Raw genomic sequence first — 221493 nt, forward strand, 5'->3', positions numbered from 1 at the left:
ATCAATGTCTGCATATTGCATAATGTACATTACGATTGTTTGTAATTCGAGGAAGCAGCAATGGCCCGGCGCAATATCTGGTCTCGTATTTTACGGTTTGACAGTTGACATTTGAAAAGACAGTTGGCATGCAAAATTAATGAATTTCGACTTCGATGATTGCAATAATTATTCCGAACAAATAAATATAAAAAAGAAGCGATACAATTCATTTCCTGTAAAAAAAATGCATATAATTAGCAGCTATTATTATTATAAGGATGTTTGCATGTATAATCCCAGCAAAAAGTAGCTGAAAATCAATATTGACAAATATATCCACTTTTGGTGTATTTTGAGTAAGAAATTGTGTGGAATATTACAACTTGATCTTAGTTACAGTGTAGAGATGTATTTTTTAATATTTATTGCGTTTTTACTGAAATATTCCGAATTTTGTTAATCGAAATGATTAACTTTTGGCAGAGAATTTCGTCTTGTGACAGATACATGGCTAACTTCATTGAATTATATTTAATATCTTTTTAACCAGTTAGTACTTGTATAATAAATTATTTGACCAAATATTTCCTCTGTATCTAAACTTTTGCAAATTTTAAACAAATTTTGAATATTATTTCCATGTGTTTTTGTCATTTGAATCGATGTGGTTATAAGTTTCCCATAAGAACACATTTTAATTCGGTACAAATTAAAATCCTTATAACTTGTGAACGCTTTAGTGAATCGATTTAAAAATTGTACTGAAGATTCTAAACATATGTAAGGACATTCTGTACAATTTTCATTAAATTCTCAATATTTTGAAAATAAGTACAAAACATCCTTAACAACATATTTATTATTAACAGCATATAACATATTTGTCTAGATTTGACTGCGATTTCAACGTAATAAATGTTGAAAAACGAATAAGTAATTATATAAAATGGAATATCTCTGATTTCGTATAAAGTTATAAATGTCTCGTTCCTCTTTCGAGAAATCGCAGATTAAAAAGACTTAAAAGTCAAGACTCGTGTATATAAATCGAAGCGCCCGACGGTCACATCTATGTAAGAGTAAGCGTATATCCCGCTCGTAAAATTCAAGCGAGCGTGCATGAAGAATTCCGCACCACCTGTGGAAAATAATCCCATCGAGGATGTTTCTCTCCGGCATGTGCAAACACGCGACTCCGGAAAAATCCCCGTCATGAAGACACGTATAAGTGCACAGGAACACTCTCGGCGGGGATCTCGGAGAGATCCCCGTTAATCTCGTCGTTACTCGGACGGTCTCGCGATATCCGCGCATGAAAGTTTTATCGCCGTAATGTATTCGCGACGTTCACGAAGGGAGGATCCGAAGTCAAGGTCGCGATTTCCGTTCCATCTTGGGCGAGGGAGCGACACGACGTCGACAAATCGTCGCCGCGCGGCCGGGTAATGAGAGAATATACACCAGCCCGGGGATATTGTGATGTAAATTTCGCGTACGTTGAAAGGGAACGAATCGGACACGACGTGCTGGCTAATTAAAACCGCGATTTGGATCCGCGAGATTTCTTTGAATAAACGTGCGCTCGATTATATGGCCCGTGAGGTCACAGGAAGTTCGCTTGTTAGATAGAGCCGGACAGTTCAATTTAAATTCTCGCACGAAAATTGACGCTATCGAACGTTCGAACGAAGGGAATTCGATTAAACTAGACTTAAATGTTTATAAGTTTTTGTGGAAAGAGGGTAATAATTTTTTGAAAGAGGGTATAAGTTTTTGTGTGAAAGAGGGTAATAATTTATACGCACGAGATGGACGCTTTTCATGAATCGATATGAATCATGTCGAATAATTTAATACGAGAATGTTAGAAATGCTTGTATTACATTGGAAATGACACAGCGAGAACGAACAATAATAATGACGATGATGCAGCGAGCTACTACGAGCAACCTAGACATCGATCGATCGTTCGTAGAACTCTCGCTGAAGACGCCTTAGCCTAATATTTTGAGCACGATGCAAGTAATTGATCCGCTAAAACTATTTTAAACCCTCAAAGAGCTTAACTTTTATGATCGATAAAAAGTTTTACGATGAAATATCTCCTTCAACGTATAATATTATACAATATTAATTTAAACAGCCGCGAAAAAGATAATACAAATTATAATTATTTGGAGAAAACTTTTATAGAATTTTTAGAAATTTATCTCGAATCCATCTTGTAAAAGAGAGTCAAACTAACAAAATTATATTGCTTATGAATGAAAGACAGGAGGATCTGATGGATCGAGTCAATCAGGTTCAAAAGTATCGTGAGAATAAATGAGGTGCCCGAAGTAAATCCTGACATCCTTATTTCGTCAGCTCGATTTTTTCGTTAGAATGTATCTGACTACGATATTGAGAAGATTGAGCAAGGGGAGTCGCCAAGATTGGCCAGGCAGCGATCGGTTGGACATAGGGAGTCGCCAGGTACACGGTAGGTCCGCTCACGATCGGCACAGCTACTTCGAGCTTGGCGTCGCGATGAATCTGGGTCTTGCTCTGGCTGGAGTAGGCGGTGACCGGTGCTTCTTCCTTGATGACAGTCGGAATCGCTGGCACCGGGGTCTTGACAATCGCCAATGGCACCGCGTCGAGCTTCACGGCGTTCTTGGGATTCGGACCCTCCAGCCCGAGACTCTTGTGAAGCTGGATTCGATTCTCGTTGTAATCGGGAAGAGTGGGCAGAACTGGAAGTGGTCCGAGATTGATCGCGGTTATCGTCGATGTTTCTGCTTGGATCGCGTCTTTAGCGAGCTTCTCCGACGTCTCGGCGCGAAGATCGTCGTGCACTTGAACTCGACTTTGATGGGAGACCGCCAGAGGCACTTGACTTGGAAGGACCACCGTCTCGTAAGCTGGTGCCGACAGAACTCCGATGGTCTCGACGGGTTGGACGGCCTTCAAGCGAACGTTATCGTGAATATCGACGCGGTTCTGAGAGGAAGTCGCCGCCCCGATCAATCTCGGGAGTAGAACCGAGTCCGAGAGTCCGATGACAGGCGCGATGACGGATGCCGCGGCGCCGTGATTAGCCTGATCGGCGTCCGCCTTTTTCTCCTGCGCTGGAAGCTCGTGAGAACTCTTGGGTGAGGCGTTCGCCGAGTCTTGGGAACTTGAATTTTCTACCTGATCTTGATTATCGGTCGCTGCCTCGACGCTGCGCTTCCTGCGACTCGTGTGCTCCGCCTCCTCTCCAGCGGTTCTAGTCTTCGCGTCTTCCTGTAGGACGTTTTTGCTTAACAGGACCGGCTCGTCTGTCGGCAGATTCGTCGCCGCGACGCGGAAGCCACCCTCGTCGGCGACGTAGAAGACGGATTGCAGGATACCGTGTGCATCTATGTAGCTGTAGGAGCCACGCGTGACCCCGTCGAGACCCCGGACTTCCTCCTTCGCGGACGGGCCGCCGGCGTAACTGTATGCGTGCACCCCAGTGCGCGTGTCCTGCGACTGATGGTACACCGGAAGCGGATTCGCCAGATAGGCATAGGGCAGCAGGGTCAGCTGCGCGCTTGTCGCCACGCTGAGGATCGCGAAAACTGGAATCTACGAGGGAAGAGATTCTTATTCTCGCGGCAAATACGCGGAAATCGTCGACATTGAAATAAAAGTACTAGTGACTTTCAATATACCGTTTTCCTAGTTTAATCTGTTTTATTACCCTTTAATCGCGATATTAATTCGACTTCATCTTGTCTAATTGTTTAATCAAAAGATCTTGTATATTAAAGAAAAATTCAAATATTTAAATTTTATAATCCATCTAATTCTATCTACAAACTTTATCGACTTGAATTTTTGTCTTTCAAAATTTAATTTCGTTGCTAAAATTTTATAATCTATTTAATTCTGTTTATAAATATTCTTCGACTTGAATTTTCCTGCTTCTCAAAATTTAATTTCTTTGTCAATCATATTATTTTCTTTCTCATTTATTCTTTAATAAATAAATAAATAATCTAATCAGGATTTAAGTTCTCTTCAGAAAGAACGCAGTCTCCTTCCGAGTAAAATTGTAGAGTGATATTTTTTACTTGTTCTTTCTGTATTAATGAGTTTATTACGTTTACCATTAACAATCCGACGTCCTCACAATCATTTCAGGATTAAAGAATGATCTCGGCTTCGCTTCTCGCGAGCGATGTCCCGTTAATCGAGGTCCGACAGCCGCGAAGAGACAACAATACGCAACAGAACAGTATGATATTCGTTGCACGCACGTTTGTACGCTTCGCGTGGCAGAAAGTTCGGTTGGATGCGCTTTATCTAGAGCGCACGCGAGAACAATGCGCTCGTCCTCGGGACTCATCTCAAATGCGATCGTCGCGATAGTGGATTTATTTGCGCAACTACCGACTACCGTCGTGCATTTTTTCGGATTTGCCTTTTCAAGAGCCGCATCGGGAATTTTAGAGTATCTCCTCCGGGAGATAGATGAGAGCAGACGCTTCTCGCGGCGAAATGTTCAACGACGAATTTTATTCTCGATATCAGTAAACGCAGGGACAGCACGTGTGAAATCGGAAGGGAAGAGGGAATGAGCTTATATATTTGCATGAGCCTCTCAAGCCAGCCTCTCTTTACGATCCAATAAGGTCTGAAGAAGTGACGACAGACACCAGAGAAAAGAGCGCGATCGGCCCTTTATGCGTCAAGTGGCAAGTCGAAAAAAAGTCAACGACTCTGATCTACATTTTCATTTTAAACCAGTCGATGTGACGAGTCTCATGGCTGACAATCGGATCAGAAGACAAATTCTTCTGTCTGCAAATTTCTAAGCGCAATTTGTTAAAAAAATTGGGACGGAAGAAACAAATACGATAAAATAAACTGACAAAATGTAATAACTAAATCTCTCCTACTGTACAAAAAAAATAACAATAATTGAAAAATTTATTTTAATTAAATTAAATAAAATTAAAAAATTATTCTAACATGTTATTTTCAAAAAATAACATGTTACGTTAATATTATTCATAAATATCACTGTTAAGTGAATAATTAAACAAAATTATGAAACAAGATGAAAACATCGAAACGTGGAATTAAAAAAAATTTTATACAAATTAATAATAAAAAATTTGAAATCGCTACATTGCATATATTAGTTTACATGCTTGAAAAACAAAATGACTGTTGGTGTCTGTGTTCACATTTAAATAAGCAACATTAAAATTGAATTCTTCGAAAGTGTTATGCTATGTGTAAAGTATAATGTTTACAGTACCCAATGATTTAAATCACTATAAACGTTAAATAAACAGCCGTAAAACAGTTGTAGCATGCTGGCTCCTGCAAAGCTGACTAGAAAAAATTCGTGTAGCGAAAAACAGACGAGTTCTATCCGAGGTGTTGGATAAGAGTGCCATTTAGCGAGAAGGCTTGGTCGCCATAAAACGTGCAGTGATCGCACTCTTGCGAACCGTGAATTTTACACGCGCGCGCGTGCATTTTTCAACGCTTTTATATCTCGACAAAAAGTAAGTAGCCCGGCAAGCGTAGCGCAACCCTTGCAAATAAATTGTAAGGCCCACTCGTATATATCACTCTCGTGGACGTTCACTTCCCACCGTTTAATAACATCAATTGTAATAAAAACCTCTTTCCGCTTCTAACATCCCACATAATAGTTAAAAATAATTTTATAATTTATCGTGACTTTACGTAGGACTTGAAGTATAAGAATTTAAATATTAATTTAATAATTAATTTATTATTATTAATCAACAAAGAGAGAAAGAATTAGTTTCTATAACTAATTAAATTCGATTTAATTAAGTAAAACTTAATTCGCGTTACGTTAAGTAAAACTTAATTCGTGTTAAGAATTAATTTTTTAATCCACACAATATATATGAAACATATATGGTTTATCATAATTAATTGTTTACTTGACCGACTTTCATTTTTCGAAAACTTAAAAAGTAGAAATCATGAAAGACGAAATTATATATGAGATGAGAAAATTGAGTAGAGAAGATTTTGGCTTAAGATTTGACTTAAAAAGACTTTAGGGATTGAAGAAAAAGCTGGACAAATTGAGCTTACCAATGTCTGCATCATGCTTGATGTGTTTCGGCCGACCTCCTTACTGGCTGAAGGACTGTCCAAGCTATGCACCTTGCGATCTGGTTTTGACTTATATATGCGTCGCGAGCCGCACGAGATGTCTTTGAACCAGGAACCTGAAGAAATGTCGAAGGACAAGGCGGATCCGCTCGCCATGGAGACAGGATACGTCGATCCCGGATTGCATCGGTTGATCCTCAGGTTCTCGTGGTCACCTCGTCGCCCACCATGCCGTCGTCATTTCATTCGAGCGACTCGTAAAGGCGTCAGAGAAGTCATCGTACCGGATTCAATGTTTATTTTTCTTCATAGAATATATACATTTTAATATAAATTTGCATTTTCTCAACATCTCTAAAAAAATTCAAGCATTATTTAAAAAAATTACTATTAAAAATTCAAATTTCTGAAATTAAAAATATATATTATATTAAAATTATTTTTAAATTAATGATAAGAGATAACACTTCAATATAAATGTGAAAATAATTATTGAACTGAAAATATTTATAAATACAAAAGTTATCATTAAAGAAAAATTTATTAAATATGTAAATAGTAAGTATTCTAAGTATTAAAAAACCTATTATTCCATACTCGATTAAAAATTTTAAAGCTCACTCTTTCTTAAAAAAAATTATCAATATTACAAAAACTCTGAAATTAATTCAAATTCCTTTTTAATAAGATCCATTTACCTAATTCAGCCAAAATTCTAATCAAACATATAAAATATAATAAACACAATTCTATAATGTCATATATCTATTATTAGAAGAAATATAATTTTTATTTTCATTATATGTACTACATTTTTATATTTTAATCTCTTAATTTATCACAGTTTGCGTGTGTGCTCATTCTTTCATTTATTTATTTCTAAAAGAAGCACTTTGTAATCAGTCAAAAAAGCCGATAATTTGTTTGGTCTCAAAAACAAAAAAACCGTTAACAATAGTAAACATTTAATTCTTCGCAATCCTCGATAGACTAATTATCGTAATTAACGTAAGAAGTGAAAGTTGAATGAAGAGAGAACATTGAGAAAATATTCGATTTATTCGAGGTCGTTCAATGATCCCAATCGCGTAGAATTTCTCGGTCGTAACACGAGCCCTTTTCTCTGGCTTCGTACACCAGAGGCTACATTCGATCTCGGATCGTTTAATTCGCAACATTGTAATGCATTTTAATGAGATTCCTATTCCAAGACTCTTGTTCCGGTTATAGTAAATTCTACAGCTCATAATAATTAAAACAATGTAAAGATGCGAGAGAAAAATGATTCAAAAGATGGTTCACCGCGCCGTTTCTCTCTTAAAAGTTTGTATCGCCTGGGGAGATACTTTTGCGATGAAATCTTTTGAAAAGTGGTTTCATTATTTTACGGACGAGTAAATTCACATTCATATTATTAATATAACGTTACCATTATAAGACAAAAAATTGCTACGATGGTTGGACGACATCAAGGCCGTCCGCTCTCGCCCGCAGTGTAACATCGTTTCGTTTTTACGTTTTATAAATACGTACCGACATGTACTCGTTTTGTGTGAAATGAAGCTTGTTCTTTAAGTTTAATAAAGCGTGTTTAATAAAGCGTACATTATTGAACCAAAATTCATTCATATCATAAGTTTGCAGGAACAGGATCAAGTAACATGCATTTAATTGTCTTCAAGATGCGCCAGGAGGAGGAGACTAAAATCTGATCTACTACTTATTGCTTCTTTATTTCTACCGAAAAATTCCGTAATTAATCAATTATGTATGCGCCAAATATGTTTACAATTTATCGATTAAAAAAATTAATTTTTATCTTTCTGATGCTTGCACAATTATTCTATTAATAAATTATTATATATATATATATATATATATATATATATATATATATATATATAATAACTAGAGTTTTAGTTATCTTATTATTTATTATTTGTATAACTATATATAATTTATTTAATTATGTAATTGTATTATACAGTTTAAAATTAAATACATTATTTACAATTATATACAATTATTAATTAAATTAATAAAGTATTAATTAATAAGTATTAATTATTAATTAATAAAGTACACACAAATATTAATATTAATTAATTACTTAATTAATATTTTTTCATTAAAAAGATCAATTTATGCAAACATCAGATAAAGAAACAAAAATATAAAAAAATTTAAAACACAAAATGTCTTGTTATATACATTATTTTCTTTTATAAGTGATTATTAATTCCTCGACATAATTACGATTTATAAATAGAAGATCGTTGAAATCTAATAATCGCAAGACAATCATCTACTATTTTTCTCTCGCGAGTAATTCGATTGGCCTTGATCAGGATCGCGACACGTTCATGTTCAAGTTCACAGCGAAATTGTTCGCCTGTCACGGTTTTTTTATCCCTTTTTCCCGGGCCGCAGACCGCAGACGTCCAGGAATTCTTCCCCTGGCACAATAACATCACCTGACCCTCGTCCTTGGCGATGCTGGCAATTGCGATGACCCGGACTCGCGAGCATACCTCTAACGAGTATTATAATGACATAAAGGGTTGGCGCGAGGGATCAACCTGTTCACCGCGCGACGCGTAAACCCGAGATCGCGCGAACATTTGCATATCCGGTTTCTCTGAAAGCAACACGGGCACGGAATTTTAAATGCGATCGATAAATTGCATCGTAATGGATTACGCGAAATATATGCGAATTGCAACGCTTATTATGAGCAATAATTGGGCAAAATTATCCGTGATGTCATCAATTAGTTATATCATCGATTTTTATCAGATACATTGATATCATTATTAATCCGTATTGTACAATACAAATGATTGCTTTCAGGAAGAAATGTTAATTAAACTCTTAAATCTAATATATATCATATTAAAAATACATTAATCTAAAAATTTAATACATATGTATATAAAATTATAAATCACGTACACCGTATGTAAAATATTTGTACCTAATCTCAATATCATGAAAGATAAAAATTTTTCAACAAGAATATATCAGAATTTTTAATTTAATAAGAGTTCTATTTTTTATCTGTAATTCAGTCTTAAAAATCACATAAAGATAAAAAAAATATATTCTCTATAAAAATTTGACAAGTCACTTTTAAGATTTCAAAAATGTGCTAAAATCTTCGAATTAGATCTTTTATAATTTAATCACGTTAATTCTGTTTTCATATTCAGTCTCTCTTTAAAGAAAATCGTTCCGATGAGAATAATCTTTCGCGAATCTAGCATTTAATTTCGAACTTTGCGGAAATTTCTCGTTCTTCTGATCCCATCGGCGGTATCACAATGAAAATATCGGAATAGAAGAAAACGTAGGCGGATATAATAGCATCCACAGAATATCGCGTTCGATCTCGGCTTGGTACTCGAGGGTTTTTTGTTATGCCACCCTAGTGCACAAACGCGATATAAATAGGAACGTTACGATAAGCAGGAAATACAACTTCCATAATACGATGCGCGGTCAGTTACCTTCACCGGTGTTATTCTGAATTTTATAAACAGCACGTGCAACGGCCTTTAATTCACGCCACGTTTGTTCCACGCGTCAATTTAGAGTGAATTTTTAATCTTAAATTCCTTTAAGGAGAGCGCGATCATACTCGAGAAGCTCTAACGACCCGGATGTAGCCTTTAGAACTCTCACGGGACGCATTTATTGCCAATTTCTAAGGATCTCGCGTTTCCTCATTCCACCCACAACGTGGGGTACCGTTTCGCGGGACAGATCCGACGACCAGGACACGCCTCCTTTTCGAGCGCTAGGTAGGTAACGGCGGCCCGTGACCTTTCAGGTGATTCTGTCCGCTTCCGGTCATCGTCCGCACCGCGGTCGCGAGGTGACTGTCGGCTGGAACGTGGGCGCGATATCTTAGAATATCTCGTCCGCACTCGCCGGTGATCTCGTGTTCGCAGGATCCGTCGTCTATTTGCTTCTTCATCATTATACGCTACCAGCGGCATTAGCAGCAGCAGCAGCAACAGCAACAGCAGCAGCATCAGCAACACGTGGGAGAGAGGGACGTCATCGGTACCTGTAGGCGAGAAGAGCCGCGAAAGCGTGGATAATCAGAGAATAGGCTCCCGCGTGTCGATGTGAGCGGCGAAGGCCGGGAAGAGCGCGATGATGAGAAGAAAAATGAGAGAGGTTGAGGGGAAGAGATCGCGCAGGGAGAGGAGGACGGAATACGGGAGAGACGATAATGGCCGGACCGTGAACACGGTCGGCAGAAACATTCGATTATACTCGCGCTCGCTCACGCTGCTCTCCTCGCGTATCGTAGGTCAAGGCACCTCTTATTTCCTTAACCTTTTGCGGCTCGGTGTGACTTCAAAGTAACGCACCGGCCGACGCTTTTTCCTTTTCTCTCCCTCTCGTTGATCTTTTTCCATCGCAACAATATACGGGACCTCATCTCATCTCATCTCGCGATTACAAAATTATGATGATCTCCGCAACGTTATTACATGTGTATTTGTCGAGATAGAATTGATATCAGAAGGATGAATTATTTGTACAATTGATTTTTTGTTTTATATAAACAATGTTTGTTTATTTAAAATTCTATAAAATAGAATATTCCTCATCAAAAACATGGAATTAATTTTTTCTGTCGATTTTCTTTCAATGCCATTTTCTTCACAAGTTATGACAAAGATAAAACTCCTCAGGAAGTTATTCCAAAAGTTAGTTATGTAATAACTTAAAAAGGAGGTTTAATTACCTATTCATATCTTTGAAGCCTAAAATGATTCTTTTATAATGACGAAAAGTTAAGGCGTTATATATATATAGTCTCGTAATTTTATCAGTTTTAACATATTATTTCAAGTTTTGACAAGGAATACTCTAATGACCAAATTCGTCAAATATTTTGTCATCTCAATGTTAACTATTATAATTCTATCTTTATCATTCTGTCATCGATGCAAAGTTACTCATGATGATTTATCATTTATCGTACGCAACATCGGATATCAATGGTATCTCTTACATGCGCAAAGAGAGATCATCAAGTCGCCGCCATTATCACTTGTTCCTCCTCCTTTTATAGATCCTGGCGGATCGACGCGAACGTTTAGAGTTATATCTCGATGGAACGACTCTTTAGAATTCCAACAAGATACACGCGTCCGCGGACAGTAAAATCCTCTCGCCATCTCCTCTTCTCTGTCTCTTCCCGCGGAAAAATCGCCGTTGATGGAAGCCCCGTATGCGAAGGACCACCACCCACGCAACTCGCAGCATCCTCCGCCACGAGATCCAGTCACATATTTGCGCAGGTCGCTTTACGTCGTAAACAACATAAACATAATGCAGTCGAGCCACGAATGAGCCACACCCGGTGCGTATATACACACTAACATACGCGTTATATGGTGTGTATTCGCATATGTATACATATCGCAGGACTCGACGCAAGATTATCACGCGACATCGCTTTTCGCAGTGATCGAAAAATGCCGGCGGATAAAATAGATAAATAAACGCCTGATAAATTTCATAAGCCACTAAGTAGCCCTTTATCGTGTATATTTAAATTAAAACGATTGTACAACCAAAAGGCGTGTATACTGGAGGCTTGGTGTGACTGATGAACCGGTCCACCAATTGCAAGAGGCGCTAAACGATAAACGATGATTCTTGCTTTTTTCCGATTGTAGGCTTTTTTAATAACTAAACAACACTCGACATTGAAGGATAATATATGTACAGGCTGATCTTTAAGTACATTCCAAAAATTATAAAAGTATTAATTTCTTAGGTGATTTTCCGAAGAAAAATTTATATATACTTTTGTTCATAAAGACTTAGTAAAAAAAATTATATATTCTTACAATCTTGAAGACAATTCTAAATTCATTTTTTTGAAACTTATTGTGTATTAGTGATAGTTACTGGGTTAATGTCTTATAATTGAGAAATTCTGATATCATCAATGATATATAAGTAAGATTATTGAGATCGGATTTTTTGACAGAAAAAAAACTCGAAATATTAAAAATATTTTTTTTATTGAATACCTTGTATCTTTGGAACTAAATCATTTATAACACAAAAACGTATATAAATTTTTCTTCCTAAAATTATATCTAAGGAAATACTTTTTAATTTTTGGTACTTAAAAATAACTCTATATAATATATGTATCTAATGTAATAAGTGTATGTATGTGTGTACATTTATATATAGATATTATATACATATATAGAGTACACTTTTAAACAAATAGGCAACAAATGAATTTGTATATTATACATAATATACAAATAACGTATATATACCTTTCATATTATTTATTTCTCAATCAGAGCTATAAATCCTCGGGTTCAACTGTTATATATATAATTTCTCCTTTTCTTAAAATTTGGAATTTTATTGGTCCTGGTTGTTCTAAAATCTTATAAATATTACTTGAATTTGTCACAGGATTGCCATTGGCATGAGTCACTATATCTCCAGGCTGCAATCCAGCACTGTAAATAATAAGATAATTTTAAAAGTTTTCGATATTAACATATTTTTATATATATTTCACATTACAATATGTTGGTATAATTTTTTCAACATTAAATATTATTGTAATCAAATGTTTTTATTTTATTTTATTTATAATTTATTTTGTTATAATTTATTTATGTCTCAAAGTTTATTTGAATATTGTCATATTATCAATTTTTATATGTATTTTTTCATTTGTATGTTTTTTCTTGTTATCTATTTTATCTATGTATTTTGTTATCTATTATTTGGTTCTTAGTTTATAAAAAACTTGGTTCTTAGTTTATAAAAAAACAATTTTAGTAACTTGTTACTAAAATTTCATATTATTTTTTGATATATACGTATATTTTTAAAAACTCGATTTTTAAATTAATTAATAAATTCTCGTATGATAACTTAAAGTCATAATAGGGAAATTTTTTATACTTACTTATGAGCTGGAGATTTAAGCATTACTTTCCATACAAGAACTCCATGCCTGACATTCATATATTCTTTATATTGTTGCATTTCAAGTAAGGTGTCTGGCATCAAAGTTTGCATTGTAATGCCTACATATCTTCTCCTAGGTACTTGTTGAGACGTCACGCCTGCAAAAATAATCTCTTCCTTAAAAATAATATCTTCCTTACATTACATTGATGGAGTAAAAAAATATTTCACATTACCTTTGGTTTTCTTTCGTAATTCCACTTTTTTCAAGAATTCTTTTGCATAATCTATAGGTATGGCAAATGAAATTCCAGGTGTTACTTTCATTGCATTTATCCCTATTGCTTCCCCATTTAAATTTACTAACGGTCCACCCGAATTTCCAAACTAGAAAAAAGTTTAATTGTTAAAGATAAAAGATCTAGATAAAATATCTAGTATTTATAATAAAACGAACAATTATTGAAAACTAACAGTAATCGCTGCATCCGTTTGAATGTATTCCATACGTGGATTAGGTAGGCCAAGTTCTTCACTTTGTCTGTTTGCACTGCTTACTACTCCACTTGTTATAGTGTTGCTAAGAGCTAGTGGAGAACCAATAGCCACTACAAATTCTCCTGGCCTGATATTGGCCGAACAACCAAGCTTCATTACAGGCAGATTGGTCTATGCAATCAAGTAATACATAAATTAGTAATTGCAATAATATATAAAAGCAAACAATTGTAATAAAGTTAACAATTGTATAATAGATATTTCAATAAATAAAATTTATATATTCATTACATATACCTTATTTATTCGCACAGTGGCTAGATCGCTTTGCAAGTCAACATCTTCTATTACACCAGTGTATATACTACCGTCATGAAGCCGCACCTGCAAGAAAATAAGAGGCACACAATAATTTGAAACAGAATAACAAATCAACACTTATAATAAATAATATGAATTTTATCAAATCAAACTTTCAAATATAATAATTAAATAAAATTAAATACATAAATTTAAACACATAAGATTCAAAATACTTATAAGGTGTAAACAATTATTTGTTACTTGTGACAGGATATTTAGAAAGGATAATGGGACTCCCACAGGACTCACATTTACCTTGACTGTCGTATTGGGTTTATTTACTACAACATGAGCATTTGTTAGTATTAAACCATCCTGACTAACAATAAATCCTGATCCATTACTAGTGGTAGCTGGTTTCCCAGTAAAGAAGTCTATCCTAATGCATAAAAAAGAAAAAACATCAATTAGTATGTGTTTGTCATAGATATATTAGATATATAAATAAGTTTTTCACTATTTTTGATAAAATTGTATGTTTATTAACAAATTATATATATGTGTACAATAATCATTTATAAAAATAATCGCCATCATTTTTCAGTACCTTTTTCATCCTTAAATTATAGATTTTAAATTGATAGGAAGCCTGATCATTAAAATGCATATAATCTTTTTTATAAAGAATCTTTTTTTTTTTAATTTTTTACTCAAATGAAGTAACTGATGACAATAGCAATCTGCAATTCTGTTCCGTCAAGTTCAAATACTTCATAATAAATCACTCATTTATCTTGCTTGGCATCATATGATAAAATTGATCAAAGGTACACTAATGGAACTTAGGTGGCAATTCTTCTTCTTTCACTCTGACATATTCACATAGCATCTTCAAACTATTATTTATTCCAATCGATAAAGCACACCTTGTCTGACATAAAATTTAAAAATATTAAGAAAATAAGAAAATGGCTTGATGAATTGATTGCAAAATGTTCAAACTTCCTATCAACCTGGAAGCTATAGAAAAATGATGGGGATTACTTCCGTGATTAAATTACATAATGTGTAATCAGTATTCATATTTACATCCTGTTGTCCTTGATCTCGATGTAAACAACGGATGGCGCAGATATTTCCACCACGTCCGCTATAAAATTGTACTTATCCCTGTTCTGACCATGGGACGGTGGCAATGAAATGGCATGAATGACAGGACAATTAGGGACGGCCAGAGTTTCGATTCTCTGCCGTATGTCATCTTTCCACTTATACAAGACATAGCCGAGACCTACCGCCGAGATAAGCGCGGTACAGGTTAAGAACACCCTCGGTTTCCTGTCGAGCACCCTTCCACCCTGATGCTGATGCGAATGGAACACCCGGATCCTCGCTTCGCTTCGCTCGGCGAGCACGATCGTCGCGAGTCGCGATGACAATTTCGAGCTGTCTCTCGCCAAAAACGTCAAGCGCGACAAGGGGGAGGCCATCCTTCAAATCCCAGCACGAGCTGAACAGAAGTCGAAAATCTTGCTGGATTTCGAATGCGCGCGGACGCCCATCTTCATCAGGGATTTTCCAAGGGAAAGTATTCTCGATGATTTGCATAAACTTGAACTTGGAGCGATTTTGAATCCTTGTGCCCGATCGTTGGAGTTGGAGAAGCAGGGGCTGCCTTTTGGCAAATTTCGCGCGATTCCTTCGCATCTTCAAGCCGATTGGCTAAAATTCAAATCTTCGATAGCTGGCTGCGCTGATTCGATAAACTTGTTAGAATACATAAAAGTAGACTTTTTTAAACAAGAAACATTTCTTTTCAATATGCTATGAATAATTAATAAATAAAAAAATTGATACAAAGATTAATATAAAACTAGTTCATATACAATTAGAAACAAGCAAATCACTAATTATAGATAAAGACATTCTGAAATTTAGATTAAAATATTTATATACATTTATGAACATTTTTTTAATGAAATTTTTGTTAAATATTTCATAGAACTTTATGTTTCCAAAAATTCTGTTTTTCATATCTTTGAATCTTTATATTCGAAATTTCTATTAAATATTTAGATTTCCATTCATGATACAATATTCTACTAAATACGAAAATTCTATAATTGTGCAAATAATAGTAAATGATATTTAATAAGAAACTGTTTATATTATTGCAAAGCTATAATTTCCAGCTTTCTTGATCGGATAAGATTGAATAACAAATATGGAATGGAAATTTAATACTTATTATACATAAACACATAATATAAATTTGCATTTCTTTTCTTCATTTTATTTATCATTTTTTTATTCTTGAGAATTTCTTTTTAGTCTGTTTTAATTTTAAAACTTTCTTTCTATTAATGGGAACATTTTGTTTAATAACTTCTTTTGAATGTTCGATTTTACTCTTTTTAGCTAAAGATTTCTTAAATTCATTTTCTGCTTTGCGTTTCTCAACTCTTTTATCTTTCTTTACATCTGTCTTAGTTATGCTCTCACTAGAGAGTAAATTGAGACATTCTTTTTCAGTATGACCTATAAATAATTTAATAAAGTATTTAAATTACTTAGCAGGAGTAACAATTAGAAATATTAGAAATATATATTGATACGTGATATATATGAAATACACATTGAAATATATATTGATACATACCTAATTCATTACATTTAAAACATTTTCCTATAATATTTGGAATTTGGCCACATGTATGTTTCTCTAACATACATCTTTTACATGTTTTACAATGCCTCCAAGTAGGCTTTACACATCGTTTACATATTTTACAGTGTTTATATGTATGACCATTTTTAGAAGTACATTCCTTGCATTTCTTACAATGCTTATTTTCACTAGACACCCATTTTTCACAATCTTTGCAAAATTTATATCCATCAGATATAGGAAGCTCCAGTAACTTTAATGGGATATTCGTGAAGATTCTTACTGGGGAACCAAGTTTTTTACCTTGTTTATCTGACACAAACAAAGGATGATTATCATAATCCACTTTATAATCAGACATTGTCAAATTTTTCAAGCCACCATCTATCGATGGTGGATTACTCTTTTCTCTCATTATATTTTCCATAAAATATGGAGAGATAAACATAATCTTCAAAGAATAATTATTATTATTTAATTCTTTATGCAGGTCAAATATTGTTTTTATTGTATAAGATATGGGTTCCAAACGACCTCCAAATGGAGGATCACATATTAAATAAGTATCCTTTCCTTCATTTTGAGTGAGAAAATCTTTGAACACATTAATAGCATCTTTGTTAAAAAAGTGATGATTGAAAAGATTGTACCAACAATAATCCAGTGGTCCAAAAAAATTATGCTACAATTGTATATAAAAATTATATTAAAATATATGTATTAAAATTATTACTTACTAAAATGAATTATGAATTAATATAACAATTTACTTGTTATACTTACAAATCTTCCATCAAAGTCTAAGAGAAGAGAAGACATTTTGTCTATATAATGTTCAGTTACATATTCATGTATTCTTGGCGTTCCAATACAAAGAATCTGCTTAGCTCCAAGCTTTAAAAGCATCTTTGTTATGTCCTCTGTAGATTTCTTAGAAAATAAATATTGCGCTTCTTTCTTTGCATTATCTAGAGGTTTTAGAAGCTCTGTAGGATGATGCAATTGATGATCTGTTAAATTCTCTGCAATATCATGCTCAACATGCTTATCTTTTTCAGAACTGAAAATTAATCTCTCGCAATTATGGCAATAACATCTCATTATCACGGATTTTGCTTTGATCTCGTTAAAACGAATATACAATTTTTGATGAGGATAATGCTGAGTAAACTTTTTCTTTTCCTGTTCCCATATATTTTTGCGAGATTTGGACAGTTCTTGCCCATACTCTAAATAGAATCTGCATAATTTCCTGTCACGACAAGCAGAGCATGCATAAAATTTCTTTAATTCACCATCAACATATGTACCAAATAGCAATGTTGGTCCTATAAAAGATAATTTTTTTGAAAGAAATATAATTTCTGATATAAAAATTTCTCAATATTCACACAAATATGGGATAGTTACCATGAGGGCATTGTGGATGATTCTTGAGATCTCCCCATAAACACACTACACCACGTGTATCATCCATTTTATCATCATATATCAATAATTTATTATACTATTGTATGATTGTATTGTATTGTATGTATTGTAAAAGTTTAAATCCATATACCGGCTTCTTTACACATGCTATTTTTACCTGTTCTGTTTTTATTTCGCATCAAATGCGTTATATACGAGTTCCCAATTTTACTACCAGATGGCAAAAACAATTCTTATCTTTCGTGTAAAACAATTTGGCGCTAAATACAACTGCTTGATTTTGATAAAGTTGAATTAGTGATTTTAAATATTCATATTGAAATTAATTACGTTATAAACAAAATAAAAAATTTTATTATATCTTGAAGAATAAAATTTTTTATTAATTTCTTACTTCTCTAAAATTGAGTTTATCTTAGTATTTACCAAAAGAATTTATCTTTATAAATTTACAAAAGATTGGTCTACTTGAGAAATTTGAATAGAATTTAATTACACGCACAAGCCAAATGTGTTTTATTGTGATTATTTAGTCTACAAGTGCTATCAATGTTTACTGATGCAAATTTTCTTATTATAATTTCCTGGAAACAGCAGAATATGTGTAAGGCATATAGAGTCTCTACAAGCTCCACACAGGATTTTTCTAATTCGAGTTCTTATTTCACAAGAAATAGATGAACTTAAAAATTAATTGTAATATTTACGTACATATCTTAATTTTTATTTGTTATAAAAAGGAGAAAGATTTTAAAAATTATTTTGCTTTATAAGAATAAAAATAAAATATTTTTTTTAAATTGTCAATTTCGATAATTATTTCAATAATTCAAGATATCAGAACGTAAGTTCTTATCCATTCATCTATTTTTTACAAATTATTTATAATATCATAATTAAGTGTGCAACACACAGATTCGATAAAGTTGCATAAGGACCTCACATTGCAATAATCATTTAACTTAAATGATTATATAAAATTCAAATTTAAGATTTTTCTAAAACTTTTAAATTAATAATATTAATGTGAAACAAATTTTAAAATCTTTTAAGAGCGCATGTTAAAACAGTCTAGTTTCTTATCCTAAAGCATTGCTAAATGTTTTTCAGAATGTACATTTCTTAAACTCTGTTCATGAGTCCGACCTGTCTGCATTCTATAAGATTGTATCACAGACTATTGTTCACAGTCAAAAAGAATATTCGCTAAAAATACGAGTTTAGGATCACTATATAATGTTGATGCTTTTCCATAAATGAGTCGGACATCGGAATGAGATAATTATTTACATCAATGGGCAATGTAGTCATGTTACAACTCTTCTAAATAATAAATATAAGGTTTGCTTTATGTTTATTCTTTATAGAAGATTAGGTAAACTAATCTTCTTATATAATTGATTTTTACGTAAACGCAAAGGAAAACGTTTTTCGCATTGTTTTATAAGCATATCGCACTCGATTTAATACTGTATGTTTGTTATAGTTCTTAAAATAGTTCGTAACAATTATTGAAGCATCAAATAAAAATATTAATACACAAACGTGATTATAAATACATGAACTTGCTATATATTCAGTTCTCTTGTTATTATATGTTTAAATTATATCAAAATTATTTTGCACCACATTTACGAATTTCTTTTATAATTTAATCCTTTTAATAATGGACTTTTATTCAATAAAAACTTTTAATTTTTCTCTTTGTTATTTATCTTCTTCATTGTAAAACATATTTATATATTATTTAAAAAAATTCTAACATACATTTCTCAAAAAACTAACAGGAACAATAATTATATCTGTTTTTCTTTTTAATAACCAATGTCTTAAACACATTTTTTATCATTGTCATTATATATGTATTTTTTACTATAAACTATATTTAAATAATTCTCTTTATTTACATAATTGACTATAAAATCTTTCTTCAACTTTCTGTACAAATAAATCGTCTCATCTGCATTTTAAATTATTGATCTGTTTAGTATAAAATTATTTATACACAGATTTATCAATTAAATAAAATATTTCTATTAAAAAAAGAAATCTTAATGCTGAAATAAAAGAAAATTTAGTTATAAAGTAAGAATAAGGCCCTTTTTTAATTTTTAAATCCCTTAAAAAATGTTTGCATACTTTTTTAATCCAAATTGGTCGCGTTAGATTTATTTCAGAAAATTGCTATATTAAAAGTGTTGTAAATATATATTCAAAAAATGTATGCAAGTATGTAGCAAAATTCATATAGAATGATTCACGATCAAGAAAATAATGTTAAAAGGTGGCACAATTTTCTAACAATACAGAAATTACATATATATAGTCAGTATTAATCTATAAAATCAATTAACTATGAATAAATATTGACCATGTTGTACTTTGTGTTTTTAATTTGTCTTCATATAGAAATTTTCTTTTCTATAGTGAATAATCTTGTTTCACAGCTATATCTGTGACATGTGAAATAGGTGCAGTGAGATCGATTTATATTTCCTATAAAATGTGGTCGAAATTATTCATTACCTTCTACGTGATATTTTTTTTCTCGCGTTACTCAACTCTCTCTATGCAATCTATATAGCAAAATTGTCTATAGTACAATCTAATAATACTTTATTCTCCTTTTCGCTTTCTTTTTTAAAGTGCATAATAGCATCTGCATCACTAATATATGTACTAAAAATTCCTAAAATTATATATTCATAAATATTATCTATAATATTTATGAATAAACAATATCAATAAGCCTTAAATTGATATTCAATGACGAATTGTATTCGGAAAGCTGATCATTCAAGTAGTAAAGATTTATAAAGCAATAAGTCTAGATTGACAGGAGGCCCATTTTTCTTGAAGTTTTTGGCGCTCTTCCATCTGATGTTCCGACAAATTTCGCGTTACGTGGCCTGTCTTCAGCTTTCTAGGATCTAAATTAGCTCCTAATGTTTGAACACCTTTAGCAAATTTTGAGAATGGTAATAAGATATCCTTGGCCGTGGATGTTACTGGACTAGTAACATTCGCGATATTCCCTTTTATGGATTTTAAGGCAGATTCACTTTGGGATGACGTAATATTCAATGTCAAATCTTGTTCAGAAGCTGATCTTTTCTTCTCGTCTAATCTATTGTCCGTTTGAAGAGTAGCGCTTTTGACACTGGATGATAATGTTTTATTTTCAACATCCCCCGTCGAATGACTGATATTCTTGGAAAGTGTCAAAGTTGACAGTGGAATCATCCGTTCTTTTCCCCCTTGTATGCTGTCCCCTACGTCGTATATCGTTATCTCCGGCGTGGTTGCTGTAGTTTTCTGTGGCGAAGCACTGAGAGTGCTGGTACCAGAACCATGTTGTGGTATTAAGTGCAGTGCATCGATGGCTATGTCGGGTTTCAAATCTGAATTCATGATATGCCTGGTAGGTAATCCCGCGTTCACGCTGGTCTCGCAAATGTCACCGTCCATAACGTTAGAATTTTTCACACCCATAATAATACCAATTACTGGAGTGTAAGCTTCCATTAAATGCTTGTCGTGGCTAAAGTTCACTGGCTTTTTGACATGTATATGTGCCATTTCAATATTTTCATCGCTGCTACTGCTACTACTGCAAGTTTTTTCTTTCACATTGCCTGAAATATCTCTGTTACCGACTGTAAAAATCGGTTTTGATAACTCTTCTGTCTTTTTGTTACCTATATTTTTTGCCAAATCAATTGGCTTCTTTGTGCTAAAACTCTGACTCAGTTTGTTCAATTTGCTAAATTGTTCTGACATATTGTTTAAAGCTTTTGTACCTAAACAAATATTTATAAAATTTTATTCATCAAATACAATATACACAAATAATTTCAAAATAATTTAACAAACCTGCTGTCTTTAAAGCAAGTAATTGTGTCTCGGATAGATTTCTTGTCAATTCTGGAAATGATGAAATGTCCAGCAATCCAATAGAGCCTTTAACATTCACTAATTTACTCTTTCTTTTATCTAATGTAACATTCATAGCTATTGGGACCTTTGGTAAGCCTGTAATTTCCATAGCTACAGAAATAGCTTCACAAATTGCTTTTAAAGATTCTGAAAATTTAATGAAAATATCATGAAAGTTATTTATTATAAGGAAATAAATACATACATATATATGTCCTACCTATGCTTTCTTCCTCAGTTTTAATCACAACTGCCATATTATTGAAAAATCTTAAATTTGTACTACGGAACATGTGAAAGTAACCATATTCGCCGTTCATCTTGTAATTGATTCTAATACAGTGATAATGCTTATTTTTGAAGAACGAAACCGTATTTTCGGGCTGACCAAATTCAATTAAGACGATATCATTTAGCGGAATTCTTTGGTAATTTGTAACTTTATCGATTTGATCGTCATAGTCTGCTATATAATAACTATCTCGAGTTAATATTAGAATAGTATCCATTTCTGTTTCAGTAGGGTCACCGGTACTAAAATAAAAATAAGAAATTTTTGATTGAGATATAAATTACATATAAGAAATATATCATAGCAAACATTTGCTACATACACAGGATCGGCATCAATAACACCCCAACTGCCTAAGATAATTTCGGGATCAGGTATTAGTAACTTTTTGCAGTCTTCAATTAGCAGTTTCACATGAATCGCAGTCGCCGCATTGTCTTCTTCATCTGTACGCTCTAAAAATACTTCTTCGCTTACCGAATTTCCCAACATCATATCAATTGTTGCTTGCCTGTAGACATCTTTGAAGCGATTCAAGTAGTATCTGCAAAGATATTTTGATTCTTATTATATGGCTGTACTAAAAATTAAGAAATGATTTTTAGAAAGAAAATGTGAAGAAAAAATATCATTTAGAAGAAGTAATAGAAGTATATATTTAATAGATCGTAGAGATATTCTCTCTATATATACAATATATACAGAAAGAGAAAGCAACTTTTTTATGTTTAATTTAAGTGATAATGCATTTTTATAAATATGATTGACTATTTGATTAAAAATCATCTTCATATTCTTTCATAAAGTAGAGGGACAGTATAGAGCCAAGGTTAGACATGCAAAAGAAATTTTGTAGCAAAAGAACTTTTCATGCTGACATTAACACAGAACATATCTTTTTATATATGAATTAGCTTACAATAGACTAAAATTTAATCATAAATTAAGCTTTGAAAGCTTTGTAAGATACTGTCATACATTTGCCAAAAGTGAAGTTACAAGCAAGCACAACGAACCTTGCTAAATTATATAGGGCAGTGGCATAAAGAAAGTCAGGATGAGTAGCAAGTTGAAGTTGTATATTTGGTGGTTTCATAGGTATAAGTTCGAGACAGCAATTATCAAAGATATCTAAATAGTGTAACCAATCGTTGTTCAGTTGATCAACGTCGATTGGGTTCCCTAGCAGCGTATCTATCGCTGCTTGACGTAAGTCGTCCATAAAGTGTTGCTGATAATATCTATCGGAAAATGAAAGGACAATGTCAGGGTCCTGGTAAAACACAACGTGGTTTATTGAGGACCCGGATTTTTTTTTAAAGGGGCATGATAACTGTGAGGTTCTGTGTCATGTTGGAAATAAAGATGGGAAATAAAGGGGAAATAAAAAATGAAAAATGAAGGAGAATTAAGCGAATACAGAGTGATAAGAGATTGATATATATTATACCTGTTTGCAGAATTCATGCCATCTTTCATCAACCCAGTAAATTTTCTTTCGCCGGTACGCGTATAGTCTCCCTATAATAAACAACAAAAAATCATATGTCAGAAATTATTTGTAAAAATTAAATTGTTTTTATTCAACACATGAAACTTGACACAAGCAGTTTGAAATGCACAGACCTTTAAAGCGTTTGTTCCTGCATATTGCTTGCTAATAATATCCCCATTATTGGCCCAAAGTGATTGAAAAGTCTGTCTTATGTTTGTAGGTAAAGTTCCATCAGGTGGTATTAGTCCCAGTTTTGAAAATTGGATTTCCATAACGGCTTTACCCAGAGCAGTTTGCACCACATTTGTTCTATCTAAGCAATCTATGCAATTCATACGAAATGTGCCCTTTTGCATGCAAATCATACCTTGTTTATCGCGCCAGCAATAACCCATATCTGCTAGCAATGTGGCCAATGCATTAACCAAAACAGATACATTTTCGAAATGCATTCCTCGACTGCATTAGAGACAAAATTTTCGAGATATAACATAATTCATAATGAAAACAATAAGCATAAGGATTTAGTATTATGAATATGCTTGAGAATATTTACCAATATTCGTGAAAATCGAAGGTAGTGTATGTAATATCTGAATGATTATAGTTAAACACATGATTACTATAAGCTTCCCAGATTATCTTTTCTTTGCCAGACTGTTCAACCAGGTTAACAATACAAATAGGCCCATATAATGCAAGTTCTTCACCAAAATGTTTTTCGAATGCTATTTGTGTTTCAGCCTCATCTATGACATTATTATTGGAATATATTCTGCGAATGATCTAATATGCAAAAAATACATCTTTTCCTTACTTACATACCTTTATCAATTCGCGGTGGAGGCTTATATTTATATCCAGGCTGTGACCAATATACTGGCACACTACCTCGTACTTGCACAAAGGATACTTGATGATCATGGTACCAAACTAATTGTTCAGTTTCAACATAATTTGCACATTTTCCATCATCGTCCACTCCGCGTCTCTTATATCTATAATGCATTTAGAATTATTCATAATAATTAATATAATTAATAAATTGATCAAGAATACGGCTCTATGTATTTAACAACATGATAATTATGAAACGAGCGATAAGAGCCTAAAAACGCGGATGGTATTGCGTTTTTTTTTTTTTTTTTTTTTTTTTCAAATATTAATTGTTCGCGAAAATTTTTTTTTTTTCGCGAGCAATTAATGTTTGAAAAAAAAAAAAAATTTACGCAATACCATCCGCGTTTTTAGGCTCTTATCGCTCGTTTATATTATAATTCTTTTTCTTATATTTTTCCTTATATTTCTAATTCTCTATAGAAACAATTTGTCTTTAAATGTTATATAAAATAAAATTTAATTTAATATATGAGATTATATATATATATATATATATATATATATATATATATATATATAAAAGTTATGAGCATCAATTATCTAAGCAATCTATATAACAATAGTTACCTGGTCCCAGCACGGAATCTACTTCTTCTTGATATTATTGCTAAGTTAAATATCTCCTGTTGCGGTTGCCCATCAAAACCCACTTCAACTATACATTTTTCTATTTGAACATATCCTTGAATGATTGGTAATATCCAACAGTTTGCTTTATCTCTCTGCAAAATAGATATATTTGGATAAGTAAACATGCTACATAAATTGCAAGTGATCTTTGATGATTGTACAACTGATTTTGGATAATTCACTTACTTGCTTATTGAACAAATTATTGAACAAATAAAAATAAATTGATTTTATATGCAACAAATTTATCATCACATGCAATTAATAGAATTACTAAAATATTTAAGCAAATATGTCTAATTTTTATAATTTTATTGTGTAGAATCTCAGTTGTGATAGTATAATAAAATTTTATAGAAATACTAACATCTAAATTAATAATATCGTGTAACATATGTTTGTTCCAGAAGAACCTGTCATCCACTCGTTGCCATAGTGGTTTATCCTGATTGCATTGCTGAGATTCTGCTATACATTGTCGTTGCAAGCTATTAGTGATATCACCAGTCTGACAAAAAAAGAAGGAATCAGTTTCAGTAAATATCTTATTTAATTCTTCCAATATTCTCTTCTCAAATCTTTCTTTGTCCTTCACTATGCTCCGTTTTGTTACTGTAGATTTCACCTATAGAAATATTATATAAGTTTTATATATGAAATATCAAATAAATTACACAATGTTAACAACTTAGATCCCTTACTTGAGATGTAGCTAGCGCAGCAGCCTGCTGTGTGGTATTTTTTATAGTATTTGTGGCATTCTTAATTGTACCCCAGGTTTTTGCCAAGGCTGCCTTTTGTGGCACATCAAACAATCCACTACCTTTTTTCTTCAATGAATATTGATGTTTCTTACAAGGTAACAATCCAATATCCCCATTATCTGTACCAAGATGTAAAAACGCGATAGATTTGATTTTGTAAACAACATGATCACCGTGTAGTTCTCCCACTGGTATGATATCCTTTATAAGCATCAAGCGAGGTTCTAATACTGATGTTTGTTCAATTTTTCCTACTATTCCATAAAACATTCCCAGACATTCTAAATCTTTTGGCGTAGCCCACTCCCAATCTGCAAAATTCGTCATTCTCAATAATAATAATAATTGATAAGCTATCATAATTAAATCTTAAATATACATAAATACACACATGTAGCATTTTTTTATTAAATATGTATGAATCAGGAAATGTCATATGTATCTTTGCATAGTAATGTACCCTTGGAAGAAATGAAATTAATTCGCGTCTCGAAAATTCAGACAATGTCTACATGTCGATCTCTTGACGAGTGACGCTCACTTATCTGTCAAATGCAATTGTACGCATTACTCACCCGATTTCGCAGCAAATTCGCCAGTATACTTGTCACACCAGAGGCTATATTTCTCCTTTACAAAGATAAAATGAGTGTCAGTGCGAAACAACTCCATTTTTTGCTTCTCTCAAAATTTGACAGCTATCCGACAGCATGTGTGACGTTTCCGCGTCAAGCAAAATATCCGCCTACAACTGAACGTTCGCCATATTGTTCGTGACGTTCGTTGCTGACACTTTAGCGAAGTTTACTTTTCGATGTAGAATGTAAAAAACGACAGCGACGAGCGATCGTTCGAGTGTGAGAAATAATACAATTCTGTTATTTTTCACGTGGGCACGACAACACAAAGTCAATCGCTCGATATTTCGACAAGCCTCTCAATCGTATGATTACAGAGTCATTCTTGACCCGATTGGTGATATATGAATAATTGAAGCGGGAGCTTTCCTTTTTCATATGTTTACGAGCGAATATTTTTTTCTAATGTAATCCTTTTAGACATATTAATAAAAATAAATGTTTTAAATGAATTTTATGTGTGGAAATTTTATCCTAATATTGCTAATAAGATAATAGATGTGTATAAAAGATTTTGCTATATATATATATATATATGTATATATATATATATATATGTGTGTGTGTGTGTGTGTGTGTGTGTGTATTTTGTATAATGTAGATACAAAAATGTAACTACAAATATAAAATAGTATCAAAAATAAATTAGTATCTTACATAGTGTTATTAGAGACAACTATTCTTGATATCTTTTTTATAACAGTATTTTTTTAATTTTACATTTGTATAGAAATACATAAAATATATATAAAAGATATTATAATTAATAAGTACATATAAAAGAATTTGAAAAAAGGGTTTATAAAGAACACAAATTTATACTTATACTTATATAAATAGTCTCTCGTGTTTTTATCGCAAATATATTCAGAACATATGTTTATCATATAAATTTGACAATTCTAGAAAAATTACAAAGAGATGCCACAAGATTAAAAATCTAATTTTCGGATAAATAAGCTTTATTACATCTTCATGTACATTTCTTGTATTTTATACACCCCTTTTTATAACGTTCTAAATTTTTATGGAGAAATGGAAACAATATTTTATTAAATAGTTTAAATGTTTATAAACTTGGCATATAAAAATTTTTTAATTGTTTAAATATAGAGTCTGCTAAACTCTAATCTAATTGTAAGATAGAAATTGCAATTTGCAGCGCGAAATATTACGTATTAATGAGATAAGTAGAATACGCGTATAATACGATTACGTAAAGAATCAAACGTTTTGCGTCGCGTCTCAAAATTTGCCGATACTTATACTTGCGAGACACATGTACATGGAGAATATTTTTTCAAAATTTTGCATACATAACATGCCCATTTAAACATATATTATTTCATTCTTGTACTGAGCATTCGTGCGCTTTATTTAAATGGCTCCTATATATACGTACAATAAATTGATAAATATATCATAAATATACAGAACATGTGAAAATACGTGTATTTTCAAAAAGTTTAATATATCACACCTTATAAATTCTCTTGCAAAAAAAGTGCTCATCAATGTATAGAGAACAGTCTTGTAGCCTGGCTTCTTAGTCATGATTTTAAAATAACTGACAAATTCAAATTCTTTTGTGTCTTTCTTTTATTATGTACAGTCATCAGAAACTTTGTATTCCTTCTTTGTAGTCATCAATTCTTATATCGTTCATTGGGTTTTATTAGAAAAAAAAATATATAAAAATTATTCACCCTTATTAGTTTCAGCAATATTTAACTTTTCTCATCGCTGCTGGTTTGTTCATTCGTTTGGTCGCTCTTCTTCTTGGGTTTGTATTCTTCCCATTTTCTATGATTAAGAGTTTGAAAGTCATCGATCTCTGCTATTAATTCCAAATATCTAGACAGTTTCAACAATTCAAAGTCTTTCACTCTACTGGTGTGAGCATGCTTAAAAGGTTTTATTCTCAATCCTGATTGCGGATTCATTATGAAATTTCGTCTGATATCGTCAAACATTATTGTATTTTTTGCAGAGAACTGTTTGTACTTTCCCCAGATAATGCCTAGTGGTTTTACTCCGACGACACCATATTTCGGTGTGTGGACGGTAATCATAGCAAGAACATCTAGATGGAAAGCTATTTTATAGTTTGGATGATTTGAAACTCCCAACAATTTCATCTTTTCATTAATCCATCTCATGCTAGTCGCCGACCAGATGACTATGTCATAATTTTTATAAGCACGCGTCAAGAATTCATGGAGATACGGACGCATTAATTGTGATCCGCTTTCTGCCACTGATCTATGATCAAACAAAGTATAGTCTATGTCAAGAACAAGGAGCTTTTTACCCTCCCTCAGAGGATTCAGTTCTGTAATCACATAGCGATCAATACGTATTTGAATTTTACGAAGATTTATTTCAGCCTTTTCGATTTCTACTTCCTCTTCCTCTATATCTAAATCATTAATCACTTCAGGTACATTCTCTGGTGCTTGACTGGCTTCTGCAATATCTTCTTCACGCGAGCCCATCAACATTAGTTTGAAACCAGGCTTCAAATTTAACTTGCCAATTATATCCTCATCTTGTACTGCTTTGCCTGAGGAAAAAAAATTTTCTACAGGCATTTTTGAAAATTGTATATTTAAATTATACTGTGTTAGATAACGAATTTTCACTAGTCTTTCTTCGATCATCAACAATAACGATTAATATGAAAATTTTAAAAAAATAATTATATCAAGAGAAACCAGATGTAATTATAAACTTGATATATCGTACAATAAAAGAGAAAAGCTTTTTTAAAGTTATACAAATAAATAACACACAGTGTCACATTTTAAATAACAATGATACAAAATGTAATTAAAATTTAACGATTAATAGCAGGATATTTGACATTTAAACATGAAAAAAATTGAGAAATATGTTATTAAAAATGTGCGACAGCGATTATTTATCGGATGAAAAATCAGAAAACAATTCTCAAAACATAACCTTTAAATTTGAGATTTAAAAGCTTTTGACGTTCAGGACGAACACCCGTTTCTCGATGTATACGCTCTTTCAAAGTAAGAACAGTATCGTCCTCTTGAATATCGAGAATATCGTATTCTTTTCCGCTCCATTTCACCACAATTCTTAATTCACCCTCCATTCTCGCTTTTCTAACCGTATAAATGAAACAGACACATCGTAAACCCAGAGAGAAGAATGAGAGGTGTCATGGCCCCCTCTAGGGTCCCTGAAAACGATACACCCTCTGTGGACATGAAATAGAACTACAATGCCACATCCATTTTACGATGCCATGATAAAACAGTCAGTTGGTTCATGTCCGTGCTACATCCACAATTTAGACGACAGAAATACGTTTCGCATATAGACATAATTAACAGAGAGAAGAATGAGAGATGTCATGGCCTGCTTTTAGGTGAGCCCTGAAAGCGATACTCCCTCTATGGACATTGAAAATGTGGACATAACTACAAAGCCAAAGTCCATGAATGTTCTCAGATGGTATAATGTGCACAATTTCTGGTTTCGTTCCGTGCTATGTGCACGAAATGCCGGTAGCACCAGAGTATAACAAGACACTCATGTATATAAAATGATAAAATATTCAATCGCGAAAGATACTGTAATCTTCCAATGTAATGTTCAAAGATGAAATAAATATTTTTCTATATTCATTGTCATATTTATATATTTTATTTACAAAACAAAATGCCTGCTGTGAAATAAAAACATTTTTAACTGTTATTATTCGAGATTTGAGGAACCTATCTCTAATCATCACCTCACCTAATTATGTATATATTATGTACTAATTATATATATTTTAGTCACGATACCTAATCGCGTGCCCTAACCGCGTGCCCTAACCGCGTGCCCTAATCGCATATGTCTTAATCGTACTCTTCAGGCTAGTTGAATATACCTTTCATTGATCCTTTTTTTTTCTCGATCTCTAATCAGAGATCGAAAAAGGAGATAAACACTCCTTCTTTTGCCGATTAATTACCGGCAAATGAGCGTAAATATTTCACGCTCATCGTAACGATCGCTCGATTTTACGATCGTTTCTTAAATATTTGAATATAACTTTATTTTAACTCAAATAAAGCCAAATTACTACAAATTTCTATATACTATATTTTCTAATAAAATATAAAATTCATGTATGTGTATAACTTTTATGATATTACAAAGTATTTAATTAATTAATCGTTTAGCTTTATTTTAAGTTAAAGTAAAATTTAAAAACAATATCTACAAACAAATTCTACAATGGATGAGCTATGATATAAGAAATTAGAATAAAATAAGTGCGCGTTATAAGAATAAAGTAGTATCAAAAATTGATAAAATTGTTAAAATTATTAATGCGTGCTCCTGATTTAATAAACTAGTCAAGTCTTTACAAAAAAAATTTTCTTTTCTTGATTCTCTCTTTTTTAAATTAATACTTCAATATATTTTCGCAATAGATGCAAAGCATTTCGAAAGAATTTATTAAAAGTTATTTAATTTAATCTATCCTAGCTCATCCATTTTAAGGCAACGGACTTACTCTACAATTCACAATCTACAATCTACAATCTACAATCTACAATCTACAATCTACAATCTACAATCTACATCTACAATCTCTACGAATCCGTTACCTTAAAGTTAAATAAAAGTTTTTCTCACTCACCGACACTGATGCGCAACAGCGGAGTTATAATTATCGAAGCTACGTTGTCTGTAACATACAAATATAAAATTCATTTATATTAATGCTCACAAAATACAATCAATATTTCAAAAAATTTTTATCGCGCGGAATTTTATATCCGATGTGTAAAATAATAAGCAGAGATAAACACGTGTGTGGAAAAATTTTATAAAATTTTAAAACTGTTTTTTAAGAAAGTTTTTCAAAAAGTTTTATATAACTTTTATAAAAATCTTTCTCTCTAATTTTCTCTTTAATTCATTTAAATAATAAGATCGAATTATTATGTGTACGATTTATAACAATTGATATACAAATAATAAATATTCACCATCAGGTTGCTCCGCCGATGCAAGATGCCTCTCCCAGGCCTCCTCCTCCTCTCATGTTGTTGACGCGCGATATTTTCAACGGCACTCCCGCACTCACGAGCGATATTTTTATATCGCTATTTTCGTTATTTTACGCGCGATACTAAACGGCACTCCCGCACTACTTCGGTATTCGGATTAAAAATTTGGTCGCGCGATGTATATATTTAATATATATATACTTTCAACGACACTCCCGGTTTCGGTACGAGCGAAAATCTCATTTCATTTACGAGACTTAACTTTGAGCCAACAGGTCGGGAGTGCAACGATACAACGAGCAAAGATTAGGCCCGAACCGGAAAGAAGACGAAACGATTGAGGAATAGAGGAAAATAAAGTTCACCAGCTCTTTTTCGCGCATAATTATCCTATCTCGTATCGAACCTGGACCCGCTAAGCATGATTTCAGGTGCTTCGCCCGGAACACGAAGTTTCCCGCAATGCAGGATATGGCTACACCAGGCTGGTAGACGGCAAAAGAAGAAGATACCCACATTTTTTAAATGCTAACATTCAGCAATTTAAAAAATGGGGAGGCAACCCCTTTTACCGAGCGAAAATCATGCTTAGGGGAATCCACTCGACTCCTCGACAGGGTTAACACACGCAGTGCGTGTGGCTGTAGGGTAGACGAGCAAAGAGAAGGGACCCATTGACGACCATTCCGAGCAATCGATCGAGTTCTAACTAATTCGGGCCGAATCATTTGACGAAGTACGAAGCACGAAGCGCGAGTGTACGTTGCATAACAACGTGTGCAAACTCGAAACATCCCAGTTAGTTGGCATCGGAAGTAGAGACTCGTGACAATAAATGAAATTGGGATTTTATATGAAAAAGTCCAAAATTTCCGCGAAAACGCGACGACGCGAGAATACTACAACGCGAAAACGCGGTAACGAAGCGCAGCCGTCCGCGGCACGTTGACGGTACCGACGACGCGAAAGGGTACTTCGCTTCCCTTTCAGGCACCATAAGATTTATCGTAAATTGAAAAATTTAAAACAAATCTCAAGGCACCATCCAAGTACTAAGCCCTCCCACCACGACAAGGTGTACCCCATGGGAGGGTTATATTATATATAACTTCTTTTATATATAATATAATATATATAATTTAATATATATTTTGTGATATGGTATATAAATTTAAATTTGCATAATAAGACCATAAAACAAAATCATTAAGGCGGCACTGTTGATATCGGATACTATATTGTTGTTAATTCAATGTTGAAATATTTTAACATATTAATGTATTTCATATATCAAACGTATTAATGTATCGTAAGATTAAAAGATTAAAATAATTACATGTTGTGATACATAACTTGTTTAATTAATAAGGATTTAATTAACAAGGAGAATTTTTAAAGTATTGGTCGAAATATAGTTAATTCTAATATTGTTAAAGAAATATTATAAGCATCAGTGATGGATATCATAACATAATTAATTATTTTATCCTGATTTATGTATTCCCTGTTTCAATTCTTAATCGCAATAATGAATGATTACGATTCGATAAAGATTTATTGTTGCGATACAGTTTCATGTCGTTAATTAATTTTTAATTAATTAATTTTGTTAATATTTATAGCAAATTATGTTCCGATATTAATCGTAATCGTGTAGTAAAAAAATCGTTTAGTAAAAAAATTACATTATACGAAGCGTTTCTTACCACTACTTTATTACTCGAGAGTCACCGTGCGAATAATTACAAAGCGGCAATGTATAACGCGCTACTGTTTATATTTTATATTGCCAAAGTCGAACGACGTGTTAACGATAATTTGTGCCGAAATATTTTAAAATATAAAATATAACTATATTATAAAATATACATTAACGCGGAATATTAAATTATGAAAGTATTTTAATTTATTGATTAAAATTGATTATTTATTAAACAATTCACGGAGCCTTTCGTTATGCTAATTATTTGCATCTATAATTCGATCCCTTTACTTCGTGTTTTCTCATAATTCCTCCTTGCCCAAATTATATTTAGATTGTCAGATAATATGGATAAAATAAAAAGATCATTGGAAATAATGTAATCAACCAAAATTAGCCAGAATTTTTGTTTATTAGTTTCGACCATATGATTGTGGTCCTTTTCAAGTATAAACTCGAAACGTTGTAATTAATAAACAAAAAAATTCTGGCTAGTTTTGGTCGATTACATTATTTCCAATAATCCTTTGATTAATTGATTAGCGACATTAAAAAAATTTACAGATAAAATATATCTGTGATTCCAAGTATTAAAATAATAATTGTTATCTGTGAAGATCGCAACGATCAAACGATTTAATATTTTGGATGATTATTCATTCGATTCTCGATTAGATTGTATATTGTTTAATTAATAAAAATTGAGAAAATTTAAAGCATTAGTCGAAATATAGTTAATTCTAGCATTGTTAAAGAAATATTATAAGCATCAATGATGAATATCATAACATAATTAATTCTTTTATAACAATTCTTTTATCCTCTTTTATGTATTCCCTGTTTCAATTCTTAATCGCAATAATGAATGATTTCGATATTCGATAGAGATTTATTGTTGCCATACAGTTTCATGTCGTTAATTAAGTTTTAATTAATTAATATTTATTAATATTCATAGCAAATTATGTTTCAAGACTAATCATAATCGTGTTTAACAAAAAAATTACAATAAACGAAGCGTTTCTCACCACAACTTTATTACTCGAGAGTCACTGTGCGAATGATGACAAAGCGGTAACGTATAGAGCGCTACTGTTTATAATTTATATTGCTAAAGTCGAACGCCGTGTTCGATAATTCGCTGCTGAATATTTTATATATTATAAAATATACATTAACGTGGAATATTAAATTATACAAATATTTTAATTTATTCATTAAAATTCGTGATTGATTAAACAATTTATCACGGAGCTTTTCGTTATGCTAATTATTTGCATGTATAATTCGATTGTTTTACTTCGTGTTCTCTCAACAATCCAAATTATATTTAGATTGTCAAGAACGATAAAATGACACGGATGAAATATATTTGTGACTCTAAGTATTAAAATAATAATTATTGTCCGTAAAGATCGCAATTATCGAAGTGATTATTTAATATCTTGGATTCCTATCATTTAATCGATTCTCGATTAAATTGTATATTGTTTAGTTAATAAGGATTGAGAAAATTTAAAGCATTGATCGAAATATAATTAATTCTAGTATTGTTAAAGAAATATTATAAGCATCAGTGATGGATATCATAACATAATTAATTCTTTTATCCTGTTTCATGTATTCCCTGTTTCAATTCTTAATCGCAGTAATGAATGATTACGATTCGATAAAGATTTATTGTTGCGATACAGTTTCATGTCGTTAATTAATTTTTAATTAATTAATTTAGTTAATATTTATAGCAAATTATGTTCCGATACTAATCGTAATCGTGTTTAGTAAAAAAATTACAATAAACGGAGCGTTTCTCACCACAACTTTATTACTCGAGAGTCACTGTGCGAATGATGACAAAGCGGTAACGTATAGAGCGCTACTGTTTATAATTTATATTGCTAAAGTCGAACGCCGTGTTCAATAATTCGCTGCTGAATATTTTATATATTATAAAATATACATTAACGTGGAATATTAAATTATACAAATATTTTAATTTATTCATTAAAATTCGTGATTGATTAAACAATTTATCACGGAGCTTTTCGTTATGCTAATTATTTGCATGTATAATTCGATTGTTTTACTTCGTGTTCTCTCAACAATCCAAATTATATTTAGATTGTCAAGAACGATAAAGTGACACGGATGAAATATATTTGTGACTCTAAGCATTAAAATAATAATTATTAAAATAATAATTATTGTCCGTAAAAATCGCAATTATCGAAGTGATTATTTAATATCTTGGATTCTTATCATTTAATCGATTCTCGATTAAATTGTATATTGTTTAGTTAATAAGGATTGAGAAAATTTAAAGCATTGATCGAAATATAATTAATTCTAGTATTGTTAAAGAAATATTATAAGCATCAGTGATGGATATCATAACATAATTAATTCTTTTATCCTGTTTCATGTATTCCCTGTTTCAATTCTTAATCGCAGTAATGAATGATTACGATTCGATAAAGATTTATTGTTGCGATACAGTTTCATGTCGTTAATTAATTTTTAATTAATTAATTTAGTTAATATTTATAGCAAATTATGTTCCGATACTAATCGTAATCGTGTTTAGTAAAAAAATTAAAATATACGGAACGTTTCTCACCACTACTTTATTACTCCAGAGGCACCGTGCGAATGATGACAAAGCGGTAACGTATAGAGCGCTACTGTTTATAATTTATATTGCTAAAGTCGAACGCCGTGTTCGATAATTCGCTGCTGAATATTTTATATATTATAAAATATACATTAACGTGGAATATTAAATTATACAAATATTTTAATTTATTCATTAAAATTCGTGATTGATTAAACAATTTATCACGGAGCTTTTCGTTATGCTAATTATTTGCATGTATAATTCGATTGTTTTACTTCGTGTTCTCTCAACAATCCAAATTATATTTAGATTGTCAAGAACGATAAAGTGACACGGATGAAATATATTTGTGACTCTAAGTATTAAAATAATAATTATTGTCCGTAAAGATCGCAATTATCGAAGTGATTATTTAATATCTTGGATTCCTATCATTTAATCGATTCTCGATTAAATTGTATATTGTTTAGTTAATAAGGATTGAGAAAATTTAAAGCATTGGTCGAAATATAATTAATTCTAGTATTGTTAAAGAAATATTATAAGCATCAGTGATGGATATCATAACATAATTAATTCTTTTATCCTGTTTCATGTATTCCCTGTTTCAATTCTTAATCGCAGTAATGAATGATTACGATTCGATAGAGATTTATTGTTGCGATACAGTTTCATGTCGTTAATTAATTTTTATTTAATTAATTTTGTTAATATTTATAGCAAATTATGTTCCGATACTAATCGTAATCGTGTTTAGTAAAAACATTAAAGTATACGAAACGTTTCTCACCACTACTTTATTACTCCAGAGTCACCGTGCGAATGATGACAAAGCGGTAACGTATAGAGCGCTACTGTTTATAATTTATATTGCCAAAGTCGAACGCCGTGTTATCGATAATTTGTTGTCGAAATATTTTTATATTTTATATATTATAAAATATACATTAACGTGGAATATTAAATTATACAAATATTTTAATTTATTGATTAAAATTCGTTATTGATTAAATTACAATTTATCACGGAGCTTTTCGTTATGCTAATTATTTGCATCTATAATTCGAATTGTTTTATCTCGTGTTCTCTCAACAATCCAAATTATATTTAGATTTTTAAGAACGATAAAATAACACGGATATATATTTGTGACTCTAAGTATTGATATAATAATTATTATCCGTAAAGATCGCAATCATCGGAATGATTATTTAATATCTTGGATTCTTATCATTTAATCGATTCTCAATTAAATTATATTGTTTAATTAACAAGGATTGAGAAAATTTTTTGATTGAAATATATTTAAGTTTAATATTATTAAAGAAATAATATAATGAGCATCGATGATCGAAAGATTATGTTTAATTCTCCTATCCCTTTTTATGTATTTTCTGTTTCAATTTTTAATCGCGGTAATGAATGATTACGATTCGATAAAGATTTAACTGTATCGTTGTGATACAGTTTCATGTCGTTAATTAATCTTTAATTAATTAATTGTTGTCAATATTTATAGCAAATTATGTTTCGATACTAACCGTAATCGTGTTTAGTAAAAAAATTACAGTATACGAAGCGTTTCTTACCACTACTTTACTCGAGAGTCACCGTTCGAATAATGACAAAGCCATAATATAGCGCGCTACTGATTATATTTTACATTGCCAAAATCGAACATCGTGTTATCGATAATTCGTTACTAAAATATTTTATAATAACTTAAATATTATAAAATATACATTAACGTGAAATATTGAATTATAGAAGCATTCTAAATTATGGATTAAAATTGATTATTTATTAAACAATTTGTCACGGGGCCTTTCGTTATGCTAATTATTTGCATATATTATTCGATTGTTTTACTTCATGTTACTTCATTTTACTACGTTCCAAACTTCCTTTCTTCTCTTTCGTTAATTCTTTTTGTGGCATTCACTCACTCACGAAAACACGATTTAATTATAATTAATCAAATACGTGGCGCACTTTGCACGAGATTCTCAATAATCATACAAAATAATCATACGAAACTTATATACGCATTTAAATGATAAAAGAGCAACATGACCTTTACACGAGATTAAAATCATTCGCTACTTGCTACAGCAATGTGTATGCTACTGATACGCATATTATATGCTGTATAATATACGAATTATAAGAATGAAAATATTAAAATAATAAATAAAGTTGTGATAGTAGTCATTTAATTAATAATTAATTTATGTTCACATTTTAGAAAAATTTGAAGTTTGGTTGTTTAATTGTAACGCAAAATATTAAATTGTAGAAATTTTTATATTTATAGATTAATTAAATGATTATTTATTATTTAAACAATTAATTAATATACGAAACGTTTCGTATCATTATTTATTGCTTGAATATCACCGAGCAAATGATAACAAAACTGTAATATGTAAGCAACGCATTACTGTTCCCAAAGTCATGATTTTATTGATAATTCGTTGTCGAAATATTTTATGTACTATAAAATACACACGCGTAGAATATTGAATTATAGAAGTGTTTTAATTGATTGATTAAAATTGATTATTTATTAAACAATTTATTCATTGTGGAATCCTTTATGCATAAAATATTTAAATATATTATTGTGAAGCAGTTTATGAAATATTACTATCTATGTAAAAGTGTTAAATAATATAAGGATATTTTATTATAGATATTTTAGTATATTAAAATATATTAAAGTGTTATTATGTTAAAGTGTCTAAAAGTTTTAGATTACATGGATTAATTAAATAATATTTGTTAATTTCATGTATTGCAAAGCTTTTTATTATGTTAATTATTTTGATTCGATTATTTTGCTGTATTTAGTATATTATAGATATTTAGTATATTAAAATAAGATAATCCAGAATATTTTATATATATATTATACTAATATAATTTAAAAACTTAAATAATTTAGATAATTTACAATGAGAGAGAGAGAGAGAGAGAGAGAGAGAGAGAGAGAGAGAGAGAGAGAGAGAGAGAGAGAGGGAGAGGAAAAGAGAGAGAATCGTTATTGAGAAAACATGCAATATATAATATGATCTGAATATAAATGACATATATATATATATATATATATATATATATATATATAATCTGAATATAAATGATAAATATAAATGATAAATAATTTATAAACTATTTACCGGATAATGTTGCTTAGTACGTGGCCCAGTGCTTTTTAGACTTGCTTTTCCTCTCTTTCGCTATTTTTTCGTTGCACTCACTTTCACTCCTGAAAACAAGATTAATTAAGATTAGTTAATTAAAATTAGTATACACAAAAATCGCGAGACATTTTGCACGGCATTCCCGATCGCGTAGTAATTACAATTAAAAGTTTAGCAAGTACTAATTATAATTATCATAGCGAATTGTTTTAATACTAGTCATAATTGTGTTTTATCATTAGAGAAAAAATTTAATATACGAAGTATTTCGCACCTTACTCTTCGAATGTTGCCGTGTGAATGATATCAAGACCGTACATGTAAACACAACGCGTCATACGCCGCCAAGGCCGATCGTGTTATTATCCATTCACTGCTGATATATTTTACGTACTTTAACATATACACGAAATGTTAAAGTGTCTAAAAGTTTTAGATTACATGGATTAATTAAATAATATTTGTTAATCTCATGTATCGCAAAGCTTTTTATTATGTTAATTATTTCGATTTATGATTCGATTATTTTGCTGTGCGTTTTGATTCTAAATTAAAAAATTAAATTTTAAATAATTGAAAAATAGAACGAGATAAAGCGTCGCGGGAATTATATTTTATTCTATAAATATCATTAAAATAATAATTTCTTCTTGTAAAAATCAATCTTAGATAAACTATAATTTATTATTTTAGATTTCTGTTTCTATGATTCTTACTTGATTAAATGAATAAATTACATGAAATATGTGCTTCAAGAACTTTCTGCGATATTTTGCGATATTTATAGGCGCAGTGTAATATTAATTATCTAGGGATAGTATAGGTTCAATTACAATGCGATATTTTGCGATATTTTGCGATATCTTGGAACAAAGATTATTATTCTGTATTTAGAGTCCCTTATTAAATTCTATTATCGCATATTGATTATTTATGATAAATGTTGCATAATTAATCATCGCTAATCGGGTTTGTCTGGACTATATAAAAATTTTTAGTAAATTTTATATTATACGTATATTTCAGAGACATTTTCGTGTATTAAATTATTCCATGTAATAAATAAAAATTATTTTGTATTAAGTTTCAAATTATATTTTACATTCACTTTTATATTAAACCCTGTATTGAAAGAAAATAAAAATAAAATTTAAAAAAATTTTTTTCCTTTATCTCCACCTTACAGAGGCATTTGCCGGATGAGGTTTGAGTACTCTAATGAACCTAAGAGCTATGCCGGCAGTAACGTATAATATGCCGATATTCATATATATAGACTATTTTTATATTTAAAATAATCTTAAGTATGATCTTAGATTGCGTCTTGAGATTCCAATCAGTTAGTAAAAGTAATAGTTATATTTTCCAACTTACTTAAGACGATCTTAAATATAAGAATGAATTATGAATGCCGGCCTTAGATAGGGTTACCTATGCCAGACAAGTCGAAGAGTCAGACTAAGAAAGATATCAAAAAATTATATATATATATGTTATTTTTAATTATATTAATATTTTTGAATAAAAAGAAAAAAAAGAGACAGTAATTGAGAAAATAGAAAAAAGACAACTACAGTGATTTTGAATATCTCAAACCCTTTCTCCTCCTCTTTCTCTCTTTCTCTTTCTCTGAGTGATTTGAATATCTATACTCGAGAGAACCAATGTCCATAGAAAATATTTCGATGGACTCCATAGGAAGGAATAAGATGACAAATGATGATAATCCTTATGATTTTAACACCAAGGGATATACAATAAACCATAATAATCCAAGAACTCAAAGAAGAAAATAATAGATAATAGATAATAGATAATAGAAATAGATAATAGAAATGCATAATGATTGGAAATGATTAGAAATTAAAAGACAGTATGAATACAACCTATTTATTAATAGCAATACTATTTTGTAATTATATTAAATTTTATAATTTAGTACATTGTATTATATAAAATATTAAGCATAAAAATATTATGCTCTGGTAAGAAAATTATAATAAAAGTATATAAATAATGTTGACTATATTAGAATGGAACATATGAATTCTTTATATTTTATATGAAGGAAGAGATATTTAAAATATTTTGCAACTATATTTTTCGAATCTTAATTATAAAAACTTTAGAACAATCAGTGATTAATTTGACAAATTCTATACATGTATTAATAATTAAATAAGTAATAAATAAATAAGTAAATAATTAATAATATAATAACTTTTTTAAATAATTAAAAAAATGATTAATAAATATCAAAGATCAGTTTATTGCTAATTAAGATTTATAGAAATAACGGTTAAAAATGTTTTTATTCCACAGCAGACATTTTGTGTTTTGTAAATAAAAATATATAAACATGGCAATGAATATAGAAAAATATTTATTTCTCTTTATTCTAATTTTCTATATAATCTTTATTCTAATATTTATTCATCTTTGAACATTACATTGGAAGATTACAGTATCATTCACGATTGCATAATTTATTTACTATCAATTTATATACATGAGTGTCTTGTTATACTCTGGTGTTACCGGCATTTCGTGCACATAGCACGGAACGAAATCAGAAATTGTGCACATGATACTCTCTGAGAACATTCATGGATATTGGCTTTGTAGTTCATGTCCACGTTTTCAATGTCCATAGAGGGAATATCGCTTTCAGGGATCACCTAAAAGCAGGCCATGACATCTCTCAATTTTCTCTCTGATGATACTAAGACTGTAGGATGTAAACACTAGCGCGCTACTGTTTACGCCACCATGGCCACATACCATGTTATTGATAATATTCCATGTTATTCGTTATATATTGTATCATTTCGCCATATATCATGTTATTCGTTCATATATTGTATCATTTCTCTTTTTTTGTATTTATTAATTTATTATTAATTTAAAATCAAATCAAAATAATATACATATGAAGAATTTAACGCATATATCTCTTTGCGGATATTACAGTTAGAATAAAAAACTATAAGCCGAATCAATTATCAATAATAATTAATAGTAAACAATAGGAAAAATGTAAATCAATAATAAATAAATAGTAGAAGAATATAATTTTAAAAAGTATATTTCCAAACAGTAGATGTTTTAGTAAAATCAATACGTTTCTTTCTAGAAAGTAACGTAAACTTTCGTTATTCTCGCAAAATAGAAATAAAATATATCGTTTATCTTTTTTATTCCCATTGAAATAAAAAATTTATTATTAAAAATTGTTTGTGAGAATGATTTTTTAGTCTCGCAAAAGTTATTTATTCAATGTTCTACATATACATAATATTATAATAAATTTTTAAAGTTTTTGGTTAAAGATAAAAACATTTGCACCTGTGTTGCAAAGTGCCAACAAAATGATTTTTCTTCATGTATCATTTTTCTAATAAAATTATTTCAAAGACAGATTATTTGTTAATTAAACGATCCAAGTTTCCATAACAGCATGTGGAATGTAACATCTATTGTAATTTTTGTTGTTGTATGAGTTACGACTTAAAACTAAGGCGATATAAATCTAACGTCTTTCTTAAAATTTTCAAAATTGGACACATCAGAATAATTTATATAATTTATATATATATATATATATATATATATATATATATATATTAATAAAAATATATATAAATTTCTTAAGATAGATAAATACATTTGAGATACATTTTAGTATATATACTTTTTCGTTAATATTGATATTATTTTATTGAAATTTCACATAATTGTTCCGATCGATTTTTATATGTAACTTATTTTATCAATTATTTATTTAGATATTTGAATAATGTTTGGATATCTAATGAATCGAAAATTCAATGAAATCGATGTTGCATTTAATATTAATATTTAAAAAATTGTATTGTAAATAGTTACAATGATTTTCTTTCATGCTAAATGATATTAAAAATATTCAAAAAGATTTTTTAACTTATGCAAAAATTTATTATTTTCAAATTTACTTAAAATTGAAAAACAAAGATATTAAATACATATATATAGGCAAATTATTATTCGTAAGAATTAATAATAGTACGATCACAACAAAAATTATGTATCCCATTTGCTTCCATTTTTATTCACAGTAATGAATGATTGCACTTCGATAAAGATTTATGATTGCGATACAATTTTGTCATTTATTAAAAGTTAATTACGATTTAACGTAATTTCTTTATTAAAATATTCATTTTTGTTGATGTTGCTGTAAAAAATAAAAAACATATTTAAAAATTTTTCTAAAAATGTTATACTCAATAAAATTAAATATAAAATACAAGCATAGACTATTTTATTACTCGTAATCTGTTTGATCTGTTCAAAACCAAATTTTTGCTATAAAATTTAAAATTGTTACAAAATTATTTTTTAACTACGTGTCTATCTTGAAAAAAGACTCACGATCTAAAAGTATGTTGAATTGCATAGCAAAAAGTTTTAAGTGTATAAAGTGTAAAATTAAAATATATAAAAAGTATATAAAGCTTTAAACATCTGTCTATTCCTAAATGTAATTATTTTCATTAGTTAATTGTAATTTGCAAGTTATGAATCAATAAAATTCATATGTTGTTATATTTATTTTATTCAATATTTCTTATATTCAATTCTTATATTCAATATTTCAATTCTTGTTCTTGTGAGATTTATAAAGATTGCATAAATAGAAAATAGAAATAATAATAAAAAAATAATTTTCAAATTTAGGAATGTACAGAAAATGCTTATATTATATAAAAATAATTCTTATGTAAAATTTATTTGAAGAGCGCTTTAGATAAAATAGAATATGTCCAATTTTCTTAGACTTTTTATACAACATGATATCGCCTAATAATCGTTACAAATAATGTCATCAACTTTTTTGAGGATTAATGTTAAAATCAAAGTGAAGATTATCTAAACTGTGAAGATTATCTAAACGTTAAAATAATCCTCCGAATTTTAAACATATGTTATATTTATAAAATTTTGATCTGTTTAAATTTTTTATCTGTTGGTGTTAAATTAGAAGTGAGATTCTCTTTCCATAATATAAAGGAAGGTCCTTGTATATTTTCGCAAGGTACCATAGGATTATTAGATCCAACAGAACGCATTAATTCTACCTGAGCGTGCGTAATCTCGTCGGAATTATCGCATATTATTTTAGCCAGTGAACTCTTGCGTAGCTCCACGAGTTGTTCTGAAATTTTTGCAAATATGTACATTTGAGTTATTCTTGTTCAATTTAACTAAATATATTTGGTCATAATAAATTTCTATAAATTTCTATAAATATTTATAGCGAAAATTTATGGCAAATATTTGTTATCTTAAAAATTTATATTACTTAATATTCGCTATTTTTAACATGTTTTTCCCATAAATAATTGAAATTATGCTAATTGCACATCATAGTAGAAACAAACCTTATCAACGAAATTTACCTCCTGTGAAGGGATATGGTTGCTCGGCGTACTCATACCAGAAACGATCTCCCTTTTGTAGGCGTATAAACTGATCAATGATCAAACATGTAAACGTAGGCCCGACCAAGCTATCCGATTCCGGTATTTCCGACAATGCGCCGGTATACAGATCAATATCATCGACTGACTCGTAAAGCATTGACATTTGCTCCAAATCCTGATGATTCAAATATCCTTCAAGGTCGTTAAACGTTTCCGCTTTTCCTAGACCGCAATATTCCCGCCACACAGTGTATCCCGGTAATCCATGATCTCGGCCACGTTGAATGTTTAACGACACCAGATCGAGGCCACAAGGTGTTGTAAAATTGGCTACGGGATCTTCGAAGAGATTACTAGTCAATTGCGAGGTGACATGCGTAGAATATTTTTGGATGACGTTGGTCGTGGCCGAGCTGATCGAACGCCTGACGCCGTCCTCGGCATAGAGGCTGTACGGATTGAAAAGCATCCTGTGCAGTTCCACATATGACGACGTACCCTTCTCTGCGTCTGTCATTCTCATCAATCCTGGTAGTAAGGTGTGTGCGAAACGAAAAGCCGCGGCCGCAAAGTGATTGGCTATCGTAGGATCATTTTCCAGGTCATTTGGATCATACGTTTGTTTCCTGTAGCCTAAATTAAGAGGTTTTAAGTCGTATTTTTTCATCTTCTCATCGCCTACAATGATGGGTAGAAACTCGCGATAGGTGATGTGTTGCAGTTGAGCGCCGACGATGCGTCTCGTTTCCTGAAAGAGCACTTCGTCGCTCCAAGAGGGATTGATTTTCGACAATTCATCCGCGATCCTGTTATGTTGTCGTGCCCAGAGAAGATGCATTGTGGTTAAATGTAGGTTCTCGTTCGCTCTGGCATCACCCGCGGCAAAGCAATAACGGCCGCGACGTCGCTCGGCTTCTCTATTACAGCCATCGTCAGGATTCATGCTTGCCGGTAATAAAGTCCTATTGTTGGGAGTGAGCTGCATCCTCAAACGACCGCCGGTGAATTCGCGAAGATCAGAAGTGGTCTCATTGTTGGAGCCATAAATAGCTGAACCGTCGATGAAGGCGCTGACCTATACGCAACATTATTTGCTAAATCTTTCCATAATCTTATTCATTGGCAATTTGAATTATTTTTACGTTTAAGAAGTGTGTTACGTGTTTGAAAAAATCAGTTTCTTGAATTTTATATACAGGGTGTCAGAAGCTATCTGTCTCCAAAAAAAAGTCTTGTAGCTTACCTCGAGAGCTTATGTGAAAAAAATTGATTTGGAAAGTGTTCCGTGATTTTTGGCTTTTTTAGAATTGCAAGTTGAAAGAATGCGATCTGAATTACTTGATTAAGCTGTTCCCTAGGGCCGAGTTCACATCGCGGAGCTGGTGCCGATCTTACAAAGTCCATGCAGGTTCTGTTAGTCAGATCATGCATGGGATCGCCGGTTCCAATTCGAATGGGAAAGCACTCGGGATGTTGTTCTCTCGAAGATGAGCAGCACGCTATCGATCTCCCATTAATACCCTGACTAAGCGCGGTAGCAGTAACATCATGATCCAGAAACTGACCGAATACAGCCAGCATCACCGTGAAAGATGGATTACTGCTGGCTGAAGGATTATGTACTTTTAGACTGACTTCTCTAGCAGAAGGCAACTCCTTTCCGGATCGCGCCTTCCGAGGAGACTCGATTCCATCGGCATAATCTGGAGGCAAAACTCTCCTGAAAGGTGTCATGCTAGAGCCCCATCCTCTAGGCCGATTGCAGCTACCGTTGATAGTCCTGTATTTGCCGATTTTGCAGGAGCGATCGAAATATTGTTTGCACACGCTCTTCGACACCCAACCACTGTCGAAGAAAGTACCGATCGCCGAAGATTCATCATGGGTGGATCTCGAACAGAAAAATATTTGTAAAATTTATTAATGGTCTGAAATATTATAAAAACTAACTGCTTATCATTTGAATCGCTAATACAAATAATTATTTTATTAATTATGTGGAAAAATTAAAATTTTAATTTCTAACTAGCCTATAATAAACAAAATAAAATATGTAATGCAGAACTATGTTTATTCTCAACATTTTCTTTAAAGAGAAAAAATTAGAAGGCAATATAACATTTTATATAAAGGACGAGTCCTAATCACCGCTCACCTCATATTCTCAATAGTTCTTGTTGCTGCAATTTCACCTATTGCTGCTAAAGCAAGAGCACTAACATTTGGATACGTGCTGACTGCGTAGCGGTGTCTAGATTCTGGAGATGGGGAAGGCAACGGTGACTTTGCGGCAATCATATCCGCGAACAGACGATCCTTAATCGCCCGTTCACTGGCTCGTAGTCCTTGCATATATTCGTGTCCATTGAGACTCTTCGAGGTATTGACATTTGCATTTCGTATTAGAATGTAGTTGGGTTCGACTGTGGCACTAACGGTACTGCTGAAGGATGCGTGTGAGGTTGCTCCAGGTGCGAATCCTAAGGATTCTCTCAAGATAACACTTAAATTTCCGGGCGATGTTGCGTTATCAATCGCAGTGGAATTACTGATAGAATAGCTGATGGATATCACCAGAGCCATCGTGAAGACCACTCTGCGAGATTGCAAATATAAGTTGAATTGCAAAATATAATTTCCTATTATTTATAACTAGTCAAATATTAGAAGTCATTTTTAAAAAATTATTCTAAAATCTTCTCCTTTTTTTCGCGAGTTTGATATTAAAATTCTATACAGATGTTGTATAAAATATGTATAACATTCTAAAGTAATATAAAAATATAAAATAAAATTTTACTCAATTTTTTAAAATCTCATATAAAAAATAGACGCGGACTTACATCAGGATGCCGCAAATACAGCATTGGAACTGCCGTATTCGCGTTCTTCGAGTCCTCAAAAGGCTGGCGAATTCGACGTAGTCAGGTGAATCCATATGCCTTCTTAAAGGCGTTCTTTCCGTAATACCGCGCATTTTCGTTGCACAAAAATGCAGATGCGGAAGAAGACTTGTAATAATACACAGATATCGATTTCTACTTCTAGCGATTGATAGGTGAGGCTCTTTAAAGATTTTTCCCACCTGGTAGATCGTATATAAGTCACTTTATATTTTATATTTAATTAACACAAATTATAGAAATTTTAACAAATTGCCTTGCAAAGTTCCAAAAGTACGCACTTAATTATAATAATAATAAAATTCTTTCGATACGATAATATGCATAGAACGTATGTAACCTTTTGTCCGCGTATAAAAAAAAAGGATTTAATAAAGACTTGAACTCTTGAAGATTGCTCGCACATTCGCACGGACAAGCAGACTGGTTATATAAAGTGGTGAATCGAGAATCGACAGTCCGGAATGAAACATGAGTAGCCTTGTTGTAGCCTAGTATTCTTATTTTGCGGTGTGACAACTCCAGCAACAAGCTACACTTCTGTATGACTTATGCAAGCGATCACAGATCATATACTTTAGATTGATAAAAATGATACATTATTCTGCACGTATAAATGATAAAATACGATGTAAACTATAGAATAATCGTACAATTGATTCCGTAATCATTTGTTGTAATTTAATGGGCATCACTTTTCATTACGCAGCTTTCAAAAATAACAATAAGCTGATTAAAATGTCTTTTTTTTATATTCCTGTATATAATAATAACAGACACTTTCTTGTCTTCACGTCTTTATCTTTACTTTGCATGAGAAACTCTATTTTATTTAAGTTTTTCGTAAAAAAATTAAGATTAATTATTATAGCACATTACGTGACGTTGACAACGAACGACCAATATTTGACTGCCAAGAACGGCAGTCGTGCAAATTTGTTACGTTGATTTTCTTAGCCGCATCCCGTACCTATACGTAACACAATACATGTCTCAGATCACGGAAAGGCTTCCGTCCTGTCGGGCTTCTCGAGAATAAAATATAAAGAATAAAATAGAGAGAATAAATTTATATTATCAACGATTGGTCAATTTTCTATTAAAAACCGATGCATAAGATATTGCATAAATTTGTTTTCTTTAAAAGTATTATTTTTAATATATATTATATATAGAATATATATTATAAATTATATATTATGATTATATAGATATATAGTTATATATATATCTATGAAAAATAAATATACATAGAATTTATTATATATTGTAATTTATTATATAAAATATTTGCACCTTTTTGTTTCTTTTTTCAAATAAATCTTGTTTGGAAATATCAATTTACTTTCAATAATTAATAGTGACAATAATACTAAATAATAATTAATAGTAATAAAGATAATAATAATTTCTTCGAATTATGTATATTAATAACTTTAAAATTTTTTCAAATATTCCACAGAATCCAAACTAACACTGAAAAATATTTTTAATACAGCAATTTCTGTGCATTCAAGTAATTTAAACATAATTTTGAGAAAAATATGTAATAGTTAGAGCATGGACAATTATTATTTATTATTTATTTTTATTTATTCCATACAGCAAAAATTGTATCGCTTAGGAGCGCGCAATTCAAGCCATTGTTCTTGATTCGGGACGTACATTTCGGCTGGCATACGTTCTAGACCTGGAGATTCTGGTGATCCGCGCTCGTTCGTTCTTCGAGCTGTGAAAAGTAAAAAAATTTAATTCAATTTTCTTCGAAAAAAAATAACAAATTTAAATTATCATTAATCAGAAAATGTTTTAAATAATCACGAATGAGACGTGAAAGAAATACTCAAAATAAATTTTAATATTTGGATATATTATATTTAGAATAGAATCCCTTTTGTCGAAAATTAAAAATATGTGAAAAAAGTAAGTAGATATGTTAAATAAGTTTTATATACACTCACGCAATCGTTTGCGCATAGCGATAGCTTCTCCTGGGTGTCTCAAAAGAAGTCGTCCAACACCTTCGCAACGACGCAAAACCTCGTTCTTTAATAAGTGATTTCTAACATTTTGCGAAATGATCGAACACTTTGTAACCCATGTTGATACGTGTGCGAAATCCGTCAACAATTGATACGCCCCATATTCGCTGGAAATTAATTTATTATTTTCATACATTAGTAAAATATATAACACAAAGAAGGAACATGTATAAGTTAAATATTATATTAATCTTAATAAGTGGAGAACATGCGGATATTATTTCTGCATAATCTTTTTATATTATTTTATAAATAATTTATATATAAATCGAGATGATCAAGTAAATTTACCTAAACTTGATACGATGCAGATAGATATAATCGAGCCATGCCTCGCACATTATTCGCAGAATCATGTTTGATGTTTCGGGATCCTCTATTACTTCCAACACTGGTAGCAATACCTTTTCTACAAAATATATAATTTTGATAAATAATTTGCATATCTCTAAAACTATTTGATAATATACAATAATAATAATAATAATAATAATATTAATTATATTATATTATAATAATAATTATAATATCCATATATTATTGTTAACATTTTTTATACAAATATTTCAATGTATAATATAAAATAAGAAAAAATGTTTATACATATATGTATATACCAAAATAAGTTTCTACGTAAAGACTGGCTGTCACCGGAGGTACGCTGCTACTCGTTCTCCAATAATTCGATCGCGGAAAGCACATGTGCAAATTGGCGAGGCTGATTACACGACAAATTTTGGCAAGCGTGTCGGTACACTTAACGGGGCAAATCTGTAAAAATAAAGGAATCTAAAATCATCTACAGTTTTTTAGATAGCAAATTTGAACTAAAAATTCTATCTCTCGCAGAGAAATTATTTCTCTTTCTCAAATTTTAATAAATCCGATTTATTTTATAATATAATATTAATCTTTATATAGTATACTTTGCATACAATATAAGTATTTAAAAATTTGAAGATAATCTCTTCTTCACGAAGCGAGAGTTATTAATAAATAAAATTGATCTTTTCTATATTTCTTCGTATTAGAAATTGAAATATGTATTGGACCTGAAGCAATTCAATATTCGCCTTGACTTCGGAGACGATCTTTGCTCTCATCTTCGTACACACATATACTTGAACGCTAATAGAATCTGTGGATAATGCGGTTGTGTGATCGGCGAGCTAAAATCGGCCATCAAAAACATATGATACATTTTTTTGATACAAATTATTAAAAAATAATAGCAAAGAGAAGAATACTTTGAGATAAGATAATTCTTCAAGGCAATTCACTATGTCACCCTTAACCAGCAGAAAGAATACGTCAAGGTCCCAGGTGTGGGCTATAATCTTGGCTTCCTGAATGGCCCACAATCTCGCTGTGTGCACCGAATGATCCATTCTATGTAACACAACAATCTGTTCTGACAATGGTAACTCTATCAAGGGTGCCCCTATCACCCATTCACCGCCAATCTCGCATTCATTGCTGAGGGTAACTAGCAAATGGAATAGTTCGACAAACATTTGGCCCGTGGTGGTTCCCTACAAAAATTTCAATTATATATTGTCATGTTTTTTTTTATCTGATGTAGAATTTTTTTCCTTTTTTTCTATTCATATATTTATAAGCAATTTAAACTTTTAATTTAATTTGTTAGTTGTATCAAATAAACAATTATTTTTCTGAAATTCAATATAAAAATTTCTAAAATAAGATATCAACCTCCGTGGACGATGGTTTCGAACGGCATTCGAAAGCCGAGGTGTAAGCTAATCTAAATATTTGATCCCAGGCAGTGATAGTCGTGTGATAACCGAGTGCGTCGCATAAATTCTGCAACGCTGATCTGACTGTAGGTGGGACTGAAATTTTTTTGAAATAAATATATAATACAAAATATATCTCCTTTTCGCGAAGCGAATTAGATAAACGCGAAGAGAAAATGTTTTCAAATGTAAGAAAAGAAATTTTCTCTTTTACTTTCGTTCCTTTGAATGAACTGTCGCAACCAATCCTTGAGGTGCTGAGCACCATGACTGTGGTGAGTCGCAAGGGCTTCTCGGGACCACCATAATATTACATGATCCAAAATACTAGACAGTGCACCCCATGCAACTTCCTGATAATAGCTCTTTACTTTCTTTATCGCGTTGCTTCTTAATTTTGTTTCACCTAATAAATAATATATATCAGTGTCTGCTATATAAATCAATATCTGATGGTCATCAAAGATTTATCAAAGATTTTATCGATATATTGTAATATTTTAGTTGCACATAACATAAGGCTGTAAAATGGTCTTTGAAATCATTAAAACTATACCATTGCAGGTTTTTAAAGCGTCCGTGCCAAGCAGTCGCGGTGAGATCTCTTGCACAACATTTAAAAGTCTAAGGACTTGCTCGTTCTGCGTGTTTACAACTGTCTGCACGCTTTCGATATTGGATGTTTCTATTTCAGATGTCGATGTGGCACTTGCGATCGGTGGTGTCAAATGCCTCGTAAGAGCACTATAGTTTGAGAAATATCATGAAAATATATATATCTAATAATGTAAGATTATAAACTACAATTATACATTGCTTATAAATTTTATTTATCTGTCTAATGATTATTAGATATATTATAGAGATCTGATTATAATAATATCGACTATGTATTTAATTATGATCGCGAACCGGTAAATTTCGATGCTAGAGTTTTCTGAAACATCTACATCATTCGTTGTAGATATTGGCTCCAGTTTTTCATGAGGCTCGTAATTTGCCAGAAGACAATCGATAAGTTCGTGACAGGATTCTTCCGCTCTATTTTTCGCTAATATCTAAAATTAGAGTTTGAAATTTTCCTTTATTCAATATTCCATACTATTTCGAAAAGGAATGTATTTAATGTAGCAGTCTATGAAAAGAAAATGTAATTTCCTTGCATGTTAAAAAATATTAGAATGAAAAATAAAATGTATTAAACTACTCGCTTGCAATATTCTGGTCACAGAGATTTTCTTTAACGGCTCCAACATGGACGGACAATCGTTGTAAAAGACATTGACGGAAGAGTCTGATACGTTTCGATCCATATTGAGCATGCTGTTGTAAGCATTTACTAATCTGCAATTTGCTAATTATGTCATCATCTGGCTATATCACAGAATTTTTAAATATCTAAACAAGAACTCCACTTTCTTAGTTCGATTGATTTTATTATTTTGCATTTTAATATCAGAATTAATTTCTTGTAATAAAAATTGTAAGAAATTAATTCTGATTAAGGTGGAAAATAATAAAATTAATCGAATTAAAGAAAGAGTGTGATATATTGGTATGATAGAAAAATTATTTTCGAAGTTTACCTAAACACTATTCTTATATTCTCTTCACTTTTGCAATCGGTAATACCAGTAATTAAATCTTGGATAAATTTTGCAACCACATTGAGCTTGCGCTTCAATATTATCGACAGGTGATCTATTTTATATTTATATATCAGATGGGTGCTTAATTCCCCCGGTTTGCACGTCGAATCATAATTCTTTATCAATTCTTCCAAGTTATCTAGCATTTCTTCGAATACCTGAAGCGTACCAAGCAACCGATTATAAGCGTTTTAATAGATATTCCATTTTAAGATGTTTATTAATGATGATAAAATCTCTCTGTTTTAAAAACTTTTTAATTTCGGACCTCCAGATCGCAAGTCCGAGCCTCTGCCAAATCCTCGATGATTAAAGCTATGCATCCTGCCAAGTTTCCCATTCTTTCGTCCAAAAGAGAAGCGTCCACGAGCCATTGGTCGAGAAGGCCATCGGAAAGCGGCAACCATTTTGCGATATTTGCTCTGTAATTAGTATCCATGCGTCGCTGATTGAATCTTAATTATATTTTTTCTTCTCAATCGACACTTATTCAAAAGTTTCCCTTGATCGCCCTTGAAATTACATTGAGATAATGCATTAATCAATCCCACTTTGTGCACGAAACTGCGTTTTCAACATTTATTTAAGTCAACTATTCACATCTCTTACTTCGCAAAATTTCTTTTCTGTCTGAGATCTTGATCGGTGAATTGATTACACGTCACTTGTACGAAAATACACTGGGCAGTGAAAATTAATGCTATTGATCGTGTAAAAAAGTTATAAGTAGTACAATTGGTCATAAGAAAATAATTTCTAAAAGAAACTGTACAATACAATCGTATACGTAATCATATAGAGAAGGAGAAGGCAGAATAATATTGTCATGCAATCGTTGCTTCGAAAAAATATTTCTCACAGCCACATTGTTTATTCGACATTTTGTTCTATTTTAAAAATAATATTAACTACTGTCATTTTCTGGTTGCAGATAGCAAGTGTTGTACCATGCGTTCTTAGTTGCCACGGATACGTCTTTGTGACGCATGGCAATCCGAATATATGGATATAGCATGCTTTGAGAGAGAGAGCGGCTTCTTCAATTATTCAGATATCTAAATTTGCCAGCTTTCGTAAAAACCAGCAAAATTTTATAATTTTACATTTAGCGAAATTTCACAATGTACGCTGAATTTAACTCTAGTAACTTTCGATTGAAAATATCGAAGTGCAAAATAAAACGGTATTGAAATATCGCGTAAGGCTCTACATAATATTACATAACAATATGTATGCTTGCATACTATATTGAATATCTGAAAAACATTCTGAATTTATTTAAATTATTTTACAACATTTTTTGAAATGTATTTGCATCGAATATTGAAAATCTCTTTCTATTTCTCTTAAATGCTTTTTTTTAAACATATAATGTCAAGCATTTGTACGAAACATTCAAAACGTCTAAAATTTTAGACGCAACTTCACATTCTAAAGAAAAAATATTAAATTTTGATTCCTTTAAAACTTAATCACAATGGTTACCAGGGCAATCAAAATATAAATTGCCACAGTGTTTTTTTCTAGAGCAATTCATGGCCGGCTTCCAAATTTGTCGTGTTTAAATTGAAGATTTAATTAAATTTCGATTTGACGATCCATCTAAATTTTTACTGTGTAACATCAAGAGAAATTCATTTGAAAACGTATCAAAATGGTATGAGAAGATAAAATTGCGCTCTCTGAATAATTCTAAGTAGCAAAAAATAAAAAATGTATCTTGCGCCGTACATTGTCAAGCTTGCATAGCTAATAAAAATTCATTTTTCTTCTTATTAGCGCGAGTGTATATCGATGCACGTGGGTCAAGCGGGCGTCCAGATGGGCAATTCCTGCTGGGAATTGTATTGTCTGGAACACGGAATCCAGCCAGACGGAACTATGCCATCTGACAAAGTCTCCGGTACGAATGATTGCTTCAACACCTTCTTCAACGAGACGAGTTCCGGCAAGATGGTACCGCGGGCCGTGATGGTCGATCTTGAGCCAACTGTTGTCGGTCAGTGTTTGATAAGTATTGGAGTAAACGTTCCCTCTATTTATGTTATAATATACATCCATTTCAAACCATATTCACCATATTAGTTTTTACATGTTGAAAATTGCTATGATTTTAGATGAAATTCGAATGGGAACTTATAAACAACTGTATCATCCGGAACAATTAATTACTGGTAAAGAGGACGCCGCGAATAATTACGCTCGCGGTCACTATTCCATCGGGAGCGAGGTGATCGAATCGGTGATGGACAGGGTGCGTAGATTGACCGATCAGTGTACCGGTCTGCAAGGCTTCTTCGTTTTCCATTCATTCGGAGGAGGTACAGGATCGGGTTTTACATCCTTGCTCATGGAGAGGCTGTCCGACGACTATGGCAAGAAGAGCAAGTTGGAATTTGTCATATATCCGGCGCCGCAGGTGAGTTCAAAAAAGTTAATTATTCATTTTAAGTAAAAGAATTTTGTTAATTTTATGATCTCTGTCATCTGAGACATAAATTAAAATTATTAAAATTGATTCTAAAAATTTATCATTCTTTTCTTTCTAATTTCTAAGTATTTCTATTACAAAAGAATTAAAATTAATAATAATAGAGATAAAATGTGGAAAATATAGATAGGAATCGCAATTTAAAGCCAAAATCTCTAATTTTGAGATACATCAAAAATACATAATTTTACAAATAGAGATTTATTATATATATTTGAGAATATTATAATTACTTTCAAAAATACTGTCCTATTTTTTCAGGTATCTACGGCCGTGGTGGAACCTTATAATGCAATATTAACGACGCACACGACGATCGGTCATTCCGATTGCGCCTTCATGGTGGACAATGAGGCGATCTATGACATTTGTCGGCGTAAACTTGGCATCGAGCGACCCTTGTACGCAAATCTAAACCGGCTAATCAGTCAAGTTGTATCGTCCATCACCGCATCCTTGAGATTCGATGGCGCCCTGAACGTCGACTTGACCGAGTTCCAGACAAATCTGGTGCCCTATCCTCGCATACACTTTCCCCTAACAACCTATGCTCCGGTGGTGTCAGCTGAAAAGGCATATCATGAAGGTATGTCGGTTGCGGAGATCACCTCCGAGTGCTTCGAGGCCAACAATCAGATGGTCAAGTGCGATCCACGCGAGGGCAAGTATATGGCCTGTTGCCTCCTATACCGTGGTGATGTCGTGCCTAAGGACGTCAACGCGGCAATCGCCGCTATGAAGGGCAAGAGTTGCATCCGCTTTGTCGACTGGTGTCCCACGGGTTTCAAAGTCGGGATCAATTATCAACCACCCACGGCCGTGCCAGGCGGTGATCTCGCGAAGGTATCACTGTCAATTGTAAATATTCTCAGGAAGAGAATTTAAATATTAATTTACACACAAAATTTTTTCAAAATATATATTAAATTATATATAACATATATTAAATTATATATATTAAAATATATATTAAATTCTTAGATATAATTAAATAGTTTCTTAAAAATCTCTAGACTATATATTCAAAGTTATAATTATAGAATTTTAAATTGATAATTCATCAATTGTTAATAATTATTTCCATGACATATTGAAATTGTACACGTGCAGGTTCAACGAGCTGTCTCTATGTTGTCCAATACGACTGCTATAGAGGAAGCATGGGCCAAGCTTAATCACAAATTCGATTTAATGTACAATAAGCGGGCGTTCGTTCACTGGTACGTAGGAGAAGGTATGGAGGAACTCGAATTCGCGGAGGCGCGCGAGGATCTCGCAGCACTCGAAAGAGATTACGAGGAAGTCGCCCTCGAGTCGCCATCCACGCCAGACGCACCGTCAGAGTATTAATATACGTATTTTTGGAGAATCTTTCAATAAGCCGGCATGTGTATTTTTTCGCTGCCCGACAACTAAGTAAAAATTATCACACGTGTCATTTAACGTGTCATTTTACGTTAAATTTTTTGTGTGAAAAGGAAGATTTTATTTTCGTATATATATTTATATAATTGTCACCACATGTTTTTATTTTTATAGACAGACATTTTTTTGTAAAAGTTCTTTATAGTACAAAAATTATATATATATAAATAATAATCACTGCACTATAAGTCAATGTCTCATGTACTGTGGAAAAAGTACATAAAAAACGAACGTATAAATAATCATGTTTTGTACTGAAAAATTCTTTTACTGAATCAAAATAATATATATCTGTGTAACATACACAACTTTCATTCTTTTATTAACACTTCTTTTTTGGTACTCACATATTTATAAAAGTATGTCAACGAAATTCCTTTCTTTATACCTATTTACATCAAATTCATTGCACTTGAAGCAATAATAGTAAACAGAAAATTATGCTGCAATTTGTTGCACAGATGCAATATATTACATAACGATAATGTTATTATTGAATAATTATTAAAACAAAATGGCTTATTAATTATCCAAGAATGACGACAATGCTAAAGCTAAGTATAACATATTTTCATGATCATATTTCAATAACAAAAATATTTAATGAAGTAAATACTAAGTAATTTTATTTTTATTGCTATCGCATTAAAAGTAAATAAAATAAAGTGTATACTAATTGAGTATACTAACTTAACTCGTACAACTTAAATATGGAGCCCAATATTTTACCGCTAATTGAACTGCTCTAAAGTTATAATTATCATATGACAACTTTAGAGTGCTCACTGAACATTGTCGTCAGTTTTAATCAACTGCATCCACTGTAATATGATTATTACTCTCTACACTTTCAAATTACTATTACAAATTCATGTTCTTTAAATCAAGTATACATTTTTTACACATTTGCCTTAATGATTTGCTCTTAAATGATATTTGCCATAAAATCTTTAAATATAATCAGCTAAAGTAAAATAATAAAATACCTTATTAAATATTATAATAAAGTTAGTCTCTTTAATATTTTACATAATTCGCGATATAAGATGTTATCACTGAAAATATAACAAACTTGATAGAAAAATCGCGAATTGACAATGTATGAACAATTCTTGGAAGATTAACAGTTCTCTCAGAAAATCGATGATAGAATTATAATTATACGAACCGTAATTTTTTCTATTATACAAGAAGCGTTGGTATCGGTTTTTTCCCAGGCCATGCCTCTTTGGCGTACTTCTTCTTCTTCGGTTCCATCGTCCGTGGCTCCGTCGTACTTGGCAAATGTTCCTGCACATGCGGCACTTCTGTCTGCACTTGATTCGGAGTCATTTCCACTTCGGGCGCCGGATTAGGTAGTGCGATACCCAATCGCGATGTCAGCGACGTGAGAGCCGTGGAGAACGGATTGATCGACATCGAGGACGGCGTAAACTGCTCGGGAGGTAGATCGTGATAGAGCTGAGGAGTGGTGGACGTAGGCTGCATGTGTTTTAGAGGATTGTGATCTTCGAACAATGATATGAGACCCCCTTCCATACGCATTCTCTGCAACGAAAAAAGCGCATTTTCTCATAAAGATTACAAATTCCTCTTGCAATTATATATGATGCCTTATTTCCTTTCTTGTAATAATCATGCGAGATCATTAGGCATACCTTGCTAGGAACAACTGTCGTTTGTATAAGATTACGAAACCTTCCGACTGACGGATCAACGTCTTCCGGATTAATCACCTCTTCGTCGTCATTGAAGGTAATGCCCTTTTTCTTTCGCTTGCGTGTCGGTTTGTGCATTTCGTCGTCCGTTATACCGAGCATAGAGATTCGTCGATTGTGAGCTGTATTAAATTCTGTCAAATTCTAAAAAAAAAAGAAAATTAAAATGAAATTGGATCACATATGTTTTAATAAGAGTTTAAAAAATTTGCTATATGTGTGCCAAATTTTTCACACATACATCAAGTTCTGTTTCAGTTTCTGGTAGACCCAACAAACCACCAGCATCAATATCCTCGGATAATTTCTCTAGTTCTTCGATGATAGGTCTGGCACCAGTTTGAGGTCTTTCTCTAATTATATAATATCGAGTGGATGCTCCAAAGTGAAATGTACTATCAATTGGTAATTGAGTTGGTTTTTGGGCTTCCAAACGTAAGTTTCCAATAAAGGTACCATGTGCTAAAGTTATTAAAAAATCTTCATGAAATAAATTTGAAATATTCTTTGGAAGAAAATAACAGACTTATAAAAAGAGTTATTGATAGATGTAATAAAGTTATAGTATGATAACAATATCTTTTTCTTTAAATATTAGCTGTTAATATTGTTGATGAAAAAGAAAGCATTTGTGTTTCAATTTTATGAAGATACTTACAAAAAATTACATATTAACAATGACATGAATTATGTACTCACTGCTTCCCAGATCAACTAGAAATGCCCGATTGAGATGTTTGTGATAAACGAGAGCTGCATGAACCCGAGAGCAAGATGCATGATCGATGCAAAAATCATTCAGCTGTTGATTGCGACCAAATAAATAACACTTCTTCTCATCCACCATAAGCTTCTACAAAGATACATTTATGTGATGTTTGATGTGTGTACACATTTAAGATATGACAGAACATGATTTTAAAATGACATGCTATTCGATTTGTTTACAATTAATACAACATGTTTTACCTGTATCAACTTGTCATTCTTTAGTACGTCCAGATGCAGTCCTACTGGTGGCTTCCCGGCCCTGGAAAGGAATACAACGTATATACAACGTCATGTTGGACGTCCCTACCTTCTTGCACAGGGACAAAAATCGGGACGCGCGATTGCGTAAATGGCACATCGACGATTAGTTCGTCGAGAAATTATCGGCCAGTAAACGTACCAATTTGGAACCTCGTAGTGATTAGCCATTGTCGTCCAATTGCGCAACAATTTGTTTTCTCCTCGATTTTCTCGACCATCCGAATAGAGAGCGACAGACAACACTTATTAATCAAAACACACATATACGTGCGCGCGCGGATAAAAACAGGGGATACTAGAGTTTCCCCTTCTTCTAAAAGAGCGGGGGGGAAGGAGGGACGATTTTCAGCGCCGTCTGTCTCCCCGAAAGTGGTTCCTCTCGTAGAATAAGATAGATTATGGTGGAATATCATCAGCCACTTCGCACAGGGTATCGTTGAATTTTGTCGACTTGCACTCGTATTCTTTTTATTTACTTTTTTTCAATCTAAATATGCATTTATTTTTCTCATCTGATGACATATCAAATGATTCCTCTTCAGCTGTATATTTTCTCACAATTTGTTTTCTCCTCCTGTCAAAAAAGTCTCAAATATTTGCTTCATTTTAAAGTAATTTTACACAAGTGTATAAAAAGAGTTAATTAATGGTGTTTTAATCAACCGTTTTTTCCTCTCTACTCTTGCTGTCAAATCGGAGAGACTCAATTCATACTTTTGTAACCCTTTTGTTAACCTGTTCAAGCAGAAGAGCAACAATTGTCGGTGAGACATCAATGACATCACGATATAAACATCGCGTCTTATCTTTCTAAAGGATCTCGTCGATACTTTCTGTCCGCGTGAAACGGAAGAACCAGAATAAACTCGCGCGCGAAGGTTAGCGCGAACAGCTGATGTGTCCGTCTGGGGCGAGTCGCGGTTGACGGAGATGTCATTCAGAGTCGGTCAACGTGTCGAGGTGCCCGTGAAGGAGTGTCAAGGCGTGATAGCCTACATCGGCCACCCGGCTTTCGCATCGGGCAAATGGATCGGCGTGATACTCGACGAGCCGAAAGGGAAAAACAACGGGACTGTCAAGGGCCAGACGTACTTCAAGGTGAGATCGGCAGCGAATATTTAATCCCTGATGAATATTTATTCGTCCAACGAAAGTATTGATCCTTCAAGAAATTCCTTATTAAATAAGTCTAAATATATATATTCAAATTTATACATGAGAGTACACAAAGTGCATATAGTTTGTTATAAGTCTCATTGAATTTCTTCTACACAAACAATGCAATAAAATAAATAGAGAAATTAGAGTCACATATATGTGGCAAATTTATTTATATTATTTAAAACAGCAATTTGCTAATGAAGGAGATGTATTAATTGTTTATTTTTATTGTTGCAGTGCGCAGAAAATCATGGCATGTTTGCACGCCAAACTCAACTTATTCTGCTGGATGAGGCTGGTAATAGGACGGAACCTCTCAGTCCATCATCAGCTGGTAGCAATGCCACAACACCTGATGACAGTGCTGCTAGAGCGAGGAGTCGTCTAAATAGGTGAGCTTTTCTAAAATCCAGAAAAGATACAATTGTATTAAAAAATCCTGATTATACATTTCAAATACATATGTTAAAAAAAATAAATCTTTATACAAAATATCATAATTTTTCTGCAACAAATGTAACAATGAATTATAAATATTGCTAGCATATACATATAGTTCTATAATTAAATATAAATGCCATAAAAGTACTGTAGTGTATTTTTGGAGTAAAATTAGCTTTTAATTAAGCAATACTTAATTTATTTGCATTATAAAAGTAGTGACATCATTGTTGAGCTAATTGAATACAATTTATGGAATCTTTATTCCATAATTTTCATGCTAGCATTAGCATGCGTCGAAGGAATGAGCCTACAGCGTAAGTTTTATACTATATAATAATGTCAAGAGTTAAAAGGAGCAGTTATTTTCTTCTTTTATGCACTTAAAAATTTTTAGTTTTCCTTAATATAATAAATTAATAAATATAGGCAAGTATATAATTAATAAATTATTAAAATGTATATGCTGCTCATAAAAGTGTGCGGAGAAAAACATCTCCTGCGAATGTTACTCGTCAGCAATCTGACAAGCTTTCTGGGTAAGATTGTTAGTCAAAATTTTGCCAAATGTCAGCAGTGTGCATTTTTTATCGCTACTGGTCGTGCTTATATGGATATCTTGAAAATCGCAATTGTTTTATATATAATGGTATACTTTAAAATGTCAATTACATTCTATCATTGAATATTTAAAATATTTTGCAGCTTTAAAGCACAAGCACTTGCTAATATGCCTCTTTTAAAGCTTTTACACATTTGTAATTATTTTCAGCTAATAATTATAAAGCTTACATAATTATTTTTTAATTATTCAGCTTAAATAATTATTTTTGTTGCATTTTTATTATTATAATACAAAAGTTACATTGCTAAATATTAAATTTATTTGCCAATTTTTTGCATTTTCATATTCTTTCATAAGATATATTCTTAGATATGATTTCTATGGTTTCAACATTTTTTATAAACATTTGTATGAAAATTATAAAATATTACAATTTTATATTAAATAGAAATATATATTTTTATTTTATTATTTTTTTTGCCTTTTTATTTAAAGATTAGTAATGTAAAATTTGATTTTCTTTAACAATTTGCAATCAGTCTCTTAGCCTATATTTTCAAAAAATATTATATAATATGTTATATATATATTTTTTTTTTGTTAAATATTTTATATATTATTTTTTTACAGTTCTCGATTATCCTTGGCTGGAAGTAGAACATTATTAAGTGCTCCAAGCACAGAAAGTCTAACTGGATCACAGCATGAACGTAGAGATGGCGGCGAGTCATCAATTCCAGCACCAACCTCAGCTTCAAAACGTGCCTCATTTATTGAGGTAAGACACTATAGCTTTGTAAGCTATGATAACAAATAAGATTCTACTTATAATAGATTACTTTTATGTTGAATTGTAACAGAAAAGATCTATTCATTAAAAGGAATATTATCCAAAAAGATTCAAAGCATGATATACATACAATAAATAGTGTAATATATATATTTTTATGAACAAATTATCTGTTATATTTTTGTGATATACTTTTATTGTTTTTAACTAACAAACAGATTCTGACATTTTAAAATCTCTAGGTTTTTCGATTATTTGTATGTTTCTTATATTCATGTGCAAAGAATCCTATTCTGTGACCCAGTGATATATCAGTCAAACGCAATTGTGCACGTATACGTTTCATCATGACCAAAAAGTGTGCTTGGAAATATATGTGAGGTAGAATTATAGGTGACAAATTTTAAAAAAAGAAAAGAAAAAAAAAGACTGTGAAAAATTTGTGCGAAAGCAAGTCAGAAGACTCTGTTGGCACAGAATGATTCATATGGGAATGCACGTACGTGTTTCAGAAGTCCCCTAGCACGAGCTCGCCTCCCGGCAAAAAGCCAAAGGCCCAAGATGATCACAATAATGTAATTAATATTCATTAATTGTAATACCTCAATTTTTTAATATATATATCACCTCTCTAATATCTTGTTCTTTCTCATATTAGCTGTTTATCCATCATAAAGCATCGTTTGTAACAAATTTTTTTGTAACAAATTAACGTCATTGCACTTTTGCAACGGATAAACCCTTCTTAGTGGATTACAGACTTGATTTCGTATTATTCTTTGCCACATCTTTCTAGCATTATTGTGTTTAACATCAGCTTCATTAACTGAGTTCTACGATACTTGGATAGTTTATAATGGGAAGGGACATTCAGAGCATCATGTCGTGTGTTACCCTCCCTTGTGCAGTTAGGAATTGAATATCCTCTATATTATATATATATGTTGTCAAAGTAATAGTACTAACACTTAGAGTATGGACAAATTTTTTTAACAGTATAGTTCAGAGGTGTAACTTTGCCTGACCGATAACTCTCTCGGAATTATTGTATCTGTTAAAAATTAATTTTCGTGGAACGGGAATGCAAGTGATATATGTGCCAATCGTTAGGACATAATACATGAAATAGTCGATGAAATGAATGAGAAATAGCTCTGACTTTAGTACATCCTGTGTAAATGTTTCTCATACAACACACGATTTAATTCATCAGCTGTGGGTCTTCCTATATATTTGTTAGTACTAATAGAGTATTCGGTGTAGCTTGTTGGTGTTTGCTGTCACAACTAATCTTTCACCATTAATCACCATAAGACTCAACTACTCAGATGTAAATACAAAAACAATATCGTATTACATCGTATAAAACCACATATGTTTCTTACGTAGGAAATGTGGGGTGTTTTTTTCATTGCCGCATTTTGAGAATAATTATCTCTTTTTTTTTTATTATCTTTTTTTTTGCGCCATCCATATGCCGCATTTACGTTATTACCGTGTATGTATATGCGTTTCAAGTTAGCACAGGTACGCAGGTTGAGAGGACCTTGAAGAAAACTCTTTGGCGATATATACAATTCTTTCATGCGATAATAAAAAGAACACCCAACGGTACAAAATTTGACATATATATGTATCTTATTTTCTTTTTTCTGTAATTTAGACAGGTTTTGTAGAAACGTTGAAACCACAATTCGTACCCGGTCAGGTGATGGCGGGTTCAGCAGCAGCTGCGACTCTGGTGGAGGAGAAATTATCGCACTTGCAACTTGTACAAGAAAATGATAACTTGAAATCACAGGTAAATTAAAGTTTCTTTTATAATATTCCAAGGATTTTCATTATTATATTTTTGTAAATTGCCATATATCTCGTATAGAATTATGACATATGTATATAGATGTATAACAATATATAATAATATTATATAGGTACGCGATCTTACTGAGAAAGTAGAAACACTACGTGTAAAACGAATGCAAGACAAGGAAAAAATGAAAGATTTCGAAAAAACGAAACTTCAAGTCGAGCAGCTTCTTGAATTCAAAGCTAAAGTCATGGAAAGTCAAGTGAGTATACATTCAATAACAGGATACATATTTACTGAATATGTATTTATATATATAAATACAATTATATTTATTAATATAAAAAATTATATTCCTTTCAAAATTTCATTTAATAAATTTATCTTTTAATTTTTGAAAATACATGTTCTCATTTTTTCATTTTTATATTTATATGATCAAAGGCAAGTCTTCAGAGAGAACTTCAACGAGCTCGACAAGAAACCAGAGAAGCTCATGCGGCGAGGGAACAATATCAGGAAGAAATGTCAGATCTTGCAGAGACAGTGGAAATGGCTACGTTAGATAAGGAAATGGCGGAAGAAAAGGCCGAAACCCTTCAAATCGAATTAGAGCAGCTCAAGGAAAAGTTGGAAGAACAAACTTTGGATCTGGAAATATTACGCACAGAAATGTCCGAACGGGTATAACATCTTATCTTCGTTAAAGATGCCTAGTTTTCATGCGATATTAATATAACATCTTTTTTTTATATTTTTGGCATGTATTTAAATGGTATTATTATTTCCTTACACAAACAAGGCAGCCGGTGGCGGATCAGGTACGGGAGTTTCTAGCTACGAGGTGAAGCAATTGGAACAGCAGAACAATAGGCTGCGTGAAACGTTGGTGAAAATGCGTGATTTGTCGGCACATGAAAAGCACGAATTCCAGAAACTGCAAAAAGATATGGATCAGAAGAAGTCTGAGATTTTGGAATTAGGTCGCACAAAGGAGAAGCTATCAGCGCGGGTCGAAGAGATGGAACATCAGATAGCGGATCTACAAGAACAAGTATATATGACGTTTGTGTAATTTGTAATAATATTTTATTCAATATATTCGCATATTCTGATGTTCTTCGTAGGTCGACGCGGCATTAGGAGCCGAAGAGATGGTCGAGATGCTAGGCGAGAAGAAAATGGCGTTGGAGGAGAAAGTGGTTGAGCTGGAAGAAGCTGTCGCGGATCTAGAAGCTCTACAAGTATGCAGTTTTCGTACATTTCGCGTTAAGAAATATACAGTATAAACAATCCACGATGAATAATGCAATGAATAATAACTTGACTTAGGATATGTCTGATCAACTGGCCGAATCGTCTAAAGAATTAGAGTTGGAGCTTCGTGAAGAATTGGATCTCGCTCTTGGAGCAACGCGTGACGCTCAACGGCACCGAGACGCTGCGCTGGAGACGCTCGCGGATCGCGAATTAACCATCACAAAATTCCGCGAACTCACGCATCAATTGCAAGAGCAATGTTTGCAGTTGCAGCAACGAGTTCAGTCAACAGAATCCATCAAGACTAACGTTCGAGGTGGGCAGAAAAAGTCACGTAATATGAAAAATCTTAATTATTTTTCATCTTTCTCAAATTCTTCTACTTTAAACTTATTGTTTAGGTGCTGATCAACAACTCGCGGAGATATTAGACTTCCAGAAAACATTCGCCGAAACTCGAGCGCAAACCAAGGCGGTCGATCTAGAGTTGCGTCGACTAGATGCCGATGAGGCGCGGCATCACGTTCGCTATTTGTTGTCTTTTATGCCCCCGGCATTTTTGGCCCGTGGTGGAGATCACGACGCGATATTGACACTTTTATTGATCCCAAGAATGACGCAGAAAACAGAAATATTGATTTCGCAAGTTCGAGAGAAATATAGATCTATCGAGAAAATAGATAGGTAATAATTTCACTTCGTGCAACTTGTATACACAAATCTCTTGTATAATCCTTTGTATATTTTGTATAATACTTTGTATCTACTTTTTTATATCTCTCTTACAGGGCTTCGGTAGTGAGGGGTCATTCGGTGGCGCAATATTCGTTCAGATCTCATTTATGTTCGCATATGTACGCCTTACAAACGACTCTAAGCTGCTTCGAATCGGCTTTGAACTCGTGCAACCCGGAAATGTTACTTAAAGTGGGCGCGGCTTACCCGGAAATGGCTGCGCAAGAAAAGTCCTTGGATTCGTTAATCGAATTGGCGAAGAGAGATCAGCTGGACGAGAATTTACCGATGGACGCGATTGAAAAATGTTGCACCTACTTTGCCACTATGTTCTCCGTACTCTTTGGCGAAAGTACGACTATCAATCAAGCACGCCTAATAGTCAATGGCACGAGAACATTGAGCAACACGTGCGACGCCATCGCCACTGACGCTACGGCAATCAAAGCACTAATACAAGGAGAGGGTGGTGATATAGGTCCGTTGACATTTGAGTTAGATTTGATTAGCGTAGATGTTGCGCTTTAACGTGTATTGTTATTGCTCAAGGTCTGCTTTGTCAACACGTCGAAACGACATGCGAGGTAATCCAGCAACACTTAAAGTCGGCTAGAAGACGAGTACCGCGGGATCAGACTGGTCCAGCGTTTTCTGTAGGCGCCAATTTAGGATTAGATAAAGATTGCAGTGAGCAATTTTCGACATGTTATCAGCATGGCGTGAAAATAATAAAGACTCTTCAGTATCTATTGAAAAGTGCTCTGCAAGCTATTACCGAAAACGGTGGTAAGTATATCCAGTGGGTTTCTCTTGGAAATATATCTTTGCGATATTTTTATGATATTGATGAATTCAATTGCCTTCAGATTTGGACACAGGACTCGCTGCTGACAGATTGAAGGAGATGGCCGCGACATCCAGCGAAAAGGTATACGATACGGAAGATTTGGGACCTGTGGCCACTATCAAAGCTAGCTTGACGGTAATACAGCAATTGGCGGCAAATCTTGCGCAAAAAATGGCCGAATGTGAAAACGAACTGGCCATAAGTGGACAAACACAGAGTCAGCAACAATCTAAGGACAATGAGCAAATAATGCCAATTGTATCTAGAGCGCATGCAGTGAGGAAAGAGTCGGAAGAAACGAAAATACTCAGCAGGTATTTGTATCTCTTCCTCTGAATGCGTTTGTTTATTATCAAAAGGATATAATTTATGATATTGTTTATGTTCTAATTTTTTTACATTAGAAAACTCGAAGCAAGGGATAGTGACATACGTGAAGCGAGATTAGCTTTGCGAGAGAAACAAGAGGAATTATCCGAGATGACGCTACGGAAGGAATTGGCGGAGAAACGTTTCGCGACACAACAACACGAACACGAGATGAACGTCGAAAAGTTGAAGAGAAAATTAGAAGAGGCGCAAAATCAATTGAAACGCAAGGTATTTCACACTGTAAAAAAAGTATGTAAAATTATACATATAATGAATGTAACAATTACGCTATTTATAAGGGAAATATATAAATTCATGTATTTTTACAAAAATTAGTTTTTTTACTCTTTATTGTAAATATTCGTTTATATTTGAGAACTTTTTACAAGGTTAAAAGTGTAATTTTTGGATTTTATGTACAATTTTTTGTAACATTTATATAAAATTTAAAAATTACACTTAATAAACGAATATTTACACAATAAAGAGTAAAATAATTAATTTTTGTAAAAGTACATGAATTTATATATTTTCGTTATAAATAGCGTAATTATTACACTAATTATGTATATAATTATAAATTGAATTTAATATGTGAAATTGTATATACATATACAAAATGTATTATTACATAAACATTTCTAGAAATCTACTTCTAACATGTAAATTTATTAGTACAAGATGCTTACTTATCATTTAAGATAATAATTTTATCTATAAAATGTAAATTTACTAATGTATGTAAATGTACACCTTTATAGTTGGTCTCAATATTACCTACTATAATAGTTGTAAATTTATACAAAAATTTTTTAGTGCATCTTTCACTATGACAAATTGTAATGTCATGTGTACTTTTAACATAATTTTCCCAACTATCATATTTTCTTGATAATAGGAAAAAGAATTCGAAGAGACAATGGATCATCTTCAAACTGACATCGACAGCTTGGAAACGGAGAAAGGGCAATTGAAGGAGAAATTAAAGTCAATTGGCAAGAAAACGATATCGGTATCTGGTGGAGCTGATAGCATGACAGGAAACACCTCGATAACGAGCGCTTTAGACAATAAATATTATGTACAAGAGATACATGCTCTAAAGGAAGCCTTGAATAATGAACACCAGCAGAAAAAGAAGATACTGTGCGATGTTTTGCGTCAAAAGTTAGATAATTTAGAGCCATTGCCGTCACCAACAAATTTGAAATCTCTGGATTCAACAATTCAAGAATTGCGACAGAAGACTACCAGTCTCGTTAAGGTAATTATTAAATATTGATCGACTCTATCTATAATTATTAATTATTATTTGGGCCTGGAAATATTTTTTCTTATATATTTTATTCATACGTTTCAGGATGTCGAGAAAACTCTAGTTTACCCGACAGTTCCCGATCTGCGGCGTAAAGTACCCGAGATGTCTTATCATTACTTATTGGAACGGCGAAGAAGCATCATGCAGTTAAAGGCACGAGCTGACGAGTTAACTGTAAGTATAAATGATAAACAAGAGACTGAAAATTGATACAATATCGAATATTCCCAAAATTACACTTTTTTCAGGCCCAAGTACGTCGCGAGGCTATTAAACGTACACCGGGTGGAAGAGCAGAAGCCAATTTCGCCGTGTATCCGAATCGTGAAATGGCAGCGGCAATGCAGGAACGCAAATTACTCGCCGCCGAAATAAAGATCCCTTACAATGGCCCGGAAAAATCTTTCTCTGTCAATGTAGGACCGGAAGAACTTAGGAGAATTCACACTCTACTGTACTATTAAATGCTCGCGCTTCGTTATTTATTTCTTGGCGACAAAGTATATGCGATCATGAAAGTCTTAAGACATATTGTGTACAAGGGACTATCTTTTTCTAATTATGTTTCCATATTACCAATATTTTTTTATTGTATATCGCACCCTGCCTCATAAAAGAGCTAATTATACATGTCATGAAGAACTCTACATTAATTGGACTTTTGTACGGAGAATTCGTGTTTGTATTCTCTTGCATTGATGTGAAACGGGTACAAAAGGCAAATCTAGTAATTCGTACTTTGCACTTGTGCAATGTTTATTTATTTTTGATGGGCTACAGCGCGATGACCGGTGCATCGCGACTGGGAGGCTCTCTCTCCAGTGTTCATTCACGTTTATAAACGCAATGTTATATTAGTATTAACAATTCAAGAGGAGAAATCATGTGCCTCCGTGGCTTCTTTTTTTCGTATTATATATATATAATATATGTCTTTAAGAATTGTCAAATATATGGTCTAAAAATATTTACATAAGTGTGTTCTTTGTAAATATACACCCTAAATGGTGATGGTATCACAACAATAGAAAGTAGCGTGGTCTTTATAGAGCATACCCACGCTATTTACCTTGACCAAACATCATATACACTTTCACTGTTGCTATATATATCATACGCAACAGGCAATCATAAATTATTACTAAGATTAACACACACATTTTTTGATGAAACAGAAATATTTATAGTACAATATTCCAGTTTTTTTTTATTTATAGAGATAAAAGGAGCAGTAAACCGTTGATGTATTCCTCAAATATTTATGAAATAAGGTATGCCTTAATTATACTGTCACAATTTTATTATATATACAGACATGTATATGTGTGTATTATGTATATACATATATACATTTTGTGATATATCTTATATATGTATATGCATACACACATACACACAGCGGATAGTATTTAATTAAGTGCATATATCGTTAGTTATTTCGTTAACTTATTCGCCCATTCATTCACAGCATGATGATGCACACTTTTACACTTTCATTTATTCTCTTTAATAATAATTAAACCACGCATTCTCATAAATCGAGAGGATGGTTATTGATTACATCTTTTCATGTTTTCGAAAGAAAAAAAAAAAGAACTGTCCAGGCGCAGCATGTAATCCGCTTCTTTAAATTATGATAAGATTTACAATTTTAATTCATCTTCGCAGTTCGTACTTAAGGCTGACCGGACGACTGGTAGTACCTTCCACGACGGGGACATGTGTGATACATGCTAATATTATTACTTATTAAAGTATATGATCGTAAACAGCTTGTTTGGAACTAACGTTCGCATAATATGGACGTGAGGAGTTTAGCAGCTAATTAATGCAATTAAGATCTTAAATAAGATAGAAATGATAGAGCTCCCTAATAATCGTCGATATCGAGATTTTGACTGTTTGTGATGGCGTTTCTTTAAGTATGTAATATGTTTACGAAGAACGCTTGTTGGTCATGAAGTATAATGAAGTCCTTTAATGTGTGTATACAAAATATCAAACTTAATCTTGAAGCAACAGCACGTGAAACAGCTACTGCACAGTCTCAGCTATTAAAACTATATATATAACTATATATATACGGAAGAATTATCCAGCTAGAGAGCCTCAGTTACAGGAATACTTTTTCGAACGAGAAATAAACCTTTATATATTATCTAGATAAAAGTGAGCCTGTAACTATTTCTCACTATTCACAAAGTTTCCTTTTCTCTTCGGCGGTAATTTTATGCTTCATGATAAACATATTCACAATTCACAGACAGAAAGAGAGTGAATTCGAGGGATATTTCTATGACAGAATCGTTAGTCGTTTGTTCGTTTCTCGATGGAGTAAAATTCGTTACTCGATATAGTATTCAGTACATACTTAAAAGTTAGATTGTTGCCTTAACATTAAGGTATCTTTATCATTATCTGTCAATATTATATGAGGGAGGGGAGAGGGAGACATCATTGTGTGTTTATTCATATAAAAAAAAGTTATTTCAATTAAACGCATCAAAGATACTCCCTGACATCTTTGATACTATTGACACACCATCTTTGATAAGAAAAATATTAACACTTTCTCAACATTCTACGTACGCTAGTATGCTCGCGCTATGTATTGAAGACAAAATGAAATTTAGGAAGCAAGATGTCAGTTCGCCCAACAGTGCAGTGCAACTCATACTCAAAAATAAAAAAATGAAAAACAAAAAAATTCTTACATTTCTTCTTTTTAGATGTAAAAGTTTTCACGAGACACGTTCCGCAGATTCCGAGAATCGTTTGGATGTGTTCTCTCTTTCTCTCCATGAAAATTATGATAATGATTTTATGATAAAAACCATTCGCTATACCTCCGATATTATACTATCACGTGCACTTTTTTAGAAAGATCCTTCCTTTTCAGGGCATCTCAAAATTTTTATTTTTTAATGATTACCAACGGTAAATTAAATACGTAATAACAAAATAAGAACAAGCCACTCTCTGGCTGACTGGTCTCTCACTCGCATTTCCAAATCCAAAGAGTCCAATCAACCGAAACTCTAAGTTGCAGATATTACGCAACAAACATCTCATGTGTAGCCTAAGTAATTACGTTTATCTTCTTATCGCGTATACGCAAATGTTGCATTTCTAATCACATAATTGCGTTCTCTCATTGCGAAATTAGAGTATTGACTGATATGACTCCCTGAATGAGAATTTTTGTAAGAAGTTCGGTACCTCGTTTGAAACACTTTAGTGATCGCGATCAAGACTGTTGCTACAATGAGGAGTTATAGTCTTAGCGCGCTCCTGAAACAAATAGAAGCGAAAATTTTTTTAAATTACGACAAATAATCATTATACTCTATTGAATTTTATCTATAATACAATGCTCATATAGATATAGCAAATGTAACTTTTTCTTTACAACAATGTGACTTTACTTTCTTTAGCATCCTTTATAGACATTTTTTATGCTTAATAATATTAGCATTACATGCACACAAAATTAGGAATAATAATGATACTGATCTAAAGTTTTGTACATGACATTCATTCTGATACTATCTATCAAATGAAGCTAATGATAGCTGAAAAAGTTGACACGTTTTTTAAGCTTTTAAAAGTCTTAATTATGAAAAGTCTTAACTATGAAAAGAAAGCTTAATGTAATAGGTCTGAATGCATATTTCAAATTATTGAACAATGTATTCTTGAGGAAAACAAAATAAATTCGAGATTGATCTATAATTATTAAAACAATATATAACTATGCATTATTATTCTATTAAAATAACATGTAGAAACGTTAAATAAATTATATATAAAACAACGTATGAAAAGTATTATATCTATCAATATACAAATTAATACTCCAAAATAGATTCTCAATAAAAATATTGATTAAAAATTTTTGGTATAATAGACAATATTTGGTATAAGTTTATATATACATCACGGATTGTGGAATTAATTGTTAATTAGCGTATAAGCATACTTTATATCCATTAGTTTCAGTTATTATATAAGTTGTAAATAAAATCTTTTTTCCACGAAATTTTATGACGCGTTCTTTCATCAGAAAATATGGAAAAAGAATTTAAGGAGTCCCTGGATTATTGCTTCTTGGAAGAATGATTTGTCCCATTCGAGACGTTGTTGATTTTTGTGGAAGGTTCCAACCATCTTTTAAGCTTGAAATTTGCTGTTAAAAATGATAATTTACATAACTAAAAGAGACAAATTTTGCATTAAATAGATAATAAAAAAAAAAGCATTAAGGTTAAAAAAAGCATTAAGTTTCAATAATTCAATTAATCCCATGATTGTTATGACTGAGAAATGAGATGCACATAAATTTCTAATAGAAGCTAGAAATTGCATACAAACATGCTACAAAACATTAGTTTTAAAATTAGTTTTGAAATTTTTAACCTGATTGAGCATTGGCCTGAGTAGGTGCTTGACCTTGACCTTGTCCTTGCCCTTGAGCACCTTGAGCACCTTGAGAGAGACCTGGAGCTGCTGATACTCCGCTACCAACAGTACCACTCGCTACTTTTTGCTTCAACATTGTCCAATCGAATGTAAAATCGTATTGATGATTCAATGTACGGAAAAGTATGCGGAATAGTTGGCGTAGATACATATAATCAGGACTTTCTTCGAAACGTAAGCCCCGCGTATAATTCAAATACATTGCAAATTCGGCGGGAAATCCCTGAGAAACGCATAAGTTTCATTGTAATGAATATACATGTAATAGGAACATGAAAAAACTATGAATAGATTCTTCGATATACCTTGCATAAGACTTCTACTGGCGTAGACATTTTTTTCTCACTAATTTTTTCATATTTTTGCTTCTTTGTTGCAGCTTTGAGACCTTGCCAAGGTAATGATCCGCGATTAAAATACATAAGAACGTAGCCGAGTGACTCCATGTCATCGCGACGACTTTGTTCAATTCCAAGGTGTGCATTAATAGATGCATACCTTGCAGTACCCGTTAAATTTTTATCTTCGCGGTATATTATATGCAATCTTGTGCGACTGTCCCTGTACTTTTTAGCCAATCCGAAATCGATGAGGAACAGCTGAAACAATCATTTTATAATTCAGAGGATTATATGGGAAATTTAATTTTTAATATGTACAAAACGTAATACTCTTAGATTAAGGAGTATACCTTATTACAATGTCGCCCAATCCCCATTAAAAAATTATCTGGTTTTATATCTCTGTGGATAAAGTGTTTGCAGTGAACATATTCAATCCTACCAATCATTTGATCTGCCAACATTAGAACTGTTTTAATCGTAAACCTTCTTGAACAAAAAGTGAAAAGGTCTTCCAAAGATGGTCCAAGAAGATCCATGACAAGAACGTTATATTCACGTTCTTGTCCATACCTGAGATAAGAAAAATTTTGTCAGTTGTCTAATTCTCATAAAGCTTGATTAATAACTCAATAATGATTTATTAAATTTTTATTATTACGTGACGTCATAAAAATTTCTTATCTGGGTAAGATATCTTAAATGTAAAATACACGAAATATAGAAGGAAAAATACATTAAATGCGATAGTTACCAACGTATATGCGGTATTCCTATGCCACCATGTAATATTTTGTATAGCTTTGACTCATATAAAAGCTGCGGATGCCGGGCTCGCATATTTTCCAACTTAACTGCGACTTCCTGAAATGAAAATATACAGCTTATGTTATTAAACTGTGCTTCAAAGCTTTGTCTAGTACAAAGATTACAAATCAAATGCAAATGAAAGTTGTATAATGATATAATCATATTATGGTTTCTTTCTTCTTATTATTACGAATTTCCTTTGTTGTATGAAAAGAATTTGCTTGTACATTATGGAAATAACTATAGATAGATTATAAATGTATGTGTGAAGAGAGATAATGAAAAAACAAAATAATGAACTCTCTAAGTGTAACAATTGTGATGTAGTGCACTGAGTTAATTTAAATTCTCGAATATAACTTTATTATTTAAATTCTATTTCCTCTCTATTATTCTATCTCTACTATCATTATATCCTAAAAAAATATAACTATTAATACTGCATTTTTTACATTGTAATTGATACACATGAACTGCATAATAGCGGATGCTGCTTAAAATAAAATGCATCGGAGCATATTAACAATAATTATCTCTCAAGTTACTTCAAAAAGGGGAAGAAATCTGCAAAACAAATAAAGTAAGGGTCGATCTTGTCATCATTAGTCATCGTGCTCCAGGGTTGATCTAATTTTCATTATCTGTAAATTGCAACTTATAACCTAGTGAGACATTAGGACGCAGGATTAGTTATAACTCGGTCCAGCGGGAATCTAATCCAAGCGAGGGACGTCGACGTCCACATCGCTGGCCGATTCGCGCGATTGCACAAAATTACGCGCACTTGAATCCCGATAATCGTCATTATTATGACAAGCGTCAGCTTATATTTATCTCGACGGCGTCGCGACGACGTACGTACGTCATTCGCGATACGCATGACAATCCGAACCTCCTCGCGGGATTATCGTCGACGTTTATTCACGACACGCACGCATGCACGCGCGATTCCTCGCGACGCGTGTCCCCTGGAATCGCGATTTTGACAAGGAGGACGCCGTCCGAGAGGTCCTTCTGTCGCGTCGAAAATCGCCTCACCAACGGTTGCTTCGTCCCGAGACTCGTTGCTTCGGGACGAGCTCGACGATGTCGAGAGGGGCGATGATTATCGGACGAGTATCCGCGACAAAAGGAGACCAGACGAACGGGAAACGCGAATAGGGGGAGCCGAGCTGGCAGTCCAGCAGTAGGTCGGTGCTCGAGAGGCGTTCCGTTTTCCTTACCTCGCCATTGGAGATGTTGATGCCGAGGTAGATGTCTCCGAAGGAGCCCGAGCCGATCTTCCTCATCAATCTGTACTTGCCACCCACGATGAACTCATTCTTTGCTATCGATACCGCCAACGACGCCATGTCACTATTCTCCGTATGCCTTCTCTCTCTCCTCCACTCTGTCTGGCTCTTCCCTTGCGCGGGGACCTCTACACGACGATGGTAGTCTTGCACCTGCTCTACGTCCCTCTCTCTTTCTCTCTCTCTCCCTCTCTCAGCCGATCTCTCTTGTTCTCGCTCTCTCTCTCTCTTTCTCTCTCGAGTCAAATCGAGGTACGCACCGACCGGGGCGTATCAGCACGCTTTGCAGGCCAAATTTTGACAGTTAAGGTCGCCGAGGGTCGCGATCGTTGTTACGTGTCACACTGGGAGCAGTCACTGACGGCACGGCAAGCCCCATCGACAGCGCGCCGACATTTTCCCTTTCGCCGTTGGCACGAGAGCAGCGACTGACGTCCCGGAAGCGATACGTCACGACGGTGACGGGCGGGCGGGAGAGGGAGAGGGTCACTACCGCTCAATGGAGCCACCCGAGCGCGATCAGCTGACGATCGCGCTTGACGTTTCGCGCGCGCGATAATCGCCGTATTTTTCAGGCCGCGATCGCGTCGAACGAAGGACGGCCTCCTTTTTCCCCAGCTCCGAATTCGATTCTCCCTTGAAGTCGCTCACTTGAGGTGAGCAGCGATTTAAAGCGCCAGCAGCGACATCTCGGGGAGCTTGTCAAGTTTCAAGATGGCGGCGGAGCGTCCGTGCGTTTCTCTCGATTGAGCTTCAAGATTTTTCCTGCGATATTATACGATTGATATCAATGGCAAGTGTCTTACTAAGAAACGTGGCGCGTGTAAGATTAGGCGGACGCTTGAAGGACACCCGGATAGCGAGAACGAGCGACGAGAGCTACATCAGGTATATCATGACGAGCCGGGCGAGACTCGAAAAGGTCCTGGAGGAGCTGCAGAAGAATCCCTATTACGATAAATATGCCGGGAAAATCGCCAAGCTGCAGCAGACCAGTCCTGACGAATTTCTGCAACGCGTCGAGCGACAGGAAAAAGCTCGTGATAAGAAAGGTATGAATTTTGTAAGATTGCAATGTCGTTTCTTCATCATTCGAAATCTCCTCCTCTTCTCTATTTTGTTTTTTCCTGTTTTCACTTGACAATCTTGCACAGTGGACCTCTCTGTGAATGTATTTTTCATCTAGACATCTGTAATACAATCTTTACAACTGATGTTACAGTTGCGATAAATTACCAGTGATAAGAATATTAATTCTAAGAGTTGCGTGGCATTGTTTTATTATGATAAATGATGCTTGAATGTTATTGTTAAAGAGAAGCGAGCTGCAAAGTTGTATCAAACTGAGGCGAAACCAATTTTGGAGCCTGGGGTGCAGGCACAAGAGGCACGATTAGATAATATTATGAAGGTTGACATGATAAAAGATAAGACAAAGGAAGAGATTATAGAAATATGGAAAGAATATCATAAACAAAAGGATTGTATTTGCGGAACTATGACACCTGAGCAATACGATATGATGTTTACACGTGGGAAAGAATATTCTACCTTTCTGTTACCATTACCTAGAGAACAGGGCTATGAATTTATTATGTGTCAATTCTATGGTTCAGAAGTACACATGACGCCACTTTTGTGGTATCAGACGCATAAAGAGAATGCACCCGAGTGTTTAACTATGATACATTACACTGAATTGAGAGATGATAAAGGCATTATACTTATGCGGGGAGAATTTGATACAAAATTACTACAAGTACAGGAAGCACAATGTCTAGCTAATGAGCTGCAATTATATTATTGTAATGACAACAAACACAGATTGCAGCTGCTTGAAACATTTACCCAAAAACCTAACGAGTTTAAACACATGGATCTTATAGCTCAATTAGAAACAATATCTCTAGAAGCACCTAATAATATTGAGAAGAAATGAAAAAATATTGTAAAATATTTCTTTATTGCTTCTTATTGTAGTATAACTATATGTATACAAAGAAATAAATATTTTTAAGATTAACAGCTCCTGTATTTTATTTTCTATGTAATAATTTTTTTAACGTACTGTTTCAAACAGTAATAATAATTTTAAAAATTATTTTATTACTTTATGCTGTTTTATTAGTATTTCTTTAATATATGATAAAAAATATATTTTTTTTGGTATAAAATCTGATATATCGCTTTTCTCTTGTACTTAGAAATTTCTTGAATAAATTTTAATTAATAATAATAATTGTTCATTTAAATTTCAGTCATACGTATAACGAAAAATTATGAGCTTTCAAAATTGGCAATATTTTCATTCCTGTTCAAAAACGTACGATCATCATGGAGTCAAACAATAAAGAGGCAATATGTAACAGATACATCTCAAAATAAATATATTACCACACCCATTTTTTATGTGAATGCTGGTATGCACAATTTTCAAACTAAAAATTCTTATCAAATTATAATCTACAAAAGTATAACAGGAAAGTGTTATATAAGTATATTTATATATTTTATATATTAGGTCCTCATATTGGCCACTTGTACAGTGCTGTTCTGGCTGATGCAGTTGCTCGATACAATACCATGTTGGGACACAAAACATTTTTCACTACAGGCACTGATGAGCATGGCAATAAAATTAAAGTTGCGGCGGTCGCGGCGGGTCTGCCGAACCTCGAATATTGTACAAATATCTCGCAGCAATTCAAGGAAATGTGTGATAGGTTTGAAGTGGATTATTCGCGTTTTATTAGAACCACAGAAAAGCAACATTACGATGCAGTGCATCATTTTTGGGTTCTTAAAACAAATTTAGACATCAATCTCTGTAATGTATGTTTGATATCTTGATTTACATTGTATTTTTTCAGAAACGACTGGAGGAAAGAGGACATATCTATCTGGGAAAGTATTCGGGATGGTATTGTGTATCGGACGAAGCGTTTCTATCTGATACGGAGTTGGTGGAGCAGAGAGATCCTACTGGTAAAATAATCAAAGTCTCCGCGCAATCAGGAAATACGGTGGAATGGACGGAAGAAGAGAATTACAAGTTTCGACTTAGCGCATTTCAAGATGATCTCAAGCATTGGCTCAAAGATGGTATAAACATTATTGTTTCCCACTTATAATTTAATACTTTCTTATAATGCTTATAAATTGAATTTTGAATCTTTTGTAGAAAACACAATTAAACCAGCATTGTACCATAAAATGTTGTCCGAGTGGATAGAAGAAGGTTCATGTTTGCAAGATTTAAGCATCACCAGAATCAGGAGTAAAGTGCCATGGGCCATGCCTTCTCCATGCGATGAGTCTCACTCAATATACGTGTGGATGGACGCTTTGATAAATTATTTAACAGCGTTAGGATATCCAGATGAATCATTCAAAGAATTTTGGCCACCTACTATTCAAGTATGATTATAAGTCCTAATTGTTTCTGATTATTAAAAGATATAATATGAAATATATTGAAAGAAAATATTGATGCAGGTAATAGGAAAAGACATTTTGAAGTTCCATGGTGTTTATTGGCCAGCATTCTTGATAGCAGCGGGTCTCGAGCCTCCAAAAACGTTGCTGTGTCATGCTCATTGGACCGTCGATCATCAAAAAATGTCGAAATCAAAAGGAAACGTAATCTCCCCGTTTGAGGCTGCAAATGATTATTCAGAAGATGGATTACGATATTTTATTCTCAGAGAAGCAGTGCCGCAGAATGACGCAAGTAAGATGATTCCTGTTCATTTAATTATTACATATCATTTTGCACTCATGTATATTTTTTATCTCTATACATACAAGAGACTTTGTGCTATAGATTACAGTTCAAAAAAGATTGTCAATGTATTGAATTCCGAATTGGCGGATACATTGGGCAATTTGGTCAATCGTTGTGCGGGTAAAACGATTAATCCGTCCAAAGAATTTCCCGATCCGGCAAAATACTGGAATGTGCTGCAATCTCAGGTGGCCGACGAAACTAGAAAAGCGTTAGAATCCGTAGGCAGGAAAGCGCGCGAGAGTTACGAAGAATACAATTTGCATCATGTCGTAGATGCGGTTATGAATATGCTTCATTGTGCGAATAGGATGATAGATTATCACGAGCCTTGGCAGTTGAGAAAGCAGATTGACGATGCGAATTCAATTAGGGAACTTAAAGCCGTGATATCGCTCGCTCTGGAAAGTAGCAGAATAGCTGCTTTAATATTATATCCAATCACACCAAGATTAAGCAGCAATTTGCTCGATTTTCTGAACATTCCGAGAGAAAATCGCACATGGACGGATACCGTGCCTGAATTTTTCAATAACAGTAGCATGAAAGAAAGATATATTGAACGTAACAATGTAATATTATTTAAGAAAATAAGGAGTCAATAAATATTATTTGTTCAGAATCTCGATCGCTGAGGAAATGTGTCTCTGCCGTTTCCTATATTCTTTACAAAAATCTCAGAGTGATCCAATAAAATTAAGTAGCGAAAGTAGTTAAATATTTCAATTACATGTATGTATATTAATACATATCGAGAACGAGAGGATATTTTGTAAAAATTCTATTTGTTATAATTTTATACTTGCAGCTGAAATTTTCTGTAGATATTGTAAATAGAGAGTAAGAAGCATATATAAGTGCCTGTTTTTCGGTTTGTGTGTTCTATGCTTCGATGGGATACAGGAATCAGTAAGAAGTCGCAAATCAGATACTCTTGTCGAAGTCTTATAATCTAATATATTTACAGAGAACGGTCATTCGAATATATCAGTAATATACATCAACATTGCGCCGAGCCGGCTAGAGAGTTTGAAACGTCGTTCCTTCACAACCGTTCTTATACAATCTACAACAACGTATACACATGTGTACCATTTCCCTTTGTTTCCCCCTGCATCCCCTCTCGCGCCGGATCGCAATGCGCTTTGTATCGTAGATATAGATGTACCAAGGAAGCTCGACGGATCCTCGCGAACGCCAAATTGGCTCGTGACTACTTCCTTCCGCTCGGATATGTGATGCAGAATTGAGTTTTAGATTCGACGGGTGCTCGACGATTTTCGATTTCGCGATATATCTGATGTGCCGCGCTTCTGCGAGTTATATCTTTCTCTCTTTCTCTTTGTCTGCGTCCCTTTGCGCCCCGTCAAATAGAAAAATAATTAAATGGCTATTTACAAGATGGAAAATGAATTCTGTAGTTCACACGGCGCGCCGTTTGCGCTGACCTATTGCTCTATAAAGTTTTTTTTTTTCTTCACGATATTTCTCGACTGACGTTACTGTTCAGAAACGTATCGGTAACATCCAACTCTTAATATCGTAGATTGGCTATCGACTTTGCTCCATTAAAGAGTTACGATTGCTTGATGAAATTAGTATCCTAAGCGCTACTACACTTGGATTCTTCTATTAATCGACAAATCCCACTCTATGCCTTATAGTCGTACCGCTTAAAAAAAGGATAAATAAGTAAATAAAAAGTAAATAAGTAAAAAAAAAAATATATATATATATATACATATATATATAATAAAAGAAAACTACGATTTCAATGAATCAGGTTTTCTAGATATGTCACGAAATAAGTTTCAGTGATTGTCTTAATTACAATGATTGATTACGTCTTCGCGAATTGTCACGCTTACGCCTGCATCGAACATCACATCACACAGCCTTGTTCGTGATAAGAAGATGCTCCTCGATTGTTTGAAAAAAAAAATCTTCGTGTCACTCGTAATTTTTAATTTGTTTGAAAAAAAAACCTTCGTGTCACTCGTAATTTTTAATTTGTTTGAAAAAAAACCTTCGTGTCACTCGTAATTTTTAATTTGTTTGAAAAAAAACACCTTCGTGTCACTTGTAATTTTTAATTCGTTTCAAGTCGCGAGGGTGATGACGATGACAGAGTCGAAAGATACGAAGTATTCTTTTTATTATATCAATTATCTCGATATTATATTGCTCCTGCATTTACGATACCCGATGTCGAAGAGAGACGAACAACGGTTTTCTAAATTCTCGAGCCAAGTGCCGATAGCTAACTAGAACATTGATATTACGTGAGAAGAGATTTAATATGATCGAATATTATCCCAGCGGCCTCGGTTACATTTATATTAAATGAGCGATTGTATAGCGAGAAATGTTAACGTCGTAACTGCAGTTGCAAGTCCTTCCTCGAGCAGGTAGATTTAGCGTTTAATACTTGCCAGATAGTTAGCCGTCTATGAGGTTGCTGTCATGTCGCCAACGATTATATATCATCGTTGGCAACACGATAGCAATATGATTAATCATTAATCAACATGGCAACAACATGATTAATTAACATGATTAATTAATACGATTAATCACTTGATTATCTGGATTTGCGAGCGCAAATACTAAACTTTAGCACACACGAGAATGAAATCCGCTTGTTCTTCCATACAAGTAACATCGTGTGCAGATTTTATGTACATCGATGCAAGTTCACATGCGCGAAACGGGATAATTTACCGTCCCGTTGGGAGTCGTGCAATCGCGGCAATGGTTTTTCTCTCAGCATGCGTGGGGGACTCGAGACAAATTAAAATAAACAAATAAATTCGGAAAACAGAAATAAAATCGGGAAATTTTACACGTCGAAATGAAGCCGACTCATAATTGATATGTCTCTCCCGTGCGATTATAGAGGATCGATATGATGAAAAAGTGTCTTTGGACGTGGCATATGTAAATTCGCACGTCATATTACTTTCCGTCAGACGATGTCGATGTTTCTAAAGATCCTAGTGTCGCAGATTCCTCGACAAGATCGACTGAGTGAGAAAGGGGTGAGAAACGACCGCGACGACTCCGGAGGCAAGCGGCGAGTGAGATCCGGGAAAGAGATCGTTCGAGATGATCGAGAGCTGTTGACTCGCGGTTTATATAGCGCTGACGATGGTGTCGCGATGTCGTTGAGCCATGACGCCGACCTGGCAGCTGTCCGCGCTCGATCTTGGGCTGATGTTGCATTCGACCATGGATCCGTTGCGTTTCTGAACCACCACGGAACGAAACTCGCCGCACTCGCTGGTTGAAGGCTGGTTGCCCCGCGCGCGCGCTCCCTTCGTGAGGATCCTCTTGAACGCTTCCCGGAATTCAGTGTTGAAGATGCTGTAGATTATCGGGTTGAAGGCCGAGTTACTGTAGCCGAGCCACGTGAGAACCTGGAAGAAGAGATGATTTCCACGTTTCAGCGACAGGAAAATCCTCAGAGAATTCTTCTATAAGATGATCTAATAAAATAATTATCATAGTCAAAAATAAAAATATCCCTCTTAATTGATTGTTTTAAGGAAGGAAAAAGCTCGGTCTCAAACTGAAACAATTGTAATCGAGATAAAATCGATATCCTGATGTTCTCTAAGAAGATTAGAAGTCGGATCATCACCTGAAACGCTCGGAGAGGTATGCAGGTCTTGCAATAGGCTGCGACAATGTTGACGCAAAAGAAGGGCACCCAGCACACCAGGAATACGCCCATGATTACGCCGACGGTGATCGCGGCCTTGTGGTCGGATACATGGTAAGGACTGGTCGGCTTCGTCTTCGTCTGCGGCTTCGGTGGTTTGCAGCGACTGCTCTTCGAGCGAAAACTCTTGGCCATCGAGGTGTCCGGCAGCTTCGTCACCGCTCGGATGCTCTTCACGTGTTTCTGCGCGTAGCAATAGAGCCTAAAAAGAGGGACACATCGTGTATAGTCACGTCAAATAGCTCTTGAAAATTTTGCTTCATCAATATGATTTTAATGATAATTTATTAGCGACTCATTGTTTTGCTAAACGAATATAAGGAACGAAGAATATATAAAACGCACGCAAGAAGCTTATTGCGTATACGTGATTTATCTCCTATTCACTGCGAATTTTCAAACAAAGATCTCTTGTTCGAGACTGAATGCATTGTTTCGGTTTTGCTCGAAGCGGCTTGGATTATCGCGGTTGGTCATGCTTTGTAGAATTGCGTGCGAGCCGCATCACTCGTGAAGATTATAGCGATGATTAGCGACGAGAGTGGAGGTAAAAAGTTAAATTAATAGTTTTCGAGCGGCGATGAACGCGCGCGCGAGCATTCTTACCTGCAATAAATACCCAACATCACGATGCAGGGCACGTAGAAAGATATGCACGAAGACACCACCGCATAGGTGGGTGTAATGTCTAGGGAACACGTAGGGTGCTCCTGTAAGGGTAAAAGACGAGTAAAATTAACGGAGAATAAACGTGAGGATTGCGCAAACTACTTCGGACGTGACGGGGTAAAATGAAAAATGTCATCTATTTTTAATCCCTTAATTATTCGAAAGCACAAACTACAACGATTCACACACAAAAAAAAGAACATTCTTGTTTTGAAAATATATTTAGTTTTAACATGGAAATCTTGAAATGAGATTTTATTGCGTTAATTAAAGGAAAATATAATTGCTTGAATAATTGCTTACTTGAATGAAGCCATTTTATATAGTTTAATCAAGAAAAATATATATTCTTATATATTTTTCTTGATTAAACTATATAAAATGGCTTCATTCAAGTAAGCAATTATTCAAGCAATTATATTTTATTTTTAAGAAAAATATATATTCTTATATATTTTTCTTATAATATTAATATATAAATAATATATAATTAAATCTTAAATCATAATTTTCTTGAATGGAAAAGAAACAATGTTAGATAGAAAATAACATTTTTAAATCAAATATTATAATTTTCTTAAAGTAGAATTAAATAATTAAATATTTTTGAAGTAACAATTACAATATTAAAATAAGACTATAAAATTGTTGAAATTTAAAATTATTAAATTCTTCTAAGAAGATTATAAATTGTTGCATGTATACGAAACAATGAACGCGTTAGTTTAAGTATATAAGTTTTGATTTGACACTTATTTTTTTTCTGTGCATGTATCTTCTTTACAAAGTTCGACGCGAATTCAATTTTTTCCGCAATCGATTATCGTATGTTGCATCCGATTGATATTTATAATTGCAGATTTTTTTAAATATAATGTGCATTTGTTAATATAATGTGCACTTCAAATACTTAAACATTACTCGCGATAATTAAAAGCAATAGTTTGCTATCAGAAAAATTGAAAGAAGAAAAAAGGTGACTTTATCAAATTTTAATATTAATATTAATAAACTAAAATGATTAAATTATATAATTGTTATACCTCCACTGCATCGTTATAACTTTTCGGTGTATCTTCATTTCTGTGAAGATCTAGACTGATCGGTACGAAGGATATGAGTCCTGCAAGGAGCCACACAACAACGATACCGCCAATGGCAACTCTCCTGGTTACCCAACGGCCGTATCTAAAAAATAAAATACAATCCCTTAACTTAATTCTCCACAATATCCTCAGTTTATCGAAACTAATTAATTTATCAGAATTAAATTCTTTCACGTGTAATTATGATATCTTATAAAAATAACGAAATATAATATATAATTCTTATTTTTTCAATCTTAAAAATATTAAAATTTAGTGGGAAATGTTTGCATGCAAGTGTCAAGCAAAAAATAATTATAATTCTTTTTTAATTTACGATTGTTTAGTTGTTCTTCTCGAAAAATTATGATTTTATGGCCTCACCTGAGAGGATCCTTGATGTGTATGTAACGATCGAGCGATATGGCGCATAGATTCAAGATAGAGGCAGTGCTGCACATAACATCGAAGGCGATCCAGATGTCGCAGAACCACAGCCCGAAGACCCAGTAACCGAGGAGATCGTTGACTCCGGCAAAGGTCATCACCAGCCCACCGACGAAGAGGTCGGCGACGGCCAGAGAGGCCAGGAAGAGGTTGCCGATCCTCCGTAGCCCGCGGTCGGTGTAGATCGCGACGCACACCAGGACGTTGCCGGCGACGGAGAAGAATATCAGGATCACGAGGAGGAATCCTGCGGATATATCGGCAGAGATTCGTCTGACGGAGAATCTCCAGGACACGCTGCTATTTTCGCCCCTCGAAGCGCGTGCCTTAAGAAATCCGCTCGCCGATGAAATATGATTCATCGGATTGAACCGAGGAAAAAAAATGATCGACGTACGCGACTCGAACACTATTCAAATGGCCCGGAATCTTGGACGCAATCATAATAGAGATATATTTCGAGCAATATTTTTAACATTAAGATGTTTCATCTTGTGCCTGATCATCAATATAATATTCGTGAGGAAAAAATCTCAATTTTTATTTTAACGAAATAATCTCTGGCAGATTTGATATCAATATGATTCATGATTTGCTAGGGGAGCTTTGAGGTAGCCATAATTTCTTACAATTTATTTGACATTTATGTATTTTTTTATAATTAAATCATGAATAAGAATGCTTACGAGAGGTACAATCGAATGAAATTGAATAAAATTAATGAAGGGACGATAAATCCGTTCTGTTATACGCGCATATCACCTTTAAAGGATTAGTTCAGCAAGTATATAACTTGCTTCTCGCAAACCTTTATTTTATCGATAACGTAAGCGCGCGCACTCTATATATTACAATAATTGATGTTAAAACGTCGGTTATAAGAAAAATCTTATTATCCTTTAAAATTTCTCCGTATATCTTTCTCTTATATATAAAGTATTATCTACAGAGAATTTCATTTTCAATAAAAAAGCTAAGAGACGTTACAAATTTAAATAAATTTAAATAAATGATCATAACATATTTTCTGAGTATTTTAATTTCAAAATCTATTAAAATACAATTCTCGAAAGCATGAAATCAAAACTTTTAGATTGTTAAATTTAAAATTAAAAAAATGTTTACATATACCATTTCTATTACTATACTATTACTATGACGATATCTCGATGTAAAAGACACGTCAAGAATCACAAAATTATTGAACAGAGTTTGACAGTTGGTGGCGAGTGTGATACAAAAATTATGACACTCACCCTCGGGACCCACGTCCAATCATAATTTATTCGATTTTATCGGTTATATTAAGCGGCAAAAGGGGTCTCGGGAAGGTGGCAGAAAGCGGTATACGAGGTAAGGGTAGCAGAATGGTGTCGAGAGATGAGGGCTAAAGGGGAAAGGCACAGACTACTGCGGTATGATTGGACGGTAGGTCGGATCGGAGGTCTTCCGAGAAAAGGCACTCTCAGGAGGCTGTCTTCGAGGGGCGACTCGCGATCGATCAAATGGAAAGTTTAGCGAACCAACTAGGAGCACCGACAGCAGCGAGAAAGCGTCTTCAGGCAGATCTTCTTCTTCCCCGTCTGTCAGATTACTCTGCGGAAAGACAAAGAGAGAAATACGTGTGAATGCGGGTCTTATTTTTTGATTGTTATGATTGATGCGAGGCAGGAGAAGATGGAATTAGCTTGACTAATCGATCCCCGTGTCAGACAATACTACGTAACAATAGCGTGATACACTGCGATGATTGTCAAGACACTTTTACGACGAGACTACGCAGACAGAGCACAAAAAGCACCGTAAAGACGTCTAAAGGATGTGAAGAGACATCTAATAGCTGAAACTACCTGACGTCTTCTGGATTTTCAGAAACACAGCACTTGGACACATCCATGCATACATACGTATCTTATGGATTTACGATAAAATCGTGATAAAAGAACGCAATGTTTAATATTCTTCGTCGCGTAAAAAAAGTTGCCTTAGTCCAGTTAGCTCTTTACGGCGGTGTAGGCAGGTAGGCGCTAATTATCCGCGCCAGGCAAGTAATTACGACCTGCTGGCATTTTATCGTGGGATTTATCCGGCGACCGAGACCACCCGTGACGTATTTCATTGATAAAGCTCAGGTATTACTCGCGATGATTAGAGGATACGAGGCCGGTCGAGATGTATTCGCGGTGCTATTAATTTGAATCACATCTGTCTGCGTACGACGTGGGTGCGGTAATCGATATTCATACGTAATTTCGCGGTTAAATCTGCATAATGCGCGAGTCGAAAATAAATATCTCAATATCTTGTCGTATTTCGCGAAACGGATATACGCAACGTCCTCCGGAATCAATCAAACCGCGAGTTCGGCGCAATCATGATAATTTATGTAACGCGTCGCGTTGAGATCTCGCGGTGAACTTTCGAAAGTAGAGCGACGTTTATCGATTCATTAGATATGCAATGCAGCATACACTGTACTGAGCTACTTTATATTCTACATTCTAGCACGGTTTATATTATATATTACATTAAGTTGCAGCACACTCTTATATTACTCAGCTCAAGAAACACTCGGTTTCGCGAAATTTTGCACGTGGAATAATTATCGCCGATGCAAATTATGCGCCAGTACTTATGAATTTAAAGTAAGCACAGTCGCGATAAGCGACAGTGGGTATTTTCAAAAAATTCCAATTCAATCGGAATAGAATTTCAATTTCCATAAGTTGAAATTGCATCTCCTTCGCTCCAATTTTCCAGTTGATTTCCAACTAATTGCTCCGATTCGCGCCAATTCCTGTGACTCTTCGTAGACGCTTTATCTTAGATCTGGCTCAAGAGATTTCCTATTATTTGATGTCAAATTGGCATTCAATTCATATCGCATAAATTAGAAGTAATTTTCCCATCGGGCGCCTCGAAGATAAATTATTCTCATTTCGTCGTAAAAAATATTGAAAAAATTAGCATGGCAAAATAATCGAATGGCATATTGGTAATAAAATTTTATAAAATACAAATGTTTTTATATTTCGTATTTAAGATGGCTTTTATAAATCTTTCAAATAAATCAACATACACTGATTAAAAAAGTTATAAAGAATATTTTACAATAAGAATGTTTGAAAATACAATTAAAAAAATACGAATTTTTATAAATCGCAATTTTTATTTCGCTTGCGAAACTTTATTTATTTTTCTTTATTTATTCACAAAAGTGGATTGTATAAGCGTTTAAATGATATTTTGAAGACATTTTTTGTTTACATTTTAAGCTTGGATAGATTTACATTTAACTGTGTGTGTGTCTCACTTTTTGAAAAAATAAATATATCCTAAGAAAAATATTAAAATATTAAACAGTATAAATTTCAATAAACAATCTATAATTAAATAATCCATATTTAAATTATTTAAATTATTTTATTTTATATTTAAATTATTTTATAAACTATAATTATTAAGCTATATTTAAATAATCTATTTTGCATTTAAAAAATGTAAATTATTTTCATAAAGACTTTTAACGCAAGGTTTTATTTTATACGTCAATTTTCTCAACATCTTTTACGAGATACAAATACTTTGTCTTTGAAATAAAGCTTGATAGATCACGTTTTCTGGATTCAGTACAGCACATAATAGTGATTGAGATACATGTCCTTACAATATATCTCATCGCATTAAGCGAGTTCTAATGGTCTCTTCTATTTATATACATACCATTTCGATATAATGTACAGTAAGAGCGTGAATGAACTTGTAAAATAAAAATGCATTAACGTGAAAGAAACGTGCTTCAGAAAACGTGTAATGATTACACAGTAAAAAATTATGCGTCTATATGTTAAAATTTTCTTGTGTTACCACATTTTGATCAATACTTTAATGTAAAATTATTAAACATACAACTTATATGTTATTATTTTTATAACGTTTTCATGTGTTATATTTATGTCAATTTCATAACTTAACACTTTATATATGTCTCTTAAAAATGGAATAATATTTTGAGTATTTTTAACATAATCATTTTAAACAATCAACATGTTTCAAAGTCAGTTTAAAATTATAAGAAAAGTTAAAGTGAATCTTCAAATAATCTTGAACTTTGACATACAAAAATAATCAAATTTACTAAAATTAAATGTTTCTGTTACAAATAATTTAAGTTAAAATAATTACTATTATATGTTAAAGTCCTACAACAATTCTTACGAGTTATTGTAACTATTTTTCATGTAATTTTTGATTAATTTATATCTTATTTTTACATTACATTTAAAGTCACAATAACAAAAATAAATGTAAAGTATTGTGTCAATTATTTAACACTTTTAGTTTGTCAATAAGAGAGACATAACGATGAATGAGTTATTTTAACTTAAAATTTAGAGTGGACTTTTTGGAACATGTGAAAAATGTTAACATTTTATTTTTTATTGCGTAACGCGAGAGCACAATCGATCTTTAATGAATCTTTGTTATTGTACGACTTATTAGCATTATAGTTACACAGTTTGCAATTATCTTTTTACAATTTTACGAATATAAATTTTTCTAGATCCGTCAAAATTAGCAAATGACATGCGGCGATTTATAAAACGCGTCGATAACTTTCTTTCGATTAACATCTCGTCAGTGGGTCGCATCGTTTTCTATTTCGTGCGACTAATTCCGTCTGAAAGTTTATAGGTATAACGTGTGTGACATATATCTCGATCATCATTAATTTCCTTTCTCTCACGACTTTCGTTCAAGAAGACCGGTTTAGGTCAACGATCGATTCGTTCTGGGAACGACTATTTGTACCTGTATTTGGCAGTCACTGTGATTTGACCTGAGAGTCAGCTCAAGGAAATAAACGAAACGATAAATGTGGGAAACTTGCGCTTTCTTCGGAAATGTTTTGCGGCTATTCATTAATTCGCATCTCCGGAAACATAGGTGTATTCGCGCGGTGAAAGCGTTTTGTCATTTATCATGCACGTTCCCGTTTTGCTGTTGAGATTAATCAAATTACTGCACAAATATAAACATATGCCAAATTATTACTAAAATTCTTTCTGTTTAAATATTTTCTCATTCAAAAGTCCATATTTTCGTAAACCATTACTTGTGAAGACTGAGAAAAAGAGAAGATCAAGTTTTTAATTTGTTTTATGAAATAAGTTTCCCTTTTTCAATCTGATAAAACGAAAAATTATTTTCTTTAACAGTCGCCAATACCTGGAAATTTTAAAATTAAATTCTGTCAAAAATTATTACATTCAATATTATTAATTATCGTATTTAGTTTGATCGTTAAATCGCATCGTCTGTAACTTGTACATAGCTAGACCGTTCATATTTCTACGCATCGTGATATACGAGCTTACAGTTTCGAACTGTATTATTATATATTCAATAGTTTGCGAATAAATCTATTACAGCATCTATCGCAGATGCGTGTGTGAAGATAACAGGAACGGCGATGCAACACCGGCTGCAGTTTAAATCTCGAACAAGAAAAGTTATCGTGGTCCATATGCGATGAAAATAGTAGAAAAAGAAATGACGCGTGCGGAGTAGGATTTAATGAACGACGAAAACGGGGCACAAAAAAATTTAAAAAAAATAAAAAAAGCATATCGAACGCGTGAAAAAAGTGGAAATGCTCTCGTTTAGTTTTATGCGAAATTGCTTTTACGCCCCTTCAAAACGTTGCTGTCATAGACAATCGATCCATGCAAATTATGTTACAACTATTTTTATCCATTTCGATATACGTTGTTTTTCTCTCTCTCTCTCTCTCTTTCTTTTTTTTCTCCGGACATAAATCTACTGACAGTTGTAGTCAGAAAGGATGCCGCCAATTTTCACCAAATCGCTTTCTTCTCATTAGAGGCAAACCTACTTATAGTAGGTTGTCTTACATGTTTACGCGAACAGGTTCTCTATTAGATTCTCGTTTTTTATCGCTCTGAGATTTATGAATGTGCTCGATTTTGTGTTCCACGCGAATTGAACATCTACAGAAAATATTCATTATATTCTACGATTACACGTATGCTCGTTCTTATCTCAACATGCTCAAATAATGCGTTTTGCATCAAAGGCTATGATTCTTAGATCAGAATTAAAATTAACTGTATACCATCTGACGTATTATTCGCATGTTCTTACTCGCTATTTCCTGACGTCATAATCCAAAATGATAAAGTAGATCTTGATCTTGAGAATTCTTAATGGCTTGGGACATGGCATGGAACTTTCAGTTGCGGGATTGAAATTATTTCCGGAACTGAAACGGATTATACTGGGGTTGTTTGATTTATATATATATATATTTCATATTTCTCCATACGTTTTACATTATTTCGAGCATTGCGTGACTTGGCGAGAATACTCGAGATTCTCGATATGTTCCTAGAGCAAGTTCGTATCTTATCGCGCGCGACGCGGCGGAAAATCCTCCGAAGGATTTCATCGATTCTTCGGATATATCGCATCGCATGCATATGCAAAGGAAAGTATTTTATTGCATCAGCGGCAAAACGTCGTGCTGCTGATAATAAACGACTGCTCAATCAGCATAGGCTATCGATCGCCCCCGCAATCATCGTGTCGCACGAGTGGTCCCTCGTGTACGTATGACTCGAGGACGACGATTCGTGGTTTCGACAATTTACATTTCGTTAACAAAGCGACGAATGTTGGGGAAAAATTTTTCCATTAGCTGAATATTCGTGGACCGCGACTTTACCATGCGCGTCCAGTTTCTCAGTAATTGGCGCCAATTTTCGTGAAATCTCTGGGATTAAAGTTAGCCAATGTTATGGAAACGCGACGAGTTGAATAGTTTTTTCTTCAAAATGTGTACAATTCAATGTGTACAATTTTTATTAAAATGCTTTATAGCTATATTCATAATTTATTAATGGTCTAAGAAACAGTTCTTGAGAGAAATGTTTCCTCAAATAATTGTCAAAATTCAATTTTCACGAAATCTCTGGAAATAAAGTTAGCCAACGATGTTTCCCCCAAATAGTACGATGTGTACAATTTTTATCAAAATATATTTCCGGCTATTGTACATGTATTACATAGTACTTATAATTCTTATTAATGATCTAAGAAACTGCTCTTGAGAAAAATTTTCTCATCATTCAACATTTCCTCAAATAATTGCTGGAAATAAATATTCTTAAAATTAAATCAAGACAAACCAAATGTAAAACTTTTCTTTTCTATAAAAGAAAAGAAAAGAAGGGAAAAGATTCCAAATGTAATATTTTAGATGGAAATTACATCTGGTTTATTTTTCTGTAATTTTAAAAATAGTTTTACATTTGGTCTGTCTTGATTTAATTTTAAGAATATTTATTTCCAGCAATTATTTAAGGAAATGTTGAATGATGAGAAAATTTTTCTCAAGAGCAGTTTCTTTTCTATAAAAGAAAAGAAGAAAAAAAAATCAAGATAGGTGTAGTAGATGTGTCGTAATAATTATCGAAATTACCCGCGGTCTATCGTTTTGATAGATCAAAGGAAATGTTCAATGCATGTGTGATTGCCATGTGATCAACTAATACGCTTATTCTGTTGATGTTGATCGAGAGAGAAGGTAGCATCACATGCTCGTTACGCGCGCGATTACGGTTGCCGGCTTATTACTCGATGATTGCTCTGTTAATTTGTGCTTTAACGATAATCGCATTGTCTGCCGACGATTGCCGGTATCTTCGACGCGACAGGGCAATATTACATGCACCGACGATGTCGCACGCGATATATATATCGCAGCGTAGATATTTAGATGTGACGTACACGAGTTTAGACACATTGCCTGTTAATTATCGGTTCATGTCGTTCGTACCTTGATCACCTAATATTGATTTGCGCAGATTTGTCATCCACTTTCTTCTCATTTTTGGATACGACTTTCTCTGACGCCAATATTTTCAAAAAAAACTTTTAACTAGATCAAGAATGCAACGTATGAAGAAAAACAATATTTCGCAAAAGTATTAATTTCAATTTATAAATGTACATATCATCGTCCACACAAAAATATATATTTACTTTGGCGAGCCACTGCGTGTTTTAACAAATATGTATTTTTTTTTAACGTTGGCTTCTATCGATCGTGACCTGTATATTGTGATGGAAGATTAAATAGCTGCATCCATCATTTGTCGCGTACGAAGATTATTTCGGAGATATATTTGTTCTTCCTGAAAGATAAAATCCTGTCGAAGCTTCTCCATTATCTCAAAGCGCGTTCTTGGTCCTGAGATATTTTCTTCCGTCATCGATTGAAAAGGATTCAATACGCGTCCCTAAAGAAGGAATAAGGTAACCATAAATATCAATCTCGGTATTACGGTTTTTTCGATTTTACGTGGAACCATGTCTCTCCTGCTTTTTTTTCCCCTGAGGAGAGAAGGACGCGTATATATTGTACACTTTTCTTTCAGCACACGATCCAAAATAAAAGACCAATTTCTTTCCTCGAGGACGGTGATATATAAACTTCTGCGAGGAAGCAGGACAAGTATGGCTCTTCGAGCCATGTAACATTTTCTAGATAAATAAAAGATCTAAAAAAATTCAGTGAAACGGAAAAAATGAATGCATCCGGTTTCCGTGACGGAAAGATTTCACGTTATTCCTGTTCGTGACAGCATCGTGGCATGCTATTAATTCCATTTCCAGACTTGTACGCATAGCATCGGGATTATATAGTATGTATCTGTTTAACATTAATTAGTAAAAATTAATTAATTAAATTATGCATAATTATGGAATATTATAATTTATTCATAAATAAATGAAAAAATAGGTCAAAAATATTGTAGATACAAAAAATCTCTGAAAAGAGATCTGCCACTTATCAATATTAAAATAAAATTTTTAAAAATAGACCAAAGAATCTATAGATGAATGATAACTCGTTAAGGATTTAGGCCATTTTATATAGCAATTTTTATTAATCCGTTTGTGATAGCATTGTAAAATCTAACCCCACATAAGAACGGGAATTAAATCCATTTTCAGCTCGTTCTATTCGCGAATCTGAACAAACAGGACGAATCCTCGCCGACATGACACTGAATAAACATCTTCGTTGAAGGTAGAACCCTCCCTACTTCGCTTTAATTCAATTGCACGGAAATTACTGCCGCCGAATATAGTTACGATGAATAAACGTAAAATCAGAAATGTATAATTTCGTTTCACCCGGAGCAATCTTAATGAGTTGACGCTACCAAAACGTTCGTCTTTGATACCGGGAAACCGTAAAGTTATTAATATCGCATCGGAAAACAAATTCCGTGACATGCCAGAATCATGAGACGAGAGTCGAGACCCTTTTTTGCTGCGGCGATTAATCATTCAAAATATAGAAAATATATAAACGCCGAGCGTTTTTGTTGCTAAGGGTCGGATTTAAATTTACGATTTCTGCCCTTTCATTCTTCTCGCGTGGAATTGGAATCTTCGTCCTACTTACAACTACACCGGCAATCCTTGCTCTCGTGAAAAGCTTTGAGTTGAAAGACTCGTTCAAAGTTCAGTCGAAAGGATTCGAGCCCCTTTAAAGGTGGCCCTTTGATTATACAAGAAAAAGCTTTGAGATAATAAGAAAAATCGTTCTTCTTTTATTTATTTAACTATCATGTGGATATCATTGACAACAGTGTTAAAAAGTCATAATCGATATTAAACGTGCTGTGAGATTTTGATGAAAATTAAGAAGAAGAAACTAATTAATTCTCTCCGCGCGTGATATCATCTTTTTTTCAAAATTATCAATCGAAAAATATAACGACGGTCGAAGATGGAAAAGGAGAAAGTCTATTATGGATTAATTTCACATTTTATTTTAAAAAGAAAAGAGTCATTTATCTCCTCTAGAAACAGACCCGTGCGATCGATATGTTTTATTATCGGAACATCGGTGGCCATCCTCGATTCAAGGGCCGCAGTTGGATAACCTTGGCAAATAAATAGCAAAGTTCGCTCGTAAATTGTTCAAACTCGAAGGAAGTGCGTAAAATACTGCGACGAGCATGTTATCGAATGTACGAGATTTACGACGTGTCTCCCTCGGGGGCTGATCGACGCCCTTCACTTCGGCTCATTGCGGAAACTCGTACTAGCAGTCGACAGTTGCATCTGCCGTATCGAGAAGTGTGGTAAACGTTAACTGCATCTCCTTCACAGTATATTTGTCACCTTGTTGTCACTTTATTTTATTTTCGCACGTCGCTACAAGTGATCCATCGCGTTTGGCAAACTGTTACGAAAACTCGAGTACACAATCGAGTATACCAGAGATTCACCAGCCACCACCCTTGGATGTAATGTAACTTTGGGAAAATTAAATGACAATATATCTCTGTTTCTTATTTTTAATTTTCGCGGGATGTAAATTAAAAACTTTCTGAGACGGTTCTTTTCCTTAATGAAAATTCACTCATAATAAACGATCTCCTTTCTCTGTTTAGGACCATCTGTCATAATAAATATCGGAGCTTTTCTTAAAAGCATGATCATTTATTTAAATGTGTTGGATATTAATCTAGTTAATCGAGCGGCCTACATCAATTTGCATTACTGAGATCGTAAAACGACAACGTCGAGAATCATTATTATTATTGTTCCCGGCAATTTATAGATGTCTTATCAAGCTATTATATACGATGTAACGTTGTCAGAATTTGAAGGGAGGCTTTGTTAGAATTTGAAGGGAGGGCTTTATCGAGCCTACCAATACAATGAGCTCAAACATATTACTAAGCTTGATGATAAAATCACCACAGAGATCAAAGTTTATCACGCCGGTTGCCGTAATTTACAGCACAAGGTTCTGCTGTTCTCTATAATTACTTTCTAGTGAATATTTCACCGACGGACAAACCGAGGAAATATACTGCCCTTAAAAGGGAACCGAAACGCTTTTAGGAGGTCCGCGGTTAATTATACGAGCAGAATGAAATGCGCCGAAAAAGCAGAGAACTTTATTTTAATGGTGAGACGAAATTATTCCTTTTTTTTGCTTCTCTTCTCGTCTGAATACTGCGATATGTATTCTCTTGTTCTCGTGACTTTCAAAGATTGATCCATTATAAAATAGGATTGCGCGAGAAACTAATCTTGATATTATCTTGTCTTGCCACGAAATTCGAGATAAGATCGAAACAAGATTTTTATATAATTAGTTATCAAAAGAGTCAAAATTGTAAAAAGAGAGATTGCTGGTCTTGTCAAGATTATTGATTTTTAAAAAAAGTTAAAATGTGTATATATTTGTAAAAAAATTAGATGAGAAAAAATCATTATAATGTACGCAAGCTTCAAAAATGTTATTTAAGAAATAAAAATATTTATATTAACAAATTTAGGAACACTGCTCTTTTGTAAAAATAATATTATATTTTGGAAATTAAACAAATGACATAAATAATAATAATTATCTTAAATTAAGATTATGTTAAATATTATTTTTAAAAATTGCTTATATTAAATAAAAATTGTTGATAAAATCGAAACAAGATAGACGAGATTTTTGCTACAAAGACCAAGATAGATTTAAGTTTTTGAAAATTTTTAATTCCGATACAATATTTTTATGAATATTGCTTTGGCAACTCTGCTTGTGCAACCCTAGTGAAAAGGAATTTAAAGGGTAATCTATAAAGCGACTTTATGGCGCGCACTTTACATAATGCATATTGCACCACAAAATTGTTTTTCACTAGGCTATAAAATTATACATTTTTCACGAGATCGGATTAATTCCCACTCCGACGGTGACGACGGTGAGCTTTTGAGCGGTTTTAAACGCCCCAGCGTAATGTAATATTTAGGTTCCTAATTTAACGCTAAGTGCAGCTGTCAAGTTTCATTTCGAGCTCTATTAGCGATATAAAATCTGAATTTTTTAAATTCATTAAAATTTTTGTTTTTCGCGCTTACTTCTGTCCGGAAAATTGCGTATAAATATTATATTAATACATATACACTATATGTCAAATTATGTTTCTTATAACGAATCAATATAAATTTACGAATAATAGAAATAATAGAATTATTTGAATATTACAAAAATTTTGTACAAATTATTTAAATAAAAATTTCATCTATTTTTCATGTATATTTATAAATGCTTCCACATTATGGCAAATTATTTAATGTCGGTTAACTATAAGTTGCCATTTTTACTGACACTACTATTATAGTACAATCTTAATTCAAGATCTTTTGTATGTATGCATGCTTTATAATAACTACTTCCGCGGAACTTATCAGAAGTTGAGTCTTTATAAAAAGTTCTACTGTCATCGTCGAGCATTTTCTCGTTTTTTTTTTTTTTCGTGGCTTAAGAGCGCTCTTTTCCCCATTTACTTTTATCTCTGCAACCTTTATGATCGTGTTTTTCCTTCAATGCATAAATTCAGTTACAAACGAGTGTCAATGTGAGTTTATTTTTGGTTTTGATAACGAGTATTTTTGTGTCTTGAATTTGTTTCGATTTTAACTCATTGTGTTTATTGTGATATGACTCAGAAAATTATATGTCTTCGTAAATGATGATGTTTCTTAAAATGTCGTTAATAAGTCTTTGTGTTATTTATGAATATCAAGGCAGAATTATACAGAAGTTTCTGTGTAATAAATCTGTATATAAAGAGTACGCTTTTGCGAAATTTTGTTATGAGAAAAGTTCTTTCACAAGTGAAATTTTATTAAAAGTATTTAAAAAGCTGATGCGAATACACATTATACGGTTTATTTATTTAAAAAGTAATGTGAATTTTTAATTTCTTTCCAACGAGAACGTTGAGAAAATTTAAATAAGATATAAATAATGTACGCATAAAAATTATTATATATTTATCTTTTCTTTCAAAAATATTATTTTCAACGCGTATATTAATATAATATATAATTTTTCTTTTTTTTTATCAGAAAAAATTTAAAGTTTCATTTTATTTTAATTAGTGTACGTGTTTATAAGAAAAGAAAAACTTAACTGTTTTTTAAAAATATAAAATCTGGAAGAAATAAAAATATATTCGTCATCACTGACATATACGTTTATTCCAATTATATCATGTTAACCACGTCAGCAAGAGTTCTCGATTTTCTCGCGACTTTAATTTTTCACACTCTGTGCAATTCCACTTATACGACTGAAACGGTACTTGACACGATGATACAGTGGAAAATAGAAATACTGAAGAGTCATTCAGCATCAAACAGACCATTTTTTTTTTACAGTGGAATGAAAACTGAAATAAGCACATTCCCAAGTGGCGAGAACGTCTCTCAAATTATTCAAATGCGATATAAATTTTAAATTTTAAATTGAGATACTGACATCTCAATTTCAAGTTAGGAAAAATTAAGGTTGTAACTTTTCTTTCTTTCTCAATGTGAAATTAATCGTGCCAACTTTTATCGAATTAAATCGTAAGAAACTTATAAAATTTCATTTTAAATCTAAATAAAAATTCCCTTCTTTGTATATTTCATATAATGCTTATTAATAAATGTAATGCTTTAATCTTCTTCTTTCCATAAGTCTTCGGAAATTTTGAGTGGGATTCACAGAATCTATTATTAAGATTAAGACTTGTAGATTCCTCGATATGCTGTTTATATTATTTCGCGCGTGTTAATTCAAAGTTCGCAAAGTTCTTATCCATCGATAATCATACTTGTTGTCCTCGCTGCCGAACCGGAATCAATTTCCACGGGTTCTTGTCGATGAGTTTGCGCATCGCCATCGACAGACCACTCGCTGATATCTCTCATCATCCCAAACTGATTCCACGGGGCTAATAGGCTGAATCATTTCGTGCCTGATGGGAAATTCAATCAACGCTTATCAAAGCGAGTCTGACAAAAGGATGGTAACGTTTTAGTTTTTTTCCAAAGTATATATATATATTTTTTTTTGTGATGCGCTATTATTACTCTGATATAGGACGAAAGAAGAAAATTAATTTTTCTTTCGTGTTTCGATTAAAATATTACAGCAACTGCCAGTTGCATTCGATAAATGTTTGAAAAAGATTATCTTTAATAAAAAATTAAATTAATTAATTCTCTTTTCAACTTCAAAATTTCTCTTCACATAATTAACGATATTAATTAACGAAATTAATTTTGAAATTAACGAGATAATTGCAAAAATTATATAATTCTGATACATAGTAATAAAACATGCAAGCAGATGGTCCGACATGCATGATAATGAATCGCAATCATGATTTGCGGTCTCTTTTATCCTACAAAACTTATATGTAACGTATATTCTCTGTAGTGTATGTAGTCAATTTATTTTAACGATGTGATTTAGCTGCGGCATCATACAAAAATTGAAATTTAATTTTATGTTTACCTATATCTCGTGGGCGACCCGAAAAATTAGAATACGAGAGATTGTTTAAATGGAAAATTGAGATTTTCCACGATGCTCGCGTCATGCGCGGATACGCGTGAACGATCATTGTGTCATGGTAACGTGGGTGCGAATATACGACCGCATAATTCAAGCATCTCGTTACACATACTGCCAATGTATTATCCGATACGCGAATTGATTTTCAATATCCAGCGTGTGAAACCGTGGCTAAAGGTAAACCCGTGCGCGCCGGAATTATATGAATCTTAATATATTGGCTGCCATCGTATGTACATTATATTCTCTATATATATATGTAACTGCTTCTATATATTTTCTACTTTCTGTACTACTATATTTCCATGAATAACAGTTTGCATTCAGACTATTTTCATTTTAAACGTTTTCATTTTAAGAGGATCGCTGTGATTTCTGCAGGAATACGAAAGTTAACATAATCGAAATATTTTTCCTCGAATTCTTTGAAAAATCCTCTACAAACGAGCCTTAGAGAACTCTATTTCTATAAACTTTTAAAAAACTTAACAAGATATGATTCAGCTCATCAAATTTTTCAATAAAATAATTTTGAAAACGAATATTATATATTTTACGGATGATGTCATCAAACATACAATTGTGATGGACTCAATGATGGAATATTTCACCGAAATGTCCAAATGAAAGACTATTGTCTATTGACGATTTCAATCATCTTCTGTGGCTACCCACGGCAAAATAGTTTCCGTTGTACGTATATGTGCAGAAATATATATTTTTGTTTTCAGAAAAGTGTCATCGGAAGAGACAAAAGTGTAGCCATAAAAGATGTATGACAAGTTACGGTCAGCTGATGAAATAATGCAGCAGACTTGTCAATTATATATTCTCTACATATATCCTTTGTTTAAGCAATTTATTCTTAAGTTAAATTTGATCTCGCTTATATAATTAAATTTTCAGATTCGTCTACGATTGTAGTCGTTCTTTTTCTATTTTCTCGTTTTGCTTCTAATAGCACGATCATTTCTAATTATCCATTTAATCACATTAAAAAGGATTAGGAAAAAAAAACATAATTCTCGCTACAGATGAACTAAACATCTAAGAAAAGTGCAGGAAATAACGGAGCGCCTTGTTACGTACGCTATAAATAAGAATTATCGAAGAACATCGGAAAAAAAAATTTTATGTGACGCGTTTCCTTCTCGATCTGATCTCGAGAGACATTGTATTGAAAATCCACTGGTAAATCGCCTTAAGAGTTCTGTAAATGTCTTTTGTACGTGCCTTGTATTCTCCTCCAGAGTCGGTGCCATTAATTGCCAATTGTTCATAATTAAGACATCCATTATCTCCAGCAACGATGTTTGTTTTATAGATGATTACGAATAGAGCTAAATGGAACTTTCAAAAGAAAAAAAAGAGAGAAAGGCAAAGTCGGTTGAATGATGCTATTTGAAGCCCTCGAAGCCTTGCCTATCAAATGTGTAATCCTTTGAAAGTTCCTTTTCGTTTTATTTTCAATGCGGCACAATTGGACCGTTTGTTATTGAAAGTGTACACCAATCAATAACTTCATTGAAAGAGCGATTCGAGAGCGAAAAAGCGGCGTGGACGCTCATAAGTCTGACCTTCTCATTTTAATCAGTTCCTCTTTCGAAATATGAAAAATAATATGTGGATGAAATACCATTTATTATATATTCCTCTCATATTAATGAAAAACATAATACTCGATGTATTTAATAAAATATTAAATCATAATATTTAAAATATATAAAACAATATTAATTATATATGACATATAAAATATCTTTAAAAATATAGATACGAACTTATATTTTAAATATGTACTCGCAAATATTAAAACATATGAATAAAATTAATGGAAAAATATCTCAAATAAACGAAATATCTCATAAACGAAAAAATGTTTTTCACGCTGGAAATTCGTGGATTAAAATAGAAAGTCAATTATATATTAGTATATTCCATTTTGCCGGATTGCTTTACTTGTTTTTTTCGCTTCATTTGAATGCGGAATGATGTAATTTATTAAATTGGCGGTTAAATAGAAATAATCGCGCTATTAGGAAACGAAAACAGAGAAAAAAAGAGAGTAGGAGAAAGAGAACGATTGCAAATGAATCTGAAAATTTAATTTTAGTATGCCATTAAGCGAGATAACGGGGATAAGTGAAAAACATCGATGTCTGATCAGACAATGGGAACGAAATTGTCGGTGCTCGCGATAAAAAGATCCTTAATGGAAAAGAAACTCTCTCTTTTCTCAGCCCAAATACGTATTGTAACTGTGTTATCGATTTACCATGACATCGATTTGATAATTGAAAAAGCGAGAAGAAAGTAAGAAAAAGGTAACATTGTACATCACGTTAATGAAGATAAAATTGAGAGGGCTTTAATCATGATAGCCTCTTAAAGAGGATTTTAGATTTATTACGCTATTATCTGGCTATTGCAGTAAATTATCTGGATAAACATCTGTCTCTCTTAAAGACAAAAGAAAAAGAATCTAAAATTCGTGCTTAGTATTTCGATGATGATAAAAACACAGTGACACTTGCAAATTTGCGAGTTTATTTTTTATATGAAATCGACAATATACAATTAATATAATGTCAATGTGTAGAGACTTATAAATTAATAATTCACAAACAAAAATATGTGATTTTTTCATCTCTAATCATTTCGGCAGATTAAATTAATCAGGGAATTCCTTTTATTAGATCAATCAATTTTTTATTAATTGAACGCATATAGATATGTGTAATAACTGTGATAATATTATGATTTGTTTGATATCATAATTAAATATTTGCTGTTTGTGGATATCAAGCTGCGATGACATTCGAATATTAATTTGAAGCTGTCGCGCGGCAGATGCTTTAATTAAAATCAACGCTACAGTGTACAGAGCAAATTGTCTCATATGTTCTTACAACGCGGCTTTTATCGTCATAATTTCATAATTACATTCTCGAGACGGATCTCTTCTCTCGACGATTGATCAAACGCTTTTGCATTAAGCTCAAATCTATCATTTATCATTTGATATCCCGCGGAAAGATTAAAAACTATTTTATTTTTCTCGAGACGAATTAATGTGTGTCAAATATTTTTGGCAAATAAATTTTTATATTTCATATTATCTTGTCAATAATATAGAATAAAAATACGCTTGTAATAAAAGAAAGATATAGTTAGAGAATATCAATATATGGCTTGCTTTATATGTTTTACATGCAATATGTTTCGTAGCCATCATTTTCTTAGATTTTCTATGTTAGAATCTCTTACGCAAATATAATGTCAAGCGACAAAGTCTCGATAGAAAGGAAAACTGGATTGTGAATACTTTGTATAGTATGTGATTCTTTTTACTTGTCATTCTAGATAGAAGCGTGTAGAGCATGTGGAATCTTTTATCGATATATCTGATATAGTTGCATCGAGATTCTATCAAAATTCCACGCATACCATTCAGAGATATGTTCGAATTAGGTTCTATAAATTGGACTCGATAAATCTGATACGAAATATACATCGTATAATACATTGAAATCGTTTTGGAAGATTTATTGAAAAGCGTATGCTTCGTTGCAGACGAATTCACAAAAATATATATATTTGATATTTCTTATATATTTAAGAGTGTTTAGAAAAATCTCTCATATAATTCTTATATATTTAAGGTTCGAAAAAAAGAGGATAAAATCGTATAGAAAAATATAGACTAGAATTAAAATTTATTACAAGTAAAATCGTATAGAAAAATATAGAGACTAGAATTAATATTTATTACAAGTAAAATCATAATATCAGAATATTTAAAAAAATATTTCAGAGAAATACTAAAACTTAAATATTTTTTGAAATTTTATTTCATAAACTTGTCAGTACATTCAAAAATATTGAATAACGAAAAAAATGTATGAACAAATGTTGATTTTAATCAGCTCAGATTTTTTGCATTCAAAATTATACTAATACTAGCAGATTTTTTGATTTTTCATCCAAATGATAAAATCAGTAATAAAGAACTGTAACTACCGATAAAATATTAATCCAATGGTAGCTTCGAAATTTTTCGCGTGTTTTTTTCATCTTTCAAGCTTATATCGCATTGGCTCTCTGAATATTTGGAAATGCGAGAGGATGACGTGCAGCTGACATCGTATCTCCATTACAATCAATGCATATGAAGATCCTTTTGCATTTAAAAGATAGCAATACATATCAAGTATCATGAATATCTACGCTCTCAATGAATTTAAAAAAAATAATGAAAAACTACAGCTAATTCGCCAAACTCAGCATTGAGTTTTTTTCTCATTGAAATTCTCTCCCTTTCTCTCTTATATTTTAATTTTTCTAACTTCATTTTTACGTTCTTTAATTATATCAAGATTTGCAGTGTCGCATGTTAAAAGCTCGCGACAAACACAATTGTCTCCCATAAAATGTGAAAAGAATTCTAAAAAGTCTAAAAACGATAAAATTTAAGAGTTTTAGTGTATATAATTTTCATAACGACCGAAAAATCAGCTTTCGATCAATTGTCGCTCGTCGATTTATTTCCGGCAACTATTTGTTTTTTTTTCCAGCAATCACCGGAATGACATCTTGGCCTTATAAGAAATTGGATTCGCCGCGGCATCTTTTTTTCAGGCATTTATCTTGCGGATCTCTACTTCTCGCCTCAAAGTCAAATCCTTCCTTTCTTTTTTTGGTGAAAGGTGATGATTTACCGATGACAATACATTATTTATGAGAACGCGACAGGAATTTTCGGCGTGTTCGATTTCAGTTTCGCAATCTTCAAACAACCTATTTTATCGCTTTTAATTTCCGCTTCCTTTTTTTGCGGTTATTCTTATCGAAAGTAGTTTGTGTTAACTTGGGCAATATACTAACCGATATTACTAATCAAAGAAATATTAAGAAATATTATCAGCTAGTTCAATTTATTCTGGCCTCTGTTAAAAAAAATATGTCTTTAATTTCTCATTTTTTTGTGTTTCGTATAGAATTAAATATTGATTGTATTTTCAGAATTAAAAATAAACAAAGATAATATTTTTTAATAAAATAAATAGACATAAAATAGCATTTTGATCAGCAATTGGTTATTTACTGAAAGATTACTTTATTCTCTCGTGAATAAATGTTATAACACAATGAAAATATGTTTTAAATGCAAATGATAATATATATAAAATAAATTGTAATTTATATATACATCTCTTCGCAGAAAAGCGTTATAAATGCAATAATAAAAGTATTATGTATATTTATAGAAGTATTATACTTTATTTATATATATATATATAGTTACAATGATGTTATAATTCAACATTTTCATTTACAATTGTATCTTATTACTCGTATTTTTATATTTCCACTATATTTTAATTCAAGTGACAAAATCGGAAATCGATAATCGTTCATTTAAAAATTCAACATCTAAAGATAAATATATTTAAATACAAATAATAATAATGTTATATAAATATATCATTATTATTATAATGTAAATTATTTAACTGCAAATAATAATCTAACTCAAACATACATATATAATAGTTTCCACTAATCGTTTTTCCCCTGCTTCATTAATCGACGAAGGACATTATATTATTATCGTACTAATAACGAGACCAAAACGCATAATTCCATTTCGCATTCCCTCGATACGGTATATACGATACGTTAACTGCAACAGTGCACAGAGTGCGAATGTTCCCACACGGGATTTCGATCTATCGCATCTATCCATCTCCTAGATAGCTGCACGCAAAATTCCGTTTTCTGAACACATATGCCCTTTAATGATAAATGAGAATTGTCACGGACGCGAAGATCAAATTATCGCCCTATCTGGCCTCTACAGGGACATGCATTACTTTTGCAAAAAGCAAGTTTCTTACAAGAAAGTTATCAAAAACTTTCCGTTTATTTCCCGGTCTGACGGATTTTTAATGCTGCGAGTTGGAAAGTTTTTATGTTTTAGCGCCCAGAGCGAGATATCACACACATACACACACATTCTTGATTCCGAACATAAACTGCATTTGTGATTTTGTTTTCAACTTCTGCTTTCGAAACTGTGGTTTTAGCAAGAAGAACCGTCAGATTAACGTCGATAAAAGATTTACGTTCAGAAGAATATGAATATTTGATGCTTTTCTTTTTCGAAATCATATCAAGAGCATCCCTAACATATGAATTAATGTAATTAGTCAATCGTAATCGCGACGACGGTTTAGATTATACAAGATTGATATCATTTGCTCATATCACGACGGTCTAGATTATACAAGATTGATATCATTTGCTCTTATCATTCTTTAGCTAAATAGTTTGTAACAAGAAGAGAATTTATTTAACTAAACTTGGGCTGAAGCCACGTGTATAAAATAAATATAGAAAAAGCTTGATCTGTGGTATAGCTTACGGGATATTTAAATTTAATCCTTCATCAACGGATAGTATCCGCAGCAATAGGAATTCAGTTGGGGAATTTGGAGGGATTTGGGATCAAGATCGGAAGGGCGCATGTTTGCGCTAATTAGGCCATTTACGTGCTCGTTTGTCGCAGAGTATGGTGCACGTACCGTAACATCACACAGGAGCGATTGGCCACGACCGCGAACTACGTTGGCAGCTGAGGTCGGCTTTCCTAACAGGTTGACCTCTTATCCACGAGAATCTAATTACATAACGTGGCCGACTTCGTTGACGCTGGCGAAAGACAAAGAGGGCCAAAGAGCCGGGGAAAAATGCTTTCATAAAGGAAAAGCGATGACATGCATGAAAGAGAATGATCTTTTTTTCTTTTTTGAGACTTTGATTATTTATTTACAGGCAAACTATTGGCAAGCCATCCCGAAATAAAGATCGACAGTTCTTCTAAAAAGAATTCCTTCGCTTCCATTTCTCTCAAATTTAATTGCAAATAATAACTTGTTTCTTCTTCTTTTAAAAAACTACGTGTATCATACGAACATTATATAAGATGTGTAACTTTTGTGGCTCGACATAAATTTTAAATGATCTTCGATGCGAGAACTCAATGTTCGTTCAACGCGACTTCGAATATTATATCCTAAGTCGTAGGCTTTCCAAGTCGTACAATAACCGTTTAATAGTTTTCGCCTGTTAAACTTTTTATGACTTACGCGCGTCGTAAAAAGTTTGCTAACATATTTGCATACTTTTTAGAACACATACAGGATGTCCCAGACTTAACGAATCAGCCGTTAATGGTAGATTTCTAAGATCTTCTGAGACTTTGGAAACGAAAATCTTAATACCAAAATGTTGAGAAAGATGTAGTTTCGGCGCTGCAAGAGATTAAAGATTACTACTCGGCATTATGTTCTTCTGTGTTCAGGGACATACAGCGCGATAATATCGATATCGATAGAGGGATCAATATAAAATAAAAAATAGGATTCTGCAAAAATAGGATTCTGAGCGCGATTGTGTCCTCGATGCGACAGTAGTCGGTAGTTTGAACATTTTTATGAATTCTTCCTCAACATTTTAAATTAGATATTAGAATTTTCGTCGCCAAATGATCTCAGGAATCTGCTATTAATGGCTGATTCGTCAAGTCTGGAACACCCTGTATATATTAACTATTCATAATATTTCATCATCTTCTCTGAAAATTGCCCCAAATGTACAGCGTATCAGTGGATGTGTTTTCGATCGTTCGAGAATGCATCGTGAGAGGAATTCATTCCGTAACGTTGGACGAGAAATGGGAGTAAAAAATCGCGTTTCCATCGCAGCCGAAAATACTTTAAATAAATTAATAGCGCGCTCGCGAAGTGGATGGAGGTCGAGCTGCATTGGTCGATATGCCAACGTTTCCTTGCAGGCGTTGCACCTGAGGTCATACACCAGGCAGCGGGTTAACCTGGTGCCATGTGCGGCGGCATTTTGTTTCGCGGCGGTCGGATAGTTCACCCCCTATAGCGCCCTGTTTCGGAGTGCGCTCTAGCTTTTTATAACGCTAAGGCTGGTGGGCGGAAACATGAATCACTCCTTATTTCATGGTGTTTCTCCCGCGAGAGAGTACAAGAGGGAGATATACGGAATTTATTTCATTTCGCTCGCACGACCAGACCGCTGTAAAATCGCATCCGAAAGGCCAATACGTGACGTTGATTCGTCAGTTTGATCAGATAATATTAGCACAGTCAGTAGTTTTTATTTTCACGTGTGATATCGACGATACGTGACACATGTATATCTGCGTATGCGAAAAAAATTGCGTTTTCGCAGCGTCAATCAAACCCATTTTACGTTACACTTCAATATCAGTTTTATCGACCATTATATCTATGTATTATTTGATGAATCAATCTGTAGTGACAGCATGAAGTGCGATAAAAGTAAATTGAAAAGATGGGTCAGTTAAAGTATCGCATAAAGACACCTTATTTCTCTTTATTAAAGTAAGAGAAGGGAGAGAAAAAAATTAAAGATATTATTTTTGCCAGAGAAAATTGAGATTTCTATTTGTTTTTATTTCAAAAGTATACTATTTAATAGCAAAAAAATGATTAAAAAACATCGAAATTATTATTGAAAGGTTATTAGCTTCTTCATAATCGATTTTATTTATGAATATAAACTATAATTTTAAATTAATTTCAGGAATAATTTCTATTTTGTTTAGAACTGAATATGATAAACAAATAGTATTATATTTTGTAACAATTTTTATTGCGAAAATAGCATTGCTATCTTACTGTACAGGATGATTCATAAATGAAATATTTCAGTTTTCTCTTTATTAAATTAAGAGAAATGAGAAAAAAAATTAAAGATATTATTTTTGTCAGAGAAAATTGAGATTTCTATTTGCTTTTATTTCAAAAGTATACTATTTAATAGCAAAAAAATGATTAAAAAACATCGAAATTATTGAAAGGCCATTAATTTCTTCATAAATAATCGATTTTATTTACGAATATAAACTATAATTAAATTAATTTCAAGAATAATTTCTATTTTGTTCAGAATTAAATATGATAAACAAATAGTATCATATTTTGTAGTAATTTTTATTGCAAAAATAGTATTGCCATCTTGCTATACAGGATGATTCATAAATGCAATATTTCAGCGAATGAACATATTAAAAATAAGTAAAAATGTTAGATAAACATATCGTACATAGTCTCTAAATTGTCAAAAATGAAAGAAGATTTAATTTTACTGCTTTGTTAAGATTCGAACATTTTTAAACAAGTTCTTCCAAGCTCGATAAATAGAAAGGGAAGTGAACTTAGAGCTTTCCTAATTTTTTTAAATTTAAATATATATATTTAATATAAATATTAGACTTTTATTTTTAAAGTCACTTATTGTATGCGATACACAAAAGTACACGTTAAAGTTCACGACTTGCAAGAAAAGAGATACAAAACCCCGGATTCGAAATTATTTGAAGAATTTCAGCTATTTATTTTCCAACGAGTGAGAGAGTGTCGAAGCGGACATTCTTGAGTATTTTCCTTTAATTTTCCAACTCAAGAACTATGATATATACAATTCATGTTTAAATAACATTCTTTATTTATTTTAGCGTGTACATTCACCCTTTGCATTTGAATCATATCCTCCTACTTATAATCGAAATACTTCACCGTGCGTCATCGTAACAAACTTGTTTGGCAACGGGACTTTATGCGACAGATTCGTCCCGTCTCGAGGCGCGGGTTTGCATTCGCCTCCGTTGTGTTTGCATAATCGTAATGTAAACTTTACACTCGGAACTTCTGCCCTTATGAAGTCGGTAACTTCGGCAAGTGATGCGAAGAAGAGAAACCGTTCCCAGACGATCGCTCGCTCGTAAATATGATTATGAAACGCGCGCGTGGTACCTGTCGTCGACGACGAAAGGAACACGAGCGCCGACAAATTGCAAATTTCTCTGCATTTTGCAATTTGTATTTTACCACGAGGGGAGGATTAAAGTTTCTAAGCTATATGCATGGTCTTTTATTACCTCGAGGCGAATTCTCATCCATATGCAGACGTGCGGCGAGCGTGCGTAGTCTATTGATTAACTCGCAGCTGTGTATGCGTGCAAATGCAGGTTACAAATGCAGTGTAACGCAAGCGTATAATACCGTCTGAGAATGGGAGAGAGAGAGAGAGAGAGAGAGAGAGAGAGAGAGAGTTTCACAATTTAAATGTAATTTAAAAGTCGACGCACTAAAGGATTGCGATAATCAAATCAAATTTCTTCAGGGCAGATAATAATTAAAATTTGTAAAATAATAAAAAGAATCTTCCGTGTCTTCATCATATTCCCTTTTCTAAATAAATTAGTAGCAAGCGCTACGCATTTTTCTATTAGAAGTCGCGCGAGTACATTTTTCCCCCTCGTAATTCTCACCGCGCACAGTGCAATAATGTCCAAGAGCTTTATAATTCCTCTTAATCGTGAAAAACGTGGACTAACGGTTTATTTGCATTTTTTATGCCGTGTAAAAAATGTTGTTTATTTCTCCATTATCGCTCTAGCACGAGTGCTGGATTGGTGAAATACCGCCCGTTATTTGCACACATGCACTAGATTAAATTTCCAGTTGCGGACAAAGTAAGCAACGCGTGTTTATACTTGCAAAAATTTGCATGCTAGGAGCAAAACTCTGGCAAAGGCCATGGGTGAATCCCGCAAAATTTTTTGTAAAATTAATCACTTGAATTAGGGCTGATTAAATCTTCTCGCGCGATGATAGACGTTATCACGAGACAAGTTATGAAGAGAATAAACGACAAGTGTCTCGCAATTGCACTGTAATTTTAACGGGAGCTTTCGGAGAGCTTTTCGGCATGCCGTAAATGCGGCATTGAGGCTTGTTAATTCAGTTCACCGAACGGAGTTAAAGTGGCAAACTCTGGCCTTCGACGATACGAGAGAGAGAGCAGCTAATCTCGGCAGAAGCATAATTATAACTGCTCGGCGACGTGCTCCACTAGGCAGAGCAGAGCTCATTAATATTCTACCGGGGAGTAAGTATGTATAAGTAAGCGTAAGTAAGTAGATAAGGTAGGTTAAACATGCGTTACGAACTGACAGTTAATTGTTCAACTCCGCCATTCGTGTCGATGTCGCATATTTTTTTTTTTTTCGCTTCTAATTAGGAAACTTGGGCTCGTTAATTATCGATTCGAGAGTCAAAGAGTGTCGCAGGCAAAATAAATATCAAAAATGAATATTTCCGTAACACATCACGAAATTTCATTCATTCGGAATTAATTAGAGGTTTTAATCGATTTTAATAAACAAGAGTGTTGCAGATTCATATTCCAACTAAATGACAAACACGTGACACTTTAAACATCTAAATATATATATACATATATATATATATATATATATATATATATATATATATATGCTTGCAGAATAAATTCAATCAAAGCAGTTCAACGTTAAATTAATTTGTTTAATCTATTTTATACAAATCAGATGCGTACATATTATTCTGTAGTATCTCCATCATTAGATTAGAAAGTTTTCTCTATCTCTCTCATTTAAGTTTCAGCATAGCTAGTTCCATTTAACATTAATAATTATTAAATACTGGCTCATACTGACGTTTCTAAAATATTATAAGCAACCCTTATAATCTGGTATTCAAAATCTATTGTGGCTGAAGATATATGCATCGCGAGGAGTTTATAAAGATGATTAATATGTTAGCGTGGAGCATGTAACTAGTTAGTTTCGAGTACATATTGTGCCACGCTGAATAAATAGAATTGAAAGATGGAGTATTACAACTTCAAAGGAGTTTACACAAACAAATCGTGCTTGCTGTTTCAATATCATACTAACATATAACTAATGTAAATATCGATAGATCGCGATATTGTAATTCAAATAAATTGAACCAGCCACCAGTCTCTCTCTGTGGATTTCATTATCAATTTAATGAAAAGATAAATCCTCAGATTACTGTGATTGGATATCTTATATTCGCGCATTATATACAATATTATATGTATATATGTCGAATTTAATTTAATTTAATATTTAATTTAAGTTAATTTAATTTAATTTAATTTAATATTTCATTTAATTTAATTTAATATCGCATCACTTAATCAAATGTCTCAATTAATTAAATCACAATTTCGTTTAATTAACTCTTATCGATTTTCACGCATTGTTTAAATTATTGATTTATATTTTGCTTTTCGATTTTCATTCGTTTATATCTTTATTTTTTTTTCAGCTAATCATACGGTTGTCGAGGTTTTTCTAAACATTTGCCTTGCGATTCAACGTATGCAGAATCTGTCCATAATCGCGATCGTGAAGCATTCAGCATGTTAGACTCGAAGGAACTCGTTACTCGTATACATGCATACTTCGCATCGCAATCGTTGCCCTGCGATCTTTTGCCTCTGTGCGGATGCATATTGCAAATTCAAGCCTGTCATCCTTGCGTGCCGCGTATGCTGCATCTCAAATTCCTATAATACGTTTTCAGATAAAGCGAAATGGTCGATTCCCAATTAATTGTACGCGAAGGAAAAATAAATATCTTTTTCCTAATCGAAAAATTTAAAGCACTTTGCATAAATTTCTTTCGGAATCTACTTCTAATAAAGTTATCTCACGTCTCTTTATTTATTCATGAAGATATACCGACGAATTATTGATGAAACACGTCTTGGAAAGTTACTCTTACGCGAATAATTCGAAAAATATAAACACGAGAAAATTTTTACGTGTACATAATTCAAGTAATATGATTGTATAAAGATAAATATTTTAGACAAATAAGTAGAAATGTGCTATTAACACATGTATAATTCACTTTGAGGAAATGCTCGCCAATTGCAAGATAAAACTCAAAATATTAGCAATAAATGTGAAGAAACGTCTATAAAAAGATGTCAGATTTTCGAAAAAAAAAGTTTATTAACTGAAAGTTTATTAATGAAAATTCTCTTGGAGAATTTCTGCCCCCCCCCCCCTCCTAAAACTGATAAAACTTATTAATATCAAGAAAATGGCAATGTTCGTAAACGAACCTTAAGTCCCTTCGCTTTTCCAAGTTAGTTTCCAAGTTACTTCGGTAAAGTGCTTTAATATGTAAGTAATAATGTTGCAGAAGCGAATCTAAAATGCATGACTACTGACATAAAACGATAACGGGCTCTTAAGTTTTATCAAGAGTTCGATCGACGATAATACTATTTATTAACTATTCACCGAGAGATATCTTCGGGATTTCATTCGACCTGGCGCGCGGAATGCAATCCATTTTCTCATAATATCCGTCTAAATTTTCCCTATTGATCCGGCGGGCTCGCCGCCGAAAATAAATGGTTCGCCGACACTCGGATAACGAAATCCTATCAATTAACCATTCGCGCGAAATCTCGCGCGCGTCCGGACACGCGGGTTTATTGCCCGCAGCGCTAAATCGAGCACGCAGAATCCTCGAATGTTAATGAGACGAACTTGCGATGAAGTGACATCGTTTGCATAATTCAATGTTCGCCCGCGGAACGAAAGTTCAACTAGAAACGTTTCAGAACTCCTTTGCGTTTTCCGTCTTGTGACGACCGCGCTCTGGCTTTTAAAATCCCCTTTACTTTGTGTATAAGCGCGGAATTTAATGATCTTACTGAAATTTTCGCCAAAAGAGAGAGAAAAAGGGGACGCAAGAAAGCGTCGTAGAATTCGAGTTCCAATAAAACGAGACGCTCGTAAAACGCTTCCTACCCTCGGCAATAAATCCATCAGTATGAACTTTCCTCGTAATTCGAGGTTTCGAAGAGCTCGTCTAAAGACTCGCCGAAGAACAGATTATTAGAGTATTAAAGGTATAATATTGTTTTTTTATTATAATCTTGGCATAAGCGCGGAAAAAATAATGTCACGAGGGACGGAAATTTCTTTTATAATGAAGATACTTTCGAAAGATAATTTCCCAATTGCGTATCCATAATGAAAGTTCGTGCATGAGTTTATAAAAAAAAAATGGAAAAATATAATATAATAAAATACTGCTCGGAAATAATGACCATTACGAGAAAAAGCTAAAGAATAAAAAATAATAAAAGCGCGGAGATTTACCAGAAATAATTTACATATAATATAAAAGATTTGCACGTGCGTCACGAATGACATTCTTAATCTAATCCACGATATTGACTATATAATTTATGTGAAGAGTTCTCTCTTTTTTCTCGTTGAAAGAAGTATTGACGGAAGCTCTTCTTTCCATTCCATTTCGTTGAGTTTGATTACGCAAATGCTTATCCACGATTTAAGGGATGATGTATACGGTATTTGGATTCAAAAAATTCTAATTCCATCAACGTTTCAAGAAGTTATGAATTCAATCCTATGAAATATTGAAAAGTTTTCACTTCAAAAAATTTTATTTATCATTTTATTATTTTATTATCCTTGTTTCGCAATTTTTTATAAAGGAATCTTGATCGTTAAATGCTTATTGCATAAATCGTACTAACGCTGTAACAAGATATATTACTCGTTGCTAAGAAGAATCGCGACTACAATCGCTCGAAAGTTATGTATCTTAAGTATCTTTCCCTCAACCTTCAACCTTGGGCTCGAAATATAATACTTATCTACGATTTAGTGGATATATATGTATCTTCCTCCGACCTAAATAAAAAAGGTCTCCTGGGGAAAAAATCGTCCTCTTTTAAAAAGTAAACGGTTGGGGTGAATTTTTAAAATTGTGAGATACCCGAATATCATTAATTCGGTGAGCCGATAAAAGAAAGGATCGAGTAATTTCGATGTTGCTTAATATTCAAACGCAATCGAGATTGCATTCGAATGCATACATTGAGGGAAAAATTTTTTTAAATCAAATAAATTTGTTTTCTTGAAACTTTTGCTTTAAATGGAAGAAATTGTTTATTTCATTTAAGCAAAAGCATTTAATTTTAATTAAATATGCATGTTATATTAAGTACATTATTTTCAGTTATATATTTTTTATATTTAAATACTATTTTCGTAAAATATATACTATAATTTATTAAATTAAATATATTATTTTTTTAAATTTAAAAATTTAAAATTTTTGGAAATAAAAAATGCATTTTAATAAATATTTAATTAAAAATTATATTTTTTTAAGCGTATATATTTTTTTAAACATATGTAAATAAATACTTAACTTAAACAGACGTTTTGAATATACGAGTACAAGTAAATATGTGATTAGTACCCATCGAATAAATAGTTTTCTTGAGTTAATTAAAATTTTTTTATTTCAAGATAATTTTTCCCTCAGTGTAAGTATAGAACTAAGATAAATCATACGACATGGGCTGGAATTTTGTTCGTTAAATACATCAGTCTGAAAACTCTGGGAAATCTAAAATGGAGAGACGAGGGGAACATTAGTGAAAACGCGACGACTAATGTCACGTGAGAAGATCGAAACTAATGGCGACGTAGGAACTTTGTAACTTCGAACTTTGCCGGATTACAAACTCGGCGCGTCTACTTCGTCAGGGATGAAATTCGCGCCCTGTTTTTGTCACGAACGAACGCGGAGAACGTATTAGGAATCACGACCGCGCGTGTAGTGACAGTCGCTTAAAAGCCGTCTTGAGAACTTTTGATTTCAACTAAAAATTGCAATTTTATGAAATAATAGTGGCTAAGATTGTATAAGACTAATCTTGATATTGCTCGTCTTGTTTCGAAACTTGAGATAAACTCAAGACAAGATTTTTATACATAATTAATTGTCAAAATTAAGATTGTCAAGATTTTATTGGTCTTATTGGAAATTATTGATTTTTAATAAAACTCAAATACATATATTTGTAAATTAAGTGAGGAAAAAATCACTATATTTTACAAGTTTAGAAAATTCAATAAATAAATAAAAACATTTATATTAATAAACTTAGAAACAATTAAAACAATATAAAATTTTACACAATTATTTAGCTGCATAAAACTTTGTATACAGGACATGTACGCCTTTGACTGTATGCAAGTGAGCTGCATCTGCATTCTATATAATAAATGTATGCAACTGCCTTTTCGGGCATAAAGATATTATATTAAAAATTGTTAAATATTATTTAAACAATTAATCAATATTAGACAAAAATTATTAATAAAATCGAGATAAGACGATATAAGGAATTTTTGTTAGAAAGATTTATTCGAGAGCAAGACAAGATTTAAATTTTCTAAATTTTCAATACTGATACAATATTTTTATAAATATTGTCTAATCTTTTGTTTAACTTTAATCTTATAAATTATGTATCTACGCAAAATCACACAGAGATCCTTGTATCGATGAATCTCGAAAGAAACACGAATGTCTCGCATATTTCTAAATTTTTTACATGCGTAGATATTTATTTTCTCTTTCGGGAAAAAAAGCGAGATTACGATTCGATGTATTTATTGAACATCGATGTTTTCGAAGTTCAAATTATTTTTTGCTATGAATAAGCATCATCTCTGTCGCGCGACAGCGAAAAACAGAAACTCAGCGAGCGAAATACATATTTCGATATTGAAAATATATTCGCGAGAGATTCGCCCGGAAATTGCAAACCCGACGAGAGGGCCTAACGAACCGCGAAGCACCGAGTCAACAGCTGTTCCGAGGAAGTACATCCGCGATTTATCTCTTTTTCTGTCAATTCAATTACATCGGCCGTTCGTACGGGGCTGCTTTTATCGCGAACGCATGCTTCTGGCATGGATGTGACCAGCGTATATGCATACGTATATTTGCCAGTGGTAAGTAACACGCTCGATTAAACCGGGATATCGCGTGGGCGTGAACGTGTGCAAACATGGACCGATCGGGTCCGTTGTCGACAAGAGGCAACGGTACGGTAGATGCGATCCATCCGGTCGTATACGGAATTTCGTCTTAGCACGCACGTCATGCATCGGCCGCGAATATGTAGCAGGAGGACATTCGCGTTCAAGGCACTTGCGATGAGAGTCGATTCCGAGCTGGCCACTTCGCAATTCGGCCTACATTCTGTCGCAATCGATAATAAAGGCGATAAAATACGAATTCCGGATTCGAGACGGGCAGAAAAAAAACGCATTCCCTGATCTAACAATAACAAAATTGTACACACTTAATATTTAGATATGCTACTAATGTGTTTACACACGTGAGTTAATATTTAAATTTAATTTTCTGTCCTATTTATTTTTATAAAGTGTTCAATATTAAGATATTTTCATTTTTTTTTCTCTTCCACAGTTATGTGTCGGAAGCATGTTCATGTGTATTTACATGTAATATTCTCTTGACATCTTATTCCTGAAAATCAACAACTAATTTCTTCTTGTTTTCGTCTTTCTTCGCGTATTTCTTGATAAATTTTCTTTATTTCTTGTAAAGTTTTTTTTATTTTTTTTTATTTAAAACTTTTTACTCTTTTGATATTCCCATCCTTTTTATGAAATTAATGATCATTCTGGATTATTTATCCTCTTAACCGATAAGGGACATATCTATGAAGTTCAAAGACAATTTTTTTCAAATAAATTATTAAAGATCAAGACGCAGGATATATCTTTTTTTATTTTTATATGTATTTGAACCGTCATTTGTAATCTTCTCATTCTTCATTAATAATGTCAGTTTTCATTTGTCTTAGTTTTTTTTTTTTATCATTCTTCTTTTTATCATTTCTCATTCTTCATTAATTTTTTATCATTTCTCATTCTTCATTAATAATGTCAGTTTTCATTTGTATTAGTTTTTATTAAAGATGGTCTAAAAAAGGACCGAACCGTTTAACAATTAAAAAAGAATTTTAAAAAAACAATTAATTTGCATCTTAATTACTGCGCTTGACTTTTATTAGCCTTTTCTATTTGAATTTATTTATTTAGTATATTAGAACTTTTTTTGCTAATTTATTGATTTTAATTTTGTTTACAACTTTGTCTTTAATGTTAATAAAAAAGTAGAAAGAAAATGAAAGAGAGAAAGAGAGAGAGAGAGAGAGAAGGAAGGGTCGCATATAATATCTACGCTATTTGAGCAATATCTATTGGAGAAAAAAACAGTTGTATGAAACGCGACAATATTTACGATGCACTTGGCACGACCGCAACATCGCGGGGAGTTTGAACTATGAAACTGTTATTGTTCATTGTTTTTTTATCAGTAACGTTTTTTTTTATCAGTGTAAAAACAATGTGAAAAAACTTCACCGAGTTTTGCGTTTTCACCCCGGCGGGTATCTCATTTCGCCGGCTGCTCATATTTTGCGCCATTTTCATATCGTTCATATGTCGCGATGTCGAAAACATCGAGAGCTCCAAGATAAATGGAGATACGAGACGAGATAGATCGAGAAGAGAGATCGAGGAATTCTCGATCGAACGAGGGAAATTCGGCCTATATTTTTCCGGACGCCGCAGCATCTCGCATTCCCCTCTTCCATTCGAATCTATTATCGCATCTATTGTCTTCTTTTTTCATCGCGATGCATGCACGAAAGCCGCGAGTCCCCAGATATGAGGAGCGGATGCGGCAAACTGCACGCTAGATTAATATATCGACCAATGGCAGCCATTGATCGACGCCTAGGCCGAGGCACACGGCCTATTCGCTCGGCTAGATAAAGCTACATGCATTATGCATGCATACTGGATGCACATACAGCCCCCAAGAGACGATAACGATACGCTTAAATTGCGCAAAATTTCAAATGAGAACGTACGCGGCGCGAGGCTGAGATGGATATTCTAGGACTGCTTTGACATACAAAACTGATCGATGAGAGCTTTATGACGACCCCTTTTATGCGAAGCAATGACACTTTGTTTTCCTTAAATAAAGAAAAATTGTTACACTGAAAGTTTCGTCGTTTTTTATGTTAAAATCAATTCATTTTTAATAATCAAAAATCTTTTTACAAAGATAGAAGACGTCGAAGATTGATAACTGTCTTGATGATTAATAAAAATGATTCCAAAACTTTTATGAAGTGTTACGGGATAAGTCTTCGTATTAACGTATCATAATTAAAACAAAATTTTTTTCGATAGTTTTCTTAGTTTGAGTTAATATTTATTTTGATAAATATTTTTTTTACAATAACACGATACTAGTGTTTATTGAAAAAATTCCTTTCCGACGTGTCATATTCAATTTTCAACTCCATGTATATTGAAATGTAAAAAGCTATGAAATATCGTAAATTAAGCAATGCAATTTTACCAGATATAATGATTTTTTTTTGGAAGCCATTGTGCTTCTTTTCCAACGAGTGCAACGTATGTATTTCGCAAGTTCTCTCGCCTTGGTTTCAGTTTCCAATATTTTCCGCCCGTGTACTCTTGCCATTCTGGTAATCAATATACCGATAATCTGTCAACTTGAGTAAAAATGCAAGCCGATTTTATGTCGCTGCTGCAATGCACCATTTTTACTATACCTTTAAATACCGGAAAATTTTTTAAAGCGTTTAAATTTTTTAATATCCCTCTTCTTTGCAAACATTAATAATTTTAAAAATGAATAAGCAACAAAAAATACAAGAGATGAGAAAAATGAAATTTCGTACGCCTGAAGACTTATAAAAATATAATATATGTATGTACATATTTACATATATACATATTTTATTCCATTTAGAACAATTTTCTTTGATGTATAGTTAAAAAAAGTAGCGAGCCAATGGTTAATTGCGCAGATTCCGACTTGATTACCATGCAAATTTCAGAAACCTTCTCTCTCTTCTAGTTTAATCACAGGATTGTGTGTCACCACACACAATTGTATACGGGTTGTGTTGGCAACAATAAACGTTCTCGTTCGTTAAATGATCTAACCGATTGGACTCAGGTTGCAGTCGAACCGATTTTACTGATAGCCGAGTACGAAATTTCGATTGCGAAAACCGGGATGTTTGAATGCCAAGGACGTGAGGCAATCCCGTGATTAGTACTTGTTTGTTCGACAAACAATGCGTACGATGGACCAAGGATATCGTCGATAGCAATATGATATGGCGATGCACATCGCTTGCATATCGATACGATAATGTCTGGCTCATTCGATCGATCTGCAAAGCACCAATTGTGACTACTTAAGTACCTAGTTACTCGTGCGATTATTGAAAGATCTAATTATTAGCTATCGAGAAAATTAAAACAAGATTAACAAAGATCATGTTCTTATCGAGTTGGAAAAAATATTTCAATATCATATTTTTACAATTTCAATGTCATATATTTTTGTCCTAGATTATATAAAAAGAATTATTATCACAAAATTTAGGAGAAATTATTTTTTATAAAGATTTTATTTGCGCATGAATCTAAAATAAAAAAAACATTTAAAAAAATATGCATTATATATTGTAACTTGATATTTCTTTGTTAAATTATTACGATAAAAAATTAGAATAGGATAGTATCAATAGTAATCTGCTTGTAATAGTATTAATAGTATTAATAGTAATCTGCGATTTTAATATAACATTCGTTCCATCTGTAATTTGATAAAAAAATACAAAACGCAGTTGTTTATATTTTATCCCATTTCTATTTTTTCATTTTTATTTATAATTAATTCGTTATTTTTAAATATGATATATTCCATGAAAGAAATTTTTACGTAAAGATCGCACTGCAGAATTTTGTGTACGAGCATTTCAAGCAGAAAAACATTTTTTTCTAATTCCGCATAGATAGATATGATTGATAGAAATCTCGGTTAAAATAATATGGAAGGATTTGGAGCGTATTTTCATCTTCATTTTCATACTCATAATGAAATATGAAATTGTGGCCGACTACTTTTGTAATGAGAAAGAACAGAAAATGCACTAAAGATAAAAAAAGACGAGTAAAGTAAAAATATATACTTTAAATTTACAGTGAGAGAACATTTATGTATGTACATCAATATCTCATGTTTCTATTATAACAAAAATATACAAAAATATACATCTCTCTTCATAGAAAAATAAAAAATTATAGGTGCTATAATACTCTTATTTTAAAAGTGTGTTTTCTTCTATAATGATAGAATGATTACATAATGCACATATATTTCATTTATTTAATTGTGCTATTATATGACCATTTTGCAATGAGTTAATTTTGCCATAATTATTGTGATATAATAATTTTCATAAAAAGGATAGCGTAAACACTCGCCATCTTGCTTATAAATTATCGGAGCATTTATATGTATACGTGTTTCTCGTGCAATAATCATGTTCGTTAACCGTTTACCAACTATCGCGAATGCGTTTCCTGTCCGATTTTTAACGTGTACGTTGCCATGTTCTATTCGCGTGAAATGCAATTTAGAATAACGAGCAATCGGTTATACGCGAAGATATGCATAGATTTCTATACAAACGTAGATCACTGACTACGCTAGCCGGACGCGTGATTAATACGCGTTAGCGATTCATCATAGCGATGTTAATTTCTATGGCAGGTAAATGTAGTTCATGTTTCCACATCACGCACCTTGAATATGCCACTGCTAGGTTTAACAATAATTTCATACGTCAGCGTAGCGAGGCTTCATCGTTCCGATTTATAATTCAATTTGCGCGATATGTAAGTTATATTCATTCCAAATATTACATTTCAGTAAATTGTGAAATTCTCTGCCGATAAATTAATTTTTATAACGTGCAATAAAGTTAAATTAATCTTTATAGTCGCTATTTTATTCTCAATATTCAAACTGATTATATCGAAAAGCCTCAAACCCTTGTGCAATAAACATTGATTAAAATGCGCGAGAGAAATAGAGGGAGGGGACACTTAAATTAAATTCTAAATCCATTTAGCATTATCACGAGATCTAAACAATAGTACAATTGTATCGCACTCATTAATTAATCGTAACCGTGCCGCGAATGGAAATTGCAATTCGATGTATTAACTCGCGCTCCGTTTTGTACATTCATTACGTATGTATAAAATTTATTCGTGTCTCTCTACAAGTAGTCATAGTCATTGGACATCAATCTCTCACCAAGCATAATAAAATCTCTTCTCCCGTCGTCAGTTAACGCGTATAAAATCGGTCGACATTTTACATGAAAGAAAGATGCGTTAAATGTCATTACATAATAACGAGTTACGTCGCAAATTTTTTTCTCGAGTGGCGCCTCTTGCTTTTTACGAGCGTCGCGTCGAGGGCAATATCGAGCGTCCAAAGCTTGAATTTATGAAGCTACTTCTGCGTTATCATGACAATGAAGCGACGTAATGTTCTTGCGCGCTTTATTATACGGCATCTATTGTGCCGTAATTACGTCGATTCTCTATGCGCGTCGAGCTGCTTTCAAAGTTCTGCGGCATTCCGCATTTTGCGTTAAACATGCTCCCAACGTCATATTATACTGTGCGTAATTGCGCTGCTTTTACACAAAGATGACCAAGATGACCATTTGGAATTATTCTTGCATGTAACAAAAAAAGAATGCATTCTCTTTGTCTCGCGAACAAACAGCTAAAACGTTTCTCTTTTTCCTCTATATTTAACATGTAAATAAATTTAAATTTTAAGAAGGAAAATAAAAATGCATATTTTCACAATATTTTGCAAGAGTAGATGAGTAATAATCTATGTAATTTGAGTGCCTATTGTTTCTAATTTTATAATTTTTATTATTCTTTATATAATTTGCTTTAGATTAAAAGTTCATTATTTATTAGCAAAGAGAAAGACATATATTTCTTCCATATTTATATATATTTCTTCCAGAATTATATCAATTTCGAAATATTTACATAAATATCGATTTGATGCGAGATATTAGTGAATGAAAATCGAGAATTCGACAAACGTGGTGTTAAGATTGATTCTGGATGCACAATTTAATTAAAGATGGATAGGATGAGAAAGTTATACCGTGTAACGTGACTCTGTCTACGTCAAGGTATCATCTTGAGATCAATTTACGTACAAAAAAAAGAGATCTCTCTCTCTCTCTCAGCTTCCTTGGAAGCCCTGGCTTAACACTTATCCTCTCTCGTGGAAAGCGACGTGGAATGAAATATGCGTCTTACCGTCCTCTCCTTTATGTACAAAATTCAAGAGGTTTCGGAGAGTATTCTAAGTAAATTTAGTTAAGAGCTTTGCACATCGGCTGAATAATCTCTGAATATCACACACGCTTTTCTTCAATAAAATACGAGTCGTTTTTTTAGCTTCGATTGTTCAGTAAATGATCGGAATAAAGAACTTAAAAATTTGTATAATAGCATAAAAATATATAAAAAGTAACTTTTAATTTATTTAAAAAATCCACATAGATATTAATGATAATAATCTTATATAATTTATTTTGATTTAATCGTAATTAAAATAATAGCAATTAGAGGGAAAGATACAATGTATATTTTTTAAATATTTAATATGCAATTTAATAGCTTTACATATTTTATAGCATTATTTATCAGGAAAATTTCCGGTATTATCCGGATACAAGTGTGTGAAAATGAGCTAATATAGCTGACAAAATAGAACAATATAGTCGATGTGGTAGTATTGGCGAAATCATCATGCTGCCATTTGTTTTCGGATTATAATGATCCCATTTCAGTTTACGTTATTATGCGAAATAGAACATGATTTAGCGGCATTTTGAAGAAATTTTGTGCGCGGACGAAACATCACATTACTCGTGTATAATTAATACGTATCATGTATAATGTTTCATAGTCTTGCAAATTGCGGCAATCTGACTCTATAACAATTGTGACATAAAAAATTACTTTTATTTTAGGTTCTCGAATCTTTGAAAATAATAACGCAACTCAATTGTTATACTGTATATTAAAAAATTAAAAAAGAAAAATGAACTTTTTTACTTCTGATGTTTTGATTTCACGCGTTGAATTAAAATAAATATAATAAAAATTACTAATATAATATTATTATTATTTTTTCTTTTAATTTGTTTGTAGCACAACAGTTTTTCGATTAAATACGAATAAGTTTATTTAAGTATGAATATATATCTTCAAATTAAAATTAAAGGTAATTAATATTCATTGCAATATTCATAGATTCTGTAGACTATTTAACGATTACACATAAATCTCATAAAATACGTACTTTGATAAATTACAATGACGTATAAACAGCGATTTTTATAATATGCGTTAATTAAATAATTAACTGATTTAATTAAAGCTAATCGTAATTGATTATTTAAGTAAAGTTAATCGTAAAATAATTTCACCGTTAATTTTGCCATCTCTCGATATTTGTCACGATTTGTCGGCCTTTCGATAACACTACGAAGCGTGGTAACCTTGCCGCTTGTTTTTGTGCGGTGGCCTTGTCATTCCCGAGACTCAGGTGTTTTGTATGTCGCCGTATTATCAGTCGAAGCGCCGTCGCGACAAGTCGCAGGAAACGCTAAAAGTGATAGATTATTACAATTAGGATTATCATTACAATTAGCTATTGCCAACTCGCATGTTTAATTAATTGCTGACTCGTGTCGCAACGATGGGTATTTATCAAGCAAATTTGCTCGATTTACATACATATTTCAAGCACGAAATGTTAGGAAACATAAATTATAAATTATCATTTCATTATAATTTTCGCGATAATACTTTCTTTAATAATACTTAAGCGTTAATAATATCATTTTCAAAGTTTAATTATTGATGAAATGTCGTGAATATGTGACGAGTTAATTCTGGTAGAAATATCAATAGAGAAATATCAGTAAAGTAATTAGTAAATGCAATTGTTATTGATTTTTTAATGTTTGTCAATCGCACATAATAAAATTCAATATTTGTACATTGTTATAATTTGTCGAATTGTTGCGTATTTCGCGAAATTTATTCAGTTGTAATTGTTGATTAATATGAACCTAAGTATGTCTTGAAATATTACAATTCGTGAATAATTATTTTTAATTTTAATTTGTAAATTTATTCACTTACGTTATCATGCAAAATGAATTAATCTAATAATAATATAGTATAATATGATAGTATAATATTTGTCAACGAATAATATTATCGCGAAAAATAATGCATGATTTTGACTACAAGATTTTCGAATGTTAAGCGGGTCATAACTTTAGACATATTAATGTGTATTATTTCTGTTGCAATATAATAAAATCTGCGGCGCGATTATAATCGCGAGTGTCGAGTTCAAAGTGCGATTAACTGCGTTTTCGCAAGTGAATTTAGTGAGTGCCAAGAAACAGCAAAAGATGAATAAAGGAGACAGCCTGGAAGGCAGCGCGATCGTGAGGTGAGTAAATTATTATTTATTATTTGCAAATATATAACCGTTTATTCCCGCAATAATTTTTGTGTGAGATATTTTTGTTATACATTATTGTGTAATTACGTAATATATAAAATATTAGTTTCAGATTGAATATTCGAATTGATATTACAAATTTTAGAAATATTTTATTATACAGCCATTCATGTTAAGCTATTTCCAATGTTGGAAAATTTCAATTTTTTTCAAAAAACGCTGCAAATGAGGTTTAATTTTTTTCATTATTATTATTTGTAATCTTATTTGCGTGCTTTACACATTTTCATTCAATATTTAATTTATAAGAATGTATAGTGTTGAGTAACGTTCAACACAGCTGATACCTTAGTGGGATCGATAGCTGTTAAATACTGAAAGTGATGAAAAAAAGGAACAATTAGCAATATCAATTTTAACTTGTATTTTAGTCAAGGACTTGTTTTCGACTAAATTAATCATGTCGAAAAGAAAAAACAAACGAATCGATAACGCTGTTCCTGATAAAAAATTAGAATGAAAGAAAGGAGAAAAAGACGAAAATAGAAATAAATATGATTCGGCAGTGACCTGATAGAAAACGGAGAAAAGAAAAATGTGAAAGAAGGGACATATGGTCCACGATGGCAGGTGTTCGAAAGGATTTTCCGCGAATTTCTTCTGTTGGAAATTGAAGTGAACGGAGAATAGATATTCTGTAAATGGTGGAAAAATCTCCTTTTAATCTCGATGATTCGGATGTTGACGCTCAAAGAATTATCATTGATTGTGTACGACTATAAATTCCATTTATAAAGTTCAACGATGCTTTCAATATCTTTTGTCAAGTTTAGTCAATCTTTTGAAAGATATTTGGTGCGAAATAACTTTCTTAACTATTTATCACAACTGTGGATTAATTCAACGCTCATTGAATGAGAATTCTTAAATGTATTTTGAGATAAATTTTCAATTTACATTACATTAATAATTAAACATTATTAAATAATATAAAAATATTAAATAAGATTTAAAAATATATATAAATATTATATAATATTATATAAATATTATATTTAATAAAATATTATAATATATAATAATAAATATTGTATTATTTATAATATTATATATAATATATTTATTTATTTATAATATTATATATAATAATTATTATTCGATATAATACGTTATCCAATATATTAATGTAATAATCTGACTAATCTTTATTTACTAAATGGATTGATAAGTAAAAATAGTTTATCCTCTTAATAAAAACTAATAATCTAATTATGTTATTATCAATTAATATGGCTACAAAAGAATAATATTAATTCCTTGTCGTGGAAAATGTAAGAAATTGAATAATTTGCAGATTATGATGTTATTTACATAGTAAGAATTATATTGTTACATAATTCGTCAATAATACACTGCCGCTTCTTTAAATGCAGGTAATTATATTGCAAGCAAGAAACTCTATGTAGGATAATTATCGGTGTAGTAATAATTGATATAGTTTGCTGGCGACGCAGTGTCAAAGGGGAGCAAAGTGCCCTTTACGATCCCTTGCATGATAAGTGTGTACCGATATAATATATTACGTCACGGCGCGTTAAGCTAATTTGTGGTGTAGGAAGCTCTACAGATTTAACAGCATGCTCGATTGCGTTAAATCTCTTTCGTCACAGCAGCATCAATTACATTTTATTGTAATTGGACATCTATGTGATGAACGTATCAATTATTCAAAGACTGATTGTTCAATCGTGTATAATCGAATCTAAAATTCTTGACAGATCATTTTTTAATAACATACATTTTATGAGCAAGCGGTCTTTGCATATTTAAGAAAATTCTGCACATTCTCATGCTTAAGAAAAAGCATTCTTCCTTGATTTTTTACTGAAATCTTGTACTATAAAAGTATACATTTGAACGAACAAAGTTGTGTATTTAAAAAAAGACTCGTGTTAATAAATCATGCTTAATCTCTTAATTAAAACCCCTTCAAAAGCTAAGATATATTAATCAATTTATTGGATGGCAACTTTTAAGAGGGAACTGGATCAAAGTTAGAAGAAATTTAACATAATTAAAGTTTAATATAATTGAAATAATAAATCTAACATAGTTAAAATAATAAGTAAAATAATATTAAATAAATATCTTATATCGAACTAGCTTTATTATCATGATTGCATCATAAAAATTTCATATTGTATACAAAAATTCAATTAATTTTATATTTTAAAAGTGCTTTGTAAAATCAAAAATTCATGAACCACGAAATGTATTTATTAACTTGTGACGTAGTTAATCCGTGCAGTTCCTTCTTCAGTGCATTTCAAGCTATTAATGCATTCGCTAAAATTACGGCTATAAAATTTAACGCATATGTTATTTCCGCAGATAAGTATATATATTTTCGATAATAAAAATTATTGATCTCATAAGTTTCAGAAATATGGAACGCAGCGACTCTTATTCAAATATTTGCTATAAAGTATTAATCAAAATTCTCCAATTTCCGCGATTTGTACCAAACGATCCAGTTTCTCGTGAAAGATTGAGTAAAGCAGATATCTCAAACAATGGATAACAAATATTTGATAAAACGATTGAAAAATATATATCTTTACATTAAAATGAAGGATAAATATATTAAAACACGCCCACGAGAAAGATGAATTTATCTGCGATATCTGAGCAAGTGTAATAGATGACACACATATAATAATTATTATGCAAATATTCTTTGTTAATTAATCGCGTAAAAATAAAAAAAAATATAAATGCTATTATTAAATTATCTCCCGTCAATACCTTGTTGTTATATCTTACATGCGTTTTATTTATGCTAGATAAAGCTAAACGAAGCATTGCTAGATAAAGCTAAACGAAGCATTGCATAATTAATTACGTTGATTCATTTGAAAATGCGTTTTAAATCATTTCAGGAACGCATCGAAAAGATGTATTGCATTTTCCGTAGTAGTTTAGTTTATTGCAGGCTATCGCTGCTACAACGAGACTGTTTATTGCTGATGTTCCTTTGGGAGTTGCGTGGCTAGCATATGAATACGATTTCATTCGTGAGGTAGAAAGTCACATACGGTCACTCGTAAAAAAAAATGATAGCATGCATGAAATACGTAAGACGACTTTTACAATCTTTGATTTAAATTGAATAAAGTATATACTGATCACTTATAAACTGATAAATCATTGTGTGTTCGTTAAAATATATTCGTGCATTAATCATTTCTCTCCGAGATTTTTATAGAAAAAATCGCAGTAAGATATTCCAAAATATTTTATTATTTTGTTTCCCAATTTTACATAACTTAATTAATGTATATAATGCATTTTAATAATGCATTTTTTATTATTAAAAAAAGCAGACACTTTATATTTTCATATTTTGATAAAATTATTGTCTCTTTAATTACTCTGGCGAATCAAAGAGAAATGTATAATTTATATGTAATAATATTATTATTATAACAAACTTTAATAAGTGGTAAATACTTTAATACTTTAATACTAACAACAATAATTAACAACATACAATAATCGTCAATCAAATTTATAATATTCAATATTTGTAATAATCAGTACAGGCTATTAAGTCACTCATGGAACACAACGAGATGAATAATTAGTCTTTTGGAATACATATTATTCATGTGATTAAATAATAATTAAAATTTAATTACAAATTATTGCAGGTTATAAAATATGATTCATTCGATTGTGGTGAAGTAATTCATTAAAATGTCAAAAATATGCGCACGTGTCAAAGTTAAAAGCTGCAAGTGAAATAGATCAATGAAATTTGCGGCGATGATTTTAAATATGTCTTTACATATCATTTTATTAAATAAAAGAATAAAAACTTTCTAAAAAAATGATGCTATTTATATGAAAATTTGCAAGATTTTACAAATGTCGAAAAATGTTCCAAAAAAAACCATGTCGCTTTAATACGTAATAATCGATTATAATAAACTTTATAAAGCTACTCTGCAGAATTGAAGCTTTCGTAAACTGCCGTTTTATATATAACAATCTAATATTATCATGAGCAATACCAACTACGTGCTTTATCAGTTAGCTAAAATTTTCCCTTGTATTACAATTACAACGTGGAGAATCGAAAATCCACGGGATATTTTCGGTACAACCACGCGCGCGTGAACTCATCGTGATTACCGGAAATTTACGGCACATCCGACGGATTTACAGAAATATTCTGTGCGTCCGTGATGTAAATGATGTAAAACAAGCGTATCGCGCGCAAGCGATGACGCAATAAAACAATATGAATCGTGAGCGATATATATATATATATATATATATATATATATATATATATCTTCCGTAAATTGCCGAAAGGGTGAAAAATAATTTCATTTGCGAATATAAATCGCTCAAAGATACATTTTCCATTAATTTCTAACACGCTATTATTTATATTTATAAATAAAAACAGACAAAGAGAAAAAGGGGGAGAGAGAAATTGTGTGGAGATATAATGGATTAACATCTCCGAAAGCAGCATATTTGCAAGGATGAAGATGAGAGAACTGTTTAATAATAAATTTCCATGAATGACTTCCTCTTTAGTTAGAAATACGTTTATGGAAATATTTGAGATTGCAAATTAATGGTGCACGCTCGTGCAAATTTGAAACGCGAGTAATAAAACGAAGTAATAAAAGTAGATTTTGAGGCTACAAAATTTTCGATAACATAATGTAAACATATTTTGATATATAATGTAAATTTCACATTAAAGTCCCCATTAACATCGGGGTCATACGATGGAAACATTAATATCGGCCAATAAAACGACGCTCGTCCTGTTATGATAAAGTAATTTCAAAATGCAAACTGACACACATGAAATTTAAAAGTATGTCAATAGAAATGAAACATAATGCATCTTATTAATGCATGAAACGCATTCTAATTTTTCCTTGATGAAAAAAATTACTTTTTTATTAGTACAACGTTATCTCAGCTATTTGCTTTGTAAAGTACAAAATTATAAGATGCAAACTGTTATTTAATATTTACCAGAAAATCACGAAGAAGAATTTTTTTGATCATATTGAAGATGCATCAAAATATGTACGAAGAGTATATTAAGTGCAATTTTATTTCAAACACCGAGAGTTCTCATCGATCACTTCCCTAATAAAGTAAAAACTATCTCTCCATGGTTGCAAATACGTTTATTTTTATTTTAAGTGAAATCTTTCTTTCTCGACTTATTTAAACATGGAAAAATTTATAGTTTTATGCTAAATATTCCTCTTAATTAAATTAATTAAGGAAATATAAAGAGACTCTTTCTTAAACTTTCTTAAACCTTTTATTACAAAACAGAGATGACAGTAATTTAAGCGATAAAAAAAGTAGAAAATCAATTACATTCAAATTGACGTTAACGTTATAAATTTGAATAAATTAACAAAATATAAAATGGGGAAATATATTAAATATATTACATCATAACGTAATCCATCATTCACACAAATCATCTTAAATAAATTATCAAATAAGCAATACTATATCAGCATTTTTTTCTAAATAAAGTATCAATAAAAATACTGTCTCTCTCTTTCTCTCTGCAACAATTTTTAAATATAGAAATAGAAATAAAAAGAGGAATTTATATTTTATTTTTAGAAATACACACTCGTAGATTGATGAGGCAGCAATTATTCGTAAAATAATGATCGAGTACGCTTCTAAATATCGGAGCTCGTTTTCGTTAAGTTGCAGAGCAGACCCTCGACATTGTCGCGAGTCGTTACGACTCGTTCTTGCGCGACATTGTCGAGATCTCTCTCTACAAAATCAGGCGCGAGAAAATGGGCGTCGCGATGAATTTGCATAAACTGTCACGGACGCGATTAATCGCCCGTTACCCGAGCGCTGTCGCGAATAACGTCGCGATAACAGTCATGCGCGTATAAATCCGAAAATCCCCAGGACAATTTAATGCGTTGGCATTGTCACTCTGGGAAAATCCGACGAGATTTCCCGTCGTAGGATCGCGTATTCGCGCGCACGACGTCGTGAAATTGCGATTGGCATTAGCCGCCAATATAGGGGTTCTCGATTGGAGAGATGTAGGAAAGGGTGCCACCCACACTCTCTTTGACGTTTAAAATGTAATTTTACTCTAAGTCCAATTGCGCGGACCCGCTAGGAGAGGCTTCATTAAAAAGGACGCTCGCTCTTAATTAGGAACAAAATTAAATAATTAAAAGGAGAGAGATCTTGAGCTCTTCAATATGCAAGCACAATGTATAATCCAATATTTAAAAATATATTACAGATAAAAAACGGAAACCACTCTAGCACTTCGATATATAAATCGTCATTGAATCTATTAACGTGTGATTTCAGGAATACAAAGTGCCATCGTGATAATGCTAAGTAAATAAGCTTTTTACGCCTTTAGCTCTTTACTGTTTTAATCCCGTTTATTCAGTGGAGATTTATAAGAAGAAAATAATCGCTTTTGTGTGTTAATTATTCTCATGTATAAGAAAAACAAAAGCAAAATTTGCAGAAGGTTAAAAAGTTCTTTTCTGCTATTCTCTTACTTAAGTCTGCACTTAAAAAGCACTAAAATCAGACGAAAATTCGCAAAATCTATATTCACATAAAATTGGAAAATTTTAAAAAATATAATTCTAATGGATTATTTTCTTTTACTTTATCTCAGAGTTTAACTTCATTTAACTTTAAATAAATAATACGGCGCGCAGAATATATATGCGAGAGGAGAAAATTGGATGTGTAACATCCAACTAAGCTGCAACGCATCATAATTAAATCCCGGACATGTAATCTAAATTAACTCGCCTCTGCCTTAGCTACTTCGGCTTCGGACAAGTTTTTCCCCCCCGCGGCGGTGCAATTATTCTTTTTCTTCGTTACTCGAATTAATTTTTCGCACGCGCGCACACACCGACCAAGTCCTTCATCAGGACCAGTGTCCCGTACGCGGCTTGGAGATGCTGGTTAAATAATCGCATTCTCCGTCACGTCAACTTTCCACGAGCTTGCCGCAAGCGATAAAAAAAAAACGCGAACAATGCCAGGTGTTCTTCGCAGCAGATAATGGAAAGTTAAATTAAAAAGATGCCAGTAACGCTCCCCGAATGGAAGATCTACCTATTCTCCTAACTCTTACATGCCCTTTTTTCTGCTCGTGAGGGCGGTAAAAGAAAGACATCTTTTGAACTCGCGCGATATTATAATTTTATATCTGTATCATACATCATGTCGGTGATAAGAATGAAGAATTGGGTTACTTACTTTGTAACACAATAAATTTATGCGCGTTTATTATTTGTTTTGATTGCTAAATTTATCATTTTTCTGGTCAAATTATATCGATTTTTAAAAAAAATTGCTCTATTGGTTTATATCTAATTATTTTCATTTTTTTGAAATATTTGTCTAGTGAATCTATACCTCGTGAATCGAATATGCTGATCCTATCGCAGGACGGAACCGGTTATCGCAGATTATGCCAATATCGTCTAGTATTATAAGCGCGCTTCATAGTTAGCCAATCATCGACACTTATCTTTATTCATGTTTGCTTTGGCCCTCATCGCAGCGACTAGGCTGTTGATATAATGATGGTAGTTTCCGCGCGTGAAGTCGCTTCGAGAATTCTCGCGATCCCAGTTCCATTTCGAATCAAGGATAGATGAGAGGTTTGCTTCCCTAATAATGGAATTTCAAATGTCAATAAAACGTTCGTGGCAGATAGTGTTCTTTATCGAATTCGCTCGAGAGAGATCTTGGCGTCTGTTTTCGCGTATATAAATCGCACCGCGAGACTGTCAAGTAAAGATCTGGACAATTCCTCGGTGTCTTATTTTTTTGTTCAGAAAAGTACATATAAAAAAATTTTTTATTGTAAAAATAATTCTTATCGAGAATTTGGCTTCTAAATTAATATAACAGTACTATAGTTCTTGATTGATTTATTGAGTTATAACTTGCGCGTTTTAAATTTGCTCTCGTGAATTTAGAATAGACAGTAAAGCCAATCAAACGTTACGCTGGTTGGCTCCTAACTAGAGTATCTTTCTGATAAACACAATGGATGCGTAAAACAATACACTACGAGAGGCTAAAAAACGTCGATACGAAATGGATGAATCGAAAGAGCGGAAATGGAATAAACCAAGGTATATTCGACCGAAAATATGCGGGTTTTTGAATTGACAGAAAGTGGCAGTTTTGTCATGAATGCTTTATCAACGTAATGCATCAGAAAGTGATTGATTATATTGTTTTCTTTTCCCTTAATATTTTTACATTTGGATTTGTCATAAAACTATCCAAAAAACCAGCTAAAAATTTATTTTTAGTCCCTTTTTAGATTGTTCATATATATATATATATATATATATATATATATATATATATATATATATATATAATGTAGATTATTTTTTTTAGATTATTTAATTGTTTCAAGTCGAGATCCATAATGAACAAATTTTTATAAAAAATTTATTATTTTTTATTGTTCATATATATAATGTAGATTATTTTTTCTAAATTATTTAATTGTTTCAAGTCACACACACACACACAAGATCCATAATGATCCAAATTTTTATAAAAAATTTATTATTTTTTATTTATACATTATATTTTATATATAATAAACATAAGGACAAATTTACTAATAATTGTGTACTCTATTGTATTCTAAATATTAATAACACTCTTTTCACTTCCTTTCCACTTACTTTTTTCTCAAAAAACTGATGGAACACCGATGCCGTAAGTACCACGCGACCGCGATGGAGCTTTTTTCGACTTTTTTTTAATTAAACTCCACTGTTGCGTCGTCACTCTCCTTTCTCGCAAATAACATCCGTGAAGCGTGCAATTTTCACGGAGGTTTCAATCGCTCGCCATTAGCGTCACGCGGTCGCCATTTATACGTGCAATAATTCTTCTTTTACGAACGCGAAGTTCTAAGTCACGTAAAACGCATATAGTCGTCCGTTATACGTACACATGCACACAAACGTATATAGATATATCCGGAACAGAAAAGCGGAAATTTATCATATTCGCGACTCGTGAAAATTGCATGCGATTCGACAGCGCGAATTCCGCGTTGTAATTCCTGCGTTTTCACGAGCGAGAACAAATCTTGCAGAGCAATTTGTCGAGTCCGAAAATTCGCCACGTGTAAATAATACGCAGTAATCTCACGTAATCCAATTATTGCCACGGGTCTGCATCATATAGGTGGATAATACCTAAGAGAGAATATCGCGATTCCCAGACACATGACGAGTTCTTGCAAACGACGACGAAGTAGAAATTAGAAAACTTTTGCCGCAAATTCATGAAATTCAAATGTTGTTTTGCGTGTCTTGCGATACCCTCTGAGCGTGAAATTTCGCGTTGTCAAAGAAATACAAAGTTACCACAAATTGTGAGACTTGGGGCGAGATTTCCACAGTTTCAAGCAATTGCGAGAACATGAGTACTTAAATTTTCTTTTCATATATAAATGTTCAGTAAGCTTGATTGCACACACACATACACACACACACACACACACAAAATGTTCTGTAAGTTTAAAACTTATTATATTAATATTATATAAATAAATAATGCGGATGTATTTATCATTAAATTTATCATTAAATAAATTGATTTATCATTAAATAAAGGACTTGATATATTCACATACTATTATCATATATTGAAAACAAATAATAAACAATAAAATTAAATAAAATTTTATAAATTCTTTGCAATTGACAGTGTTTATCACATTTTATTGCATTTTATGTTTATTACAGTTCTTCACAATTTTGTCTCATGAAAGTTGGTCTGTTGAAAATAATCATTAAAAAAAACCAATTTTTACTTTCTTTTACTTTCATAATTTGATGATAATAATCTTACAGAAATGTGTGATTATGCAAGAAAGATACATGCTTGCTTTGATTATAAAAGGTGAATACGCAGTAAGTAAGATGCGGAGGTTTCTTGGAGGTATTTCTTGGTTTCAATAGAAATGCACATTTTTCGACAATAGTCTTTCCAACGAAATTGTAAGACGAGTGCTGCAAGAAAGCGACATGACGTAGAGAAGCCCGTCGCTTCGCAAAATTATCGTTCGCTTTTCTCCTTCACTTGGTGTGAAACTTTTCATCACCATCACGGAAAGTGACGAAACTTCGTAATACATGCGGTAAAATGGGACGCGAAGTCTCGCCACAAGGATAAGGAATTGTTTCGCCGTTGAATCTATCGGTTTCTCCTCTAGTTGAATTTAAATGTAAATTTATTTTTGCACTACAAAAGATTCTTTACAATTTATATAATCTTGCTAATATTCCTGAATTTTTATCAAACACAAACGAATAATTAAATCTTAATAGCAAGAGATAAATCATTTAAAATAAAATTTCATATTTGCATTAGACAAATTTTCCAATTTATACGCCCAGAATGTTTAAATATATATAAAATACGAATTTTTTTCGTTGATCCTAGTATTTTATGAACAAAAATATCCCTTTAATAATTATTAATCTTTTATTCTTTAGTCATTTTTTTTGCAATATTATTTTCCTTATATTACAAAAATAAAAAATATATCGAATATAAATAATATAACAAAATTTGATTGTTACCAAGCAATTATCAAAGAGAAATTAAATTTTATGCTTGTTTTTGGCATTTTTTTTAAAATCTTCCCCAAAAAAATAATTGAATAAAACTGAAAAGAATTTTCTACAATAAAATGCTATATGTAGTAAAAATATTAAAGCGATTACAATGTAATAATTCGGATCAAAAGTAATTTTCGCCATATTTTTATAAAACAATGTGTTCGAGATAAAAAGTTAAAAAATAGGAAAAAGTATATAAAGACGTTAATGGGTTGGCAGTTAAGTTGTATCGAGAAAAAGTTTTCCGGTTGGAGAAGATCTTCCTTCAGCGTCTCAGTAAAAATGTTGCAAAGAAAAAGTAAGATAAAATACCTACACAGAATGGTAAAACGGCGTCAAACTTTATATGTCTCTTAGTACTGCATAATAAATGTTTTCCTTTTGATACTCGCAGTGCTATTTTCACCTAAAAATTTCATCAAAATTTCGACGAAAAGGCAAGCAACTTCGTGATTACACATATGATATAAAATAATAATGATTTCAGCACTACCGTAGTAAGTTCGCAAAAATTAAAAAACATGCAACGGCACGATTCTTTGTGATAATAAATTGCAATTAACTTTGACGTTTTAGTTTCAGCCCAATCATAAAATTCCACGAATAAAGTCTAGATATCTGTCAAAAGAGTGATATCCTCGATATTTTCCTACGAAAGTCTGGTTCACCTCTCGCATTTGCACCGATCAAACATTCATACGGGCAGCTGCATTTCAGAAAAAGTAGAACACGAAAAAGCCGCAGCGCAGCGGAAGAAAATTATACGCACAAATACGAAGGTTTGAAGGTTCAATGTAACAAACAATTCAATATTTATCGATTTTTTTAAATAATGTGTGTGTGCATCTATATTTATCGCCTTGATCGCATATAAAATTAATACAGTATCATTCTAATATTTCTAAAAAGATGAGGCCATATCAGTTTTCGATTATTATATTGTTACAAGATTGAGAGTTGAATTTTTGAATAAAACAACGAGTGAATGTGCAAAAGCAAATTGAAATTTAAGATAACATGGAAGTATTCAAGAATTCTCTGTCAGAGCGAATGCACTTTACTGTGATGTCAAACGGAATTTTTTAAATTTGCAATTTGATCATAGATTGCACTCCCTCATACGAGCTTAATTCGATGTGATTAACTAATCGAGTTCGAAATAAATGAAACGTGGTTCGTCAAATCTGTCTGCAAACATCACGATATACAATTATTATATATTGGGTGTTTTATTATGAATCGCACTTTAATAATTCTAAAAATGATTACAAACGCCAATTTATCGTAAACATACGACGTTATCAACATTCATTATCGATCGCCGTTAATTTTAACTTTTTTCTTTAACTAGCGATGTGCGTGAGAGAACTTTGAAAATTTAATTTATATTATAAATATTCCTGTGTGCATGTCTGACGCAAGATACACTTACGCTCGATTATAATCGCAAATGATAAAAATAAATGATATTTTGCACGAAAAAAAATTCGCGCTGTGTATTTATGCGTGCGCTCAACGAAAATGCTTTTAGAATCAATATTATTACCGAGTTATATCAAAAGTTGAGTAATTTCGGAGAGTTTAATTCTCAACGTTAAACGGAAGAGAAGCTTAAAACGTCTATTATGTAGTTTACGATCTATAAAATAAGATCTCTATTTATCTTAAATAGGAATCCTTCTCGTATATCTATTTTCATCGAGTTCTGAACTCGACTAAATTTATTCTGGCATCATCTCCCTTGGATTATATGATCTATAAGACTAAGACGAGTTATCCCATTTAACTAAACCATTCCCTCCACCCTTATCCGATTATACATAAATAAAACGCGTGGCAGAGACGAATTCTGCATAACGTATAATTGCTGGAACGTACAAATGTGTTTTCGTGATGATGGACGACAACAAGCGTTATAGGTAATCGCGATGAGGAATCTCGGTCGCCATAAGCGATACGGAGAGCACGTACGGCAATTCGACCCAGCGAGATGCATCACGAAATTGCATTTCCGCTCGTGATGTCAGTGAGGAGCTAACAATAAAGTACCAGGTCCATACGCGAAGGAATGGAGGACGAATAAGCGTCATCGCGGTTAAGGGTAGGACGAAAAGCAGGAAGCAAATTGGTCGGATGGTGGAAGCCGGAGGTCCCGGCAAATCCCAGAATGTCGGAGATGAAAATGCGATACCCGATGCGATTATAACGCGCGCCCTCATCCACTCGAGACGCTCACTTCCGTATAAATATTTTCTCAGCGTGGATGTGTCGGCGATATCTTGTGTGCAGGGCTCCTGGTGGAAGGTGCGCATCGATTATCGGGTTTCAAATTATCCGTCGGCCCGTGTTATACGTCGGTGCTACTTGCGCGCGCGCCTCAGTTTCCTCAATGATACGAAAATAAAATTTCGAGACCGAATTGTGAAGTACATATCTCGACGTTTTTATTTGTATTTTTTTTTTCCTATCTCGCGAAAATCGGAATATCTCCCCATCGCGTTATTAATAACAGAATAATATTTGCGTCAGTGTGCAGTTATATAACGTATTTTTATTTTCAAGAACGTAGCATATTATAAAGATAAATATTTTTATAAATAAGTAATTTTTTTCACGTAAAAATTCAGATTTGCTAGAATTTTTAGCATATTTAGTATGAATACGAATGAAAAAAATAGGGACCTAGAAAAACGCATACATTTTTTTATTTTCAAAAATGTATATTAAAATCGGAAAATTTCTCATATACGTGCAGATTTAAATGAATTATCTGAAATCCTTCTCTTTTTTTTCTTTTTTAAATTTTATTTAAATAAAAATAGAAACACTAGTTTTTTCACGCAGAGTAAAATACAGAATATAAAATTTTTGACTTATTAAAGAGCTTAGAGAGGATATTCTTTTCATATCTCCCTTGCATGCATAAAAAGTTACTTTTTTTTTTTTAGAAAATAGAAATAGTCAGATTTAATTTCAAGCTAATTTTCAATTACAATTAAATCGATATTTAAATAGAAAAGGTTTATTAGAGTAAGAAGCAGAATCTTATTGGTCTCTAAAAAAATATAAGCCATAAATTGGATTAAAAAAAAATCGCAAATAGTATCCGAATCCGGTGCACGTGGCAAGTTTCGCTAACGCTGCTCATTTTCCTGCAATTTCATTTAAAGCACGGTAAAGGGAAGGAAGATGTTTCAGCCAAATAGGACCACTTTGTATCGTTCCGGTGAGACTAAGCGGATGTGATGAAACAGCCATGAAATCGGACGGAATTGGCTTTGGATCGTTTCTTGTCGAGGATGTTTCCCGTCCCGTTGAAGATTCTAGGACTCACCCTCCCCCCTAGGGGACAGGGTCGAACGTACGCGATAAGATACAGCGGAAATGATTTCGAGTAAATAATACAACCGTCAGTGATATTTCCGTAAGTGATGTGGCTCGCTTTATTATTAAAAATTTTAACTAGTCAAATTTTCTATAGATCGTTTTTCAATTTTTCGATTCTTGTTTAACGAAGATGTCAGAAGAGAAATGGCATTGTTTTACAAGTTTTATTTTTTTCGTGTAATAAATATAATATATTATTATATATACAATATAATATAATTAATTTATAATAAAATTTTTGTAATTATATTTAATATTTAATATTTAATATTTATTTAAAATAAAATACATATTATATATAAAATATTAAATAAATTGTAATTTATAAATATATAATATATAATATAATATATAATATAATATAAATATAAATATAATATAAATATAAATATAATATAAATATATAATATATATAATATATAAATATGTAAATTTATTGTTAATAGTCAAATTGCAAATTTGCTAGTGTTTAACTTGAAATTAAATGAACAAATCGGTCATAAATTTGTTGAGCCTAATGCGGCGTGCAAATAAGTTCAATATTAAGGAACAGCTTGTGCGGAAGAGCTGCGGAATCGCAGAGATGAATAAATAAGCAGGTAGTCGCGGAAATTACGTTTCAGGGTTCGTCGAAATTAAATTTATTGTGACGCGACGTTCGGTGAGATTTAAGTCTCCCGAGGGAGGCAAAGGGAATATGGTTGAATGTAGGATTACTTTCCACCGAAGTACGTCTTATGATTATTTCATTGTCGCGCGCTTTGTACGCGCTCGGCGTAAGCGCTATTGTGCCGTAAAATTGAATTCCATTCGTTCTATCCGATCGGATTCTCTGCGGCGAAATGCAGTTTCACGCGACTTGTCATTTTTTTCCACTCTAACAGACAGTTAGTTGCTGCCCTTTCCTAACCGTTTTCGGATTTCATGCTAATTTAAACCTATAAATCTAGGAGATTTTAACTTTTAACTTATTTCAAATACAAATATAAAGAGCGGAATCTACAGAGATTCAAATAAATTACTTAAATTATAAATAATTGAAAACAATATTTTCACAATTACCTGAATTTATAATTTAATCTAAAGCCTTTTTTTAATTACTTAAATGCATAACCACATAATATATCACGTAATATAAATTGAAAAGTTACTGCTAATTAAACAAAACTAATTTAATCAAACAAAACAAACAGAAACTTTTTTTTAATTAATTAAATGCACAATCACGTAATATATCACATAAGTTTGAAAAATTACTAATAATTTAAGTAATGGACAAAACGAGCAAAAATGTATATAAATGTTAAACAAATAGCTTTATGGATTTTCCCTACCATGTTTTCCCATTATATTTTCTTAAATCAATATATGCTATTTTACTATACATTTTTGTTACGAGCTACGTAATTATAGAGTATCAACGGAAATTAACATATTCATTTTCGATCAGTGTTTCATGCCCATATGTGTATATATTGTTCTCGTATCTCTTGCATGCAATATTTACATGCTCGATCGATAACGAATTAAGTGCGTGTGTGTATTTTTCAAAAATAAACAGCTGAAAAGTGAATGAAAAGAACAAGTTCATTAATGACAAAAAAAAACTTATTATTAAAATGTAATATCTGAAAGAATTAAATTAATAATTAAATATATAATATTCAAATCAATAAATAAATATTGTAAATCAACTCATATTTCAAATCTAAAAATGTATACGTTGGATATCGTTCGATTCTTGATTAAAATGTCACAAGTGTTTCTATAGCAATGTGGATTAAAAGATGAGATCATAAATCACATTTTACATTGGAATCACTGTTATCAAAGTATGTGTATTAATTAATATGAAAGGACTCCGCACTAAACCCCGTGACATATTAAATGAAAAAATATATAACTACACATAATGGAAATTATAAATTTCGATATTGCAAGCAAAAGAAACATTAATGCACGAAAATTTCTTAATTGATATTCGGTTATTGTAATTTTCTTTCGTTTCTTTTCTTGTTTTAACATTTTTCCTTCTTGCAAATGTCGGCGATAAATCAGAACTTCGGACTTGAAGTCCGATCTGTTTCTGATACATCTGCCTTTATTGTTTCAATTTATTTTTATGGACTGCAAAGTTGACTGAAAATCGTTGTACGACGGCATCTAGTTTTATAAATCTCTTTCACTGATTTTTTACGATCGATTGTACATTTTTTGACGTTGTACAATTTATATGCTTTTCATAAATACAAGAAATATAAAATCCATGTTCCATACATACATACATATAAAGAAACAGAAAAAACATAGAATGAATCGTATGCATTATGTATCAAAGTCATCCTTCATTTTCATTTCTTCAGAAAATGTATGTCCCGTTTTCCTACATTTTTACAATTTATGTTAGATAATTTAATTAAAAATATACTTCGCTCATATAAATATTTTTATATTTATAATACTTAACTAATTGAAAATTCAATAGATATTTATTATTAAGTGTAATAATACTGTAAAATAATTCTCAAAACGTAAATAAAACGGTGATCCATAAAGCTGTAAAATTGTTGTAGTTTTATATAATGAATGATCAACTGATTGCGTACGTATCGTGTAACTAATGATTTAATACGAAACTCATTCTTTATCATCGTTAGACGATAAAAAAATCACAGAGCGTTAAGTATCACCATCGTTTAAAAATAATAAAAATTATTAGAGAAAGAGTGTACAGCAAAAAATTGTATTAACGCGCAAGCTATCGAAATATTCAAATAATTATCGCATACATTACAGGATTATGTCAACGTATGTGATCCAATATGCAAATATCACGAGGCAATTTAATCGTTTTTCTTTTAATCCTTATGACAGCCGCGCACACGGAAGCTGGATCAATTTTGATTCATAGCAAAAATTTTTTTCCTGCGTATCTCAGATTAAAATTTTATTTTAATGGATTTTAATTATATATATAATATATATAATTCTTTTTTTAAATACTACTTATATTTGACAATTAAAAGAAAACAAGATATATTTTAAAAATAAAAATTATTGTTATTTTTATATAATGTACACTAATTGAAATTTTGCTTCGATTATTGAACGAATTTTATAAAACATTGTTAAGATATGAATCAGGAATGATCTGGCATCCACTGGCGGAGAGTTAATATTCTCAAATTCCGGATGAAAACAGCTATTGTCTCAGGCAAATTTATTTGATGATTCGCAGTTATCTAAAGTTTGTTCATTCAGATATTTTCACTATGCGAAGGAGCGTCATTAACTTTCCAAGGGTATTCTCATAAAGGAGCAAGATCTATATCCTAACGACATTATTACCAGTAGCGGTCCCGGGAGGTTTGATCCTTCCAGCGTCTCTTACTTAATTAGTGCACTTTGTAAGATGAACTATATGCCTTATCTGGAGGACGAAACCACGGACAATTCTTCAGTCTGTGAAATATTTTTATCGTGTGCTCGCGGACACTAAAGATAATTCTGTCATAAATTAAAATTAGGATCAAATATATCTTTAAGGCGTTCCTAATAATAATTTAGTATCATAATTAATGATGCTTCCCTTAATTAATATTATTTTCTGCAAAATTATAATTAAATAATTATTAATTTATAATAAACAATACTACACGTCTTTCTTTATAAAATTTTGAAATATGTTCATAAATATATTAATAATGTATCATTGAATGAAAAGAGGAAAAACAGTTTTGGAATTTTTCTTCGTGAATTCGCCAACGGCAAAGTGTAGCACTACATTTCCCAAAACCATGTTGCATGAAATTGATTCGATGTTCACTCGCTAACAACTGTGGTATTATCTGGTTTTTCCCTACGACATTCCCCACGACGGCGGAGTTTCTGCAATTTACAGGATTACTTTGTTTCGAAGCAGATTAATCCTCCTGGAGAGGAATCCTGGAGAGGAACATCTCAATAGGAGCAATGGATGGTGATTGTGGTTGAGCCGCAGACAACCGAACACGAGAAATCGCCGCCGCTATTCTGACGCAAAAACGGCTATGAATTTAATCCTGCAATTTTGACCGGTTATCTCGACCACAGAATAGAATTCATAAGCCGCCGTTAACTCGAGCTTATATGTCACATATACATATATATGTATAAAGAGAGAAACTGTCGCAGTAAAGGAACAATTTTAAAAAGCGTCACCTTTGTGCTGAATTTGCCTTTTCTTCTTTCAATATCCTCCCAAGGATTAATATAGTCTGCGATTTTGTAAAGCCGGAAGCCATAAGGAATTTTATTCTGTCCGATACTGCCTCTTGAGGTCGGTCACGGCATAGGACGAGATTGACTCTGATTCATCCATAACAGATTCATTCTTTTTAAGGACAACTTTTTAACGAATAAAGTTTTTGAGTTACTTCTTCCCGCTCATGTTTTAATAATAAAATTATAGTGAGCTCAAAACGTCTAACGCTCGATAGAATAAAAATCCAACGCAAAAAAGTGTATAAATGAGATACTTTTAGCAAATTATTTTTCTAGAAGTTCTACTGTTTGTATGTATGTAATATTAAAATTTATATTATAATATTATAACATTATATTATATTATATTATATTATATTATATTATTATGTTATAATATTAAAATTAATAATTATTAATAATGATACAATTTATAATAATATTAAAAATTTATATTTATATTTTTAAAAAATATTAAAATATTAAAAATATTAAAAATAATAATATTAATATTATTATAAAAAATTACAATAATAAAAAAATTTAACTAAAAATGACATATTTTTCTTTGAACAATTTTCAAAAATTCTTCTTCTACAAACCAAAATTTTTGTATGATTACGGGACAACGCAGTCTGATCAGATTTTAATATGTATGCACATTCGTAAATTAAAAAAACTTTGCGCTCATTGTGAATCCTCAGTTTTCTTGTGCAAAGCATGATTATCGTAGGGAAAGGAGAATGTTGACATTTAAAAGCGCGAGTGTTTTCAGCTCTTGTTTCGTCTCGACGTTTTACGAGCATAATTTTCATGATACAGGTGTGCAACATACACGCTTAAGCAAACGTCTTTATAGTCATGGATATCTTTTTGATGTAAAACTTTTTTTATTACACTATCTTTAAAACGAGATGAGAATTTTTTTATAACACAAGATATAAAAAATTTCTTATACATATTACATATTATATATTATATTATACATTATAAGATTATTCTTACTTGCGAAAATGATATTTATACAAATTAAATTCATTCATGTTAATTCATTTATCTATTAATAGGATTTGATTGTAAGATATCTGAAGTTAAATTTTAGATTTAATTAAAACTTCGCAAATAAGTGCATTCTGAATTCTGCAAAACTTGTAGAATAAAGCCTTGGAGATTACTCAAATAAATTCGCTGTTTGCGTCTTTATGCCAATCTCAGCCAAAACAATCTATCCAAGAATTTTAAGTCAACTTCAAAGCATATCTTGGTTTTCTCACAATTCATTCCGCGCCCCAGTTTTCTTATATCGATCGCGTATTTCAAGCTCAGTTAAAACATTGTAATTTTCTGCCTGAAATTATTGTTATCTCCATAACAAGCATAATTTTTTTCATAAAATATGTACTACAGCTTATGCAAAACAGGAGTTAGAAGAATTACGAGTGACAGGATAAATATATTATTTATATAAGAAATAATATTTTTATGCAGTCTGCCAATCAATAATGGATGTCTCCCTCTCTCCCTTTCTCTCTCTCTTTTTTAACTTTTACAAAAGCTCAAATACGATTTATCGATTACTAAAAAAGGAAAAGAAAAGAAAAATAAAAGTTGTTAAAAATCACTGAGTATAATATGTGTTTTACGATACATATTTTCTAAATATTGCTGTGTTAGGAAATACGGGAAAAGGCGAAAAAGTCCGTTAACATCACACACTACCGTTAAACAAACTATGAAATTGCGGTCACACGCAATTCATTAGAGGTAGGTAATGCATCTAGCCGCTGGAAAATTAATGCGTTCCTTTGTCACTGTCACGGACGTACTATTCTACCGTTGGTGCCTGATGTAGAAGGCAAAAGTTTTTTTACAATGGACGTTTATGTGAAAGAAAGAGAGAGAGAGAGAGAAGAAAAGAAATAAATATATACATCAAGATTATTCAATTATTTTGATTTTAAATATCTTACAATCAAATTTTAATTTCTAGATATGTATGTACATACTTTGTTGTAGACTGACAGTTAAATATTTCATTCTCTGTTACATCAGTATAATAATTAGGCAGTTTTAAAATAAATTAGACTCTTTTTACATTATCATTTTTTCCGTTATCTTCTTTCGCATCGTCATGATGAGATTTTAGTGTAAAATACGATAAAAAACAAAGTTTAATCCTTTTACCGTTAGTACGATTGTATCATGCAAACAGGCCGGTAGCCATTTATACGGAATCTCATCGACTATATTGACTTAGGTTGAAAATGGAGGAGATAATCCCCATTTAAGCATACGAATGGCTACATGAAAGAGAGATATAGAAAGAGAGAGGAAGATGGAGAGTAATTGTGACGGATGAGAATGAATGAACAGAGCTGCCGGAACCACGAAACCGTAAAAACGTCAGCGAGAAAAATTTCAATTCGTACCCAGTCCCGGAATTGAGATTTCGTTGAGCAGTACCAGACAAAAGATCCGAATTGTTATGCTCTGGCAATAGTAGACGGGGAATTAATGAATTTAGGGCGTGTCGCGTCCGTTATATTTCCTGTTTCTCTTCTTCATTCAACGAGGAATCCTCGTATAAATCCTCATCAAGTCACGCCAGATTGAATTCGCTAAAGAAATGATTTGCGTATATCTATAATTTTCGGGAAATGCAAGAAAAATGATCGCAAATATGAGCTGCATTTATTCTACAATCATGGTGAAAACATAAAAATCACTGTAAAAAGAGAGGATAATTTCGAGTAATTTGGATTTAACGAAAAAATTCTCAAACTGAATTAAAACCTTTTGTTGTCTGCTCTCATAAATAAAAACAATAGATAAAACTACTGATTAAAGGGAAATAAAAAATATTAATATGAGATCCATTAATTGACAGCGTCGCGTTTTCCATAATTTTTTAAATAAAAGATATATATAGCATTCACATTTTTCACATACACATGCACACATTCTTTCTTTTTCTCGAAAAATAAACCGATAATGCACAGATGAAGTGACACGTGAAAGCAAGTGCAGCGCGATTAAAAAGCCCGTAAATATTTACATCGTAAACATAACGTTGACTATATCGCAAACCTCGAGGGTTAATTTGCAATTTGGCCGAGCGTCGCACAAATAATGACGAAACGAAGGCGAGCGATTGAGGACACTAAAATTCCTCTTTAAAACAAGCTTAATTAATAAACTTCATTTCGGTAGAAATTTAAAATCAACTTTCAATCTTAATTGCGAATAATTACGCGACGGATAAACATATCGGAATCGGCGAGTCTTCAATTTTTGTTAATTATGTTGACGATACATCCTGACTTGGCGAATCGGATGAGGAGTCATCGATCACAATTAGTGCGATACGCGCGTCGCGCTAATCTCATTATTTTCATAATTGGACGAGACCGACATCGCGAATAAAGAATTTCAGGTAAATCTCGGGAATATCCCGCAAATGACGAGAGAGAGCATCACTCGTAAGTTCCAGCTTCCATGTGCAAACGTCGACAAATTGTAAAACATACCTAATTAAGACTTCGCTAAGAGAGAGAGAACGATGTAGACGGGATTATTTCGCGGCGCGATATAACATTGAGTATTTTATTTGCACAGTACTAATTGGAGCCGCGCGAACAGCAAGAGTCCTGCTTCTCTCTCGTCAAACATTGACGAGCCGCGAAAGCTTCAGAAATGAGGCTGTAAGAGATATCAGTTGCAAGTTCAATATTATACGAGCGCAAACCGAGTAAACGTCGTTACAAAGTTGTTTGTCTCGTCTATCTTGTAAGATATTTTGGATATCGATTGCTTTGTTCTCTGAAATATCAAATAACAAGGATGAGGTAAACGCGCATACTGATCAAAATTAGAAAATAGTATTAAAAAAAAAGACAAATTTATAAATAATAATCTTTCTCTTTTCAGTGTCAATTAATTATAGTGTTCAGTTTCTTCCTCTTTCTCTCTCTCTCGCGTAATTAAATATCTTTTTGACTTATAAGGGGTTTCCGCATCCCTTTAATAATCATTTAACGATCGATAAATTGACGGTGGTTCGTAGACATATTGAATTTATGTGGATTAATTACATTGCGTGCGCGCGGCATCAAAGCTGAAACTTGCTACGTGTTAAACGCGCGTATCGAGTGATAATCGATTTCATATTTGTCGCAATGCCGGACAGTTTCATGAATAACTTGCGAAACGTGCTGTCAGACATTCCAATACAATTTCACATTGTCCTCAATTAAATTTACCTAAGGAAAATATACTAACGACCAATTAATTATCTGCATCACTGAACTTAAATTTCGAATTTTAAGTAATACACGTAATTCGATATAAATAACTAAAAATATATAAAAAATATGTAAAATAAAAATTTCCGATTAAATTGAAATCACTTAAAAGTCAAATATAAATAAGTACACGATATCGCATGCTACGATTTATAATGATTTTTTAAATAGATATCGCATTGATTGAGCGATAGAGTTGAAGCTAGAAATAAAATTGGGCCAACAAAACATTTGGCCAACGCACTAAATTAATCACGAAGATAAAAGATAAAACCCAGTACGTATAGTTGCACGGTAGCAACATCGATCGTGTTTACAATATTACCGGTTCGTGCGACCATTAATACATTGACGTAGCTTCAAGTATAGCGCAAAAGTTTATTCAGTTTATCGAGAACGGTCGTTAATCGCACATAAATGTACGAGCGATTAATCACGGTTCCGTTACGGATGTCAATCATTTAGTCTTTAATCTACTTATCGAAAGATCAATCTGCAATTTAATCCGTACAGAGCCGTATCGAAAATTTAACGAAATATACGAGGAAAATCAGCTACCGCGAGATGATGCATCCGGGAAATATTAACGATCGCGAGTAATTTCTGATTAGCATCGTGAGAATATAATAGTTCATAATTGGCGAAAAAAATTCAGACAATGCCGGTAGTTAATAAGGTAACAAGCTGATACCGCCAAATGCACAACACGGGCCTCGAATTATAATTTTACGCATAATGCGATTCTCTATTAATATCCATTTCCGCGAAGGGCGATGCAATCGCGAAATTAATTACATCGCCATCGCCGTCGGGCGAAAATGTTCGTTTTAATTAAACTTATTGTTCGATCTGCCGTGCCCTTAATCGCGTGTAATTTCGGTGGGAAACGAAAATTATGAACGAACGATACGACTCTCTCGAAAACTTTGCACAAGAGTATCTTTGCAAGAGAAGAGAGAGAGAGAGAGAGAGAGATAGAGAATTACTCTTTTTAATTAAAGTCATCGCTATCGATTACTCGCGTGCAGCTTATCTGATTAACGTCTCTAAGCTCTTCTCGTCGTAATTTGATGACGTGTTTCGGCCATCATCGTCGTTCTGTGCTTCGCTGCAAATCAAAGCGAGCCCTTTGCGAATCCAAAAAACCTCGATACGAATCGAACGTGTGTGAAAAAGTTATTTTAAAGCAATTATAGTTGGATTGCTGTGCAACTTTATAATAATGAATTGAATCTCACCGCAATCAAATTCCATTCTTTCATAAATCACACGGTGAGAGGCTAACATGCGTTTCGTGGTGTCGATACAAATTTTTTCTCCAATTAAAAAATCGACATCCGTTGAAAACAACGACAAAACACCGGCGAAACCATCGTTCACGATGTATCAATTAAAAATTTACATGTTATTATACGAATTATTCCAACGGGTTATTGGATGTTTTTATCGAAACTTTGGCTCAGATACAATCATGTTATCGAAGTAAATGCGTTTTTCCCCATCAAAAAATTGTGTTTACAAAAACCAAAAAGCAGAGCTCTCAGCGATAAAATTGCGAGTGATGGATTCTATCGAGAAGCACCATTCGATTTAAGAAAAAAATTCGGTCTACATCGGCGTCATAATTAAATTCCATTTATCCCGATCGCAATTTCTGACTTATTCTGGAAGATATATGAAATAGCGTACGGATTTGAGGAGACCTTGAGACGTAGCGAATTTTATTGAAGGCTGCAACATTATCAACGGTTCGAGATAGTCAATTCTCGTTGATAGAATAAACTCCGAAACGAAATGACACGTTTACGAGTTGATTGAATCTCGGCGAATCGAAGGAGTATCTCGGACAACGATTTCTTGAAAAGACATATCGATAGTGCCTTTTGTTACGTCCGTGAAATGGAAACACACGAGATATTTGCCGAGAGAAAATACGAACGGAACGAATTTCAATTCTATATTGAAATCTTGGCAATTTCGATTAATAAACCTGCAGGAATTCGTAATAAAGATTTTCAACGACTAAGGGTCCAAATTGCAAAATTTATATAGTCTAATAAAATAAAATATATAAAATATAACAAATATATTATATTGCGACATAAATTCTATGTTATTAAATGTTTAAAAAAATGCGAAATATATAAAAAAATAAATGACAATTAATTGCAAACAAAATTAATTTCAATATCTCTATCCGCAAATACACTGCTATTTCATCAATACGTCAATTTTTCTATTGATATAATTAAAAGGACGAAAAATAAAATCAATGAATTTTAAATAAAAAACTGTTACATTGTTTTATTGACAGGTTATAACAGAAATAGCCTATAAAATGGGGAATTTTTATATGGCTGTGTCGATTGCAATAAAATGTAAGTGAATTGTAAACGATTCCATACAAAGTTTATAGATCGCTTTTGAACAATATTAACTTTCTTCCTGAAAAGTAATACCGCACATTACAGTTAATAAGTACAAAACTTTAATTGTACTTAAATATTCTCGATAAATTTTTCCGTTTAAAATAAAATTGTGAACATTTATAATCCAAGATATTCCGCAATAATGTTAACTTTCATTTAATTTTACGAGAAAGAAAAAACCATACTTGCTGTATTCCAGACGCGTTTCGCGCTCGTTCATTATCCGACGTATTGTGCCTTTAATTATCGGAAAATTAATGAAGGTAGCCGCGATCATAAATGTCGAGAAATGAATTAAGGAGGCAAGAAGATTTAAAACTGTAGTTAAGCAACGTGTATTTATCATGTCGCTGCGGTCGCAATTTTATAGTTTGCTAGTCGTTCTAAGGGCATGTTCTAAGGGATATAAGCAACGATTAGTGAACGTTATAGGCAGATATATGCAAGCGATAAGACTCCTTTTTCTCCGAAACGAGGTCAATTCATTATGCTCGCGATGAGTTATCGCTCATAACATACAACACTAATCAATTTCCATAATGAAAAATGATAATCAGAACGCGACGAGATAGGCGATGACATGAAGTTGATTAGCGATACAGCTGCCAATTACCTATTTACCAAATACCTTATTTTCAGATTATCGATCAAGATACACAATTGACGGAAATAAAAATTAAGAAATGAGAATAACGATTAAGAATAATCTAGTAATAAACGATTAAGAATAATCTAGTATTTTTTTATAGCAATATTAGAAAAAGGAAGAGAGAAATATATTTTTATATTAGTTTAGAATAACTCATTCCTCTATTTTTTTATTAAAATTTATATGCAAAATTAAAAGAAATTTATATATAATTAAAGCGATATTTTTAATTAACCGGAGACAATGTAAATTAAGAATGTATATAAATCCAAAGTTATAAAAATACGAGATAGATTGACCTGTATTATTCGTATCCGACAGATCGAATCGAATTAAGGTTGCATTACCAAGAAGCCATCCTAAAAGCAGTCGCGGTAAAGTTACATTTACTCCCGGGATTAGGGTTATAGCAACTGGTGCTCGAAATTGTCGTAAGGCGAACAGCCTTTAACCCCTTAGAGAAGGATCCTTCATTACGATTGACAGGATGAGCCGCGAATACTTCGAGCTGTCCCAGATACGCAAGAGAAATGTCGACGGTAATGATAGAAACGCGCCTGTAGAAAAGGGTGCTCGGATTTTATGCCATTTTATTAATCTCCAGGTCAGTTCACATGTTGCATTAATTAACCTTTCATAGCCGCGGCGATTAAAGATAAAATCACTGAATTAATGAATTCTACTGGAAGTTAGATCAGGTGATTAATTTTGTTTCTGGAAACTTTATTATTAAAAATGATAATATTCCTTGTTTTTTTCCTTCTTTCAAAAAATTTCTTAGATTTACATTTTATAACATATTATATAATGTATGAGAAGCTTCAAAAGATAATCGTGTTTTTTGAGATCCTCAATTGACTTGATTCGCTGTTGTATATATTACATATACATACATAATAAATAGTCGAATTTAATTGAAAATCGGAGAGATTAATCTAAGAAACAGCTTTACTTGCCTTGCATAAAAGTGCTCAAGGATCATTTAATTTGTTAGACGCGAGCGAGGTAGATTACTCTAATTCAAAGTGGACTGACCTCATGCCACCTCGCAAAGCTCTTGGATCCTGTAGATCATTAAGTGAACACAAAAGCCGAAAGATGGAGGAAGAGTAATAGCGCAAAGAAAATTGCAGCTTCGATCTTCGAGGGAGAAAGAATCTTAAGAAAGGGAAAAGGTAAAAGAACGAGGTAATAAGAATAAATCGCAATGTGACAAACTATTGGACTATAGTTTAATGACTAAAAAATTTCCATTAACGAAAAATCGTGGAAAAAGAGAAAAAAAGAGAGAGAAATGGACTGAAAAATTATTTTAGCAGTATTTTAATTCATCATGCAATCCTTTTATATTTTCACCGAAATTAAATTTTTCGATCAGAAGCCAAAATCTCGATAATTTATATAATATATATAAACAGTGTATGTGTGTATGTGTGTTATATTTATTATCTCATTCTATATATGATATTTAAAAAATAAAAATTAATGCTTTAGATAGTGATTTCAAAAAATAAAAAATTCCAGCACGATTATTTATAACTGTAAAGATGAAATTATGTATATATTCTATTCAAATTAATTTTTCAACTTTATATTATATATTATATATTTTATTTTATATTTTATTTTCCTCCGATTCTGATCGAAAAGTTAAAACTAAAGAATAAAATATATTATAAAATAGAGAATTAATATAAATTGAGATCTATATTTCTAGATAGCTAGATGAATAATAGTAAATGTGGACACACAAAGTATTATTACACAAAGTCTTTGGTAATGTTAAGCTTCGATATTTCATAATAAGAAGATGAGACTGTATATACCGGGAAGAACTAACTTCATTAAGTGGTTTATCTATGTTCTATTATAGCAATATATCCGCTTATTTCCTCGTGTACCATTGAATATCCTTGCTGAATTGGGCGAAAGCTAATTCGGGCGCCAGATGTGTCCAGGGAACCATGATTAAAGTCTATAGGATCTATCTTACGCGCAAATGAGGATCTCGCGGCGGAATAGTATGCAAACGTCTCGAGGATCCATAGATGGATGAGAGTTGGTCCTTTGAACGTGTATCTTCTCGAACTTGCTGACTAATGCAAATGTTTATCTTTCCTCGATAAAAATCCTTTGATTTCATGATGTGACATGATACGTTGTACTTCAACTTTGATCTCCATCGCCACCGAAGGATTAAGTTAACTTCGCCTTGTATTTCACATCGAAACTCGATAATAAGTCTCAATTACCTGTTACTATTACAATTATCGAATTCACTATTAAAGACAGATATTTCAAAGGGTAGCGAGAAGTTTAAAGGCGTTTAAATAACAAATTACAAGCTTCAGATAACGAACTACGATACGCAATTAAGCAAATATTAAGGCAAGAAGTGGACTGAGGCGACAATTATTTTATCGTAACTATCATGCAAATCATTGCTCGATAAAAAAAAAAGTTAAAATTGATTTAAAAGAAGCAGCTCTTTTGAATGCTCTCTCTTTAATTACAAAGTCGCGGTTGATTTTAATTGTTCAAAATGAAATAATTTCATCTAATATAATAATAATTATATAATAATATAATAATATAATATAATATAATAATAATACTAATAATAATAATACTAATAATAATATTATTATTATAATAATATAATATAATAATAATAATAATATCTTATATAACAATAATATAATAATTATATATAATTAATTAATATAATAATAATATAACGAGATGACAAGTGCTTTGTCTGAACATGACAGCTCGCAACAATTCGGTCAGTTGGAAATAATAGCGCTAATGCACCTTCGCGAGAGTAAATTAGCGAGCTGTAAGTACGAATTAAAGTATGCGGTAGTCATCTCGCCGGAAGTAGGTACGTGCTAAGAGTTATGCGCCGGCACAGAGAGGCAGCGGAAGCGTATGCGTTCTGACATATAATAATAACGGGGTCCTCGGAATGTCCTAGACGCGCGAAAAGACTTCTCGGAATACTCGACGCGCCGTAGAAAAGCGGAATCTGCCGTTTAAATTGATGACGTTCGAATATGTCAATCAATAGCGGCAAATAAGGGAGCACTCGCTCTTATAATAATTCTCGAAATTCACAAAAAAAAATGAAATACAACATCGCGTGTAAATTTTTCAGTAATATTGCAATCAATTGTAACACATGACAGATGGGCTAACTATATGTATATAATAAATTGCAGTAAGATATTGCAGTAAGATATTACACTTTAAAGTTACATTTAGTGAAAATTTTAGTGCATCATATTTATGGCTATGACAATGTATTGCGATCCTTAATTTATATTTTTTATATTTTTTTGTTGTTGAGAGGAAACCCTGACATTTAATCCAAAATCTCTTCTAGAGAAGATATCCCGATGAAAGAAAGAAAGACGTAAAAAAGTAGAAGGTAAAGATTGATTCGCTTGGTACATTGTGCTGTCCAGATGCTGTTACTTGAGTGAAATGGAACGGGATACGCAGCACGAGTTACAGTAGTAAGATAATCCACGCTGCACTTGTATCCTGCGCAGTTGACAAGCTTCTGCGTCAACAATCGGACGTCGCACAAAGGATAACAAGCGGAAGCGTTTCGCTAAATTGCAACTGACGGAATTGAGGAAACCTACCGGTTGGTAGGAGCTAATGATCGTCCAAACAAATCCAAATCTAAAACGTTTTGATTAAATAGCGGAAAGAGGATTTCGGTTTTAATATCGGGATAATATTACTACATTTACAATAAACGTTGTAATCGCCGCGCCTATTAAATCGTGTCAATGATCATATCAATTCTGGCAATGTACAAATTTTGATTATAAAGCACGCGATGTGATTGATGTTGCATTTAATTAATTTACGTCAAAGATATACATGAATGAAATAGTCTTCTTTTTATGAAATTAATGACGGTTAATATCGAAATGTAACATTTAATATGCACAAATTGGTACATATATGGCAGCTTTTTATGAAAATGTCTGTTTTCATCGCATACACAAAGAGACGACGTAAACGCTCGATGATATTCCTATCGCTCGTCGAAATAAACTGACAAAGGTGTGTGTACGTGTATCACATCGAACGAGCGTAAGTTTAACGATGTGCATGTTGCGGGTACCTAAGTGCCTACATATTGAACAGCTCGTTGACCTGAGCATCGGTGTTATACAAAGGCTAACTAGGAACCTTTCATGGCACTTCGATTAGCACAGTTTGCGGCTAATGATGAAACTGGGGTAGGAAGGTGACCACGAAACTTTAGATATCGCGAAGGACGGCCATCCATATTCATTCTGTTTTACATTCATTGAATTTGTTGACAAAGCACCATTATTTTCCGATGACAATTTTCTCATCCAACATCGTCGAACAAACACTCTGCGAAAATATTTTCACGAGCATGAAAGCGCAATAACGAATGTTACCTTAACAATTTTTATTACGAGAAACGTTGAAATCATATCATTTAAATTCGCAAAAGTATTAATAATATTGAATGCAACTTCGTCTTTCGAAAAACTTATAAAATTCATCTTGTAAATGTGCTTAAATCTTATTATATACAACGTTGAGGAAGAAATGAAATGCGTCGGAGAAGGAAGATTTGCAAGATACCTAGATAAATTAATTATCGTGAAATACCTTGCTTTTCTTTACAAAACTATCGAAATGGAACTTAAATAGATTTTTTATTTATTAAATGTAATGTCGATTTAGAGACCAAGAACACGCATTTGGAGCGTACGTACTACAGTTTCCTAGATGCAACACAATCGCTTCCTGCAGATTCGGAAATCCTGGAGGGAGGCGTTTGCGAAGTTACGAGGATTACCGGAGTGTCTGTTTAATATTACGCGGTGGTTTTGCTTGTACGACATCCTACGCAAGCAATTATTAACTATGAAGCCGCGTATCTCAACAAATGCTCTGTCATATACACGACTCGCTGAAACTTCTTCGTCTCGTGAATGAAACATCACTATCGCGATCTTATTTCCATTAAATTTTGAAAAGCTTCAACATGTTAATATTCAAAAGCTACATCACAAACACGCTTTCGATGGATAAATATTAAATTAAAGCTTATTAAAATTAGAGCCAATTTTTTCATATTGTAATAATATTATAATTAATATATAAAATAATTAATGTATAAAATAATATATAAAATAAATATTAATATTTAATATTTAATTAATATATAAAATAAATATTAATATTTAAATAATTGATCAATATGTAAGCTAAACTTCTGTCGCGAGGATTAATTTCGTAGGGAATTCGGTATATTCATTTAATTTAATTAACTCCTGCGATTGCAATTTCTAATGTTATCGTAAGTAATTATCTCCGATTGTTGAATCGGTATTCTCGAGATTCTCATTCGGGTAGAAAGTCTGACTGGTAATTAGCAATTACCATGCAAATGGGACGCGGATGCGCGACGTGCTTAGCGCATATTCGTAAATACTCGTCGCATGTGCACGCACGTGGCAAGCGAACTTTTTACTTTTTGAGCGCAGTTCGTGCGCTGTCCGACACCAGCAAGGCGTGGACGACGATAAATTTCCACAAAATGTGAGTTTAACAAAAGATAAATTAACATATACGAATAATTAAGAACTATTGCGACTTAATTTAATCCCTTTATTAAGGGAAAAATATCGTCTTCAACATTTTTTTTTTCAATATTATTAAAAATATTATAATATCTCCAATAACTATTATTATCATCTTTGATTTATATAGACCACAGGAAGAAATCGGTAAAGGTTACAAGATGAAAAGCATCTCTACCTCTCCTTAACTATGTAAACAGCGTATTCTCGTCGCAAATTTTCTTACGACACAAAATAAATTTGTCGTGACTAAGATTGTCGATACTAATCTAATTCTGAAAAGTTGAAAGTTTTGATGTTATTAGAATCTATCGAATCATGAAAAAAAAAATTACGATTCGATACCAACGTGAAATTTCGATGAAAATATACTTTTACATATTTAATATTTACTTTCAATTTTTATTTTCTCTGTTTCTTTCTCTCCTTTTTCTATTTAATTAAATTTACTTCTATTTAAATACATTTTATGGTAAAACTAAAAATTAAATTTATTAACATTGGTCTGCTTTAAGTAGGGGGTAAAACTCAATTGAAAATTAGAAATTAAATTGCAAATGAAATTTAGCAGTAAAATCTACGGAGGTCTGCGAGACTAAACTGGATTTTAAACAGTGTCAGTTCAGCAGAGAGCAATCTAAACTCATCGAATACTCGAACTTATTTTGAAACCGATTCGAATCGCATTTTGCGAGTACCCACGCGCATCCCTTAAATTAATTCTCTGCAACATGCAACAGGCGCGGCCGGCGAGCGCGGTCGAGTGCAAAGCGGAAGTAGGTTTGCGTGCAATCGCCGTGCGAATGGATGTGCCATCAAATGGAACATTACATTCGAGCACGGTCCATTGGCGGCGTATTCCGCGGGAATTTCTACGAAATTCACAACGTCAGCGCGCGAAGCCGCACTAATTGTTTCAACAACAATACCATCAAGAAAATTTTGCAAAGCAAATAGTCCAGGTTTCTATCAACTGTCATCGCGAATGATTATATAAATAAAATGTTACGTTTAAAATAATTTGCATGTGAGAGGAAGAAATTTGTAAAATGTTCATTATTGAAAAATTTATTTTATAAGAAAGAAGAATATTTAGCGTGGAAGAGAAAGAAATTATTTTAGAGCCTAGATTTATGTAACATATATGTAACATATGTATAACATGGAAGTCTGTCTTGTAAAATATGTAAGTTAAAATTATAGAAATCGACGTCTTCAAGTCCGTACAATTAATCATTTATGTACAAGGTTGATCGATTTTATTCATCAATTTTATTCACGAGAGTACTAAAGGAACTTTCAAGAGAAGATTACAGATCCATTTGTTATTCTGGCAAAGATATCGCGTGCCTCGCGAATCTCCCGTGCTACGCATTAACATTTCCCGACAGAGAGAAACGCGAAAGGCCGGGAAAGCTGATAAGGGTATATCGCCCCGTGGAGAAGGGTTCTACAGATCCTTAAGCGCTTCCGAAGATCGAAGTATACCCTATTTCAAGTACATCCATTACAGCTCCCATCGAAACTTGCGTGTTGTATGAAATTTAAGGGGACGTATAAACTTCCCTTTTCCGATGGAATCGACAGTGTACTTTGGTACAGGCTACGTCTACATCGGATGTGGCTCCATCATTTTGGAGAAATATAACGTATGGAAAAGTGATATGGTGCGCCGTCATACGCGAAATGGAAAAAAGCCTCGCGGAAAAAGCCCCTTCTATCTAAATTGGCTCGAAACAACCCCAATATCGGGGGGAAAAAAAACAACGAGTTACGGATGGTTAGAGATTACATTCCATCTCCTTGTCAAAGTCTCCCGAGGGGTCGGGCCCCAACAACGGCGGTCGGAATTCCTTGAGAGAGATGGAAGACTTCCGCGCGCGCGTACTCGAAGATCGCGATCGCTAATTACATTGTTACACGTTAGCGGCGGTTAAACAATGCTAACCGACGAGATACAAGATACTCGAGATACAGCGCGCCGATAGTCGGCAAAACATACAGACCGTACGTCGGGAAAAATTCCGCTTTTTTGCCGGAGAGAAAAATTTCGTTTGCTGCTCGCTACCGATTAATGGGATTTTCATCGCTCTTGCTCTTTGTCGAGCAACGTTAAAGATCAAACTGGCATGGCGAGTAGGCGGAAATATATAAAAATATAAAAATATAATATTTACTTTTCAATCTCCTCTCTCATTTCGCTTACGCTAGTAAACGTACCCAGCAAACGCCAAGTAACATTTATATTATTGTTATTTAACAGTTATATAATTGTTATTTAACACATAACAGTTAAATAACAACGTAACTGTTACATGTTGTATAATTATTATGTGTTAAATAATAATTATATAATTGTTACTTGGTGTTTCCTGGGTACATTTACTCAACAATATAACTGTTGCATGTTATATAACTGTTATGTGTTAAATAGCAATTATATTGTTGAGTGGGAAATAAAAATGAAAATTATAACAATTTTTACTCAACAATATAACTGTTGCATTATATAACTTATGTGTTAAATAACAATTATATTGTTGAGTGGGAAATAAAAATGGAAATTATAACAATTATATAACTGTTACTTGATGTTTGCTGGGTATGTACATGTTGCAGTTTCGAGGCAACTGCAGTATTATCGCGATGCGATATTGAGGACGCATTTTCTCGACGAGATCGAACATTCGGACTTTGCGCGATACCTTCAAAGTACTGTCGGAAAAACCGTAGAAGAAGGCAAAATCGTTGCGCGAGCAAAGTTTCTGCGCGATCTGAATCCGATTTATCCCACGTATCCGATTGGATTGAGCACACGAGAGCATCCGGAAAAGGTTATAAAACTTGAAGAGAAATTTTATTTCGTCAGAATGAGAGTATTTCGACGGTTCTGAGATGGCTCAGGATCTCTCCTCGAGATGTTCTCCCTAAGGACGGATATCTTTAGTTGATTTATTCGGATTCGAAACTTTTATGATTGCTTTGTCTTTGGATAGAGAGAGAGAGAGAGTGTGTCTAATCTTTAGAGACATATGATATATCCAGAGTGGTGCTCTGGCCAATTTTTGTTCACGATAACATGTTTAAAGAGAAATTGGAAATTTTTCAAGAAATAGTGTAATTTTGATTTCAGAGATTAATTTACCTCTATGAGTACGGAAATAGCTACACAATAGCTATTGCATTTCCGTTGCCATAAATACATAGGATCATTTGCATTTTTGTACAATTGAAATCTAAACTATGTAGTTATATGTATCAAAACACAAGAAGGAGATAATTATACGAATTATATCTCGAAATTACATTACTTTAAAAATTTTCCTGATTAGAAATGTTTCAAATATATCTCGATCAAGAATTGATGAAACTTTGAAATAATGAAATAAGAGCTTAAAAAACGTAGCTGTCATTCTCGTGGGAGTAAGTCGCTTATCGTATCTATTTTCGACTGGAAATAATCGATGATCTAAACACAGACCTCGTCGAGAGAACTTGCCGTGTTTTATCGGGACAGGAAAATTCGTTCGATTAAAATCCGGCCGAGACAATTTCCGGCGTGCCGGAGCAAGTCACGAAGTTCGGACTGATTCCATTCCGTCAGGAGGAAAACGGCAGCACGAAAGTCCGGTCGCGGTGCGTTTCCGAAGTTCTCGTGAAAAATTCGAAACTTGGCCGATCGCGAACTGTTGCGGAAACGTTCCACGGAGAGATTAAACTTCGCTTCCGCTTTCATATCACGATGGCTTATCCACTTCATCCCTCGATAATGAGATCAAACAATCGCGGACGCGCGGCAAGACTTGCGCAAACTATTGCAATATGTGAAACTATTTTCGATTGCATCGCGGAAAGAATTTCCTTCCTGGTCTTATTGTGAGAACCGTTGATGATGCTCGCGCTATATAAGGCAGCTGTGCAGTTGGAAAAGTTTTTAATGCATTTTAATTTCACAAAAGAGAAGATCAAATTCGTCCGCTATGATACTAGAATGAGTGGAAATGGGCACGTGTACACAGTAAAAAATAAAATGTTAATTATAAATGTTAATTATAACATTTTCCACATGTTCCAGAAAATCCACTTTAAATTTTAAGTTAAAATAACTCATTCGTATGTTATTTATTGACAAACTAAAAATGTTAAATAATTGATACTTTACATTTATTTTTGTTATTGTGATTTTAAGTGTAATGTAAAAATAACATACAAATTAATTAAAAATTACATAAAAAATAGTTACAATAATTCGTAAGAAATGTTGAGGACATTAACATATAATAGTAATTATTTCAACTTAAATTATTTGTAATAGAAACATTTGATTTTAGTAAATTTGATTATTTTTGTACGTCAAAGTTCAAGATTATTTAAAAATTCATTTTAACTTTTCTTAGAATGTTAAACTGACTTTGAGACATGTTGATTGTTTGAAATGTGATTATGTAAAAAATACTCAAAATAATATTCCATTTCTAAGAGACATGTAAAGTGTTAAGTCATGAAGTTGACATAAATGTAACACATGAAAACGTTATAAAAATAATAACATATAGGTTGTATGTTAATTTTACATTAAAGTACTAATCAAAACGTGGTAACACAAGAAAATTTTAAAATATGGACGCACAATTTTTTACTTTGTATAGACGCTAAATACTTTCTTAATTAATATTGTATGTGCTTCGTATTTTTTAATGTCATTTTTAATATTTTCGATATTAGGAATAAAGAAGTCTATTCCATACGTCTATCCATACGTTTGCATTATTTCAAATTCAATTCCTTTTTCTTACACATATGTCAGATAAAAGATCATCTCTTGGTGAATAAACTTTGCAACTTTCTTCCTCATGCATTTATGAATTTCTATTATTTCTCGGATCTTCATCTTGCATCTGTACATTTTACAGATGAAAGTTGTAAATATTTTCAGATGCTTATGTCTTCCGAGTGACGATATACTCTGCGATGGAAGATATGCGCGTTGCTGAGCACAGTACGTGACATTACAATGTTTTGCGGTTCGCCAAGTGCAAACAAAAGTATTTTTGCTTCCGGTGCTACACGGAAGTTTTAATGAGCGTTTTGTTGCTGGAGATACGAAGAGAAAATATTAATTTCAACCGTTGCGAACATCAAAGAGGTCAGCTAATAAAAACACTCTCTTCACTTCTTTCTCAATGTTTTCCCTGCCATCTCTTACGCAACAACGATAACATTTAATGCAAACATTTTTCAATAATTTCTATTCATTAAGCACAACTCGGGCACAATTACTGCGCCGCATAACAGACGTCCATCGCAATTCGTATCTCTCAGTGTCACAGTTTCTCGTGTATCGCGTATAGATAATCTTCGTATTCGAAATGAGCTTCGTACTTCTTTGCACGCGAGACATTAAATGCACGCAAGATATTCCGCTGGCGGGGCGTTTTGAAAGAAAATGCTGCGAGGTAGAAAGCGTTTTAAAGACATTTCTGTAATTGCTTCTAATGGACTGACGTTACGGTTTATTCTCTACTAAACGAACAGCCCTTCTAAGAATTAAAAATGAATTTTTTCCAGAAGCCGTCCGGTCATTGTAGATCACTGATATGACACACAAACTGTACGATTACACTGTGTGATTTATAATTAATAAGGAAAATTGAAAAATTGTAGTGGAAAATTGAAAATTGCTAGTGATTGTTGCCAATTATAGAACTCGAAACCGTGTCATTCGTTTTTAGAATTTTCAAGAAAATAATACGAACTAATTGGCACATGCAGCGATATTCAATCTGCCTTTGAAGTGAAAATCCTCTTCCAAAAGTGCCCTTTCAGCGAATTAATAATCACGTCGATTCCGCCGATCCCTCTCAAATTCTGGACGAGTCTTGATCGTTTTAAAAACGCCCTTAAACTTTACCCTCGTGGAAAGTAATTTTTGTGAATCTTCGTGCGATTCCGCGGAAACTCGACGATCAGCCATGATGAAGTGCACAACGTCTCTCTTTTAGAGTCTTTCCCGTGAAATTGCATTTTTACCACTCCATAAGCACACAATTTTTCTGTTCATCCCCTGTTATAGAGGTAAAATAACTACATATATCTGTCTCTCGAGTTCTATGATTATGATTTACAGTATCTTATATTTAATTCTAAGAATGTAATCCTACAGATATCTTTTCAATCATTTCTTTCTAATTGTTTAACTCCATAATTTTAACTTTCTGTAGAAATGCGATGGTTATAGAAAGTAATAATAGCTATAAGCGTAAAATGCAACATATGACATGTACAGTGCCATACTAGAGTTTTCTGTTTTAGAATCAAATTATGTCCATAAAAGTTTATATGAACGTGTTAAAAGCACTACCAGTATTTTAAGGCTGATGTAGAAGAGAATATTTCACCCTTAAGATTCTCTTAGAAGCTTTTTTCAATTTCTTTAATTTTTTGAAAAAACATTTTATATAAGATGGAAAGATATATATTATAATAAACGAGTAAGAAAGATCGTTTCTCCTAATTTTTCTCGAAAAATATGAATCAATTAATTTGTACAATATTAATATTTGACGCAATAAAATATGAAATATTATTGCTAAAAAGAAATTTACGCGTTCGCGAAAAATTTGAAAAAAATCAAGATTCCTTTCGTATTCTTCTCATACCCATAAATGTCTCAAAATTTTAAAATGTAAAAGCAGATGTTTCGAGGACTCTTTAATAATTACAACAATAGACATGCAAAAATACATCACAATGTGCAGATGGGTGATAGTACAAATGAAGCATAACGAGAGTGCGAGCTATTTAACTTCCTTGATACATAAATTTCGCCTTCCGCCTTTGTAGAGTCGTTTCCGTCGGCCAATCACTGATAATCAATCCGCCGATGGAAAATTAGCATTATCGTGATGATAATGATCGAAACGTACTTCAAGAACCTGTTGCAGCGATAGAAAAGCCGCTTCCACAGGAAGTCCGACTCACGAATTGGTTGATAAAGTTTTGCGTATTCTTAGAAACTTTTGCAGACTTGAATCCACTAGCATAAAAATGTTTGAGCCATTGTCTGCAACAACTGGCAAAGTTTAGTTACGACTTGGACATTTTTGTGTTCATTTTTCGCGAATAAAACATTCAATCAACATTATCAGGATATTTTTAATGCTAAACCATTTTGTCGTTTTCCATTAATTTAACAAAAAAAAATGCGGACAAGTACAATAGGCCTTTTGCCTAAAATTTTCCTAAGATTCCTCGGGATTAGACTTTATTTTTGGCTTAAAATAAAGTTTATAATGCATTTATGAAATATGCAAATTTTCATCGACCGAGTTATCGTTTAATTTTCAATCTTATAAAAAGAGTCCATGAGAGTCTGTTGCCCAAAATTTTCCCAACTCGAGGTGAGACTTTATTTTTGGCTTAAAATAAAGTTTATGATGCATAGATTATGAACATCTAAGTTTCCAGACCAGTTACCGTTTAATTTTCATCCTTATAAAAATTTTGATTTTACTCTTATTTTAACAGCCAATTTTGTTTGAAACGATAATTCAAAAAACTTGCATATTCGCATCATAAATTTTATTTTAAGCCAAAAATGAAATTCAATCTCGAGAAAATTTTGGACGACAGTTATTCGCGCTTTTTAAGAAACAGACGCCGTAAAATTCTTGAAGTTTCCCAAGATTCAACGAACTGATAATAAAATTAAGCCCCGACATTATCGTGATTCTTATTACGATTAGCATGTCTCGCTCGTAAATCAAAATTTCCATCGTCGACGTTTTATCTTTTCGCGTTATTTTTATCCGCGGACTATTTCGCCGGCAATTGAATCGATTTTGTCGACACGCCTGGCATCGAATTCCACGATGCAAAGAACACCAGTGCAATTTGCGGTTGCAAACTACGATTTTCACGAAACTCAAAACGTAGCGATATACGGATCACCATCCCGGACAATACGTGAAATCACGAGACAACTCGTGTGTTTGCACATTTAAAAAGCGGATCTTTCTTCAACCGCACAATTCGTTTCCATCCCACTTAGCCATCCCCTCCGGCTCGGCAAAGAGATCTCTCGTCTCCTCACTCACTTTCCCGACTTTGGAAATAATCCCAAGATCGGCGTTCGAGCCGCGTCGCGCGAAATTTCGCGCTGGCCGTTCACATCACTGCGCGATCTATTCGCGTAATCTCGTGTACTCGCACTCTGCGGAGCATTTTTCTGCGTTTGACTCTCGATTTCCCCCCTAAAAAAAATTACTCCCCGTAAATTACGTCTACACGTAATGACACATAAGGGGCGCGGTATCATGAAGGGGGAGGAAGAGAGAGGGTGGAGGGAAGAAGCGAGGGAAAGCAGAGATGGCGAGAGAGAGAGAGAGAGAGAGAGAGAGAGAGAAAGAGAGAAAGAGAGGGGGGTCGGGGGTGAGGGGGGAGATGAAGAATGACAGATTTTACTCATGCTGTCTCGTGCTGACGAAATGAAGAATCAACGCAAAAAATATCGCTCGATCACACTCATCATGCACAGGTGGGACTATTCATTTGAGTGTATTATATTCACGATTCTCGGCGGTCGTCCTGTTAACGACGGGGTGGTAGTGGTAGTATCTGGGTACATCGTCGCTCACCTGGGGTAGAATCATGACGTGCGGCAGCTGGCGCGCCTCGCCGCGCACTGACTCTCCCCGAGAGCGGGTGCGAGCGAGCGGCGCGTTCCCCGCGACGCGCACCCCCGAATCCGCCCCCGCCGACCCCCGCGTCCTGCTCCCCCAGCAGCATCCGGCACTCTTGTGCAACTTACGTGTGCTCCCTGTAAGTAAACCATTCCCTCCCTCTCTCTTTCTCTCTCTCTCTCTTTCTCTCTGTTTTTCTCTTTCTCCCTACGTCGAAGGGGAAAAACGAACCCTCGGGAGTGAAGTGGCTACGAGATGCCGGGCAAGACAATCGCTGCGTGCGAAGAAGACGACCATAATTGCAGTTGTTTGCCAATTGTGCTCGAGTAATTACAAGTGCATCACGAAGGGGTCGAAATCTTCTGGGATAAAAGATGGAGGTAAATGGTGATATTTTTAGACTCGTCAAGAAAAAAACAGATTTTTTAAAATTTTTTTTTAATTTTCCTTTTTTATATAATATTTTAGAAGCTAAAATTCTTTTCCCGACCTCCTTCTATGTAATTGAAAATTTATGACAGTGTCCTCTCGTAGAAATTGCTACGCAAGTACTTAACGAAATGACGGAAAGTGCAAGTATAATTTTCAAGTGAAGGGATGAATCGTGTCATTCTTATCGCATTACATGAAGAATTGTCCACGTGATTAGAAAAGAAAAAGCAACGGCACGAAACGATGAAACGCACAATTTTGAATTCATTACGCAACCCGACGTTTTATGTGGGCGATCCATCATCTTTCACGAACGATTCTGACAGGGAAAGTGAGACGCGGTCACAAAAAGGAGAAGCACTTGACAGACAGCGCTTCAAGAGTTTTTATACTATTTACTATATTTATATTTTTAAACGCGATATGATCTTATATACACGTGGGAGAAATGTAATTACATTAAAATCGAGTTAGAAAAGCTCGAATGCTCGGTGCTAGAATTAGAAAAGCTCGCGATAACATATTCTGAGCTAATAATCTCGTTAAAGTGCTCGTATCAGAAAGCGCGACATAAATCCATGGCATAAATCTAACTTGTAAATGCCGGTATATCACACCAATCCGTGCAAAAAGTGAGGATTACTTCGACTGTCGTCTACAGGTTGACAGATGGATAGACTTTGGCGTCGCGCAAAAAGGACTGATATATCTGCCATAGTTTCAGCAAGATCAGCTCTCGTAATGGATGAAAGGAATCCAAGTCTATTTGTCTTGCCCAATAAATTACGAAACGGGACAATAACTCGATCGAATCTTTCGATCAAGGATCCTCCTTGCGGCTCGAACGCTTTTTTTTTTCGCGGGTTCAATCGAAAAATGGATCGTCCTTCGTTCGCTAGGGGAGAAAGTTCAGCTCCATGTCAAGCCATATGCTATGAATAGATATCGAGGGCGTATTCCCCGGCACAAAAGTACCGACGATCGCGAGACATCGATTCAGAATCGACAAAAGTACACATAAACCCTCTCAGTTATTCATAAATTTGCATTTCTTGACGTTGAGAATTTGCTTCTCTACTTTATGGGTTATTGAACAAGATCTATAAGAATCTGCAAAATTGCCGTGTCACGTTTGAGAATAGAAAAATATAGAACGAGAAACAGTTTCTCTCTTCCTTAAAGGACACCTTCGTTAAAAGCAGAATTATAAATGTCAATGCGGTAAATAAAACGCAAACGTCACTTATCGCGACAAATATGGTAGGGCTTAATCCTTAACAAATATTAATTCAGCGCGCCATCGCGGAAACCCTCTTTCTTTGCTGTTGACATGACAAATAATCAATTAATTAAATCATAAGAAGGCGGATAATTAAGCATCGACTAATGGCACTACCGGCGCGTGGCGACAACTTGTCACGGTTTCTCCGAGTGAGCGACAAGTTTTGCGGTAAATCAAGATTAATCAAGATTGAGGGGAATCGAGATGGTGGCTATCGACATCGCCATTTCCAGAAACTCTCGAGTGGTGTCGTATATGTAAGTGGCAACCCTCGTCTCGACCCGAGATATTTCTCCGGTTAGGTTCTCTACGCTGAAGAAAATTAACGCTCTCGGGACGAATGTCGATAGCAGAACTAATGCGTAGGATCAAGAATTAGTCCGCTTGACGATCCGCGACATTCGTTCGCCATTTTCCCCGAAATTCGCGGCTACGCTTTCCATTCCATTATGCTTGCCAGTCCGAAATCCGTTCTGCAGATGTAGGTTTATGTACTCTCCTTTTATACCTTCTCCTTCTCTGCCCTTTGTTCGCCCCATTAAATTTTATTATGCTACAAATTGAACTCCGGACCGAGTAATTGAGGAAAATCGAAGCTCGAGGAAAATCGAGAAATATTCAACTCCAAGTTTGATACAATCGCGAATAAGATACATGTTTGCATTTAATGTCAGGTGTACGCTCTTCTAATCTAAACGCTAAGAAAAATATCGCATATTGTGCGCTTTACCGGACAAATCTTCTTTCCCGACAATATAAGTGATTACCATTAGCCAGTGATCGAATGTACTTACAAAGCGCAGTTCTTTTTTATGACTAGTTCTTTCGGATAAGTATTTTTCTTGGACCAATGTATTAAGAGCGAAACGTAAAAAGTTACGATGTTGAACGAACGATTCTTGTTGGCTTTCGTGTGTCTGATGAATACAATGAAATATCGTTCCTCGCGACAATCAAGAAAGAGTATCGAGCTGGAGAACGTGTAACCGAGAAAAATCAGACGACGAGAAGAAAATTCGCCTACCGACTTTCAACGAGCTTTTCCAATCTTACGGGTATTCGCCACGAGTGTTTTTCCGTGTTACGATTTTCATGCTCCAAATCGTTTCGCCTGCGTGTATCTTTTGTCCTGTCAATGAGATTCCTCGAATTTCTTTGAATCTCGCCAAGTGTACGCGACATTTTGTATTTTAACAAAACACGGTTTTTGAGAGAAACCGAGACAAGCGAAAGCGCTTCATATCAAAAAATTGTTATCGATTTTATTGTAAATGTATAAACTTTAAAAAATATAAAAATAAAAATGCGATACGTGATTCATCATCAGATAAAAATATGATTTATCATTAATTTTACTACATATAAAATATGACAATTATTGCTTATAAAATATTTTCTAATAAAGCCCTCATTTTTCATTTAAGATAAAAGAAAAAAGAAAAATTGATTGATTAATTCGGCCAAATAATATCTTGCAATTTTGTAAATTAATATTATCTATATATATTGCATTTTCATTAATTTAAACTATACCAACCGTGATTATTTATAATCCGAACACTATCATCTTTTCTTATTAAAATACTTTGCAACACGTTGATTTGCGTCACGTTATTACCTCACGTACATTGTGTAAATCCGGTAAATTATTTAATGTTTACAATGCGCTATTATTGTACTATGGTTGCAATATTAATATATTCCTCGTGCATTAATATCATTTAGCAATAATTTAACAGAAACGTTCAAACATCTCGTTTATCTCGTCAAAAAAGAAAATGATCAGCTAAACCTGTTGCGCGTTTATAATCTCTATTAACACGGTAGTTTATCGCACAATAAACTAAAAGTAGGTCGCAGTTTAATTAAGGCCATAAAGTGGAAGAATTTTGATTGCATTCCAATTTCTAACGAGATATGCACTAATAAAACATTAACTAACGATATACGAAGATCAAAAATACGAGGAAAAATATTAATGAAACATTCGTGCACAGATTGTACGCTTCGTTTCGTTGATAAAAATTTTATTTCGCAGAACGATGATCGTTAATTATTTCAGCGATAAATTTTTCAGAGAAACGCATTATCATAAAAATCTGTAAAGATATATTGATACATTTAGAATCGCTAAATTCAACAATTAAAGAAACATTGCACTGGTTTCGCACTTATGTCACTTATATACTTTTGTGCAAATATATTATGTACATTTCCAGATTTCAGTTTTAAATTTAACAAAGCTGACTACCCGACTTCCATTCTCGCACGAAAAGTGTTTCGCGTTGGCAGGAATATTAACGAAGTTAATACCACGACTTTTAATCTTTGAAATCACGCTTCGTAAACCTCGCCGCTTCGCATATTACGAGATTAATTTTACGCTACCTGAGTTCGTTTCGACTTGTGCAGAGATAACATCGTCATGTAAAAAGTACATGAAAATGCCAGCTCGCTGTGGCTTGGATCTCGATTCGTGGCTCGTATATTATTTTCGCTTAACAATGACCCGATACCGCGTAATTCTCTTGCTTGTGTCGCAGCACGTTGATTTAAAAGCAGCACAGTAAGCCGAATAAATACGCAACTTTCTGAATACGTTTCTTCTATTGTTTGAAGCATAGTAAAGGGTGAAATAGTAATGGATGAAAAATACAAGGAAACCAATTAACTCTGAAAAATAAAGTCCCCCTCGGTCACTGTTTACAATACGACATTGTCGAGAAACATTATAAAGATTACGAAGAATTGAACGTTGTAGATTTAAACAATTTTCTATATTCTCATCTTGTGCACAAAATGTGCGACGACATTCGTACATGAAGCAAGTCAGTATTTTCATTCAATGCAGTGAGCTAATACAGTTTTATCGCAAATGGAGAATTTATATTTGAAAGCACGTACTTACTCGCGCGCGAGTCTGATCAAGCGCGGGATTTTTTCACTTGCAGCGAATATATTGCAACATATATTGCAACTCCTGCGCAAGTCACAAAAATTTAACAAGACGAAACGGATATGTGGTATCACTTTCAATTACATCTATATATAACAAACATGGCTGTTTGTTTAATTAAAAGTTTCATCATTAACTCAGATTTACATCAGATTATTCTCATTATTCATTCTCTAGCAAGAATTATGTCTGTTAAAATACAATTTTAAAATATAAGTTTAAAATACAATTTAAAATCAAAATAATTAAATAACAGAAATATAATTTTCACAAAAGAATTTTATATAAATATGTATGATTCTCTCGTAAAACAGAGTTTTAATTCCCATAGCGAAATAAAGAGAAGAGACTTAACATCTTAAAAGTTTCCTTTTCATAATAGATATTATATTTACTATAATAAATGTAACATTGAAAACAAAGGAAACTTTTAAATATTCTCGCAAACCAAATTCATATTATATGGCGTCTATCGTAAATTTATACGGAATATTTGATTACATTCTGTGTCGGATTTTTTCTTTTGAAATGTTCGTCAACACATTCTCCAGGGATATCCGAGTCTTATAGAAACGCCATTGTTCTTTGCAAGTTCCTAGTTTACAAACGAACACTCTTTATTGTCTGAGGAAATACAAACGACAGATAAAAAGCATCCGTTGCGCTTGTTCGAAAAGTTACAAGGAAAATGCGTCGAAGCTTGAAAAGTAGTAATGTAAAAGCGAAGAGATGTCGGCTTAAAGGGAGCACTGATATACATATATCATCGAGAAATCCCGCTTCGTCAACTTTATATATGCAAAGTGTTTCAGCTGTTTTTCTGAAAAAGAACAAAGATGAACAACAAAGTTGATTTTGTGATTCATAACTGTGACATATTCTTTTGATCGGAAAATATAACCAATTTCTCGCTCTAATTTGAACAAAAGCCATTTTTCAATTTTTTCCATTATTAAGCGTGTGTGCAGAAACGTTAAAATTAATTATTTAATTTTTTCATCTAAAAATTTAATGAAATATGTTCTAAATTTTTCTCTAAAAAAATATATACATTTATAAATATATATAATTAGAATTTTTTTTAGATATTAAAATTTATAATTATAAAGATTTATAAGTATAATTAATTATAAAGAATAAATATAAAAGAAATTATATTAGAATTTAATTTAAAATTAACAAAAATATGTAATTATAACATAATTTATATTTAAAAAAACATTGGACAGAATCAAAATTTTCTGTTTAATTTTAATAAAATAGCGATGAGCAAATAAAAAAGTATCATTTATGTTTTTATTATGGCATTTTTTACCTATAAAAGCTGATCGCAAATACGAAAAAATTTTCAGAAGTTACAAAATCGCCAAGTCAATCGAAACAATCGTTTCTATAAAAGAAATAGAGATTGATGAAGGTTATCTGTCGTGAATAATGGGGAAGATGTACGAAAGCCGGGAAATGCGCAAAATTCCATAGATAACGGAACGATAATGAAATGATCTCGTCATTTCCCTTACGTTGGTTACCTCGTTCCACTCTTGCTGGCGCGCGAAAAGCCGCCTCTACCTCTTCGCTCGAATCTTCGATTGTTGACGCAAGATTAATAGATTGCCAGTTGTCGCCCAACATCCGCTCGCATTGTCCACCATTGTCGTTGATCAACGACATTATTCAGTTTCTGTTCGTGATAAAATCTAGCAATTTTTTGTCAGATCGAGAACATTTTTGCTAGAGAAAAATTCTGCAAATGAGACGACCAAATTATCCAGGATCTGATATAAAAATTATTACATCTAAAAAAAATATTTTTTCTAATATGTTATAACTATAAAGTTGCATTTATGTTATATTATGTATTTATTTGTTTAAATATAACTGCACCGGAAAATATATATTCACTTGCGAATGGAAATAACTGTAATCTGTACACATGAGATAATTATTTGCAGATTTATTTATTGACTAAATTATTCTGGCACAAATATAACTCTATTTGCTTCGCCAAGTCTGCATGAGAATATTATATATATACATATGACATTTATATAATCACGTCACAGAGCGGCGTTTGAATTTGTGATACGGGATTAATGAATTTTGAACATAAACCAATTATATATCTGACGCTTTTCCACCAAAATATAAATCCTCATTGCAAACGCGTTCTTCTCTCCCGACTTTTTATTTTCGGTTATTATTCTTCTTGAATCAATTCAATTTCGGTTATTATTCTTCTTGAATCAAATTTTTCATCAAGTCTATTTTCGATTGCAAACGAATAATTGAGAGAGTTGACGCAATTATATATTGTCTATTTCTGTGGTTCAGATAATTAAATATCGGCGATGTAACGCGACTCGCAAATTGGATCAATTTACACTCGTGAGCGTATTGAAAGCTTCTTGGCAACGATGACTATAATGAGTGATCTCATATATCACTCGCTAAAAATATTCCATGCAGTCAATAAATGTATTCAGAAAGGCTCGCTCGTGATTTATTTCAGCCAACGAAAGGGCTTTTATTTTGGAAGAGATCGAACAAAAGTTGCACATTTAAATTAACGCTTCAATTGCAATTATGATAAAAGAATCTTAAGAATTTTAATAATTTTAAAAGACGTTTTAATTATGTTACAACCGAGGAGAACGCACGTCTCTATTCCTTTTTTATAATATTTCTTTTCTAGCGCACGATTATTAAACGCATCTACCGTGAATTGAGACTTCAAAGTCGTCCCGATCTTTTACCTTGACAATACATCAATAAACGCGCTCGTGAACGTAGGCTCGAAAAAGCTGCATCGTGTTTCTCCGTTTAATGCACCTGCGACCTTAATTACCCTGTTACACGGTACTCATCGTTCGAGAAACATGCTTTGTCACCCGTTTACCTCGTATAAAGCTAAGCCCTACTATATCTGTCGTGTCGATGAAACTATTGGCCCACGTGATACCGCCTGTAATCTGCTGTAGGGTTTCTAATCGATATGAAATTAAAATACGTCGGTCGGTTCTCTTCATCCGATATTCACCCAAATAGATTGACCGACAAATCACATAGCGTAATGCTATTTTTAGCAAAATGAGCATCGTTATCATTATTTCATTTTTACAATCGGCCAGATATAACCTGTTGTCTTTTTTACTAGTATATATATGTGTGTAATATATTTAATAATAATATATATTCATGTAATAATAAATATATATAAAGTATATATGCATGTATAATATAAAATAATAAAAGAAAATTATATAAAATACAAAATAAAATATATAGATATTTATATATTTACACAAATAAAAATATTGAAAAAATAGACGTAAGCATTTAAAAATAATTTAATTATAAATTCAAGAGAATAGAGACCCTCAAAGAAATAATAATAATACATATATAATATAAAATAAATAATATATAAATAGTATAAAATACACTAAATAAATTATATTAAATGTTAATTATACTAAATAAATTATATTAAATAGTATATAATAAAAAATATATATAAATAAATTGATAATATATTCACTTTCGAACAAAAATTAAGTAAAAAGCATTTGCTTTGATCACAATAATTTAAAAATTCCTTAAAATAACATGAAATCGCGACTACATATTTCTAATCGATATTTCTCGGAGAGGTTTCTTGATAAAAGAACGTCAATTTTAATCCGGGAAAGTGTGCCAGTAGACTGATAATAACCTCGTGAACGTTGAACGACGACAACGTATGGGGAAGTCGAATGCAATTAACGACGCCGTTGGCCAAAGCAAGTATGTGGTATGTAATGCACGTTGTTGTTGCTGTTGTTGCACGATGGAATTATCGGACCGCGATTCGATCTCGTTCATAATCCTCGGCATGGCCTTACAAATCGATAGCAAATTAAAACGCCTATCGTACGTATGATCCTGCGTATTATTCGTCCTCAACTCGTCCTCAGCCGGTCCTCAGGCAACGAGAGCCCTCGCTTTCGGCCGCATGATCAGCTTATGCGCGAAATGAAACTTGCGGGATCGCGATATACCGTTGTACAAGCTATTCCCCCTTAATTGCCTAAAATGTCGAGATAACCAAAGGTTTCTTATTACGTTGGTTAGAAAGATAAAGCCCCTGGCACACAATCAGCCGCACGAAACAAAAAGATGAATTCCATACCACACAGCGATGCAATCTATTTTTTGAAGAAAATCCAGTTAATTAATAAGCGAAATTAAATTTTGCACTTTTAAAATATTAATTTTCTCAGACTTTGTAAAAAAAATAGATAGAATAAGCATTGTTAAATCAAATTCTCCAATTATTTTACAAACCATAACTAAGATAATTATATCTATTTATGTATCATTATGTAACTGTTTCATTTGTTAGATCATTATCATACGCATTGCATTGTAAATTTCAATATAATAAATAGATGATAATCTAAAGCACATATTAAATTTGAGGAGAAATAATTAACTGGTATAATATATTAATTATGATTCCGTATGTGAGATTATAATTATATCAAGATATATATTGTTACAAGAATTGCTAAAAAGCATTAACATCTCATAAATTGATTATAAATTCTATATGGGATCATAATACGGTACAAAAAGTTCATGTGCAACGTTTTAATTTATTATATTCATATACAAATAATGAACGAAAAATTGATGATTACCATATGTTTTAAGATTAAATATACATGCTTCTCAATTAATGTAACATACGAGATTTTGAAAAGATTAATAAATCCAAATTATATTATTTTCGTAAAGAGGAATCGAGAAGCGCTTATCAAGAGCATTTCGATGATAGACAAACTGCGAAAAGAAAATACGAAACAGATAATGGAACAAGGGTTGCTATGATTGACTGACAGAATAATTACAGGATAAGTTTGCGTGATGGATGAACCTGGGAAAGAAAAAGATTCAAAATCGATGCGTTAAGCCTATATTCGCATTTTCCCATGTTCACGTGAAATTGCGATCTCTCTCTCTCTCTCTCTTTCGCATCTTGTACATAATCGCATGGACAGATTACATCAGTTTTGCGAATAATACGCAATTTCATCAAAGTTGAGCGCAACAACGTCCAACGTATTGAGTGGATGGATGCACGTATTAACTCGAGTAAATTAACTTGTCATTGGAAGATTGAGACGAAGTATACTAATAAAGAACTAAGAGTATGGGTAGCCACGCAACGTAACGCAGTGAACGTTAATAGTAGCTGTCAAAATGTCGAAGCAATTACAAAACTTGTTATAAGATGCACTACGGCGTTATATCCCCGAATAATTTTTTCAATTATATTTTGGAAAATAAATACTATATAAATACTATATAAATACTATATAAATACTGTATAAATACTGTATAATAAATACTGTATAAAGACTATATAAGTACTATATAAATACTATATATCATGTAAAACTAATAAATTAACAAAAGCGAAAAAAAATAGATAAAGTAAAATATAAAACGCCACTGCATTTTATAGTAGGAAAAGTATTTTAGATAATTATATACACACATATATTCGGTTCGATTTTCAAATTTTTCCGATCACTGTATCGAATTTTTCCTGAGAGTTTATGTTTCTACATGATAATATGTTTCTTAGCCATGCTGATCAAACATCGTGCTGGGATTACGCTGGGAAATTAACGTGTAACAGCGAGTAATCGGGCAGGCAGGGCTGTAACATAAACAAATTTGCCTTTTCGCGAATAATTGACGATCGAGCAAACCAGATTTAAGGAAGAGGGAAAGGAGGAGAGAGAGCAAGCAGGAGAAAGAGTGAGGGAGATAATCGACTGCACTCGAGGGATTGCCGAGGGAGCTTCGAAAGACTCATCGTGGAAGGATTGCAACGACGAGGGGGGGGGGGTACTCAAGGGGATGAGGCCCAACAGCGCATGGCAAGAGAGAGGGAGAGGGAGGCGAGAAGGAAGCCAAGGGGTTCCCGATATCTGGGGCAAGTTTGTGTATCCGCAAGTACTACTAAGTTGAGCCTGGCTTGGGCACCAAGGTGGGCGAGTAATCATATTTGTTGACTCGCGAATGCTATACCGAGACTGACAGGGGGTTAGCCCGATGACAGCAGCGACGGCGGCAGCGGTATCAATGTTATCCTTGCCGCTGCTAGATATCACAAGCGAGCGCAAGGTTATCCCGAGGGACGATTTTATCGATGCCGTTTACCGGCGTTTGTCCATAATCGTAAAGCAGAGGATCGACCAGCAAGCTGGTCTATTGTTGTCTCCGAGGTGACGACCTGTCGACCGGGACGGCTCTTAGGTCGTCTGGTCGAAGACCTTCCGATTTTATCCGCGTCGTCACGTTTCTTAACTCCTCGCTAACGTGCTCTTCTCTTAGCCCTTTACAACTAAATCTTTTTGATAGCTTGATATAAAATTGAATACTATTTCTAAGTAAAATATTTCATCGGGGAAAAATGTTTACGTTAATACCGAAGCGTTGGAATCCCCAAGTGCATAAATTTCTGCATGGATCAAATCAATTTGGTTTGATAGAGATTTATAGTCTTCTCTTAGAATAGTCTCTCAATGTAAATAGAGAAAATAGGTAAAATATATATATATATTCTATCTTTTTAAATATTATATAGATAGAAAAAGAAAACTAAATTTTTATTCTATTTTAAACAATCTATAATTTGCGAGAGAATTTGGAATATAAATGTATCCAGTTATATGTCATATGATAGAAAACATTTATAGACTCCGATTTATTTACAAAGTATATATTTATATTTATATTTATTTATAAAATATATATTTTATTTTAATTTCATACACACAAAAAATACACAACAAAATTCTATTTTAAGTTTGACCGTAATATTGCATCGCATATTGATATTTATTTATTTATAAAGTAAAATTTTATTTTCTTTTCATATACAAAAAATACACAACGAAATTCTATTTCAAATTTAAAATTCATAAAATTATTCGTTTAAAATAAATTAGTTCTGTTTTGATGAGAGTATTCAAGCTTCTTAGACTGAAAGTTTTTGACACAAGAATCTTTGCGTGGGTGCAAAATATCGCAAACTATTGCACACAGTCTTTCATTAAATTTATCAAACGCTCCTTTATCCCGGAGCTTATTCCAAAATAATCCTCTTTAACATTGGTAGTTAATAATCAACTTATAAGCTGAAAAGCTTGTTACAATAAATTTCATCACGCATAAATACGAAGAAGCGTGAAATTACAAATTTCACTGTAATTTGCAAAAACAATGCTATTGTAATTATAATCTTTTTATCATTTGACAAAAAGCTTCTGGCATTATTTGCATTTCTAATGACTTATCCGGCAACGGCATTTTTCGAGAATGTCGATTCTTAAAAAAAAAATATTTTGTAAGATTTCTTTTCATAAATTTATACGTAATGGTAATGTTTCAAAGTTTCCACGATATCTTTCCACCAGCTCATATCTCCTCGCTGTCGCTTAGTCTTTCGTTCCTTCCGGCGTCGTGAAAAATTGAAGCAACCGGATAGAAGAACGAAAAGAGAGATGTTTCTTCGATCCATAGAAGCGCATTGTCTTTCACTTGTTAGGGCAACTTTTGGATTTTCGTTAAAAAGGGCACGATTCGTGACAACAGCGCAAACTTAGTCGCGAATAATCCGGCGCCATCGGTAGTTACCGGGAAAACTTTTAAATTGCTCCAACTTCCTTTACTTAATATCTAACTAGATATCTGGTACATGAACGATCCTTAACAAAACGGAAAAAAAACGTCGTTCCAAACACGTTCGCTTTAGCGGAAGTACAGACGCGAATAAATTTAAAAGACGTTAAAAATGTTTAGCACGATGAAAAGACAGGATGGTATATAATATATATATTTTTTTTTTTAATCTGCATTCGCGGTCTGCTGCATGACAGCGACGATGCAATCAACGTTTAATCGAATCACTAATCAAAAGCGTTAATCAGAACGGTTCGCGGAGCGACCGGATTTCAGGTGATATTCAGGTGATATGATTTCGACGTATGTTGAAAGATTAGACGCGTATTCAGCGTCACCGGATGCGGAATAACTTTTTTAATAGCGCCGCGTAAATTGTAATTGCAACGAAAAAAAAATTGATTCCTTTTTTTTCGAGGAGGACACGCTGCCTGCGTGAGTTAATGATCAGTTCATAATATTTACAATCCCGACGTACGACAGGATTCCATATCAAATTGAATTACCAGCAGCGAAAATATAAAACGTTATATTAAACTGTAAATAAATAATTTTTTATACATATATGAAAATTAAATAATAAATCTTAAAAATATAATTCTCTAAAATTTATTAAAATATGAATAATTCTTTAAAACTTATTAAAATATGAATAATTCTTTAAAATTTATTGAAACATGATATTCTTTAAAATTTATTGAAATATGAAATTCTTGAAAATATGCATTAAAATATGAATGAAGGAGAAAAAGATTATGATAAAACCTCCACGAGACGGACATCAATGCTGATTAAAGTACGGTATAAGAGAAACGCTTACTAGTGGCTATTAAAAGACATGTATGTTAAAAAAGTGGAGATATATAATTTATATAAAGTTTATATGAACACAATAATTAGATGTTTGACGACATAATAATCTTCCTTCGATTTTACATTTCACGTGCTTTCTCCAATTAAATCTTCACGCTTTCGTCACGCAGATCAGCATTTCCTACTTTATGATTGTGGTTCGAGATTAAGAGATATCTTACGCTTAAGATATCGCACTGTCATGTTTTATTCTTGTCACATTTTACTAACAATCTTTTACCGATCTAAAATTATGCTACATAAAATGTCTGAATAATTTATTCGGATGTTAAACGTTGGATATTATCAAATCTTCTTACATAAACTGTATTTCATATAAAGATGTGTAATAAACAACTGTAAAAATATTAGGATTAAAAGTATATTTCAGTAAATATGTTATTCTAAAGTCAGTATTTCGGTTTCTTTGCAATTTAACAAATTAATTCATGTGATGGAGAAAACATGCAATAATGCTTTCCTCTAATTTTAAAATATAAACACATGAAAGCTTTATGACTTAATAACTTTCACAATATTTTTGAAATTTTCATAAAGCTTTCTGAAAATATTCCAACTAGCTGGTTCGAAAGCTGAAAGAAGTTCTCGAAGTTTAAATCATGGCAGCCGACTTTTGAAAGCACCCACATCCCGATCGATCATTATTTGTGACAAGGAGATCAGAGGCTGGAGGAGGTTGAGAGGTGGGTTGGTTCCTGGAAATTACGAAAGTTATGCCGCGAGCTAAGCTAAAGTGGAAGAAAAAACACAAGAAAGCCAGATGCACTTGAAAATGCGAACTTAAGAATAGTCGATAAGAGAAGAAGAACGGGACGCCAACACATCTCGCCGCCTACAAACTTCTCAACTCGAAGCAGGATGCAGTTCCCTTCCACTAAGATCCCTCAAGGCATGGTTTAATCTCACTTGCTGAAATTACGGTAATCCCCGTAATCTAAACTCTTCAGTTTTTCAGGGGCGAGGAACGATAATGTACTTGACGAAAGTCGCGAATTGCCGCGCGACTGATAATGGCGTGAACAAGATGAATGAAGGGAGAGAAAATGAAGCGGCAAATTTTTCCAACAATTAAAAATCCAATAAAAAGCATACGTTTTTCTCTCTTGTTCAAAGAAGTTTTGAAGCTGTCGAGTTTTAAAAGAAGAAAGAAAATAAGTTGTAAGGAAGAAAGATAGTTTACGGAGACACTATTATTTTGTACATGTGTATGTACAAGATTTTTTAAAATATGGAAATAAAAATATAGAAATATAAAATATATGATAAAAGAATTTTTTAATCGAACGCGGATTTATAAGGGCTTTAAAGAAACATTTCAAAAATTAATGTAGTTGATTATCGTTTTGCAGTATATTTACTTTTTCAATTTTTAAATTATTTGATATAAATTTAATTTTTACATTATATGATATAGATTTTTATAAATTTAAAAATTATAAATCTTTAAAATTTAATTAATTATAAATTTTCCTAATTTCATATTTATATACTTTTAAATTATATGATATAAATTTAATTTTTATACTATATGATATAAATTAAAAAATTATAAATTTTTTAAATTTAATTAATTATACATTTTTCTAATTTAATATTTATATATTTTTCTATTATATGACATAATTCTTTTCAATTATAAATCCTCAAGTTTTCAGAGTTCAATCACACCTGCATCGTGTTGACCAAATTACAAGTCTCTTAAGGACATAACGTGCCAATTAATAAATCAAAGGACGCTTCATTTTAGATGGTTACATATTAATCTGCGGAATCTAGATTCGGAGGAAACCGGTACAACCTCCTGCACGACACCCGATAGACTTATTGCGTGTACAAAGGGCGCTCCACGTGTTAGGAACCTGAAACGTTGATCGAGCGGCTGTCACCTGTATGACAAACCGCCATACCGAAATTCCTGCTTGCACTAAACGCAGGTCGGTATGTCTACTGTGGCACTATATATTGCACACGCAAATACCGATCTCTCGAAAGAACAAGCATGAAAAGGCACGCAATTTTTTCACCTTCTCTTAATAAAGCCGTGATTGAAAAATCGATCATGTTTCTCTCTTGCAAAAAAATGATTTCTAAAGAGAAAGATACATTATTTACTTGACGTGCTATGTAAATTAAAAGAAATTGAAAAGAAAGCGAGGGAAGGAATTGTAATGCATTGCATATGAAGCTTTTAGTAAAGATTTTAAGTCAATTTCTCTCCAACATTCTGTTTATACGCACACAAAGAACATTGTGCGCGTTTCTCTCCGATATTCATGGAATTCTCCTCGAAATTGCATGTCATCGTATTGAACATTGAATAACGTTAAACGCATGGAAAGCGTCGGAACAGCTGTCTGCATTTTACGGGCCGTTGAGAGCCGTTCAAGCCCGATCTTAACCGGGATCGCGGAATAAGCAGTCGTGACTTTTGTAACAAATCCGCTCGGCGAAACAAAATAAACGGTGCGAGAGAAAACGGACGTTTCTCTAATTATCGCGGCCCGGACGAATCGTAAAGGACTTTACTGCTGCGAGTGAGAGAGCCGGGCTCCTGCGACGTATCCAGGACGCCACGGTTCCTTTTTCTCTTCTACGCAACAAGGATTCTCGTTAAGACGAGCTCGTCGCTGATGAGCGAGAGAATTAAGAAAGGGACGAAGGGTTTAACGAGGACTCTTGTAAGATCCCTCCGGGCGGAGTTAACGAACTCTCGTCCAATTCTTGGCGACGATTTGTCACCTTATTATTCGTAGCAGAAGACATAAACCAGGTCGCGAGAGTATTTAATACTTCAACCGAAGAGAGAAGAAAGGGAGAGAGAGAAATACTTGAGAATACGTGTTTGTTAAGAGACCTCGCGAAAGGATTTCGTGCCCTCCCTCTGTTATTTCGAAATCAATGCTCGCACGTAAAAGGGGGAAAATTCCATAAAAGCGTGCTCGCGTTGCGATTGCATAATAATTCAGCCGGAGATCTCGACCACGAGCGAGGCAATAGTTGCGAGCCTGTGATAGAGGAGAGCGATATTTCCCGAGCCGGATACTCGGGGCTCGTGGCAGCTGGCTGGCGGTCGGAATGTCGGATAAAAGCGACTGCCAGCCCGGCGAGGGTGTCCTGGGGGTGCCGAGAGGGACGGACAGGGGAGAGGAAAGAAGGTGGATGTAGTCTCTGCCCTCTCGCCACCTCACAGCCGACTAGTTTTTCGTTAGCTCGTCGTCCCGTGAAATCTGTCACATCTCGCCTGTAGCTTATAGCGGGTAACGGACGGACGGACGGTCATGTGTCCCTCGTAACCATCGTCCCCGGCGCACGTGTACATGCACGCCGGTGTTTGCATACACGTACATACACCTGCGACGTTTATATATCGGGTGTGCGCTTTGACAAGCGCGCTGCTCGACGTAGTCATTCATCGACCGCAAACGTTCTCGATTGGCCGTGCTCGGCGACCGAATCGCCGCCTTGATTCAGAACGAGGTTACCAACACCGGCGGCTTGTACTGAGTAGGGTACATACAACGGCCAGGTAAACCCTGAATGCACTCGGGATGGCCTCGTAATTACGCATGCTCCCGAGGAGAGATATAGCGCGGAGGAAATATGCGCGGTATGAATGGAGCGAGCGAATTTGCCCGGCGGCCAAAGATGAAAACGTTGCTGGCCGACCGTCCGTGATCGCTCGATCCCGTAATTTCCTCCGACACACGCTCGAAACGATATTCCCCGTCTGTTGGAGCAAACGCATCTGTTTAACGTGGCTCTCGAGTTGCGCGGATTTAATTCGCGAAGACAGATTTACCGCGAGAAAACCCTCGAGCTCGCGCACACTTTGCATGTCGCGAAAATGCAAGATTTCCATCTCTCTGAGATGCTCCGCGATACAATCTTGAGAAATATATACGTTGAGTAAACTCGAGTTTGCATAATATCGAAGACGTAAAGTAAGAGGGATGTAGACAAAACACGTGCCTTGCTCTCGCAAAGGGACATAAATATTAACAATAACACGTGTGAATCCTTCTTCTTGATACAAACACTTGATTAATTGATGTGACAACATATGGACACGCGCAATATGTCGAGCAGATGAGGGAATTTTGTAAAGAGCGTATAAAGAACCATATACTTTTTCAAGGTAACAAACATGCGCGTTTAGCATATAACATGGAAAGGGAGAGGGGATATAAACTTGATATGTCATTAATAAAGGGACAGGTTTGTTGGAATCAGATATTCGGTAGATGCTGGATTAGAAGCTAGATTATAAAGGCAATATCGCAAAATGCGTTAACGTACGCGACTAAATTTATATATGATGCGCTCGGAGAAATTCTTGACTGAAAGATTAATATCTTGTCGAAAGAGGAGAATCGCGTCGCGGAAACGCGAAGGTTGTCATTCGGAAGGAAGCCTGAAATCTCTCACGGGATTAATACGTCAAAAGGATGAAATGTCGATATTCCGCGATACATTCCACATCTAGGATCTTCATACATGGTGTTTATTCATCATCTCTTACCCAGCGAAATATTCGCAATCTGTTTGAATCCCCTCGCTCTCTCAGCTCTTTGCCTTTTTCCTTCGTAAAAACAAACCATTGTGCAAAACAATGGTATAAAACTCATGTTTCTTTAGGGAACAAAAGAAATTTCAAAGCTAATGTAACCTCCATGTTAACGCATTGCAGTCATTTTTATAGCTCTACAAATGCAAATAATCTACGTAGCGTTACGTTCTGTCGGGAATGCATCTGACCCGGGTGAAAATGTCGTGAGAAATATTCGAAATCTTCGTTAAAAAATAACGCTTTTGGAATTTCATCCAAAAAACGGCGCAGAGCCTAACAACACCCTGTATACAAGGGGAAGAAAAGAAGTAATCGCAGCCTCAGTGCACCGAAGGTATCGACAGGCCTATCGTTTTGCGACTTCGTGTCGGCAAACACGAGTTGCGCTTTCTCGCCGAGATCACCCTGCCACCCCTTCCCCTGTATATTTATGTATATCGCATTATGCACGCGACGCGAGAGTGTTGGTAAACACGGCGTGTATGTGTGGGTTATGGTGTGACGGAATGGCGTTGGTATGGGGCGGCCTGGTAGGGGCGGTTTAGACCCTATCGATCACAAGCCTCGTCCACGACACATAACCCTTCGCCTCCCCTCGCAGCCTATTTCTGCAAGTCTCGAGCTCGAACGGGAGAGAGAGAGCGAGAAAGAAAAATCGTAAGAATCGAAGATGAGAATTTAAAAGGGAATCGTCAATCATGCGGATCGTAATATTGTTTCGATGTAGGTACTTTCGCGCGACAAGCTCCTCTAAAGCTGCGCAATGAAACCTTGTCCTTTCGTCATGTGATGTCATATAAGTATAATCCTCCGGTACGCTATTACTCCGAAAGATTAAATTGTCCATATCTCGTGTAAAATGTGCTCTTGTACACATGTGACATTTGATAGGAAGGACGTTACATCGTTGCAGATATATCGGCTTACCGGTACCTGCATCGATGTTTGAAATTTTTCCGGGACATTTTGAAGCATCTGGATGGATGTTTTTTTGTAGAAAATAATTTTGTCAATATTTGTCTTATATCTTTCAGCGCACAAGTAACGTTGCATACGCATTTGATAATTGTAGTCATGCATAGCTTGTAGAAATTGAAGGAGTAAGATATTTCAAAGAGATGTTGGAATTGATTTGGAATCTCCTGGGAGAGCCCTTAATATTATGAAACGTTGAAAATGAGGTAATATGGATAATCGAGTAGCCTCCGACAGAAGCGATAACGTATATCTTTACACTCCAGAAGCGTTACCAAGGCAACAAGCAATATTCCGTTTCCGGTAATTGAATCTATTGTACAGAATCTTTGTCAAGAATGCGTCCGATATTATCGTTGAATTTATCCCTATTCTATGCAGGATTAATAAGTACTCGAATAATTTACAATTGACGTAATCTTTGAAGCTTTATTTATACGCTTTCATGATTTTTTTTCAGCACAAACGATGATTATTGTCTGAAGAAAAATTTAATAGTAGAATTTATATACAAGAAAGTTTTGAAAAGAGCTGGGAAAATAATAGTATTTTTGCGTACACACAAGAAATATACAAAACTAAGCAAGCGCTCCGACGTGTGTAATCAACGTATTGTGTAGCACTTTGTTACGGATCCGTCTTTTGTTATCATTAAAGACTTTCAAAGTGCAACATAGAGTATAAAATTTACATTTAATTAAAAACCACGACACTGTAATCATATCATATTAAATTACGCGTATGCCTTATTTCGTATTTTTTTAAATTAGAAGGTAAAGCCTAGAAATTTAACATGCATATTATTCTCATTTTAATATAGATATAAGCACCAAATATATAATACTAATATATAAATTAGTAATATATAAAGATATTTTTTATCTTTTTTTTATTTCGATTTATTTTATTTACAACAGAAGTGATTATTCCGTATAAAGTTGGAGATAAAGTCTGTTTTACTTGATCATATCTCGGGCGTGTTACATCGAAACTTTTCGATTTACGTTAACGATGCAATCACGTACTCCGATAGTTCATGGGGATAAGCTTGAATGATTGTTTCGCCGGCGATTTGGATGATCGATCAACGCGATAGCCATATCCCTTTAAAGCTTGAAACTAACAACAAAGAAAACACGATGCGACAGGGTATCTATAAATTTCGATGCAGATTTATTTTTCATGCGCATATAGTATGTATAAACATATTTTTAATATTATCCTCACCTGCACCATAAATGAACCTTTCACCTATTACACGCACAGTTACACAGATCAACTCCCCATACGTTTACATAATTAATGAAAACTTGATAACATCGTGTGCTTGCGAGCTTTGAGAAATATCATCTTGCGCATAACATTTAACTCATGAAATCAGAAGTTACATCCAACACACTGCGATATCTTTGTTGACATCGAGTAATATTGCAGAGTAAAACATATCTCGTACATTAATCTTTCGTGCGCAAGTTTATAGGAATTTTTACGCTAGCTTTAACTCTGAGAGATTATTTCAGAATGTTAAACAAAAAATTTATGGTTTGTAAGAAATCGAAATCTCGGGGAAAGTAGAGAAAAAGTATCAATCGTGGACCCCTCGAATGTACATACGAATAAGCGTGAAGGTGAAACGATCCGAATAACAAGTACGTTATCAATCACAGGGGACGCATCTATTATTCGTCGCGTCTGCTCGATTATCAGTGGCGTAAAAAGGATGAAGTAAAATAAAGCATCCCGTCATGCTAACTTACAGCTTGCTTTAAAATATATACACGGGCGGGGTCGCGTCTTTAACGGTAACAAAGACCGCGGCAAACGCGTACACTGCAACACGGTACCGTGTATCTATACATAACTGTAAAAAATCAATATATCTGTGCGTTTTTCTCTGCACAACGCGCTTAACTTACGGTTGCAGTTTTTAAAAATATTCACCCTTGCTTTCACTCAAAGTATAATAAATTCCGCAGCTGTCTTGCGTGCGTGGAAAATTTAGAAATCGATACATCTATTTGACGCTATCCGCAACAAGTCGAACTAACTCTGCGAATAATGATGGATGACGCAAACCTGTCTACACGTGAAATCTCCGTTTCCTATTTTCTATATAAACTAATGCAATTTTATAAATACGAGAAGTATGATAAATTTTTTACGCGCAACTTTTATATAAAAGAGACACAGAGATGAAGTTATTTTGCATATTTATGTACGCATTAAATAGTTTTACCTTTTATATATAATTATGTTACATTTAATTTTAACCTCGCATTTATATATATTATTGCAATTAAAATTTAAAAATAGTAACCGTTTTTCACGACAAAAATTTTTAGATGCAGGAATAATCAAATAGAGTAATGAAATATTTTTAAATGCTTTTTTAAGTGCGTTAAAAAATTATTGTACATCATCCTAAAAATTATTGAGCAATTTACTGTAAATAGAAAACTTTTACGTCGGTTCATACAATCTTTTCGCGAAACTTTTCCAAGATTGTTCGAACAAATGGGTATTCAGATGAATGGCAAAAAAATATATGTATCACCGCAATTTTGATCTTCTCGCCCGTGATTTACGCGTTTGTCACCGATGCCACCATCCATATGCGCTTTAAATGTGCATGCCAGAGCGTAAATTTTTAAAAGTCCGTCAGGCACGTCGAATGCATAACGATGAGATGAATGTCTAGCTCGCATCGCTCTTCATTTTTACTGGTAAGCTTTTTTTTTAAACTTTTAGTGTGCTACATAATATCTACGATCTACAAATTTTTAGAAAATTCTGGAACATTGCTTCTATTTCCACCCTTATTATAAAGATGTATACATATTAAAAATGTTTTTCGTCGGGCAAAATTTTATTTTTGAACTTATAATGAAGATATATACGTTGATGATATATAAAAAATTTTAAAACTTTGTAAAATTATAATTTTTATTCTAGCTTTAGAATAATTATAAGATTGTTAAGATCATATACTACAAAAAATAATAAAAATATAATTAAAAAAATGTTTAATAATTAAAGATATTAAAATTATAATCCTTTCTATATATTGGCAATAATAATTTAATAGTTTTAATATAGTTAAAACGAATTTATTTGAAAAATATTATTTACATAATATTATATAAATTATTTACAAAATATTTGCAGATTTTGCAAAAATTTAATCTGCGATCAAGAATGTATGGAAAGATCTACAAGCTGTTTCCTCTAATGTCTAATAAATTTGATCAATTTTCACAGTATTTTTTTGTTTGTTACTCCATTGTTACTTAGTACTATTAATGAAAAAAGAATGGTTTTATATACTGAGCCTTTGAATATAAAGCACAGTAAAATAAAAAAGCTACTCATATATGATAGAATACATGTCATAATATTTATTGAAAAAATCAACAACAGGGCTATATGTTAAAAAAATGGACAGAATCTAGATGATGCATTCGAATTCAGTAAAAAATTCCATTTATTTCTAAAAAAAAATCTATGAAATTTTTAAAACAAATTTAAAAAAAAATAGCATCCGATCGCAAATCATAAAAAAAGAAAAACTTGATTCTATGTAGATTGATCGAAGAGGGAATAATCGAGAGAAAGTAGAAAATCAGCGAGATAGATCATGTGTATATCTCTCTTACAACAATATTATTTCTTTTTTACTTATCCTTTCTCGAATCTATTCCCGCGTGTTCCATGGCAAATTATGAGCAAACGCGTTGATCATTTATATGTTGCAATTTGCATTGCCGCACGTTAATCAAATTCGGGTTAACCAGAGCGAGTGCAAGAGATTGTGCTTGTTACTCTGTGGATTTAATACTGGGGAAATACATACACATATACGCGTTCTCGTTTATCGAGTATTCTCATTCAAGCCGCGAATATCGAGTTCGTGCTGGATCGAGATACGATTCGATGCGTCACGTTGTTACGTGCGATTACGAGCGATCTAACGAGATTAATTTTCCGTATTGTATTAATTAACGAAAAACTAGTCGGCTGTGATAAACAGCTAAATCTAACAAAACAGACATCTACGTATAAATTAACATATATCGATGAACTGACATGATCACATAAACCGTTGTTGAAATACAATCTAATGCTAATTATTATATATATTTCAAGCTTCAAATTATATGCACGCATCAATTATAGCAAGAATATAATATCCGACATATCTCTATGAAATATTTAGTGATATATATATGTTTGTTATTTAAAAAAAATATATTAAATTATATACATTAAATTATATTATATTTTAAATTAATATATCTATTTAAATTAATAAAGATATATATATATATATATATATATATATATATATATATATATTTTATGTGATATATATATATATTTTTTTTTATTTAAAAACAATATATTAAATTATATTACATATTATTTTGTATTTAAAAAAAAGTATTAAAAAAATTAATAAACTTAGGAAAGGAAAATTTAATAAACTTAGATACAGCGAAGCGATTGAGATTCTTCGAAAGCGCCGATTTCATTGCCTGACATACTGATACGTCGAATCTACATTGGCAATTTCTGGCGAATGGAAGATTCGCTCTTCAACAAACTCTCTACATACGGAATCGAATAAGACTGTGCCGTGTCGTAGCACCAGTTTTAAAGTATCGCGGAGAAAGTCGCCGGCTTCCAGCCAGACTGGTTGGAGGATAATAACGCGATGCGCCAAGAGTAATGCAATCTCGATCAAATTTCAATGGTTCAGAAATACCAAAGGCTGCGATCGGGCCGGGATACTTCGATCGGGAATTCAGGAAGCAGGGCAGAGAGAGGAAGAAACGTTCTTCTACAGATGAAGGCGATAAAATTATAACTAAGCGGAACCATCTTTACAAATGCATCATATCAAAAGCCCGATGGAGGAAAAGAATTTTTCTTTTTTCTGTTTACTAACTACGCATAGAACGTATTCCAATAAAATACATATTTGCTTGTATCGATAGATAAGAGCGAATAGATTTTTATCAATCTTTTCCCAAATACTTTATCTTGGACTTGGTTTTTCATCCTTTACGATCCTCTTCTCGCGTCATAAGAAGTATCTAAACCAATTAGAGTTCTCTCTCTGTAACTGAATATTCAATAATATATCGTTGAAGAATTCTGGAAAAGATCCCGTCGAAGATCAGATGCACAACATGTCTCTTCTCGTGTGCATTCCGTGTAAATTACGCTACTCTCCTCGCCCGAGTAGCAGTTGTAATTTACGTGCCGATCTCTTAACGCGAAGTAGAAGGGACGATAACGGAATCTTTCGGACTCTCTCTACATGCATAACGCCAAATTAATATGCGGCCAACGTGACTGCACTTCGAGCGCGAAAATGACTTGCTCTAATCACTGGCATCACAGCTGTGTCAGCTGTGCGTCACGTGGCAATTCTAATTGTCGCACATCGAAAACGTCCCCAGTTGTACCTCAATTAAATTTCGCTTACATCTCTACGTATAAAGTGAAGCTAAGTGAAGAGCTAAGCAAATCTACATCCAAGAAGAAGATATCAAAGTCATATATAATATTATATGCAAATGCAAAACAAGATTTCGAATTAATATAAATAGACACCAGAGATGTTTCTACAAAATTTCATCCCACTACACGTCACCTATTCTTTGCTGTGATTTAACTTATTTGAAGACTACCGTACATGGACTCATAATCGATTCATCCAATTATATAATTGATTAAATAAAAATTTCACTTTCACTAAATGCGTGAATTTTAATATATCTTAGGACATGATGTAAACAAATGGTATAGGTCGGAAAGAATAGCAGATGTACCGCTAGAAACACAGAGATGCATTTCATTTTGGGGGCGTCTAGTGCGTTCTACATCACATCCCCTGCAAAGCAAAAAATTGTAATCCGTACAAGTGCTTCATTACAAAGAGAGGCGTACCTAGTGACGAAGCATCCTTTAAGTCAGCGAAACGAGAACGTGTCGAAGAACAGTTTGAGACAAAGGCGTTGGAGTTGGATTAATATGGAACGATAAAGGGGGCCGCGCGCTCTCGGGCAACCGTGAAGATTATCAGCGCCACTTGGTATATCTCGACTGCCGGAGCCGGAGGTTCGATATTTCATTTTCGAATGGCTGCCGAGATAAAAACTGATATGTGTGCCGTTAGAAAAAAGGAACCGACAGGATACACGTCGTCCCAAGCGTACATATTGTAATCTTTCTCCAGCGGGTTTGTTCGCTCGTCATCCTCGTTTTATATCGATGACCCGTGACACATATTTACACGATGAACGCCTTAATTGGAACAAGCAGGTTAAATCACTTACACGTAGAACAGAGCAATGTTCCCGGATTAAAATGGCAAAAAATATTCCCTTCCCGACATCTGTATTGATTATTTTGTCTAGCCAAGTTCATGCAAAATGCAGCAATTTTCAAAAAGCAATTTAATTTTAATCTTACGTTCTTTTGAATTCACTTCGGAAATATAATTTCTGCGCGTGACGTAGTTATTAAATATTAATAATAATTTTAATTACGCTTTATGGTAGTAAATTAAAACGCGTTTTGTGTAGAATAAATGTGTTTAAAAAGTTTCTCGAAAACGTGTATATTAAATCGAAAAATTTATATTAAAAATCTCAAGTAATATATACTTCTCTATTATAAGATAATAATAGTACTTTAAATAGTACTATAATATTCTAAATAATTAAAAAACAATTATATTCATTCATAATTTGAATTGAATGCACAGTGTAAATTGAATTTCTGAGTGACTTTATTCTGAATGTAAAATGGATAACAACGAATAACTTAATTGAAAAATTACATATTTATGAAATTTTTCGTTTCAACAAAAAACAACAAATTTCACAATAATAGCTGACGCAAATTTGTACTTTGCGCGCATAAAACAAGAGGAATAAGAAGTCAGTTGTTCCGTTTTCAGAGTCGTAAATTCAATTCCCTCAGTTATTACAAACCATTTTGTTCTTTGTAGCAGAAAATCCCAAGAGATGATAATGATGCATGTACGAAGTGCACAGAAGAATATTAATTATACCAGTGAGTGCAGCGATTTGTAACAATTAATAAGCGTAAAATTAAATTATGTAATATTTATTATGATTAATAATATTACAATAAATAATAATAAATAATAATAATAGAATATAATAATAAACATAATAACTAAGAATATTGCTTTGTTCACAAAGTAATATTCTTGGTAATTCTATTTATTATATTATACAACAATTATATGTATATATGACAATTATATATTTGTTATGATATGTGACAATTATATATATGCGATTGTTATGATATGTGACAATTATATATATAATTATATACAATTGTGTCACATGTCATAGCAAACAATTAATAATTTACTCAATTTGAGAGATACTAATAATTCATAAAGTTACGTATGAATAAAGTTTAATTAAGGTCGTTTGAACTTCATATATAACGCACGAATAATTTTTAATTATCAATTTGATAATAATAATATTTTCAAGTAATATTTTCGTGATATGAATGTAATTAGTGAATGTAAACAGTGTATTACATTTCAAACATTTTGATTTTGATTAATTTAATTAATTAATTAATTTAGGAAAAGAATAGACGATATAAAAATTAATTAAAACATACTCGTAAAAGATTGTGCTGTATTTCAAGCCGCGGCAAAGATTGGATCGTTCTCTAAGATTAAATGTTTATATATTTATTTAGAGAAAAAATTCACATTGAAAATCTATCGATCTACCGATCTCAATTTGTGATGACTTCCGATTAATCACTCTGTAATTCATTTAGTTGACTTTCATCGCCTAAAAAAAGAATTATACGAATAAAGAACTAATCATGCACCTCTTTATATTTTAAAAGTGCGTCTCTTTATGTGCGTCCTTATATTTTAAAATTTTATTTTCATATGAAAATCGCCTTAAGCTTTCCGCGAAAATGAATAAAATTTTTGTCCATTTTGTAATATTGCGAAATAACGTACATTGAAAGTCTATCACGATAAATCGTATTAACCGTACTGTTATAATAGGATAGATACGCTGCGACAGAATCGAGTATATCCAAATCCCGTTACGTTTTGATGAGTAACAATGATTTCGACCGTAGAAGCGAGAAAATGATCACGCTGCAAAATAATTTTATCGAAAACAAAATGCCTTTGTGATTCGTGTGAATATTTTTAAATTCTCTAAAGGAAATATTGTATTTTTTATATAATCCTACTACCAGACAAGATCGTAATCTTTTATCACACATTTGTAATTAGTCAACCGGAATTAATATTAGTGAATAACGCGATGACAAGCGATCGCCATATTTCAAACTATAATAGCCGCTAAAATTTATATTTTCAAAGAGAATTATTTTCAAAAAAGTAGCGAGCGTGAATTAAATATAAAAGGCAACTGTGCGCTTGTCCATTTCATGTTTTCAAGATTGATGTCGAATATAACTCAACACATTCGCGACTACTTGAATATGAAATACGATTGCAATTTGCATTATTTAAATGAGACGTAACGCTTTTGGTATTAACACCCGTAAAATGTAACGTCATAAATACACGTCAAAAATATGTCAGAGCGGAAGTTCTTTTCTCCAAAGCATTTCACGAAACTTTGTGTACAATGCATTTATATAATTACTCATGCATCGCATGTGTAGATATCAATGAATAAATTCAGAAAATAACTAGAAATATATTTTTATAACTGGAAATATTTCCAATGAATTTCCAAATTCATACAAAATATAACTTATTGATACAGATATATTGGTTTTTTTTGGAATATTATTCATCAAATTAATCAAAATATATATAAATTATATGTATACAGAGTTTTTCTAAAATATATTTAAATTTTTACTTGTTTCATTTATTTATAAATAACAACGAAAATAAAAATTTCTTCTATTGCATAATATCTGTAAAATTAATTTATATACTAAAAAATCAAAATAACGTTTGCATTCAAACGAGTGCAAACATATCAGCGACTATGTACAAACATATTTTAACCCGTCCATATTCACGAACTGACATGCATCTATGGCATGATTAGTATCATAATTTTAATTACATACTTGCCGGATCTTCGTAGAATTACTTTGAGAAACTGTGCAAGAATAAAGCACTATGTAATAATCTTATTCAACTGAAATTTAGCAAGAGAAACAATTTGAATATTTAACGATGAGACGAGAATGTTACATTTATACTTGCAGATAGAAATTTCCATGATAATAATAGAATATATGTATAGATATACCTAGATGCAGAGACTATGCTATATCTTTTATTTAAAATAGTACACAATATGAAACTGTATAATAATTAAATGTGATATTTATTAAAGACCACAAACAATTGTTTGATTTTTGCTGCATAAATGTAATATTGCGATCATTATTCATAAAATTTTATCAAAATCGATCGAATATAATATAATAATATAATATAGTTTTCTGGTATGGAATTTTACGAATGTCGAGTGTTATAGTTACGGAGAGGTAAAATAATGGAAAAAAACTTGGGAATGCAAAACACAGGTCACCGAAATTGAAATTAGAAAAGTTGTAACGCGAAATCGAGATCTATTAAATTTCAGACGTATGCTCTGAATGGCAATTGTGTAACTCAACTAGGTTTTAAACAAATTCATGTTGTATGAATTCATTGTGCGAATCGCTTTCCGCTCCTGAAAATCTAATTGGCTTTTCCGAGTCAGATAACAAATTTTATTTGCTTGCTTTGATAAAACAAATAACCGAAAATTGGATGCCTTTGCAAAAGTTATTGTTGATTGAGTATATCCCACAAAAATTTATGTCTATATAACAAAATGAAATATCTTTGACATACTATTTTGACAATTAATTCGCATGCAATCACGACTTGTTCCCGATGAAAAATTCAGCGGAGATGAACAAATTTTCCGAAATGATATTTCAAATCGCAAAAATGTGTAGAATATTTTCACAAGTGCAAATTATATTTGTAGATATAATAAGTTGGCGTTAAAGAAAAAAAATACAGAGAAATAATTGACAGTGCAAATACAATTTAAATACAATGTAAATTACAATATTTATCCTTAGGTATTTTGTGATATATTTCTTTTTGTGAAAAAATTTTACATAATATCGACAGAATAATAGGTTGATATTTGGCATGTTAATAGATCGATATGGTCCTCTGCATTTATTGAAATATCCGAGGTGTTTATTGTTATATAAATTTGTATGCGCATTGCGATTGCAATGTTATGCGCTCAGCGAAGAAGAGAATGTAATCATACAATCGTTTGATTATTCGAAAATATTTATTGTTTATAGAACGTTTACATTCATATTGTAATGCATGCATTTGCATTATTCAGCGAGGACAAAATTTTCCCTAAAATCGAGGGCACCTAGGGAGATATATTAGCGAATAATCAAAAGCACGTCACATAACGATTTGCAAATTCCGATATTAATACAGCAAATTAAACTCAAAAGTTAATCATTTCTGTAACTTTATCAGAAATTTTGTTTCATCTTTTAGAACCAGTCTCATCGATTTCCATTAACTTCAACTCGTTTAATTCCATGTCCTGTTCTAAAATTGGAACCAGGAAATGACAAGCGGCGAGTTAAACTGCGGTTAAAGTTAATCAATGTGGAGAAAACCGATCGTTAATTCGCATTGTCCGGGATTTCCTGCGGGAAACGCAAGTTCCAATCCGGGCTGGCGTTCGACACATCGTCGGAAAAGAACATCCTCTCTTAGAAAGCATCCGCGATGATTTGATTTAGGGGGAAAAGTTCGCGGAGCGTGCGGCACGAAGTGAATCGGCATCTCACCTTTCTCCGGCAAACTCTCCATCAGTCGCGAACGATTGTGGAAGGCGCATCGGTGGAAGGAAGTCTCTGGAAATGCGCGACTGAATAATGATCGGTTCATCGACGCACACACCTGGAAGGAAGTCTCTGGACTTCTCCACCGGGTGTTGTTCGGTTCCTCTTGCGGTAGACTGTGCCGAGTAGCGGTATGCAGGACAGTAGGTCGTCGTCAGCAGCGGTAGATTGACAGCCCCTGCCCCCTCTTTCTTCCTCATCTTTTCTCCTTTCTGCCTCCCTATTGCCTCCAGACAGATCAGGCTTTCCTCAAACGGCTGTTCACGACTGTCTTTTCCTCCTTCTTTTTACCGAGGGGAAGCATAATCCGGAGCTCGTTAAAGCTCGTTACTTTGTAGCTCTCTAACAGGTGAGTCTGTAATGCTATCAAAATTTTTTTCTCGAAATGGTAATTTTGACGGCGTTAATGACCATGAAGATGTTCTCACGAGGAGGAGCGGAGAGAGAGAGCGTCTCTCATCATCTCGACGCGCGGTTACTTTGTGCTCGTTCCTATTCATTTGTATCTTTTTCCACTTATTGCTTTGATTGCTCGAGGCGTTAATATCGACGGTATTCACTTCCTAGTCACCCGATGTTGCGAATACCGTCGTAGAACAGATGGCTTCTATGCTGACACCTCGCCTAGAGTACTCACCTTTCTACGTGTTCTTTCACTCTTCCTATCGCTTTCTCTCTCGCTCACGCACTCATTCACACAGACTTGCTTGTCGTCTTTGCTTTGATCCTCCTCTCTTTCTCCTTCTTTCCTGTTTCCTTCTTTCTTCCGCTCTTTTTTTTTCCAATCGCCTCTCTCCTCATCTCGCTCACTGTCTCAATCCCCGTTCCTCGTCATCCCACGTATCCGAGGATTTTGTGAGAGTTCGGCCCTCGCGAGGGAGAGAGAGATCCTCGACTCTTCTTCCACCACCAATCTTCCGAACCGGGATCTCACTCACGTATTCCGAAAGACGAACGGCAACTTCGTTACTCGCATTCACGACCGACATGTCGTATCATTCGAAATTCGCCAGCAAAAACACGCACCATCGCTGTAAGCTCGGGGGTCCTAGATAAGCACGAGCGGATTCGATACGCATTATGAGTTCGCGATACTGTGAACGTGCTTGCTGTGAAGTTCCCGAATCATGAGACTCAAGGTCATTCTAAAGCTAAGATGACCCTGCGCACGGATTGACTCCCTCGAAGGGAAGTTCGTTCGCAGTGTGGATATTTCGGATTTAAGGATCAGGAAGTGCTCCGTTATTATCATACTCTCGTAAGTCTTCAATTAATACAGTTGAGTCTCTTATAGGAAGTTTATAAGAGTAAAAAGTGAACAGAAAAGGGATATATCTCTCTCGAGTTTTTAATGTGAGGTAATCTCGATCATTTTTTTAATTAATTTTTTACTTGTCAATCATATTTATATAAATTTTTGTCAATGTAAAATAGGATCATATAAAGTCAAAGTTAAAATATATAAATAAATATAAAAAATATATCGTTATATTAAATGAGAATAATAAAATGTGTATATACTCGTATACTTTTTCATTTCACTTTGATAAATTATACATAATATCGAATATGTGCATTTTCGAAATTTTTAACGCTGTAGAAATATCATAATGAGAAATGTTTTTCTAAATAGAAAAAATAGAGCTTTTGAACTTTATTAATTTGCTCATATTTTCACGGTACAAAATTTAAAGTATTATATGACGTTTAAATATAATATATTCGAGAATGAAATTATGCACACTTAATGAACCTATCATATTCATTTATGTGTAATCATGTCTTTTGCTATGAGAAATGAAATTGAGAAAATTGAAGTTTCAGTCGTTATTCAATTAATATTTTCTAAGTCAGATTATCATTATATATATATATAATTCCACGGCAAATAATAAATGTTAATAATTCCTTAATTAAAACATTTTTCTCTCGATCATTTTGTTCCCGATATTTTTATTAAATTGCAACAAATGAATTTTGTTAAAACTCGTTACAATATCACAATGCCAAAAATTAGTTAAATTAACTTAAAAAATGTGAAAATCGCGTTAGAATGACGAATTCTGTGCACATAAGCATAATTAAAGTAATGTAAAAAATTTATTACTATATGCAAGTGGAGCGAACTCGTATATTCTTTGTTATATAAAATAAATTGCGGAAAAACGTTTCGTTAAACACTCTAAAAAATGTACTAAAAAAACATTAATCTCTCCAATTATTTCATCCAGATATGAAAAATTTAAACGAAATGCAAATATATATATATATATATATATATATATATATATATATATATATCATACGATAATATTTTTTTAATGCAGAAATTGTTTCGTTATCGACTTCAGATGCAATAACTGTTCGAATCGATGCATGTTCTTGCTTCGTATTCATCGTTACTAAGCGATGCTTATATTATTCCGAATTATTCATTGCAGATATCAATTTTTTTTATTTCCCATTTTTTTCCCTCGCAAAATCTTTCAATATCTTTCTCTCGTCCGTGAATTTTATCACACTATAAAAGGCACATATTTCCGACAAAGGTATACGGAAATTTGCTAGGCATCTGTGATGCACCAGCGAGATTATACACCGCAGTTCCGAGATCTGATGCATCATGCATGGACCATTTCTGTCGCTATAGAGTGTTGCATCGCTAACGGCAAATATTTTATTCTGCCAGGACACGCGCACGTATACAAAGTGTACAGAAAGACTGTTATAGAAGAAAAATGGATACTCTTTTCATTTTTGATAACTGTTTGAATTTATTTTTCTCTTTTTACCTTCTTATTTTACGCTCGCTTTTAAAGGAAATCGAAGATCGTGTGTCTTGAAACATTAATGTTAAACTTTTTCGGATCCTTCTTAGCATCGATTTTTCTTTATAGAAAATTTCAAGAGTCTATAATTGTAAAAATTATATTACAAAAATATATAAAAATTATATTATAAACATTTCATTATAACTATAAAAATATAAAGAAATTTTAAAGAATTTGATAAACTAAATTTCATCTATATAAGTAATCTATATAAGAATTTGATAAACTAAATTTCATCTATATAAGTAGATAATTAAACTTTTGTGTATTTAATTATTTTCAATTTACATTTGTGCTTTGGTACTATTTCAATACGGTATTTAATTATAAAACTATCTAAAAGATTGAAAATTATATACGGTACATAAGCATAGGTAAAATTTTCGTTAAGAGAAAGATCCGTTTCAAATTTGCCAAGATATCAGTCACCAAGATATTTTCTGATAGCACCGAGACACATTTTGCATATACAGTAGGATTTTCTCGCGATCGAATTTCCGCGCTTATTTCACGAAATATATCGTGAATTTATGCGAATCTCCCGACACGTCCCACGTGGATTGCATGCGCGGCGGGCGCGTAAAAACATTTCGCCCGGATGTATCGAAAAAGAACGCGACTCACAGTGAATAATTCTGTTCGCAGGTCCAACTTGGCTTGCGAAGAAGTGGGCCGGTTTGCCCCGAGGCTGTAGGTCAGTTCGCGTTTCGTATTCGAGGACCAGACGGAAAGAAATTTGCGAGAAAGAGACGCGGGCAGAGAGACGAGCGAGGAAGAAGAATGCATATTTCGCCAGAGGGAAGAGAAGAGAGGCAAAAAATCGTCAATCGGCTTCGGGTATTCTCGCGGTAAAAAACGAGGCTCGATATTAATCTATGCGAACCACAGAGAAAATCGCATGACGAGATGATGTAGCACTTGCGATGGATTCAACAAGTGAAGAAACGAGGTTGAGAAACGCGGCGGGCATAAAAGTGAATCAAAAATGAAATGTTCCTGCCGGCTGTTTCTAAGCGGGGAATTGCGAAAAAGAGCCCGTGCGAAAGAGAATAGCGGTTAGAAAATTAGACGACGGTCTGCCTCGAGGCAGCTTACGTTTCTGCCAGAGACCAGACGTGCGGAAAATCGTGAGGGAGAGAAAGGAAGGGCTAACCTCGTCAAGGACAAAGTGAAGTCAAAGCGAAGAAAAACGAGGGGTCGAGAGTAATCAGCACGCGTCGCTCTAATGGATACGATTATAAAAAAAGAGTCGATTTTTAAACTTTATCGTTAGGAAAGATATTCGACTTGTGTGTCTATTTGCAAGGCACGGGATAGAAATAAATCGAAATTATTTCAATATAATTTTGATATAAATAACTTATATTCATTAGATAGAAATCTTATCGATAAAACTAGGCATCAAAAGAAGGTTGAAGAAGAAAGTAAATTAAACACTAATTAATGTCACTTGTAAGATACGCGAACAGGAATAATTAAGGAACGAATAATTAAGGAATAATATTGACGGAGAAACCAAGATATTGCTTCAAACCAGAATAGCATTAGTGAATACGCTTGGAACTATTTACTTAGGAGAAATCGATCATATGGCGTACAATTAAGAAACCAGTTCTCGTAATGAAAATAAACAAATAATCTTGAAGGAGCCTCTTCCCATCTTATCGGAAAATCTTGAAAACGCGAAAAAATTGGTATCTGAAATTTTCATTAAAATCATTGAATTAATCGATATCACACACACAATTTCTTTCTCTCACGTAAAATACCTTTTTATATTTATTAAAATCATCATACTTTTTACTATTCGAAGGAGCCTATCACAAAACACTCGAAATCAATTTGATTGATGAAAGTCTGCGATTGCGAAGGCAGTTAAGGGACGCAGATAAAGGACCGACAAGACTCTTATTGTCGCGACAGACTCGCCCCCGAGTATGCCGTAAAAAGTATCAATTTGCGAAAGGTGGAGCGGCGACCCTGGGTTCACGGAGACGCGTGGCTGACAGGTCAAAGATCGCATCGAGGGCAAAGAGAAAGGACCGTGAAAGTTCCAAAGTAGCGGTGAAAGAAAAGCCAACCCGAGAAGTGGATGTCTTGAACGATGTGTCCCGGAGAACCGGGAGAAACGATCGTAAAGGCAATTCTTGAGTGACGTTTTTAACCCTTCGTCTTACGCGTGGAGAATAAATAAATACGAAATCTGGACGCCTACCGAAAAGCATAGGCATTAGAAAAATAAGAGCGGCGAAGAGTGAACGAAGATGAGCAGGCAGAACGTATCACCCCCAGGCATCAATTCCTGCGAGAGAATCAGGCCGGAGCGACCCAGAAATACGATACAAAGACTCGTATGGGGTCCTGGCTCGCAGTTCCAGGTCGGCCATATCGGTATTCCGGAGGATGAGGGCTCCAATCCACGGATGGCATTGAGAAGGTACATAAACTTTATAAAAGTTATTGCTCGAATCAGATTATTGAAGCCTAGTGCTTTAAAATTCGCAAATTACTTTCCAAACATGTAACAAAATCCTTGTCCGGAGACAAGATATCCACATAATCTTATAAAGCAAGCTCTGGAGCAAACTTGAGAAACACATAAAAGTCAAAATTAATTAATTAAAAATAAATTAAAATTTCTATTTTAAATTTTATTTAAAAAAAATTAAATTAATCAAATTAAAAATTAATTAAATTTTAAGTATATAAAATTAATTCGAATGTAATTAAAATTTTGTTAAAAACTTCCTATAAAAAGTAACACCAAAGGAAAAGAAAAATTTGAGAATAGCTGTGCTCACAAAATTGAGTAGAAATTTTTCGGGTTTCTAATTAATCGCGTTTGATTACTTATATAATTTTGTAAGAACGAGTCTTCGACAAAGATAAAAAAATTTTCACGTCCCTTAATTGTGTGTAACGAGCATATTGTACCAATTACGCATAAAGGTAACGTATTGCAATTATGAAGCACGATGCTTTTATGCAAGAAGAATCATAACAAAGGATCTTGCGAAGCGACAACCGCGACTTATAATTACAATTTGCTACGTACATATATACATTGATGTGACTGCTCTGCCTGCGTATAACTATAACAGTCTCCCGCATTATCTAATCACATTGTCTCAGCCAAGAATCAGAGATAATTACCATCATATCCGTTAGCCAGACAGCCGCGACATATAATAGATTTATTAGTTCCCCAACGTCGCGCTTCAATAGAACACCGCGAGAGAGGAGAGGAGTAACGTGACAATCAATTATCAATTATATGAAGGCGACCGATCGATAAAACATAAATATGGATGATTAGTGCAAAAAGCAACCGAAAACGATTCGCGTAACGATTCTAATAAGAGAAATATATGCACGATAAATCCGCTTAACGCAATTTCCTAATAATAAGAATAATCTTCGCGATAATAAATCCGACAGACACTTATTCGTCTGCGAGGCGAGATAAATTAATGCGTTCCCGCCGTCGACGCGACTTTTTAATAACGATAATTCATGATTATACAACTGATTACCGCTTCCGTAAGATCAGCGAGATACGTAATTAGCTCCAAGTACAGCTCGTTAATCCATAATTACGCATTATGTGTTATAAACATATATTAAATATTATTTACAATTAATAATTGTATATTATTAATTATTAATCTCATTTATTCCTCTTTTTAATGTAATGAAATTCATAAATTTTTTTTAATTGACTTTTATCCAGAGCGCACATCAATGTAATTATTTGTTGTATTAATATCTTTAAATATTCGCAAAATATTGCAACTTTAATTATGTGAAACATGTATCTCGTATTACGTTATATAATCTTATATTATATTTTAATTTCATATATTAATTGTATAAAGTTTTATCTCTGGTTTTCTCTGGCACGTGTAACAAACTCGATGAATTTTTTCAAGCGGAATGATCAACGATATCAAAAGCGCATTCATATAATTACTTTCTATAATATTTTTATCAAATTTGCAAATCACAGTTACTGCAGTTTTAATTCTGATTTAATATGTAAAATTGGTTTATTTCCAAAAATATCCAGGTGTTCAAATGTATATAATTATATTATCAAGCAGAATATAATTTGATTTTCAGTCTCCCCAGTTATATCATAAAATATAGTAAATGCAATATGACATTAATCGCATGAAAGAATCATATATGTATTTTCGATTACTTTCGATGAAATAACTTAAACATCATGAATAATCACAAATCCAAACTATTATTGGCAATAAATTATTAGCGTACATGCCGATACCAGTATTTCCCCAAGTTTACGCAAATTCATCGCACAATTGGCAATTCTACATTACCTTCACTACATCCAACATCCACAACCATTATCCGATATCTCCAATAGCGTACAATGATGAATAGCACGTATTGTCTTCTCAATACAAACATCTTCGTAATCTTTGACAACGATAAATTCGTTGGACTGCATTTGCCTTTTAATTTTTATTTTCATCACACATTTTATTACATGTACATGTTCTCTCGCTTCTGTACATTGCTTAAAATGCAATGTAAAAATTGTAACTGACGTGATGTAAGATAGCCAGAAATTAGATGCATATAGCACAATAAATGTATGAAAATACAGTCTTTTTTAATTATAAATTTGTTATTGTTATATATGTATATTGAACGAACATAAGCATCATTTTTGTAAATATATTGAGATTGAGTTCACGCGTCCTAAAGTAAAATCTTGATTTTACTCCCTTCTGACACTGTTCTTCAAGTTTGATGTAAAGTTCCGCCAACAGATGCCAATCTATTACACGCATGCTAACAAAATACGATCCCTTCTTCCAGACTACTAAGATTGTACGAGGGAAGACAATATAGGGAGGCGGCCGGCTTCTTGATGAAACTACCGCATTATACTCTGAAGGCTGCCTTGACAGATATTCCGGTGGACCTGTTGATCGAGACGCTGCCGCACAGTCTCATCCTGCTGGAGGCGCTTTATTCTCGGTTGGTGGAGCTGAACGTCAGCGATACGAAGATCTTGCGAATCGAGCAAGTTCTCTGGAGGATAGTGCATCTGATATCGACCAGTCATGACCACTCTCGACCGCGAATCTGGTGCAAACTTCTCGTATCCTTAAACAGATTATCGCCCAACACAAAGAACATACTGATATCGAGGAAACGCGCCCTAGAGAGAGCCGTAGAGGGACTTGGCAAGCATGGACTGGTGCCTTCCTCGCAAACGAACAACTCCGAGAACTCCGTTACGTCGAATCTGGTACCTCTGCCGGTTGCGTTGAAAGAGGAACTCGAGACGCGAATGGAGACTTACAAATTGGCGTTACACAAGGTCGAGAACTTTGGCAAGCACGCTGGAACCCATAAAGGTACATTAAAGACTTTGATTTCCTTCTTAAGGCAAAGATGATGTTATCTAGCACGTCGTAAATTAATATTTCTAATAATCTCCTGCATATTTACAAGTTTGTAAATATTTAAAATCGCTTCAATTTTTGAGAAAGCTTCAAATTAGCACGATGGTATTACAAGATTTTATGACAATACACGATGAAGATAAATGAGGATTCGTTTATACTTGGATTACACGATTAATTATTCAAAAAAAGAGGTGTTAATTGCCTTGGGGCAGTGTAACGTTAAACTGACGTTACAATATTTCGCAATTACACGCCATTTCGTAAATCCACCCGGATTTTCATACGATATTCGAGCTTTATGACGGGCGTGTTATCAAAATACTCGCAGAAAACCGCGACACGGATTTACCGGAGTTATCGGATGCAAAACGCGCTCATCGGTGCATCGCGGCGATACACATTATAGCATGCAATTATCATCTACCGCCCGATGGGATTAATTCGCTCCGCTAATTATGTCGGAATAAAGTTGCACCGGTAGTCTCATCATCGCGCGAACATCTGGAGCACCGCGGAATCGTGAAGTATCGGATTTTAGCGGGCGTCGCGTTACGTTTACAAATGCAAATCGCCTTTAATGTCGGTCGTGGCCGAGTGCCATGCGATTTACATAGGAGACTCTCGCATCACTCTCTCGTTCGCGGGTGTCTTTTATGACGCGCAGCCCGAGCGCGTCATCATCGATGTGTCACACCGAGGAGAAAGGTGTTAAAGAGATGACAGAGACATGTGCAAACTATCGATCAATGAACGATGTCGTTCGTAAATACTGATAAGTGACTACTGAGAAATGTTACTTTCACAAGTGTCATCTCGTGAATTTAAAATAACTATATTTTTAAATAACTTAAATTTTCCTGAAACAGTCCAATTAAATATGTACATTTTTTTCAAATTACAATTTCAAACACATACATTTTTGCATGTGAATCGCGTATTTAAACGTTATCTTGTAATTGAAATGAAAAATATTTCAATTACAAAATTCCGTCATTTCTTCTTTTGACTTTTATTAATACAATTAGCAGTTAATAATATCATATAGATAACTCATTTATTCAAAATAACTGTATTTTTAAATAACTAAATTTTCCTGAAACAGTCAAATTAAATATGTACATTTTTTTCAAATTACAATTTCAAACACATACATTTTTGCATGTGAATCGCGTATTTAAACGTTATTTTGTAATTGAAATGAAAAATATTTCAATTACAAAATTCCGTCATTTCTTCTTTTGACTTTTATTAATACAATTAGCAGTTAATAATATCATATAGATAACTCATTTATTCAAAATAACTGTATTTTTAAATAACTAAATTTTCCTGAAACAATCAAATTAAATATGTACATTTTTCCAAATTACAACTTTAAACGCATACATTTTTGCATGTGAATCGCGTATTTAAACATTATCTTGTAATTGAAATGAAAAACATTTCAATTCATTTCAATTACAAAATTCTGTTGTTTCTTCTTTCGACTTTTATTAATACAATTAGCAGTTAATAATATCATATAGATAACTCATTTATATTCCATCATTAGCTTTAATTACTAAGATCTAATAATTAATAAAATCTTTTCTCAAGAAGCAGAGATTATCTCAGGATTTTGTTCACTTGTTAGATAAAGAATAGGATATAATGGGCCTTTTATATTATGATATAATGAGAAGAGAGAGCGAACTATAACTTATTGGAGCGTGAACCTGCGGAAATTTATGTCTCGCGCGCAAGAGCGCGGAAACGGCACATAATTTAATCCCATTTCACTATTAAAAGGAAAGTATAACATATTTCGCTGCGATATCAGACACTCCCGGTGATTCCGTGCCGGATATCGGTCCGACTATCTGCGTACCTCATCGTAAAAAGATAGCAACGGACGCCACTAATAATCGTCTCGCGCGCTGCTCATCGGTTCCGCTCTAATAATAAAAAAATAATAATAAAACTCCCGAAGAGAGAAAGAGAGAGAAAGAGAAAGAGAGAGAGAGAGAGAGAAGCTCCGATCTTTTCTTACGCTTTAGCGGATCAAGGTGTACAGGCAGCCTCGCATCAGCGGCAACTTTCCCTGAAATACAGCGAGATCCAGCAGCGGCTGATCGATAATCAGAGCCTGCTGAACACCTTGGAGAAAGCGGGAGGACCGTGCAGCTTGGAGAATCTACTGGCGGAGTTGAAGCGCCGGGTCGAGCAGGACAAGGAGGCGCTCCGACAATGGACGGCCTTGCGAAACTCGACCTTCGTATCGACGAACGCGAAGAATCCGGCCCTCGCCGCCAGGTTGCTGCAATTTTCCAGGGGCTGCGCCTTTGCCCTGCAGTTTATGAGCGAGGATAATCCACAGGTAAGCGAGAAGCGTCGCATCTTCGTCCAATTCCCGAAATTTAATCCTCGAAAACACACGCAGGTTTTTTAGCTTTCACATCCTTACGAGAAAGGCAGATCGCGCTTGATTTTGTAGACCGTGGCTTAAAAGAGTTTCCTAAAAACGAATATTAATTTAATGCTAATGATGATGAGATAATTCGACTTCAAATAAGAAATTCAGGAAATACGATCTCTTTCAGGGTCCTTCCTATTTTAATAATATCTGCTTAAGGGAGACATATCTAACTCTATTCGCGAAGCAATTTGCGCGACCGTTTCAAGCGAAAGAAATGTGACATAAAAACGGCAATTCACTGAAGCAATAATCGCGATTTATTTTTCGTGCCCTTGTGTGAGACTCGTGCGGTCGACGGAAACAATAAGAAAGGTGAAGGAGCTGCGGCACGAGAGAGCACATGGTTCCACAAGATGTGCAACTGAGAGTATTCTCGTGAGATTTGCGGCAACTGATGCGTCCAGGACAGTCCGTACGATGTCAAAAGACGCCATGTGTAACCACCGTGAAATCCCATAAGGGTTCTACAGCGGTACTAAATTACACGAATTTACTTTTGTTGTTATTTAGACACGATTGCTCTTGACCGAGGGTGACACGTAGATCGCGGGTACTAAATTAATAGAAAAGAATTAGCAAAAAATAAATTTATCTCGCGCGATTAATAAATAAACGCGATTAATAAAGTAAATGAATAAACGAGATGCGATTTATTAACTCGAAGGTAAATTAAAACGAGCACGATATCAAAAGAATCAAAACGACGGCATCCGCATTTGTCATTTATATTCTAGTAGAGAGCAGGAATATGTGGAGAATATAAATTATTTCTATCAGTCTGGCGAATCGATTACATCGAATATATTTGATTAAAATATCAAAATTGAAGCTTTGGACGAAATAAAATTTATCATCATGCACAAGCATACCAAACAGTCATACATACCAAATAGATGTACAGAATATGTGCATGCATTAACCCATGCTATTAATAATAATTGCGAGAATATAAACTGAACCTATATATCGCAAAATATGCAAAGATAAATATGTACGAATTAAATAGAAACAATTCTTTCTTAATCAAATAAAAACAAGCGCACTTAAGCGACCAGTTTTATTGTAAATTTCGCATCATAATTCACATATTCATAATTCATGACCAAAAAGCTGATTATAAAGTTTGGAGTAACATTGTTCCAACGACTTTATCGATAAAATCAATAATACACACGATATTCATGAGTATCGTTTCGAAACACGGTGCGTTAGAGCGAATATTAAATACACTATTATTAATATCGCGCGCGAATATTTAATAGCGAGAATTATAAATTATCAGCATCGAGAGCAATCCATCGCATGCACGATAAATATTTTAGACGTCTCACTGTCACCTAGTTGTCATTGCGCAGTTTTGCGGAGCAATAAAAACTTTGCAAATCGATTCCGCGCCGACTGCTTGACTTTTGGCAAAACGTTTTGACAGAACACGATCGGGATATCCATCTACGAGAAGAAATAGCAATTTCTATTTAATTGGACGATACAAACGGCAAAATTAGCGTTCTCCTCTTTCTGACCGATCTCATTCGCTTCAATGAGGAAAATAATCGCGTCTAGCTCGATGGATTTTGCCGCGGTCGACAGAGAAACTCTCTAAAGTGTTTTAACGTGTAAATGCGCAACGTTCATCTTCTCGCGTAATTTAGTCGAAATTCGATTGAGAACGCGATGAATTCTGCTGAGAATCGCGTGATGCGCTTAAACTGTTTCCCGTTAAAATGAACAAACGCGCGGCGACAAAGTTTTTGGAATCGTTTGTAATCGTCAAATTGAAAGCAAAAATATATACGAATAATTATCTCCTTTACTTTCTCGCTAGAACTTCAAATGGCCGAAAATGACGGTCGTTGAAACGTAAAAAGAGCGGAAAGTGGCAAATTGTTATATAACAGAATTGGAAAACTCGCTCCAAAACGCGTAAATTGCTCTCCATTGAGTGCGTTTTAATTGAAAGCCCAGAATTGACTGCAAAACCTTGACTGCAAACCCAATCGAAAGTAGGACAAGTGGATAGAAAAAAGCGCGTATGCCTCGATTGTCCAGTAAATTCTCCTCTGATATACAGAACCTCTAATACACAGAAAAAAGGACATTCTTGTTTTGAAAATATATTTAGTTTTAACATGGAAATCTTGAAATAAAATTATATTGCGTTAATGAAAGAAAAATATAATTGCTTGAATAATTGCTTACTTGAATGAAGCCATTTTATATAGTTCAATCAAGAAAAATATATTCTTATGATTTAAGATTTAATTTTCTTGAATGGAAAAGAAACAATGTTGGATACAAAATAACATTTTTAAATCAAAGATTATAATTTTCTTAAAGTAGAATTAAATAATTATATATTCTTGAAGTGACAATTACAATATTAAAATAAGAATATAATATTATTGAAATTTAAAATTATTAAATTCTTCTACGAAGATTATAAATTGTTGCGTATATATACGAAACAATGCGTTAGTTTTAGTATATAAGTTTTGATTTGACACTTATTTTTTTCTGTGTACGCATTCTATTATACAAATGTAATAAAAATACTATCTTTATATATTTCTTTTCCACAAATGCAACGAAAGATAGATATGTCGATAAATATCTTCAATTGATTAATTTTTATCTGGATATGTTCATTTGGATTTTTTCAAGAGAGAAAAATCAAAGCCAATCTTTTTATATTTTTTTATTTCTATCTCATTTTAAATCAGATAAATTTACCCTCTAACTTTTTTCATTATTCTCTAATAATTTTCAACTCTTCCGACTTTTTCATATCTCATAGACATCCTTTACACGCACAATGTATATTTACAAAAGAAAGAAAAATATTTAGATTTAGATTAAAAAAATCATTATAAATATAAAACCAATATAGAGTTTGAAGAGACATATATGTATGATATCGGAAAAAAATAAAAAAATATCCTCTAAAATTAGAAAGGAATGTAAATATTCAAGTATAAATAAATAAAAATACAAAAAATCATATAAAAACAAATACTTTTATACTTAAATATTTTGTATCGAAATCCTGTGCTACGTCATAAACTATCTCTGCACAGGTATTTCATCTCGAGGAGAATCTAGGCGACGACTACGAGGAGGAATCCAGCAGCGCTGGCTACCATACGGACGACAGTTGTAGCCCAACTCCGGAGCCAGTTGTAACGGGCAGCAACTGCGAAATTCTCAGCGTGGAGGAGAATTGCTCAGATTTAACCTCGGCGGACATTACGGTGGAGCGACTCGCCGAGAGATACGGCGCTCTTTACGCCCAGGCCAATTTGCATACCCTGGACGCATTAGACGCGCTAGAGCCACTCAAGGACGCTCCTGACTTAAAAGCGAAGATTCTCTACTCGGTCGTAGTGGTGAGTGTAACTTTAGATCAAGTAATCGCGATCAAAGATTCCTTAGCTCGCTAAATTTCGATACTTGAAATCTCGCACATATATATCTATAGATATACGAAGAAACCTCTTTGTAGTTCTAACATAAATTTGAAAAATCTAATCTGAATTAAAATTAAATCGTAAAGCATAAAATTTCAATTAAATGATTAATTAATAAATAATTGAAAATCTTACATTTAAAAAATTTAAATTGCACATTAACAGCAATTTTCATACACAATGGATAGTATAAAAATTATCAATGAAAATGACAAAGTCAAATGTCACACCGCATTACATATCGAAAATCGAGATATCTTTTTTTTTTCATCGATCAATTTCACGGGACAGACAGTGCGCGACTTTCGCAATATGAAAACGGTCGGACGTAATAAAAGAACGTAACTACTATGGATATCACGTAACTATACGAATATCGCTCGATCATTCACAGAAATGCGTATGAATTAGTCATATGTAGGCGTAATATTATCGTGCGAATATCCATTATACAATATGTCATTGTCTCGTTTCGCAGATGGATTATTAACGGAATCTAAAAAAAGGTTTTCCAAAAAAAAGACTTCTACTATTTCACAATTCTTGCGACTATTTATATATGTGATACATTTCGTCCAACCATCTGTCTTAATATCAACCTGACTTAATGTCAGGTCTCTTGTTAAATATATATAATCGTATGAGTAGTTGATTAATCTTATATGATTAATTCTATGAGAATAACATACTAAATATGTGATAAAAATATATTTTTAATCGGGATGCAAATAACATTCTGACATAGACATTTATTTGTATATTAATGTGCAACATGCAATTGATTTTGTAAAAGACATTCATGTGTCATAATTGATTTTTATTTTTAGATTTATTATTTTTCTTTTTTTATTTTTAAAGTATTTTTTTATATAATTTTGTTTTTTTTTATTCTGATGATTACGAGCAAACAATATTAAAAAATTGATTTGCTCTTTCCCTCCTCCTCTTTCTCTTTCTATAGAATATTTTTCTTATATACATATTTTACGTATAAATTAAATAGCGCAAATATATATGTACATTTAATTGACATGTAAAACGATATATAATTTATATATCGTTATCATGTGAATCCATTATACAATGTGTCGTTGTCCCGCTTCGTAATTGGATTATTAACGGACTCTGAATGAAAAAAAAAAAAAAAAAAAATATATATATATATATATATTTCAATTTTTAATTTTTCTATAATTAATAAATAAAAATTTCCTCGTTTGAATTAATAGATGTAATCCAATATCTTTTTAACGCGTATTACTTGCTGTTTATGTAAAAAAATTAATAAATTACTAATTAATTGTTCGTTTAATATATCTCTCTCACATAACAAAAATAAATAATTAATAAAATGTCTCTTACACATCATTCATTTTTAAATTTTAATTTAAAGTCGAATTTTGCACAAATTTCATTTTCATAATAAATAACATAGATCCAAAAAAACAATGCCAAAAAATATGTAAAAATTGAACATCAATTGCTGCGTTCAGCAGAAAAAGCTGCTTTGCAACTATTGTAAAATTCGTGAATTTGATTGGTGTACACTCTTAGATTCAGCCAAAATTAAGAGCATACACTAATCAGGCTCACGAATTTTACAATCGTTGTAAAGCAGCTTTTTCTGCTAAACGCAGCCAATGATAGCTTAATGCATGCGCAATTAAACTGCTATACACATAGCGGCTAATGTATGGTTTACAAGAATCGTATATACGCCATCACGAACAAACACAAATCATGTTAAAGGTCAGTCTGTAACGTGATATTGGATTACACTTTGTACAAATAATATTAATAATGTACAAAATGCAATTGATTTTGCAAAAGATATTCATGTCTCATAATTGATTTTTAGAGAGTTTTTTTATACAATTCTTTTTTATTCTGGCAAAAATCCTTTACAAAATCATCTAATGTTGTATTAAAGAAATTAAATATCATTTGACGCCCAACAGGAAAATTTTTCAAAATAATATAATATTTGTCGTGAATATTTTTTAATCCTTTTGTATACATACGCTCTCATTGATGCATATTTTAACATTTTAAAATCTCGTTCGGACTTGAATGATATAAACAAAGTAAGCATAAATATGTTTATTCATTCGTGTAAATATTGAAAATTAAATTGGAAATATATTTTTTCGATTTTTTACCGTAGAATAGAAGCTTATTACTCTCTTTATAAATTCGGTCTCTCTCATTCTGAATGTAAACACACGTTTCTCTAAAAATAAAGTCGCATTAGTTTCGCATGTCAACAAGAATGATCGAACGAGTTACTGTCGTACGAACTCGCCAAGCTCATTTTCGCGTGACATTGCTTCACGACATTGACTGTTACCCACAGGTCGCTATGGAAACTAAGTATGTACTGTGATAGCATTGAACGCTAATGATACCATACAATAGTGATAAGTGGATCATTATCACTGTGATTATGCAAATGTAAGTGTGCAATAATGAGGCCAATTTTTGCTATATTTTTCTGTACACGTAAAAGAACGAAATCACAATCACAAATGTAGTCAGAGAGATGCAGCCTCGAGATATAAAAAAAATGAAACAAAGCTCAAAGCTTATTATCACGAAAAAGAGAGAGATCCGAGATCTAATGGAGGTCGCACACACTCGACCGAGAATGCGGTATGTCGACACTTGTTCTCCACTTGCACTCCCACGCCGAATAATGTGAGAGCCCAAGCTACAAACGATCCTACCGCGTAACGCGCACTCCGCGTGTGGTTTACGTGTTCCGTAACCGTGCTTTGGAACTCATGTTGTACAAAAGATCTCCACTATCGTATCTCCTTCCCGATCAGCATTCTCCAAATAATTCAGACACAATCTTCATCTTCTCTGTAGCGAAAGTTCAACGAAAAATGCTCCTTTTTCGCTAAACTTCTTTGATTTATCAATATTAAATGTTTTGATGAGAAAGTTTATATAAAAAATATTGAAACTTGCTTAATTAAAGTTCGTATAGAATCAAGCGAACAATAAGATTCCATTATCAACTTTTCGAGCTTAATTTATGGGAAGCTCTTCATATTCAATGACTTTTAAATCAAGGATTTTTGATACACTGTAATTTTTTTTAAAGAAGAAAAGATTGCTGAAATTTATTAAAACGTATGTAAATAAATAAAAATGTCAAATCCGTATAAAATGTGAATTTACACATTTCTTAAAAATAGAAAAATAAAAAAGAAGATAATAAGAGCTTCACTCGATTTCAGATATCAAAATGTAATTTAAAAAGATGAAAAACTGCACGGGACACAGTGAATCGATAGATATCATAGATATATTCAAGGGATTTTTTTATAGATTTCACACTGTGCTGACAAGTAATGAATTCATTTTTATTGCTGGCTCGAGCAGGTATTTATAAAGTAAACTTCTTCACTGCAGGTGAAGCGTAAAAGCGATCCATTTCGCGTCCGCGTCGCATCGCGTCTCGTTGATTCAAATAATTTCATTACAGTGTGAAATTCAATTTTATGATCAACCAAGTCTTTCAACGAAAACTTATAAATTCGTATAAAATAACTTTTAAGAGAACGATTATTATACTGCAAACCAAATAAAATTTTAACTAAGCACTCCAAAATACGCGTAATTTTAATTAACTTTTGACATATTTAAATTAAACCAATATTTCTTGCATTAATGATCAAATTCCATAGAATAATAATCAAATTTCACATAATTGCGTGCACAGATGTAATTCCATATATAATAGCATTGTATAATTGCATGCGATCCGCGTATGGACGAAAGAAAAATCCGAATTTATTTCCAAAATATTAATCCGCATTAAAAGCGAACAATCTCTTCATTAGCAACGCGGATCCAATAGAATGCTTTAAAATTACGCTCGTTCCGGGGGAATTGCATTGTTTAAAACAAACCATGCATCTCGCAGATTCGATAATCCATTTGAAAAACATTGGTTCTCGATATTCTCTTTAATTAGCAAACGAGCCGAGAAAAAACGAGAAGAAGAAAAGCAAGAGGGTGAAAGAGAAGGAAAACGTACAAATAGATACCTTTTTATGGCAGTTAATGATAAATTTCGAACGGAGCATGGACGAGATGTTTATACATACATATAAGTGTGCTGTAAGATTATTTTTACTATCACCACGCACCTGTCTCTCGCCCGATCGATGGACCATTAACGTCAAAGCCGCCAGAGGGAGAAGAGCGAAGGGATGATCTGTGGTGGTGCGAAAGGGGCGCCAGGCAGAGAGCGCACTTTTGCGATGGAGTATACTCGGCAAGTGACAGAGAGAGAGAGAAAGGGAAAGGGATGGAGAGAGAGAGACACTAGTCCGTCAGTCTGAGGCTATTAGGTACTTTGCATATATACACGGATACATACAGATACCTTTCACACGGATATCTGGGAAATCGATGAACTAAAATAAATATCCACGAAGAAAGCGATACACACACGTTTATAGATGCGCGCGCGCGCGCACCTGTCAACTATCTTTCTTCGTCAGCTCTCTCTCTCTCTCTCTCTCTCTCTCTCTCCCTCTGTCGCGTGCGCGTGTTTATGTCACCTTGTAGAATAGGCTACTGTCACTTGGTCGATAACCCGGCTGAGACAATTCGCGAAATACTATCTTCCTCGAGAGGCGTAGATGTGCAACGTAATTTTGAGGACGAGAATTGGCGCTGCAGCAACCCCCGTTCATGCGTCATTTTCAGACGAGCCGCGACAGCTAATTCCGTTGCAGATGGCGAATTTCAATCGACAATGCGATTTATATTTCAGCCCGAAATAACTTGATGCAAGCACGAATTTCTCTCCCAGAGGAATATCACTAAAAGGACAAAGTATTATGAGGAACGAACGCAGTGAAATATTTCGACAGCCGTTGATTGATATTTTAAAGGCTGAAATCTCTGGTAAAATCCTCTTTTCTTTACTACTAATGTACGAATAAAGTGCGAAAGGCAATCGTTTTCTTAAATAAACGCTGGCAGAGAGAACTAATTTCCCATTCAGCCATCGCATCTTTCATTTCGCATACAGAAATAAGCATGATAAAGAAATTTCCTTGCTGTTCAACTTGCCTCGTGTATCTTTCCCTTATTTTACGGAAAAGTTTTCATCCCTCGCGTATTTTCAATATATTGGCAGATGGAATCTAGTGGCATTAAATGATAAATGTATATCGATGTGACGATAATACTTTCTTAAAAATATTAAGAGATAAGAAACAATTTATAATAAATTGGTTCTTCAAACAAAATTATTTTTCCTCCCTTCCCCAAAAAAAATAAATATTAATTAGTGTCAGAACAAACATTTCACAAATCAAGTCCGTGTATTTAATTGTTCCCGCAAAAAATAATTGCCTCATAAAAAATTTAAAGTATCATAAGTACTAATGAAGCGATGCTCGATATTGCAACTATAAATAAGAATCTATCTCAGAGCAACCAATTTTCAATTAATTAATAATAAAACGTCACGAATTATTAATAATGAGCTTACGCGATGTTAAATTTTTCTAGCATAATTTCCGACGAGTTAATTAAATCGAATTCCGCGGAAAATAATCGATTAATAGCCAGATCGTGCGTATCTATATAAGCTTATCACCCCGCAATTAATACGTTACATAGCGGGAAGATGACTTTCACGCGCGCGATAAAATAGATTCTGCAATGGAGGCGATTTTTTTCGCTCTTTCTTACATGCCCACACACGTTATAGAGAGTGTCCCAGAAATATCGACGCTCCTCTCGACTGTAAATACGAGAGGAGAGCTTGGAAGAGGGACGATTGTGCTTCGAATCGATGACGAATAGTAAACCTTTCGCGTCATCGCGTACATAACGTCATCGGCCGACTATGATCTAATTTGATATTTCGCGATGTGTAGGTTGCAGCCCACGCTATATCCAACAGATAGTCACGCGGAGAGCGCAAGTTTCTAAGTTCTAATTCAATCCCATAGATTGAAGGTGTTACGTGTATCAGCAGTTCCGTAACTTTCGACATTCTTGATACGGATATAAACCAATAGTCGATATTTCTATAAATTGACCAGCTGCACCTCAAATACTCCTTCATCGAAGTCGAGAAGAATAATCTTATCACTCTTAATAAATATAATTATAATTTCTTTAAGTGTTTTTTCTTATCATTCATAATGAAGCATGATTGCATTATTGAATTAATCACGGTTCCGTTAGAGGTACATTATTTTCTAACATTCGCGACCAGAATAATTATGTGTCAAAAGAGATTCTCGCGAAACAGCCTGAAAAATGTCCATTTCCTTTAAACAATGGAGGATTCTGGGGTACGCAAAAATTATATTCTGGTATTGTGTTCTCGTATCAACGCACCGGCTCGTTAAGCTTTAGCTCGTTTCTTCTGCTTCATTACGCATAAAATAGCCGATTGTTATGACGAGTGAAAAACGTACAAGTTGTAATACAACAGCGCGAACTTTCGCACTTGTAACGGTACCGGATGAACAGTTAGTCGCGCTCTGTTCAGGATGAGCCGCCATTAAAAGCAGTAATTCATCAACAATGCTCATATATTACCATTGTATAAATCCGACGGAGAGGATTCCTTCCGTGCAACGATCCCGCGAAATTCCGGCGCAATTACGTACGATATAACCGGAATAACGCGAAAGAAGTACGTTCGCACGTTCGGTTAATTAAAACGACCGGCATTTTTACGGTGGTGACTTCAATGCTGCCCCCGATTTCATAGAGATTACGATCGACATAGGCTTCATAATGAGTATAATAAGCATGGTAGCGGCAAAACATGTTGACGATATAATCTCTTTGATCTATTATGTATTCATAGATGTTACGTATTCATAGATCATTTGCGATTAAAATACATTCGATATTTTGCAAAATCGATTATGAATCATTCAAGTGTAATTCTCGCGTTTCTGAACGGTATTGGAGAAAATAATCATCGTATTGGAATTATACAAAATACATATAAACCAATATAAGTAAAAATTATAGAACTAATTGGAAATGGAAATTTAATTTTCTTTAGCAAGAGTGCTATTAAATTTTACGATGAATCATTACACTTTTACAAAGGATAAAAGATTACTTTTAATTCCGTGAGGATAATTGAAATATTATCTGATATGTATGCAAATATCATTTTAAAATCATAATGTTATACATTGAATAAAATACTACGGCTACAGTAATTTACTATGGTTGCAAGTTTTTTATTTGCATGATCAGTAATCATGATTTTTTTACTCGATAAAATGTATATTTTCAGCTTTGCAAATTAATACTTATCAGATACAACTATGTTGATCAGATATATCGGGATATCAAAAATCTGTCGTATAAAAAACCTATTCAATCGTTTTTAGCGAAACTATCGGATCATAGGAGGCATAAATCATGCGTCAACGTCAATCATGAATCAGCGAGTATGAGTTATAAAACCTATTCCATTCTAATCTCTACCCAACATCCGTTTGTGATAATCCTACTACGCCGCAAACGTATCTAACTTCCTCGTCCAATTCGACTATATTAAATATTCTAAATATTTATAGAAGAAAAGCATGTCGTCGAGCAAATATAATATTTGCTCGTCTCCAACGACATGCATATATTTTAATAGAATTCAAGGGTATACGTTACCAGCCGCAGCCTCTGCTAACCGTCGTATCCCACCCGCAGCTCTCGTGGCGTTTAGCCGGCATGGTCCAGACATCACGACGCCTGGAGGCCTTGAAGATCCTGAACGGCGCGGCCGCGCCGCAGACGTTGGGGACGACGCCGGAGCTCGAGGAATGCATAAAACGGCAACTGGCCACTTCCGGCGCGCAGACCGGTTCCCACGAGGTCGCCGAGCAGGTGGTCAACCAGCTGGAGAGGACACTGTACGACTTTCCGTGTCTGCGTGGCTGCACCGAGGTCAAGAGTTACGCCACCGCGTGCTCCACTTTGGCCTGGGCGTGCCTGGCACGTTCCACGCCGCTGGTGCTCGACGTAGCCCAGGGTCTGGAGTTTCGCAGAGAGGTCCACGTGAGGCATCACGCCTCCCCGAATCCGCACGGGATCAGGATCAGGTCGGTCCTGTGGCCGGGACTTCGGGAAGGATGTCAAGGCCCCTGCCTTCACAGAGCCGTCGTGACGACCTGCTGAAGTACTTGCGGGACTTCTACAAGGAAAAAAAAGGAAGAAGCTGATTTATATACAATTGTCACTTCAAGGGTTAATTGATCTTGATAAAAAAATATTTTACACAAACTTCGAAGAGAGAGATGCTCTATGAATTCAATAAATGACACTGTCAGATAACAATCAGATAGTAATTTTCTATAATTTAATTATTACTTTGCATAGAATAAATAACAGAATTATACATTCTTGTTTCATAGCCTCAAGAAAATTTATTTTCATCTTAAAACACAATTTGTCTCTCGCTGGGTCACCGTGCCAATATCGAACAAAAATCTCGACAATTATAGATTTACAATTATTACAAAATTTTATATAAATTCAAGACTTGTGCAATTATAAATTATGAGATACGTAAATAAATATTTTTAAGCAACGTTTTTAAATTTGCAATTATACAACTTATGTTAGTCACGAAGAGATAATTATATATGACAGATGTGATAGATAATTTCATATGCTGCATCGCAGATCCAATATCGTGCGTATTCGTGATATGTATTCCACATCGTTGACACTTGACGCCGCAACCGGGCCTTAAATTTCTGAAATGTATCTCGCGCGTGTTGCTCGAGATTCCATTGACCGCATAATGAGGAATTCAGGGTAGTATGACAGGGTAGTGTGTTGAAGTACTGTATATGCCTGCATTCTTTTGTTATGCATATATTATGTATATTTTATCCAGTCAAAATAAAAAAAGATTAATACGAACGAATAATGATTAATATAAAAGGTCATGCAAACAGATTATGTGATAGGCAATAATAAATGACAATCAAAAAATTATTCGTGAAATCGAATGAAAAAAATGTGCATTTATATCATATTTGCTAGAGGGAGTAAATAAGATAATTATTCGTTTATTATTTTCCTATAGATAATATGTAATTATAACAGAAAATATATAATTTCATATTATAATTATTCAAATTATTATTTATTGTTTAGAAAAAATGTCCTCTTTTTATCACAAGACAATTAAGTGTCTTTGAAATGGTGTACCTGCAAAAATATTTATCAGTTTGATTTAATATAATTAATGTTTTAGCAAGAAAAATTATCTAATTTAATTATTTATTTCTTAGTTTTCGAAACTTAACAGATTGTACAGATTTAACTTTTCTCAAAAATATATGACTATATAAAAAAATTATATAGATAAGGTATAATAAGGGACATTTAAAATATTATTTTATATAACACTCATTGTTAGAAAAATATTAACATTTTATTTATTTAAAGATTAATGCTCGATAGTGTAAAGTTTACGTAAAATCACAACTAACAATTATTTATATATGAGCGATGTCTTATTTATCGATAAATTTCATTTTATGATTATAATAAAAATACTGTATATTTTTATTTAGTCACCACACATCTTTATATTAAAAAATTATGTATGTTAACAATAAAAACATTAATAAAAGTTTTTAATGAAATATTTGCAACGTTTCTTAGAGTTTATAAAAAAATAATTGTAAGAAGAAAAGAAGAGCAATATTAATTACGAAGATTGATATCAAAGTAGGAATTCAGACAAATCAAGCTTAATTATTGAAGCACAACTGGAACAGTATCTAAGAGGAAGTCTTAATATACTGAAATATATCACGTAATTGAGGCGAGAATTATGTTGAATTCGCTATTTTAATCTCATTTGACAAAAGACATTAATAATTGTATATCTTTAAATGATTTTTCTACTATTACTCTATCAATATTATTGTCATATAAATGAGAGAAGTAAAAGATAAATATCTTTGAAATAAATTTTTACATTATTAATGATATAAATTAAATTTCTGATCAACTTCAATTATGTTTTATTTAAAATATTATATTTTCAAACAAACAACTATTACATTTTCCAAAACGAAATAATTTAATTTTAAGAATATTAATAATATGAAAAGAAAGCTAACAATTGTATTTCAATTATATTTTATTACGCGATTTTATATTATATTACCATAGTAACAGTAACTTTAAATTTTGAGAAAATTAACGTGATGAGATAAATCTACAAATTATGAAACATGATTAATAATTCGCAGCACTTGATCTTGTGAATTAGTAATATTAGCTAACAATAAGCCATTTGTCCAATAAATATACTTTTCCGTTGTTGATTTAATCTCATATTTCCAGAATATGATCAAAGAAATAGATACGAGACTATTCCTTTATCCATTTAAATTCCTCAAGATCTTGGCGATTTCTGCATCCTTGCAGACTATAATCCACATAGCATGCATATCCAAAAGACATCCAGAAAGTATCCAGAAGACATCTTTGGACGATTGGATATCTTCAGGATATCCTGTGAATGTCTTTTGAACATAGATGCTATGTGGAAATTCATTGCATATTTATGTCTATTATATTTATTTAAAAAAGTACAAAAATATGTTTATTATATTTAAAAAAATATATCACTTGCAAAAATATATATTTATTATACTTGAAAGAAATAATATATCGTAAAGATATGAAAGAAATATTAAAAAAATATTCATATCGCATTAAATTAATAACATAAATTCAACGATATGTTACATATATAATGAACATATCTTATAATAATTTGGTAATTATTAAATAAAAAATAAAGTTATTTTAAATTTTTATGTTTAAAATCAATTTTTCCTTCCTACTGTGGATGCAATAAATAAAAATTAGTAATTTACTCGGTGAAATAATCACACACAACGAACAAGTTTGCAGTTTCGAGAGTTTATTATAAATCTCATAGAGGTTTCTATATACATTCTCTTAGATACACTTCTAACGCCTTTAATCGAACAAGTATAAAAGTATGTCTTAACGATTATTCGCTTAGTCCTGATTAATTTAAAAATTACATTTTTCCAATGTATTGACAAAGTAATGATCCAATATCGCATATACAGAAATTAAATATATTTTTCTCGCAATATATAAATTTTAACAATCAAGGGAGAATTATTAGACAGGTCTAAACGAATAGATCGAGTGACATTGGGAAATTACTTTGGTCGAATTGTCTTAATCGTTTCTACTTTTAATTTATCAATATGAACGGAAGGATCGTAAAGAGATATATTTCGATATATAATATACATCCCAACAAATATGTAATATAAAGGCATAGTATCACCCTTACGCAAGAGAATATATCTATGGCAAAATATGAGAGCATCTTGAGTGCACAAATTTGATAAAGTCGCACAGATAAGACAAAATCTTTCTAGAAATATGTCTTTTCTATCATATAATTCTTATTTCTCTGTTAAGATATACTGTATAACGCTATACAGTTTTATATTTAAATACTTCTTACACGTTGAATTTTCACAATTGCAACAGATATTCATATCTGTCGATAAAAATGAGTATTCTTATATCAAATACAGTTGCACATGGAAGATTACGTCTTCCATAAAAGTATAGAATTGATCTATCAATTAATTAAAAAATTATACATATAACATTGCAATATACAAGTTATTAAATCTTTTGCACGACTATTATCATAATATGGATCATTTGTAGTAAGCAGGAATATTTCTTAATGTCAAATTATAAAAAAAATGATATCATAAATGCGGATATACTTATTTCGTGACAATAATTCACTATAACTAAAGCAAAATATACAATTATATTGATGTTACAATTAATCTTTGAAAATGTGTTCAAAAGAACTATGTGTAGGGAATAAAACACACATGTAATGCAAATCCTCATCAACATTAACAAATGACAAAAATATAAATATGTAATGCACCAAGGATCAAACACAAAGAGATATGTCTTTTTTTATATGATATATGAGAAATAAATGAGAAATAGAATATGCATTTTTTCCACAGATATGATGTAGTATATAAGAAATTATTCCCAGGTAAATATTTTGTTCAATTAAAATATTGTAACCTGTCATATAGAACTATTTCT

At 33.0% G+C, this 221493-nt stretch overlaps 14 protein-coding genes across 30 annotated transcripts; 4 read left to right on the forward strand and 10 right to left on the reverse strand.

Annotated features, from left to right (window-relative positions):
• Nucleotides 1-1051: 1051 nt before the first annotated feature.
• On the reverse strand, nucleotides 1052-6397 carry LOC105256232. Its single transcript, XM_011265976.3, has 2 exons — nucleotides 6076-6397; nucleotides 1052-3573 (listed from the first exon to the last, which is right to left on the reverse strand). The coding sequence occupies exons 1-2, from the start codon at nucleotides 6250-6252 to the stop codon at nucleotides 2338-2340; spliced, it is 1413 nt and encodes a 470-aa protein (XP_011264278.1). The 5' UTR covers nucleotides 6253-6397; the 3' UTR covers nucleotides 1052-2337.
• Nucleotides 6398-12413: 6016 nt separating this feature from the next.
• Nucleotides 12414-15694, reverse strand: LOC105256231 (serine protease HTRA2, mitochondrial). The gene is made up of 7 exons (XM_020029064.2): nucleotides 14959-15694; nucleotides 14185-14308; nucleotides 13864-13950; nucleotides 13543-13737; nucleotides 13305-13455; nucleotides 13067-13226; nucleotides 12414-12608 (listed from the first exon to the last, which is right to left on the reverse strand). Exons 1-7 carry the CDS (start codon nucleotides 15357-15359, stop codon nucleotides 12446-12448), a joined length of 1281 nt encoding a protein of 426 aa, XP_019884623.1. The 5' UTR covers nucleotides 15360-15694; the 3' UTR covers nucleotides 12414-12445.
• Nucleotides 15437-18229, reverse strand: LOC105256230 (zinc finger CCHC domain-containing protein 4). Its single transcript, XM_011265973.3, has 5 exons — nucleotides 17948-18229; nucleotides 17321-17865; nucleotides 16529-17219; nucleotides 16220-16407; nucleotides 15437-15544 (listed from the first exon to the last, which is right to left on the reverse strand). The coding sequence occupies exons 1-5, from the start codon at nucleotides 18012-18014 to the stop codon at nucleotides 15437-15439; spliced, it is 1599 nt and encodes a 532-aa protein (XP_011264275.2). The 5' UTR covers nucleotides 18015-18229.
• Nucleotides 18230-20335: 2106 nt separating this feature from the next.
• On the reverse strand, nucleotides 20336-27009 carry LOC105256229 (phosphatidylinositide phosphatase SAC2). Of its 2 annotated transcripts, XM_011265971.3 has the most exons (13): nucleotides 26561-27009; nucleotides 25923-26296; nucleotides 25589-25846; nucleotides 25159-25313; nucleotides 24517-24689; nucleotides 24248-24440; nucleotides 23823-24150; nucleotides 23647-23717; nucleotides 23213-23437; nucleotides 22519-22740; nucleotides 22125-22438; nucleotides 21842-22051; nucleotides 20336-21768 (listed from the first exon to the last, which is right to left on the reverse strand). In XM_011265971.3, the coding sequence occupies exons 1-13, from the start codon at nucleotides 26655-26657 to the stop codon at nucleotides 20780-20782; spliced, it is 3609 nt and encodes a 1202-aa protein (XP_011264273.1). In that variant the 5' UTR covers nucleotides 26658-27009; the 3' UTR covers nucleotides 20336-20779. The 2 variants fall into 2 exon arrangements, with proteins under 2 accessions (XP_011264273.1, XP_011264274.1); XM_011265972.3 differs by lacking the exon at nucleotides 23213-23437 and having other exon boundaries at nucleotides 20340-21768.
• A 522-nt stretch (nucleotides 27010-27531) lies between these two features.
• Nucleotides 27532-29808, reverse strand: LOC105256227 (ubiquitin-like domain-containing CTD phosphatase 1). 2 transcript variants are annotated; one of them, XR_003123747.1, is made up of 3 exons: nucleotides 29585-29808; nucleotides 28104-29186; nucleotides 27532-28011 (listed from the first exon to the last, which is right to left on the reverse strand). XR_003123747.1 is itself a non-coding variant. In XM_011265970.3 (2 exons), exons 1-2 carry the CDS (start codon nucleotides 29742-29744, stop codon nucleotides 28351-28353), a joined length of 996 nt encoding a protein of 331 aa, XP_011264272.1. In that variant the 5' UTR covers nucleotides 29745-29808; the 3' UTR covers nucleotides 27975-28350. The 2 variants fall into 2 exon arrangements, 1 of the variants encoding a protein (XP_011264272.1); XM_011265970.3 differs by having other exon boundaries at nucleotides 27975-29186.
• An 11829-nt stretch (nucleotides 29809-41637) lies between these two features.
• LOC105247872 (peroxidase) lies at nucleotides 41638-47761 on the reverse strand. Of its 3 annotated transcripts, XM_025415267.1 has the most exons (6): nucleotides 47481-47761; nucleotides 46793-47233; nucleotides 45976-46528; nucleotides 44614-45712; nucleotides 44293-44369; nucleotides 41638-41853 (listed from the first exon to the last, which is right to left on the reverse strand). In XM_025415267.1, the coding sequence occupies exons 1-6, from the start codon at nucleotides 47612-47614 to the stop codon at nucleotides 41710-41712; spliced, it is 2448 nt and encodes an 815-aa protein (XP_025271052.1). In that variant the 5' UTR covers nucleotides 47615-47761; the 3' UTR covers nucleotides 41638-41709. The 3 variants fall into 3 exon arrangements, with proteins under 3 accessions (XP_025271052.1, XP_019881992.1, XP_019881993.1); XM_020026433.2 differs by lacking the exon at nucleotides 41638-41853 and having other exon boundaries at nucleotides 44017-44369; XM_020026434.2 differs by lacking the exon at nucleotides 41638-41853 and having other exon boundaries at nucleotides 44287-44369; nucleotides 44596-45712.
• Nucleotides 47762-49132: 1371 nt separating this feature from the next.
• LOC105247883 (coiled-coil domain-containing protein 142) lies at nucleotides 49133-53427 on the reverse strand. Its single transcript, XM_011252343.2, has 13 exons — nucleotides 53257-53427; nucleotides 52926-53146; nucleotides 52551-52683; nucleotides 52252-52397; nucleotides 51896-52083; nucleotides 51554-51745; nucleotides 51296-51435; nucleotides 50830-51114; nucleotides 50635-50751; nucleotides 50200-50353; nucleotides 49874-49991; nucleotides 49502-49689; nucleotides 49133-49269 (listed from the first exon to the last, which is right to left on the reverse strand). The coding sequence occupies exons 1-13, from the start codon at nucleotides 53425-53427 to the stop codon at nucleotides 49133-49135; spliced, it is 2190 nt and encodes a 729-aa protein (XP_011250645.2).
• Nucleotides 53428-54773: 1346 nt separating this feature from the next.
• On the forward strand, nucleotides 54774-56967 carry LOC105247884 (tubulin alpha chain). The gene is made up of 4 exons (XM_020026432.2): nucleotides 54774-54987; nucleotides 55106-55407; nucleotides 55741-56322; nucleotides 56590-56967. The coding sequence occupies exons 1-4, from the start codon at nucleotides 54783-54785 to the stop codon at nucleotides 56827-56829; spliced, it is 1329 nt and encodes a 442-aa protein (XP_019881991.1). The 5' UTR covers nucleotides 54774-54782; the 3' UTR covers nucleotides 56830-56967.
• A 936-nt stretch (nucleotides 56968-57903) lies between these two features.
• LOC105247874 (nuclear inhibitor of protein phosphatase 1) lies at nucleotides 57904-60081 on the reverse strand. The gene is made up of 6 exons (XM_011252320.3): nucleotides 59794-60081; nucleotides 59592-59652; nucleotides 59322-59475; nucleotides 58864-59084; nucleotides 58563-58766; nucleotides 57904-58452 (listed from the first exon to the last, which is right to left on the reverse strand). The coding sequence occupies exons 1-6, from the start codon at nucleotides 59820-59822 to the stop codon at nucleotides 58087-58089; spliced, it is 1035 nt and encodes a 344-aa protein (XP_011250622.1). The 5' UTR covers nucleotides 59823-60081; the 3' UTR covers nucleotides 57904-58086.
• On the forward strand, nucleotides 59981-69450 carry LOC105247873 (dynactin subunit 1). 7 transcript variants are annotated; one of them, XM_011252313.3, is made up of 21 exons: nucleotides 59981-60084; nucleotides 60402-60752; nucleotides 61053-61207; nucleotides 61541-61573; nucleotides 61736-61795; nucleotides 62452-62599; nucleotides 63124-63186; nucleotides 64275-64412; nucleotides 64543-64680; nucleotides 64863-65102; nucleotides 65221-65472; nucleotides 65546-65662; nucleotides 65751-65994; nucleotides 66080-66362; nucleotides 66467-66891; nucleotides 66963-67199; nucleotides 67280-67574; nucleotides 67665-67860; nucleotides 68531-68896; nucleotides 68993-69124; nucleotides 69199-69414. In XM_011252313.3, exons 2-21 carry the CDS (start codon nucleotides 60585-60587, stop codon nucleotides 69412-69414), a joined length of 3906 nt encoding a protein of 1301 aa, XP_011250615.1. In that variant the 5' UTR covers nucleotides 59981-60084; nucleotides 60402-60584. The 7 variants fall into 7 exon arrangements, with proteins under 7 accessions (XP_011250615.1, XP_011250619.1, XP_011250618.1 ...); XM_011252314.3 differs by having other exon boundaries at nucleotides 59999-60084; nucleotides 60471-60752; XM_011252317.2 differs by lacking the exon at nucleotides 63124-63186 and having other exon boundaries at nucleotides 69199-69450.
• A 231-nt stretch (nucleotides 69451-69681) lies between these two features.
• On the reverse strand, nucleotides 69682-76297 carry LOC105247876 (casein kinase I). Of its 2 annotated transcripts, none has more exons than XM_011252325.3 (6): nucleotides 75804-76296; nucleotides 74525-74634; nucleotides 74121-74343; nucleotides 73735-74028; nucleotides 73367-73652; nucleotides 69682-72241 (listed from the first exon to the last, which is right to left on the reverse strand). In XM_011252325.3, exons 1-6 carry the CDS (start codon nucleotides 75930-75932, stop codon nucleotides 72231-72233), a joined length of 1053 nt encoding a protein of 350 aa, XP_011250627.1. In that variant the 5' UTR covers nucleotides 75933-76296; the 3' UTR covers nucleotides 69682-72230. The 2 variants fall into 2 exon arrangements, with proteins under 2 accessions (XP_011250627.1, XP_011250628.2); XM_011252326.3 differs by lacking the exon at nucleotides 69682-72241 and adding an exon at nucleotides 72979-73136 and having other exon boundaries at nucleotides 75804-76297.
• Nucleotides 76298-76498: 201 nt separating this feature from the next.
• Nucleotides 76499-80383, forward strand: LOC105247875 (methionine--tRNA ligase, mitochondrial). 2 transcript variants are annotated; one of them, XM_011252323.3, is made up of 7 exons: nucleotides 76499-76924; nucleotides 78131-78292; nucleotides 78394-78668; nucleotides 78743-78974; nucleotides 79054-79289; nucleotides 79368-79602; nucleotides 79696-80379. In XM_011252323.3, exons 1-7 carry the CDS (start codon nucleotides 76663-76665, stop codon nucleotides 80259-80261), a joined length of 1968 nt encoding a protein of 655 aa, XP_011250625.1. In that variant the 5' UTR covers nucleotides 76499-76662; the 3' UTR covers nucleotides 80262-80379. The 2 variants fall into 2 exon arrangements, with proteins under 2 accessions (XP_011250625.1, XP_025271056.1); XM_025415271.1 differs by lacking the exon at nucleotides 76499-76924 and adding an exon at nucleotides 77713-77820 and having other exon boundaries at nucleotides 79696-80383.
• Nucleotides 80384-81405: 1022 nt separating this feature from the next.
• On the reverse strand, nucleotides 81406-165369 carry LOC105247877 (dopamine receptor 1). 2 transcript variants are annotated; one of them, XM_011252328.3, is made up of 7 exons: nucleotides 165330-165369; nucleotides 87102-87174; nucleotides 85516-85825; nucleotides 85090-85234; nucleotides 83984-84087; nucleotides 83297-83579; nucleotides 81406-83072 (listed from the first exon to the last, which is right to left on the reverse strand). In XM_011252328.3, exons 1-7 carry the CDS (start codon nucleotides 165342-165344, stop codon nucleotides 82788-82790), a joined length of 1215 nt encoding a protein of 404 aa, XP_011250630.1. In that variant the 5' UTR covers nucleotides 165345-165369; the 3' UTR covers nucleotides 81406-82787. The 2 variants fall into 2 exon arrangements, with proteins under 2 accessions (XP_011250630.1, XP_011250629.1); XM_011252327.3 differs by having other exon boundaries at nucleotides 165263-165369.
• LOC105247878 lies at nucleotides 124445-218396 on the forward strand. 4 transcript variants are annotated; one of them, XM_025415273.1, is made up of 6 exons: nucleotides 124445-124537; nucleotides 198623-200414; nucleotides 202823-203367; nucleotides 205455-205774; nucleotides 208948-209256; nucleotides 217048-218395. In XM_025415273.1, the coding sequence occupies exons 2-6, from the start codon at nucleotides 200242-200244 to the stop codon at nucleotides 217513-217515; spliced, it is 1815 nt and encodes a 604-aa protein (XP_025271058.1). In that variant the 5' UTR covers nucleotides 124445-124537; nucleotides 198623-200241; the 3' UTR covers nucleotides 217516-218395. The 4 variants fall into 4 exon arrangements, with proteins under 4 accessions (XP_025271058.1, XP_025271057.1, XP_025271059.1 ...); XM_025415272.1 differs by lacking the exon at nucleotides 124445-124537 and adding an exon at nucleotides 125052-125301; XM_025415274.1 differs by lacking the exon at nucleotides 124445-124537 and adding an exon at nucleotides 195961-196404 and having other exon boundaries at nucleotides 205458-205774; nucleotides 217048-218396.
• Nucleotides 218397-221493: the final 3097 nt, after the last annotated feature.

This window comes from Camponotus floridanus, unplaced genomic scaffold (assembly GCF_003227725.1).
Source record: "Camponotus floridanus strain SB8 unplaced genomic scaffold, Cflo_v7.5 scaffold119, whole genome shotgun sequence".
Lineage (NCBI taxonomy): Eukaryota > Metazoa > Arthropoda > Insecta > Hymenoptera > Formicidae > Camponotus > Camponotus floridanus.

Excerpts from the sequence above, each read along its gene's own strand:
- LOC105247878 (XM_025415273.1), top strand. The coding sequence starts at position 200,242 with ATGAGCAGGCAGAACGTATCACCCCCAGGCATCAATTCCTGCGAGAGA. Across the intron at positions 203,368-205,454 it reads GCACGCTGGAACCCATAAAG|CGGATCAAGGTGTACAGGCA; the intron begins GTACATTAAAGA and ends CTTACGCTTTAG. Across the intron at positions 205,775-208,947 it reads TGAGCGAGGATAATCCACAG|GTATTTCATCTCGAGGAGAA; the intron begins GTAAGCGAGAAG and ends ATCTCTGCACAG.
- LOC105247872 (XM_020026433.2), bottom strand. The coding sequence starts at position 47,614 with ATGCGCGGTATTACGGAAAGAACGCCTTTAAGAAGGCATATGGATTCA. Across the intron at positions 47,234-47,480 it reads TGTATTTGCGGCATCCTGAT|AGTGGTCTTCACGATGGCTC; the intron begins GTAAGTCCGCGT and ends GCAATCTCGCAG. Across the intron at positions 46,529-46,792 it reads AGAACTATTGAGAATATGAG|ATCCACCCATGATGAATCTT; the intron begins GTGAGCGGTGAT and ends TTTCTGTTCGAG.
- LOC105247877 (XM_011252327.3), bottom strand. The coding sequence starts at position 165,319 with ATGTACCCAGATACTACCACTACCACCCCGTCGTTAACAGGACGACCG. Across the intron at positions 85,235-85,515 it reads CACATCAAGGATCCTCTCAG|ATACGGCCGTTGGGTAACCA; the intron begins GTGAGGCCATAA and ends TTTATTTTTTAG. Across the intron at positions 83,073-83,296 it reads TACCTCTCCGAGCGTTTCAG|GTTCTCACGTGGCTCGGCTA; the intron begins GTGATGATCCGA and ends CTCTTCTTCCAG.
- LOC105247875 (XM_011252323.3), top strand. The coding sequence starts at position 76,663 with ATGGCAAGTGTCTTACTAAGAAACGTGGCGCGTGTAAGATTAGGCGGA. Across the intron at positions 78,293-78,393 it reads CATTTTTTATGTGAATGCTG|GTCCTCATATTGGCCACTTG; the intron begins GTATGCACAATT and ends TTTATATATTAG. Across the intron at positions 78,975-79,053 it reads CAAGCATTGGCTCAAAGATG|AAAACACAATTAAACCAGCA; the intron begins GTATAAACATTA and ends AATCTTTTGTAG.
- LOC105256229 (XM_011265971.3), bottom strand. The coding sequence starts at position 26,657 with ATGGAGTTGTTTCGCACTGACACTCATTTTATCTTTGTAAAGGAGAAA. Across the intron at positions 25,847-25,922 it reads CTGCGCTAGCTACATCTCAA|GTGAAATCTACAGTAACAAA; the intron begins GTAAGGGATCTA and ends ATATTTCTATAG. Across the intron at positions 24,441-24,516 it reads TCCACCGCGAATTGATAAAG|ATGAGGCTGAAACACAAATA; the intron begins GTATGTAAGTAA and ends ATAATGTCATAG.
- LOC105256232 (XM_011265976.3), bottom strand. The coding sequence starts at position 6,252 with ATGGCGAGCGGATCCGCCTTGTCCTTCGACATTTCTTCAGGTTCCTGG. Across the intron at positions 3,574-6,075 it reads CAAGCATGATGCAGACATTG|ATTCCAGTTTTCGCGATCCT; the intron begins GTAAGCTCAATT and ends CTTCCCTCGTAG.
- LOC105247874 (XM_011252320.3), bottom strand. The coding sequence starts at position 59,822 with ATGGCTAATCACTACGAGGTTCCAAATTG. Across the intron at positions 59,476-59,591 it reads AGAATGACAAGTTGATACAG|AAGCTTATGGTGGATGAGAA; the intron begins GTAAAACATGTT and ends GTATCTTTGTAG. Across the intron at positions 59,085-59,321 it reads TCTAGTTGATCTGGGAAGCA|CACATGGTACCTTTATTGGA; the intron begins GTGAGTACATAA and ends TAATAACTTTAG.
- LOC105256227 (XM_011265970.3), bottom strand. The coding sequence starts at position 29,744 with ATGGAGGGTGAATTAAGAATTGTGGTGAAATGGAGCGGAAAAGAATAC. Across the intron at positions 29,187-29,584 it reads TTTAAATCTCAAATTTAAAG|GCAAAGCAGTACAAGATGAG; the intron begins GTTATGTTTTGA and ends TTTTTTCCTCAG.
- LOC105247883 (XM_011252343.2), bottom strand. The coding sequence starts at position 53,427 with ATGGATACTAATTACAGAGCAAATATCGCAAAATGGTTGCCGCTTTCC. Across the intron at positions 53,147-53,256 it reads CTCGGACTTGCGATCTGGAG|GTATTCGAAGAAATGCTAGA; the intron begins GTCCGAAATTAA and ends GGTACGCTTCAG. Across the intron at positions 52,084-52,251 it reads TCTAGCATCGAAATTTACCG|TGCTCTTACGAGGCATTTGA; the intron begins GTTCGCGATCAT and ends CTCAAACTATAG.
- LOC105247876 (XM_011252326.3), bottom strand. The coding sequence starts at position 75,932 with ATGGCGTCGTTGGCGGTATCGATAGCAAAGAATGAGTTCATCGTGGGT. Across the intron at positions 74,635-75,803 it reads TCAACATCTCCAATGGCGAG|GAAGTCGCAGTTAAGTTGGA; the intron begins GTAAGGAAAACG and ends TTTTCATTTCAG. Across the intron at positions 74,029-74,120 it reads TTGGGCGACATTGTAATAAG|CTGTTCCTCATCGATTTCGG; the intron begins GTATACTCCTTA and ends TGATTGTTTCAG.
- LOC105256231 (XM_020029064.2), bottom strand. The coding sequence starts at position 15,359 with ATGGCCTCCCCCTTGTCGCGCTTGACGTTTTTGGCGAGAGACAGCTCG. Across the intron at positions 13,738-13,863 it reads CCACTGTGCGAATAAATAAG|ACCAATCTGCCTGTAATGAA; the intron begins GTATATGTAATG and ends TTGATTGCATAG. Across the intron at positions 13,227-13,304 it reads ATTACGAAAGAAAACCAAAG|GCGTGACGTCTCAACAAGTA; the intron begins GTAATGTGAAAT and ends TTATTTTTGCAG.
- LOC105247884 (XM_020026432.2), top strand. The coding sequence starts at position 54,783 with ATGCACGTGGGTCAAGCGGGCGTCCAGATGGGCAATTCCTGCTGGGAA. Across the intron at positions 54,988-55,105 it reads TCTTGAGCCAACTGTTGTCG|ATGAAATTCGAATGGGAACT; the intron begins GTCAGTGTTTGA and ends CTATGATTTTAG. Across the intron at positions 56,323-56,589 it reads CAGGCGGTGATCTCGCGAAG|GTTCAACGAGCTGTCTCTAT; the intron begins GTATCACTGTCA and ends GTACACGTGCAG.
- LOC105256230 (XM_011265973.3), bottom strand. The coding sequence starts at position 18,014 with ATGGATGATACACGTGGTGTAGTGTGTTTATGGGGAGATCTCAAGAAT. Across the intron at positions 17,866-17,947 it reads TCATCCACAATGCCCTCATG|GACCAACATTGCTATTTGGT; the intron begins GTAACTATCCCA and ends TATCTTTTATAG. Across the intron at positions 17,220-17,320 it reads TAGACTTTGATGGAAGATTT|CATAATTTTTTTGGACCACT; the intron begins GTAAGTATAACA and ends ATACAATTGTAG.
- LOC105247873 (XM_011252313.3), top strand. The coding sequence starts at position 60,585 with ATGTCATTCAGAGTCGGTCAACGTGTCGAGGTGCCCGTGAAGGAGTGT. Across the intron at positions 62,600-63,123 it reads AACGTGCCTCATTTATTGAG|AAGTCCCCTAGCACGAGCTC; the intron begins GTAAGACACTAT and ends TACGTGTTTCAG. Across the intron at positions 65,663-65,750 it reads CGGATCTAGAAGCTCTACAA|GATATGTCTGATCAACTGGC; the intron begins GTATGCAGTTTT and ends AACTTGACTTAG.